The sequence below is a fragment of the Salvelinus fontinalis genome, chromosome 7 (genome assembly GCF_029448725.1).
Source record: "Salvelinus fontinalis isolate EN_2023a chromosome 7, ASM2944872v1, whole genome shotgun sequence".
NCBI classification, from domain to species: Eukaryota; Metazoa; Chordata; class Actinopteri; order Salmoniformes; family Salmonidae; genus Salvelinus; species Salvelinus fontinalis.
In genome coordinates, this window is record NC_074671.1 from 38,931,046 (window position 1) to 39,202,102 (window position 271,057).

The 271,057-nt window shown below is 43.1% G+C and overlaps 2 protein-coding genes across 4 annotated transcripts; one reads left to right on the forward strand and one right to left on the reverse strand.

The window, feature by feature from the left end:
* Window positions 1-29,552: 29,552 nt before the first annotated feature.
* Window positions 29,553-133,593, reverse strand: LOC129859464 (zinc finger protein 438-like). 2 transcript variants are annotated; one of them, XM_055929287.1, is made up of 5 exons: window positions 133,304-133,593; window positions 69,320-69,416; window positions 47,075-47,257; window positions 37,368-39,227; window positions 29,553-37,172 (listed from the first exon to the last, which is right to left on the reverse strand). In XM_055929287.1, exons 4-5 carry the CDS (start codon window positions 39,185-39,187, stop codon window positions 36,563-36,565), a joined length of 2,430 nt encoding a protein of 809 aa, XP_055785262.1. In that variant the 5' UTR covers window positions 39,188-39,227; window positions 47,075-47,257; window positions 69,320-69,416; window positions 133,304-133,593; the 3' UTR covers window positions 29,553-36,562. The 2 variants fall into 2 exon arrangements, with proteins under 2 accessions (XP_055785262.1, XP_055785261.1); XM_055929286.1 differs by lacking the exon at window positions 47,075-47,257.
* A 19,906-nt stretch (window positions 133,594-153,499) lies between these two features.
* LOC129859465 (zinc finger E-box-binding homeobox 1-like) lies at window positions 153,500-242,061 on the forward strand. Of its 2 annotated transcripts, none has more exons than XM_055929288.1 (9): window positions 153,500-153,604; window positions 219,678-219,833; window positions 226,574-226,732; window positions 227,993-228,195; window positions 228,544-228,649; window positions 229,073-229,515; window positions 230,202-231,554; window positions 237,957-238,137; window positions 239,032-242,061. In XM_055929288.1, the coding sequence occupies exons 1-9, from the start codon at window positions 153,547-153,549 to the stop codon at window positions 239,925-239,927; spliced, it is 3,555 nt and encodes a 1,184-aa protein (XP_055785263.1). In that variant the 5' UTR covers window positions 153,500-153,546; the 3' UTR covers window positions 239,928-242,061. The 2 variants fall into 2 exon arrangements, with proteins under 2 accessions (XP_055785263.1, XP_055785264.1); XM_055929289.1 differs by lacking the exon at window positions 153,500-153,604 and adding an exon at window positions 153,707-155,418.
* The last annotated feature ends 28,996 nt before the right edge of the window (window positions 242,062-271,057 follow it).

Below are 271,057 nucleotides of genomic sequence, written 5' to 3' on the forward strand. Positions count from 1 at the left end.
GCATTGTTGGGGAAGGGCTTGTAAGTAATAATTTCAGAGTAAAGCCTGCACCTGTCGTATTCGGAGCATGTGACAAATAAAATATGATATCCCAGAGGGATCTGTTCAAAAGTATTGCCCTATATAGGGAATAGGTTGCCATTTGGCCCTCCTCACACACACTTACTCAACAATCCCCAACCTGTACAAACTACAACCACGCATACATAACATATACAACCACTCACACCCCACTCACCCTAATACTATTACTACTTTCCTTTTAACGTGATTTATCACCTAAATATGAACAAGCGAGGTAAGCCATTAAGGCCTTCGGCCCCCATGCTATGGATCTGCTATTGGAATCTGCTTAGAACTGTTATATAATCAATGCCCTCCATTTATTTTCTTCCTCTTTTCCCCCTCCTTTTTAAGAGGGATGGTAGGCAAACAACGCCATCATAAGGATATAGGATTCAACAAAATGTCACATTTTTCTTTTGACCAAAAACTCTGTCACCTGCAATTAGGTATACCTGAGGAACATTAGAGAACAGAGCGAAACCCATCTGAGGTTAGATGTAGGTACCATAATTAGCACAGATGTTATCTGACAATTACTGAGGGAGAACATGGTGTTCTGATTAATCTGTGAAACAGAGGAGATAGCTGTTTTACAACCTCATTAACGTTGGCTACAACATACAATATGTTAGCGAAGACCTACACACAGACACACACACACATGCAAGCACGCACACTTGCAACACCTGTTAGATAACAGCACATGAATTCCCCTGATGGAGTCAGTGGCTATGGTGAATTAGATACTAATTAGGCCTTCTTGAGGAGCATTTTGAACATGCTGTTTAAGAGAAACCTGTATAATAATTGTGTGTGTGTGTTAGCTAGCCAGGAACCTCAAAGAAAGCCCAAACAAACCTCAGTAGATCAGCTACTTAAAAATAATTCAATACTTCAACAACCGCTACACCTGGCACTGTATTTCAATCTATCCTGACCTCTGTGCCCCTCCTTGATTCAGACTCAAGCCACTATTGATTCCAGCAAATGCAGAAGCGCTCTCTCTCAATTCCCTCGGCTTGCATCCTGCCGTCTTCTCTCTTCCTCTCTCTGTTTCTCTCTCTAGCCTGCCTCGCTGTTTCTCTCCCACTCCATTTCTCTCTCTCTCAGCCACAGGTAGGTTCTTCTCCTCTGAGACCGCAGAGTGCTGCGCTGCTTGCCATGCCGGCTCTCTCATAAGCTCATTGCCTTTTGCTTCCGTGCCAACATCTTACTTAATTAGCTCACATTTTTATGGGTATACATTGCTTTTACATCACCGCCAGGGAACTGCACAGACAAAGTGGGTTGATCATATATTACGTTGATCCTCCTCGGCTCCAGTTAAACCTATACATGACATTTGAATTTGTGGAAACCCAGTGCAGCACTAGAAGGGCCCAGTATAAGAGGTAGAATTCTTCTTTGTTGTGCTGTCAGTGGTCTTATCTCTCCCTGGGGATATCAGTTCTGCTGTCACTGGCTGGCTGTAAGGTGGATGGAGAGATGAGTAATAGAGGGAGTAGGATCAGGAAGGTAGGGATTGAGTAATCCAGGGATATAGGAGCTAAAGCACCCACACATTTTTCTGGGTACCTCTCATTCCCGGAGAGAGAGAGAGACTCACTAAATGTACGTCTATGCTTCTAGAATCTGACACCACTGTCACAATGAAATCACCCACGAGGTGTTAATATCCACACTGAATCAAATATTCAGCACCCCCCCTTCCTCATTCTCATCCCAAATGGAATGTTCCTAACTTGAATGCACAACATACCTTAACATTGGCTAGTAATAAGGAAAGAAAGGCCATGACATTTCTGGTCTGAGACGGTGTCTTTACTCAGGGATGTTGCTAAGGGCATGGAAAGAAAAACGTAATACTACATCATTCTCACTTAATATGGCCTGGGAGTAGGTTTATCTGTGAATGATAACGAACTTGATGTGGTCGCAACTTCTTCCTAAAAACCTACCAGAGAAACCACCTTTTATCATCGGTCCTCCTCCCTGCAATGTCTTAATCTCAGCAGTAGGGGGAAATGAAGAACACATTTTAACCATCATCTCTAGTCAGTTGATCCAGATGCTTGTTTCTCAGTACCTGCCTCGGGCTGTGGTGTTGTTTATTCTCCTCGGATTAAGTTCCTCAAACCTCCGTCCTCCGCCACTGAGACAGAATCTGCATCCCAAATGGCATCCTATTCCCCATATAGTGCACTACATTGGACAGACTACCCAGAAATAGTGCACTAAATATCGGTGCCATTTGGGACAAAGTCAGAGAGAGCTGGCAGCACTGCTCTCCAGAGTAAGCTAAATCCTTTCTGTTGTAGCCAGGTGGATACACAACACATCCCCTCACTGCGGTTTGGTCCAGTTCTTCTAGCTCTCCATGCATTTACATGTCAGTCATCCATATTGACGCCAGGCGATTCATGTGGTGCCAACCTATATAGCCTCATAGCACACCCTGTTTCTGCTCACCCACTACCCCTCCCTCCTTGCCCGTGTAAAGCTGTTGAAATCCTGGGACAGTCCCAAATGGGACTCTATTCCCTTTCTAGTGCCTGGCCCATTAGGGCTTTGGTCAAAAGTGGTGCACTATGGGCCCAGGTCAAAAGTCGTTTATTGGAGTCAGGAAGTGGGTCGGGGGCATGGTCCCCTCGCAGTAGCCCAGGGTGAAGGGGGTATACGTGGGGAGGTTTGTGTTAGTAAGGTCCACCTGACTATCTCTGAGGTGGAGCCTCAGCCTGCTGCAATTGATTTGTCAATCTGGTGCCATCTGCCGTGTCACACAGATGGATGAGGGCTCATTCTGCTCTCCTTACAGAGAGAAGAGCACCAGAACACTTTGAGAGAGCAGGGATAGGTTACACTCAACAGACACAGGAGAATACACATGCACACGCATGTACACACGCATGCACACACACATACAAGTGCATGCACGCCCAAATGAATGCACGTATACAGTTGTGACATACGGTAGGATAGGGCCTGGAGGGGTGACGGAAACAAACCAATCCCTTAACCCCGCTACGGGCCCCCTGAGGGTCAGCAGTTATGGCTGGTCATATAGACGCTGTGACCGGGACAGGCCCCACATGGCCTAATGACTCGGCTTGACGAGGAAGAGAAAGAAATAGATCTGGTGCATCTGTCCCCAACCAAGGAGGGCCTACAGCAGCAACTAGATCTTTTGCTCAGACTCTATCAGACCTGGGCCCTATCAGCGGATGTCAGTAAGACACATTTAATGGTGTTCCAAAAAAGGTCCAGTTGCCAAGACCACAAATACAAATTCCATCTAGACCGTTGCCCTGGAGCAGTGTTTCCCAAACTTTTTATAGTCCCGTACCCCTTCAAACATTCAACCTCCAGCTGCATACTCCCTCTAGCACCAGGGTCAGCGCACTCTGAAATGTTTTTATTTTCTTTTGCCATCATTGTAAGCCTGCCACACACACACACACATTTATTAAACATAAGAATGAGTGTGAGTTTTTGTCACAACCTGGCTCGTGGAGAGCGACAAAGAGCTCTTATAGGACCAGGGCACAAATAATAATGTAATAATTAATCATTTTGCTCTTTATTTAACCATCTTACATATAAAACCTTATTTGTTCATCAAAAATTGTGAATAACTCACCACAGGTTAATGAGAAGGTTGTGCTTGAAAGGATGCACATAACTCTGCAATGTTGGATTGTATTGGAGAGTCTGTCTTAAATCATTTTCCACACACAGCCTGTATTTAGTTTTCATGCTAGTGAGGGCCGAGAATCCACTCTCACATAGGTACGTGGTTGCAAAGGGCATCAGTGTCTTAACAGCGCGATTTGCCAAGGCAGGATACTCTGAGCGCAGCCCAATCCAGAAATCACCCAGATAGGCCAGTCGTGTGAGAAACTCGCCATCATGCAAGCGGTCAAACAAGTGAAAATTATGGTCAGTAAAGAAAACTTTAAGCTCGTCTCTCAATTTAAAAAAACGTGTCAATACTTTGCCCCTTGATAACCAGCGCACTTCTGTATGTTGTAAAAGTGTTACATGGTCGCTGCCCATATCATTGCATAGTGGAGAAAGTAGACGAGAGTTCAGGGGACTTGCTTTTACAAAGTTAACCATTTTCACTGTAGTGTCCAAAATGTCTTTCAAGCTGTCAGGCATTCCCTTGGCATCAAAAGCCTCTCGGTGGATGCTGCAGCCTACCCAACTGCTTGCACGCGCGTTACCACTCCACTATATCTCCCTGTCATGGCTTTTGCACTATCTGTACAGATACACACATGAGCAGCAGCTACATTTGGCTACATACAGACCGTTAGTGGAATTCCCGCGAGAGAGTAACGGTTTTGTGATTGGATGTTCATTATTTGACTAGGCTACCAGTCTTTGACATTGTGTTGTTATTTTTTCTGAACACTAGACGGTTACATTTTATTTTTGGCAGTGAAACAAGGCTACTCAGGCGAGGAAAAAAAAACTCACCCAAATGTATAGCCCAGTTGGAAAATATAAATGGATTTTAAATTTTTTAAACTTTATGTGAATCAGTTTTTATTTGGCGTACCCCAGTTGCACCCCAGTTCCCAGGCAAACTGCCCTAGAGCACACAAAAAACTATACCTACCTTGGCCTAAACATCAGCAACATCAGAACTCATTGCCCTCTATGGTTGTGAGTTCTGGGGCCCCTCACCAACCAAGAATTCACAAAAAGGGACAAACAACAAATTGAGACTCTGCATGCAGAATTCCGCAAAAACATCCTCCGTGTACAACGTACAACACTAAATAATGCATGCAAAGCAGAATCAGGATGATTCCCGCGAATAATATCAAAATCTAGAAAAGAGACAGTAAATTCTACAACCACCTAAAAATAAGTGATTCCCAAACATTCCATAACAAAGCCAGTGAAAATAACCTAGAGAAGAGCCCCCTCAGCCAAATGGTTCTGGGCCTCTGTTCACAAACACAGACCCCACAAACAACCAGGACAGCAACACAATTATTCCCAACCAAATCATGAGAAAACGAAAAGATAATTACTTGACATATTGGAAAGAATTAACAAAAAAAACTGAGCAAACTGGAATGCTATTTGGCCCTAAACAGAGTACACAGTGGCAGAATACCTAACCACTGTGACTGACCCAAAATGAAGAAAAGCTTTGATTATGTACAGACTCAGTGAACATGGCCTTGCTATTGAGAAAGGCCGCCGAGAGAGAGGACAGACTATGTGCACACTGCCCACAAAAATATGTGGAAACCGAGATGAACCTCCTAACCTTCTGCCAAATGTATGACCATATTAGAGACACATATTTCCCTGAGACTACACAGATCCACTAATGTTCAACTATTTGCACATTGTAACAATGCCGTAATATAACATTTGAAATGTCTCCACCCTTTTGAAACTTTTTGAGTGTGATGTTTACTTTTGATTTCTGATTGTTAATTTCACTTTTGTTTTTCTATTTTACTTGCTTTGGAAATGTAAACATATTTTTCCTATTCCATTAAAGCCATTTGAGAGCAAGAGAGAGAGAGAGATAGAGATTACAATCCTTCTGTCATTGCACATGGGATCCCATGACCACAAGGACACACACACACACACACACACACACACACACACACACACACACACACACACACACACACACACACACACACACACACACACACACACACACACACACACACACACACACACACACACACACACACGTGTGTAACCACAGAGGTGTAACCACAGAGACTGGCCTTACTCAAGGGCAAACCAACATATAGCTGAGATCTAGCAATGCCTTACTGCTTTATCAGCAAGGAGAGTGAGCGGAAGACTGAAACTACAGATAATGTAGTTAGATAAGTGTGCAAATTCTTTCACATTTAAATGGATGGTGGTGTGCGTAAGGGAGGAGAGAGAGAAACAGAAAAAGACAGAGCAAGACAGAGAGAGGGAGAGGTAGGCCTCTTGCAGCAAAGTGGACCACTGATTTTTTTAGGAAACCACCCTCCCTCCCTCTTTACTGCCTCTCCCCCATCCTTGTGTCTACCCTTCACCTCCCCAGAGGAGCTAAGAAAAGCAAGGGTCAGAGTTCATCTGTCTGAGGCATGTTTACCAGGGGAGAGTTCAGGGGTCATCCGTATCAAGAGAAGAGAGCATGACACAACCCCAACAAGAGGAGGAAGGAGGAAGAGGAGTACAACCTGGAGGAGGAAGAAGGAGGGGGAGGAGAAGGAAGGAAGAGAGACAAGATGGTCCCGTAAGATGGTCAGGAAATCAGGGAAGAATTGTTAGTATTAAGTTTGAAACCCACCTGGAAACATACTATAGAAGTACATGGTGTCAATACTCCTATAATGTAAAGAATGCTGAGAATTTAGCCACGTGGTCCAAGCTCTTTCATGATGCTTACGGATTGGTTGACTTGGGATAGGATTGGGGTTCCTCAGGGTTCTGTTGTGTCACCACTGGGTGTCTCTGTGGTGCTGTCTGTCCAGAGAGGGGGTAGAGTCTGATGATGTGTTAAAAGACTACAACAATTGTTTTCTACATTGAGTCAAAGGAATGGGGATTAGTGTATGGGAGGGTCCACAAAAGCACAGCTGAACGGACAGCAGAAAGATGTAGGACTGAATGCATGTGAAAAATGGATCAATCTTCTCTTGCACTGGGACAGACCAAACCTTCATAACATGGATACCGGAGCTGTTTTGTTTTATGACTCTCTCTCTCTCAGGCGTAAGTTGGGATGTTGTTTCCAAGCTCTGTTATAAACAGGTGCTGAGTCTCACCAGTTGTTCTTTGTCCTAGCAGGACTTTGGGGGTTTCGAGAGGGGAGCCAAGCCAACACCTGTCCATATTTCTCACTGCTTCCACAGAAAAACGGAAAACAGCCCTCAAGAAGAATAACAGCATATTTCACACCAATAACTGTTTCTAGAAAAGACCATGCACATTTCGGGAATGTATTAAAATAATGATCCACTTTATACCCTTGATAATACTCATTTTTCTAGACTGTGATGCATGGGCTATAGAATCGTGGTTATCGCATACTGTGTACAATATGGAGAGTGTGTGCGTTTGGTTTAACTCTGGCCACAGCTGTGCGCGGCTGTCAAGAGAGTCTGATGTCATGTTTTAATGTGCGTCCGTGGGGATGTGGAGGGAGGAGACGGAGAGGGAGATGAGGGAGAGACTAAACCAGATCCTTGGCCTCCTCGGATTTGCAGCTCGGAGCCACCTGCTGCATATTTAGCACAGATATACAGTGAACAAAAATACAAACGCAACATGCAACAATTTCAATGATTTTACTGAGTTACAGTTCACATGACGAAATCAGTCAATTGAAATAAATAAATTAGGCCCTAATCTATGGGTAGGGGCATGGATCAGAAAACCAGTCAGTATCTGGTGTAACCACCATTTGCTTCATGCAGTGCAACACATCTCCTTCACATACAGTTGATCAGGCTGTTTATTGTGGCCTGTGGAATGTTATCCCACTCCTCTTCAATGGCTGTGCGAAGTTGCTGGATATCGGTGGGAACTCGAACATGCTGTTGTACACGTCGATCCAGGGCATCCCAAACATGCTCAATGGGTGATATGTCTGGTGAGTATGCAGGCCATGGAAGAACTGGTACATTTTCAGCTTGCAGGAATTGTGTACAGATCCTTGCGACATGGGGCTGAGCATTATCATGCTGAAACATGAGGGGATGGCGAATGAATGCCACGACAATGGGCCTCGGAATCTTGTCACGGTATCTCTGTGCATTCAAATTGCCATTGATAAAATGCAATTTTGTTTGTTGTCTGTAGCTTATGCCTGCCCATACCATAACCCCACCGCCACCATGAGGAACTCTGTTCACAAAGTTGACATCAGCAAACTGCTCACCATACACACAGTCTGCCATCTGCCTGGTACAGTTGAAACTGTGATTAATCTGTGAAGAGCACACTTCTCCAGCCTGCTAGGAGCCATCGAAGGTGAGGAGCATTTGCCCACTGAAGTCGGTTACTCCGCCGAACTGCAAACAGGTCAAGACTCTGGTGAGGACGACGAGCTTCCATGAGACGGTTTCTGACAGTTTGTGCAGAAATTTTTTGGTTGTCCAAAACCACAGTTTCATCAGCTGTCCGGATGGATGGTCTCAGATGATCCAGCAGGTGAAGAAACCGGATGTGGAGGTCCTGGGCTGGCGTGGTTAGACCGGTTGGCCAAATTCTCTAAAACGACAACGACTCCCCGAGCTGACAAGGTAAAAATATGTCGTTCTGCCGCTGAGCAAGGCAGTTAACCTACTGTTCCACGGGTGCCAAAGACATGGATGTCGATTATGGCAGCCCCTCGCACCTCTCCGATTCAAAGGGGTTGGGTTAAATGCAGAAGACACATTTCAGTTGAATGCATTCAGTTGTACAACTGACTAGGTATCCCCCTTTCCCAATTGCACGCTTCTTCAATACTTGAGACATCTGTGGCATTATGTTGTGTGACAAAACGGCACATTAGCGTTGCCTTTTATTGTCCCCAGCACCTGTGTAATGATCATGCCTGTTTAATCAGCTTCTTGCCTGTTTAATCAGCTTCTTGCCTGTTTAATCAGAGAGAGAGAGAGAGAGAGAGAGTGTGAAGTGGAATAGAGAGGCGGAGAGGAGATAAACGAGAGGGAGATAAGAGAGAAACAGAGAAAGAGGGATAGAGAGGAGAGGGACGGAGAGGCTGACAGATATGGTGACATAATATTGCCTAATATTTCATGGATGGTGGAATGCGGTGTCCACTCCCTCCTTTATGACACTGATGAATTATACTGGAGGAGCAGCTACATGATGTCATAAACGGTACTGTGGAGAGAGAATTCTGTCCACTTTCAGTTGAGGCTCACTGAATGGATTCGAGACACTTTGAACAGTTGTTTCATATCGCACGGCACCATCAAATGTACAGCTTACTAGGAATGACATAGGCTACTGCATTTATGGATCATTGTATTGAATAATTTCAATGTTTTGGGACTTTGGAGTGTGAGAACAATAGAGATAGTTGAGAATTGGGTTGAAGTGGCAGATGTGGAAAGGTTGGGGACTTGAAAGAGGAGAGTGCATGGGTGGAGGCGTTGGAGAGGGGGAGGAGAGAGCAACCCCCCCCCCCCCTCCTCGCCCGCTGTCCTGTGTTCAACAGTAAGGCCATAATACACCCCTCTTTATGGGGTCCATATGTTGCATGTGTACATAGGTGCGTGTACATAGCTGTGTGTGTGTCCGTGTGTGTAGGTTTGTGTGTGTGAGGGGATAGAGGAGGATGCGATGAACCTGAACCTCGGTGTGTGTGTGTTATGCAGAACAGAATAACATTCTATGGAGCAAATGGTTTGGATGTGTGTGTGCATGCGTGCATATGTCGCATGTGTACATAGGTGCGTGTGTGTCCGTGTGTGAGGGGATAGAGGAGGATGCGATGAACCTGAACCTCGGTGTGTGTGTGTGTGTGTGTGTGTGTGTGTGTGTGTGTGTGTGTGTGTGTGTGTGTGTGTGTGTGTGTGTGTGTGTGTGTGTGTGTGTGTGTGTGTGTGTGTGTGTGTGTGTGTGTGTGTGTGTGTGTGTGTGTTATGCAGAACAGAATAACAGGGGCAATGTATCTCCCGCTGCACAATTCAATGTCTGCTTTCACCCTTAATGGATGGAATCAGGTTTTCCTCCGCCTGCTTCTTCTTTGAAAGGAGCACGCTCGCATGTGAGTCTCTTTCCTTTCTCCCTCTTTACGAAAACCTAAATATGGAAACCATGATTGGAAATTGTTTAGACAACCTGAAATAGTTTATCCTGAGGCTCAGCCATTTCAAACAGAGCTCCCAGATCAAAGCGCAGGAAACATGAATCATAGAGTATTTCTGTGAAGAACGATGCCTTTTCTTCCCTCTGACATACAGTACCACAAACAAAAATGCAAACAAAACAGAAAGGAAAACAGTGCAACGTGTTAAAGGTGCTTATGTTAGAGAGGCCCACGGTCCCCACTGAAAAACTCTTGATCATAACAATAACAGGACCTCAAGGAGATCATGAGAGACTTTATTGCCCTGTCTCTGTCCTCCCCATTGAGTGATAGTGCATCAGTATGAGCAGCTCTTGAAGTGTGCGTCCCAAATTACATGCTATTCTCTGTAAAGTGCAAGCCCTGGTCAAAAGTAGTCCACTGTATAGGGTGCTATTTGGGACACGTTCTAACTGGCAATCTCTATGGGTTTAACAGGACTCTGCCTGATGGAAGATACTCCTGAGAGACATCACATCATTCTGCTACAGCCCCCCACCTCTCTCTCGCTCTCTCTCCTCCTCTCTCACCCAACTCTTCAACTCTCCAGTGGCCAGTAGCATCAATCAGTGGTATTTCCTCTCTGTTACAGCAGTAGGTAACTGATCCAGAGGCGTCGTGGCATGGTTAAGATGACATTGGGGATTGCATCCCTCTGCTGTTTCTTTCCCCCTTAAATTGCCCCAGGAGATTCACAGCAGAAATAGTCGCCAGATTGCCAATTGCCGAAAATATCAACTTCTTTCCCTTCCTTTTATTCTGTTTCAAAGGTGCACCTCATACCTTCGCCAGAAATAGCACTACAGTCTGGCCTACAACACCCAACCATCGTTTGTAGATACTCATTCCTACTTTCTCTTCTGTGGTATCTGTTTTAAAGCTTATAGTCTTTGCCGTGCAGAACAACCAAGGTGTCCAGATTTCCTATATATATATTTTTCCCCCCCAACCATTAGGATTTTAAGCTTATGTCCCCGAAACTCACTCATCTTCAACATTTCAACTTTTCTACGGCTTTGTCATGACTTCTCCCCATTTGAAGACTGTTCTCTCTGGTACCATGGCGAGAGGGGAAAAGAGAGGGGGGAGAGAGAGCGAGGGAGAGAGAGAGGCCCGCAGGAGCAGGACAGCCCTCTGACCTCTCTGACTGCCTCTCTCTCTCTCTCTCTTGCTCTCTCTCTCTGTTTCTGCCTCTCTCTCTTGCTCTCTCTCTCTGTTTCTGTCTCTCTCTCTCTCTCTCTTGCTCTCTCTCTCTGTTTCTGTCTCTCTCTCTCTCTCTCTTGCTCTCTCTCTCTGTTTCTGTCTCTCTCTCTCTCTCTCTCTCTCTCTCTCTCTCTCTCTCTCTCTCTCTCTCTCTCTCTCTCTCTCTCTCTCTCTCTCTTTCTCCTCTCTCTCTGAAGTCCTAGTATTACTTTGATCAGTCCCAGTTAACATTCCCCCACCGTCCTGCTGTGCTGTCCGTTCCCGGGAGAGAAGGGAGGGAACGAAGTGAACTAACAAAAAGGTGTGTCACTTAGCCTTTCAAATATTAATCCGTACAAAAGTGCTGAGTGTGTGGCGTGGTCTAGAGCAGGGGTTGCATGGGCTGTCACAGTAAGCCTGAGTCACTCCCTCCTCCCCCTCCTCTTCCCATTGCCTCTCATTCTCCCTTCCTTCTCCTTACCCTACCCTCCTTCTCTTCTCCTTCTACCCCACCTCTCCCTGTTGAATGCAATTCTCTGTGAGGTTGCCGTATACCTTTTGCGAGAAAGGTGTCAGTGAGTCATAGACCAGCCCAACTGGGCTGCCACTCATCTCCTCTCCCCTCACCTCCTCTTCTCTCCATCTCCTCCCATCTCCCTTCATCTTTGTCCTGTACAGGAGTGTTCCTCTCTAGGTTTCTTCCTAGGTTTTGGCCTTTCTAGGGAGTTTTTCCTAGCTACCGTGCTTCTTACACCTGCATTGCTTGCTGTTTGGGGTTTTAGGGTGGGTTTCTGTACAGCACTTGGAGATATCAGCTGATGTAAGAAGGGCTATATGAATACATTTGATTTGATTTGATTCAGGTACAGTAAAATCAGCAACACTCTGACTGGTGCCCTGTGCTCAAACTGACAGACATTTCTGCCTGACTCATCGCCTCATAAGTCAGACAATATTACATATACCTAACCAAATGTGAAAGACCGAAAATAGAAGCTACCCGATCACACGTTTCAGAGAAGTGAAGCTGTGATGATGATGATGTTGGCTGTGATTATGTCAGCTGTGAGGATGTCATCTGTGTTGATATCAGCTTGAAGTACACATACTCTGAGGTGTTCCGGTACACACATGGGGGGGTGCTGTCAGTGAGATCCAGCAAAAGTCAGGCATTACAAGGCACAGTGGTACTAGTCATTTTCCCTATATGAAGTGTGACCAAATAAATGACCAAATACCTAACATCACTTGGTGTATTTCTTGCACACATCTCACCTCACAATTTGCAGGCATTGCACATTCCTCTGCTGCACATAGCATCTGTAGCAGGGGTGGGCAAACTTTTTGGCCCTTGAGCCACATTGTGATTTCGAAATTAAACGAAGGGCCGCAAATGTTTTTTTGGGACAGATGTTTTTGCCAAAATGTATTAAAAAAATATGACAAAAAGGGCAGTTATTTGAAAATATATTCATCCATTATCATTTCTACATACTTTATATCTAATTTTAGACATTCAAGAGTGGCCTGGAGTGTTTTTCTAACCCAAAAGAATCCCCTCTACCCAGACTGAATGGGCTCGCGGACCGCCGGATCCAACCCGCGGCCCATAGTTTGCCACTCAATCTGTAGTCTCCTCATTGTATTGTGGCCTCATGCATGTCATCAAGTTTCGCCTCAGTAGAAAAGGCTATCATGTAACCCTTTAACTGAAAACAGCTTTGACAAACTGGCTAAGTGTGAGGGAGAATTCCTTCTTGTCTGTTTTGGCTGAGCCTACAGGACCCCTAGGCTGACTGGCCGTGACCCTGGGCAGTTGTGCAACCACCCCTTGACGCACACACACACGTATGCACGCTTGCATGTTCACACACACACACACACACACACACACACACACACACACACACACACACACACACACACACACACACACACACACACACACACACACACACACACACACACACACACACACACTTCTGAGGTTCCCTCCAAATGAGACATAGCATATAAATCTATCATCAGAGGGTAATGATACACTTAACTCTCTCGACACTGGTGTGTGTGTGTGTGTGTGTGCGTGTACAAATGCAGCTAAGTCAGCCCCTTAATTCCTCCCTTTGTGTTCTACAGTTTTTCCTCCGAGCTACGCCTCATTTGCTTCATGGTGAAGGGACTGATTAAATATTTAAAGTATGGAGTACATTTCCTGGAATCAGGTGTAACCGTAATAGTACTGCGCTGCGCTGCGGAGACCAATAAACTACATCGGAGTTAGCCATCTGAATGAGAGAGAGGCCGCTGCACTCAGAGCACTGTGTTTACCACCCACCTCTGTTCGCACACAAACACACTGATCTGTTCCATACCAACCCTTCTTTCCAGCTCTGCTCTGTCTTCTCCTCCAACTCACTGCTGGGCCCTTTGTGGCCTTCATAAGCAGAAGCATCATAGCAGAGAGATGAAGAATATTGAACTGGAAACTCTTCGTTCTGCCATGGAATAGATTCAGATTGGCCTTTGGTTGACGTTCAACTGCTGTCTCTGGTTTGAGAAGGTTTGAGAGTGCCCGCCTCTGTACAATGACATGCTTGTTGCCTCTCAGAGAACAGGACAGAAAATGTACATAAACAGTAGATGGCGCTCCTAGGCACTTCCATAGGTTTGACACCAATGCCAGAGGAATCTTAACCTTGCGTGAGGTGATTCTCCAACTCACCTTTTAGTAATCAAACTCATTGAATGTAGGGAGAAAATGTCGCTTTAAGGTAATTCTAAGGCCTCGACATACCTCCACCCTGCTGTTAATCCACACAGCCTCATTCCTGTAGCTAATCTGACAGAATTACATTCTTTCATTAACTGAAGTTCTCCTTCTTTCTTTGGATTTCCCTCCTATAATGGTGACTGTACTTTCTTCCTTACAATTATATAGCTCGGGATTCAATGTGTTGTGACCACGTTCCCTAAGGAGGATTCTCACAACATAACCAAATACAACACGCCGTCTTTAGACACACAACGAGGTGACATGCTATCTGAAAATGAAGGCATGTGGGTGAGTTTAAGCTCCTATAACCCGGTAAGTGTAAATCCCAGAATAAAGCCCCTGGTTTTCTGACTGAATATATTAATGGATAAGAATCCCTCCTTCTTCCAGACATCAATGGACGAGTCACATCAAGTATCCCTTCACAAGTTATACTTGTTGGAGTTTGTGATGACAGTAATAACCTGCTAGTTCAGTGCATGTTGAATGGTGCTGGTGGGGCTCTGATACAGACACAGGGCAGATATTTTTTTTTGCATATTCAGAAACAGGGTTTAAATATCTGTATTGGAGAAAGACATCAGTGGCAACGAAATCTCTTGAAATCAAATTCAATTTCTATTGCACTAATGCACTAATATCACTCCACAATATTTTTAAGACGGGGGTATTTGTGAGCTTGTGGCATGTGATGTAGTCACATAAACAGTCTCTGACTGTTACTACAACAGCAATACCTCTGAAGTGGAGTAATGATGAGGGAGCTTTTCAACAACTTTCTGACTAACGACCTAGCTCGTCATGGAAAATACTGTGCGCACACACACACACACACACACACACACACACACACACACACACACACACACACACACACACACACACACACACACACACACACACACACACACACACACACACACACACACACACACACGTCAGTTGGAGTGTGTTTCAGTCAAGTTCAGTTCAGAGCAGCAGAAACAATGTCTCAGGCACACATTTAGTGTTGTTTCATCATTTGGATACAGATACGAGCACGTATCTCATCAGTGTTGAGTGAGGGGTTGGATGAGATCAGAAGGAGACTCACATTTGATCCTCATACTTTTACCGTTTTCTTTTTTACAATCACTTTGGACTAATTTCCGAACCTTTTGGTCATTTTTCAAAACTCTAGACACAAAACTCAAAACGGTCGTCACTTGTAGCGCCGGCTGTCCAATGTTCAAAACATTGCGTTGTGCATTCATATCTTGAAAGAAACCTTGCACTTGCAGAATCATTGGTTCAAGTAACTCCTTTATCATGAAATACCATAGGAACATTCATTTAGGTCACCCCCACACAAGATACCGATAGTTTCACTGTGTAGTTGTTCGTACAATCATTAAATATTGTAGTACAAAATATGTGATACATGTTTCATTATGGTACTACACGTAAATACATAACTGTAAAAGGACTAGTAGAGAGACTACTACAGACACGGTGGAATCATTGAACAAAATCTGAAATGAATTAATGAAATACAATAAATCACAACATAGGTTTCCTTGAATCAAAGCAAAAATAATTAGCTACAAAAAAATTAAAAACTACAGTAAAACGTCAACTGCAGTGTTCCTCACCTGGCTTACTGTAAAAAGCAAAACAAAAGGTTTGATTACTGTACTTCTATATTTCCATCAACCCTGTCTTGTGGATTTGCCCACAGGTTCTCATCCACATCACAATGGATGTTTTCATTAGCCAAACATCTTGGGAAGAATCTTCGGGCATGGTTAATCCAGGCCTGACACTGGTCTGCCTTGATGTCATTGCATGAGTCATCCATGGCCTGGAGAAGGGTGGCTTGTTCGTGAGGGCGCCTATCATATACCTTCCACCTCCATATGGAGAAAAATTCCTCAATCGGTTTAAGGAAAAGAGATTATGGGGGTTAGAACAGGGTGGTAAATTGTGGATGGGCCTGGAAACATGCTTGCACCATTTGAGCATGGTGGAACCTGACATTATCCCAGACAATGACCTGATTTAGCTCATCACGGAAGGTTGCAAGGAGAGCTGCATTATATGATCCAATACGAAGTCTGCGTCCCACCACACCATCTTCCCGATATAGCCGCACACATGATGATGTTTGCTACACATTGTCCAGGTACTTGGATGGTTGCCTGCTTGCCAATTAAATTCCGACCTCTCCTCCTTGTCTTGGCCTTTTTGTACGAGCCTGCCTCGTACAAAAAGTTCCTCTTTTTTTGTGATGGTTTTCGTCAGCATCCAGCTCCATCACCCTCTAAAAATACATTTTGGAAAGAGAATTTCTGATTACAATTATGTTGGAATTTTTTGGGAATTTTTCACAACAGGCATCTTGAACCTGAACATACCTGAACATACTCAGTCCGCAGTTGCTTCACTCTGTCTGCATTTCTTTCAGAAGGCACACGGTATAGCTGTTTTAGAGACACCTGGTGCCTTTTCAGCATGCATGCAATAGTCGACAAACTTATGGCTTCCACATTGTTGAACATGTCGTCATTGTCCAAGATGTGCAGCTGAATTTCTGTAAGGCGAATATAATTTCTGTCCCGAACCAAATTGACCACAGCCCGCTCTTGTTGGTCAGTCAGAATTTTGCCTCTGTCTCCCTTATTTGGCCTAGTCTCAATTCTGCAGGGAAAACTACAGTAAGAACACATTTAGTCACATCACCTACTCTCTGGTACACATTGGCATGCAATATACAGTAATTTGATAATTGAGAGTAGCTTAATGTTTAGTGCATGCTGAAGACTTACCGGTTCTCATTGCGGAAAGTTCTGATGATTGAGGCCACGGTTGATCTTCTGAGGTTTGGTTGAATCATTGTAGCTGCCACAGTCATTGTCATGCCATGATTTACAACTATTGCTCGGATTTCATTGGACACTTTTTGCTGTTGCTGCCGCTGTCTTGGTCCGTGGCCTTGTCCTCTAACACGTTACCCCACACCTCTCAAACGAGGCCCACGACTACCTCTCAGAAGGGGGGCTTGTCCCCTGCCATTCCTTTGACCATCACGTCTTCTTCATCTTCCTCCTCCCACTGCTTGACTTCTATTGTGACCTGGATCACCTGCCGGCTTCATGTTATCGCTATGTTGTTCACCACAATGTGAAATCAATCATCAGTAACGAGTTGGCAGTATAGAAAAGCAATTACAAGGGACTGCATACATACACTCACAGGCCACTTTATTAGGTACACCTGCGTGTTAATGCATATAGCCTGCTCCTTCGAACAGCGAATCATGTGGCTGCCTCCAACTCAATATATAGAGTATAAAGAGTAGAAAACTGTAGTTGTTGTTCGACCAAACATTAGAACGGGCAAGATGCGTAATCTAAGCAACTTTGACCGTGGTATGATTGTTGGTGCCACGCATGGTGGTTCCAGCATCTCAGAAACAGCTGCCCTCCTGGGATTTTTACGCACTTCAGTCTCTAGAGTTTACAGAGAATGGTGCAATAAACTAAACACATTCAGTGAGCGGCAGTTCTGTGGGCAAAAACACCTTGTTAGAGAGGTCAGAGGAGAATGTCCAGACTCATTCAAGCTAACAGAAAGGCCAGAAATGCTCAAATAACAGCCGTTTAAAACAGTGGTGTGCATATCTCTTAATGTACAACACCATGAATAATTCAGGCTGTTGTGGAGGCAAAGGGGGTCCTACCCAGTACTAGATAGGTGTACCTAATAGAGTGCACAGTAATGTCAAATCTGAAAACATGGTCTGGAAAAGTGGTACATGGGACCATAGAAACAGTGTCTGATAAAGAACGATGATGAAATATTACATCCATAGATAATGTAGTCCAATTGGTCCATGTTCCACGGTAATTGGTGTCAATGGATCTCGTTATCCTGAAACTTGCATGATCTAAACATGGAATATTGTCAGTTTCCGTAAAACTATGCATTAAGAGTAATGTAACAGTTATCATTTTGAGCAGTTGTATCAATTGATAGTTAAACCATTGTAATATAATGAACAGACAGTCATCTCAGATGTAATGTGTGAATTGTATTTTGAAATGGTAATACTTTGATGTTACGTTGTGTCATTTTGAACAGGTGATTTTAGTTAAATGAACAAATGATCTCAGCCTTATGTGTATCCAAGCAGTTGGAAAAAGTGTTAAGAGTTTTGAAAAATGTCATGTTTGATCATTGGTTGTGAATTCTGTCTATTTGAAAAATGACATCAAGCTTCTGAAAGTAGTGCCAAAGTGATTGTAAAAAAAAATGTAAATCCAGAGGGAATAATGAATGATATAACAGAGTCTATCAATCTGACAGTTTCTTCATTGCTTAACTTCATTCTCCATTGTTCTACGCTTCCCGTGAATAGTGAGAGATATTGAAGCGTTTCGGAGGATGTTAACTCAGTTTCTGGTTGCAAGTGGGTTAGGGTGTGTTCGTATGGAGGTACGGTTGTATTAAAAGGTGGGGATTTTCACACAGCTCCCTGAGGGATTCAGCCTCTCTGGCCTGCAGTAAAACAGTAAAAAACGATGTTTCGCTTCTCCTCTCCTCTCCTTCGCTGAGCTGGCCGACACCTCTACTTGGCAGGTGCTAGTTCTTGGCGTCTCCCGTTGCCCACTGTGATGCAATAAAACTAGCTTTCAGGTCGGGGGGCAGGAGGTGAGGAGAGAAAGCATGCCTGCTTCCAAGAGTCTCTAGCTGGAGAACATTCTTTTTCACATTGTCTCAGAACAATAGGTCATATCCTGTGAGCCCAATCCCGTGAAGCGCTGAAAAGCTTGCCAAGCTCCAGGAAGCAGACAGAGAGTGCAGCAAGAGACGTTGCAGCCACACATACACGCAAACACACATACACACGTGCACACACAAACGTTGGCGTCAGAGAGGCCTAGCGTTGAGGTGATGGATTGGTGTGGTAGGCTGGGTTTTTCCATCCAGGCACCAGAAAGTCTCTCACACAAGTCCTAATCTGATCTGCCTTGAAGCACATTCATAACCAGAGAAGAACCCACCACTGGAACACCCACACATTCATAGCAGTGTAATGAAGCATCTTAACCATTTGTAAATGTTCATAACATGGAAGATTCATTACTACTCAATTATTATTCTGGGAAGGAGGTAGCTACATTTACCGTCCTAATATGCCAGCTTCACCATTCAACACAACTGCCTATTGTCAGTCAGCCATTCTACCTCTGCCAGATTTGGAAGTGAGTTGATTACTAAATCATTGATATTGCCGCCTGGTTTCTGTTTGGCCAGCGTTGTTGGTAGTTTCGATGGTGGTTCCAGTGATTTCTCACCGCTGACTCACTACACACAGGACATTAACAACACAGTTACTACACAGGATATTAACAACACAGTTGGTAGACAGGACGTTGACAACAGAATTACTACACAGGACATTAGAGGAGGTCAGACAAGGAGAAGTAACCTCACAGTCACTCTCCTCGCTTTCAGAAATGAAAAAAACATTTTGGCAAATGCACCAATATACACTTCACAATTATAACGCTTTTAAAATACCTCTCTCAGTAGTGAGTGAGTGGGCATGTTGACTGACTGACTCTCACTCAGTGTTGCATAACATTGCTTGGTTTCAGTGTTGTATTATTGAAGCTTTTGGCTCTGATTATCAGGCAGATGAAACGGTAAGATGTTAATGTGTGATTTTCCCTGGGAGGTTATTGTGTGTGTGTGTGTGTGTGTGTGTGTGTGTTTCCCCTGAGTGATTAGCTAGCTGTGCTTCATAAAGCTGCTAACAGGTGTTTACTCGGAGAAGGAGGAGGAGTGATTCCAAAAACAACAAAGCACCACTATAATTGAAAAGACTATTGAACAGATTCACAGATCCCAGACTGTCGCTTTTTAAACAGAATCGATGCAAATTATACAGACCACAGGAGGCTACTGAGGGGAGGACGGCTCATAATAACGGCTGAAAAGGAGCAATGGAATGGCATCAAACACCTGGAAACCATGTGTTTGATGTGCCATTCCACAAATTCCGCTCCAGCCATTACCACAAGCCCGTACTCCCTAATTAAGGTTCCACCAACCTTCTGGGACTCAACCTGCCTTATTGTTTTTTATCCTTCCAGCGTAGGCTGCTGTCAGTGTATATTAATTGAATTTGAACAGGTGGCTAGCGCTCCAGCTTTACAGTATAATACACTGAACAAAAATATAAACGCAAAATACTGAGTTACAGTTCATATAAGGAAATCAGTCAATTGAAATAAATGCATTTGGCCCTAATCTATGGATTTCACATGACTGGGAATACAGATATATAAACGCAAAATACAACAATTTCAAAGGTTTTACTGAGTTACAGTTCATATAAGGAAATCAGTCAATTGAAATAAATGCATTTGGCCCTAATCTATGGATTTCACATGACTGGGAATACAGATATGTTAGTCACAGATACCTTTAAAAAAAGTAGGGCCGTGGATCAGAAAACCAGTCAGTATCTGGTGTGACCATCATTTGCCTCATGCAGTTCGACACATCTCCTTCATATACAGTTGATCAGGCTGTTGATTGTGGCCTGTGGAATGTTGTCCCACTCCTCTTCAATGGCTGTGCGAAGTTGCTGGATATTGGCGGGAACTCGAACATGCTATTGTACACGTCAATCCAGAGCATTCCAAACATGCTCAATGTGTGACATGTCAGGTGAGTATGCAGACTATGGAAAAACTGGGGCATTTTCAGCTTCCAGAAATTGTGTACAGATCCTTGCGACATGGGGGGCATGCATTATCATGCTGAATCATGAGGTGATGGCAGTGGATGAATGGCACGACCATGGGCCTCAGGATCTCGCCATGTTATCTCTGTGCATTCAAATTGCTATTGATAAAAACCTGCCCATACTAGAACCCCAACGCCACCATGGGGCACTCTGTTCACAAAGTTGACATCAGCAAACCGCTCGCCCAAATTACCCAGGAGCCATTAAAGGTGAGCATTAACCCACTGAAGTTGATTTATGACTCCAAACCGCAGTCAGATCAAGACCCTGTAAGGACGACGAGCACGCAGATGAGATTCCCTGAGATGGTTTCTGACAATTTATGCAGAAATTCCTCGGTTGTGCAAACCCACAGTTTCATCAGCTGTCTGGATGGACTGGTCAGAGACGATCCCGCGGGTGAAGAAGCCGGACGTGGAAATCCTGGGCTAGCGTGGTCACACATGGTCTGCAGATGTGAGGCCGGTTGGACGTTCTGACAAAATGTTGGAGGCAGCTTATGGTAGAGAAATTAACATTCAATTATCTGGCAACAGCTCTGGTGGACATTCCTGCAGTCAGCATGCCAGTTGCACGGTCCCTCCAAAACTTGAGACATCTGGTGCATTGTGTTGTGTGACAAAACTGATATGCCACACCCTTCAGGTGGATGGATTATCTTGGCAAAGGAGAAAGGCTTACTAACAGGGATTTAAACACATTTGTGGACAACATTTGAGAGAAATACGTATGGAACATTTCTGTTACCTTTTATTTCAGCTCGTGAAACATGGGACCAGCACTTTACATGTTGCGTTTATATTTTTGTTCAGTGTAGCTTTGGATGTGCATAATACTAGCCTTTTTCTTTTCTTCCAACAACCCCAATGTACTGTATGTGTAATCTATTATTCAGAACCAGTAGTACTCCATATTTGTAATAGCTTCCAATGTGTTCTGGAGGTGCTCCCTCGCCCGCTCTCCCTCGGCACATGGTTGGTGAGATGATATAACATCCCCCAGAGTGTATAAACGGCCTGCTACAGCGAGGCGCGGCAGTGAGCAGTTAAAACCTGTCAGCCATTTAATATGAAGAGCTGTGTTGTAGTACCCGAGTCCGGTCTCTGTCACGCCTGCTCCTGCTCCTCCTCTCTGGCGTTCGAGGGCGCCAGGCTGTCCATCATTACGCACACCTGTCACCATCATTACGTGCATCAGCGCTCATTGGACTCACCTGGACTCCATTACCTTATTGATTGCCCCTCCTATATCTGTCTGTTCCTCGGGTATATCGCTGTGTCAGCATTCTTGTCGTTTTGTTTTACCCTGTCCTGACACTTTCCGTATTCTGTTCCTGTACGTGTTTCATTAAATGTTCACTACCTGTACTTGCTTCTCGTCTCCAGCATCTTTCCTCACAGTCGCAAGACCACATATTGAGTGTCTCAGCCTTTTATATTGAGTGTCTCAACATTTTTACTCAGTCTTGACTCGTCTCAAACAATGAGGACTCGTAGTTTCTTCCCAAGACTAGACGAGACCAGCAGAGTAAAAAACTCATAATTAGCAACCCTCGTTGTCAACACATAAAACCGCTTCGCCAGGCCAAATACACACTTCTTTCCTGTCACATTTATAAAGTATGTGTCCTACTTTACTCATAACATTACTGTCCTTTACTTTTGTTGAAAGATTTCATCAAACCTTGTAGTGCTTGGCGGAATTTCCTTGCTCCGCTAGTAGGGGAGAAATGAGATGTTTGAGAGTCAGACGCTCACACATCTTTACATATTTAGTCTTTATATCTATTATTTAGAGTGATAATGGTTAGTGACAATTAGGATTTGGATTTCCCAGCATGCGTTTTAATTTTGAACGTCTAAAGAATCCATATGTTTTCTGAAATATGAACACAGAAATATTGTACATTTTGAGCTCTTATAATGGTGGCGATCTGACAATTACCATCATGGTCCTGACTTGGACTAGCATTGTTCTAGTCTTGGTCTTGACTTGGACTCGCCCCGCCCTCGGTCTTGGTCTTGGCTCGGCCTCGCTTTCCCCTAGGTGGTCTAGAGCACCACACCGAGAGGAGCGTTCTGAAAAGTAGTTCCTCTCTCTCTCTCTCTTTCTCTCTCTCTCCCTCGAGCTCCCTCTCTCTCTCTCTCTCTCTCTCTCTCTCTCTCTCACACTCTCCCTCGAGCTCCCTCTTTCTTTCTCTCTCTCACACACTCTCACCTTCCCTCTCTCTCACACTCTGCTCTGCAGCATAACATTGTATTGATTATGTTGATGGGAATAAAAAGTGTTGTATGTCAGGCCTGTGTAAGAAGCAGCACTCTGTAAGGTAATAGGTCACTGTTCTATTACAGTATCTTCTATTCAGTAGGACCCAGGCAGGCAGGATGGATATAGAGCTGTTTTGGATCTATGCCACCACGGGGGAATGTACTGTATGTTGAGGGGATTATTACCAGAGAGTGACTGCTATGTCCACATAAGAGGTTGTGAATAGGGTACCACTTGGGATGCAGAGAGAATATACCCGACAGCCCCAGACCCACCTCAGATCAGATCTGTCCAGGGGCCCAAAGTAACTACCCTCTTTCACTGTCTCTCCATCCCTCCCTCTGTCCCTCCCTCCAAGGTAGTGCACTTTTCTGCTGTGCTGAGCAAACAAGCAGCAGCGAGCCCTCCTTGTTTACCTCTCCTCCTCTCTCCCCCGATCTTCTCTTCCATTCCATGTATATTCATCACCTCTGCGTTTCCCTCCCGAAAGCAGTGAAAAGGAGGGGAATTATTCCTGGGCACTGACAGGAGGGCCATGGAAGCCCCCAGGGGTGTTAGGAGGGAGAGTGAGGGGGGTAGAGAGGTGTGCAGTCAGGGGAGCGTGGATGGAGGGAGGGAGAGAGAGAGGCTCACTGAGCCAAAATAATTTGTCTCATCCAAACACTGCAGAGAAAATGGATGAGTTTAATTGATTCTGACTACTTAGGTCGGATCCAGGCTCCTCCCCAGGGAGAGACGGTGTATGAAGCCCAGTTAGAGCTCGCCCGCGTGGGGGAGGGATAGGTGGAAGGGGGTGGAGGTGTGGAATATCACTTATTAGTCATACATGTGTGCGCGCGGACACGCACGCACACACACACACACACACACACACACACTAGTGCAGAGGCACAAAAGAACGGTCAGACTTGTGCAGTGGCGTTTGATCCATTAATATCTAGCTGCATGGTTATATTGTCACACATTTCTCTTAGTGAAATTAATAGAGCGGATTATGACAGATTTAAACGGTGAGAGTGTATAAATGGATGATACTGAATTCCACCTCCTCCTCCTCCCAGCTTTATCCCTGCCATCACAGTCGTTATTCAGCGACACCACATCACATCTCCTACTTCATGTAGGAGCTAATTAACCTATCAAATCAGCCAGGGGAATTTCCCAGCTTGTCTGTTTAATTGCAGGTGGGGGTTTAGAGGGATAAGGGGGAAGATGGGTGTGTGAGGGAGTTTACTCTGCTCAGAGCTCCTCAATCAAAGACGCACACATGCACGCACGCACGCACGCACGCACGCACGCACGCACGCACGCACGCACGCACGCACGCACGCACGCACACACACACACACACACACACACACACACACACACACACACACACACACACACACACACACACACACACACACACACACACACACACACACTTACTTTACATACAGTGCATTTGGAAAGTATCCAGCCCCCTTGACTTGTTCAACATTTTGTTACGTTACAGCCTTATTTAAAAATGTCCTCATCAATCTACACACAATACCCCATAATGACAAAGTGAAAACTAGTTTTTAGAAATAGTTGAAAATGTATTAAAAATTTAAAACAGATTAAACAACCTTATTTACATAAGTATTCAGACCCTTTGCTATGAGACTTGTAATTGAGCTCAGGCGCATCCTGTTTCCATTGATCATCCGTGAGATGTTTCTACAACTTGATTGGAGTCCACCTGTGGTAAATTCAATTGATTGGACATGATTTGGAAAGGCACACACTGGTTTATATAAGGTCCCACAGTTGACAGTGCATGTCAGAGCAAAAACCAAGTCATGAGGTCGAAGGAATTGTCAGTAGACTTCCGAGAAAGGATTGTGTCGAGGCACAGCACTGTGGAAGGTTACCAAAAAACTTCTGCAGCACTGAAGGTCCCATCCAACCTGACAGAGCTTGAGAGGATCTGCAGAGAAGAATGGGAGAAACTCCCCATATACAGGTGTGCCAAGCTTGTAGCATCAGCTCAAGGCTATATTAGCTGCCAAAGGTAAATGGTCTGAATACTGTACTTATGTAACTGTGATATTTCAGTTTTAAAATAAATTTGCAAAACATTTCTAAAAAGCTGTTATTGCTGTTATTTGTCTTTATGGGGTATTGTGTGTAGATTAATGAGGAGAGAAAAATCAATACATTTTAGAAAGAGTCAAGGGGTCTGAATACTTTCTGAATTCATTGTAAAGATGGGCAGAGGGACACCCCTCCAACCATACAGTAGCTACCTTAATAAATATATTACCTATTCAGATGTGTGTGTGTGTGTGTGTTTGTGGACGTGTTTAACTATTCTTGTGGGGACCAGAAGTCCCTACAAGAATAGTAAACGAACAAAAAGTTGACCAGCTGGGGACATTTTGTTAGTCCCCACAAGGTCAAATGCTATTTCTAGGGTGTTTAGGGTTAAGGTTAGAATTAGTGTTAGGGTTAGAATTAAGTTAAATATTAAGGTTAGGAGCTAGGGTTAGGGTTAGGAGCTAGGGTTAGGTTTAGGATAAAGTTTAGGTTTTTGGGTTAGGGTTAGGGTAAGGGTAAGAGTACGGGTTAGGATTAGGGTTAGGTTTAGGGTTAGGGGTTAGGGAAAATAGGATTTTGAGTGGGACTGAACTGTATGTCCCCACAAGGTTAGCTGTACAAGACTGTGTGTGTGTGTGTGTGTGTGTGTGTGTGTGTGTGTGTGTGTGTGTGTGTGTGTGTGTGTGTGTGTGTGTGTGTGTGTGTGTGTGCGTGCGTGCGTGCGTGCGTGCGTGCGTGCGTGCGTGCGTGCGTGCGTGCGTGCGTGCGTGCGTGCGTGCGTGCGTGCGTGCGTGCGTGCGTGCGTGCGTGCGTGCGTGCGTGCGTGCGTGCGTGTGTGTCCATTCATCCTCCTGCAGGCTCATTTCATTAACCTTATTTGTAAGATTGCGCTGTAAATGTAGGTTACCACTCAGGCATACATTATTCCCCAAAGGCAGAGAAACATTAGCATCCTGTTATCTCTGTAGCATCCTGTTATCCCTGAGCGGTTTTGACTCTGACTTGGGAAACATGCTCTCTGTCACCTCTGCTTTCAATACAGCCGGACAAATGGTGGTCGAGAGACTGAAAAGGGATGGGGCAGCTAGGGAGGGAGGAATGGCGCTGGACAGAGATATAAACTTTTCCTGTGTAGCACCTTGTGTAGCTGCTGTGTAATCTCGTGTAGTCCATTGTGTAGCCCCTGTGTAGTCCATTGTGTAGCCTCGTTGTAGTCCCTCTGTGAAGTGAGTGCCAGATCAGGGCTAGGATTGAGTTATGTGTCTCACTCTGAGGACCCTGAGCAGATGGTTGAAGTCCCTCTGGGGTGAACGGCGCCTACACTGACTGTGTGTGTTTATTTATGTTGCACTAGGAGTTCAACCATCTGGATCAGAGTACACTGAGCTTCCCTTAGTGGTTTTGTGGATTCCTATTTTGGTGACATGGAATAGGCAGTGTGTGTGCGTGCACTTGCTGTTCATTCATTTACATCCAATCCATCAATAGGGGGTAATGTGTCCCCCCATTACAGGATGAGGACTAGTATCTACTGTACTGGTCTAAATGTACCTCCAGTGTTCATCTCTCTCTTTCTCCATTTAGACACTGGGTAGATTGATTTCTCTCTCCATCTTTCTCACCAGCCTCTCTCACACATCCTTCTCTCACATCTCGCTCTCTGTCTCTCTTTCTCTCCCCATCCCTCTATCCATCTGTCTCTCCATCCAGCCTTTCCATTGCTCTCGCTCTCTCCAGCCTTTCAGCCGTCATCTATTATTTACCTGGTCTCTCCTGCTGCTCATTAGCTGGTTAATATGGGAGGGTGTGGAGAGGAGCGAGCCGGACAGCTTTGAAACATGACAAGACCAAGCGGGAGCAGAGCAGTCCAGAGCAGGGTAGAGCAGTGGAGGAGAGCAGAGGGAAAATTGTACCCCTCAGTGGGCTTCGTAAATGTATGTGCTCTCTGTTTTACAAAGTGTATGAGGTACACGTACAGTTATGCAACATCTTTTCAAGAAACCAAAGACCTGCTTTGATTATGACAGAGACAGTCCAAAATCCAACCCATTGCTCGTCCACATGGGTGTGTCACGGATATTACGTTTTGAGACAAATGTGAGAGCAATAATCCACCATTATATCAATCGTGATCTTGAGCCGAGAGAGCGTAAAAGGAATAGTTGACAGATGGCTTGTCCAGTTCAAGTGTTGGGTGTTTTCCTCAGGTTTCACCCCTCTACCTTAGTGTTGGCCAGGACATCTGTGGTCAGTACGGGTCACATTTTACTAGCCCATAAATCTGTACCTCTGCTCCCCTAGTGAGGTCAGCTTTGCTAGACCAGGACCCCCTGGGTAGTGTTTAGGGAGTCACATTACCACTCCTCGATTTTTAACCAAGCTTACTACTGAGACCAACTCCTTACCGGTTGGTCCTACATTTGAGAGACATCAAAATAGGGCACTTACAGAGAGCAACATTACTTTCTGAACACTCTTGAGTCCATGTTCTCTTTTCTGAAAGGGGTGCTTTGAGGCATTGTAGCAAGAACAGGCATACCCCAGTACCTCTAGTTGTGTGTGTGTGTAAACTCTATCTGACTTATCCCGTTAGGAATGTGTGTGTGTGTGTGTGTGGGGGGGGGGGGTTATGTCTTTGATCATACCCCCTACCGATCTCCCCCATGAGAGGATGCTCTCCTGTGAGGTGGGAGACACGAGGTAGTCAGTGTGACAGCTGTGGTACATGTTACCTCTGATTAAAGAGAAATATGCATCCAACAGTGTTATAGAGCTTTCCTTCTTATCTGCTCTCACCAAGGCGATAGCGACAGTCTGTAGATTGGGGGTTGATAGCATTTTGAGCTGCACCACTGACAGTGTTTCCCAGTAAATCTGCAATGCTGTTTCAAACTTGGGTTGATGTGAACGTGGATGTTTTGTATTGTGTATGTGTTGGACCTTGGGGTTCTATTCAATCAGATCTGCTTTAGTTGACATCCGCATCGGTTGTATTGGCGGTCTCGGAGGTGGAACTGCGTTAGAGCTGTCAAATTCGCAAGCGGCTCCTGGCATTATACCTAAAGTGGACATTGCCATTGGCTGCACAAAGTCACATTAAGAGATATCTCATGGGCCTCCTGAGTGGAGCAGTGGTCTAAGGCAATGCTGAGGCACCACTAGAGCCTAGGGTTCGATCCCAAGCCGTGCCACAGCCGGCCGTGACCCCGATGGGGCAGCGCACAATTGGCTCAGCGCCGTCCAAGTTAGGGTTTGACCGGGGGGGGATTTCCTTGGCCCACCATGCTCGAGTGCCTGCTAGCTGACTTCGGTCGTCAGTTGGATGGTGTTTCTTCTGACACATTGGTGTGGATAGCTTCCGGGTTAAGCAAGCAGAGTGTTAAGAAGCAGCGTGGCTTGGCAGGTCATGTTTTGCAGGACACATGACTCTCGAACCGTTGGGGGTGTTGCAGCGATGAGACAAGATTGTAACTACCAATTGGATATCACGAAATTGGGGGTAAAAAAAAAAAGAAGAGAAATCCCATGCAGCCTTCTTTACAACTTTGAACATTGGAATGTGAGATTAAATCTATACCTCGATTAGGCTGATAGGTTAATGCTTGATCTGATTGAATCTAGGCCTTTGGTCTCTGTGGAATTATTGTTGTCAGGTTTGGCCCGAGCACCTGAAATCACACCAGAGTTCACCTCTGACCCTTGAACCTAGGACATGTTCCTCTAAAACAATTAGAGCCGAGGGCCCACATTCCACACGGCAGTGACGAAAGCACTAATGGAGAAGGTATCACGCGAGTTCATGGAGAGAGTAATGTCCTTTCTCCATTAGAAGAACCAAGAAGAAACCAGCTCTGGAGGAAGTCAGTGTTGGTTCCTAGAACTAAGCGATCCATCCATTGCAATGTAAACACAACAGTTTCCATCGCAGTTCCACCTGGCTCGTCTTCGAAAGTGGAGAATAGTAAAGAGAGCAGGAGAGGTAGACAGAGAGAAACTTCACTGATGTTTGATCATTCCCATCCATTAAATATGAATCCATCAGGAGGCCTATGATTATTGTTTTGATTCACATCTCATTCATGCACACGACATCCTACTCTTCCTCATCTCAACCTCAATAGGAAGTCTTCTGGAAAAAGGCTCCATGATTGTGAGATGTAGCAAGAAGCAACTTGATTCTTCGTAGTTAGATGGTGTGTATCTGTGTGGGCAAAACAAGAGTATAGATCCCCCCCCCCCCCAACAAACACTCATTCAATCATGGGGAGATTGGATGAGGTTGCAGTACAAAGATGCCCTCTGTCAGATAGGTATTGAGGCATAATGTAGGTGCTTGATAACCCCTCTGGCAACCCTAGTTAACGTGGTCCACACACACACACACACACTCCTCCGACCCAGACCCCAAACACCTTAATGTTCAGTGCTGACTGCACACGGTGTCACTCAATGAATCCCTTTCCAAGCATCCCCACTAATGCATGCACACAGTCAATCCAACGCTGTGTGTGTGTGTGCATGAAAGTCATAAAAGGAAAATAAATAGAAAACCTAACATAAGCATGGATTCATCCTCCAACTTTATTGTTACGTACAACAGGGTTGGTTCTACAGTTACCTGAGCAGGATAAACATACTGTTACTGGAAATAAATATGCATTTATTTTTTATATCTTGTTAGATATCATCACACATTTTGTGAAACAGACATATTAGCTATGTGATTACTTTCACACCATTGATTTGTTTGTGCTGCAAGACACTGTGCCAGACACAAGCAAGGAGAGCTATGCTCAGCATAAGTTGCCGGTTTGACGATAATAAACAAATTCCTTTCTAGTTAGTTTCCTCCATTAGAACAAAGCAGCATATTCACTATATATTCTATGCAAATATATATTCTCAATATCTATACATAGCTATACATATATATATATATAATCTAACTATAGAAGTCTATATTCAATATGTATATATAGAATTTGGTAGGGTTTTAAAACATTCAAGGTACATTCACTTACCATGTGATTTTTTTTCATACGAAAAAGGTTACACAGTCTGACAAATGTTTAAACCACATCTACCACCCCTTACAAGTCAATCTCCCAACCAAGAAACACAACATTGAACATCCCCCATCGTAAGAAGCAAACAGAAGACAAAACAGGCTTTTCCGCTCAGTTTCCAATGACCAATCATAGCATTAAGAGAATGTACATAAAAGTTTACTTCAGTCTAGTATTCACACCCCTTGACTTTTTACACATTTTGTTGAGTTACAGCCTGCATTTAAAATTGAGATGTTTTGTCAGTGGCTTACACACGATACCCCATAATGTCAAAGTGGAATTATGTTTTGAAATTAATTCAAAATGAAAAGTGGAAATGTCACGAGTCAATAAGTATACAACTCCTTTGTTATGGCAAGCCAAAATAAGTTCAGGAGTACAAATGTGCTTAACAAGTCACATAATAAGTTGCATGGACTCTGTTTGCAATAATAGTGTTTAACATAATTTTTGAAAGCATTCATCGAATATCCGTTTGGACATTACACTTCGGATGGTGTGTATTAATTACCATAAAGTGCATTAATTACACTTTGGACGGGTGTAGCGGTAGGAAACCGCTCAGGGCCAATGGTGACATTAAAACATTTACGGAGTTTAATGGCTGGTGATATGGGAAAACTGAGGATGGATCAACACCATTGTAGTTATTTATTATTTTATTTAACCTTTATTAAACTACGCAAGTTAGTTACAGTGCCTTGCAAAAGTATTGACCCCCCTAGAGCATTTTTCCTATTTTGTTTCATTACAACCTGTAATTAAAATGGATTTTTATTTGGATTTCATGACATGGACATACACAAAATAGTCCAAATTGGTGAAGTGAAATGAAAAAAAATATAAATTAATAAATAATTAAAAAAAACGGAAAAATGGTACGTGCATACAGTCAGTTGAAGTCGGAAGTTTACATACACTTAGGTTGGAGTCATTAAAATTCGTTTTTCAACCACTCCAAAAATGTCTTGTCCTAACCGACTTGCCAAAACTATAGTTTGTTAACATCTACTTTGTGCATAACACAAGTAATTTTTACAACAATTGTTTACAGATCATTTCACTGTATCACAATTCCAGTGGGTCAGAAGTTTACATACACTAAGTTGACTGTGCCTTTAAACAGCTTGGAAAATTGCAGAAAATGATGTCATGGCTTTAGAAGCTTCTAATAGGCTAATTGACATAATTTGAGCCAATTGGAGGTGTACCTGTAGATGTATTTCAAGGCCTACCATTCAAACTCAGTGCTTTGCTTGACATCATGAGAAAATCTAAAGAAATCAGCCAAGACCTCAGAAAAATTGTAGACCTCCACAAGTCTGGTTCAACCTTGGGAGAAATTTTCAAACGCCTGGAGGTACAACGTTCATCTGTACAAACAATAGTACGCAAGTATAAACACCATGGGACCATGCAGCCGTTATATCGCTCAGGAAGGAGACACGCTCTGTCTCCTAGAGATGAATACACAAAACATTCAAGTTTATTTTTTTTACTTGCTATATTGCATTTACTTCGCCACCATGGCCTTTTTATATATATATTTTATTTTATTTTATTTATATATATATTTTGTTTGCCTTCACCTCCCTTATCTCACCTCACTTGCTCATATTGTATATAGACTTATTTTCACTGTATTATTGACTGTATGTTTGTTTTACTCCATGTGTAACTATGTGTTGTTGTATGTGTCGAACTGCTTTGCTTTATCTTGGCCAGGTCGCAATTGTAAATGAGAACGTGTTCTCAATTTGCCTACCTGGTTAAATAAAGGTGAAATAAATAAATAAAATAAAAAAATAAATAAATATACTTTGGTGCGAAAAGTTCAAATCAATCCCAGAACAGCAGCAAAGGACCAGGTGAAGATGCTGGAGGAAACAGGTACAAAAGTATCTATATCGGCATAACCTGAAAGACCGCTCAGCAAGGAAGAAGCCACTGCTCCAACACTGCCATAAAAAAGACATACTATATTTTGCAACTGCACATGGGGACAAAGATCATACTTTTTGGAGAATTGACCTCTGGTCTGATGAAACACAAATAGAACTGTTTGGCCATAATGACCATTGTTATGTTTGGAGGAAAAAGGGGGAGGCTTGCAAGCCAAAGAACACCATCCCAACTGTGAAGCACGGGGGTGGCAGCATCATGTTGTGGGGGTGCTTTGCTGCAGGAGGGTCTGGTGCACTTCATGGCATCATGAGGAATGAAAATTATGTGGATATATTGAAGCAACATCTTAAGACATCGGTCAGGAAGTTAAAGCTTGTTTGCAAATGGGTCTTCCAAATGGACAATGACCCCAAGCATACTTCCAAAGTTGTGGCAAAATGGCTTAAGGACAACAAAGTCAAGGTATTGGAGTGGCCATCACAAAGCCCTGACCTCAATTCCATATACATTTTGAGGGAAGAACTGAAAAATCGTGTGCGAGCAAGGAGGCCTACAAACCTGACTCAGTTACACCAGCTGTCAGGAGGAATGGGCCAAAATTCACCCAATTTATTGTGGTAAGGTTGTGGAACGTTTGACTCAAGTTAAACAGTTTAAAGGCAATGCTACCAAATACTAATTGAGTGTATGTAAACTTCTGACCCACTGGGAATGTGATGAAATAAACCACTCTACTATTATTCTGAGATTTCACATTCTTAAAATAAAGTGGTGATCCTAACTGACCTAAGACAGGGAATTTTTACTAGGATTAAATGTCAGGAATTGTGAAAAACTGAGTTTAAATGTATTTGGCTAAGATGTATGTAAACTTCTGACTTCAACTGTATGTATTCACCCCCTTTGCTATGAAGCCCCTAAATAAGATCTGGTGCAACCAATTACCTACAGAAGTCACATAATTAGTTAAATTGCACACAGGTGGACTTTATTTAAGTGTCACATGATCTGTCACATGATCTCAGTATATATACTCACACCTGTTCTGAAAGGCCCCAGAGTCTGCAAGGATGGCCTACCCCGGCCAAACCCTAACGACACTGGGCCAATTGTGCACTGCCCTATGGGACTTCCAATCACGGCCGGTTGTGATACAGTCTGGAATCGAACCAGGGTCTGTATTGAGATTCAGTGCATTAGAACGCTGCGCTACTCGGGAGCCCCAAAGTTACTTCACAATACTAACCTAATTGACAGAGTAAAAAGAAGTAAGCCTGTACAGAATATTCAAAAACATGCATCCTGTTTGCAACAAGGCACAAACGTAATAGTGCAAAAAATGTGGCAAACCAATTCACTTTTTGTCCTGAATACAAAGTGATATGTATGGGGCAAATCCAATACAACACATTACTGAGTACCACTCTCCATATGTTCAAGCATAGTGGTGGCTGCATCATGTTACGGGTATGCTTGTAAGTCATTAAGGAGTGGGGAGTTAAATTAAAATGAACATTGAATGGAGGTAAGCACATGCAAAATATTAGCGGAACACCTGGTTCAGCCTGCTTTATCACTGGGAGATAAATGCACTTTTTTTTAACTTAAATCTGCTTGAAAATCTATGGCACGGCTTGAAAATGGTTATCTAGCAATGATCAACAACCAACTTGACAGAGTTTTAAGAATTTTGCAAAGAATAATTGGCACATATTGTACAATCCCGGTGTGCAAAGCTCTTAGTCTTACCCAGAAAAATTAACAGCTGTAATCGCTGCCAAAGGTGATCCTAACATGTATATTTGTATTTGTATTTTGTTACAAAATACAGCACTGAAGCAGAAAACGTTAAAAGAATCATTAAAAATAATTGTGGAATCATCCAAAGTGATACGCTACTACGCCAAGTCTTTCCTGAGCCACCAGTCATAAGCTTTAAGAGATGTCCTACCCTAAATGACAAATTAGTCCAAAGTTATCTTCTGGGTGACTCTCAAAAAACTTGGCTTGACCACAAACCCAAGGGCTCTTTTAAATGTAAAGATTGCAACCATTGCAGAAATATTGCACAGAAGAAGTATTTTGTTGACACAGCTTCCAAAATGGAGTATTACGTCAAGCATTTCATTAACTGCAAAACCACTCATGTCATCTATAGATTGGAATGTCCACAGTGCAAGGTGTTCTACATTGGACGGACAAAGAGACGCCTTCAAGACCGCTTAGCGGAACACAAGTACGCCATACGGGTAGGCAATGAAGACTACCCCATGGCAAGGCACTACAAGTCCCTACACCATGGCAACCCTGCCTCCCTACAAGCTATGGGTATTGATCATATTCCGGCCTCTATTAGAAAAGGGGACAGTTTTAAACAGTTAAACCAAAGGGAAAGTTTTTGGATTTACAAACTACAGGCCACTAAATACCATGGTTTAAATGAAAATATGGATTTCTCACCCTTCCTGTAGGGTCGTGATAGGTCCATTTGCTGTCATCTAGTGGACATTTTGCTCAATTGCCCTCAGCTATGTTTAGACTGTTGTTGTTCATGTTTTGCTGTGTTCTAGTGTACTATGGAATATATTGCTTTCTTATTCTTGACATTTCTCCCAGTCATATTTAAGGTTACCTTTTAGTGTTCTGATACTTCTAGCTTGGAGTTGTATTTTTATGATAACATAGCTACAGTATTTCACCTTTTAATGTGTATAGTATTGCTTACTAGGTGTGTCCAACCAATTTTGTAACCACTCCCTCTTCCAATTAGAGCTAATTGGAAAAGCTGTTCAAAAGAGGACATTGTATTCCTTTTTTTGGTACTCCCTGACAAAGGCCATGCAGCCGAAATGCGTCGTAAAAAAAAAAAAAAAAAAAAAAAAAAAACTTTGTTTCTATTGAACATGCCATACTAATAAAGGCATTTTAATTAATTATATGAAGAGTGCCTTGGTCCTCCTTTTTGATGATCCTAACGTGTATTGACTAAGGGGTGTGAATACTTATGTATTAGTGTTTTATTTTTCATATATATATATATTTTATTGTTTTTACAAATGTTTATTTCATTTTCAATAAATTTACAAAAATGTCTAAACATGTTTTCACTTTGTCATTGTGGGGTATTGTGTTTAAATGGGTAAGATTAAACATATATTTAATCCATTTTGAATTCAGGTTGAAACAACAAAATGTGGAATAAGTCAAGGGATATGAACACTTTCTGAAAGCACTATAAAAATGTTAAATTTTTGAAGTCATACCGACAGTTGCATTTTTCTCTTGAACACAGACCTCAAGTGCACCAATTCCACGGGTTTATACTGAATAATAGTTGGCAGCATTAGTTCAACATTTATGTAAAGTCTTTATAATGTAATAGTAACAAATTGAGCTAGTTTTGTCAGTAGTATATCAATCACCCTTTACATTACCACAGAGTACACAAACAAATATATATAATAATATATCATCTGTTTATGAGTCCTTTATTGATTATTAGCCAGAAATAAGATTCTCAATCTATTTTCAGAAGGCCTCAGATGTTTCAGTCAGGTGCTGGTGTACTGAGAAGGTTTTCCTCTAGGTCAAAATAGCTAGACATATACCATGTACCGTACTCATATACCATGTACCGTACTCATTTCACTGAGGGCCGAGTGGCTGCGGGTTTTCGCTCCTCCCGTGTACTTGATTAATTAAAGTCACTAATTAGGGCTTAATTGAAGGAAAAAACCTGCAGACACAAGGCACAACATTGAATGAGTTTGACACAAAAGGTCTATAATTAGTTTTCAAACAAAAAGTACTTCAAGGCCAAAAGACAGACTCAGGTACAGTGTGCCCTTATTACTACCGCTAGGCTATTATGCTTACTCACGTCATTTAACAAACCGTTTCACTGCCTCTGTGGCCAATAATGTATCTAAATACGCAATACAAAAAAAAAAAAACTATCCTTTCCATTTTATTAAACAAAATATTAAAACACACCAAAATCAAAAAACCTAAACACAAAATCAGAACTAACAAAAAACAGTGCAGTCCATAAAATACCATATAATAATTACTAATCTATCAAGTGGAATCTCAAACAAACTAACCTGTGCTATAACTGACCTCTGTACGTCCTAATACCATTTACACACTACTGAGCCGAGCTGCACTGTACTGCACTGGCCTGGTTAGAGGCTAGGCATCCACCATTCCATAGTTGCTGGAACTGTGGTGCAAAGGACCATTTGAAAATAAAATGTCCCCACTGTATGGTTGGGGTCAGCTTGATAGTGTATAAAGGGAATAACTGCGTGTGTTTGAGAGCAGCCCACTGTGCAGGATGGGCTCAGACAGACACAGACAGTGAGTGCGGTGCGCTCCAGGTTGTCTTTATTGCAGTCAGGCTGACCCGATTATTAGCTCTCACAATGCCTGGAGAGATGTTTAACATCGGACACCATGTTAATATGGTATAGCAATCTTCTGATGCACTGTTTGGAACCGTCGCTTCATTAGAAGCTAAAAAGAATCAGTAAAGTCAATCTTCTGAGATGTGCAACGTGACTGCAACAGAAACAACCTGAAACGTGTCCAGCGCCATGTTAATGTGTGCTGTGAGAGGGCAAGTCCATCTCCCTGTCCCCTGAGTAGGAGCTGAGGGCCTCCCAGAGTACCTGGGTGTCCTCACAGTGGTGGTGGACCGTCCAGTGCTCCATCACCTCCTCCTTACTGTCCAGGACCTGGCTGCACAGCACACAGTTAAACACTGAGCCCTGCCCGAGGACCCCTCTCCCTCCCCGGGCTGAGCAGCCAGTCGGCTCCCCCCCTCTGTCTCCATTCCCATCGTCCTCTGCCCCCCCCTGGTGGTGGGAGAGGATATGACGCTTCAGCTTGGAGAAGGAGAAGAACTCTTCGTCACAGCTCCCACAGCGGACTAGGTTCCTCTTCTCATTGAGCTGGCGCCAGTAGTGGGCGGCGTGTTTCACCAGCTCGTCCTCGGCCTCCCGGCCCCCCTGGAGTGCCCCTCCCAGCCCGCCAGCCCCGTCCCGCAGGCGCACCTGCACCTCCTCCCCGTGCACGTAGAGCAGGTGCAGCTTCATGTCGGCGAAGGTGGGGGTGATGGCCTGACAGCGGCCACACTTGATCTGGAGCTCCACCGGGTCCTCACGCTCCTCCTGGCCCTGCTCGTCCCCCTGGTCTGGAGACATCGCCCTGGAGACACATACAAGATGGAGACAGACATGATGGAAGGAAGAACTGTGGTGTTTTATGAAAATTGGTGAGAAGCTAACAATATTCAAAGAAATGTATCAAACTCACAGTGACCAAAAGTCAAGAGTCCTATTGATGAGACAAGTATATCAGTAAGTAAGTACTATTTATAATTCTGAAAATGTAGGTAGTCACCCCTCCACAGGCACGTCGTCTTCATGTTGGCTGATGGATGGCTCCACAGTCAGGATAACCTTATGCACCTCCCTCAGATGGCTGAAGTACACGCCCACGTAACCAAACGCCTTCTCACAGAACTCACAGCGAAGCGTCCGGCGTGGTCGGCCCTCTGAGTGGTGCAGCTTCATGTGAGTGCTGAGCGAGCCGGAATGGGCATAGGCCTTACGACACACTGGACAGACGTAAGGCCTACTGTTGGTGTGGCTGTTCATATGGCTCTGCAAGTGGTGTTTGAACTGGAAGCAGCGGCTGCAGGTGGGGCAGTGGTGGAGGGGCCGGCTACTGCCCAGGTAGACCCTTTGAGAGGAACTACCCCCTCTCAGGTGAAGCGTGGTAGAGGCTGACTGGGGCTGGCGAGGACCAGGCTCCAGGACCTTGGCAGAGAGTTGGTGCCCTACGAGGAGCTCTGGTTCCAGGCTGTCAGAGGAGGTGAGGGAGGGCAGGCTGACCAGCTGGGGAACTGTCTCCATCAGCAGCATGTGGTGAGGCTTGGGTCTGATGCTGCGGTACTTCTTAGAGATGTCCACCTCCCTCTGCTGCGAGATGACAGCCGAAGGAGAAGGCTTCTCTGGAACCCTCCTCCGAAAGAACGACAAGGATCTCTTCTTCCTTGCCTCAAAGGCCAGAATATCCTCCATTGTCTTCCTCTTCCTCCCCCTCTTCTTGCCCGGTGGTTTCTGCATCTGAAGCGTTCCCAGCAGCGACAGGGTGCCTGTGGTCTTGGCCCGAGGTTGGCACTGCAGCAGGGATTTTGGCATGTGGTTCTGACAGAGGGCCTCGGCAGTCTCTGGGGTCTTGGACTGGGGATCAGAGGGATACGAGGTAAGGCCGGGCAAGCCAGGCTGGCTGGGGAAAGCCTTCTTGGGACTCATGGCGTTCAGGTTGAGTTTGGTGGCTGGTATGAGGTTGCTTTTTATGTTTGAGTAGGGCAGGATGGGCAACTTGCCTTTGGGTGGGGAGGGAATAATCTGGACAGCTTTGCTGAAGATGGCTGGAGAGAGGACAGTGATGCTGCTACTAGCTGGCTGTGGATGGGGCTGTTGGGCTACAGGCTTGGGTTGGCATGGCCTAATGCCAACCTTAATGTTGCTCTCTTCCTGTGGCAGTTTGACTGGGGAGCTTTTAGTAAAACCACCAGATGGGTATTGGAGGTTCTGCAGCATGCTGGTGACGGGGCCCGGGCCGTGGGCAGGAGTAGACATGTGGTTGATGGTGGTGTCCACCACTGCTACTTGCTCCATTGGAGATCCAGAGTAGAGCACAGCGTTGTCCGGGAGCAAGGCTGTGAGGGCTGAGATCTCAGAGGAGGCTGTGGAGTCGATCAGTATGACCTGTTTTGATGGCTCCTCCTTGGGTTCCGGCGATGACAACTTCTTTTTTACCGCCGCTATTGACCTTTGTGGCCGGGTTGTCACGGCAGTGGGTGTGGCTAATTTGACCTTCTCCGGGGTGCTCTTGGCCCTCATTGGCTGGTACCTGGGGATGGGCAGCTTCAGGTTCTTCTGGATTGTCTGTTGCTGCGGCTGTTGTTGCTGTGGAGATTGAGGGGATACGGAGGGCGGCAGGGCCACTAGAGAGAAGGTGCCCTCCTGTCCTGCCACCTGCATCAGGGCATAGTTCTGGGCCGGGACCAGGATGGATTTAGGGCTGACGGCTGTAGAGGCTGCCTCTGGGAGGGCAGAGGGTTGCTGGCAGGACAGGACGGCGGTCGGGGAGGGAACTACCGCTGCTGGGGCCTTGGGGGCGATGCTTCTGAACTGGAGGCTCTTCATCATCTAGCCTGGCACGGAGGTCTAGACCCAGACCTGTCTTAGTCTGTCAACAGAACAACAACAACAGTGAAGTTCGAGAGCTATTCTCAACAACAACGACAGTTAAAGAAGTATTCCCCAACATAACATTGCAGAAAGTTTTGGCCACAGACCCTACTGATTGCATGCCATCATCTGGCATAGAGGTTTACATTTGTTTGTCAATACAACAAAAACAATACTGATCGAGATACTCCCGGCCCCAACGTAATATCCTGGCATAGTTTTGGTCCCAGACCCCAACTATTAAGTTCTTAGCAGGAGGGTTAACCTTAGTGTTCTTAATGGTGTCGTTACAAAGTGGTTAACAGTCTGAGATGTGAGATACAGGCAGCACCCAAAATGGCACCCTAATCCCTATACGGGTGCACTACATTTGACCAGGGCCCATTTGGGATACATCCTGAGATGAAAGACAGACAGAGGCTGTCACTGACATGAACATTTCTAAAAGCTTCCACAAGAAGACTATTATCCTGTGGTTCTTCCTGCACACACACACACACACAAACATCCCCCCCACACGCACACTACCCTCAGGCACAGACAAAGTGCCCCCTTTGATTTGAGTCCATCGTGCAGCCTAGATACCGCTGTGGCTCGGCGGGGTGCTCCCTGTACCCCCCCTCCTCCCTCGTACCCCCTGTACTTCCTGGAAGGATCAGTCAGTAGAGCGTGAAAGCTGCCCAAGGGCAGGACAGACAGGAGCTTTACCACCACATCAAGAGGGGTTACCTCTGTGTGTGTGTGTGTATTACCTCTGTTAATCACTGCCCATTCTCTCTAGACCAGCAGTAGTAAAGCCTAGCTGTGGGGCTAAAACAGCCTCACTTACAAAGCCCCACATTCGGAGACCCCAATGCCCCATATCGACAAATGATATTTCACAGTACAACACCAGGGATTAGGCTTTAAAGTCGGCAGTTTACAGTAATTTTGGATGTCGAACATCGAAAAGCCTAGGAAGGGTTGAGTAAGGGGGAGTCCGGGTAAATTATTCTGACTACTTTATAAAAGGTGTAGAATGGTCATAAACTTCATCTGAGCTACTTTATCAACTCTAGTATGTATAATGAAGTATAATGAGTATAATGAAGCTTAAAAAAAAAAAAAAAAAAAATCTAAGCAAATATGCACATAAATGTCTGTTTGAAAATAAAGATTACAGCAGAATTTTTCAAAATGAACGTGATTGTAAACAGATGATTTTGACAGGATTTTAATATTATTTTTTTTATCCGACTTTCAATACCAATCCAAGTTGTGTGCACGATACCCGTCAGATTCAGAAAAGAACACCAGGATCTAAATGTGACATAAAAAGGTAGCTACTCGCACATTGCTACACCTAACCAATCTAACAACTTTCAAAGGACTTAGGCTGAACCAATGCTTGCATTCATTTTAAAAATAGGGAAAAAAGGATATAAACCCACATTGTTCAAAACCTGGAAGTATTTCAGTGTGAGAGCAGATTATTTATACAGTGTCCACACAGCATCTTAAGTCCATACAACTGGACATATTCCCTCTCTGTTTGGATAGTTGATTCCAATTCAACTGTGAGTTTGGCCATTTGGCCGGGCATTCAGTCAACAGAGGAGAGTACAGCGGTAGGATATCTAGAATGCTCCCAAGACGTGAAGGGGGCATGGATGGTGTGCGTGTGTGTGTGTGTGTGTTTGGCACTGACAGGCTACCCAGGAGGTTCCTCCCATCAACTCAGAGTTTACAGTTGAACCCCAAGAGGGAAAGGGAGGGAAGAAAGGGAGGGAGCGTATTATGCAGCCGTGGTGAAGCCAAGCAACCAACCACAGGCAGCGTTAGGCCGGCGTGTGGGGCTGCTGTCGGCTTAAGTCAGACTGATGACTTCTCACGGGAAAGACTGGGTGAGAACAAAGACAGAATGACGAGAGTAAACGAAAGAGAGTGAGAAAAATGAGTAGACACTAAGTATCCAGTGGTCTGATCTGATGAGAATTGATAGCAGTGTGGCACTGCAGCTGGTGTGTTATAACTGAGGAGGAGGAGCTGCACCTATGCTCCTAGAGTGTGTCCCAAACAGCGCCCTATTCCTTATATAGTGCACTACTTTTGACCAGAGCCCTATGGACCCTGGGCAAAAGGAGCCCGTTTGAGACGCACTATTAGTCTCCAGAGGTGGTGTGCTGCTCCAGTAAAACACACCAGATAACCTCCCAGACTAGGGCTACCACAGGAAGTACAGTGGTGGGGAAGGAGACAGACAGAAGGACTGGAGTGGTGTTTAAGACTATAGCCTCAGGCTAGCTACATCCTGTCATAAAGTCAGAGTGTATTTAAACCACAAATTCCAGATCAAAATCCTACAACTGCCATCTCTCCCCTCTGCCTTCTATTTGTTGCTTTGCACCCTGCTCCTCGCGGCTTCAAAAAAATACCAGCCCCCCCCCTCTCCCTCATGTATCTCTCTTGTTCCTTCTCCTCCTCTGCCGTTCTTCAGGCCCCTCCTCCTCCTCCTCCTGTTTCCCTCTCTCTTGTTTAGGGATTCTCCTCTCAATGTGCGTTCCTATCTGCATAATGATGATGCCAACATCCCTCCCTCATTCCTCCCCCCTTTAGCCACATGTCGACCTGCCCTGCGGCGAGGGGCCTCGCTATTGAGGCCCCAGAGTCAATCACATTATAGCTCCACAACAGATGAAATAAAGAAAGAGAGAGAGAGCAAGCAAGAACGAAATAAATGAAAAGATAGAAAGAGGAAGAGATTGACAAAGAGAAAGGTAGTGAATGTGTAGTAAACCCATGTGACCCGTTGTCCTTTCTCCCAGTGTATGGTAGGCCAACGGGGTAGTAGTACAGTGGTGTATAAGGGGGTGGTGTATTTTGCATTGGGGGTGGTGGTATAGTAGCGTATTAGGGCCGGCCTCCCCAACACAGCTGCGACTGATGATCATGATATAAGTACAGCAGGGAGCAAAAGCAGAGACACACAGGGTTGGCCCAGTGGCAAACTAGTAGGGTTAACTGGAGCGAGAGAGCATGATGAGAGAGGAGAACGGGTGAGAGGAGGAGGGGATAGGACGATTTCTGACTGCTCCTCCCAACCTGGACTCATATCAGACAGCTACATTGTTGTTGCTATTGGAGTAGAGAGCATTTTGATTGGCTGAGCACAAAGACAAGGAGGAGATCAACATTAACACAGGGCAGGCTAGCGCCATATGACATAAGTATGAGCAGTGTGGCTCTAAACATAAAACAATTATGCAGAAATCAATTTCTTTGTATGTGATAATACGTGTCTATACAGTTTCAATTAACCTCAATATACTAGTCTTGTATTTAATGAGCTTTCTATATGTGCATCATATTCTCTGTCTTTTTCAGTAGAGACGTCTTTACCCACGCCTCAAATGAACAAAGACACTTTATCTGGTGCAGGCTTCAAAACGCCAGCCACTCTAATCTACAATGGTTCAGGGGTCAGGGATAGGCTGAGGACGGACGGACAGGGTTTCGGGGGTGGGGTTCAGAAAGAGAGACAAGGAGAGAGAGCGAGACAAGGATAGCGAGAGAAACAGAGAGCGAGAGAGAGAAAGAGAGCGAGACCAGTAAATTATGGCTGTGCCGTCCGAGCCAGGCCTTCCCAGCATTAGCAGGTAAGGCCAAGAGGTGAAAGGTGAGGTCTGGTGTTTACGTTAACAGTCAGGTCCACCAGGGTTACGGTAGGGCTAGGGCATTGCTTTGGTCGGACAGTTCACGGACATATCCATCCGTGTGGAATGGAATGTGCTGAAGAGGCCGGATTCATCAGATGGATACAATCCAGCGGTCAATGGGTCATGCTGCAGCCAGACAGACATAGGCAATGTTCCAAATGGCACCCTATTCCCTATATAGTGCTCTACTTTTGAGACACAGCCAGACAAAGAGAGCAGCCAGTAGCCCAAATAATTCACTGACCGACCGCTGATCTGATGTCTCGCTGATTGGTTTACATGTGGGAACTTAGGCCTATAATTGGTTGTAATGACAATCCAGTTACGAACGGTCAAGACAAGTCCAATGTTGTGGTCCAGGAGCATTGGACGTGCACTGCCCCTCTCTCTCATGCACTGCCCCTCTGTTGTGGCCCTTACTTTGTCTGGCTCCAGACTGGTCATGGCTCTGTCCCACAAACAGTACAAGATATTATGGAGAAAGAAATGAATGGAGTTGTGAGAATTCCATCTTCATCCATTTCTACAAGACAGCCGGTAATCAGGGCAGTATGTGCCGAGTGTCTCAGAGCACAAGTGCTGACTTAGGATCAGTTTTGCCTTTTAGATCACAAATAACGCGATTTCATAGACAGGGTGGACCTAATCCTACTCTGAGATGGTTGATATGATAAATACAGCCCAGGGTTTCCATTAGGAAAACTAGGTGACGGATAACGTGACCGGGATGATTTTAATTTACCGGCCATTTGAGAAATTTACCGGACCAATATACCCATTAGGTCGTCCACCCACGGTGCTCAGAATGACAGAAATCACATTTAGATTATGGTAATTAATCGTAACAAAACATTCAACTCCTGTATTGAAGCAGCCAATAAAACATCATTTTCAAACATTTGCGCCATTCTAAAACAGCACACCCGATGAGAGCGGTTCCATGTGCGATTTTGCCTAGGCTACTTTGAGGCAGGTCTTACCTTGCTTCAATGTGAAGTAAAACATTCAGGATTCAAACAATGGTTTCAAAATGCATACGGCCTTCAGCTCTCATTGCAAAGTGGCGGGTGATGCGATGATAGCCTGCCTACCATTGCCCATGCACTTGAATGGCAAATGGGAAGCATGCCTAAATTACCATTTGAGAAAAAATGTAAATAAATAGTAGCTCTCTTTAATCCTGAAAATCAAACTGTTCAAAATGAGCTCAGAAGTAGAAGCAGCAGAATGATAAAAAAAGGTCTGTATGCTGTGATTGTGCGATAAATACAATTAACGATGAATGAAAATACACACGCTCCAATTTAATGATTTTTTGGGGTGCAAATTAACCTATAGAAGGATAAGCATGATGGGCAAATGTATTTCCATCGACTGATATTTCAATCAATAAATACAAATCATTATTTTGCAATGGGATTGATAGTCAAACGAAAACCCTGATACAGCCCAAGATAGAGCAGTGCTTGTCTCGTCTCAGTCCGTGGAATAAAGAAAGAGGAGGCTTCTTTTTCTTCTCAGATTTTGTTTTGTAGTTAAAAATTCCATCAAGAAAACATGGTGCTTCAGGTTGCGTTAGAACAGAAACTTCAAACAGCAGGACAGAGAGACATACCCTATATAGCTCCCCCCATATCAGACCTATGCCCATGCTGCCCACCCCATGCCCCCCGCCCCTGGGGCAAGGACTTCAACATGACAGCAGGACATATGCCCAGGCCGTGAGCAGAGCAACAGGCCCAACCCCCACTATTACACCCGCCCAAGCCCCATCCTGCAACCTAAGAGGTATGTATCGAATGCTCTGCTCACACCTACTGTGACGGTCCGGGCCTAAAACACACAAAAACAATACTAGACACTATGGAACACAAAGCTTTTACTAATTCATCCTGGAATATACAAGGTCTGAGGTCATCTGCCTTTGGCCTGAAGAGCAGGAACCCAGACTTCATCAAGAAATTGGAAATACAGACATTGTCACCCTACAAGAAACATGGTATAAAGGAGACGGACCCACTGGTTGCCCTCTAGGTTACAGACAGCTGATAGTCCAATCCACCAAACTACCAGGTGTGAAACAGGGAAGAGACAGGGGGTATGCTAATTTGGCATAGAGCAGACCTAACCCACTCTATTAAATTAGTCAAAACAGGAACATTTTACATCTGGCTAAAAATTCATTAGGAAATTATCTCAACAGAGAAAAATGTCCTCATATGTGCTACCTATATCCCCCCAATATCCCCCCTAAAGTATCTCAATACTTTAACGATGACAGCTTCTCCATCCTAGAGGGGGAGATCAACAATTTCCAGGCTCAGGGACATGTACTAGTCTGTGACGACCTAAATGCCAGAACTGAACAAGAACCCGTCACCCTCAGCACACAGGGGGACAAACACCTACCTGGAGGTGACAGCATTCCCTCCCCCATATACCCCCCAAGACACAACTACGACAACACAACCAACAGAAATGGGTCACAACTAGAGGTCGACCGATTATGATTTTTCAACGCCGATACCAACACCGATTATTGGAGGACCAAAAAAAGCCGATAACGATTAAATCGGACAATTTTTAAAAATGTATTTGTAATAATGACAATTACAACAATACTGAATGAACACTTATTTTAACTTAATATAATACATCAATAAAATCAATATAGCCTCAAATAAATAATGAAACGTGTTCAATTTGGTTTAAATAATGCAAAAACAAAGTGTTGGAGAAGAAAGTAAAAGTGCAATATGTGCCATGTAAGAAAGCTAACGTTTAAGTTCCTTGCTCAGAACATGAGAACATATGAAAGCTGGTGGTTCCTTTTAACATGAGTCTTCAATATTCCCAGGTAAGAAGTTTTAGGTTGTAGTTATTATAGGAATTATAGGACTATTTCTCTCTATACCATTTGTATTTCATATACTTTTGACTATTGGATGTTCTTATTGGCACTTTAGTATTGCCAGTGTAACAGTATAGCTTCCGCCCCTCTCCTCGCTCCTACCTGGGCTCGAACGAGGAACACATCGACAACAGCCACCCTCGAAGCAGCGTTATCCATGCAGAGCAAGGGGAACAACTACTCCAAGTCTCAGAGCGTGTGATGTTTGAAACGCTATTAGCGCACACCCCGCTAACTAGCTAGCCATTTCACATCGGTTACACCAGCCTAATCTCGGGAGTTGATAGGCTTGAAGTCATAAACAGCAGAGCTACTGGCAAAACGCACGAAAGTGCTGTTTGAATGAATTCTTACGAGCCTGCTCGTGCCTACCATCGCTCAGTCAGACTGCTCTATCAAATCATAGACTTAATTATAACATAATAACACACAGAAATATGAGCCTTAGGTCATTAATATGGTCGAATCCGGAAACTATCATCTCGAAAACAAAACATTTATTCTTTCAGTGAAATACGGAACCGTTCCATATTTTATCTAACGGGTGGCATCCATAAGTCTAAATATTCCTGTTACATTGCACAACCTTCAATGTTATGTCATAATTACGTAAAATTATGGCAAATTAGTTCGCAATGAGCCAGGTGGCCCAAACTGTTGCATATACCCTGACTCTGCGTGCAATGAACGCAAGACAAGTGACACATTTCACCTGGTTAATATTGCCTGCTAACCTGGATTTCTTTTAGCTAAATATGCAGGTTTAAAAATATATACTTCTGTGTATTGATTTTAATAAAGGCATTGATGTTTATGGTTAGGTACAGTGCAACGATTGTGCTTTTTTTCGCAAATGCGCTTTTCTTAAATCATCCCCCGTTTGGTGAAGTTGGCTGTCTTTGTTAGGAAGAAATAGTCTTCACACAGTTCACAACGAGCCAGGCGACCCAAACTAATGAATATACCCTGACTCTGCTGCAAGAGAAGTGACACATAGAAATTAATGTTAGCAGGCAATATTAACTAAATATGCAGGTGTAAAAATATATACTTGTGTATTGATTTTAAGAAAGGCATTGATGTTTATGGTTAGGTACCTTTTTCGCGAATGCGTACCGCATCGATTATATACAACGCAGGACACGCTAGATAAACTAGTAATATCATCAACAATGTTTAGTTAACTAGTGATTATGATTTATTTTTATAAGATAAGTTTAATGCTAGCTAGCAACTTACCTTGGCTTCTTACTGCATTCGCGTAACAGGCAGGCTCATCGTGGAGTGCAATGAAAGGCAGGTGGTTAGAGCGTTGGACCAGTTAACCGTAAGGTTGCACGATTGAATCCCCGAGCTGACAAGGCAAAAATCTGTCCTTCTGCCCCTGAACAAGGCAGTTAACCCACCGTTCCTAGGCCGTCACTGAAAATAAGAATGCAAAAAAATGTTTTTATTTTTTTTAAACGGCCAAATCTGTGTCCAAAAATACCGATTTCCGATTGTTATGAAAACTAGAAATCGGCCCTAATTAATTGGCCATTCCGATTAATCGGTCGCCCTCTAGTCACAACTCCTGCAGCTCTGTCGGACACTGGGTATGTATATAGTCAATAGTAGGCTTTGAGGGGACTCCTATGGTAGGTACACCTATAGCTAATCTCTTGGCAGTAGTACTGTAGATTACTTTATCACTGACATCAACCCAGAGTCTCTTAGAGCGTTCACAGTCAGTCCACTGACACCCCTTCTTGAACAGAGCTATGCTCAATCATGAGGCATCAAAGCCAAAGGAACTGAATAATATTAAGGAAAATAGTGTGGAAATATACCAAAAAACAATTAGGCAACAACAAATTCAATCCCTTCAAGACAATTTCCTAGACAAAAGGTTTCACTGTAATAGTGAAGGTGTAAACTTGGCAGTAGAAAACCTAAACAGTGTATTTGAGTGTACTCTGTGTACTCTGAGATTCCCTATCAAATCTAAAAAATTAAAAACAATGACAATTGGTTTGATGAAAAATGCAAAAACCTAAGAAAGAAATGGAGAAACCTATCAAAAACATATGATTAATCACTAAAACAATACAGAAATAAACTACGGCAAAAGAAGGAACAGCACGTCAGAAATTAGCTCAATGTAACTGAAGAATCCATAGAATCCATAAAATTGGAAAACTCAAAACAAACAACACGAAGAGTTATCTATCCAATCCGGAGATGCATGGATAAACCACTTCTCCAATCAAATCTTCAAATCAAATTTTATTTGTCACATACAGGTTTAGCAGATGTTATTGCGGGTATAGCAAAATGCTTATAAAAAACGAAATACTGCAACGTTTCCTAAGAGCTAGAAGTACGGCAGCCCTCTGTCAGGGCCATTTCATCGTTTGGCTCTATAACAAAGAACAAACAGCAAAAAAATATACATGATCAAATACAAATCTTAGAATCAACTATTAAAGACTACCAGAACCCACTGGATTCTTCAATTACATTGAATGAACTACAGGAATAAATACAAACCCTCCAACCCAAAAAGGCCTGTGGGGTTGATGGTATCACTAAATGAAATGATAAAATATACAGACCACAAATTCCAAATTGCCTATACTTAAACGTTTTAACATCATCCTCAGCTCTGGCATTTCCCCCAATATTTGGAACCAAGGTCTGATCACCCCAATCCACAAAAGTGGAGACAAATTTGACACGGCTGGAGGTGGAGGGCGGTCTGGAATGGAGTGCCGGGGGGAGGGGAGAGTGGGAAGGGCGAGCACAGCAGCAACCAGCCCAGTGGAGGCCAGGCCAACCTCCCCCAGGTCTTAGCACAGATTAAAGGTCTGGATCTCTGCTAGATAAGGGCAGGATGCGGGGGCAAGCCTTCATAGCCAGCCATGTCCAGCGGGCATGTTCTCAGCCACCCCAAATAATCAAGATACTCTCCTCAAGCTAACCAGGAACACAGTCTCTGAGTGTGTGTGGTACCAAGGGCTTGAATTATACTACAATCTGTATGGTACTGAACACTAGTGTACACTAGGTATCGGGCATCATCTACAGTTCAGCATCACTGTGTCCAACAAATTACAGCAATAGGCTTTTTATATTATTTCTTCATGCACTTTGGCATAAAACTGATCTGACAGCACATGCCAGTTCATTATCAAAACACAGAGAGCTGCATAACACCTGACCATAACACTATCCTCTTAATTCCTTCTTAAATGCAAAAACTCAAACAGGAAGTACCAGTGACGCACTAAATACGGAAATGGTCCCATGAAACGGATGCTAAGCTACAGGACTGTTTTGCTAGCACGGACATTGAGGAGTTTACCACATCAGTCACCGGCTTCATTAATATGTGCATCGACGACGTCATCCCGACCTGTTTGATAGGTCGTCGTCTCCCACAGTGACCCCATGGATTACAGGCAACAGCCTCACTGAGCTAAAGTCTTTAGCTTTCAAGGAGCGGGACACTAATCCGGACACTTAAGAAATCCCACTTTGACATCCGACAAGCTTATAAAAAATCCTGCTACAACATTCAATGAGTCATAAAACAGTAAAAGCGCCAGTACAGGACTTAGGAATCCTACTACGTCGGATTTATATTTTTTACATTGGATAAAAGTAGAGACTCAAAGTAGAGACTCAAAGCTACAAAATGGTATATCATACACTGCATTAGACCATTCTCCTTGTATGACTGGTGGAGAAGAGTCAGGCGTGTTCTACTGATGCTGAAAGACAAATTCCAGATACAAATACTTTAGCATTAGTATACAATAGATGCGAAATGGCATTCTGAGAACATCACTACACACAGTTCATACACGTAACATTAGCTAGCTAGCCAGCCATCGAACGTCAGCTGACTAGCTAACACCAAGCTTTAACTAGTAATACAAACCGATTTTTAACCAAATAGGTTCAATGTTAGCTAGCTAACATTATGATTAGGCTATAACTAGCCTAACTAACTGGCATTCTGAGAAAACATCACTAACGTTACACACACTTCATACATGTAAGTTAATGTTAGCTAGCAAGCCAGCCATCTAACCTCAGCTAATGTTAGCTAGCTAACAGCAAGCTTTAACTTGAGGTCTTTTGTTTAGACATGTGACGTTAACTAGCTAAAAAATGAAATATAATCCCAATCCATAAATTAACGTTACTAGCTTTACAAACCAATTGTCATAGCTAGCTAAAGTTAACCAAATAGGTTCAATGTTAGCTAGCAAGCCAGCCATTGAACTTCAGCTGGCTAGCTAAGAGCAAGCTTTAACTAACAATACTAACCACACTATTTGTGATGTGAACTGAGTATATAGTATGCTTATTGGTCATAGAATGGATATAGTTAGTATGCCAAAAGTTCCCGGATGTCCTACTAAATTCGCCAAAATATGAAGTATACACGCAGTGGACACTATATTTGTACTTTAGGGCCCATAATGCAATTCTTCAGGAAATGGGCATTCGAAGTACAACGATGTACAAACTATGCAGTCGAAGTACAACGTGAGCAGATACAAATTCATTGCTTTAGCTAATTATGACAAATGTTGATAAAATGTTGAACAATGTAATAAAGTAATGACTTTCCAAATAAGCTACCTTACACGTTATACTGGCTGACAATTTGTGAGCTATGCTGTCCTTATGAACCACATAGTGTATCATTACAGCAGTATGTCGTTAGCTAGCATCCTAACGTTAGTTGGCTACTTAGCCTATAGTTAATATACTGGCAAGTTTGATGTCTAACTAACTGACCAATGTATATTGACTTGATTATTCCTGTCATTCTTAGCTTAGCTGGGCTTTCGTAAATTCGCTATGGCCATCTAGGGCGGCAGGTAGCCTAGTGGTTAGAGCGGTGGGCCAGTAACTGAAAGGTTGGTGGATCGAATCCTTGAGCTGACAAGGTAAAAATCTGTCGTTCTGCCCCTGAACAAGTCAGTTTAACCCACTGTTCCTAGGCTGTCATTGTAAATAAGAATGTGTTCTTATTTGTTATTTAACTGACTTGCCTAGTTAAATAAAGGTTATATAAAATAAGACAAAATTAAAATCTACTCCGATTTCAGAGCACTCTCGTCTGAGTGTACCAATTTAGCAAAAAAAGCTAAATTAAATTGTTGCCAGCAGCACAGTTACAGTCACCAACGCTCTGGATAACATGAAAACTGACTAACCAGCTCTGCTAGGGCGAGTAAAATGATCAGAGTGGTCTCTTTGTGTCTGGAAGTAGCTAGCAAGCTAGCCAACGTTAGCTTGGATGCTTGACTGCCGTTGTAAAGGTCAGATTTCTCAAAATCAACCCTACTCTTCAGTTCGAGCATCCAGTGTGCTCTCAGAGTGAAACACTCAATTTATAAACACTCAATTTATAAACAAAAAATTTGACAAACTAATGAATTTACGAGTGCACTCTGGCACTCCAGATTGAATTTAAGAACACACCCAAAGTCGTAAAATGTCAAACTAGTAATGTGTTATGCTAGCAAGAGGTTGCATAGCATCAGCGAAGAGCTAGTACGCTCAACTGAAAGCATACTGTTTGTTTACAGTATACTAAAATTAACTAATAGTATATAGTATTTACTCATAATTATGTAGTATACAGTATGTTAGTATGGGTATTCAAACACAGCTCGATTGTCATAGCTAGCTAAAGTTAACCAAATAGTTTCAATGTTAGCTAGTGTTGGTCAATTTCAATTTCTTCAACAGATGATCAGTTCAATATAATTCTCAAACTTATATATATTGGTAGTAGAAAGGATACACTTTTTGTTTAAGTATTAAAATTCTCCTTTAGTAATACAATTGTAGGCAGAAGTTGGTACAGAGTACAGTATATGATAGCTCTCCCCAGGTTCTGCAACGTGTCTAAGACATCCTGCAACTTATATAGCCTCCCCAGTTCCCCTTGCGTGACTTTCCCTGGCAACATCATTTTAATAAATCTAACCTCCCCCTGACAGCAGCAACCATCTTGTCAGCAATTAAAAGCTCAGAAGTGGGTTTGACCAAAACTTGACCTTTCATCACAAGTATAGGGTCATAACAAGGTGAACGAGTCTAAGCATCTTCTGACAGGTGGCTGTTTTCATCAGGCCTGCGGCAGCCTTGTGTTCTCAGAAAACCAGTCGTGTTCTCAAAACCTCAGAGAGCCACGGTGGGGCCCAGACAGGAGGAGTATGAGCATAGGCGGTTTCCGCCTTCTGATAGTGTCTGAAGGGCACAACACTCAAAACAGGTGTTCACACACACACACACACACCACAATTTATTAACCATTTAAAAAGGTATGAGGCCTTGGTTTAACCCCTTCATTAGCTAGCTAACTTTAGGCTATAATTATCCATGCGAAATGGCATTCTGAGAAAACATCACTAGTGTTACACACACACTTCATACGCGTAAGTTCATGTTAGCTAGCTAGCAAGCCAGCCATCTAACCTCGGCTAACGTTAGCTAGCTAAAAGCAAGCTTTAACTGGGGGTCTTTTGTTTAGACATGTCACGTTAACATTAGCTAGCTAAAATTTTTACTATAATCCCAATCCATAGAGTAACGTAACTAGCAAAACAAACTGATTGTCATAGCTAGCTAAAGTTAACCAAATAGGTTAAATGTTAGCTAGCAAGCCAGCCATCGAAATCCAGCTGGCTAGCTAACAGCAAGCTTCAACTTGCTATGAAAACAACTTTGACAAAATTAGAAACGTATAATATCTGAAACTGTAGCTTGACTCTTACCCGTATACATGGACGAAAGCTTCACGGCAGACTGCAACCCCTTTTATTAAATAAGACGTCCTGTGTCGTTTCCGTTTAGTTTGCACAGCTCGTTTGCCCCATTGTGTTCCACTGATTTCAAAACCCGGTCAACTTCTTCCGTGACAACAACCCTGTTGATCGCCAAGTAAGAGCGAGTCAACATGTCACGATCGTCCTCCAGAAATTCTTCCAACTGATCTTTGTCGATAGTGCCTGATAAATTCAGGGCAGCAATTTTATTGAGAGCAGTAGCAACACATTTGCAGTTCTCCATGGCTAATGTTATATCTTTCAAAAAAACTGCCGTAGAAATGATTATCTACACATATCGAGCAGCTCATTTTATAGACACAAGATGCTACACCACAGACCAATCTGAAACTCATCTCTCGGCATTATCTCAGCCAATCATGGCTAGCGGGAAAGTTCCTTTTTCGTTGGCTAAACCTCGTAATTTAACAACTTTATTCATATTTAGAGATGGCATAAAAGTTTGTATTTAGGCACATGAAAGTTCTGCGAAGGCATTTTTGCCAAAGAACGCATTTTGATCAATTTTATAAAAAAATGTAACGTTCAAACGACTCTCCTGTGAAGTCGTGACTTGAGACATATGCCTAGTTTCCTGAATTGGGTCACAAATGTGATGTGACCGTTGAGTCACGGTAATCCCCTGTTATACACTCTGGATATGCTTTGGAAGTACCCAACTTGCTAACTACCATTAGGTCCTAATGGCCTTGTACTCTATTGGCTCTATTGTCCCTCTAACCACTCTGACGTCAATGCAAATGCAATTGAAAATCACATCAAACAATTATCATCAAAAATAGCATCGTACTTTCAAAACCCACCTCACTGTGATGATCAATTTGAAGAGAGAAGTTCTACAGCAGGTTGAAACAGTGTAATGGACAGCGCTTTAAGGTGATGATTAATTCAGAGTTCCCATATGCATTAGAGCTTATGCATATGAGCCCAAGCCCGAAAGAAAAACCTGAATTAAAATTATGATTGTGCAGTTATACAATACATAGCCTACCGCATATTACACAAGAAAAACATAAAACAGAACTGATTTAAGATGTATTTGGTACATAATTGGTCTAGCCTTCACTCCAAAATGAAACTAATTCTAGTAATCACCTTTGAGTGTGGACTGTATTATTATTAGTGATGCACCGATATGACATTTTTGGCCGATAATGATATCCGATATTTCCCTTCCCGATTCCGATAACCGATAAAAAAATTGCTGCCTTTTAACCTTTTCACATGTACCAACACAGGGGTGTGATCATTCTAGTGGTCCCAGTAGCGTACGATCAAACTGGTGTGATTAGAACGCATACTTAGAATGTCCAGTTTCGAATGACGCAACAAATCAGCATTTGAGCTGGGCACATAGTTTTTTCAGAAATATTTTGCACAAACACAGTCCTTATGTTATGTCCAGAATGCGAGTAGTTTATTTTTGGATGCAATCAATGTTCACACATTCACAGAAGTAGCTACAGCATAACAGTATCATCCAAACCCGGAAAAATGTAGGCTACATTTGTCTTAGTGCTAACTGAGGAAAGATTGACATAACACAAGCGGTCATATTTTTATAACTCTCGGCTGACAAACTACAATACGAATTAGGTAATAGCAATTACTACCATCACATCACGGGTGAGCTCACCATTGATCGAAATAATTGAGTAAAACACTTTCTAGAAATCGAAAGTAATCTGATGGGTAGTTTGTGTGCGCCGCCATGCTTGTTTTTTTCACATCAACCAAAGATAATAAGAGACAAGATGAGTTGTCTGTTTACAGTATGCATGTTGATGGGGGTGTGTCATCTACGATCATCCACTTCCCTTCATTCGCTTCTAGAAGTTTACCCGAAAGATGAGTCAACCATTCTTCACCACATTATAACATCTTTCGTCTGGCAGATTACGTGACGCCCAGAATGCATTGTATAATGCCAACAAACATGGCGCCACACATAGCTGGCAAACAGCTTAGCTCATTATAATCAGTACAACCTTCAAAAAAGTATTTCACACACATCATAGGTGTCCATTACAATATATGAATTAATCGTAATGCATTATTTGTCACCAGTAATTGAAAACATGTGAATAAAACTGTAAATACATTATCCTCCACACATACTGTTTCACCTACAGTAGAAACGACAACACGATATACTGAAAATAAGGAACTTACTTTGATAGGAACACACACGTCCAAAGTTATTATGGGTAAGGAAAACAACAAGGAAGGCAAAGCGAGCACCAGCAAGAAAATGCAAGACTGCGCAAATATATGCATACTTGATCTGCGCAAACATGAGTGAAGTGCAGTGGGCTCTCCTGGAAGAGAGAAGTTTACCCGGCTCAGTAAAGCAACGTTGTCCGCAACGCTGAAATTTACTACTTCTATGTGAATTAACGAGGAGGTGGAACACACCTCAATTCAAACTGTTAAAAAATACAACTTGTTCGAAAATAATTTGAAATTGACAAGTTGAAACAGCCTATAGATAATTAGCAGGCAGCACGTGTTAACTGGCCTGTTGCGTGTAATTCACATTTTGGAACAGTGAGTCCATTCTGACATCACGTGCATAAAACAACTCATAATGGGGCGACCGATAGAGATATTTGGAACTCACATGTAAAAAGTTAAGCATTCTAGTACAGTTAAATAGCTGGAACACACACACAAGTTATTATGTTGGCATTTACGCATGTCCCCATTAACGGCAAAACATTTCTTTCACTTACTTGCTGTGCTGTTTCGTTGTTCATTTGTTCAGTCGTTTCATTCTCAAACAGGATTTCATCATAAACTAAGCAAAAAAAGAAACGTCCTCTCACTGTCAACTGCGTTTATTTTCAGTAAACTTAACATGTGTCAATATTTGTATGAACATAACAAGATTCAACAACTGAGACATAAACTGAACAAGTTCCACAGACTCCACAGATTTCCTGTCTTGCAGGAAATCACGCACAGAACGTGTCATGTCCAGATGAGCCTGCAGGAACGGTACCACAAGAGGGAGGAGGATGTCTTCCCTGTAACGCACAGCGTTGAGATGGCCTGCAATGACAACAAGCTCAGTCCGATGATGCTGTAACACACCGCCCCAGACCATGATGGACCCTCCACCTCCAAATCGATCCCGTTCCAGAGTACAGGCCTCGGTGTAACGCTCATTCCTTCGACGATAAACGCGAATCCGACCATCACCCCTGGTGAGACAAAACCGCGACTCGTCAGTGAAGAGCACTTTTTGCCAGTCCTGTCTGGTCCAGCGACAGTAGGTTTGTGCCCATAGGCGACGTTGTTGCCTGTGATGTCTGGTGAGGACCTGCCTTTACAAGCCCTCAGTCCAGCCTCCCAGCCTATTGCGGACAGTCTGAGCACTGATGGAGGGATTGTGCGTTCCTGGTGTAACTCGGGCAGTTGTTGTTGCCATCCTGTACCTGTCCCGCAGGTGTGATGTTCGGATGTACTGATCCTGTGCAGCTGTTACATGTGGTCTGCCACAGCGAGGACGATCAGCTGTCCGTCCTGTCTCCCTGTAGCGCTGTCTTCGGCGTCTCACAGTACGGACATTGCAATTTATTGCCCTGGCCACATCTGCAGTCCTCACGCCTCCTTGCAGCATACCTAAGGCACATTCACACAGATGAGCAGGGACCCCTCATTAATTGTTTATGGTTCATTGAACAAGCATGGGAAACAGTGTTTAAACCCTTTACAGTGAAGATCTGTGAAGTTATTTGGATTTTTACAAATTATCTTTGAAAGACAGGGTCCTGAAAAAGGTATGTTTCTTTTTTTGCTGAGTTTACATGTCAAGCAGTGAAGTTTCAGCTCTTTCTGTCCGTGGCCTCTTCTGTCGTGGGTTCTTTTCACGTTTCACTGTCACTGTGTCCATTTTCATCTTGTCCAGCTGTGTATGTAACATTTCACGTAAACCCTGTTTCTTGTCTGCATCGAAGTAGAGGTCCTTGTACCTAGCATTGAGCATGGTGGAGACACAGCAAAGAGGCTCAGAGAGAATGCCATTGAATCGCTTGTTCACAGCCTCTAGTGCAAGTTTTAACCCCACGGTCAGTGTCGGCAGTTTGGTTGAGCAGGCGTTTCAATACCATGACAGAGGGTATCATGTCTGCTGCAGACGCAGTTGATGAGCTTATTTCGAGTCAGTTGTTCGAATAGAGCCAGGAGTGTGTTCATGTTTCCAAGTTTCAAACATGTTCTCAAATGCCATTGAAATGGCAGCAGCGGTATGAGAGCACATTCTTGAGCATGCAATACGGCTTTGCTCAGTACGAAATCCTCGTCGACCCACTGTGCTGTCAGACTCAGAATGCTCATGGGGCGGACATCACTTGTCCAAATGTCAGTCGTGAAGCTAATAGCAGTGATGCCCATAGCAAGTAGCTAATGGATGTGCTTTTCAACAATACTGTGTAACTCCAGTAGGGCAACATCTGAAAAATAGCGCCTACTTGGTAGTGTGTACCGGGGCTCGAGGTGCTCGACCAGTCAGCGAAAGCCAACATCATCCACGACAGAGAACGGTTGATTGTCAAGGGCAATGCATTCCATTATCTTGGCGTTAATGGATTTCGCCTTTGAGAAATGTTCTTACTCTTTCAAATGACTGCTCGACTTGAACTTGTTTCGTTATTTTTCTGCTTTTGTTCGAAGTAGTCGCTGAATGTCTGGGGGTGGTGCACTTTCAAATGAGGAATTAGGTTTGTGGTATTGAAAGATTTCACCTTCTCCCCTCCTCGGGAAATAATAGCAGCACAAATGTTGCATATGGCCTTTTGGTTATCTTCCTTTGAAACTTGAAAACAGATCCACACAGCAGACATTGTGGGCTGGGTGAGGAATGCTGTGCAGCACAGTATTTTTTGTTGCGCCATTACATCATCTACCTACGTTATATAGGTATGCATATCAGCTTTAGACCGCTGCGCCACTCGGGAGGCCCCGCAAATTGATTTTAACAAACAATTGGTCCCCCAAACAATTCTGCCCTCCGTTGAATTTCAAAATCCCGATGTGCCCTTGAGCGGAAAAGTTTGCCCACCCCTGCCCTAGGCGATGCTTTTCGTTCATTGATTGTGCAGTTAGCCTACAATTAGTGAATTTGTATTTAATTTTGAATAGCCTAGTAATAGTTTTTTATATTTTCATAATTAAGTAGGTGACACATTACCTTTAGCTATACATAATATTTCACAACCATGCGTTTCCATCTCCTCCTCGCTCTCCTTTATTCCTTACTCGGCCGCGCAGAAGTGCTGTCAACAGTTTAGTGAAATATGTTTTGTTGCGAAAACATGTTACTATCAATGTTCCCGAACAGATTGTTTCCTAAATTAAGCACTGGGTAGATGCAGGAACAAGGTTCACCTGTTGGGCAGCGAGAGCATGCTCATCAAACAGTGGTTGATGCATGGAGTGTCTCATCTGCTCATATTAAGCAAATGTTCAGCTATAAAACCCTGTTCCTGCCCATTTGATAATATTCCATTCTAAATTGAAAACAATTTGACAGATTAGTAAAGACAAGATTAAATTGAGAATATTCTGATCGGTGAAAATATGGCCATTTGATGAGAGAACAGCTGTGCAGCAGGACCTTTTTCCTACTTTCTCAAATCATCAATAGCCTATAGTTGCACCATGCAGCCCATATATGTTTTGATCTTTAAGACAGTCTAAGTTTTGTATCATTCACAACTAAATTTGCCAATTAACTCTAAATCTAGCATATAGGACCTGTTACATCAAATGATCACTTTTACGCTCAACATAGCCACTTCCTATGTGCCCTCGCACCATAATAGGAAAAATATCCCTTCTATTTTATTTTGCTCAATTATATTATTCTTACTATGAAAATCATATAAAATAATGTCACAGGACTTCTCAGCATATCTTCTCAGCTAAATGAACCAGCCTACAGCATGGCGCATAGCCAAATAACATAGGCCTACAGTAGGCCAACTGATATTTTGTTCTTCTGAAATACATTTTCTTCATATCATGTTTCTTTAGACCTGACTAAAATAAATATTTGATGTATTATGGTGCAAATGAAATACATTTATTAGACTTTTTAACATGTAGATGTTACAAAGGCGTGCATCAGTGGCTTGTATGCATAGAGGCCTGGAGATGCTAAACGTGTTTATGTTAAATATCAGTAAATTAACATCAGATCGGCAGTATTTTGCATGACAATAACCGTCTGACAAAATTTCATAAATATTTAAGTGCCTTTGAACGGGGTAAGGTAGTAGGTGCCAGGCACACCGGTTTGAAACAAGAACTGCAACGGTCCTAGGGTTTGTGTCGCTACAGTTTCCTGTGTGTATCAAGAACGTTCCACTACCCAAAGAACATCCAGCCAACTTGACACAACTGTGGGAAGCATTGGACTCAACATCAGCCAACATCCCTGTGGAACGCTTTCGACACCTTGTAGAGTCCATGCACCAACAAATTGAGGGTGCAACTCAATATTAGGAAGGTGTTCGTAATGTTTGGTATACTCAGTGTACATGCCCGATGGTCAAAAGTAGTGCACCACATATGAAATTGGGTGCCATTTAGTACGTAGCCCATGGTATACAGTCCTATGCAGTGGACATACAGGAACAGAAGCAGACCACCGTGTGTCATTAGCTGTCACCTGAACAGATCAATAAGAGAGAAATTGCATTCCAATTACGATCTAGCCGCTTGGCTCTGAATAGGGATGTGGATCAATCAATACCCAAGTCAATGGAGGGGGGAAAGAGGATAAACCCTCAGCATTCTGAATTCTGCCAAAAGAGAAAGGATTCCATGTTGTTTTTCAAATGATGTTTACAAGTAATTCGTTTTTTAAGCAAAATCTTGCTTAATTGATACAGTAGTGAAGATATTCTGTCTACTTTTGTAATACAATCGGATCTGTTCAAGCCGACCTCCATATGTAATGTGCTCCTTCGAAAATGACAATATATGGCTATAGACTTCTATATACTAGAGTGAGAATTCTGTCGGAAGGAGCCACCGTGGACAGAGAGGTATTCATTTCCTGTGCAGAAGAGAGAGGAGAGGAGAAAGGCAGGATGCTGCAAACCAGCCAATCAACTTTGACCTGGCCTTGTTGTTGACGAGGACGTGTATGTGTGTGTGTGTGTGTGTCATTTCCATAACATTGTTAGGGTTCTTTCACAGGTACACACGTAGGTCCGTGTCCTCCTGGATGATCGAAGTCTTGTGCGTGTGCGTGTGTGTTTTTGTGTGTGTGTCACACCAACGGTCCCGTCTGTCACCAGGCCTAGGTGATGTCACGTCCGGGTTAGAAGAGAGAGAGAGCGAGAGAGTGTGTTTTTCCCTCAGCTCTCTGGCTGTGTCCCAAATGGCACCCTATTTTCTATATAGTGCGCTATATGGGCACTGATCAAAAGTAGTGGACTATAAAGGAAATAGGGTGCCATTTGGGAAGCAGACTCTGGATGAGACCAACATTTCCAGAGGGTTAAGGAGCAGGAAGTGTGTGTTAGTCTTCTAACAGTGTTCCACACTAAACCTTTACCTGACCTTTCACTTCTCTAACACATTTGGACCCACTGTGTCTAAAATGGCACCCTCTTCCATATGTAGGGCACTACTTTTGAACAGGGCCCATAGGGCTCTGGTCAAAAGCGGTGCACTAGGGAATAGGGTGCCATTTGAGACGCAAACGTAGAATAGGTCAGACATTACTAAAGAGTGGTAAGGAAGAGGGGGGGGGGGGGGGGGGTGCTGTCATTTGTTAGTGGAGGTAGATAAACTATATAGATGTGAGCCTAACTAGTATAGAAAGATTGGAAAGCACAAGACGGAAGGGCAGTAACAAGTGATGTGCTGCTCTCCTTACAAAGTAGGCTTTCCCTTTCTCACACACACCACACACACACACACACACACACACACACACACACACACACACACACACACACACACACACACACACACACGAGAGAGAGATATACACAACTTCTCCTCTAGTGCTGGCTCACAAACTATTTTAATTAAGTTCTCCCCCAGTGGGGGAAAGTGATGCTGTGGCAACCTTGAGAGGGACACTAAGAAAACACCTGCTTCCCCAGTCCCACCTTAATGATCACGCTACAGAACACAACCAACAACACATCACGAAACAGTAGAACACATCAAAACAACACTAGGATGGAAGGAATCTTGTGGCCTTCTAATTTTAGGCGCTATGTACTATGTACACTACACAGATTGAATGGTAGAACATGGGGCGCAGTCAGAGAGGTGGGGAAGTTCTCCATCATCTCTCTGTGATGTAGGATCTCCTTACAGGAAGTGAGCCGGGAAGGGGTTGTTGAGATAAGGGGGAGCTAGCTAAAGGAAAGGAAAGCGTCACTGGATCTATAGCATTCCAACACCTCAGATGCAGGCCTGCCAGCCAGGTCAAGTGAAGGTTGAGGGGGAGCTCTCTCTGCTCACAGTCGGTGAACAGGTAGGAGCTGAATTTATACAGAATGAACAAAAGCGGTGGTTGGGGTTCATGAAAAGAGTTGACTGCAGGCTGATTGCTAGTGGAATATTTGTTGTTTCAATCCGTAAGGCAAGTGTTCATATTTCCAAACAACAATGAATAACAGTTAAATGTGCATTTTAAAGTAAGGCATGAGGAGAGGCTCTACGCAGGGTTTGCCAGCACAGACAGTCTGCAGTGTTTTGAGTGTGGTGATTTTGGGCATAATTTTTAAATGTAAAAAAAAATGTAACCTTTATTTAACTAGGCAAGTCAGTTAAGAACAAATTCTTATTTACAATGACGGCCTACACCAGCCAAACCCGGACGATGCTGGGCCAATTGTGCGCCGCCCTGTGGGACTCCCAATCACGGCCGGTTGTGATAAAGCCTGGAATCGAACCATGGTGTCTATAGTGACGCTTCAAGAACTGAGAAGGTAAATACCCTCACGGCATGAATGCCTTCCGTTGTTGATGCCTGAGTGATGGCCTGTGCCATCCCCGCAGCCTCTGCAATGGATTAGTCCTCTGAGACAGGCGCGAATCAGACAGGTGTCTTGTGTTTGAAAAATATATATAATTTGCAACTGTTTGACTAAAGAAATCTCCGTCAACCAACAGCCTATTGAACAAACAATTAAATAAAATGTTATTAGTCACATGCGCCGAATACAACATGTGTAGACCTTACCTACGAACCCCTAACAAACAATGCAGTTTAAAAAAATACAGATAAGAATAATAAATAAAGTAACAAGTAATTAAAGAGCAGCAGTAAAATAACAATAGCGAGACTATATACAGGGGGGTACCGGCACAGAGTCAATGTGCAGGGGGCACTGGCTTAGTTGAGGTAATATGTACATGTAGGTAGAGTTCTTAAAGTGACTATGCATAGATGATAACAACAGAGTAGCAGCGGTGTAAAAGAGGGGGAGCGGCAATGCAAATAGTCTGGGTGGCCATTTGATCAGATGTTCAGGAGTCTCATGGCTTGGGGGTAGAAGCTGCTTAGAAGCCTCTTGGACCTAGACTTGGCGCTCCGGTGCCGTGCCGTAGCAGAGTGAACAGTCTATGACTAGGGTGGCTGGATTCTTTGACAATGTTTAGGGTCTTCCTCTAACACTGCCCGGTATAGAGGTCCTGGAAGGCTGGAAGCTTGTACGGGGCCATTCACACTACCCTCTGTAGTGCCTTGCGGTCTGAGGCCGAGCAGTTGCCATATCAGGCAGTGATGCAAACAGTCTGGATGCTCGATGGTGCAGCTGTAGAACCTTTTGAGGATCTGAGGACCCATGTCAAATTTTTTCAGTCTCCTGAGAGGGAATAGGTTTTGTTGTGCCCTCTTCACGACTGTCTGGGTGTGCTTGGACCATGTTAGTGTGTTGGTGATGTGGACACAAAGAATTTGAAGCTCTCAGCCTGCTCCACCGCAGCCCCGTCGATGTGAATGGGGGCGTGCTCGGTCCTATTTTTCCTGTTGTCCACAATCATCTCCTTTGTCTTGATCACATTGGGGGTGAGGTTGTTATCCTGGCACCACACGGCCATGTCACTGACCTCCCTATAGGCTCGTAGCCTCGTCGTTGATCAGGCCTACCACGGTTGTGTAATCGTCAAACTTAATGATTGTGTTGGAGTCGAGCCTGGCCGTGCAGTCATGAGTGAACAGGGAGTACAGGAGGGGACTGAGCACGCATGCCTGAGAGGCCCCTGTGTTGAGGATCAGCGTGGCGGATGCATTGTATCTACCCTTACCACCTGGGGGAGGCCCGTCAGGAAGTCCAGGATTCCGTTGCAGAGGGAGGTGTTTAGTCCCAGGGTCCTTAGCTTAGTGATGAGCTTTGTGGGCACTATGGTATTGAACGCTGAGCTGTAGTCAATGAATAGCATTCTCATATAGTTGTTCCTTTTGTCCAGGAGGGAAAGGGCAGTGTGGAGTGCAATAGAGGGTTTCTGGGATAGTGGTGTTGACGTGAGCCATGACCAGCCTTTCAAAGCACTTCATGGCTACAGGCATGAGTGCTACGAGTTGGTAGTCATTTAGGCCAGTTACCTTTTTGTTCTTGGGCACAGGCACTATGGTGGTCTGCTTAAAACATGTTGGTATTACAGACTTGGACAGGGAGAGGCTAAAAATGTCAGTGAAGACACTTGCCAGTTGGTCAGCACATGCTCGCAGTACAGGTCTTACTCACATCGGCTGCGGAGAGCGTGATCACACATTCTTCCAGAACAGCTGGTTTTCACATGAATGTTTCAGTGTTATTTGCCTCGATGCGAGCATAGAAGTAGTTTGACTTGTCTGGTAGGCTCGTGTCACTGGGCAGCTCTCGGCTGTGCTTCCCTTTGTAGTCTGTAATAGTTTAGTCCAATGAGCATCAGAGTCGGTGTAGCACGATTCGAGCTTTGTCCTGTATGGATGCATTGCCTGTTTTATGGTTTTCGTCGGAGGGCATAGCAGGATTTCTTATAAGCTTCCGGGTTAGAGTCCCGCTCCTTGAAAGTGGCAGCTCTAGCCTTCAGCTCAGTGATGTTGCCTATAATCCATGGCATCTGGTTGGGGTATATACAGTTGAAGTCGGAAGTTTACATACACTTAGGTTGGACTCAATAAAATTTGTTTTTCAACCACTCCACAAATGTCTTGTTAACAAACTATAGTTTTGGCAAGTCGGTTAGGTCATCTACTTTGTGCATGACAGAAGTAATTTTTCCAACAATTGTTTACAGACAGATTATTTCACTTATAATTCACTGCATCACAATTCCAGTGGGTCAGAAGTTTACATACACTAAGTTGACTGTGCCTTTAAACAGCTGGGAAAATTTCAGAAAATGTTGTCATGGCTTTAGAAGCTTCGGATAGGCTAATTGATATAATTTGAGTCAATTGGAGGTGTACCCGTGGATGTATTTGAAGACCTACCTTCCAACTCAGTGCCTCTTTGCGTGACATCATGGGAAAATCAAAATAAATCAGCCAAGACCTCAGGAAAACATTTGTAGACCTCCACAAGTCTGGTTCATCCTTGGGAGCAATTTCCAAACGCCTGAAGGTACCATGTTCATCTGTACAAACAATAGTATGCAAGTATGAACACCATGGGACCACACAGCCGTCATACCGCTCAGGAAAGAGACACATTCTGTCTCCTAGAGATGAACGTACATTGGTGTGAAAAGTGCAAATTAATCCCAGAACAACAGCAAATGACCTTGTGAAGACGCTGGAGGAAACAGGTACAAAAGTATCTATATCCACAGTAAAACGAGTCCAATATCGATATAACCCGAAAGGCAACTCTGCAAGGAAGAAGCCACTGCTCCAAAACTGCCATAAAAAAGCCAGACTAAAAAAGCCAGACCATAAAAAAGCCAATATAATTTTCATGAAATCACAAGTCCAATACAGCAAATGAAAGATAAACATATTGTGAATCCAGCCATCATTTCCGATTTTTTAAATGTTTTACAGCGAAAACACAATATGTATTTCTATTAGCTAACCACAATAGCCAAACACACAACCGCATATTTTCACCATGTTTCCACCGCATAGGTAGCTTTCATAAAACCGACAAAATAGAGATATAATTAGTCACTAACCAAGAAACAACTTCATCAGATGACAGTCTTATAACATGTTATACAATACATTTATGTTTTGTTCGAAAAATGTGCATATTTGAGGTATAAATCATAGTTTTACATTGCAGCTACCGTCACAAATAGCACCAAAGCAGCCAGAATAATTACAGAGAGCAACGTGAAATACATAAATACTCATCATAAAACATTTATGAAAAATACATGGTGTACAGCAAATGAAAGATAAACATCTGTGAATCCAGCCAATATTTCCGATTTTTTAAGTGTTTTACAGCGAAAACACAATGTAGAATTATATTAGCTTACCACAATAGCCAAACACACAAACGCATTTATTCACCACAAAGGTAGCTTTCGCAAAAACCAGCAAAAGATATAAAATGAATCACTAACCTTTGGACAACTTCCTCAGATGACAGTCTTATAACATCATGTTACACAATACATATATGTTTTGTTTGAAAATGTGCATATTTAGCGATGCAATCGTGGTTATACATTGTGAATATGTAGCAACATTTTCCCAGAATGGCCGGCGATATTTTGGACACTCACCTAATCTGACCAAAGAACTCATCATAAACTTTACATAAAAATACTTGTTGTATGGCAAATGAAAGATAAACTGGTTCTTAATGCAACCGCTGTGTTAGATTTTTAAAAATAACTTTACCACAACACACAACTTGCGTTATTGTGAGACAGCGCTCACCAAAACGGCGGAGAATAGGAGTCAACATTTTACACAGAAATACGAAATAACATCAACAATGTTTTCTTACTTTTGCTGGCTTCCATCAGAATGTTGTACAAGGAGTCCTTGGTCCAGAATAAATCGTTGTTTGGTTTTAGAAATGTCCATTTCTTCTGTCGAATTCGCACCACAATGCTAGCCAAGGTTACTAACATTCCCATCCTCTCTTGGCGCAAAGAACAGAAAACTCCAAAAGTCCCAATAAACGTTGAATAAACTGATAAAACTCGGTTGAAAAAACCTACTTTATGATGTTTTTCTAATATGTATCAAATAAAATCAGAGCCGGAGATATTCGCCGTGTATACCGAACGCTTATCAGAAGACAATGTCGAGGTCCTTCGTGCGCCTTGGAAAACTGACAAAATGGCTAACCTGTCACTCCAAAAGTTCTTGTTCGACCTCAGATCAAGCTAGACACCCCATTCCACCTTCCACTGCCTGTTGACATCTAGTGGAAGGCGTATGAAGTGCATGCATATCGATAAATATAAGGCAATTGAATAGGCAGGCCCTGAAACAGAGCCTCGTTTTCAGATTTTTCACTTCCTGTATGGAAGTTTGCTGCCAAATGAGTTCTGTTTTACTCACAGATATAATTCAAACAGTTCTAGAAACTTGAGTTTTTTCTATCCTATAGTAATAATAATATGCATATTGTATGATCTAGAATAGAGTACGAGGCCGTTTAAATTGGGCACGATTTTTTCCAAAGTGAAAACAGCGCCCCCCCCATTTTAAAGGAAAAAAAGGATTCTGCCAGTCCGGGGTGAGTAATCACAGTACTGATGTCCAGAAGTTATTTTTGGTCATAAGAGACGGTAGCGGCAACATTATGTACAAAATAAGTTAAAAACTAAAGTTACAAACAACGCAAATAAATGATAAAAAAAAACACAATCGGTTGGGGACACATAGAACGTCAGCATTCTACTCCTGCGCCGTTTTATTATCACAATCTGCAGTGCCTTAGACCCACTTGGGAGCAGCGGTGCCCACATTAAGGCCGTAGACAAGGTGAGGGTACAAGCGCCAGTTGGGAAAATGAAGGTCAAGGGGGCCATGAGGCGCAGGCAGCAAAGGCTGGGCTTAGTCATGCTATAGATGGTGGTGTAGATGAGACTGGGCCTAGTCAGGCTATGCTAGTGGATGAGGAGAGTATAGTGGGACAGGGTAAGCGACTAGGGGGGTGGAGGAGGGTGTCATGTGGAAGAGGAAAAAGTGGGAGAAGAAAGGAGGTGGGAGGGGAGAGGCTGGTGTGGTCAAAGACACCAAGGAACATTGGGGACCACAGTGACCGTACGTATATACCCCAAGGGCAGGTGGTCAGGTTGGGAGATGGAGACATGGAAGAGGAAGGCGAGTCTGAGGAAGAGGACGATAAGGAAGGCTTTCTTTTCAGACTCCTCCTCAATGGGTCCAGAGCTGACAGCCAGTCAGGCAGAGGGGTCAATGTACACGGTGAGGGAACTGTCAAGTTTCCTGAATGAGACTAAGGGGAAAATAAGGTTAATCTTGAAGCATTTTTTTTGCGATCTGGGAAAGTTTGTAAGATCAGTACAACACACTGTGAAAAATTAGGGTTATGGTGTCCTCTCACCCAGGAAATGTTTTAGGTTGAGGAAGTGGGTCACAACCTTGCTTAAGGGTCTACCTTCAGACTCTGTTTAAATGAATAGTTTTCATGATATACGGTTGTAGAAAGGGTGAGGTTTTGGTTATTGTGATGTTGTTTTGTTTCGTGGGTAGAGGGTAAGCTGAGTTTGCAGCCTTTTTTTTTAAAGGGGGTGGTGAGGTTTTAATGATATGAAAATGTATCATTAAAGAAAGTCTCTCTCTCTCCCTCAAGCAGGTTCGGGGACGTGAGGAACAGAGAGACCAATAAACAGAGAGGACGGGAGAAGAAATTAACATCCCTCAATCCAAGGGCAGTGCACCACTATCAGCAGACTGGGTGGTGAAGGACAGGGTGGCATTGGCTTTGACTACACCAAGGCACCTCAAGGAGCTGTTTGAAGTGAAGGGCAGCTTCATGCTTCAGAGAAGGGTGATCTTACGGTGGGGGTGTGGTAGTGCTAGATGCACCAGGTATAGGTAGCAGAGGGGCTAAAGTAAGAGGCACCCTGACTCGGTCCTCTCTTCTTTAATGATGACTGCTCCCTGAGATCAAAGGAATATGCAGATCATCCCACAGGTTCTCCTCCTCTAAGAGGTGATGTGAAGTTTCTAAAAGCAGGTCACCTCAAGTTAAGGCAACATTCCTCTTACTTTACATCGAGTAGCCTGGAGTATTAGTACTTATTATATAGAACCTCACTAGTATAAAAATGGGTCTTGTGGCTCTGTTTGAGCACCTGTTTACAGATGAAAGCTTAGCTCAAATTCCATACACTAACAAAGACAGACATGCATGCATTTGCAAACACATGAACACACACACACACACACACACACTATAAAGACCCAGAAACAGCCCACACAGCCTTCACAGACAACGCAGTCGCCTCCTGTTTGTGCGTGTGTGTGCGTGTTTGTGCCTGTGCATTAATGCATACTGAATGTACGAACTGAATGAGAGCAATTTTGTCTGTGAGTGCTGAAGAATGACAGTCAAAAGACCTGGGTTCAAATTGTATTTGAAATCTTTCAAATACTTTAACTGTTCTTGTTTGAGCTTGTCTGGCGCAATGGAACAAATGGAATAGTTCAGAAACAGCAAAACCCACCAGTCTGACACTCCAATCAAACGCTAAAAATATTTGAAAATAAATCAAATACCACTTAAACCCAGGTCTGGTTAGTTAGCACTGAAATGAAGAACACAGTGCTCATTCCTGAGGTATAGGGAGGGAAAGGTGAAAGCCTGTCTCTCTCGCTCTCCCTCCCTCCCTCTCTCACCCAAAGTTAGAAAAGGTTACTGCACTAATTGAGCAGCTGCTCCAGAGTCTTTGATGGACATTAGAACCTGGGAAACATTGTCTGGCAAGATCAAAGGGAACCCTGGATAATTACTGTAGTTACCTTCAGTGATGCTGTTAAATTAACCACAAACACACAGATAGACAGACACAACCTTACCCTCACCAGCTAGCTTTATGGTGGGGGGGGGGGGGGGGGGGGGGGCACTGCGCTAGGTTAGAGAGAGGAACAGACTGTGCTAGGCTCAAGAGAGGAATGGAGAGCAGGCATAAGGCAGAGGGAAGACAGTGGCTTTGTCTCAATCGAGGCAGCTAGCTTCCTTTCCTCGTGACCTTTCCTCCATGAACACTGACCGGTCACGGCAGGACAGGTGAAAGCCATTCAGGATAAACTAATCCAGTCCTTTCAGCCATTACAGTAAGGGATTGATGGGAAAAAAAAGAAAACGGGAGATGGTGAAAGATGTGATGGCTGAGTTAGATTATCTATTGTTAGAACGAGGTCAATGATAGCTGAGGGATTTGACTCTCCTGTGAGGAGGAGAGAGGAGGATCACACAGAGAAGAGGAGATGTGGACATGATGAGGAGAGCAGAGGAACACTTATCGCTGCCCTGAACATGAAGAGGTACGGTATACTTATCCCTGCCCTGAACATGAAGACGTATGGTACACTTTTAGGGGTTTCTCCGTCTTCACATAGACCTAGTTATTTTACGTGACCAAACAGTGCCTGTTGGACATACAAAGATGTAGACATATCTTTGTGATGCCTGGAGAAGCGTTTATTATTACCAATGTGCTTGTTCCCTCCTCTTCTTACCTCTGTTGTGGCTCCTACTTCCTGTGTTGTGGCACCTCCTCTCTCCCAGCGACAGTGACAGGGGTCCGATCCTGTCCCTGACCCTCTCCACGGGCCCCTGGAACACAAACACAACAAGACAACTGAGTATACTATACTGAATGAATGAAACTAAATATACTACTGTAAAATCACATTTATTTCCCCCACACACACACACATGTACGCACGCACACACAAACTAAAAGGCCTGCTGCCCTGCCACTACATTAACCAGAGCGACGCCTCGTTTAGCGTACCAGGTCGGCCGGGCGGGTGGTTGGGGACCCCCAGCCACCCTGTGAGGCTCTATATTAAATAAAGAAAGAGTGCTCTAGTGTGTAAATTATTCATTTAACACACCTTATCCTCTTCCAACAACCTTGTTAAAACACCTCAAGATTGAAAAGCAGGATAGAAAAAAGGGGGAAAAGACAAGGGAGGGAAAATAAAGAGGAAAACCTCAGACACCATCATTCACCTGCAACTCAGCAAAACCCTGGGTACATCACTAAGCTCTCGGAGTACTCTGCCAGAGGAGAGAGAATTCACCCTGACACCTCCATTGTTTCAGAGTAACGGTAACGCGCACACACAAGTGCAGAGCAGTGTTTTCAGTGCATATTCATAGAATAATGGCTCTAGATGTCAGTATGAATTATAGAGGATGAGAAGGGTGGACACGCGACTCTGGAATGCTGCCTCTGTTCTTCTGCAGTCTTAAGTACTTGTTTTTCATTTACAACATATAGTGACTCATCTGGGCAAAGCAGCTTTAATTCTACTTTACAAAGATTAGTCTAAATAAATGCTTTAGTAAAACCTTAAGCAACATATGTAAATAGGAGAGGAACACTAAACTCTAAACATACAGAGCCTCATCCTGGATTTAAAAGCAATTTTAATGGTGAATCTCAATTAAAAGTGTTTCGCAGTCCAAGACTAGTCTTAGTGTGTGTCCGGGAAACCACCCCTAAATATAACAACAGTGCTGTAATATGAGTCAGAATTTCAGAATACAACCACAGTACAGAAAGTCCTTGAATATCCCACAGTAATATGCAGAGCATGAGAGAGAGACAGAACATGAGAGAGAGGGAGAGATAGTGAGTGAGTGAGTGAGTGAGCATACAGTTATGAATATAGCTACTGTTCCCGGAAGGAGGGAATGAAGTATCAGGTCAAATCCAATGGTTAAAACGGAGGCTCACACATAACTTCCAGGACCAAAACCAGGTCACACGTTGGTGCCATAGACTTAAGACACTGGTCTGAGCCGACGTACGCCTTTCAGGAACCACACCCACCCTACATGATACGCCGAGATGGCTGCCATATAAACCGTCAATGTGGAAAAAAGAAAGGCCCTGCTCAAAAAGCTCTTGCAAGAACATCTAAATGTCCACCAAAGAACTCTGAAAAGGAGAAACTCTTAACCTGACACTAACAATTAAATGCGTGCCACTTATATGTATACATCCCTATCGTAAAGGGCGCACGTGCAAACTATATAGTTGTAATCAAGTTTGAGGGTAAACTCCTAGCCGTCAAATTAAAATTTTCAAGGGCCAATCGCCCAGATCCCCTATCTGCGGTCGTCGGTGCCAAACTCTCCCGTGTGCCTGGGACAACAGATCCCGACAACATGGAACCATGTGGATGATCTCCGGGAAACAGGATTGTCTGGGCCAATGGGGAGCCACCAGAATCAACAACAGACCCTCCTTCTGACGGACCCTCTCCACGGTGGCCTGCATTAGGTCCCACGGAGGAAACGCATAGAGCAGGGTGCGAGGCCACTGATACGCCAAAGCATCCGTTCCCAACGGTGCGCCTAGATCCCTCATTGAGAAGAACGGACGACAATACGCGCTTTCGCGATTCATAAAGATATACGTCAGATATACATCGGCCCCTGGGCAACCACCAAGGGGTGCAGTCTCTACTCCTGGAAATTAGATCTGCTCCCACATTGAGAGATCCGGGAAGATACGTCGCCCTGCGCAACAGGAAATGCGCACTGCTCCATACGAGCAGATAACTAGCCAGGGTTTAGGAGAGAGACCACATCCCCCTGTGCCTGTTAATGTACGCCACCACCATCCAGTTGTCGGACCTTACCAACACATTCTGGCCCTCCAACATCGGAAGGAAACGCCTCAGTGCTAGCAGTCAGTAGCTCTAGGTAATTGATATGCAGCGCCCTTTGTGCTGTTGACCAAATCCCTCTTTCCCAGTAGCCCACAACCAGTACTCCCCATCCCAATAAGGATGTGTGCCATGATCCGCCTGCGGGACACTACCCGGCTCATGAGAACCCCCTGCAACAGCAGTCACGCGTCCCTCAAAGGAGTCAACACCCTTAGGTACAACGGGGATACCTTGAGCAACTGATGGCAGTGGCGAGATGCGTCAAGACACATAGCAGTCTGCGCTGAAACACACATATTAGCAGAAGTCTCAGAGGCACCACAGCTATCAGAGGCCATCAGACCCAATAACCGCAGGTACAAGCAAAAAAGCACAGAGTGCCCCAGCTGAAATTGTGCCAGACAGAGCCGGAATGCGACCCTGCTCTGCTGGGACAAAAACACGATTCAGAACAGAGTCCAGAAAGAGACCCAGAAACTGAATGCGCTCAGCGGGAGTCTTGTGATTTTCTTGTGATTCACTATGAACCCCAGAGACTGAATATGGGAAACCAGCGTGGCGTTCCACCTGCTGCCTTGGCACCACACCGGTGCCAAAGCTGCTTCCACTACCATAGAAAATGTGCTGGGCGATAGGGAGAGACAGAAAGACAGGACCGGAAACTCTTAGGCCACACCCTCGAAATGAAACCTCCAAAACTTTCTGTGGGAAAGATGTGTAGCCACATGCAAATATGCAAGGACATAAACCAATCGCCGGCTTAGTGTGAGCATTTTGAACTTGCAAACCTTGATGTGCTTTTCTAAAACACCCAAGTCCCGGATGGGACGAAACGTTCCATCGCTCTTGGGAACTAAGTAGTACACACTGTAACCGCTCTGTACATGTGAGACGGGGACCACCCGAGTAGCCTGGGCTTTGACCTCGGGGACAATTGGCTTTATTACACCACGAAACGAAGAAGGGACCACAGCGAACTGCAGAGACTGTATCCCTTAGTCACTGTCATCACCCATGGTGAAACTGTGCATGCCACACCACTGGACGGGTCACGCTGCCAGTCTCATATACATTATTTCCTGAAGGGGCAGAGCACCACCCTGAGGACTGGGATAATTTTTGTTCTTGTTGGAATGCTTGTTTTCATATCCACCACTCTTGACAACCTTGTGTCTGAATGTGGGGAAGGAACTGTGTTTATTATGCCCACACCTGGATGATACTGCACTCTCCTGGTACACTTTGTCCAGCTGATCCACCGAGAACCGACACTGTTTATTCAGAAGCACTGTGCTAGAATTAGCCCCCTTGTTAGCCTCCGAAACTAAGTAACTCGCCAGCTTTCCATATATATCAAAGGTGTGCAAACGAGCCCTGCCTCCTTCATAGCCTCCACATTCATTAACTCGCCATAACCTGGTATCATCAGACAGAGGGATCCCAGGTCGCTTTTAGCTCATCGGCGAAACCTTTAAAACAGGGGTAAGCGACGCTTCACCGCTGCAGGGACAGGAGGTAAATACGTTCCCCCAAACCTAGAGAAACTCCACTGCGGGGGAGAAGAGAGCCAATCCACCCCCAGGTGATCTGCTGCCCTACGACACAGCTCCATCAAAGGCGCATTAACCACCAATGGTTCACTCTCCCCAGCCGCAATCCAAAGCCGGGGCTTTAGGCTGCCTCGGAATCCCGACTCTGAACACTGCCAGAGAAACCGGAATGAGCCTCACTCCGCTGGGATGACACCCCAATTAACGCTGACCACTGTTGCTCTCTCCCTGCCTCAGACAACCCCATTACCAAGGTCGCTTCACTGGAAGACCCTTTACTAGCAGCCCCAATCTTTCTCACAAAGCCAGCCCGACTCCAATGGAAGGTGAACGAGCAAAGTTCGAGCCAAAGCTTCCTGCGAGTATTTTCACACCAGGCAAACAGGAGAGCACTCGTATCTTTAAATTTCATTTTGAAACCATATGAGCAAGGGCATGGTCGGAGGTTCAAACTTGGCTGGTCAGCCTTTTTGAACTTACTCTTACCACTGGCCATCTTACTCAAGCAAGGAAGCACTGGCTACACAAGCAGAACAGAAATTAGTGGGTTTTTAGTAGAGGTCGACCGATTAATCGGAATGGCTGATTAATTAGCGAGTGCAGCAAGGAACCAAGCTAAGGTGCTAGCTAGCATTAAATTTATCTTATAAAAAACAAATCTAAACATAATCACTAGTTAACTACACATGGTTGATGATATTACTAGTTTATCTAGCTTGTCCTGTGTTGCATATAATTAATGCGGTGCCTGTTAATTTATCCCTGAATCACAGCCTACTTCGCCAAACGGTGATTTAACAAGCGCATTCGCGAAAAAAGCACTGTCGTTGCATCAATGTTAACCTAACCATAAACATCAATGCCTTTCTTAAAATCAATACACAAGTATATATTTTTTAAACGTGCATATTTAGTTAATATTGCCTGCTAACATGAATTTCTTTTAACTAGGGCAATTTTGTCACTTTTTGTCAATTTTGTCACGTTCTGTGCAACAGAGTCAGGGTATATGCAGCAGTTTGGGGCTCCTGGCTATTTCTTCAAAACAAAGACAGCCAATTTCGCCAAACGGGGGATGATTTAACCTGTTGGGGATGGGGGCGCTGTTTAGACTATTTATGCTAATGTGGCTAATTTTTTAAACGGCTTCCCACAAAATCCTTGATCGTACAATATGCATATTATTATTATTATTGGATAGAAAACAGTCTATAGTTTCTATAGGAGTTGAAATTTTGTCTCTAAGTGGAACAGAGCCCATTCTACAGCAATTTCCCTGACATGGAGTCAGATTTGAGAAATGTTGGCCACTTTTCTGAAGTCAGTTAAAAGGGCACTGTCGTTGCTATGACTATACGGACACTTCTTACGTCTTCCCCTGGATGCCTTTACGTGATGACGATTCCAACGGGCTCGATTGCGCGTTCACAGGCCCTACAAATGAAAAAACTCTGAAGCTAGTCATTCTTTGGGAGCTGCGTAACGCGCGTGGAAGACACCGACCCTCTCCTGTTCCAAGCGTTAGTTTAGCCTGTTATATTTCTCCGGTCATCTTTTCACTCGTTATAGGAGTTAAAAACATCATAAAGTAGTTAATTTAAAGCGTTTTATAGCAATTTATATCCGTTTAGTGCGATTTTGGGACATTTATTTTTGCAACGATGTGAAAAGTTGGGCATGCTTTTCAGTTCATCCCGAACTCAGTTGACATTTCCACATGGCAAGAGGACAGCTTTCCACCAAAAGACGATTTCTCCCAAGAAAGGATCCTTTGCCCAAGATACTGATGGAAGAACAGCTCAAGGTAGGACATTTTTATTATGATAAATCGTGTTTCTGTCGAAACATTTTAGTGGCTTAGGACGCCATGTTTTTTGACGTAGCTTCGCTTGGCGCAAACTGTATTGAAAAGTAAGGATAAATTAAAAAATGTAATAACGCAATTGTATTAAGAATTAAATTGTCTATCAATCCCTGTCCACCCTGTATTTTTTAGTCACGTTTATGAGTATTTATGTATAAGAGTAGATCACTGTCTAAGTGGCGCAAGGACATTTTCTTTACCAGCTTGTCTACATTTCACATTGTCTAACCATGATTTTGGTGGCTAAATATAAACATTTTCGATCAAACTGTATATGCATGTTGTAATGTGATGTTACAGGAGTGTCATCGGAAGAATTCTGAGAAGGTTAGTGAAAAAATTAATATCTTTTGGCGATGTTGACTTTTATCGCTCACTTTGGCTAGAATCAATGCTGGGCTGCTAATTGCTATGTGCTAAGCTAATATAACGATTTATTGTGTTTTCGCTGTAAGACACTTAGAAAATCTGAAATATTGTCTGTATTCACAGGATCTGTGTCTTTCGATTCGTGTATGCTGTGTATTTTTACGAAATGTTTGATGATTAGTAGTTAGGTAAACACGTTGCTCATTGTAATTATTCTAGTCCATTTGTGATGGTGGGTGCAATTGTAAACTATGCCATATACCTGAAATATGCACTTTTTTCTAACAAAACCTATCCCATACCATAAATATGTTATCAGACTGTCATCTAATGAGTTTTTTTGTTGGTTAGGGGCTATAAATATCTTAGTTTAGCCGAATTGGTGATGGCTACTGGTGTTGGTGGACAAATAAAAGATGGTGGATTATGCTAATGTGTTTTTAGGTAATAGATGTACATCTTTACATATTGTGTCTTCCCTGTAAAACATTTTAAAAATCGGAAATGTTGACTGGATTCATAAGATCTGTGTCTTTCATTAGCTGTATTGGACTTTAATGTGTGAAAGTTAAATATTTAAAAAAAATATTTTTTTTGAATTTCGCGGCACTGGTTTTTCAGTGGGGCGGGGGGGGGGGGTGCCGCTAGCGCCACGCTGATCCTAGACAGGTTAACAAAAGCGCATTTGCGAAAAAAGCACAATCGTTGCACGACTGTACCTAACCATAAACATTAATGCCTTTCTTAAAATCAATACACAGAAGTATATTTTTTTAAACGTGTATATTTAGTTTAAAGAAATTCATGTTAGCAGGCAATATTAAACTAGGGAAATTGTGTCACTTCTCTTGCGTTCATTGCACACAGAGTCAGGGTATATGCAACAGTTTGGGCCGCCTGGCTCGTTGCGAGCTAATTTGCCAGAATTTTACGTAATTATGACATAACATTGAAGGATGTGCAATGTAACAGCAATATTTAGACTTATGGATGCCACCCGTTAGATAAAATATGGAACGGTTCCGTATTTCACTGAAAGAATAAACGTTTTGTTTTCGAAATGATAGTTTCCGGATTTGACCATATTAATGACCTAAGGCTCGTATTTCTGGGTGTTATTATATTATAATTAAGTCTATGATTTGATAGAGCAGTCTGACTGAGCAGTGGTAGGCAGCTGCAGGCTCATAGCATTCATTCAAACAGCACTTTCGTGCATTTGCCAGCAGCTCTGCGCAATACTTCAAGCATTGTTTATGACTTCAAGCCTATCAACTCCCGAGATTAGGCTGGCAATACTAAAGTACCTATTAGAACATCCAATAGTGAAAGGTATATGAAATACAAATGGTATAGAGAAATAGTCCTATAATAACCACAACCTAAAACTTCTTACCTGGGAATATTGAAGACTCATGTTAAAAGGAACCACCAGCTTTCATATGTTCTCATGTTCTGCGCAAGGAACTTAAACGTTAGCTTTTTTACATGGCACAAATTGCACTTTTACTTTCTTCTACAAAAACTTTGTTTTTGCATTATTTAAACCAAACTGAACATGTTTCATTATTTATTTGAGACTAGATTTTATTGATGTATTATATTAAGTTAAAATAAGTGTTAATTTTTCATTCAGTAATGCTGTAATTGTCATTATTACAAATATATATATATAAAAATCGGCATCGCCTTTTTTTGGTCCTCCAATAAATCGGTATCGATATTGGCCTTGAAAAATCGGTCGACCTCTAGTTTTTAGCAAACACAAATCCAAACCAAGCAAGGAAAGAATTAGCTACACAAGCAGAGCAGAAAGTAGGTAGCTTTTAGCAAATAAAAACCGATACCCAGACCCAAAAATTGCAACATCTAGGGAACGAGTACTCTCTCCCCACTAACATACACCCAAGTCCGAGCCGAATCTTGCAGTCTGTGTGTGCTTGAAAAGTTTGTAAATTGCGTGTCATGTTCTTACTTCGGGTGAACTGAAGAGCAAAGAATTTAGGAAATTAATACCCAGGAAGGCAGGGCTTCAAAAGCCAGGCTCTGCATCCATTATCCTATTGGGCGCGATTTCAGTTTTTCTTCAGGTGAATACGATTCGTCGTTGACTCCCCATAGTATGGTATACCGTGTGACCGACTGAAAGGGAACTAGTCCCATATCTGTGAGGCTTTAAGTCAACTGACTGACACTCCGCGTTATCAACTCAGACGGTACGAATTGGAGCTAACAGGCTTTGGCCCAGCAGAGATCCATGAGGCTGCTGTGTGTGTGTGTGTGTGTGTGTGTGTGTGTGTGTGTGTGTGTGTGTGTGTGTGTGTGTGTGTGTGTGTGTGTGTGTGTGTGTGTGTGTGTGTGTGTGTGTGAGAGAGAGAGAGAGAGAGAGAGAGACATGGTGATGAGAAACTGTTTAAAGGGTCAGCTCTAAAACCACAAACCTTTTCAAATATAAGCTCAGGCTTAGTATGATGACCAGAGCATGCTTCTGTCAGCTACCTAAGTAGCTAATCTAATTTTCACGCACTAAAACACTGCTGTATGTACTAGTGGAGCAAGGCTGCTACACTACGTACAACAGGAGGCGAAAAGGTATGCTGCCTGTTTTTTTATATATATTCTATGGCATCACATTTTATGTACGTTTCTGCATATCTACCAGGATGTTCAACTAAACCCAAACCTTCTGTTAAAACTGCGATTCTGATTTTGTCCTGACCTACAATCCATTGCTGTTATCAGGTTAATTTTCCCTCCACAGAGCTGGGCAGGCATTTACATTGGACCATCCCTCCCTCCTTCAGCATCAACATCCGGGCAGTAACCAGCAACCCCCTTGCAATGTAAATCATTACATTTGTGATTAAAGCTTTCCACTTCAAACAGGCCTGCTGTTTATACAGGCGCTGATATAGCGGGGATAAAGAGCAAGCGGCCAGAGAGATGTGTGTTTTCCTGGGCATGTTGAATGTCATTAGCCACATTAAGGCTCTGTGTGTGTGTGCGTGCGTTATTTATAATGACGCACAAATGCCATTCTATCTACATAATACAGGGCTATCGATGCCTCTCGTTCTGCTAGCCTATAAACTCAACATCAACTCAGCCGCAGGGCAAAGGATTGGCAATGGCATATGTCAATTTGGATTCAAAGTGATTAGGTTTCTTTAGATGGTGGTGACAGAGGAAATGGGTAGCCTTTTGTTTTATGGATTAAATTAATTGAAAAGCTCTTGAAACCATTTTCACTTCAGTTCCATTTTACTCACAAATGTCTACTGGTTAACTGAGTAAATGCCAAACACTTGCTGCGTCCCAAATGGAATCGTACCCGCCCTGCTCAAAAGTAGTGTACTAAGCCTACATAGGCAATGAGGTGCCGTTTGGCACACAATATCTGTCTAGTTAGTTTTATGCTATAACAGAGAACACTTCACCTTGTCATTGTTTCGATTACAAAACAAAATGACCGATCGACAGGTGGACTTGCTTTCCATTCCCCTCGAACCTCACGCTAAAAGTTGGAGACAAAAACAAAGGGCAAGGTGTTTGTTTAAAATCACACGCAGCTGCACCGTACCACTGCATCCCAAATTAACCTCGACCACATGAAAAGCTGCCATCTCTATTCCGGGTAGGGGAGGAAAATTACACCCCTCTCCACTCTGTGCCCTGGTATTAAACCTCAATTAGTGCACGGCAGTGATGTCACCAGGGAGAAGGCTACGGGCTCTGTTGTTGACACAGCAGGGTGCTTCACTAAATAGACTCATATCTAAAAACACCTAAGAAGTTAGTTTGTTAACTTTGTGTATAGAGGGCTAGTGTAGGCCAAACCTTGGCTTATGGGTAATACAGAAAAAGTTGGTGATCCCATCCAACTGGCAAGAACTGGGCTACCATGGTGCCTCACTAACGTTACAATTCAAATGTATTCCATCATTACCATTTGGGAAGCTACAAGGCCAGGCCTGGGCAAAGGTCGGCCCGGGGGCATATGCGGCCCGTGACCTGATTCAATACGGCCCGCGGAATCATGCTCAGATCACATAAAGAATTTGCTATAGTAAAGTTTTGAAAAACGTTATTGTTATTCAAATTAAAAGCCGAATGTGTAATAATTTAACTCCCAACGCTTGTGGGACATTTATTTTGAAACAACGTATAAAATAACTGCACGAGGACAGACAGTGACTGACGGGCTGACACACACACACACACACACGTTACAGTTACAAACAGAAGCTAGCTAGAAATTGTGCAACAATTACTTCAAAGATTTAAAAGAAAAGGAAGTAAACAATGAATGTAGGGTTTCCCGACACTTCCAGACGAAGCATGCAGAGAAATATAGGAATATGTCTTCTGAGCAGAGGGCAAGTGCATCGAATGAGTTGCTTTCTCAGTTGCAAAAGCAGCAAGCCATTCACTGAGGGTGAATTCATTAAAGAATGTTTAATTGACTCTGCAGGCAATACTTTTCCCTGACAAAAAAGAATTGCTTGAAAATGTTTCCCTGTCAAGATGAAGTGTGTTGAGGACATCGCAGAGAATATAGAACAAAAGTTGAAAGACAAGGTAAAAGATTTCACCTATTTCTCCTTGGCCCTGGATGAGAGCAGTGATGCACATGACGAGGCATAACCCCAGACTTTGAAATTAGAGGAGCTTGCTTCAGTGCAGTCAATGACGAGCACAACCACAGGGAAAGATTGATTGGACGAGGTTAATAAGTGTGTGGCAAAGCTGGGATTGAATTTTGAAAACTTATCCAGTGTGACCACTGATGGGTGCCCAAACTTGACAGGAAAAACATTGGCCTTTTGAAAAGGATACAAGATCAAGTAGATGACCTGAACCCAGATCAGAAAATGATTTTCCCTGCATTGCATTATTCATCAGGAGGTGCTCTGTAAATGTGTTCTGAAATTGAGCCATGTTGTGGATACTGTCACTAAAGTGGTAAACTTCATAAGAGCAAAATCTTTAAACCACAGGCAGTTTGTCTCACTGTTGGAAGAGACAGGTCAAGCAGATCTCCCCTAACACACAAACGAGAGATGGCTGAGTTTGGTTAAGGTGCTAAAAAGGGTGTGGGACCTGAAGTCGGAGATTGCTGCGTTTTTTTCAAATGAAAGGAAAATGTGTTATATGAGTTCCCTCAACTGCAAGATAAAGAATGGTTGGCTGATTTTGCCTTCACAGTGCACATCATGGCCCTAACGAATAAACTAAATTCCAAACTACAAGGGAAGGGCCTTTTCAAAAATCAGATGAAGGCAACGACAAGGCTGTACAAGGGAAAATTACTCCTCCTGAACCACTAAGTAGAAGCCAACAAGCTCACCCACCTTCCGACACTACTAGTCTGTTCCCTATCAGATGACCAGCGGGAGAAGTATACAACGCTGCTGCATGCTTTGAACTGTCAGTTTTCTCATTGTTTTGAGGATCTCAAAATGTTGGAAAATGACATGCTGTTGGTCCTCTCCTTTCACCTTCAATGTGGGTAATGCTCCCACTGACCTGCAACTTCAGCTTATCAATCTTAAGTCTGATGCAGTGATTGGAGAACTATTCAAAACAATGACACTGACGAGGTTCTACGCATCTCTCGATGAACAAAACTTTCCAAAGATTAGGAGTCATGCTCAGAAGATGTTTGTATTGTGTCAACCTATGTATGTGAACAGACATTTTCAGTGATGAAATATAACAAGTCAAGGCACAGATCATCTCTTAATGACTCATGCAAACGTATACATAAGTATTCAGACCCTTTGCTATGAGACTCAAAGCTCAGGTGCATCCTGTTTCCATTGATTATCCTTTAGATGTTTCTACAACCTGATTGGAGTCCACCTCTGGTAAATTCAATTGACTGGACATGATTTGGAAAGGCACACACATAATTGTCTATATAAGGTCACACAGTTGACAGTGCATGTCGGAGCAAAAACCAAGCAATGAGGTCGAAGGAATTGTCCGTAGAGCTCCGGGACAACATTGTGTCGAGGCACAGATCTGGGTAAAAGTACCAAAAAAATGTCTGCCGCATTGAAGGTCCCCAAGAACACAGTGGCCTCCATCATTCTTAAATGGAAGAAGTTTGGAACCACCAAGATTCCTCCTAGAACTGTCTGCCTGGCTAAATTGAGAAATCGGGGGAGAAGGGCCTTGATCAGGGAGGTGACCAAGAACGCGATGATCACTCTGACAGAGCTCCAGAGTTCCTCTGTGTTGAAGGTGGAGATGGGAGAACCTTCTAGAAGGACAACCATCTTTGCAGCACTCCACCAATCAGGCCTTTATGTTAGAGTTTCCAGACGGAAGCCACTCCTGAGCAAAAGGCACTTGTTAGTCCGCTTGGAGATTGCCAAAAGGTGGGGATGTTTTTCAGCGGCAGGGACTGGGAGACTAGTTAGGATCGAGGGAAAGATGAACGGAGAAAAGTACAGCGAGATCCTTGATGAAAACCTTCTCCAGAGGGCTAATGACCTCAGACTGTGGCGAAGGTTAAAGTTCTAACAGGACAACAACCCTAAGCACACAGCCAAGACAACACAGGAGTGGCTTTGGGACAAGTCTCTGAATGTCCTTGAGTGGCCCAGCCAGAGCCCAGACTTGAACCAGAACGAATGTTTCTGGAGAGACCTAAAAAAAAGCTGTGAACCGACGCTCCCCATCCAACCTATCAGAGCTTGAGAGGATTTGCAGAGAAGAATGGGAGAAACTCCCCAAATATAGGTGTGCCAAGCTCGTAGTGTCATACACAAGAACACTCGAGGCTGTAATTGCTGCCAAAGGTGTTTCAACAAAGTACTGATTCATGGGTCTGAATACTTATGTAAATGTGATATTTCCATTTGACATTTTTTATAAATTTGCAAAAATGACTAAAACTTGTTTTTGCTTTGTCATTATGGGGTATTGTGTGTAGACTGATGCATATATTTGCTTAATCCATTTAAGAATAAGGCTGTAACGTAACACAATTGGAAAAAGTCAAAGGGTCTGAATACTTTCCGAATGCACCGTATATAGTTGAAAGTCAGTGTTTTTTTGCTTCAATAGAATGATAAGGGGCGTGCAACGATAGGTTCACACACAAAATACATTAGTGCAACACATTCGGCATAAAATCGTTTTCATCAATGACAACAGAGGTGCAACGCTATTTGGCTAGCAGCCACACAAGTAAATTAGCTTACAATGTAGCAAGTAGAGGTCGACCGTTTAAAATCCATTTAAAAACTGTTAACAGACAGATTATTTCATTTATATTTCACTGGAATTGTGATACAATGAATTATAAGTGAAATAATCTGTCTGTAAACAAATGTTGGAAAAATGACTTGTGTCATGCACAAAGTAGATGTCCTAACCGACTTGCCAAAACTATAGTTTGTTAACAAGACATTTGTGGAGTGGTTGAAAAACGAGTTTAAATGACTCCAACCTAAGTGTATGTATGTAAACATCCGACTTCAACTGTATATGAGAAAATAAAGCAGGGTGGCCCTCTATAGTGACTGAAAAGAGCATGTGTGTGTCCCAAATTGCACCCTATTCTCTATGGTGCACGCCCTTTGACCAGAGCCCATAGGGAGCTCCTGTCATGGTTGAGGTAGCACTACTTTTGACCAGAGCCCATAGGGTCCTCCTGCCATGGTTGGGGTAGGCACAAAACCACAATCTCAACTCCCTGTGAGATGGGCAATGCGAAGCCTGCAGCGTTCTCCCTCTACAAGCCTACAGACTGTCCCTGGTCGCTGTACTTGTTCTTACATCAGGGTCACTGGTAATTCATGTCTTACAAAAGAGACACACTTCAGCTGTTCAGCCAGGGACCAGAGAGAGTGCTCACAGGAGCCATCAGCTTTCCTCTCCTCCTCTTTGTGACCAACGGGAGAAATACCCACTGTGTGTGAATAATACATTTGAGCTGCGAGTCACTTCTAACCAGAATACAGTTATGTTTGTGAAGAAGCAAGCTGCCTAAGGAGTCAACCAGGGGGGAGGCATTTTATTTTTCCCTTCAGAGAAAAAGCAGTACTCACTAAAGATTTACCACCCGATAGGTTGGTACAAAAATAAACTGAGAAGATTGAAACAACATTCTCACAGGTGCAAACCCAGGCCACACAGATACTCTGTAAAGTGGAACAGAAACCCTGTTGTATTATGAAGACAAGACTGAGAGCTCGGAAAACTTAAAGAAGGAGAGATCAAAAGCCTGTGTATTCCAGGCGAGCAGATCCAATCAACTAGGAGGGCCTGGCCAGGAGAGGAGGATGAGAGGCAAGCGCTTCCCTTTTAAATTGATCCCACAGAGACCCTCGTGGTTCCCAAGGACTCAGAGAGATAACTCTCCAAGCCCCACAGATCTGAGGAGGCACCGTACAGCTCACTGGAGAAAGAGGGAGGGATATAGAGAGAGACAGAGCGAGAGACAGTTGCGGGAAGGATAGAAGTAACCTAACGTAGCAGGAGTAAGAGAAACGCCGGAGCGGGATGCCCCACATTGTGGTCATGGCGAGAATGAGTCACAATGAGGATGAGTTAAGATGGAGTGAAGTCTTAGTAATACGAGGGACACATCCAAAAGTGGAAGTCGCATCACATGCTCTTTTCCTTTTTCCCTGAAAACAGAATGACTATCATTTTTTCCCGACTCCGCACAGAGTGGGATAGAAGAGAAGAAAGCAGGGTGACAAGAGATGGAGACCAGAGAGCTGAGCTCAGTCTCTGGGGCTGTACTACCCGGACAGCATCCAAGCCCTCCCTGGATATGATGCCAACAGACAGAGAGCCTGGAGTATCAACTATTACAAATAGCCAATGTTACATATCCTGATGATGTACTTTAGCAGCAGTGTCTTTATTCTGTCCGGTTCTGGCAGATTAAGCTTTGGCTCATTAAGGACTGGCCTGAGATCAGACTCTGGACCACATCAGCCTGTTTAATCCCATAGGTACAAGGAACTCCAAGGAACAACATTATCGCTGCAGCCCAGAGACTCAACACGTGTGGATTAAATGGTGTGTGTTTGCGTAGGCCTAATCATTTAATTTCTCTCCCTCAGATGCAGGCCTGTTAGCCAGGTCAACAGCAGTTTGAGGGGGAGTTCAAACAGGGAGAGGAAAAGGGAGTCCAACGGACCAACATTCTGGTAATACCTTCCAGGTTCACTGTGTTTCAAAACGTCCCCTCCCTACTGAATACCACCCTGGTTGCAGTATATACGGCCATCACTAGGGGCAGAGGAGTGATAGGCCTAGTAGGGAAGACAGCAGATGATTTTAAGATGTTCAGGTACCGATCCATAGAGGCCGCCAGTATTTAGCTGGACTATAATTGGCTCCAGTCAAAGCACTCAGCTCAAGCTGTGATGGATAGCCAGCACGGGGCATGAATAACTTAGCCTCATAAATAACCAGATCACTACTAATATCATTAAGGTACCCCCTGGTTGGCACAGCCACTCCTAATCCCTCCACACAGCTACAGCCTGCCTGTCTGCCTGTCGCTCCCCATAACAAACGCCCTAAACTCACATCACTATTAACATCAATATTTTAAAATTTCATCCAGCTCACTCTCCAGACCGAAGCCATTTATTTAATTAGTTGAATAGAAAATTGGCAGGAGGCGCAGGATTGGGGTTACGTGGCTGCCTGGGTTTCTATTGCCACAGGTAACCTTTTTTGGGGGAGATTTAATGCAGAGAATTGATTGCTTGCAAGAGCAAACTCATCATCCTGGCTATTTTTCCAGTGTGAAAATGGGGAGAGAAAAAAAAAAAAGAGACCTCTATTTATATCGGCAGAGGAGAGGAGGAACCGGAGAGGGAGATTAGCTTGTCATTAGGATGAGGAGTGGAGGAGAGTAGAATCAATTTCTGGGGTTTAAAAAGCTGACAAACACAGTTCTCTCTCTCCCTCGGCCTCAAGCACGCATCTTCTTGACAGCCCCAAAGTACAGCAAGAGGGGAGGTAGAGAAGCCAGGTATGGCGGTAAGTAAGGATGGATACAGTGCCTTCAGAAAATATTCATACCCCTTGACCCATTTGCGACCAAGCTGTAACTTCCTGACTGATGTCTTAATCATTTTCCTTCTCATGATGCCATCTATTTTGTGAAGTGCGCCAGTCCCTCCTGTAGCAAAGCACCCCCACAGCATGCTGCCACCCCTGTGCTTCACGGTTGTGATGGTGTTCTTCGGCTTGCAAGCCTCCCCCTTCTTCCTCCAAACATAACGATGGTCATTATGGCCATTGTTTCATCAGACCTGAGGAAATTTCTCCAAAAAGTACAATCTTTGTCCCCATGTGCAGTTGCAAAGCGTAGTCTGGCTTTTTATGGCACACAGTGCCATTTACCGAATTGAAGTAGATCAACTGCCAAATGCATTTCCATCGCCCTCACCTCGATTTGTATTATATATAGCTGTGGATCATCCTCTATTGTCCCTAACATCTTTTACTCCTTCGCAACAGTTGTGGGATACACACATACACCCACACACACTCAACCCTTACCCCCACACAACCATAAGCTCACTTTCTCAACAATTGCACCATCCCAAAGCCCAACTCAAGATAGGTCTTGATTTACAAATGCACTTAGTTGCAGCTGTATGAGAAGGCCTGCAAGACAGCGCAAAAAAATGGGCAAAAATGTAGATTTTATTTACCATTGTCACATCCTAGATGATGGAGGTCAAATGTACACCTTATCCCTGAAACACCCACAATACGGTCACCCATATTGACCATATTCCCAAGCATCTCCATGCAGTCCAACTTTTGATTTTGTGCCACCAGGGTCACAATAATATAGCCCCTCTCTGAATGTCCGAGTGTGACCCCCTCCCCATGGGTTACTGCAGCTAGTGTTGCCAGCACTGCCACTGCCTGGGTGGGCGCACCCCACCGGAATCCCTGCTGGCTAGGTACAAGGTCATCAAGGTTCTCATTAGCAGCTTTGAGAATTTCCTTGTGTAGTATGCTCTCCCTTTAGGGGGCTTTGGCTTTGCAGGACCAACCCTGCCAAGCAGGATCAGAATCTTGAGGGGGTGGTGCTGCTCTTGGTCTCTGACCTCATTTTGGCTACATAGACCGCTTACAGCAGGCACACAAAACAGTTAGGGACTTCTCCTTAGTATCTGGGTCATTCAGGTGGGTGTCTATGGTATTTGGTCATGGACTGTACCTATAAAATAGGATCATAAATAAATAATTAGATAATTTATTTTTAAAATGTAGTTCCCTATGATAGGACAATAATAAATCAAATGTATCATTTATTTTAAAACTGTTCCACCATGATAGGACAATAAATAAATAAATAAGACATATAATTCACTATAAAGGTATATCCATCATCTGAACAACATTGAAAGCTTTCAAACTTTCCAAACACTTTCCAAACATAACAAATAAAAAAATAAACACACACCACACATACTGTGCCTTCTGTTTACTTCGTTTTTATCTTCACTATGTTGAATTAGTTATTGTGTATTCAATTAGTTATATGTGAAGATATATAGAAAAGCTATATTTTTTATTGTATTGTTACTATCCATAACCGGGCTAGAATTGTTTATTTTCCTCATCTATGAGAACTTTGTAATTTTTAAAATAACCATGGAGTAGTCTTTGTGTCTCTGAACAACTGGTTATTAACAATATATAGTTTATCAACGACGAGACCTACTCATTTCGCTTTTAATCTATTTTCTTTGAAAATTGGATACAGAACTTTACGCCGTTCTGCAATTTCCTTCGGAAACTGATCATTCATGCCAATTTTGGTCCCAGCAAGTCTTTTACCCAGGCTTTTAACCATTATTTTATCTTTACATGAAGCAAATTTGGCAACGATTGGGCGTTCATACCTTTGGCCTCTCTGTCCGAAGCGGTGTACAAGTTCAAGTTGGATTTTGTCGATAATTTTGCGTGGGATCTGAAGCGCTGTAAGGAGGAACTCTCTAACTACAGATTCAGGAATTTCCCCTTTTTCTCCTGGATACATGTAAGTACCAGATTCTCTCTCATTGATCTAGTTTATATATCCAGTAAGGCTTCCCTCAGAACGGTGTTCTCCTTTTTAATTTCATTCATTTTGGTTTCAATCTTATTGACTGTCCCTTTTAGCTTGTGTGTCTCCTCCAATGTCGCAGGTTTTTCATCACTCATCTCGAGGCTTGCATTCAACTCTTTTATATCCTTACTAACTAATTCAAGTATACCCAGTTTGTCATTTATTGATTTTAACAGATCGGTTTCGACTTTTACCATTCCCGGCAGTGAAAATATTAAATCGTCTGTCTGTAGAAGAGTCACGTTTCCGTTTTGAAATCGGTTCCCCTGTCTTACTCTCCGTCATGTTTGGGTGTTGCTTGTTTTCGTAATATTTGTCGATAAATGTCTCTAGATTTAGGATTTGTTTTGTGTTATTATCCAGATTGAAGGTTATCACCCACCAGATTATGTAGTGCTAATGTTTTAGTCTAACTTGCCGATATTGAATATTACGTTTTATCTTGAGGTGCTCTACATAACTTCGTTCAGTACGCCATTACCTTTACGTCCGCCACGTCCAGCCATTAAACTTTGTAAATGTTTTAAAGTCAACATTGGCCTCATGGTGAAATCCGAGCGGTTTCCTTCCTCTCCGGCAACTGAGTTCGGAAGGACGCCTGTATCTTTATAGTGACTCGGTGTATTGATACACCTTCCAAAGTGTAATTAGTAACTTAATAATGTTAGCTTTTTTATACCCATCTACCAATAGGTGCCCTTCTTTGATAGGCATTGGAAAACCTCCCTGGTCTTTGTGGTTGAATCTGAATTTACTGCTCGACTGAGGGACCTAAAGATAATTGTACAAAAAACACTATTATTGCTCACAGAGTGAGTCCATGCAACTTATTGTGACTTGCTGAGCAAATGTTTACCCCTGAACTTATTTAGGCTTGCCATAACAAAGGAGTTGAATACTTATTGAATCAAGAAATCTCAGCTTTTCATTTATTTGTAAAAAATGTATTATAAAAAATAATCATTCCACTTTGACATTATGGGGCATTGTGTGTTGGCCAGTGCCCCAAAAAAATCTAAATTTGATCAATTTTAAATTCAGGATGCAACACAATAAAATGTGTAAAAAGTCAAGGGGTGTGAATACTTTCTGAAGGTGCTGTATGTATCACATTGTAGGCTATTGTATATAGGGCACGATCAGGAAAAACTGTAGGCCCTACAGATACAGGACATTTCAATAACTAATTGATGGCACCAAAAACTATTCCTACCTTTTCCACCAACCTGGCACAGGCAGGTATCCAATGTGATAGATATGCCCTTGGAAAGGCCTGGGAGGCCACAGATTTACCAGAGTTCCTGTGAGAGAACAACCAGGAAGGAACGCCTCTTTCCTGGTGCTTTATAAGGCTCGAGGCAAGGCACCCGTTCGGAATTCTCCCTCTCCGCTCTATGTACCATCTCCCACCGCAACCCCTGGCGATCATGTGTCCGCGACTTCACCGAGGCGAGAGCGGGGACAGGAACCACACGGGAAACGCTGCTGTAACCCAACACACATAGGGGGAAGGGGGGGGGGGGGGGGGAAAACTGGAGCGGTAAGCAAACTTTGCCACCAGAACCAGCACACCACCATATCGTAGGCCTATATTGGCAACCAGATAGCGAGGGATGGGCAAGCCCATACTGCCAGGTCTGGTCTGCCATCAGTCCTAATGGAGCCCATATGGTGCAGCTATGAAGTGGGTGGGAGCTGCTTCCTGTGTCAAACCTGTGCTAAATTTGTGTGGGTTAGTGCTGCTGTTAGTACAGTTTTAGTGTGTTTCACTGGACTGTTGAAGTATACCTATAGTCTGTTATCATACATAGCTTTGGCTTACATATCACAATCAAGATCACAATCAGCTGATTTAGATCTCATAGAAAAGCTTTGTTCTCGAGACAGCAACATTGGGACATATGCAAAGTAGGAGTGTTGCAGCCAGACTCAGATCCAAGATGGTAGATAAAGTCTAAAGATGCCCTCATTTGCCAGTCTTATTTGTAGAGCTCTGAGATCACAGTCGGTGTTGGGATCTTAACATCCGGGTTAGGAGTGTTCTGGCCTCTGCAGTCATTTGTGAGCTGCTCCTGTAGCCTGTAAATGATTAGGCCAAGGAAGGCAATTAGCTGGAGCATCACTAGGCTAAATATAGACAGGCTTCCTTGGCAGGTCTGCTCCTGGGGTCCTGGGTGAGGTCCATGCCGAGAAGTCCCTCCTGTTGTTATTCCAATCTGGGCTTGATTTATTTGAAGAGACAACGTGAACACAGCCCAAACATGTCCGTCGGTCCGTCTATCAGGTGTCCCGAGAGAGTTGGAATGGCGTGGGAAAAAATGTGGTGGGAGAAAATAAGAAAGAAAGAACGTGGGAATGTTCCTGCAGAAATGTTTGGATGCAGGAAGAAATGTTTGGCAAACTGTCTCCAATTACAGAGGAGGAATCTATGAGGCGTGTAAATGATCAAGGACGATCTGATCTTTATTCAAATTGGAGCCTGTGGTGTAGATGATGCATTGAAATTAAGCCTAGCCATACCTGATGCTCATACATTTTAGTACATTTTCTATACAAGGACATGTTTCTGCCATGTCAAAATAACCTCTCAGCTAGGCTAATTAAACGAGTCAATTTATTTCAATCACTTTTTGACCACATATATACAGTTGAAGTCGGAAGTTTACATACACTTAGGTTGGAGTCATTAAAACTCGTTTTTCAACCACTCCACACATTTCTTGTTAACAAACTACAGTTTTGGCAAGTCGGTTAGGACATCTACTTTGTGCAAGACACAATACATTTTCCAACACTTGTTTACAGACAGATTATTTCACTTATAATTCACTGCATCACAATTCCAGTGGGTCAGAAGTTTACATACACTAATTTAACTGTGCATTTACACAGCTTGGAAAATTCCAGAAAATTATGTCATGGCTTTAGAAGCTTCTGATAGGCTAATTGACATTATTTGAGTCAATTGGACGTGTACCTGTGGATGTATTTCAAGGCCTACCTTCAAACTCAGTGCCTCTTTGCTTGACATCATGGGAAAATCAAACGAAAATCAGCTAAGACCTCAGAAAAAAATTGTAGACCTCCACAAGTCTGGTTCATCCTTGGGAGCGATTTCCAAGCGCCTGAAGGTACCACGTTCATCTGTACAAACAACAGTACGCAAGTATAAACACCATGGGACCACACAGCTGTCCTACCGCTCAGGAAGGAGACGTGTTCTATCTCCTAGAGATTAACGTGCTTTGGTGCGAAAAGTGCAAATCAATCCCAGAACAACAGCAAAGGAACATGTGAAGATGCTGGAGGAAACAGGTACAAAAGTATCTATATCCACAGTAAAACGAGTCCCTATATCAACATAACCTGAAAGGCCGCTCAGCAAGGAAGAAGCCACTGCTCCAAAACCACCATAAAAAAAAGCCAGACTACGGTTTGCAACTGCACATGGGGACAAAAATCTTACTTTTTGGAGAAATGTCCTCAGGTCTGATGAAACAAAAATAGAACTGTTTGGCCATAATGACCATCGTTATGTTTGAAGGAAAAAGGGGGAGGCTTGCAAGCCGAAGAACACCATTCCAACTGTGAAACACAGGGGTGGCAGCATCATGTTGTTGGGGTGCTTTGGTGCAGGAGGGACTGTCGCACTTCACAAAATAGATGGCATCATGAGAGAGGAAATTTGGTGGATAGATTGAAACAGCATCTCAAGACATCAGTCAGGAAGTTAAAGCTTGGTCGCAAATGGGTCTTCCAAATGGACAATGACCCCAAGCATACTTCCAAAGTTGTGGCTGAAGGACAACAAAGTCAAGGTATTGGAGTGGCCATCACAAAGCCCTGACCTTAATCCTATAGAATATTTGTGGGCAGACCTGAAAAAGCATGTGCGAGCAAGGAGGAGGCCTACAAACCTGACTCAGTTACAGGAGCAATGGGCAATCAGGAGCAATGGGCCAAAATTCACCCAACTTATTGTGGAAAGCTTGTGGAAGGCTACCCAAAACGTTTGACCCAAGTTCAACAATTTAAAGGCAATGCTACCAAATACTAATTGAGTGTATGTAAACTTCTGACCCACTTGGAATGTGATGAAAGAAATAAAAGCTGAAATAAGTCATTCTCTCTACTATTATTCTGACATTTCACATTCTTAAAATAAAGTGGTGATCCTAACTGACATAAGACAGGGAATTTTTACGAGGATTAAATGTCAGGAACTGTGAAAAACTGAGTATTTGGCTAAGGTGTATGTAAACTTCCGACTTCAAATGTATTTGCTCATGGTAGAAATGGTCAGAAAGTGCCAAATCATTCAGGAGATAGAGGTGCTCAAAGTTTACTCATTTTGCATACCCCACCATATCCATGTCTTCATTACTGGAAAAGATTAACGGTTGAGTTTGATATCATTTAAAAGCTTACAAAACAGGTTTGTCAAAGTACAGTATTTTATAATTTCTTGACATTTTTTTAATAAAAAACATTTCTTTTTTCTTTAACATCAATTACTTTAAGGACATTTCTAAAATGCTCACCTTCATATTCATTATCTCCAGCACCACACCAACATACAGTGCATTCACAAAGTATTCAGACTCTAAATTGAGCTCCTGTTTCCATTGATCATCCTTGAGATGTTTTCTACAACTTGATTCCACCTGTGGTAAATTCAATTGATTGGACATGATTTGGAAAAGGCACACACCTGTCTATATAAAGGTACCACAGTTGACAGTGCATGTCAGCGCAAAAACCAAGCCATGAGGTTTTTTATACTACAATTCTAAATCTAATAGCTAAATGATTCTTAAAACAATTTCATATGTCAGCTTAAAACCCCCCCTCTCCCACCCTACGGCTTAAGCGTTTAAGAATTTGGACGTGTAAAAAAAAATGTATATACATTTTCGCATCTGAGATGTTTGCGTTGTGCCCGCCATCAGTTTAGACACAGCACACTCTTGAATACAGGTTGGGTGTAATTTCAATAATAGGTCCATTCTATGAGTTATATTTCTCTCTCTTCAGACCACTGTAATTTAACTGGTACACCATTGATATTTTAAGGGTGCGGTCAACGACCCCAGTACAACGAGCCCAATGCAACACATTATTCATTTTGACAGCTCTAGGCTGAGTCAATGAGTGGCCTCAGTCATTGGGCTTATCTACCTTACCAACCCTAGAAGTTCTTAAACCAGCTCAGTGCAATGCATAGGCTCAGACACAGTGCAGGCTACTAGTGAGGTTCAGCATTTCTTGTTTCCAGTAAAATCAAGGCTTGCATACCTACACAGTATAGTTTTATAGACCTAAGCCATTTCAACAAAACATGGTTCGGGAAACATGCTTTCCAATGGTGTGGTTTTAAGAAATGCATGCAAAAAAAGAGAATGCTTTCGCATCACTCCCACGGGGAAAAAAAGAAAAACTGAAGAGATTTTATCCTTAAAAAACAGGAGGTTCGCCCACTCGTTCACCTGGGACAACTCTTGGCCGGTGCAGGCTAGCTAGAAGGTTATAAGAGCCTGGGAATGTTGAACATCAAGAAGGGAATCAGAACATAGCAAGAGCACTGGGAATAAGGCAGGAAACATGGACATTAACCCTTTCCTGCCTGCCAGAGGAACGAAAAGGAAAACCAGGAGGGAAAATATTTTCAATTTGACTTATTTCTAATCCACACTAATGTGAGCGAAAGGCTGTCTGCCTTTTATAAGTACGAACTGTAGAAGAAAGGAAAATAGGATATAGTTAGACTTATACATTAAAACAGACCTTCAAACAACATTTGCCGTTTCTAGCTTAATATATGAAATTCCCTATTGGTTTGGTCTCCATACACATCAAATGTGTTTTTGCCAAGTCATTTAGAGGGAAAATGTTCTGGCACTTTACCGATGCACACACAAATTAAGGCTTATTAGGAAACAGAGGTTTTCTTTATAACCCAGGCAGAGAACACTCATCACCAGTATGTCCTACTCTGAGTAGCCCTATGCTATGGAAGTCATGTGACTGTGCTTACTGTAACACAGGGAGAGCCTACAGTATGAAACAGACAAGTAAACCAAAACAGATTCAAATATAGAAACTGGAGGCCAGCTGGACACCATGAAGAATGCTCCAGTCTAAATAATTTCAACAGGCTTGAAAATAAAGATGAATGAACTAGAGCAGTGATGGGTAACTGGCCCGCAGCCCCCTTTGTGTACACTCACAGATCAATTCATTTTTTAAAACTCAGTCAGGGTCTCAACTGTTGAGAGTTAGAATAGTAGAATACTAGGGATGTGCATCTTCCCCTTTCAAGATGATTCGATACGTAACTAGACTGAACAAAAATATAAACGCAACATGTAAAGTGTTGGTTCCATGAGCTAAATATAAATATTACAGAAATGTTCCATATGCACAAATAGCTAATTTCTCTGAAATTGTGTGCACAAATTTGTTTACATCCCTGTTAGTGAGCATTTCACATTTGCCAAGATAATCCATCCACCTGGCAGGTGTTGCATATCAAGCAGCTGATTAAACAGCATGATCATTACACAGGTGCACCTTGTGCTGGGTACAATAAAAGGCCATTCAAATGTGCAGTTGTGTCACACAACATAATGCCACAGATGTCTAAAGTTGAGGGAGCGTGCAAACGGTAGGAATGTCCACCAGAGCTGTTGCCAGAGAATTTAATGTTCATTCTTCTACCATAAGCCCCCTCCAACGTAATTTTTGAGAATTTGGCAGTACGTCCAACCGTCCTCACAACCGCAGACCATGTGTATGGCGTTGTGTGGGCGAGCGGTTTGCTGATGTCAATGTTGTGAACATAGTGCCCCATGGTGGTGGTGGGGTGATGGTATGGAGAGGCATAAACTATAGACAAAGAACACAATTACATTTTATCGATGGCAATTTGAATGCACAGAGACACCATGACGACATTCTGAGGCCCACCGTCGTGCCATTCATCCGCCGCCATCACCTCATTTTTCAGCATGATAACGCACGGCACAATGTAGAAGGATCTGTACACAATTCCTGGAAGCTGAACATGTCCCAGTTCTTCCATGGCCTGCATACTCAGACATGTCACACATTGAGCACGTTTGGGATGCTCTGGTTCGACGTGTACGACAGTGTGTTCCAGTTCTGCCAATATCCAGCAACTTCACACGGCCATTGAAGAAGAGTGGCCTAACATTCGACATGACCACAATCAACAGCCTGAGCAATTCTATGCGAAGGAGATGTGCTGCGCTGCATGAGGCAAATGGTGGTGACACCAGACACTGACTGGTATTCTGATCCAGGCCCCTACTTATTTTTAAGGTATCTGTGACCAACAGATTAATAGGCCTATTGAATTCACTTCAATTGACTGATTTCCTTATACGAACTCTTAGAAATTGTTGCATGTTGTGTTTATATTTTTGTTCAGTGTAGATACATGGGCTCGAATACGATACAAGAACAATACGCTTTAGGTTTGAAACGATTCGGTTTGATTAGAGAAAGAATTCGTGTGAAAAAATTTGACGCACTAACATTTGTTGCACAAACACATTCATTTTCCATTCTAAATTTAAATCTGCTGGGCCTCTGTGCTGCATTTGTTTGAGCTGACTGTGTATGTGTGTGTGCGTGCACATTTGTGTAAATGATGTATGTACTGTGTGTGTGTGTGTGTGTATATAAAAGATGTACAGTGCATTTGGAATTAGGGGTGAAACAGTACGTGTATTCGTATTGAACCATTCGGTACAGGGTCCACGGTGCACGGTTCGGTACGCACTGCGAACCGAACAATACATGAATCATATATTGTAGCTAGGAAAATATCTATATATTTAACTGTAAAAAAAAGATTATTGCATAAACCAATGGCGTATAAATTCACGTGGGAAAAATATCCACATAGTAATAAAGTTGTCTTTAAAAAAAATTATAATAAAGTTGTTTAGTCTCGTAACTGTATGCAGCTTCGCTCATTAGTTATTTCACTCCAGCGAGAACAGAGCTGAGAGACCGTCGTTTAAGCAATTAGCTTATGATGGAATTAGCAGTTAGCTAAATGCAAAGGAGCAACATGGCAAGCATTGGCGAGCCAGAACTAGAAGACGACCCAGTATCATTCAGGTCTGGCAAAATGACTACTCATTTGCGCCAACATCACCTCAAAGTGCCAATCGGTATGACTAGGCGAAAAAATGAACCGACAACCACTTCTCCCCACACCCTTCAGGCAACAATATGCGGCTGACTCCGGTAGGGCTAAAGAAATCAACGCAGATATATCAAAATTCATAGCGGCAGATATGAGACCCACCTCTGTGGTAGAGAATGCGGGGTTCAGAAAAATGTTTAAAGTGGTCGAGCCGCGCTTCACTATTCCTTCATTTTGCCCAGACATTAATACCTGCCTTATACAAAAAACAAAAGAACAACTTGAGAGGGAGTTGTCAGAGACGCGGTCTGTTGCTCTAACAGACAGTTGGACGTTTAGAGCTACAGAGAGCTGCCTTACTGTAACGGTTCATTTAATTACGGCAGAGTGGGAGATAAAAAGCTATGTCCTTAAAACACGTCCTCTTGATAGTAGTGACACCAGTGTAAAGTTGGGGGAAGAGCTAAGGGAAGTAGTTGCAGTGTGGAAGTTGGAGAGGGATAATGTAACAATTCCTGTAACCACTGACAATGCTAGAAATATTTTAAATGCAGTTGCACAAGCTGTATTGGGGACACAGATAGGATGCTTTGCTCACGTTATTAATCTAGCGTCTCAAAAAGCAATGTCAGTGAATCCAATCTCTCGCCTCCTAGCAAAGATCAGGAAGGTGGTATCCATCTTTCACAAAAGCACAACTCCTGCACATGTTTTCAAGACAAAACAGAAGATGCTGGAGCAGCCAAACCACAAACTAATCCAAGATATCCCTACTAGATGGAATTCACGCCATGACATGGTTGAGAGATACCTTGAGCAGAAAGTTGCGGTGTATTCTACACTGACTGATCAAGCTGTGAGGAAAAATGTCAAAGATTGTGACTTTGTCTGAAAATGACATAAGACTAGCAGAGGAAGTTATCAAAGTGTGCAAACCTCTCAAAACAGTCACAACACTGATCTGCACTGAGAGCATTCCATCAGTTTCCATGGTCCTGCCTATGAAAACAATGATCCTGAAATCAATGGTGGCATCTGATGAAGATGAACCTGCAATAAGGGATGTCAAGACTACTGTCAGAGTTAATCTGGAGCCTAGATATGCTGACCCTGGTGTCCAAGATTTACACAAGAGCATCGCTTTAGGCTCCTGGTTCAAGTCCCTGCTGCACCTGGATGCTGCTGCTCGTCTGAGAGTCTACACTGAACTCACAGGAGATATTGTGACCAATATACAACATGTATTGTATTCATTTTGTTAAATGTGACATTTATTATTTTATTAATTAGTGATTTAACAATTATAAAGTAATAATTGTAATTGTCACAATAGAGTCTGATATATGTTTCTAACGACAAATCATATTTTTAAAGCCACTTCAGAGATTGTAATTTTCATCTCATTTATTTTGGCAGGGTCAAGCCATAGATACCACAGAAGCCAACATGTCTCCCTTGGCTGAGCTTTTTGGGGAGTTGTTCACGACCCAGGAGCAGGGAACCAAGTCAAAGGTCAAGGTCATAGAGGAGGAAGTGACCTCATACAGGGAAGTGGACTGTATTCCCCTGGATGCTGATCCACTTACATGGTGGAAGACCAAAGAGTTAATATACCCTCATGTTGCCATGTTAGCAAGGCGCTACCTGGCTGTGCCTGGGACCGCTGTCCCTAGTGAGGGTATTCTCCACAGCGGTTGATATTGTCACACCAAGCCGATCTGTGCTCACCGCAGATAATGTGGGTAGACTAATCTTCTTAAAGAAAATCTTGAAAATATGATTTATTTTTATTCAAGTAACCAGTCTCAAGGAGTCCTATTTTGTTTAAAGCGCTGCTATGTGACTCAATTTTTCAATATGCTGCTGGACTATGCACTCTTTTGTTGATGTTGTATTTTAAATTACTATTTTATTGTTTTATGTGATAAGGCAGGCACTGCTGTTTTGTGTATGTTTCCTTATGCTGCTACAAACGAAGCCACCCAATGTTTTTTATTGTTAAACATGGAGAATTTAAAATACTTTTTCCCCCAGGTACAAATCATTTTTTTCCCCCTTCTTTGTAAGTAACGTGTTTCAAGTGGTCCTATTTTCTTTAAGGCACTGCTATGCGACTTCATTTTGATATATGCTGCTGGACTATGCACTCTTGTTGAAGTTCTGTTTTAAATGGCTATTTTATTTCATGTTATAAAGGCAGGCACTGCTGTTTTTTGTTGTCCCCTTGTTTTCATATGCTCCTGTGAATTCAAGCTACCCATGTTTACTATTATAATAAATGGAAAATCTAAATAGAAATTTCTCAGGCATTTATTTTGTTGGTGTATCGAAACCGTACCCAAAAGTGAATTTTTTACCTATTCACCCCTAGGAATGTAATCAGAGCCCTTGAATTTTTCCGCATTTTGTTACGTTACAGCCTTATTCTAAAATTGATTACAAAATAAAAATTCCTAAATCTACACACAATACCCCATAATGACAAAGGGGGTATATCAGCTTTAATATTGCAGATAGATTGTAGCTTCCATCAATGTAATTGTCTGCATCATTTCCAATCCCACATATGTTCTTTGTAAATATATACAGTACCAGTCAAAAGTTTGGACACACCTACTCATTCAAGAATTTCTCTTTATTTTGTACAGTATTCTACATAGTAGAATAATAGCGAAGACATCAAAACTATGAATAAGGCTGTAACACAACAAAATGTGGAAAAAGTCAAGGGTCTGAATACTTTCCGAATGCACTGTATGTCGATGGGGTATGTAATATGTCGGCACCTGATCCGAGCTATAAGGGAGACTAGCCATCTAGTACCCGCCTACCACTATCAGATTAGGTGGGGCAATGTAGCCTGTTTTTGTCTCCCCACTTTGGTTCTGAAAATCACCATTACCCACTTTTTAACTTGTCATTTTAACAGATGAAGTGTTTGAGCTAGTAATGTATCAATATTTTTGTAATTTTAGTGCGCATAGAAAGGAGTCATGAGTGCATTCAGGTGTGTGTGCCGGGTGAATTTTCTTCACAATAAACAAACTTAGGCCATTCTGTTCAGAACAACCCAGGGTTTGACGCCATGTCATCTTGTAACTACATCAAAGATAGCGATCCTAAACATTGACACAAGTTTTATTCTCATGGGTGTTTGGCTTGCTTGTATGACATGAGTGTTTTTTATTATACTCCTCTGACGTCATGTACTGTATAACATTTTACTGTACAGACACTATGTTCCAATTTAGGTGATTATTAGTGCCCAAATCTTCCATTTTTATAGTGTAAATGGCTATGCAAAACACGCTGGATGCTCAAAAAAACAAAGTATTGACTTTGTAAGGGAGCACTTACCATAGGCTAGATAAGAGAGCAATTCTGCTTGGTGCGCCGGAACAAAGATGTGGCAGGCGCTCTAATCACATTCCATTGGCCAACATCACAGCAAAGATTTGCATCATTAATGCCGTCATGCCAAAGATGTAGCCTAGTTTTGCATCATAGAGTAGATCCCTACATTGAGAATCTAGCCTCATACCCTGGCTTAGTCCCAAATGGCATTCTAGCAATTCATCTAGTACACTACTTATATTCATGGGTTGCATGTTTCTTCACAACATTGTTTTGAACGTTCGTTTCAGGACTGATGCCCAATGGACTGATGAAGATGGAGTCGAAAGTGCATTACTGTGGCTTGGAAACACGATGACATTTCAAAAGGGAAGCAAAACATTTGTAGGACAACCCTTGTCACTATGATGATGTCGTCAGATTGACTTTAGATGCAGTATAACCACAGAACAATGAGACATATTTTACCGGATGTATAAACGCGAAGCATCCGGTTGGCGGTTCCACTCACTACCAAATAGTAGCTAGTCGGCAGTGGGAGAAGATGGCCGACATTCTGTTCATTTAAATGTACTCATCGATGAAACATTTGATCTCAGTACAGTTTTCTGTTCGCGAAACTACAATAGTTTTTTTACAAACAGTATTTTAGGCTTTACCCTTAGCCAAAGTTTAAAAAAGTGCAAAGGCGAATTAAGTTATTGCACACTTCACAGAGTAGGCATTCCCCAACGGAAATATGCAAATGTTTGCTAGAACTCGCCAATAGGATCTCATTAGTATGTGCTTGGGCTCTGCCCACCTCCTTGCTTATTCTGCCCACTATGGCTACTTTTCGCATTTGAAACAACAGGGGGTGGTCTATCTTGGTTTAGTTTTACAAATATTCGGTATAACTTTAGCTAGCTTGCTAAGATTGAGGTGAAAGCACAGAATTGTAGCTAGCTAACACTAGCATTGCGAACTTTGCTAGCTAATGGCAACATTACCATCTCTCTAAAGTCAACTTGACAACATCATAATTGTTTTGCAAAATTGTTTCCTACTAATTATTTGCCTACTTTAGCAATGCCATTGTATTTCCAAGCCACTATTAGTGAAATTTAGATAAAACAGTCAAAGACTGGGCATTAGTCATCAGGCGGGCATCAATATGGCTGTATGACATTATGACAATTGCAACAACGCGACCGAGTGATGTAGGTGCAACGCATGAATAGAGCCCTGGGCAAAAGTAGTGCACTATAGGGGTACGGCTGGCACAATTACAATATTAATTGTGTAAACAATGATTATAAATGAAGACCGTTATGAAAATAAAATAACCGCCATAACCAGGTTGTTTTGCTTTAACAAGCAAGGTGTTGAAGCAAACACCCCATCCCAGCAGCAGCACATGCAGTCAGGAGCAGAAGAGAGGATTATAACGGAGACGCAGGTCATTTCAATGACCAATAACAATCTTCCAAAATCCCACGTTTTCACTCAATGTCAATAATATGGTTGTCAAAATACATAAATCATTTGAATACATTGTGGCAGTTGTTACCCATGTCTAACAAACCCAATACTGTACATTTTGATATTTCTGCAATATGAGCCCAAATGTAAATCAAGTGCTGTGCTAAGAACGTTAAAATCTGTTGGAAAGCCCTTTTTGTGAAACCCGCGAAATCGGTGTGTTCCTATTTGCTCTTTGAGAAGGGTATTCGTCTACCCGATGTGACATTGTATTGCCAAGAAGTATGGGGAAGTCCTGATGGTGTTTCACAGACGTCTTCTGACTGAAATATAAAGAATGGCGCTGGAGGGAAAGCTGTAGTTTTAAGGGCTCCTGACAAATTGTGCTATTTTGTGTCTTTTTCCCCCCTTGATCTTAACTTTTTTGTACATAATGTTTCTGCCATTGTTTCCTATGACTGAAATTAGCTTCTGGACATCAAAACAGCTATCACTAACCTTGACTTGGATGAGGACTACTTCAATGAGTTGGAAGCGAAAGACATACTGATTATCAAGGACCAGGACCAAATCCCTGACGAAGGAGGAGACGGCGTGCAAGATACATGGTGTGACTACATTGGAGAGTGGACAAACCGCCTCAACCCTCTGTTCTAATGGCTAACGTACAATCACTGGAGAAAAAAACTGGATGAGCTGTTTGAGACTATCCTATCAGTGGGATCTGAACAGTAATATCCTGTTTCTCCGAGTCGAGGCTGAACAAGGACATGTTCAAAATAAATCTATCTGGCGTTTGGGAACCTCATGGTAGGGTGTGCATGTCTCTTTGTCAACAACTGCTGGTACGCAATCTCTAATATTCAGGAAGTCTTGAGGTTCTGCTCACCTGAGTTACAATACCTCATGATAAGCTGTAAATAAGGAAGTAGCCTTGCATGAGCCATGGTGCGTGCGAGCCGGAACGGCTCATCGGAGCAAGAGCCATCTCCTGTTTCTGTAGCGTGAGACTGTAGACCATACTATTTACCAAGAGAGCACTAAGACCACACTCAACGAGCTGTATAAGGCCATAAGCAAACAAGAACATGCTCAACCAGAGGCAGCGCTCCTAGTGGCTGGTGACTTTAATATAAGAAAACTGAAATCCGTTTGACCTTATTTCTACCAGCATGCCACCTGTGCAACGAAAGGCGAAAAAACTCCAGATCACCTTTTACTCCACACACAGAGACGCATACAAAGCTCTCTCTCGACCTTGATTTGGCAAATCAGACCATAACTCTATCCTCCCGATTCCTGCTTACAAGCAAAAACTGAAACAGGAAGTACCACTGACGCTCAATACGGAAGTGGTCCGATGAGAAGCAGATGCTAAGCTACAGGACTGTTTTGCTAGCACAGACTGGAATATGTTCCGGGATTCATCCGACAGCATTGAGGAGTTTACCACATCAGTCACCGGCTTCATTAATAAGTGCATTGATTACGTTGTCCCCACAGTGACCGTATGCACATATCCCAAACAGAAGCCGTGGATTACAAGATACATCCACACTGAGCTCAAGGGTAGAGCTGCTGCTTTCAAGGAGCGGGACACTAATCCGGAGGCTTAACAGAAATCCTGCTACGTCCGCCGACAAACAATCAAACAGGCAAAGCACCAAAGATCGAATCCTACTACACCGGCTGATGCAGGGTTTACCAGCTATCTCGAATTACAAAGGGAAACCCAGCCATGAGCTGTCCAGTAATGCAAGCCTACCAGACGAGCTACTGTAAATACCATCTATGCTTGTGTCGAGGCTAGCACAACTGAACCATGCATGAGAGCACCAGCTGTTCTGGATGACTGTGTGATCACTCTCTCCGTAGCCGATGTGAGAATGACCTTTAACACAGGTTAACATTCCCAAGGAAGCAGGGCCAGGCGGATTACTAGGACGCGTATTCAGAGCATGTGCAGAACTGGCAAGTATCTTCAACCTCTCCCTGACCCAGTCTGTAATACCTACATGTTTCAGGCAGGCCAACATAGTCCTTGTGCCCAAGAACACAAAGGTAACCTGTCTAAATAACTATAGCACTCACATCTGTAGCTATCAAATGATTTGAAAAGCTGGTCAAGGCTCACCTTAACACCATCATCCCAGACACCCTGGACCCACTCCAAATTGCTCCAACAGATCCACAGATGACACAATCTATATTGCACTCCACACTGCCCTTTCCCACCTGGACAAAAGGAACACCTACGTGTCAATAATGTTAATTGACTACAGCACAGCGTTCAACACAATAGTGCCCTCCAGCCTCATCCCTAAACTAAACACCTTCCCCTGTAACTGGATCCTGGTCTTCCTGACAGGCCACCCCCAGGTGGTGAGGGTAGGCAACAACACATCCACCACTCTGACCATTAACACAGGGGCCCCTCAGCGGTGCGTGCTTAGTCCCCTCCTGTACTACCTGTTCACCCATGACTGCGTGGCCGCGCACAACTGCAACACCATCATTAAGTTTGCCGACAACATGACGGTGGTAGGCCTAGTCACTGACGACGATGAGACAGCCTAAAGGGAGGTCAGAGACCTAGCAGTGTGGGGTCAGGACAAGAAAACTCTCCCTCAATGTCAGCAAGGCAAAGGAGCTGTTGCGGACTACAGGAAACAGAGGGCCGAGCACTCCCCAATCCACATTGATGGGGCTGTAGTGGAGCAGGTCGAGAGCTTCAAGTTCCTCAGTGTCTAAATCACTTAGGAATTATCATGGTCCACACACACCAACAGCTGTGAAGAGGGCACAACAACGCATCTTCCCCCTCAGGATGCTGAAAAGATTTGTCATGGGCCCTCAGATCCTGAAAAAGTTCTATAGCTGCACCATTGAGAGCATCTTGACTGGCTTCATCACTGATTGCTATGGCAACTGCTTGGCAAGGCGCTACAGAGTGTAGTGCGTACATCCTAGTACATCATTGGGGCCGAGCTCCCTGCCATCCAGGACCTCTATACCAGGCAGTGTCAGAGGAAGGCCCTAAAAATTGTCAGACGCCAGTAGGTTTGCAAATGGTTGGAAACTTTCCGGTAAATTTCCGGTAAAATTTTCCATGGGAAGTTAAGCCCTGGATTTGGGGAATTTTGCTTAAATTCATCACAACAGCTAGCTTATAACGGTGAACCTTTTTTGTGGAATACACAAGGCAATTCTAGGTCTTGTGGCATATTTTGGTTCAACTATCCCCAATTCCATGGAATTGCAACCCTCTGCATGCACAGCACATTCTTCCATCACATGTACAGCTGACTCTCAAGATATTGCACACTAATGAGATGCTATTGAGCCCACACTACTACACTGTCTGAGCCAAGGACTACATGCTTTCTGGTAAGTTTTGATTACAATACTGGGTGTGGTGAATATATTTTTTATGACATACATTATTTTTTGTTAACTAGTAAACAGTTGCCTAGAGCAAAGTGTGTTTAAACAATTTCTGCTAGTTAGTTTTTTCTACCATGTGGGTTTTTAGCTTGCTTGAGCCTGCGAACTGAGGAGTGTTAACTCACCCGTTTCCATACATGTTCCATTTTAAAACATTTATCTTACAAAATAGTTGTTTAATCTAACTGCTTAATCTAACTGCTTAACTATTTCTATGTACATGGAATTGTAGGAGTTTTTTTTACAATATTTTTTTTTTTTTACTAATCTTTACAAGAAAATGCCACGGGCACTATCTGATGTGTGGAGACATTTCACTGCAGTTAAGGTAGAAGGAAAAGCTGTGTACATTTGCAAATACTGTGCCAAATCATATGTGAAGAATGCAACAAAGATGCAGAAACATCTGGCCAAGTGCATAAAGTTCCCTCAGAGCTCACAACAAGCAACCTCTGACAAAAGTCCCTCTACTTATGTTCAAGCTGAAAATTATGAATCAGACACCATATCAATAGCAACAGCTCATGGTCCTCCTGGAATCAGAGTCAGAGAACTGCTGAGGAATGTCTTGCTCGAGTTGTGTATGCAACGGGTTAAACTTTGATGCTCACAGGCAATGTGTATTGGAAGAGACATCTGAATGTTCTTCGTCCAGCATACACCTCTTCAACCAGACATGCTTTATCTACTCATTTGACGGATGCAGAGTTCATCAGAGTTCAAGTGAATGTCAAGCAAATCATAGAGAAAGCAGACTGTATTGCAATCATCTCTGATGGGTAGTCGAATGTTTGCAGGCAAGGAATAATTAAATTACATCATCTCCACCCTTCAACCAGTATTCTACACACCGGTCTCTACATTGCAGATAAGCTGAAGGCAGTCCATGCCCTTGGACCACAGAAGGTATTTGCACTGGTGACAGAGAATGCTGCGAACATGCTGCTTGTTCTAAAGTTGAGGAGTCCTACCCTCACATCACACCCATTGGCTATGCTGCTCATGCATTGAATCTGCTCCTCAAAGACATCATGGCACTGAAAACAATGGATGCACTCTACAAGAGAGCCAAGGAAATGTTTAGGTATGTGAAGGGTCATCAAGTTAAAGCAGCAATCTACCTCACCAAGCAAAGTGAGAAGAATAAGAGCACCACATTGTAGCTGCCCAGCAACACCCGTTGGGGTGGTGTTGTCATCATGTTTGACAGTCTCCTGGAGGGGAAGGAGTCTCTAAGAAATGGCTATATCACAGTCTGCCGATATGGACAGCCCCATCAAGAGGATCCTCCTGGATGATGTATTTTGGGAGAGAGTGGTAAGCATCCTAAAACTCCTGAAACCTATAGCAGTAGTCATTGCACGGATTGAGGGAGACAATGCCATCCTGTCTGATGTTCAGACTCTGCTAGCAGATGTAACAGAAGAAATCCATACTGCCCTGCCCACTTCACTGTTGCTCCAAGTAGAGAAAATTCTGCGTGAAGACTTCTGCCTGAAGCCCATACACTCCGCAGCGTACATGTTGGACGCCAAGTATGCTGGCAAGAGCATCCTGTCTGGTGCAGAGATCAACAAGGCCTATGGGGTCATCACTACCGTGTCTCGCCAACTTGGCCTGGATGAGGGCAAGGTTCTTGGCAGTCGGGCGAAGTACACTTCCAAGCAAGGGCTTTGCGATGGAGATGAAATATGGCAGTTGTGCCAACATATCTCATCAGCCACCTGGTGAAGAGGACTTTATGGATCTGAGGCTCTTTCCCCTGTTGCCTCGATCATCCTCCAAATCCTACCAACATCAGCTGCCTCAGAGCGCGGACTGGTCCTTGTTTGGGAACACACACACAAAAGCACACAACAAGCTGTTGAAAAATTGGTGGCCATCTAGGCAAATTTTAAGCTTTTTAAGCCTGACAACAAGCCATCCTCAATAAGATTGGAAAGTGACAGTGATGAGGCCTCATAGTCTGGACATTGAGGAGGTCCAGGGAGAAGATATGGAAGCCAGAAGAAGACAACCAATGCTTTAGTTTCTAGACTATCATTTTACAGATGTATGTTGAAAACGTTTTTGGGAGATGCGATGGATCATTGGGGATCATTAAATATTCCCCTTCTTTTGTTGTTTAGTGAAATCATCCCATGCTAAGAGTGAACTCATTTAATTAAAGTTCAATTCATAACTAAATAGATTATTATAATTTTTTCCATTGGAAGGATTTAATCATTTGCAATTATGTCTACTTATGATCAGGTAAAAGGTTCATGTTTCTGCCTCCATATGATATGAAAAATATATCCAATAAAAACATCCTGTTGCCTAGTCACTTCATCCCTACCTATATGTACATATCTACCACAATTACCTCATACCCCTGCACATCAATTCGTTACTTGAACCCTGTTTATATAGCCAAGTTATCATTACTCATTGTGTACTTATTCCTTGTGTTATTATTATTTCACAATTTTTCTATAATTTCAATTTCTTTCTTTTGCAGGTTACAACGTAGAGCTTCGTAGCTACGTTTTGATGTATGGGTTGTAAGAGATTAGTTCAAATTCACGTGTCGCCACCCTCATTTTCACGAAGTGCTAGCTTGCTAGCTGTGTGGGAGTGCCCGACGCTGTTCGCTGAAGCAACAAGCCGGGCGAGAGACGGCCTCCACTATGCAAGTAACCATTTCAATAGAATGTTATGATGTCACTGTGACAACTGTCAATAGACGTAGTTGGTAATTTCGCTCTGGCTATCTACACCGATTTCTAATCAAATCAAACTTTGTCACATGCGCCATATACAACAGGTGTAGACCTTACCGTGAAATGCTTACTTACAAGCCCTTCAACAATGCAGTTCAAGAAAGAGTTAAGAAAATGTTTATTAGATAAACTAAAGTAAAATACAATAAAAAGTAACAATAAAATAACAAGGATATATACAGGGGGTATCGGTACTGAGTCAATATGCGGGGGGTACAGGTTAGTCAAGGTAATTTGTAGACGGAGGTAGGGGTGAAGTGACTATGCATAGATAATAAACAGCGAGTAGCAGCAGCAGTGAACAAAACAAATGGGGGGGGGGGGGGGTCAATGTAAATAGTCCGGTGGCCATTTGATTAATTGTTCAGCAGTCTGATAGCATGGAGGTAGAAGCTGTTAAGGAGCCTTTTGGTACTGGACTTGGCACTCCGGTACCGTTTGCCGTGCGGTAGCAGAGAAAACAGTCTATGACTTGGGTGACTGGAGTCTGACAATTTCCTCTGACACCGCCTAGGTCCTGGATGGCAGGAAGCTCGGCCCCAGTGATGTACTGGGCCGTACTCACTACCCTCTGTAGTGCCTTACGGTCAGATGCTGTATCAGTTGCCATATCAGGCGGTGACGCAACCAGTCAGGATGCTCTCGATGGTGCAGCTGTAGAACTTTGAGGATCTGGGGACCCATGCCAAATCTTTTCATTCTCCTGAGGGGGAAAAGGTGTTGTCGTGCCCTCTTCACAACTGTCTTGTGCTTCAGAGCACTCTCGTCTGAGTGTGTCAGAGCGCAGAATAATTGACGAATTTAGGAACGCTCAACACCCGTTGAATATGGCCGGTGTCAGTAAACGTTGGGAAAAAGTGTAATTAAATTGTTGCCAGCAGCAAGGTTGCAGTCACCAAAGCTCTGCATAACATAAAAACAGCCTAACCAGCTCTGCTAGGGGTAGTAAACATTTAAGAAATTCAGCCAGAGTGTGCAGTGTGCACTCCGGGAGCGAAAGGCTCTGAATTTATGAACGGGCAATCTGACAACGCTCTGAGTTTAGGAACGCCCAGAGCACACTCTGGCACTCAAAATAACATTTTACAAACACACCCCTAGTATAAACCAGCCTTTAGTCTTAACATGTTTGGTTGTTTAGTACATAACCTCATGTGAATCCTTAAAGAGATAGTTGGGGCTAAAGCTTAAAAAGGGTGTGAACAGTGCTGAATGGGTGTAGACAAAGAAGTACTCTCCAGTAGGTACCAAAACATCCAAGGGCCATTTTCTCAAAAATGTTGAAGTTTATCAAATTTCAAAGCAGAACTACTTCCCCATTGTTCCTCAACTGCAGTGTATGATATACCCTTTTCTAGCTCGTAGTCTCTACTTTTAGCCAATGTAAAAAAACACAATTTCAAATGTTGCTATATAAGACCGAATCGAGCTTGTCGGTCACGTATGTTATTAGTAGGGCTGTCCCCGACAAAAAATGTTTTACGTGTATTTTCTATATATAGACACATCTTATGTGTTATAATCAAATCAACTATATGCACTGCCGCTTTAAGCGCACTGTCTGATGAAATAATTAAGACACACAAATGACTAGAGGGAGTCCGACCGCAATTGATTTGATTGTGCTCAGACTTGCTGCATTGTTTAAAAAAAATGGAATTTGTGAAATTGTTTATCCGACATGTGGTTGTGTGAGGCTTGGTGCTCAAGGAATCAGTAGACTTTTAAACAAAACACTCAAACAGAAGCAGGATCTGTCTTATTTCTGTAGATATATATGGATGATTTAAAAAGCCAGGCACATTTAACAGTTAGGCTATTGATTATAGACCTAATTATGATGGCGTCTCCACTCTCCTCACTTTTTTTTAGACAATTAAGGCAAGGGCTGTATTCTCGTCTCCTAACTTCACTGCTTCCACCTCCACCTTGATGTCAACACCAATATGCTGGTTAACTTTGCTATTACACACATAGCAACATGGTCTAGGAAAAGGCGCCAATTCAACAGCGTACGGATGTTTCAGAACCGTGGACAGCGACCGCTATCCAATGCTGGAGAAAGCGCGTTTGTTATAAAACAATTGTTTTATTAGTGTTGCACCATTGTTCTTACGTAATATAACCATATACAATTTCAGTAGCACATGTCAGAGTGATGGACTGTGCCATCCCCACAGCCTCAAGAATCAGGACAGGTCTCTGGTACATCATGATTATTATTGTATTTTTTGCTACTGCTTGACTAAAGAAATCTCAGTCGACCACCAGCCTATCAATCAAACAACCGACCAGTCGACTAAATGGGGTCAGCCATTTAGTTACAGTTCAGACTTGGTGAGAAGTGTGTATCGGTGTTAGCCAAACAGACACACACAGCCTGTGTGTGATGTGGTGTGAGTGTGTATGCAGAAGGCACGGGCACAGGGATGCTACCTTCCATTATTGGTTTTAAATTACTGTAATAATATATTCCATACTGCCTAATTTGCATATTATGTACCTAATTTGCATAACATCGCATTTTATTTTTATTTGAATGATCTCTGTGTTCTACATCAGCCCTGAACATGTCATAACAATATGACCACCATATCTTGAGATATTGGACAAAACGTGTTGAATTTAAAAATCCATGTGATTTTGTGCCATTATTGACTAGGGATTAACATTAACCTGTCTGCAACCTTTTTGACCTTTTCCGATCACTTGAAAACAAAATCTCAGCAATGGTAAATCCCATCCTCATGAAATAAAGCTTCTATATAACATGGGATACAAAGTATAACACTAGAACCAAAGTTTCATTTTGTCCCCGGACATCCTAATATAAGGGAATAGACTGCCATTTGAGCTGCATCCCTAGCCTGAGTTCTACACTAAACCACTCTAAGAATAACTGGAACCAAATCCATGAATCCCTTGTAAAAGAGAGAGAGAGGTTCTTTTGGCATAGCATAGCGGTGATAAACAAAGAGTGGACATGCTCTATGGAAAGCCTTTAATATGTTTGTTAATCTACCATTCACCACATGAGGAATGGATGAGATAACACCATGGTTTGGCTTTAAGGGACCATATGGGACAATGGGAGATAAATTGAAGTGTGTCCTTGGAGTGAAACCATTTATTGAAATGCATTCGGTTGACTAGATGTATAGCGAATGAATTATGAACAGTAGCTCAGAGAGTACATAGAGGGGATTTTTACTTGGCGTGACATTGGCCTGCTCTCGTGTCATCCAGGACATCTGTTGACAAGAGAGGACAGAGTAGAAAAAGAGAAAAAAATGGGATTCTTACAGTTTAATTCGGACCCCTTTCATGAACGGAGGAGGGATTTCATTTTGAAGGTCGATTTGAATATACAGACAAGTTGTGGCTTTTGCTCTCCGTCTCTGTAAAGACTACAATCTTAATGACTTTCTTAATTATCTGTGATTCTCAGGAAAACCGTGAGTCATGTCACTTTTACACAATCACCAGGTCTTGGAAAATGTAGACCGACATCTTCACTCTCATAATTACACGTGACACTGATTCGCAAGTGTCTTTTTGCTGACATTTGGAGGAAAAACACCACCTTCAGCACATGCAAGCTCTATAATAATAGCCTATATCTAATTCCAGTGGCTTGGAAATGTGAACAGATCAGCCTTTCCTTGTCCACTTCTGCAGACTTATAGGACGGTCACATTCCCAAGATTTACGTTTATCGTTTTCCAATGAAATAGGGCTGGCTTGTGGAAGCTGCCAACATCATTTCTGTAGGATGCTTGGAGCAGAGCCTGCAATAAATATGGTTTCACCTTCACATAATGTCCTGCTCCACAAGGCATTTCCCCTGGTGGATCAATTAAGCATTTAGCTAATCAAAAGGAAAGTGTCTGTAGGAAGAATAGGGATAGACATAACAGCAATATGCGTTTGAGCAAATCCAAATCGGTTTATCAATCATTGGACAAATGGACCGGATGTATGGGTTAGCTTTCCCAGGTTAGAAATGGGTTAGGCTACCTGTCTCATATACTGTAGGTCACCATGTCTGTTGGTCACTGAATAGCTAGCAGCCTTGAACACCATTAGCATTAGAACAAACATGATCTGACCAAGAGGTTTGCCACACTTGGTCACGTGGCCTGCTACGGTAAGAGCCCAGGTGGGACCGGAGCGTGGTTGAGCCTAGATAGGCCATCACCAACCCCTCAGAAGCCTCCAGACTTAAACCTCCATTTTTCACATTTTGTTACGTTACAGCCTTATTATAAAACTGATCAAATAAAAAATGTCATCAATCTACACACAACACCCCATAATAACAAAGCGAAAACAATGACATTTTCGCAAATGTATACTTAAAAAAAAAAAAAACATTTTACACAAGTGTTCATAACCTTTGCTCAGACTCAAAATTGAGCTCATGTGCATCCTGTTTCCATTTATCATCCTTGAGATGTTTCTACAACTTGATTGGAGTCCACCTGTGGTAAATGAAATGTATTGGACATGATTTGGTAGGGCACACACTTGTTTATATAAGATCCAGTTGACAGGTCATGTCAGAGCAAAAACCAAACCATGAGGTCGAAGGAATTGTTGGTAGAGCTCCGAGACAGGATTGTGGCGAGACACAGATCTGGGGAAGGGTACCAAAAAAATGTCTGCAGCAATGAAGGTCCCCAAGAACACAGTGCCCTCGATCATTATTAAATGGAAGAAGTTTGGAACCCCCAAGACTCTTGGTGTCCGTCCTAAAGCTGTCCGTCCGGCCAAACTGAGCAATCGGGGGAGACGGGCCATGGTCAGGGAGGTAATCAAGAACCCGATGGTCACTGACAGAGCTCGAGAGTTCCTCTGTGGAGATGAGGGAACTTTCCAGAAGGACAACCATCTCTGCAGAACTTCACCAAATCAGGCCTTTATGGTAGAGTGGCCAGACTGAAGCCACTTCTCAGTAAAAGGCACATGACAGCCCGCTTGGAGTTTGCCAAAAGGCACCTAAAAACTCTGACCATGAGAAACAAGATTCTCTGGTCTGAAGAAACCGAGAATAAATTGTTTGGCCTGAATGCCAAGTGTCACGTCTGGAGGAAACCTGGCACCAACCCTATGGTGAAGCATCGTGGTGGCAGCATCATGCTGGGGGGATGTTTTTCAGCAGCAGGGACAGGGAGACTAGTCAGGATCGAGGGAAAGATAAACGGAGAAAAGTACAGAGATCCTTGATGAAAACCTTCTCCAGAGCACTCAGGACCTCAGACTGGGGATAAAGTTCACCTTCCAACAGGACAATGACCCTAAGCACACATCCAAGACAACACAGGAGTGGCTTTGGGACAAGTCTCTGAATGTCCTTGAGTGACCCAGCCAGAGCCCGGACTTGAACCCAATAAAACATCTCTGGAGAGACCTGAAAATAGCTGTGCAGCGACACTCCCCATTCAACCTGACAGAGCTTGAGAAGATCTGCAGAGAAGAATGGGAGAAACTCCCCAAATACAGGTGTGCCAAGCTTGTAGCGTCATACCCAAGAAGACTCAAGGCTGTAACTGCTGCCAAAAGGTGCTTCAACAAAGCACTGAGTAAATGGTCTAAAATGTGATATCAGTTTATTCCCCTAAAAATAGTTTTTGCTTTGTCATCATGGGGTATTGTGTGCAGATTGAGGGGGAAAAAATATTAAATAAATTTTAGAATAAGGCTTTAACGTAAAGGAAAACTTTCCGAATGCACTGTATGTTGTCTTTAATAGAACCCTATCTCAGTAAGGTCTGAGAACACTGTCATGGCTAGAAAATATTGGAAAGACTGAGAAAGACAGGATGAGAGCAAGAGAATAAGGTAAAGGGAGAGGGAGAGAGAGAGCAGGAAAAGGAAAGGTAAGGTCCAGCTGAGACAGCTGCCTGCTATTACTCCATTCCCCCCCCGCAGGAAATGAGAAATCATTTAGTACTGACAGGTACATGCTGAACCTTGCCATCTCTGCTCTAAAACCTAACAAATAATGTATTACAGCAGTTTAACATTAACCCTACGGCTCGCTGCACCTTTCTCTGCTGCCAATGTTAGTCTCATACCTTTACAGTGTTTGTATGTCAAGGGTCTGTTGCCTCTGAGACAGGAAAAACATAACAGCAGACGAAAACTCCTAAAACATCCGAAGCACTTTTTTGGTCATGAAAAGCAGTAATTTATAGGTCTCCTGTGAGCTGTAGAAGGCTTAGCATGTCCAACTTAAACTGAGGGACTATACAGTCACTCTCTCCACAGCGCTGGGTGAATGAGTCTAACCGCAACCAAAGGCCATAGAAAGAGTGACCACTGACCCATAAAAACCAGCAACCAGGGAGTGATCACATCACAAGAGGCCAGGAGTGGAATCTCCCTCTACTACCAAACAAGGAGAGGGACTATTCATCAAAAAGATTTTCAGATGGAGCAGTTTAGGCATCTTAAACTATTTGCTTCATTCATAGTGACATTAAAAGGTCTGATTTCAAAACATCAGCAGAAAGATGCACTGTAATCAGACTTCATGGGCTGAGATCAGAGAAACAGAAGATCTCCTTGCTGCCTATAACATTCTAAGATCTGTCTAATGGTTCCTCTTCAGGGCAAAAATAAGCCCTGGGTCTAGGTCCTTCTAAATAATACAAACCCTATATACAATTCCACGAGACAATAAAAAATCCCCTCAGTGCAAATAATGCTGCACACTAGGGTTGGGCGGTAATCATTTTCATACCTTTCTTTCTTTCACCCCAGGATTTACGGTATTACCAGTTTACCACACAAGTGGGCGCTAAAAATTCAAAATAGCATTCTGGTAATTGACACCCAATGGGCTAACAAAATTAGCGCAAGTAATAGCGAATTTGCTGCTAGCTAAACATGCGAACGAGCGCAAACAAAAATAAATTAATTGCAAAGACAGGCAATCCAGCTCATAAAATTATACATACAGTGCCTTCAGAAAGTATTCAGACCCGTTGACTTTTCCAAATTTTGTTACAGCCTTATCCTAAATTGATTTTAGAAAATAAATAAAAACTCTGCAATCTACACACAATACCCCATAATGACAAAGCGAAAAAAGGTTTTTAGAAATGTTTGATAATTTATTAAAACTAAAATAATGAACACCTTATTTACATAAGTATTCAGATACTTTGCTATGAGACTCTAAATTGAGCTCAGGTGCATCCTGTTTCCATTGATCATCCTTGAGATGTTTCTACAACTTGATTCAACCTGTGGTAAATTCTATTGATTGGACACAAGTTGGAACTGCACACACCTGTCTATATAAGGTCCCACAGTTGACAGTGCATATCAGAGCAAAAACCAAGCCATGAGGTCGAAGGAATTGTCCGTAGAGGCACAGATCTAGGGACGGGAACAAAAAAAGTTCTGCAGCATTTTAGGTCCACAAGAACACAGTGGCCTCGATCATTCTTAAATGGAAGAAGTTTGGAACCACCAAGACTCTTCCTAAAGCTGGCCGCCCGGCCAAACTGAGCAATCGGGGGAGAAGGGCCTTGGTCAGGCAGGTGACCAAGAACCCGATGGTCATTCTGAAAGAGCTCCTCTGTGAAGATGGGAGAACCTTCCAGAAGGACAACCAGCTCTGCAGCACCCCACCAAAATCAGGCCTTTATGGTAGAGTAGCCAGACGGAAGCCACTCCTCAGTAAAAAGCACATGACAGCCCGCTTGGAGTTTGCCAAAAGGCACCTAAAAAACTAAATGTAGCTGGCTATAGTCCTTCTATGATAGGCCTAAACATTAGAAATATGATGGCCATGCATCGTTTTTGCAAAAAAGATCTTGCTTTTTCATTGTAAGCTCATTTACTTGTGTGGCTGCCAGCCAAATAGCGTTGCACTTCTGTTTTCATCTGATAATGAAGCTATTTTATGTCAAATGTGTTGCACTAATTTATTTTCTGCGAGGGAAAACGATAGTTGCATGTCCCTAATCACTCTGTTGAGGCAAAAAAAAACACTCGACTTTCAATATAAAAACGGGACCCCTGTCAATACACCTGCTCCCGCTTTCTCTTGTTGTGCCATTTATAAACAAACACGTGACTGGCTTCAACTGTGCTGGGGTACTAAGTAAGCTTCATAATATAAAATAATATGACAGGAGAAATAAGAACGCGATCTGTTTCATTGCCTAATGCATTGCAAAAGTTGACTGGGTATTTACTTAAATTGCTACAAATATTAAAATGTATTGATAAACTTCAAAGAAATAGTTTCAACGGTATTAAAAAACCTTCCTGTGGCTATTTCCAAATGCCCTGGTATACAGTATACTGCCCAAGCCTACTGCACACACACACGCACACACATACACACCAAAGGCTGCACAGGGAAGGAGGACAGAATCAGTGGAAGGCAATGAAACAGGCTGTAATAAACAAGCAGTCAGCCTGTCTGCTGCCCTATTGTTTAGTCTGTGACAGAACAACAACCCCTCAGGCACAGGAACAGTCTCTTGCTGCTACTAGACAATTATTCCCAAGCACAGATGTCTAATTACTATAAAACATCTAGAGAGATGAGGAATGAACATATCACTGCCCTGAGCCCTCCCTTCACCTCCGACGACGTGAATTCCCTTCTTAATTATACTGAATTACCCCTGTAAGGCTATTCTCCTATAGTCATGATCCAGGTCATATCTTTGTGGCAGACATTTCTCAGTGAGCATTGGTGGTTCAGTATTGTCCCCATCACTATGGTGTCCCTCAGGGGTCAATTCTGGGCCCCATCCTTTTTTCGCTGTACATGCTTCCCCTTGGTGACATCATCTGCAATCATAACATTCAGTTTCACTGCTATGAGGATGACACGCAGCTTTATTTACCAATCAGACCCTGTGACCAAGCTAGCTTAGCTACCCTTCACAAGTGTCTTGCTGACATCAAATGTTGGATGTCTGACAATTTTCTCCAGCTCAATGATAAGAAATCTGAGGTGATTTTATTTGGCCCCCACCCTGCTAGAATCCAGATTGTAAATAATATTGGTAATTTGTCCACCAAAATAAAACAGGACGGCCAGAAAACTGTCTTCTTTGACTCTGACCTAAACCTCCAGCTGCATGTAAAGAAGGTTGTCCAGTCCTGCTTTTATCATCTAAAAAAATATAGCTAAATTCAAGCCTCTTATTTCAGTCACTGATCTGGAGAAAGTTATACAGGCTTTTATTTCCTCATGCCTACATGAATGTAACTCTTTGTATGCATGTCTTAGTCAGAAATCTCTTTATTGTCTATAGTTAAAGCTGCAGCATTTTGAACTGCATTTAGACAGGCACCAAAAAATCTCAACTATTTTAGCTTCTCTACACTGACTACCAGTCACTTCAGTGAATAGATTCTAAAATTGTATGAATCACGTTTAAGGCTAGGCCCATCATTATATATCTCCCCACGAGCCAGGACGCAGCCAGAGATCCTCTAGCAGGGATGGCACTGCGGACGAGTCTAGGTTGAAAATAAAAGTAGACTGGTCATTTGCCATTAGGGCCCCTAGACTTTGGAATGGTTTGCCAGAGGCTATCAGGCTTGCTGATTCAGTGCCTTTTTTTTTATCATGTGGAAGACACACTTTTATACAGCTGCTTTTAATTAGCTATCTTTTTTATTCTCCTTCCTCCCGTCTTTAATTGTTAGTTATTATTGATGTGAAGCACTGTTACGTGAATTGAAAAGTGCTATAGAAAGTGATTATTATTATTATTATGCTGCTGCTGCTACAGCTACTGTACCTTGTGATGCTGTTAGCTCAACATGGCTGTTGACATCACGCATAGACATTTGTCAATGATGGACTAAAGCCAAGAAGAGAATGGAGCTCAGCTGAGAAGAGAGAACAGGGGTCTTATAGGTTTTCATAGTAGCCTAGATGATGGCCTGGGTTGTTCAAAGGGAGAGCCCGCATGGTGGATAAGAGCCTTTTATTGCAGAGGAACTGAAAGAACCTTTCGCCAATAAAAGAAGAAGCTCCTCCAGCATCACAGGATGGATGGCCTAGTTCTAGGCTGACCTGGAAGTGACCTCAATCTCTCAGACTGAGGCTTGTTCTTAGTAACACACACACTAGGGTTGAGTGGTATCTAGATATTCATACATTCCTGTACCATACCGGGTATACGGTATTACCAGCAGTGCACGCACACAAGCTGGTTCTATTTTTTCTCAAACATAAATAAAGATTGCTACCAAAGTATAAGCAAATTCCCATAGTGGATGCTAGCTAAATGCTAACAAGTGCAAGCGAACATAAACAAATTGCAAGGACAGACAACCCAGTTAAAAGTTATACAACTATCTCAAAAGGCTACTCACAGGTTGCTGCATAAAACAAATATTATACAGCAGGGATCTTGATCCAGAAAGGGATTGATTGTCTCAGTTGTAAGCAAGAAGCTTGAACTTGCAAGCTAGACACTTAGCTAGAAAGTTAGAAAACCAAATACATAGCTGGAGCAAATTTAAATTTGGTACATCTTACACTGAACAAAAATATAAACATGTAAAGTGTTGGTCCCATGAGCTGAAATAAAAAATCCCAGAAATGTTACATAAGCACAAAAAGCTTATTTTGCGCAAAAATGTGTTTACATCCCTGTTAGTGAGCATTTCTCCATTGCCAAGATAATCCATTGACCTGACAGATGTGGCATATCAAGAAGCTGATTACACAGCATGATCACCTTGTGCTGGGGACAATAAAAGGCCACTAAAATGTGCAGTTTTGTCACACAGCACAATGCCACAGATGTCTCAAGTTGAGGAAGCGTGCAATTGGCATGCTGACTGCAGGAATGTTCATCAGAGCTGTCGCCAGAGACCAGCCAACCCGGACAGCTGATTTTCTGCAAACTATCAGAAACAGTCTCAGGGAAGCTCATCTGCACACTCGTCGTCCTCACCAGGGTCTTGACCTGACTGCAATTTGGCATTGTAACCGACTTCAGTGGGCAAATGCTCACCTTCGATGGCCACTGGCAAGCTGGAGAAGTGTGCTGAAGTCTTCACTAATGAATCCGGGGTGAGCGGTTTGCTGATGTCAATGTTGTGAACCGATGTGGAGGTGGAGTGATGGAATGGGCAGGCATAAGCTACGGACAATGAACATAATTACATTTTATCGACGGCAATTTGAATGCACAGATACACCGTGACGAGATCCTGAGGACCATTGTCGTGCCATTCATCTCCCACCATCATATCCTGTTACAGCATGATAATGCACAGCCCCATGTCGCAAGGATCTGTACAGAATTCCTGGAAGCTGAAAATGTCCCAGTTCTTCCATGGCCTGCATACTCACCAGACATGTCACACATTGAGCATGTTTGAGATGTTCTGTATCGACGAGTATGACAGTGTGTTCGAGTTCCTGCCAATATCCAGCAACTTCGCACAGCCATTGAAGAGGAGTGGGACAACATTCCACAGGCCACAGTCAACAGCCAGATCCACGTTATGCGAAGGAGATGTGTCGCGCTGCAAGAGGCAAACGGTGGTCACACCAGATACTGACCGGTTTTCTGATCCATGCCCCTACCTTTTTTTAACGGTATTTGTGACCAACAGATGCACATCTGTATTCCCATCATGTGAAATCAATAGACTAGGCAGGGATCATCAAATCGATTTAGCGGCTGGACGATTTTTGGTGGAGCTGATGGTCGAGGGGCCGGAACATTTTCACAAATAATTTGTAGACTGCAAATTTACCACAAGAATGTTTGACTAAAACAATCATTTCAAAGCTTTCTTACATTTGTATATGATCCCGTCTCTATTGGCGTGGGAATAGTTGGGAACAGATTTCTTAAATTAAAAATCACATGGAGCTGAATTCCCGGTGTTTTTACAGTCTTATGCTCAACAATAAAAATAGATATAAGAAATCTTGGGGGGCCAAATAAAGCCACCACCAGTTGGAAAACACTGGATTAGGGCTAATTTATTTATTTATTTCAATTGACTGATTTCCTTTTATGAACTGTAACTCAGTAAAATCTTTGAAATTGTTGGATGTTGCGCTTATATTTTTGTTCAGTGTATATAGTTAACTTTACGTTTGCCAGCTAAGTTAAGATATTTAGCTCGAAAATCATACTGTGGTTATTTCAAAATACCCCAGTATACAGCCTAAGCCTAACACACACATATACACACACCAGAGATCTCACACACACACACAGTATCTCACAACCAGCTCCTCTGAGATTTAGAGTTTCACTCAGCTTCCTTTATCAGTCGATAAAGATCAGACAGCGAAAATACTGCAGCGTCATCCTTGACCAAGTAGCCTCTATACGGACCGACTGGCCACTCACATCCCATCCCACATCCCCTTAGAAGCAGCACTACATTACTACAGCAGGGCCATCCTTAACAGAGTGGCAAGAAGGCCCATACCTATGGCCTACATCACTCACTTTTATAGAAGTAAGGTGGTGTAGGGTTTAACAAGACATTTTACTCATCAAGGGACACGACATTATACAACCATAAAACGATGAGGCCCACAAATCTCTGTCTGACTGGTGATGCATTGCAAGCAGGGCTCATTGTGCGGTCCTCCATGTAAAGCATTTCATTCAAATAGTATAGCGAGGCAAAGATTTTGGGTTGCCTTGCCTACTTGAGCAGCAAAACATCTTGCAAAATAAGAAAATACATTTTCAAGAGTTTTAACAAAGTACCTAAAATTCTATTCAAGCACAAAAAGTATATTTAAAATAAGAAAGAGCCTAGCTAGCTCCTAGGTCCACATCCCATTCTGTAATAGAGCATGAAATGCTGCTTTAGGGTTTAAAGAGAGCCGGCTGAGCTGCCATTCACCCGATTGTGTCATTTTCCTCTGAGCCAGTGCCATAGCTGGAGCAGATCCACTGACCAGGGGCGTCTGTGGTCTGCTCTGAGCGCCAGGCAGTTGGCCTGGTCTGGGACTGGGCCGGTGAGGCACTGCGGCAGGGTAGGCTGCCCGCCTCTGACACAGAGCACCCGCGCTGGGGAACGTCTGAGTAATGGCAGGGTAACCTGATCCAGCCGGAGGGAGGAAGGGAGGGAGAGAGTGAGCCATGCTGATGCCTAAATCATAGCAGGAAGATGGAGAGAGAGAGACCAAGAGAGGTTTGGGAGGAGGCCTGGAGACAAGAGGATAAAAGTAAACTAAACTTCCCCCTCTGCCTCTGAGCACACGCACATGCCACACCCACTGCTGGGCTGGGGAGTTACTCAGAAAGATGACAGGGAGTGGGCTTGGATTTCAACCTCACCACATGCCATGGCACAGACATATTTCAACCCAAAAAGCCCACATGAAACGAGCTAGGTCTACATTTTCTCCAATGCTTGCGCAATTGAGTGACTTAACAGGCATAGATTTGAAAAATATGAATAAATACAACTTAGAGGATTTAGAGGGGGAAAGCCCGGCACGTGTAGGCTAGTAATGGGTGTCTCTCCACTAGCCTATATGGAGTATGGCAGTGTATAAGAATGCAGAAGTGTTTGTGCACCACAAGCACACTGATAAACAAGAAAATATTACATTTAGTCTCAAGTGAATCTGAAACTGCACTTGTCACAAGATAAAACAACACAGTGAAATCCTGTGACATGCAGTTCATAATGTCATCACTTTGTATTGAGTAGATTCACTACAGTGCTTTACAACAGTTAAAAGGTCATATAAATACTTTATGGCAATCATGCAATGATAGTTTGTTCACAGAAATTTTGAGGAGGGCTGGGAAAATCCATTGGAATTGTATTAACGCCCATTGAGTAAGTTTCCCATGCGTCGTCAATGGACCGTGCGGTACATTCCGTGCGATTGAGAAGATGGCACCGACAGAAAGGGCTGCCGTGCTTCTAGGAAATTTTGCCGTATTTCATTTCTTTAATGTATTATTTCTTACATTATTAGCATAGGAAATGTGTTATTACATACAGCCAGAAAGAACTATTGGATATCAGATCGGCCGTAACTCACCAGCACTACCAGCATTACAACCAGGAATACAACTTTCCCAAATCTGATCTTTTGTTCGCACCCCCCCAGGGTAATTAAACTGATTCCAGAGGCTGACCCAAAACACCGCCGGCGAAGGGGAGGTACTCAGAGTGGTCTTCTAGTCCGACTTAGGAGGCACGCACACCACCCACCGCTTCCGGGTATATTACTCGCCAATGTTCAGTCTCTGGATAATAGTTGATGAGCTCAGGGTGAGGATTTCTTTCCAGAGAGACATCAGGGATTGTAACATACTCTGTTTATCGGAAACATGGCTCTCTCGGGGTACTCTGTCGGAGTCAGTAAAGCCAGCAGGATTCTCAGTACATCGCGCAGACAGGAATAAATATCTCTCCGGGAAGAAGGACAGGGGTGTATGTTTCATGATTGACGACTCATGGTGTGATTGTGATAACATACAGGAACTCAAGTCACTTTGTTCACCCGACCTAGAACACCTCACAATCAAATGCCGACCGTATCGTCTCCCAAGAGAATTATCTTCGGTTATAGTCACAGCCGTATATATCCCCCCTCAAGCCGATACCACGACGGCCCTTAAAGTACTCCACTGGACTTTATGCAAACTGGAAACCACATATCCTGAGGCCGCATTTATTGTAGTTGGGGATTTGAACAAAGCAAATTTGAGAAAAAGGCTGCCAAAGTACTAACACATTGACTGTAGTACTCACACTGCTAAAACACTCAACCACTGAAACTCCAACTTCCAGGATGCCTACAAGACGCTCCCCCGCCCTTCTTTCGGCAAATTTGACCATGACTCCATTGTGCTCCCCCTTCCTATAGGCAGAAACTCAAAAACAGGAAGTACCCGTGCTAAGGACTATTCAACGCTGGTCTGACCAATCGGAATCCACGCTTCAAGATTGTTTTGATCACGCAGACTGGAATATGTTCTTGTTAGCCTCCGATAATAACATTGACATATATATTGATACAGTGACTGAGGTTATCAGGAAGTGTATAGGAGATGTTGTAACCACTGTGACTATTAAAACCTACCATAACCAGAAACCGTGGATAGATGGCAGCATGTGCGCATAACTGAAAGCGCGAACCACTGCATTTAACCACGGCAAGGTGACTGGGAATATGGCAGAATACAAACAGTGTAGTTATTCCCTCCGCGAGGCAATCAAACAGGCAAAATGTCAGTATAGAGACAAAGTGGAGTCGCAATTCAACGGCTCAGACACGAGACTAATGTGGCAGGGTCTACAGACAATCACGGACTTCAAAAGGAAAACCAGCCACGTCGTGGACACCGACGTCTTGCTTCCGGACAAGCTAAACACCTTCTTCACCGCTTTGAGGATAACACAGCGCCACCAACACGGCCCCCTACCAAGTATTGTGGGCTCTCCTTCTCCGTGACCAAGACATTTAAGCGTGTTATCCTTCGCAAGGCTGCTGGCCCAGGCGGCATCCCTAGCTGCGTATTCAGAGCATGCGCAGACCAGCTGGCTGGTGTGTTTACGGACATATTCAATCTCTCCCTATCCCAGTCTGCTGTCCCCACATGCTTCAATGGCCACCATTGTTCCTGTATCCAAGAAAGCAAAGGTAACTGAACGAAATGACTATTGCACCGTAGCACTCACTTCTGTCATCATGAAGTGCTTTGAGAGACTAGTCAAGGATTATGTCACCTCCACCTTACCTGTCACCCTAGACCCACTTCAATTTGCAAACCGCATCAATAGATCCACAGACGATGCAATTGCCATCACACTGCCCTATCCCATTTGGTCAAGAAGAATACCCATTTAAGAATGCTGTTCATTGACTATAGCTCAGCATTCAACACCATAGTAACCTCCAATCTCATCAATAAGCTCGAGGGCCTGGGTCTAAATCCCGCCCTGTGCAACTGAGTCCTGGCCTTCCTGGCGGCTGTATCACCGGCTGGTACGGCAACTGCCCCGCCCGCAACCGCAAGACTCTCCAGAGGGTGGTGCGGTCTCCCCAATGCATCACCAGGGGCAAACTACACGCCCTCCAGGACTGTTAAATAACCATCACTAGCACATTAGAGGCTGCTGCCCTATATACATAGGCTGCGTTTCAAACACTTAAAAAAGACACACCTTTGTCCACTTACCCTCACCTTGTGCCCTTGGGGGAATCCCCGTCACCATCTTGGATGTCGGTCCAAACGATTAGCCAAACAAGGGAAGTTCGCAACATAAGCCCACGTTTTTGATCGAGTTTGCGAGTGTACAATTATGTTCACTCAATTCGCAATGATTGTACATCCGCTAAGAAAAGTCTGCCGAAACTTAAAACCTCAATGTCAATATGGATAAGTCAGCATAGTAAGTAAGTAAAAACTAATGTAAAAAGGTAAAAAATGTTGATACTAATGCACATGACGGCACAAACACGTCTCGTAGAAGTAATGATGTTTTTGTTTGGTTAGCTTTTGGAAATTGTAGAACATTTTCCTTCTTCAGAAGTTCCAGCTAGGCAGGCTAACGTTAGTTAGCTAATTAATTTGATAGCTATCATACAGTAGGCGTATATTAACTATATCATTATTAATATAAGTAGACACGCAATCATAATTGACTGTAGCGCAATAACATCTGCTAAACACGTGTATGTGACCAATAAAATTTGATTTGGGAGTCAATTGAGCGCTAGCTCAAAAACCCAACATTAGCATGAATTTAGTTTACAAGAACTAGTAGAAATAGCTAACTTGTTCACTGTAATATCATATAGCTTTGTAATCGTGACATGTACTTGAGGAAAATAGGCAAATTTCGACTAATACCCTTACTTTGGAGAAGAGATTGCGTGACAATTAGCTTAGCAACCGCGTGACGCACCATGACAACGTGAACGTGATTGGTCTAGAGTCAGCTGTGTGAGGCATTATACATTCCTCCATTCATTGCCCAATAGGAAGGAAGAGAGATGACAAGAAACAATTCGGTTGACCGTTTTATGTGTGGATTAATTGTCGGAGTAGAGGACCTTGTGCATTTCAGGTAAAATAACAACTCAATGTTTATATCCCAGGACAAATTAGCTAGCAACAGCAAGCTAGCTAAATATGACAAATTAGCTAGCAAGTGCAAGCTAGCTTCTTATGGCTGCAGGGGCAGTATTGAGTAGCTTGGATGAAAGGTGCCCATTTCAAACGGCCTACTCCTTAGTCATAGTTCCTAATATTTGCATATTATTATTAATATTGGATAGAAAACACTCCAAAGTTTCTAAAACTGTTTGAATTATGTCTGTGAGATTAACAGAACTCATATTGGCAGGCAAAATCCTGAGTTGAAATCAAAACCGGAAGTCAGAAATCTGAGATTGTCTGTATTCAACAGTCCCTAAAGAAGTCCAATTGACGTATGGGGTTGCACTGCCTAGGGGTTCCACTAGATGTCAGCAATCAATAGAAATTCCAATGAGATTTGTATGGTGTTGTGGGAGAGAATGAGAGCAGAATCAGTCAGGTGTCCATCAAGCAGCCACCCGCGTAACATCCCACTTCCTCATGCAAGTCACTGACGTTCCATGGCTCACGCAGACAAGAAGGAATACTCCGGTTGGAACTTTATTGAAGCTATATGTTAAAAACATCCTAATGATTGATTCAGTACTTAGTTTGAAATGTTTCTTCGACCAGTAATATCACATTTAAGTTTTTGTCCGATATGAAGCTGACCAGAATTAGCGTTTGGATATGTTTACCAAACGCGCTAACAATTGGACATAAATAACGGATTTTTTCGAACAAAACAAACATTTATTGTGGACCTGGAGTTCCTGCTGTGCTTTCTGATCGAAACCAACAAAGGTAATGAAATATTTATAATATATTTTATTGTTTATAGTGACGCTATCTTTGCAGCTGTGACATGCTAATTTGAGCGCCGTCTCAGATTATAGCGTGCAGTTATTTTTCCTTAAAGTTTTTTAAAAATCTGACACAGCGGTTGCATTAAGGAGAGGTATATCTATAATTCAATGTGTATAACTTGTATTATCATCTATATTTATGATGAGTATTCATGTTGAAACGATGGGCTATGCAAAGTCACTTAATGTTTTTGTATTTAGTGATTCTTGTAGCCTCAATGTAAACTCAGATTTTTTTATATAAATATGAATTGAATCAAACAAAACACGCATGTATTGTGTAACATGAAGTCCTATGAGTGTCATCTGATGAAAATAATCGAAGGTTAGTGATTAATTTTATCTCTATTCTGGTTTTTGTGAAGCTATCATTAGCTGGGAAAAATGCCTATGATTATTTTTAGTTTTGTGGTGACCTAACATAATCGTTTGTAGTGCTTTCGCTGAAAAGCCTATTTGAAAATCGGACACTTTGGTGGGATTAACAACAAGATTACCTATAAAATGATATAAGACACATGTATGTTTGAGGAATTTTAATTATGAGATTTCGGGTTTTTGAATTTGGCGCCCTGCACTTCGCCTGGCTGTTGTCATATTTGTACCGAAATCGGGCTTGCAGCCATAAGAAGCTAGCTTGCTAAATTGCTATAAATGTTTAATGCTTTTCAACCTGTCACAAAATTACTGTAATTGGTTCAGAGTTTGTTGTGATATTTTAACCTGCGTGTCGTGATCGCGTTTGGTGTGGGGGGACAAAATAAATGTATGCACGATGGAGCACGATGGTTCACGCGCGCAGCCGGTTTGGGTTCCGTGTAAGGTAGAATCGCTTGATATTTCATTAAATACCTTTCAGGATAATCTATAGGCTAAATTAAGGTCAGGTTGGTAAACTTCTTTTACAGATGTTTTCACCATTCAAGCTGATAAAAAGTGAGAGAAATTAAGCTTTTACATTCAATAACTCATTGTGCAGAAAAATTCAGAAGTAGGTTTGGAGAGGGAATGCCACTGTTTGGAGCTACATCCACACCCCATAACCAGCAGATTAGGCTGCAGGAAAGGACAATCGGCTGGTAAACTGGATAGCAGGCCAGCTATTTAAATCAAGTCACATTTTATTTGTCATGCGCAGAATAAAACCTTACTGTGAAATGCTTACTTACAAACTTCTTTAGACTAATTGAGTATCTGGAGCATTTGTGGGTTCGATTACAGGCTCAAAATGGCTAGAAACAAAACAATTTGACAGTCTATTCTTGTTCTGAGAAATAAAGCCTATTCCATGTGAGAATGCTGTGCACTATTCCCTTCACAGAACAGCGCAAACTGGCTCTAACCAGAATAGAGAGAGGAGTGGGAGGCCCCGGTGCACAACTAAGGAAGAGGACAAGTACATTAGTGTCTAGTTTGAGAAACCGACGCTTCACAAGTCCTCATCTAGCAGCTTCATTAAATAGTACCCGCAAAACACCAGTCTCAACGTCAACAGTGACAAGGCAACTCCGGGATGATGGCCTTCTAGGCAGAGTTCTCTCTCAGACTGGCCAATAAAAAGAAAAGATTAAGCCGGGCAAAATAACAAACACTGGACAGTCGCCCTCTTCAAATGCCAACAGACATCGACCCGATGTCTAGTTTAACGCAGATGTGCAAAATCGAGGTCAAAGCTGACGTGCATACCTATATAACGTAGGTACATGACATAATGACGCCACGTAAAATTTTGCACTACACGTGCAACACAGCATTCCTAACCTAGCCCACAATGTCTGCCGTGTGGATTAGAGGTCGACCGATTAATCGGAATGGCCGGTTAATTAGGGCCGATTTCAAGTTTTCGTAACAATCGGAAATCGGTTTTTCTAGACACCGATTTATTATTATTATTATTTTACTTACACCTTTATTTATCCTTTATTTAACTAGGCAAGTCAGTTAAGAACACATTCTTATTTTCAATGACGCCTAGGAACGGTGGGTTAACTGCCTTGTTCAGGGGCAGAATGACAGATTTTTACTTGTCAGCTCGGGGATTTAATCTTGCAACCTTACAGGTAACTAGTCCAAAGCTCTAACCATCTGATTACATTGCACTCCACGAGGAGACTGCCTGTTACGCGAATGCAGTAAGAAGCCAAGGTAAGTTGCTAGCTAGCATTAAACTTATCTTATAAAAATCAATCAATCATAATCAGTAGTTAACTATACATGGTTGATGATATTACTAGTTTATCTAGCGTGTCCTGCGTTGCATATAATCGATGCGGTGCGTATTCGCGAAAAAGGACTGTCTTGCTCTAATGTGTACTTAACCATAAACATCAATGCCTTTCTTAAAATCAATACACAAGTATATATTTTTAAACCTGCATATTTAGTTAATATTGCCTGCTAACCTGGCTCGTTGCGAACTCTGTGAAGACTATTTCTTCCCAACAAAGACAGGCAACTTCGCCAAACGGGGGATGATTTAACAAAAGCGCATTTGCGAAAAAAGCACAATCGTTGCACGACTGTACCTAACCATAAACATCAATTGCCTTTCTTAAAATCAATACACAGAAGTATATATTTTTAAACCTGCATATTTTGCTAAAAGAAATCCAGGTTAGCAGGCAATATTAACCAGGTGAAATGGTGTCACTTCTCTTGCGTTCATTACATGCAGAGTCAGGGTATATGCAACAGTTTGGGCCGCCTAATTTGCCAGAATTTTACATAATTATGACATAACATTGAAGGTTGTGCAATGTAACAGGAATATTTAGATTTATGGATGCCACCCGTTAGATAAAATATGGAACGGTTCCGTATTTCACTGAAAGAATAAATGTTTTGTTTTCGAGATGATATGGTCGAATCCGGAAACTATTAATGACCTACGGCTTGTATTTCTGTGTGTTATTATGTTATAACTAAGTCTATGATTTGATAGAACAGTCTGAGCGGTGGTAGGCACCAGCAGGCTCGTAAGCATTCATTCAAACAGCACTTTCGTGCGTTTTGCCAGCAGCTCGTCGCTGTGCTTCAAGCATTGAGCTGTTTATGACTTCAAGCCTATCAACTCCCGAGATTAGTCTGGTGTAACCGATGTGAAATGGCTAGCTAGTTAGCGGGGTGCGCGCTAATAGCGTTTCAAACGTCACTCACTCTGAGACTTGGAGTGGTTGTTCCCCTTGCTCTGCAAGGGCCGCTTCTTTTGTGGAGCGAAGGGTAACGCTGCTTCGAGGGTGGCTGTTGTCGATGTGTTCCTGGTTCGAGCCCAGGTAGGGGCGAGGAGAGGGACGGAAACTATACTGTTACACTGGCAATACTAAAGTGCCTATAAGAACATCCAATAGTCAAAGGTATATGAAATACAAATCGTATAGAGAGAAATTGTCCTATAATAACTACAACTTCTTACCTGGGAATATTGAAGACTCATGTTAAAAAGGAACCACCAGCTTTCATATGTTCTCATGTTCTGAGCAAGGAACTTAAATGTTAACTTTTTTTACATGGCACATATTGCACTTTTACTTTCTTCTCCAACACTTTGTTTTTGCATTATTTAAACCAAATTGAACATGTTTCATTATTTATTTGAGGCTAAATTGATTTTATTGATGTATTAAGTTAAAATAAGTGTTCATTCAGTATTGTTGTAATTGTCATTATTACAAATAAATGTTTTTATTTTTTTATTATTTTTTTTTATTTTTTATATATATATATTTTTTTAAACCGGCCGATTAATCGGTATCAGCTTTTTTGGTCCTCCAATAATCGGTATTGGTGTTGAAAAATCATAATCGGTCGACCTCTAGTGTGGATCAAGCAGTCAACAAGTCAAGCAGTCATTTGAAAGAGTAAGAACATTTCAGTAAGACAATTCAACGGTGAAATCCAGAGTTTTTTCCCTCTGGTTGCATATGTGACATGCTGGTAGAAATTAGGTTAAACGGATTTAAGTTTGCCTGCATTAACTTCATATGGCTGCATCCCGCTACCGGGATCGATATGACAACAGCCAGTGAAAGTGCAGGGCGCCAAATTCAAACAACAGACATCTCATAATTAAAATTCCTCAAACATACATGTGTCTTATATCATTTTAAAGGTAATCTTGTTGTTAATCCCACCAAAGTGTCCGACTTCAAATATGCTTTTCTGCGAAAGCACTACAAACGATTATGTTAGGTCACCACCAAACCACAATAAGCACAGCCATTTTTCCAGCAAAAGATAGCAGTCACAAAAAGCAGAAGAGATAAAATTAATCACTAACCTTTGATTATCTTCATCAGATGACACTCATAGGACTTCATGTTACACAATACATGCATGTTTTGTTTGATAAAGTTCATATTTATATAAAAAAAATCAGAGTTTACATTGGCGCGTTACATTCACTAGTTCCAAAAACATCAAGTGATAGTGCATAGCCACATCGTTTCAACAGAAATACTCATCATAAATGTAGATGATAATACAAGTTATCCACATGGAATTATAGATATACCTCTCCTTAATGCAACCGCTGTGTCAGATTTCCAAAAAAAAATACGGAAAAAGCAACCCATGCAATAATCTGAGACGGCGCTCAGAAATATAATAAAATTAGCCGCCATTACGGAGTCAACAGAAACCAGAAAATACATGATAAATGTTTCCTTACCTTTGATGAACTTCATCAGAATGCAGTCCTAGGAATCCCAGGTCCACAATAAATGCTTGATTTGTTCGATAATGTCCGTTATTTATGTCCAATTAGCTACTTTGTTTAGCGCGTTTGGTAAACCATTCCAAAGTCACAAAGCGCATCCACTATAACGTGACGAAATGTCCAAAAGTTCCGTAACAGTCAGTAGAAACATGTCAAACGATGTACTGAATCAATCTTTAGAATGTTGTTAACATACATCTTGAATAACGTTCCAACCGGAGAATTAGATTGACTTCAGATGAGCGGTGGAACGGAGGTCCTCCTCATGTGAACGCGCATGGTGAAAGCATGGTCAGCTCATGGCAGTGGTGACTAATTCCTGTCTCCTTCAGCCCCCCTTCACATTAGAGTCATCAGGCAAAGTTCTATTGACTGTTGACAACTAGTGGAAGCCGTAGGAAGTGAAAACGCATCCATATCTCGCTGTAATTTCAATGAGAGCTTGGTTGAAAATCTGCCACCCCCAGAAAAAAATCCAAACAGGAAGTAGAACTTCTCAGGTTTTTGCCTGCCATATGAGTTCTGTTATACTCACAGACATAATTCAAACAGTTTTTTCTATCCAATACTAATATGCAAATATTAGCAACTATGACTGAGGAGCAGGCCGTTTACTCTGGGCACCTCTGTGCACCTTTCATCTAAGCTACTCAATACTGCCCCTGCAGCCATAAGAAGTTAAAGTCCCCAGTTACTAAGAGCGCAGCTTCTGGATGAGCATTTTCTTGTTTGCTTATGGCCTTATACAGCTCTGAGTGTGGTTTTAGTGCCAGCATCGGTTTGTGGTGGTAAATAGATGGCTACTAATAATATAGATGAAAACTCTTGGTAGATAGTGTGGTCTACAGCTTATCATGAGGTATTCTACCTCAGGCGAGCAATACAGTGAGACTTCTTTAATATCAGACATTGCGCACCAGCAGTTTTTGACAAATAGACACTCCCGCCCCTCGTCTTACCAGACGTAGCTGATCTGTCCTGCCGATGCACAGAGAAGCCAACCAGCTCTATATTATCCGTGTCGTCGTTCAGCCACGTCTCGGTGAAAGATAAGATATTAACTTTTTTTATGTCCCGTTGGTAGGATAGTCTTAATCGTAGATTGTCCAGTTTGTTTTCCAATGATTACACATTGGCCAATAATACGGAGGGTAGTGGTGGTTTACCTAGTCGTCGGCAAAATCTTACAAGGCATCCCGCCCTCCTCCCACTTTTTATTTTCTTCACGCGGATGATGGGGATTTGGGCCTTGTCTCGACAAAGCAGTATATCCTTCGCGTCGGACTCATTAAAGAAAAAATATTTGTCCAGTTTGAGTTGTTCTGATGTCCAGAAGCTCTTTTTGGTCATAAGAGACAGTAGCAGCAAAGTAGCAGCAGGAGCCCGTAAAACGTTAGCCATCCCCTCCATCTTCTAAATTAAGTTCCAGACTAAATTAAATGCAGCCTCTGTGTTGATCGGCCTTTTTGTGAACCCTTTTATTTGAATAAATATGCCAGCCTTGCCTGGTTTAAGACGTGCCTCTGTGTATTGAATCTCTCACTGTTTGTCATCATTGCCATCCAACCAGCCACACCTAGTGATTCATTACATAGGCTATCAAAAGTTAGCAAAATGGTAATACTAATATTTTTCATTGTGTAAATTTAGCTAAGAATCATACTGGGGCATAACCATTTTGACAGCAAGATTACACCATCAATGACCTTATCATTGAGAATGCATTACACACAAAATACAGAATGTACTGTGTATATTTTGGCATGTAGTCTCACCTTGCATAGCATCTCTCAGTTCATACCATGAAATGGTACTCTTCCTGTACAACCTAACTATTCTACAGAACAAACTCTAGAACTAACTATTCTCCAGACTTGGCACGGGTCTAACATACTTTCTTGTTCTTTCATTTAAAATGTACTGACTGCATTTAAGATGATTAGAGTTTAGCTCTAGTTCAGGGTTGTACTCATTAGTCCAAACACCTGGTTTCGTTCCGTTTAAGAAACATTTTGCAACAGAATCGGTGGAATGAATACACCTCTCCTTTCTTTCTTGAGATTCGGGATGTGATATAGTTGGGAGTCAAACAGTAGAGTTGAGCACTAGTTCAATTTCAGCAAAGCAATTTCTCTCCATTCTCTCTTACATCATACGAGCGATATTGACTTGGTTATGATTGACCGGAAATGTTAAATAAACAGCCATTCCTCCTTAACTCTCTCTCCCCTGCCTCACCCCTATCTTCCCATTTCCCCTCTCTCCCCCTCACCACATGTGAAACCACACTGTAGCGCCTAACATGCCAAAGTAAACGTCCCACATCTTTCAAACAGTGTGTTTACACTAGATCAGAGTCACACATTTCCACTGGATAACACTGTACTGTATCTGACCTTATTACTAAAAACTGAGGGAATATATTTTCAGTGTTACAGGAAAGAAATGCATTAGGCATAATTAAAAAGACTTTATCATTAGCATTGCATGCTATTCGTTTGCCTGGCTACCCAAACGCTATTCCACGGATGTTAGTTTCTTCTCCGTAGTCTGGATCTGATTACAACCCCGACGACATCCCATTGTAGACTGTCTGATTAGTCGCAGAAACCGATGGGTTGGGCCAGAGCCAGAACACACGTGGGTAAAGCGGCGTTTAAAAATGTGTCATTGGCTTTGATATTCTGATTGGTTAGATTATCCAACCGCTTTGTTTTGTACAACACCCCTCGTTTTGATGTGACCACAAACGACTTCAATTATGGCAGTCTCAGACTGAAGTATGCTAGCTAGTGAATGATAGAGCAGCAGAAGAATTCAGTTTGAGTTGTCAAGGCAAGCTATTCGTAGGACTGTGGTCCATTTGATAGAGGTAGAAGTAGGTATATTTGTCCACATGCTGCTTTTGAGGGAAAGCAAAACAAACACCATAGATTTGGTAAGGAAATCACCCTGGAACACAACACAAACATGTAAGGAGACATTTTCATCACTCTGTCCAGGGCTAAGATTTGAGATGTCTTTCCCATTAGTGGAAAGTTCCCCCCTGCCATCATAAAGCCACCTCTTCACCGTAGCCCTCCCTTGGTGTGTCCTCAGAAACACTGACAGTGCATATTCAGTGTTGCTCCTGACATTTAGGCCTTACTGCCATTCATCTGACTGCATGCTGTTCTTTTCCTCTGTCATCATGAAACAGGACATGCAATGTTTTAAGGGGGGCATGTTTAACAATAACATGCATCATAATAAGTTAACATTGCGCTAACAAATGGCAGTACCTTCAAAGTACTTCAGAGAAGTAACCTCTTCCCCAAGCTAATTGCACATGAGTGGAAGTGAAATCATCCCGTGAGAAAAGCCTTGCTACAGGTGGGCTTCCAATTCTCTTTTACAAAACAACTTAGTGAACGTTTCTACTGTGTTTTCTTTTACTATAAATAATTCAATCGGCCCAATGAAACTATTGCATGGGGGATTTGTCTATATAGGCCAGGCAACCATCAGTGCAAATAAGCATTTCGCTACACTCGCAATAACATCTGCTAACCATATGTATGCGACCAATACAATTGGATATTTATGGCACCTGTAGCCCTATAAATGACGCGCGGCGTCATTTATAGGGCTATGGCACCTGCACAGGTAAATGTAGTATCAGTATACAGTGCATAAAACTACCCAGATACATGATTGGTATCATATAGATTTTCCAATTGCAACTACGAAAGGCATAAAGCTAATCTGTTTTCTGATCTTGTCTGATCCTGAAAGTGCCATGGACGACTGACCTATATGACGTGTGCTGATATGACTGTAAATACACGGCTGTCGTGTTTGCAAAGGAGTGGAAAGCACACATTCGCAGATATTTCGCACACCTAAATAAACGGATAGTACACTGGTTATTTATGATTTCCTGATTTACAATGTTATGGAAAGGCCTAAGCCTGCTATCGCTCTCTATCGTTACATTCCTATTGGCTGAAATGACCTCCGTAATACAATACAGCAAGCCCATTGGGTTAGGCTTTGACGAAATTGTCGAGGTATTTTAAGACATCTCACCTGTATCCCCAGTTGTTTTGGAGGCTTCTTCGTTAATTTGTAAATTGCGACATATTCAATTCTTGCAGAACGGCGGATCTTCCTAACTGTTTCTCGACAGACATTTTGAGCAGTACCTCGAGCCAGGGACGGCAGGTGAGAGAGTAGTAAGTAGACCGTGTTTCAATCCAAATTGTAGTCAAATGTCAGCTGTTAATAGTGAGAAAATGTGATACTGTAAATATAGTATGGTTTGATTACAATATTTTTCACGCATTTTGGAAAGAATGGAATGTGTCGCAATCGCATAGTTTCCCGAAACCCTCTTTTCGAGTGGAATGGTATGGCTCGTAGAATGTAGCCAATAAGCGGCGTTGAAATGTAAACCTCCAATGTTGTCAAGAGGAAAGGGGTTGTCCTTTGCCTGACGCTTGCACATACAGTGGAGGGAATGATGAGAATGAGTACATGTTTCAGAGGACAGCTCTGCAATGTTCTATGCTGCCTGTCAAGATCTGTACACACAATATAATAGCCTATGCCAGCCTTGGTTACAATATATGTGGATTTCACATAGGCCTAGGTTTAGGTTTATTAGAACATCTTGGTAAATACTGCAGAAACATCCATAAGTGACTGAAGTTGGACCACAAACAGTTTGGGTGTCATTATTTTTCATAAAAAGAAACACTACAGTAGGTTTAATCAAATAATGAGAAGCCTTATTTTTCTGTTGTGTTAGTAAAGTATAGTAGTTGTAGTAGTACTAGTAGTGATAGTAGTAGTGGTAGTACTAGCAGTAGTAGTAGTATGCTATTCTGATGACAGTTCCATGATAGACGCACACCATGTTGCTTCTGTAACATGTATGTGCATTCAGTTCCACAAACACACACACACACAAACAGCACACACATTCGTTCACAGCTTCTGGGTCCCTGGCAGCTCCCTGGGGGTGTAGAACAGTATGCTTCTGACTTCCTGGATGTATTCAGGCGTAATGTTTTTAGTTTTGCTACGATCGGAGTCACTTCAGGCTACACATGTCCTGTTCAGTTAACCACTGTCACAGGCTTTAGTGAATGGTCCCTGGCAGGTGGTGTTGCTCACTGCTGCGGCTGTGTAGTGAGGCAGAGAGAGATAGAGGGGGTCTTTCACAGCCTGAGCGAGAGAGACATGCTGGGGCTGCCCTGCTGCTGAGGAATCCCCTTCACACAGACATACATGCACGCACGCACAGAGGCACACACACACATTCTCTCTCAGTCTCACATACAAAATAAGGTGTACAGATGTTATTATTGAAAACGCATATTACAGGCTAAAGCATAGTTTGCTTCCTATAGGATATTTTTAGTGTTGGTGAAATACAGTTACAGGTAGTGTATAATGAACGATGTGGTTATCGTTCATGCTGATAGCGATCCAGAGGCAGCTTATCAATATTTCACATCTCCCAAAGCAGCAAGCGAAAAACATAGGTGACTACCTTCTAATGACTTACCGAGGCAGCATTCATTTTTCCCTCAGACAGATTATTGACGTTGAATAGATTACGACTCCCAGAGATCCTATGAAATTATTAATATGTTTAAATATGAAATTCTATGTTACTATATATTACTAGTATTACAGAGCCATGCATAGAGTTCCTGTGCCTATGCACAATAAACTTGGGGAAAGTAGGTGGCACTTCACAACTTTTTGTGATCAATACCTAAATCTTTGCTTCATCACCAAATAGAATTAAGAATGGGCTGTGCTGTGGCAGTAATGACAATATTGATCGGTTCACAGAAGCCCTTTCAGGTGTTTGGCTGGAAATCACAAAGTGTCTTCCATGGATGGATAGGGTGAAGGGGGAGTGAGAGACAGAGACAGGAGGTTTGCCCATTTAGTCAGGCAATCCTTACCCATTACGAGTCACATACATATATTCAGACCCCTTGACTTTTTCCACATTTTGTTACGTTACAGCCTTATTAAAAACATCCTCAGTAATCTACACACAATACCCCATAATGACAAACCCGAAAACAGGTTTTTAGAAATTTTAGCAAATTTATTACAGCTAAAAAACAGATACCTTATTTACATAAGTATTCAGACCCTTTGACTCAAAATTGAGCTCAGGTGCATCCTGTTTCCATTGATCATCCTTGTTTGATGTTTCTACAACTTGATTGGAGTCCACCTGTGGTAAATTCAATTGATTGGACATTATTTGGAAAGGCACACGCTTGTCTATATAAGGTCCCACAGTTGACAGTGCATGTCAGAGCAAAAACCAAGCCATGAGGTTGAAGGAATTGTCCATAGAGACACAGATCTGGGGAAGGGTATCAAAACATTTCTGCAGCATTGAAGGTACCCAAGAACACAGTGTCCTCCATCATTCTTAAATTGAAGAAGTTTGGAACCACCAAGACTTCCTAGAGCTTGCCGCCAAGCCAAACTGAGGAATCAGGGGAGAAGGGCCTTGGTTAGGGAGGTGACCAAGAACTCAATGGTCACTCTAACAGTGCTCTAGAGTTCTTCTGTGGAGATGGAAGAACCTTCCAGAAGGACAACTATCTCTGCAGCACTCCACCAATGAGGCCTTTATTGTAGAGTGGACAGACGGAAGCCACACCTCAGTAAAATGCACATGACAGCCCAATTGGAGTTTGCCAAAAGGCACCTAAAGACTCTCAGACCATGAGAAACAAGATTCTCTCATCTGATGAAAGCAAGATTGAACTTTTTGGCCTGAATGCCAAGCATCACGTCTGGAGAAAACCTGGCACCATCCCTACGGTGAAGCATAGTGATGGCAGCATCATGCCGTGGTGATGTTTTTCAGCAGCAGGGACTGGGAGACTAGTCAGGATCGAGGCAAAGATGAACAGAGAAAAGTACAGAGAGATCCTTAATGAAAACCTGCTCCAGAGCACTCAGAACCTCAGACTGGGGTGAAGGTTCACCTTCCAACAGGACAACGACCCTAAGCACACAGCCTAGACAAGTGGCTTCGGGACAAGTCTCTAAATGTCCTTGAGTGGCCCAGCCAGAGTCTAGACTTGAACCCGATCTAACATCTCTGGAGAGACCTGAAAATAGCTGTGCAGCAACACTCCCCATCCAACCTGACAGAGCTTGACAGGATCTGCAGAGAATAATGGGAGAAACTCCCCAAATACAGGTGTGCGAAGCTTGAAGTGTCATATCCAAGAAGACTCAAGGCTGTAATCGCAGCCAAAGGTGCTTCAACAAAGTACTGAGTAAAGGGTCTGAATACTAATAAAAATATGTTTGCTAAAATGTCTTAACCTGTTTTTGCTTTGTCATTATGGGGTATTCGGTGAGCGAAATCATTAGAAAGTGCATCGGCGATGTCGTACCCACAACAACTATAAAAACATTCCCAAACCAGAAACTGTGGATTGATGGCAGCATTCGCGCGAAAGTGAAAGCGGGAACCACTGCTGGACCAGGATGCCTTGCTCCCAGACAGACTAAATAACTTCTTTGCTCGCTTTGAGGACAACATAGTGCCACTGACACGGCACGCTGCCAAAACATGCGGACTCTCCTTCACTGCAGCCGTCGTGAGTAAAACATTTAAACGTGTTAACCCTCGCAAGGCTGCAGGCCCAGACGGCATCCCCAGCCGTGTCCTCAGAGCATGCGCAGACCAGCTGGCTGGTGTGTTTACGGACATATTCAATCAATCATTATCCAAGTCTGCTGTTCCCACATGCTTCAAGAGCGCCACCATTGTTCCTGTTCCCAAGAAAGCTAAGGTAACTGAGCTAAACGACTACCGCCCCGTAGCACTCACTTCCGTCATCATGAAGTGCTTTGAGAGACTAGTCAAGGACCATATCACCTCCACCCTACCTGACACCCTAGACCCACTCCAATTTGCTTACCGCCCCAATAGGTCCACAGACGACGCAATCGCAACCACACTGCACACTGCCCTAACCCATCTGGACAAGAGGAATATCTATGTAAGAATGCTGTTCATCGACTACAGCTCAGCATTTAACACCATAGTACCCTCCAAACTCGTCATCAAGCTCGAGACCCTGGGTCTCGACCCCGCCCTGTGCAACTGGGTACTGGACTTCCTGACGGGCTGCCCCCAGATGGTGAGGGTAGGTAACAACATCTCCACCCCGCTGATCCTCAACACTGGGGCCCCACAAGGGTGCGTTCTGAGCCCTCTCCCGTACTCCCTGTTCACCCACGACTGCGTGGCCATGCACGCCTCCAACTCAATCATCAAGTTTGCGGACGACACTACAGTGGTAGGCTTTATTACCAACAACGACGAGACGGCCTACAGGGAGGAGGTGAGGGCCCTCGGAGTGTGGTGTCAGGAAAATAACCTCACACTCAACGTCAACAAAACAAAGGAGATGATTGAGGACTTCAGGAAACAGCAGAGGGAGCACACCCCTATCCACATCGACGGGACAGTAGTGGAGAGGGTAGTAAGTTTTAAGTTCCTCTCCGTACACATCACGGACAAACTGAATTGGTCCACCCACACAGACAGCGTTGTGAAGAAGGCGCAGCAGCGCCTCTTCAACCTCAGGAGGCTGAAGAAATTCGGCTTGTTACCAAAAGCACTCACAAACTTCTACAGATGCACAATCGAGAGCATCCTGTCGGGCTGTATCACCGCCTGGTACGGCAACTGCTCCGCCCACAACCGGAAGGCTCTCCAGAGGGTAGTGAGGTCTGCACAACGCATCACTGGGGGCAAACTACCTGCCCTCCAGGACACCTACACCACCCGATGTCACAGGAAGGCCATAAAGATCATCAAGGACAATAACCACCCGAGCCACTGCCTGTTCACCCGGCTATCATCCAGAAGTCGAGGTCAGTACAGGTGCATCAAAGCAGGGACCGAGAGACTGAAAAACAGCTTCTATCTCAAGGCCATCAGACTGTTAAACAGCCACCACTAACATTGAGTGGCTGCTGCCAACATATTGACTCAACTCCATCTCACTTTAATAATGGAAATTGATGGGAATTGCTCAAAAATGTATCACTAGCCACTTTAAACAATGCCACTTAATATAATGTATATGTATATACTGTACTCTATATCATCTACTGCATCTTGCCATCTTTATGTAATACATGTATCACTAGCCACTTTAAACTATGCCACTTTTATGTTTACATACCCTACATTACTCATCTCATATGTATATACTGTACTTGATACCATCTACTGCATCTTGCCTATGCTGTTCTGTACCATCACTTATTCATATATCTTTATGTACATATTCTTTATCCCTTTACACTTGTGTGTATAAGGTAGTAGTTACTCGTTGGTTATTACTGCATTGTCAGAACTAGAAGCAAAAGCATTTCGCTACACTCACATTAACATCTGCAAGCCATGTGTATGTGACAAAACATTTTTGATTTGATTTGATTTGTGTGTAGATTGATGAGGAAAAATAACAATGGAATCAATTTTAGAATAAGGCTGTAACGTAACAAAATGTGGAAAAATTGAAGGGGTCTGAATACTTTTCGAAGGCACTGTACATGCCTAGCTGACTGATAGGGCACCATCTGGCAGTGTACCGCTCTCTTCTCTTTATCTTACCAATACTCTTTCTCTCTCCAATCTGGAGTGTTTCTCACCCCAACGGCAGCCCTGCTACTCATGCTGAATGCAGTTGCTGGCACCATCCCTTTTTATTGCTCCCAGCCTATAGACAGAAACTAAAACAGGAAGCGCCCGTGCTCAGGTCTGTTCAACGCTGGTCCGAACAATCAGATTCCAAGCTTCAAGATTGCTTCGATCACGTGGACTGGGATATGTTCCGCATAGCGTCAGATAATAACCTTGATTAATACGCTGATTCAGTGAGGGAGTTTATTAGCAAGTGCATCGGTGATGTTGTACCCACAGCGTCTATTAAAACATTCCCCAACCAGAAACCGTGGATTGATGGCAGAATTCGCGCAAAACTGAAAGCGCGAACCACTGCTTTAAATCAGGGCAAGGTGACCGGAAACATGACCGAATACAAACAGTTTAGCTATTCCCTCCGCAAGGCAATCAAACAAGCTAAGCGTCAGTATAGAGACAAAGTAGAGTCGCAATTCAACGGCTCAGACATGAGAGGTATGTGGCAGCGTTAACAAGTCAAGAACGGACTACAAAAGGAAAACCAGCCCCGTCACGGACCACAATGTCTTGCTCCCATACAAACTAAACAACTTCTTTGCTCGCTTTGAGGACAACACAATGCCACTGACACGGCCCGCTACCAAAACCTTCCCTGTAGCCAACGTGAGTAAAATATTTAAACGTGTTAACCCTCGCAAGGCTGCCGGCCCATACGGCATCCCCAGCCGTGTCCTCAGAGCATGCGCAGACCAGCTGTCTGGTGTGTTTACGATGCACAATCGAGCGCATCCTGTCGGGGTGTATCACAGCCTGATACGGCAACTGCTCCGCCCACAACGGTAAGGTCCTCCAGAGAGTAGTGAGGTCTGCACAACGCATCACCGGGAGCAAACTACCTGCCCTCCAGGACACCTACACCACCCGATGTCACAGGAAGGCCAAAAAGATCATCAAGGACAACAACCACCCGAGCCATTGCCTGTTCACCCCGCTATCATCCAGAAGGCGAGGTCAGTACAGGTGCATCAAAGCAGGGACCGAAAGACTGAAAAACAACACTTTGTATTCTATCTCAAGGCCACCAGACTGTTAAACTGTTAAACAGCCATCACTAACATTGAGTGGCTGCTGCCAACATACTGACTCATCTCTAGCTACTTTAATAATGAAAAATTGATGTAATAAATCTATCACTAGCCACTTTAAACAACGCCACTTTATATAATGTTTACATACCATACATTACTCATCTCATATGTATATACTGTACTCTATACCATCTACTGCATCTTGCCTATGCCGTTCGGCCATCGTTCATTCATTGGTCCTGGTCAGTCCCTGGATGGGAGACCAGATGCTGCTGGAAGTGGTATTGGAGGGCCAGTAGGAGGCACTCTTTCCTCTGGTCTAATAAAATATCCCAATGCCCCAGGACAGTGATTGGGGACACTGCCCTGTGTGTAGGGTGCCGTCTTTCGGATGGGACGTTAAACGGGTGTCCTGACTCTCTGAGGTCATTAAAGATCCCATGGCACTTATCGTAAGAGTAGGGGTGTTAACCCCGGTGTCCTGGCTAAATTCCCAATCTGGCCCTCAAACCATCATGGTCACCTAATAATCCCCAGTTTACAATTGGCTCATTCATCCCCCTCCTCTCCCCTGTAACTATTCCCCAGGTCGTTGCTGCAAATGAGAACGTGTTCTCAGTCAACTTACCTGGTAAAATAACAGTAAAATAAAAATAAAATAAATAAAAATATGTTTTTATGTACATATTCTTATTCATTCCTTTACACTTGTGTGTATAAGGTAGTTGTTGTGAAATTGTTAGGTTAGATTACTTGTTAGATATTACTGCATGGTCGGAACTAGAAGCACAAGCATTTCGCTACACTCGCATTAACATCTGCTAACCATGTGTATGTGACAAATAAAATAAAATAATAATTAATAAAATTGATTTGATTTGTTTATATGCAATCAGCCATTCATATAATTTAATTTGACCCAAAACCAAAACAAGTAGTTACTTTTCATAGCAAATTTTTTGCAGCTTTATGCAGGTAGAGGACGATCTTGCAAAGATTCCCATGCCAATTCTCTCTTACCACAAATACAAATAATTTAGGCTCAAGTACCATTCTCATTATGTCAGTGTAGTGAGGGTGTTTTGATGTTTGGAGATGAAATGCTTTGAGATTAAATATGCATTTTTTTTTAGGTTGGTTAATTATGTATGTATGTGTCCACTGTCAAGTTGAAACTCATGCTCCTGTGATGGTGTTATTTCAAGCGCACCTTTATGCCAATGGTGCGGAATACATTTCCCCCTTATTATAGGGATTTCTTAGGTACACTCGTATGCAACCCTATGGAAATGAGGAGAGTATATAACACACCTCATTGGTGTTTTTCAAACATATTCTATCTATGGACAGTGTTGTCCCATCCAAGCCATGCTGTTAAGGTGGGTTGAGTATTAGATATTTTCTGTGGGGCCATGTTCAATAACAGATCTAGAGGCACTGAAGGAAACAGCATAGAAATACTCACCCACAGCCCATTGACTCGAATGGGGATGTCCATTCTAGAAATTATATTTCTATGGCCGAGAGGCTCAAACATCTGGGACCTGGAGGGATGAACAAAATTCGATTTTGTCCCCCCGCCCCCGCCTCTTTCTGTCCCTCTCTTTCTGCACCTCTCTTTCTGCACCTCTATTTCTTCAACGATCAAGGCAAGGCAGTATGCCCTCCCTCGATCGCACTCTCCAGAGCTGTAAAACATTAAAATTAAACGCTTGACTCTTTTCAACTTTTGACATTTTCAGTGTGCCGTAATGGAGTGACTTTTGGTGTATGGCTTGCGTAACTCCACGGAGTCTACGTATACTCAGTTGGTGGTCATGGTTTTACTCTTTAGGTGCAGGTCTATGTTGAGGGAGTGTTTCACACAACTTATTACAAACTGTAAGTGATCATTTTGAAACCTCAAAAAACGAATTTAGTGCTGTAGGTTTCTATCCCACTTCCTGTCAACCAATCCATGAGTTATTGGGAGAGGCCGGATTAGGCACCAATTATAGAATTCATGCACTGCTGAACTTCTATTTTTCCCCCGTTTACCATCTTTATTATGAATAATAAACGAGAATATCATGTAGGATGTTTATTTCCAGCTAGCCCTTTGACAATGTTGTGTTATTACAGTCGTTTCCTGTTCTGGAATTTAAACTGTGGCTTCTGGTTTCCCTTACTACCCATACTCCCCGGCGGTCCCGTAACCCTTTCAGCACCTCGCCGGTCGGTGCTTGTAAAGGTGTGGGTGGTCGGGCTCAGTCTTAGTCAGGGGTTTGGACCCTGTAGCGGACGCGTGGACTTTGAGATGTGAAATTGCATTAAGTCGCCAGTTTTAAAGTCATAATGGTAAGGCGAGGAGCCCAGGCAATCCTCCCTTTTATGAAACCTAAGTTACTTTACAGAGTAGAGGACCAGAGAAGGTCTGTTGGAGTTTGGCAACTGGGATTTATAAGGGGGAAGTTAAATGGAGGGAAACTGCAGTCATTCACATGCAGTTATGCCCATTGTCATCTAAGATGAACACATACTTTATGACACGGCACACTACCTCCGTTACAACAGCATATAGTGTAACATGCAATGAAGGCACGGGTATGTATTTGAAATGTCTTACTCTTGTGGCACAGGAATGGATTTGAAATGTCAGTGGAAGTTGTTTTATTCTACTCATCATAATCATACATTGTTTTGTGTGGTCATACATGCTTATACCATGGTAACTGACCGTAAAACCATTGTGGAAAACCCTTTCCCATCGCCACAATAGAAAAGAATGGAGCTGCAGTCAGATACGCCATTTGGAAGACTCTCATTCAGCACGGTAGATCAATATTAAAGTAAGGATGAAGGGAGAAAGAGAAGAGTGGTCTGGAAAAATATCCTTCCTTCTGCCTGTAACACCTGAGTAATAATTTCCTTCTCACTACATCTCACCACACAGGTATTATTTCATCGCAGAGCGATTTTAAAATGTGAGAAGATGCCTCCAACAATAACACCTTGATATACTGAGCTTGACGTCTTTGCAAAACGTAAGGGTGGCCGTTCCAGCAACAGAAACAAATGAGCAGTAAAATACAACAGGCGCTCCAATAAACACAGCATAAATTTAAAACAGTGGTTTCCAGGGGACGGCTGTCTCTTTTGACAATCACAACAGGGGGAAGACTGGGGAAGGAAAGATTGTATGGGGTTCAGCGTGTGAGGCACACGTACACACATGCATACACATACACACACATATGTATGCACACAAAAACACGTATGCTTTCCTTGCCATACTCGAAAGCTCCAAAGTCTCCATTCATGACACACACTCATGTACCACACACTCTCACGGAGCGAGCGAGAGAGCGCTGTACTGAGCAGCCAAGGTAAGTATGTATCTTGGATAGTTGGGCTGACAGACGTTACTGTATTCACCCTGAGGTTAGAAGACCTCAGTCCCCCAGCTAATGACACAGTCAGTGTAAATTCATATGAGTGAGTTTGTGTTTGTTAATTTAAGTGTGTGTGTGTGTGTGTGTGTGTGTGTGTGTGTGTGTGTGTGTGTGTGTGTGTGTGTGTGTGTGTGTGTGTGTGTGTGTGTGTGTGTGTGTGTGTGTGTGTGTGTGTGTGTGTGTGTGTGTGTGTGTGTGTGTGTGCACGCGCTTGCATGTGTGTGTCTAGTTGGGTGATACTGGGCCCTTATCCAAAACCTTTTCAAGTCTCATCTTATACAGAGAGAAAAATATGAGGCCATTTGAATGTGATTCCCAAAAGAAGGTGGTGCACTCAGATGACCAGTGCTGTCCTGCATTACTTCACAACAATGTGTGAATGCCCTGGATCTTTCCCCCTGTCCTGACTCGGATAGTTTGTGTCAGTCAAATTTTTCCTGGTGAGGAGAAAAATCCATAGAGCAGATGGGAAGGTAGCCTAGTGGTTAGAGCTTTGGGCCAGTAACCGAAAGGTCGCTTGTTCGAATATCTGAGGCCACAAGGGGAAAAATCTGTCAATGTGCCCTTGAGCAAGGCACTTAACCCTCATTTGCTCCAGTACTACTATTGCTGACCCTTTAAAAACAACACATTTCACTGCACCTATTTGGTGTATGTAACAATAAATAGAATTAGGTCATAGCAAACAGGAAGTGAGTTCAGAATGACCTGGTGTTTAGGACGGAAACGGACTAAGATTGAAATCTAGTCCTCAAACATTGTTGGGTTTGCAGGGTCTTTGTGTGTGTGTGTGTGTGTGTGTGTGTGTGTGCGTGTGTGTGTGTGTGTGACTCAGAATTTCAGTCGGAGAGTATGGATGAGAAACATTTGCAAGAGTATGTATGAGAAAAATGTGGCAATATCATTTGTTTATTTGTGTCATTTATTGTTTGTTTATGACAAACTATCCGGTAATATACATTTGTATTTTGGTAGTAGTAACTATTATTGCTTATTAGTAGGGACGTCAAAGGTTTATAGTCACCATGGATGCTCTAGTCTAGAGCCCCCGGTGGTTAAATTGTATTTAGGAGCATTTTCTTTACTCACTCCATGGTTAAAGTAGTACGAAATATGTCATTGTTGTAAACATTATTTTGACATATTGTATTATTTTATTTTACATTAATTTCCCCATGGTGGACAGAACGTGTTACTACAATGCGCAAGCTGACATTTTGAATTCGTCGGAATTTACCAGTAGAAAAGTGTTGTATTTCCTTCTGTAAGACTTGTTCTACTGGTTAACTTCAGCAAATCATATTCTCACGTCGATTTCTAAATAGCGATAGGGGCTGGCTTTCATTTGAGTGATAATTTGACCCTCAAATCCGTATGTGTTATTAAGGCCAGAGACGTTTGTCGGGCAAAAGTGGTGAGGGAGGAGCGCTCTTTTCGAATCAAACAGTAGTCTGCGCCACTCAGTCATGTTGTCAACAAGGCAGCAAGGTGCGTGGTCCAGAAACATAACTATTTTCCATAAAATATTTTTTGAATTTTCATAATAGTTTTCATTGAAGGTAGATAAAGCATTTTTATTTAAAATCAGAATCCTACTCATTACTCCACAAGCTTAATTACGTTGCTTTTGTTTTGTTCCGTTCCAACTTCGCCACACGGTCCCAAAAAACGAATGGAATCAACTTTCACCCGGTGCAAAACACGTCTATCAGGGGCGCCCGGGCCAGATTAATCGAATCCCCTCATTGATTTCAATACAAATATTGACGTGAGTGATTAATTTGCGCACGCTATTGATTACAGTAGAACAAGCTAATCAATTCCAGTCTTGAGTGACTGCCTGGTAAATGTTGAGCAGTTTATAATGTACTAATTAAGCAAAATACAAGTTATCTGAACACAAGTGTGACACATGTGTGTAGGGAGTCATTTTTATGTCTTGGTCTTCAAAATATCAAGACATTTCAGCATATTGATTATGCATTTGGACATTTAAAACCAGTGTTTTGACACTCTGCTATAAATAAAAAGGAATATAGGAATATAATTGGTACTTTAACATTATTTTCAACAGGATTCTACTTAATCAGGTCAAATCTACAGAAGGAGCCCAAATATGTGCTGTGATTGATTGATTTTGATGATATTAGTGAAGTCTTGAAAATGAGTTTGTCTTGCCTGTTATTGGTAATGTATCTCTCTGTTATTATCAATAACCTTCTTAGCCCCACCCGGGCAGCTGTGGGTGTGTAGTACACTCTCCTCTAGTTTGTTATCATCTATCACTACAACTCTGAGTCTGTTGTGGTGATGTAAGGGATGTGTGGAGGAAGGCCTAGGCCTCACATTTAGCTGTGCTCTCCTGGGAGAGATTAGCCTGTTTAGGCTCTGGTGTCTCTCTCTCCATCACTGCCACACTTTGACTGCTCACTGCTGCTGGCCTCTCTTTGTTTGGAACCAATGGTGTGTTATTCTATTCTCTCTCTCTGCTCTCTTTTTGTGCTTTCTGTTTCTCTCCTCTTTGCTCTATATTCCTCTGCTCTTGCTTTCCTTCTTATCACGCATCCTCATTTGTCACTGTCTCAACCTGAACTGTTTCTATTTTCCTTTCGGTGTCTATTTCTCGCTCACTCCCTCGCTCTCTGTTATCTTGAAGTGTGCCAACACTACCCCTTTCTCATTTTAGCTCTATCTCTTCCTCTCCCTCCCCCTCATCTCTCTCTCTCTCTCTCTCTCTCTCTCTCTCTCTCTATCTCTCTCTCAGTCCCTCCCCAGCAAAGCTGATGCTCTTAACTGACAGCCCAGATGGCTTGGTGGGGTCCAGGCCCAGACTGGGCCCCTCTCTGCAACCCAATCCCACACCAAGTCTCTTGTTCTGCTCCAGAGCCCTCTACTACAGGTCTATCCCAAAATGGCACCCTATTGCATATATAGTGCACTACTTTTGTCCAGGGCCCTGGTCAAAAGTAGTGCACTATATAGAAAATAGAGTGCAGAGCCCTCCTCCACAGATCCCCAGGCCCACCGGCAGGCTGCTAGCTAGGTTCCTGTCTCCTGCCTCCTGTTCTGGCTAGGCCGGTAGGCGCTCCACTGCACCAAGCCGCTGTTACATAAAACTCCTAAACGACCCCAGCCAAAAGAGGATCAATACTAATTTTAAGGGAGGAGCATGATTCCTTAATGTAGTGGAGGAGGATGGCTTCTTATCCCCTCCTCCCCTCGCCTCCTCTCCCCCATCCCCTGCCTCAGTCTCTCGACAGGAGCCATCGCAAGCAGCTCTAGTCATCCTTTCATTTCTCTCACTTCCTGGGATGGGGTTAGTTAGTTAAAGACAATATCCTCTTTTATTGCCGATTTCATTATTTCTGTGAATTGTGCCGCTTTGAGAACATCTGTAGTAGGTTATGCCGTGTTGGGAGGATGTTGGTGAATTTTAGATTCATGAGAATGCTGTATCTTTCAATATCTGTATTATTAGCTACAATATTGCTTTTGGTCCTTGGTGCCAATTTTTTTAAATAAATGAAGTCAATGCATTGTAATTGACTTCTTTGAACCATCTTACTCTAGCTGTAGGGTCAACTTGAAGGGTGTATGTATATAATAGCATAATCATCAGTCTTCATCCCCCAGTATATGAATTTATCCTAATAGTTCTGCCAAAGAAAATAAATTGAGCTGTTTTATTCTAGTTGCTTTTAAACACACCAGAGAGCACTCTCCCTCTCTTCAGACCGTTTCATTATTGGTAGTCATATTATTATTATTCTTTGTTTTCCACAGACGTTTCGTTTTAAAAATGACTTCACGCTAACAGTGGCATAATCCAAGGAAAATGGGAAAGATCTGAGAGAGTTTCCATTGGATAACAACCATCTCTTTTTCCAGTCAGTCGTCTTTGAATAGCACGAGCAGGGTATGAACAGGAACAGACCGTGGTTTAGCTAAATGCCTCATCATTGATCTTTGCTGATGTAGACTGTTTCTGAGCATTTTTTTTCATCAAAGATGGAGGGAGGGAGGGTGGGGCGTGGGTGAAACCGTTCCTCTCTCACCTCCCCCCATCCAACATGGCCTGGCGGGTTGACTACCGTGGGAAACTGAAACACGTTAGGAGGGACTCATTGGGTATGCTAAAACTATTATTCCCTGTCAGGACAACCCAGGCCCCACCGCATGGCCGTTCACTGTGGACCGACCGACCGACCACTCTGCTGAATGATTTAGCCTGCAGTCCCATAAACAGTCAGTTTTCTAATTAATGTATGCAGGTGAGAGGGGACCCTTCTAGAGGTGTTTGACCAAACAGTGAATGATATAGGTAACATGATAATAGATGTGTTATTAGTTACAATGTAGCGCTCGTTGTAATCCTCCTCGTCTGAGGAGGAGCAAGGATCGGACCAAAGCGCAGCGTGGTTTGAATACATACTTTAATATTTTAAACGAAGACGAACACGAAGAACACTTGACAACTACAAAACAATAAACGACGTGAACAAACGAACGAAAACAGTACCGTGTGGCGAACAAACACAGACACGGCAACAATCACCCACAAACAACCAGTGAAAACAGCCTACCTTAATATGGCTCCCAATCAGAGACAATGACAAACACCTGTCTCTGATTGAGAACCATATTAGGCCAAACGAACAAACCTAAACATAGAAACAAATAACATAGACTGCCCACCCCAACTCACGCCCTGACCATACTAAATAAATACAAAACAAGGGAAATGAGGTCAGGAACGTGACATACAAGCTGAACAGGTAAAATATCTTTGCTGTAAAACAATCTGAGTGTAAAATCTGTCTTAAGTTTAAAAGCTGAAATGTAGTTTTTTTACCCTTTGGCTCTTGGCTCAAATATACTAAGAAGACATAATGCCAAGCTTTCTCTCTCCACACAAAAGGAACGCCTCAAGTCTGTGTACAAGAAACCCTATAGTCTGTAGGTATAAGAATAGCTTGGCCAAACAGCAACAGTTGCTCCTGTGTGTGACCTATAATTGCCTGCCTATCATGGGACCTCAAGAAGAAGAATTTCATTTTGACCTTAGCAGGATTGTGCTCAATTCAGAATTGAATTGAGAATGCCTCATCAATTCCAATTCAATTCTTGAATTTGATTTGAATTTAAGTGGTAAACAGGATACAGAATTGCAATTTGAATTTGAATTAAAGGAAATATAATTGAATTCAATTCAATTCAAATTCCTCTTCTATCCCCCTCTCCAGTGCTCGATATCACCGGTCTAATGACCACCAGTCCTGGCACCGTCATTACACACTCCTGATCCCCATTATTATGCACACTTGGACCTCATCATCACCTTGATTACTCTCCCTTTATTTAGCCCTCAGTAGCCTTAGTCATCAGGCAGTATTGGTTTGGTCTCGTTTAGTACGCTTCTCCTGTTTTGTTTATCTGCGTTTTATTATTATTAAACTCACCTTCTACACCTGCTTCCTGACTCCCAGCGTATACGTTACAGAATACTGCCTCACAAATTATGGAGGCAGCAGAAGAGAAAGACATCTCCCAGATGGTCGGAGAACAGGGACACCTACCCTGCCAACAACACAATCAGCTAGCGCAACTGGGTGCGGCTATGGGTGAGGTCCTACGAATCGTCCACCCGAGAGGATTTGCCTCCAACTTGCGGAGGACCACGGAGTCGTCCCAGCAAGCCAGTCCCCCAACCCACCCAGCAATCTGCCCAGGGAGGCGATGCCTGACTGTACCTCCCAGACAAGTATGACGGGACGCCATCCAAATGTCGTGGCTTCCTACTCCAGTGCTCCCTCTATTTCGGCCGTCAGACAGGAGCCCCCATCACTGAGAGCTCCAAGGTGGCCACAGTCATTTCCCTGCTGACCGGGAGGGCGTTGGAGTGGTCTACAGTTGTCTGGGAGAGAGGAGAGGAAGAGCTGAGTTCCTATGAGAGGTTCAGGGTGGTCTTCAATCATCCACCGGATGAGAGAGGGAGGTGAGCGACTATTCCAATTCCGGCAGGGTGCCCAAACCGCTGCTGAGTACACCCTCAACTTCCGGACCGTGGCAGCCTGCAGCAGATGAAATGAACCGGCGCTCTGCACCCTATTCCAAAGAGGACTGCGCGAGGAGGTCCAGACAGAGTTGGTGTGCCGGGACGACGACCTTTCTTGGACGCGCTCACCGCGATGGCCATCCGTCTGGACAACCTTTTTCAAGAGCGCTGGCACCTCCCTCACCCCTCGCTTACCTGAGGCAGAGTCTGAACCCATGGAGGTAGGGCCCACACACCTCTCCACGGCAGAGCGGCGTCACCAGAGACAGTTGGGGCTGTGTTCCTATTGCGGCCAGTAGTAGTAGGTATAATAGGTAGGCGTAAGTATTCCATCATAATTTTCCATAATTTTCCATAATAACCCTTCCTGGTTTCCATTTTACTGGCTGTCTTGTTCCTTAGGTGTTGTCTCTACAGCTCTAGTAGACTCATCGGGAATTTCATCGACCAGGCCCTTGCCTCCTCCCTGAACATCACCTCGTACCCACTCATCTCCTTTACCGGTCCAAGCCCTGGATAATCAACCATTGGGATCCGGCACAATCACCCACATCACTTATGTCAGTAACCTCTGGTAGCCGCTAGATGCAGTTGTAATAAACTGAGTGGTTTCTGTTGTCTTCCTACAAATGTAGCTCCATATTTTGAACAATAAAATGACCCCATCACTGAAAGATAAGACTCTCAGGTACATACTGTTTTCCCACAATCCGTTAGGACCAAGTGGACAAAACCAGGCACTAAATCAAACTGGGGGGAAAATAACATCATCAAAGATGAGGCTCTTTTTTACACAGAAGATTATACAACATTAATGCCTGATGATCTTCTGAACTTCCCAATACCTGTCACGATCGTTGAAATGAGTAGACCAAGGCACAGCGTGCTTAGAGTTCCAAATATTTTTTATAAACTGAAACTAACTGAACAAAACAACAAACCATCAACCAAACGAAACGTGAAGCTATACAACTAGCGCTGACAGGCAACTAAACATAGACAAGATCCCACGAATACCAATGGGGAAATGGCTACCTAAATCCCCAATCAGAGACAACGATAAACACCTGCCTCTGATTTGGAACCATATCAGGCCACCATAAACATACAAATTCACCTAGATGACCCACCCAAGTCACTATCATGCCCCAACCAACACAGAGAATAAACAACTTACTATGGTCAGGGTGTGACAATACCTTTTTGATGCATTTCAGTCACTTAAAACCATACTGTCTTCAGATTGAAATACTGTCAAAAGTAATGTCAGACTGATTTGTAATAAACTGTCACAGCCCAAATTAAAAAAAGTTTATGGTGGATATCTAAACATACAGCCCAACATTTGTATCACAACTAAAGTTGCATAACTTGGGGCGGCAGGTAGACTAGTGTTTAGAGCGTTGGGCCAGTAACCGAAAGATTGCTGGATCGAATCCCCGAGCTGATAAGGTAAAAATATGTCGTTCTGCTCCCTGGAAAAGGCAGTTAATCCACTGTTACCCGGTAGACCGTCATTGTAAATAAGAATTTGTTCTAAACTGACTTGCCTAGTTAAATACATAATTTAAAAAAAAAATACTCTAAATTAAGCATATACTGTAAGAGGACCTCTTTCTTTGTGAACCGCTCAATGCAGAATAGTGTGGGTATTCCCTCAGAAATGTATTTTATTCAGCTACAGTGCATTCGAAAAGTATTCAGACACCTTGACTTTTTCCACATTTTGTTACGTTACAGCCTTATTCTAAAATGGATGTAATATTTTTTTCTCTTATCAATCTACCCAATAACACCCAATAATGACAAAGCAAAAATTGTTTTTAGAATTTTTTACAAATTTTGAAAAAAATAATTAACAGAAATACCATATTTACATAAGTATTCAGACCTTCTGCTATGAGACTCGAAATTGAGCTCAGGTCCATCCTGTTTTCATTGATCATCCTTGAGATGTTTCTATAATGTGATTGGAGTCCACCTCTGGTAAAATTGATTGATTGGACATGAGTTGGAAAAGCACACACCTGTCTATATAAGGTCCCACAGTTGACAGTGCATGTCAGAGCAAAAACCAAGCAATGAGATCGAAGGAATTATCCGTAGAGCTCCGAGCCAGGATTCTGTCGAGGCACAGAAGTATGGAACCTCCAAGACTCTTCCTAGAGCTGGCCGCCTGGCCAAACTGAGCAATCGGGGGAGAAGAGTCTTGGTCAGGGAGGTGACCAAGAACCCGATGGGCACTCTAACAGTGCTCTAGAGTTCCTCTGTGGAGATGAGAGAACCTTCCAGAAGGAAAACCATCTCTGGAGCACTTCACCAATCAGGTCTTTATGGTAGAGTGTCGAGACGGAAGTCACTCCTCAGTAAAAGGCACATGAAAGCTTGCTTGGAATATGCTAAAAGGGACATAAAGGACTCTCAGGAGTGGCTTCGGGACAAGTGTCTGAATGTTCTCTGGCCCAGCCAGAGCCCGGACTTGAACCTGATCTAACATCTCTGGAGAGACCTGAAAATAGCTGTGCAGCGACGCTCCCCATCCAACCTGACAGAGCTTGAGAGGATCTGCAGAGAAGAATGGGAGAAACTCTCCAAGTACAGGTGTGCCAAGCTTATAGCATCATACCCAAGGGCCTTTAGGGCTCTGATCAAAAGTGGTGCACAGTCACACAACTCTTATCACCCACATGTTGCATCCCAAATGGTTGCCATTGTGTGACTGTGGAGGGTCAGGTTTGATTAGACACAGTTGGATCTGCAGATTGTTTTGGCATGGCACTGTCTTCTTCCCGTAAGCCACACCTGGGTTCAAACACTATTCAACATTTTTCAATGTTGTGCTAGTCTGAACATAGAGTGCAAGATGGGTGGGATTTGCAGTTTTGGAACTAGCCAGGCAAACTCAATCAAGCATAGATAAAGTAGTTGAGGTGATTTTGAATAGTATTTGAAACCAGGTGTGGGCCCTGTCGTCCCCAGCGCTGCAGTGAACCCTGGTGCTACAGGAGAACAGCCAGGCCTTTCTTTAGGTAGGAGGCAGGAGGATTGAATCACCGCTGGGCTGACTGGCTGGCTGGCTGACGGTCTCATGACCCTCTCTCTCTCTTTCTCTCTCTCTCCCTCTCTGCAGTCTCGGAACAATCACATCGCATTCCTTCATCCTACACGTGCCCTCTCTTCTCCCAGAGAGTAGGCTATGAGATTTGTGGAGAGAAAAGCTTGTTTAGATGCATCATACATTTGATGGTATCCTAAGCAAATGTATTACACATTTGGTGAAAAACCTCTGAAACATTCTTCATTTATATTAATATTTTTGTAATTTTTTTACAATAATTCTATGTAAAAATGTATATATATATTTGTAAGACTTTTGCATTTTAAAATGTTTTTTTGGATTGATTAATCTTGCTCCATGTTATAGCCTTACTCAGTCCATGCAACCAAAAACAACACCCACAGAGTGATATAACAGGTGCAAGTAGCTAAGCTCCACCCACCACTACATGTACCAGCTGTGTCACTGTCATAATGAACATAAATTAAAACATAAGCTCTACTAAGGAATTGTTTTTAACCATAAGACTCACTAGTCTTGGTCAATTACTTTTAAGCTTCCATAATGACATGGCCCCAACCCTACCAGAAACTCAGAAGTTTATATATATATATATATATATATATATTTATATATATAAGCACGTTGAAAAGTGCGATGATCACGGGCAGAAAGAAAGCATAGAGTAGGAGTTTAGTTTTCTTGGTCCTATGGTTTGGGTCACTAGGGTCCTTAACCCTTACCATAACCCCTACCTAACCTTAACCCTTACCTTTACTCTTTTAACTGTAAACTTCATTGGGATAGGGACGTCCCAAGGATCCCGGATACCATAGGACGCACCCTAGGGTTTGGGAGGTAGAAGGTAATGTCGTAAAGCAGAGTGTCGTAAACCAGGTGCAGGGAGGGGAGGTGAAGCGGGGGGAGTGGGGGAGAGAGAGGAGGTGACTCTCCAGCAGCATTTAGACACAGCGAAAGGATCATGGCGGATGGCCCCAGGTGTAAGCGCAGAAAGCAGGCAAATCCGAGGAGGAATAACGGTATGTAAAACAACTCTGATGTCCCTTCTTTTCGTGTGGTGAAGTAGACTAGAATGTGTTCTATCGAATGCTCTATTCTCCGAAGACTTTAGTACCTCCGGAGTCCCGGTTTTAGTGGGTCAAAGTGCTGGAAAGTAGCAAGTAAGCGCACCATTATAGCCCTATGTGGCGTACCGTTATACCTGTCTCGCGACTCTCCCTCCGCCTAGCGGTTGAGTGCACCACCCTGGACCGTTATACGCACCTAATCCCGTCACTTCACTCGCTTTTGGATTTTGTTTCCCGTCCAGTCCCTTTTCATTCTATTTAAATTCACTTTTCCATTGTTTTTTAGTTTTCAACTTGATAGCTTGTTTCACCGTCTCTCGCCTTTGGGTAGCATTTTAAAACCTGTGCCTGGGAAAATAACGTTACCTGGTTGTTTTTGCGGACTGCGGTATTTTTCCATCAATATGGAATATAGATTGATGTTCTGAAATGAGTGAATATGTGTATAAGGTTTATTTCTTCAATGCTCTTTCGAGAAAAATAACTGTTTCTGTCGCTTTTCTCTTTGTCGCAACGTAGCAGGTAGCGCGAGCCATGACAAGACACTGTTGCTACATTAAGGGCTCGGGCTTTAGGAAATGTTTTTACTGTGGAAATTGTGCTGGTCTGCTGCTTCATATTATATTAAAATGCATGCTGTTATGTTTATGTAGGCTAAACATCTATTTTCTCACTACTTTTATTTGTAAAAGATGTGTAGGCGTGATGCACGCGTTTTCACAATTGACAATGGCAAGTGTGCATTACAAATAATTCGAAAAGTTATTGCTAAGATAAGTAGAAATATGCAGAACAAGGTAAAGTAGCTATAATTAATAAACATAAATGCAAATGAACTTCGAACGAAAAACGTTGTTTCTGTAGCATGCATTGTTGGGTAACGTTTCAGAGAATGGGATGAATATATCAAGCGCTGTTTGTGTGAACAAGGCACAGCCTATATAAACAAGGCACAGCCTATATAAGGAGTGTGGGTTTACATCCACAGTCCTGCGCTGGGAATTTTGATTTTACACACTCAAGGTTTGGTGGCGTGGGAGCGAAACTTGAAGTTGGAGCCAATCTGTTCATCCAGAGTTTTTATACTTAAATAATTGTTATTTTGTTTTTGTTTGTGCTTTTGTGTGTGTGGTTAAAAGGCTGCATTGTAGAGTTGTCCGGGTAGCCAGTGCGTTTCTCGGAATATTTTATTTTCTTTCTCGCCAGTAATTTAATCAATTTAATAGTGGAAGGCTTTTATCGGGAAATCATGTTAAACTCTATTTGACTTGCAAAGATCATGATCTTCGGGTTGCTTGTCTTTGCCTTGTGCATTTTATTAGTCTCGTGTGTTCTCATTTTATTTAGTTAAGGGACTTGTGACTTTTGTTTCAACATCGGAGGTGGTAGTTTTTCACACATAGGAATAATGTTTGTGTTGTAGGCTGTTTGGAGGCATGTGGGTTTTTCTCCTGTAGGCTAGCTGACAACATGCGTAGTCTACTTACAGCCTCGTGAGAACAGTCACCAGCACAGCATCGCAAGTGGTCGAGCCACCCAGCACAGCTTGCAGGAACTGAGAACATGTTTACCTGAACCGGAAAACGGGTCTTTGGTCTTTGTAAACACCCCTCTGTCAAAACATAAAAACAAACCAGGAGTCTGATTTCGGGGGACTGAATACGCTGTTAGATTCCCGTGAGACGATTCCTTCTCTATCTTCCCTTTCCAAAGCAGCGGAGAGCGGTCCCTGTGCCGTGCGCCGCAACAAATGGCAACTTGTGCAGGTAGAAAAGGCAACCGTGTCTGTAGGCGCTGCATGCTGTCATCATGAGTGAATTTAATGTGATTTTTCTCTTGGATATGCTTGTTGTGCTTACTCTCCTTGTTTGTTTTCGCTTACTGTCATTGTATGACATGGACATATTTAGTGTGCCCCTTATTGCTTTTTGGCTGAAAAGGTGTTGGTCACCGGTCCATATCATGTCCGCTCTTGATTGACGACGGTTAATTTTGTGCATTCTTTAAGGTACACACCTTATAACGGACCTGTTCTAGCGCATTTGCATTTGTCATTGTAGGCCTACATTATTTATAGCCTAGGCTACATTTACGACATTTTGTCACTGTAAACTTTGTCCATCTGATGTTCGTTTCAGAAATAAATTGTGTTCTGTTTTATACCTTATTCTTTGTATTCATGTTATCAATTTGAAATGTTATATGTTTTCAAATACATAGACTACTATATAATACATCAAGAGGGGGGGATCGGACATAAAGTTCAGGAGACCATAGTGATGTCTTAATCATGTGATATGGGTGCATCAACCTGCTGGGTGGAAGGGCTCAATATACTGTACCAATACAATGTGAGACAGAGAGAACCTGGGTTGATCCAATACCTCATATTTAGCGGGGGTGTTATGTTTGTCATCAGGTTAAAAGCCTTTTAGGGGCAGGGATCTGTAGTGTTGGTTACTGAAGCCAAAAGGTACTTAGTTGGCTGGCCCTCCCCTGTCCTGTATTGGTTGTCTTCCTGGGTCGGGCAGAGCAGGCTAAGACCAAGGTGAGCTCCTGTCATAGCTGTAAACATGGAGGTGCTAACAGCCGGCCAGCTGGCAGGACGACAGGTGTTTGCAATCTGTGGGATACTAGTGTTTCCATTGGCTTCCTTTGTCACTTCTCCTATCCCGTCCAGGTCTAGTCCAGCTCCCCTCAGGAATAGCAGTGGCCATTTCCTGGAATGGCAATTTAACACTTCAAATTTGGGAAAAGAGGAATGTGGCATGGTATTAACCTTAACACTTTTGGCCCGTCTTTGTAGATGAGTGCGAGTGGAGGGTATTGGGCCTACATTTCAAAGGAACTGAGTATACAAAACATCCAAGACCTAGACTGACCAGGTGAATCCAGGTGAAAGCTATGATCCCTTATTGATGTCACTTGTTAAATCCACTTCAATCAGTGTCGATGAAGGGGAGGAGACGGGTTAACGAAGGATTTTTAATGGGATATGGATAGTAAGTGCCAGGCGCACCGGTTTGAATGTGTCAAGAACTGCAACACTGCTGGTTTTTCACACTCAGCAGTTCCTCGTGTGATCCAAGAATGGTCTACCACCCAAAGGACAGCCAGCCAACTTGACACAACTGTAGGAAGCATTGGAGTCAACATGGGCCAACATCCCAGTGGAATGCTTTCAACACCTTGTAGAGTCCATGCCCTGATTAATTGAGGCTGTTCTGAGGGCAAAAGGGGGTGCAACTCAATATTGTTTCTAATGTTTTGTACACTCAGTATTTGTATATAGGTTGGATTTCTATTTCTTTGAATTTATCAAAGGAGTCTCTCTCTCTCTGTGTCTCTGTCTGTCTGTCTGTCTGTCTCTCTGTAACACACACACATACAATACAAAACAGTTTTGGAAGGTTTTTGTCTCAATGCTACAGAAGAAGAAGAATGGATCTGTGGGTCTAGTTTTGGCTTCTGTAAAGCTGTATGATGTAACAGAGGATGTTTATTTGGCTGGCAAAAGTATAATTAGTGTGCTGGACTCATTTTTCCCTCTAAATAATATTGAATGTAACCACACGCTGTAAAGTTGTGTGAGAACAATAAAGAAACACTGGTTAAGCTAACACTCTTAAGAAAATAAGATGTTTTGGCCATTCCAAAGGATTCAGGGGGAGAGGGGTGGTGTTCTGTGGGCCGGCATGCTGCTTTAGTGTTTTAAAAGCCAGCTGTTAACATTTAAAGGTCTACTACCCCTGGTGAGTGGAGTTTAGCAGTAGAGGAAATTTTCATTTATCAGTTATTTTGCTTTGGAGCAACTTCCTCTGCTGCATATGAAAGTGCCAAGTGTGAGGAAAATCCCCTGCCCCCTCTTCTCATCCCCACTCCCCCCCCCTCTCCTCCACCAGTCCTTTATTCCAGGGGGAAGACACAGTAGCCAGGGGTGCTGTTGATTGCCCCCTGACCTAGGCACCCATGCGTGCCTCCACTATGACTTCACTTTCCCCCCTGTGCCATTGTTGGGTTCCTTCCAGCATGTCCAATTGCGTTTGTGTTTAAGTCCTTTCAAGAAAAGGATCCTGAGGGGTAAAAACCCTTGTCCCTACTCCCTCAATCCCTCTCTGTCTCCCTCCATCCCCCTGACCAGTACAGCCCCTCAGTCCTGTGGAGTTTGGTGGGGAGGAAGAGGGACAAGGGAGAAGGATAAGGGGGGAGAGGGGCTGTGAGAGCTGGCAGAGTGACACTGAGGTGCTGCTGGAGAGGAGAGCCAGTGGGAAGAAAGGTGGACACTCCCTCACTCTGTCAAACATGACAGCTCCTTTTACATTAGAATTGTGTGAGTGTTTCCTATGGAACGGAATGGAGAGGATTAATTTAGGTTTAGCGAGGCAAACTATAGCCTAGGTATTGGCTTTATAGACTTCCGAGGTTCTGTCATGTGTCTTGAATAATCTGTTTTTTGTTGTTATTGTTTGTCACTTTTATGTATCTCCAGGCTTTTTAAAATGTATGATATGAAATTCTAATTTACACCATTCAATTCACCATGTCACACATTTCAATGATTTCCCGGCAGACAATTCTGTTTGTGCCCATAATCTGAGGTAACGCACTCAAACCCTTTCCCACTGTTGTTGAGGGAGCTTAATGATTAGCAAGCTCCTGTAGAGGCATTGCATTACCCTATAAAAAGGTGCTTTCTCTTGCCTTAGAAAAGCCGTTTTAAAACCCAAGTCAGTTTCACTAACCCCCTTAACTGTGTTTGAATGTGCTTTATTGGGGTTGTATGTGGATGAATGCTTAAATGAACCATTGTGTGTTAAGGCTTTGGTTGGAGAAAGCCTGAGGAGAAAGAGCCTAGTTACCTTTGCAGTCTGCCTGCTATACTTCATACACTTTCAGTGGAAGAAGAAAAGGCCCATTGAGTGGGGCTGGCGTGGGGAGGGAAAGACCTTTTCACACTCTGCTTGTGGGAAACTTCTATCTGTACTGGGCATGTCCATTTGCATATGACCCATTCTCTTCCCAGAGACCCCAAGACTGACGGAGGGATCTGTGGAACACTCTGAGAATTCATCACAATCTTCCTCAGTCTCCCGACACGCAATGCTCATGTTCTTGCGTGTGCATTTTTTGGGGGATGTGCGCACCCCTCTTTTGTTTTGAGAATGTGTTTAGGCTATTTGTCTGTGTCATGCACATTTTTTTGCTGAAGGCTTGTTTGTGTCTACTGCTGATGCCTCCTGACTGTGTCATTTTTTGTTTTGTTTTTCCTGCGTGTTGTCTAAGCCACGTATTTAGAGTGCGTTAAACTGAGGATGAGTCCTATAATGTGCTCCAGCAGCAGGCAGGAGTCCCCCTCTCTATAACCCATATAGGGCCCACGACAGAGCAGCGTGACTGGGCTGCCAGGGCTGGAGGTGCCGGGGGGCAATGCGGGGGCGGACATAATGAATGAGGAGGAATAAGCAACGGAGTGTCAACACTGTTGTTGAAAGGACAGAAATATTGTGTAGTTATTCAGTTGGGGGTTGGCGGGACAGGGAGGGGGAGGTGGAGCTGTGTGTGTGTGTGTGTATCAGGGGGAGTAGGCTATGCAGCGAGGCGTCAGGTCCACTGAACTGAACAAAAACATGCCGGTGGGGGGGGGGGGGGGGGGGGGGGGGCTCAGAAGGATCGAGAGGGAGACTGGGCTCCAGAATAGAATAGGATAGCTCCTTGTAGCTAGATCAGGTCAGGAGCCTTCCTCAGTGGTTTCAGATGCACTCAGAGGACTGAGAATGGGACCTTGAAGGAAGCAATGAGATATTGTCAAGCTCCCTGCTATCACTCTATTGAGTGATTCATATAGGCCTATTTCCTATTTTTGTCCATCAGCAATTGAAAAAAAAATGCATTGATTTGACCAATGACATTTCCTCCTCTCCTCCTCCACTCTGACATGCCAGACAGGTATGTTGGTAAGATGACCTCACCCAGCCCACAGGCCTCAGGATTTGTTGTGTATCGCTTCTTAGTGAAATAAATTCAATGTCTACTCTTCCCTGTCTCCTCTCTCTCCCTCTCTACCTGGATATTGAGACAGATGGGAGTTGAAATTACAGTCCAAAAACATATTAAGTGTCTACTCCTCCCTCCTCCCTCTGTCCCGACCCTCCCTCTTTCTCTTTTGTTCTCTTTTTCCTCCTACCTGTTCCATATTACATAGAAACAGGTGGGAGTTGAAATGATAGTCCAAAAACAAATTAAGCCTGTTCCGCAGACCAGTGTTTCCCAAACTTTTTCACTCAGGGCCCCCCTTACATCATTGGGGAACATCCCACGCCAGGTGGGAGCTGAAATTATAGTGTACCGTTGTGTATAGCCTATACCTGGGGGAGATGGCAGCTCTAAATTGCCATCCTTTGGGGGTTATTCATTGTGAGCAGGTTTATGTGTCTTTTTTAATCATGTGTTTGGTGGCTGATCTTTAGGCTGGGCTAGTCCTGTTGGGTGTTGACACTACTGTCTGTAGCTTCAACCTCCCCTTTCCTCCCTCTACTCTACCCTCCCCTCCTGTCCTCCCTCTTATCCCCTGTTCCTCAGTGTCTTTCGCTTCAGCCTCTCTTCCCTCTCTCTCTTTCCCTCCTCCTCTCCCATTCTCCTCCCTTCCTCCTCACTATGTATTGCCTCAGCCTCTCATCCCTCCTCCTCTCCTCCCCTGTTCCCCAGTGGAGCGGTTAATGAAAGGCCTGTGTTAACAATAGGCAGGCAGCAGGCGCTGGGCCGCCAGCCCTCATCATGCCAGCTTGTGTTTGGGCCACAAACTCATCAGTGGAATCTTTGTTCCTCACATTTAACCTGACATTTCACTACCATTTTTTCCTCAAAACCTGACAATGCACAACTGTTGAAGCAAAATGCTGGCTGTATGTATGCAGAGATCATAAGGTTTTGTACCTGCATCACATTTGTTTTAGTTACTATATCATGAACCTTTACCGCAGTGGGCTAAATCAGGGTCACACGGAGTGTTTCTTGGTAGTCTTAAACAAATCTACTTTGAAACAAAAGTATACATCTCACACACATGGTTATGGGCTTACAGAAAATAACACGCCTGTACCATGTCAGATGTAGAGTTGACATGTATTCATTGTTGAGTTTGCATCCCAATATTACACTTTATATACATCACAGAAGACTGAAATATAACAAAACTGTTTGTTGCTTTTCTCTTCCTGAAGCAGACTGATAACGGGAGTCCCAAATGGCAACATAATCTCTATTTAGGTACTACTTTTGACCAGGGCCTATAGTGGCCCATAGTGCACTTTATAGGCATAGGGTGCCATTTGGGAGGAGGCTTTAATGACAGAATGTGAGAGCAGTCTTGTCTCACACACTGACTACACCTAGCATTGAGCTCTGCTGAAAAATACTATTCACTCACTATATCTCTATCGCACTGGCAGGGCCAAGCCGGGCCGGCACAGCCACTCACTCACTCAGTCACTCACTCAGTCACTCACTCACTCAGTCACTCACTCACTCACTCACTCACTCACTCACTCACTCACTCACTCACTCACTCACTCACTCAACTTACTCAACTTACTTTATCTCACTCTCATTAGTCCTGTGTGTTGTGATGTTTACAGACTCTGACATTCAGCATAGCAGCCAGCCTCTCTCCTCTCCACTCCTCTCCTCTCTGCCTGACTTATAAACAAGGTGACTCAGGGTTTCTGTTAAAGCTGTAGGCTGGCTAGCTACCTATCACAGTGTGACTGTGTGGCCCTGTGTTAGTCACTCACTGTATCCTGGGGACAGGGACATCACAGGGGCCATTTTAGTCTCTGTCAACATTTTCATATCATTAGGATGGCTCTGGATACACACATCCCTCTGGGTTGCGTCCCAAATATCACCCTATTCACTATAGAGTGCACTACCTTTGAGCCCTATGAACCCTGGTCAAAAGTAGTGCAATATATAGGGAACAGGGTGCCATTTGGAATGCAGCCCGGTTGATGAATGCGTTTGTTCTATAAACAGCTCTATAAGCTTCATTCACCACTATGCCTGTTGATCAGAGGCTGTATTGTCTCATTTGCTTACGGTCATTAATTTGATCAGGTTTTGGTGTGTCTAACTACCGACCTAATACTCACCTTATGTCATTGACTCGAGACTAGAGCAAAGTACACCTAGTCTGTCCAAGCTCCAAACCCTCCAACTCTCTCTGCCAACTCCGGGAACAGAGAACCCTACATGAACCACTACAGATGTAGGATCTTTATTTGATCCTGCAGCAACAGGAAATGTTAATTATTATGTGGATTATATTAATGGACATTTTTGTAAGGGTTGATACATTCTTTTGTATCTATCGTTCAGGTGTTGGCCATCAAAACACACCTTGGCCTCAGCCTCGCTACGCACGTATCACCCACAGAGTTGGGGTGGACGGAGAATAGGAGTAAAAACAAGGTCAGCCATATAGCCAGACAGTACCACACCTGTCCTCCTCTTACTCATAGAGATATCATCCTGGTCGTGCTCATTATTCTGGCAGACTGGCACCCAGCCTCCTGTCCCATTTAGACAGAGGGAGAGTCAATGAACTGTGGGTTCTAATTGATCATGTTTAAAGTCATATGACACCATTTATTTAGTGCTTAATAGTCTTTGGGTGTTTGTTTGTGTGTTTGTTAGTTGTTTCCTGCTGTTGATCGACACACGCCTGCCACCGTCGTTACGCGCACCTGCACTTCATGAGACTCACCTGGACTCCATCACCTTCCTGATTAGGAAAGGGGTGATACCTAGTCAGTTGTACAACTGAATGCCTTCAACTGAAATGTGTGTCTTCTGCATTTAACCCAACCCCTCTGAATCAGAGAGGTGCGAGGGGCTGCCTTCATTTTCTTTGGCGCCCGGGAACAGTGGGTTAACTGCCTTGCTCAGGGGCAGAACGACAGACTTTTACCTTGTCAGCTCGGGGATTCGATCCAGCAACCTTTCGGTTACTGGCCCAACGCTCTAACCACTACCTCCCTTATATCTGTCACTCCCTTCGTTTCTTTCCCTGGGCGTTATTGTTTCTGTTCCTGTGTTTCATGTCTGTACGCTACTCGTGTTTCTTGTTTTGTTTCATTCATTTATTACATTCACTCCCTGTGCTTGCGTCCCGATTCTTAGCGTGCACGTTACAACCAGGCATCATTAGGTGTCTCATCTGTTAGCTGCGCAGCACTGAGTTAACATCACAACATGCCTGGTGTTGCACTACCTCTCTCTCTCCCCATCTCTCGATCTCTTTCCAAATTTCTCTTTCTCTCTTTCTTTTCTTGCTCTCTTACTCTCTTTCCCCATCTTTATCTCTGTGTGTGTGTCTGTCTTTCTCCATCTCTCTTTCTCCGTCTCCGTCTCTGCAACTGCCAGGTTTATCCTACTCCAACATGAGCAGGTGCTGCAGGCACCAGAAACTCACTTCAGCACTCATAAATAACACCTAACAAAAGTATGAGAGAGTGGGAAGGAGGGATATAGAGAGAGAGAGCGATGGGGAAAGAGATTTAAAGTTTTGTCTGGCAGTGGAGCTAGCCTAGACCAAGCAGGGTGTGGCTCATCTCATGGTCAGGCAGTTCCTCAGTCCTCCTGCAGAAGGATATGCTGCTGCTCACTGAGAGCAATGTGAGCTTCTTAATATCTTCTGTCAGCTTGAATGAAGTGCCTGCCCTTCTCAAATGTATTTGTTCACCGCTTTCCCTCCCTTTTTCTACCAACTACCCATAAAACGTTTCAGCTATAGCCTACTCTTTCATGCCACATCAAATTAGTCCCAAAAAAATACTTTTTAAAATGAAAAGGACACCACTTAGTGAACACACAAAGAGGAAGTTGGTAGAAAGAAAGACGTAAAGTATTGTCATTCAGTTATCTTTTGCTGTCATTAAGAATCTAAGAGCTTCTGAACAATGTTAATTGCCCAGTGCTCTACAAGAAAATGAAGTGGTCAGAAAGGAATTACATTTAATGCACACTTTAATAATCTCCCACAATAATGAACCTGTTCCCCAAAGAACTGAACCCCATAAATAAATCTAAATGGAAGAGTATTAATTAACATTAATGAAATGAAAAGTATAATGCAAGAACATGTGTTTATACCCTAGGCTACTTCAAGTCTTTAGTCTGTCTTCAGCCACTTCAGTCAATCACTTCTCTGAATCACAACCCTATGAACACAACCAGGAAGTCTGTGTAAGATTGCAGCTCAGGATACAACCTGAAAGGGCTTTATCTCTGTCAAAACAACAGTCTTCCTGGCCTGGGGATGTTTCCCAAATGGCGCCCTATTCCATAGGCCTATCCAGTGCTAAGGTATATTCAACGCTGGTCTGACCAATCAGAATCCATGCTTTAAGATTGTTGTGATCACAAGGACTGGGATATGTTCTGGGTTGCCTCTGAGAATAACATTGACGTATACACTGACACGGCGACTGAGTTCATCAGGAAGTGTATAGGGGATGTTTTTCCCACTGTGACTATTAAAACCTTCCCAAACCAAAATCCGTGGATAGATGGCAGCATTTGCGCCATAAAAGCACGAACCACCGCATTTAACCACGGCAAGGTGACTGGGAATATGGTTGAATACAAACAGTGCAGTTTATGCCCTCTGTAAGGCAATCAAACAGGCAAAACATCAGTATAGAGACAAAGTGGAGTCGCAATTCAAGGGCTCAGATACGAGACTTATGTAGCAGGGACTCCAGACAATCATAGATTACAAAGGGAATGAGGATAAGACAGTGTCACCGACGTTGCCCGCTCCCGAGGTCTGTTGACTCTCGTTCTCTGTGGCAGACATGAGTAAGACATTCAAGCGTTTTAAACTTTGCAAGACTGCCGGCCCAGACGGCATCCCTAGCCGTGTCCTCAGAGCATGCGAAGACCAGCTGGCTGAGTGTTTATGGATATATTCAATCTCTCCCTATCCCAGTTGCTTAAAAATGTCCACCACTGTTCCTGTACCCAAGAAAGCAAAAGTAACTGAACTGAATGACTATCGCCCTGTAGCACTCACTTCTGTCATCATGAAGTGCTTTGAGAGGCTAGTAAAGGATCCTATCACCTCCACCTTACCTGACACCCTAGACCCACTTCAATTTGCAAACCGCCCCAACAGTTCCACAGATGATGCCATCGCACTGCACACTGCAAACTACCCTATCCCATCTGGAATACCTACAGTATGTAAGAATGCTGTTCATTGACTACAGCTCAGCTATCAACACCATAGTACCCTCCACATTCATCATTAAGCTCGGGGCACTGGGTCTGAACCCCGCCCTGTGCAACTGGACTTTCTGATGGGCCGCCCCCAGGTGGTGAAGGTAGGAAACAACACCTCCACTACATTGATCCTCAACACAGGGGCCCCACAAGGGTGCGTGCTCAGCCCCCTCCTGTACTCCCTGTTCACCCAGGACTGTGTGGTCTTGCACACCTCCAACTCAATCATCAAGTTTACAGATGACACAAGAGTAGTAGGCCTGATTACCGACAATGATGAAACAGCCTACATGGAGGAGGTGAGGTCCCTGGCGGAGTGGTGCCTGGAAAAGAACCTCTCACTCAACATCAACAAAACAAATGGGCTAATTGTGTACTTCAGGAGATAGCAGAGGGAGCATGCCCCCATCCACATCCATATCCACGGGACCGCAGTGCAGAAGGAGAAAAGCTTCAAGATCCTCGGCATACACATCACTGACAATCTGAAATGGTCCACCAACACAGACAGTGTGATGAAGAAGGTGCATTAGTGCCTCTTTAACCTAAGGAGGCTGAAGAAATGTGACTTGACCGTTAAGACCCTCACAAACTTTTACAGATGCACCATTGAGAGCATCCTGTTGGGCTGTATCACCGCCTGGTACAGCAACTGCACACCCCGCAACCGTAGGGCTCTCCAGAGGGTGGTTCGGGCTGCCCAACTGGTCACTTTAATAATGTTTACGTACTGTTTTACTCATTCCATATGTATATACTGTATTCTACTTCTATTCAATGCCACTCCGACATTGCTCATCCTAATATTTATATATTTCCTAATTCCATTATTTTACTTTTAGATTTGTGTGTATTGTTGTGAAGCAGGCTATTTAAGGATTCTTGTTTGGAGTGGGCACCCCAGACTGGGAACAGCATAAAAGCCTTTCGTTTGGAGGAATAGCTGTGCTGCGCGTTTAGCCTAGTTTTAAAAGCCTTGTGAACAAAGCAGAAGAAGATAACTTTTGTCATAACAGAAGTATTACAATTTTAGTTGTGTAAATTAAGGGGTACTGCAGGAATGAGAGGGCATTTTTTCCAAATAGCAGCAGACACAGCTTCATAAAGGAGGTCTGGCTCCTCACACTGCAGAATGTATAGAGCTGCCACCTGTAATCCCAGAGTCTCAATGCATGCATTGTTGAAGTGATTTCCCCTTCTGTCTTAGATAGACCCGGTGGGCTGACTTAAGGTGAATGGTTCATTTGGAGGAGTCATTCAAAGTTGGTACTCATTTGATTGATAGAAAATTGTCTATTAACCCTGTCACCCAATGCTGTATCAAGTCAAATCTTCACGCTTTCACCTTTTGAGTGTGTGCCACTGGCATCCAATGTTTCCCAAACACCAACCTGCCTTGAATACAAATGACCCGGTCCTTATTCTGGCAGCTATGCTAACTGCCCCCCTTCACCGTAGAAGTCTGGAGGATAAAGAAGCTTCATTCAACCAGTAAACAGTGTGCGACTGTGCCTTCCTTGTTCCGGTGCCAGGATGTAGCACGTCTCGTGGCACGGTGCCCTCGACCATCTGCCCTGTACCATGTACCATTAACTGATAAATGTATCTCTGGTGAGTGTAGAAACTAAATTAGCTACTGGTCTTGGGTCAGTTGTACGTTTCCCCCAGTAATGTTTAGGATTTGTGCAAGCTGATCCTTTCTACCTAGAAAGTCCTTGTAGCTAACAGGGCTGAGAGGTGGGTCAGGGTCAGTGGAAGCTCACTTCCTGTTGGCGATGGTGCTGTAGCTGTTGTGTGAACGAGGTTAGGAACGAAGGTAAAGGAGGGAGATGCACCCATGAGATTACCTCATGAGAATCATAGTGTTCTCTGCATGGGTCTAAGGCTGTGTGTGTGTATGTGCATGTGTGTGTGCCTGCATTCGTGCGTGTTTGTAGGTGTGTGTTAGTTTGCTAATGCATTCCTGACCTCCACCTGAACGCTAACCTGTGAGTGAACCGTTTCTTTCGGAGGCCTCATGCCTTGTGCCCCCCTCCCATCCAGCCCAGGCAGTAAACCTTAAAAAGAGTCACAGAGAAGCGTTTCACATGGGGGGGGCTGTTACTAACAGATGTTTGGACCACGGCTGCTTTGCCACTCAATAACACGGGCATGTATTTTGGCCCCCACCTGTCTTTCTGGAATGGATACACATACTTTGTGGGCACTGTTACATTGTTTTACATGATCCACTCATGTAAAATACCATCATACTTGAAATAATAGAATGCTTTGCTTGATCAGATTCAGAGTGATCTATCTACGACTCAGGAAGATTACATTTTTCTTTGAATCTGGCAATGGAAATGATTACGTGATGTTATTTCCCCCAAATGGAAATGTCTTAACATGGTAAAGGCCACGGCAAGGTAAAGCATAGAGGGCACTGACTCTCCACTTAGGCCTTAATTCCCTGAGTTAAGCAGCCCCTGTTTCCTCCCCCTGGCTGGCTAATTTAAAGCAGTGGCTTCCTAATCGAATGTCTGTCTAATAAATCTATTAGATCAAAAGGAATCTCCTCACTCTGGCTGGCGCGTGGGGACAGAACGTCTAGACAGGGAGAGAGAATGTTGCTACGCAGTTGTAGAGTCACAACTGAAGTCGTCTTACTGTATCCTCTCTGTCAGGAAACATGGAATGAGTTGTCAATCAATTTTAGAATTAGAACAGAAGGAATCTTGCCTACAGACAGTAGGCTTTGATTCCATCTGCAGGCATGGAATGAGTTGTGATTCAATCAATTCCACAAAGCTGTATTTATATCCTATATATAGGAGAGTCCGATTAAACCTCTGAAAACAAGGATACTTTTTAAGGTAGCCGTAACAGTAACAAGTTCTCAAAAATGAAATGTTTCCTTTTGCATTAACTGGGGAGAGGAGGATCTCCTAATGCACGTCTCTTGTAAGATTAGAATAATGTAAGATTATGTATATGTGCCCCAATTGTAGATGCTGCTGTAGATGATGAGTCCATTGAGCCAAATCATAATCATGCTCCTATCCTATAGTCCTATCCCTGGATTGCTAATCTAATCCCCTAGAGATGCATATTAAAGCCTGCTTTAAATGGGGTTGTGTGATCAACAACCAGATTAACATACCAGTAAAGGATACATCATGATATAGGCAAGTGGGGGGGCCTAGCTTGCTATTAAAATACAGATATGGAGGATTACGGTCTCTGTCTGTCTGTCCGTGGAAAGGGGATTAGGTGGCGGAGGGCAGACAGATTGGATTTAATATGTGTGTTCGACTAAATGATTGCTGATGGATCGCAAAGCCTTCATGTAGGGAATGATCTCTGCAAGTCTGCCCCTTACCCCCCGCATGGTATACACACATGCTCGCAACCACACAAACACACACACCTCCCTTCCCTCCCTTATGCATGGGTGATAATTACAGCATCACAGGGTCCCTACTTTAGGAAGCACAACAAGAGCGTGACTAGTCTGTCTGTCAGGACAGAAAATATCCTCATGATGCTTAGACAGACAGTAGTAGGCACTAAGCATAACTTCCTGCTCAGCCCCCAACAGAACCAGAGGTTTCAGAGGTTTCATCACAAGTCCCAGCTGTTTAGTGGAGGAGGCTATGGTTAGCCTAGGTGGGTGATTCTCATAAAACTGACAAAAAAAATAAATACATTTCCCACCATAATTACACTTGGAGCATTAAGATTAGGATCTGTATTTCTCTATTTCATAGTATTTATTTTGTTTATTGATCAGATATTATGCATTTGTCTGAATCCTGGCTTAGGAAGGCCACCAAAACCCCTGAAATTTCCATCCCTAACTATAACATTTCCCGACAAGATAGAACTGCCAAAGGGGGCGGAGTTGCAGTCTACTGCAGAGATCTGTGTTACTATCCAGGTCTGTACCCAAACAATTTGAGCTTCTACTTTAAAAAATCCACCTTTCCAGAAACACGTTTCTCACTGTTGCCGCTTGCTATAGACCACCTTCTGCCCCCAGCTGTGCCCCGGACACCATATGTGAATTAATTTCCCCCCATCTATCTTCAGAGCTCGTGCTGTTAGGTGACCTAAACTGGGACATGCTTAACACCCCGGCCATCCTATAATCTAAGCTTTATAAATCAATCTCACACAAATAATCAATGAACCTACCAGGTACAACCCCAAATCCGTAAACACAGGCACCCTCATAGATATCATCCTAACCAACCTGCCCTCCAAATACACCTCTGCTGTCATCAACCAGGATCTCAGCGATCACTGCCTCATTGCTTGCGTCCGTAATGGGTCGGCGGTCAAACGACCACCCCTCATCACTGTCAAACGCTCCCTAAAACACTTCAGCAAGCAGGCCTTTCTAATCGACCTGGCCCTGGTATCCTGGAAGGATATTGACCTCATTCCGTCAGTAGAATACGCCTGGTTATTCTTTAATAAAATTGCTCGCCTCACAATCTTAAATAAGCATGCCCCATTCAAAAAAAATAGAACCAGGAACAGATATAGCCCGTGGTTCACTCCAGACCTGACTGCCCTTGACCAGCACAAAAACATCCTGTGGCGTTCTGCATTAGCATCGAATAGCCCCCGTGATATGCAACTTTTCAGGGAAGTTAGGAACCAATATACACAGGCAGTTAGGAAAGCAAAGGTTCCTCCTGCTTCCTGCAGCACAAACTCCAAAAAGTTCTGGGACACTGTAAAGTCCATGGAGAATAAGAGCACCTCCTCCCACCTGCCCACTGCACTGAGGCTAGGAAACGCTGTCACCACCAATAAATCCACAATAATTGAGAATATCAATAAGCATTTTTCTACGGCTGGCCATGCTTTCCACCTGGCCACCCCTACCCTGGTCAACAGCCCTGCACCCCCCACAGCAACTCGCCCAAGCCTCCCCCATTTCTCCTTCACCCAAATCCAGATAGCTGATGTTCTGAAAGATTTATGAACAAACAGCTTATTTTATTCGAATAAGTTACGTTTTTTTGCATAAATTGTATAAAAATGCCGTTAACTAGGCATCTTAGTCTTCAGAATCATAGTTGATTGTTGCAGATGCATAATGGTTTTATAACTCAATATGCTGCTGCTATGGTTCAAACTGGTTTTATGAGAATCATCCAAGTGTGTAAAGGATGCAGTAGAAGGAGGCAATAAAAAATAAAAAGATAACCTTTATTTAACTAGGCAAGTTAGTTAAGAATAAATATTTATTTACAATGACGGCCTACACCGGCCAAACCCGGACGACGCTGGGCCAATTGTGCGCCACCCTATGGGACTCCCAATCACGGCCGGTTGTGATACAGCCTGGAATCGCACCAAGGTGTCTGTAGTAACACCTCTCGCACTGAGATGCAGTGCCTTAGACCCCTGTGCCACTCGGGAGCCCAGTGTCGGTTCGGTTTGGTCTGGTTACTCCTGAATAATGCCTGTGACTCATCATCCCTACATCCTGTTGAAAATAGAGAAAATAACCTCCAGAGATGTATTTGTAAGTCCTGCTTCCTCCCAGTGAGTGTCCTAGACCTACCCACTTGCCCTTTCCCTCGTTTCTCCTATCTACTCACCCAGCTCTGCTGTAGGCCCTTCCTCTCTACTGGGCCTCCATCCTCTTACCCCCTCATCTTGCTATAGCCAGGGACGTTTTGAGGAAAGACAGATCAATCAGGGAAGATGTGTGTCTTTTCTTTTTTTTTGGTAGTATGTGTTGTGACATCCTATAGGGAGGAGGTCAGAAACCTGACAGTGTGGTGCCAGGACAATAACCTCTCGCTCAACACGGTCAAGATAAAGGAGATGATCGTGGACTACAGGAAAAGGAGAGCCGAGCACGCCCCTATTCTCATCGACGGGGCTGTAGTGGAGCAGGTCGAGAGCTTCAAGTTCCTTGGTGCCCATATCACCAACAAACTATCATGGACCAAATACACCAAGACAGTTGTTAAGAGGGCACGACAACGCCTATTCCCCCTCAGGAGACTGAAAAGACTTGGCATGGGTCCTCAGATCCTCAAAAACTTTTACAGCTGTACCATCGAGAGCATCCTGACTGGTTGCATCACCGCCTGGTATGGCAACTACTCGGCATCCGACCGCAAGGCGTGACAGAGGGTAGAGCGTACGGCCAAGTACATCACTGGGCCAAGTTTCCTGCCATCCAGGACCTCTATACCAGGAGGTGTCAGAACAAGGCCCTAAAAGTTGTCAAAGACTCCAGCCACCCTAGTCATAGACTGTTCTCTCTGCTACCGCATGGCAAGCGGTACTGGAGCATCAAGTGTAAGTCCAAAAGGCTCCTTAGCAACGTCTACCCCCAAGTCATAAGACTGCTGAACATTTAATTTAAAGGCTACCCGGACTATTTGCATTGACCATCCCTTTTTTTTTTACACTGCTGCTACTCAATGTTTATTATCTATGCATTGCCACTTTACCCCTAACTACATGTACATATTACCTTAATTACCTCGACTAACCTGTATCCTCACACATTGACTCGGTACCCGTACCTCCTCTATATATAGCTTCGTTATTGTCATTTTATCTTACTTTTTTTAAACTTTAGTAAATCTTTTCTTAACTCTTATTTTTCTTAAAACTGCATTGTTGGTTAGGGGTTGTGAGTAAGTATTTCACGGTAAGGTCTACACCTGTTGTATTCGGCGCTTGTGACAAATACAATTTGATTTGATAAAAGATTTTAGGCTGTTGAAAGACGTAATGTTAGGTGGAGGTAGTGAGGGTGTGTAAGTACATACACATGTAGTATCACAACACCCAGATGTCCTCCAGATAGGCAATATGTGTCCTAAGAGATACACACCGCGTGTGTGTGTGCTTACGTGCATATTTGTTTGTTGATGTGTGAGTATTTGCTATGTGTGTGTGTGTGTGTGTGTGTGTGTGTGTGTGTGTGTGTGTGTGTGTGTGTGTGTGTGTGTGTGTGTGTGTGTGTGTGTGTGTGTGTGTGTGTGTGTGTGTGTGTGTGTGTGTGTGTGAGTCAAACCTTTTGCCTGAGTCTGTCCCTAGCTTGTTTATCCCCAAGGGTGCCTATTTGTAAAGCAGGGGAGGTTTAATCATCTCACTGACACATGTCCTCGTTATCACCCTAGATTAATGAGCTCTCCATTAATGAAAAAAGCAGGATGTGCTATCCTCCACACGTTTAACACCAGCCTGTACAAGAGAGGGCGGAGGGAAGGAGTGAGAGGGGGGGATAGAGAGGAACAGATACTGTAGAGAGAGAGAAAGAGGGAGGGGGGGGCGGAAATATGATGTGAAGCACTGAGCACTCTCCAGGTAGAATGACATCACTCTCTGAGGGAGATATGATATCTATCAGCTCTGTGTTTATTATCCATAACAGAGAGGGTGTGTCTGGGTATTACAGCCCTGTATTTTTGTCTGGATCAAAGCCTCTATTCTTTCTCTTTGTGTTATTTTTCTGTTCTTACAGTCATCTCTCTCTCAGTATTGTTGAATGAAAATCCTATCTGTCTATTGTTTAATATCATTTTGCTTTATATGTTTCTAAGTAAGGTTTCCTATGTGACAAAGCCCATGGGATGTACTTTGTTTGACCATGGCACAATATAGGGAATAGGGTGCCATTTGAGATGAAGACAAAGCCAATGGGTTGATGGATAAGGTGTGGATGAGACAGGGAGAGATGGGAGGCAGGTGCAGCTAACGGGGAGTGCAATCATCAGATACCAGGAACCAGCAACAGGATAGCAAGGTTGCTATGGCAACCTGGCGTTATTGATTAAACGGTCATCTCTGAGCTCATGCAGCAACCAGGGTTCCCAGTGGAGATGGTACTGGTCCTTTTACAAGGAGAGGAGGAGTGATGCACTGCTCTCTGTCTCTGAAGAGGGGCTCAAAAACATGTTTACATCTGTGCTCAAAGGCCCTAGTCCTCTTACTCTTCTCTGTACCAAATACTATCTCTTTCTTTCTCTCTCCCTCCCCCTCTCTATCTTTCTCCCTCTCTTCTCTCTCTCTCTCCCCCTCCCTCCCCCCTCTCTCTTCCTCCCCACTCTCTCCCTCTCTCCAGTCTGTGTCTCTATATAAGGGTGTGTGCTGAGACGTTTCATTGGGTGTTCCCACAGCTTTAACTCACATGGTTCAGCCGGATTCACGGGGCTGTGACATACATGGAGATTTTGCTTTCCCATTTAACTAGAATAGAGGGACACTCGACCAGACCAGCCCTGCCCAGACCCAGTGATTTAAGGCCTTTGCTGTAAATGCAATGATCATGATGTACTGTAGGGCCTATAGATTAAATCCGATTCATAATTAGCTGCTGGCGGTGTATAGGCCTACAACTTTTGAATAGTTTGCAGTGTGTTTGGCTGACTTGAAAGTTGACACCCTCGTGGTATCTTCTTTCAGTGTAAACCAGATTACCCCCCCCACCCCCCCCTCTCTCTGTAGAGTAGAGGGTGCAGGACAGGGTCACTGGTCATCTTGCCCAATCTCAAATCCCTACCAGATGTCTCTCCTCTCCCACTCACACACCCAGTGCTATGGTCACGCCTGGCTCTTGCTCTGGCTGCGGAGTGCTAGGCTATAGGACACTGTGACAGTGTCTAATGGAGGAATGGTGTATCTCCGTCAGGGACGCAGTACTCTGCCAGACAACAGCCTGGTTGGCAACTGGAGGGGCATGGGTGAACAATGAGTAGGAGGCCTAGGCTATACCTTTTAATACAGCCCTGGGAACCTAGGTTTCTCCTGGGTTTGCCTCTGTAACTTGGTATAAATGGGTCTTCCCAGTTGGGGAGTTGTCTGTACAATATCTGGTGTGTTGAGGCTTGACTGACGTTGCGGTCTTGTACTTTCAAAATATCTCTGTTTTGAGAGAACTTCATGACACATAGGCAGACTTTCTTTGCGAGGCGGAGAAACAGGGAAATTGAGGCTAAAGAGGCAGAAGTACTCTCTTGTGTACCACTCAAAGATGGGATTTCCTGCTAGCCTTAACACAGGCCTACTGTGATGATCACCCCTGATACAGCCCAGCTATGCAGGAGATAGCAGCACAAGCTCCTTCCCCTTCTCCCAGATTAGGAGTTGTCTCTAGCTCCTCACCCCCCCCCAGTCACACTACACTCGACTAGAAGACAGAGCAGCTCTCTGTCCGGGGCTCATCTGTGTGATAGGCGTGACCGTGCCCTGTTAACCCATGACTGCTGAACTGAATACCAGCCCCCAATACACTTAGGTTACTTCCACACCAATGTTGAGAGCTTGGTGTGATGACTAGAGAGGTTAGTTATAGTGAGAGTTACCCCTAGAGTCTGGAGTAAAAGTACACATTGTAGCAGTGAGGATTCTGGACCTACAGCTCAGTAAACCAAAGTCCTGTTTAATGAAAATCTGTCCCAGCTAGCACATAACTTTCTGAGAACCATATGTTTCTTAGAGATTGGTGAGAGCAAGGCTGTCCAAAGGTTATTTGCATACAACCTTCCCAGCTAGCGCACAATGCTCTGAGAACCATATGTTTCTTTTGTGGGACTTCAGCATAGCATTTCCTCAAGGTTCAATTTAAAGTAATGTTCTTAGAATGTTCAGAGAACGTTAAGAAACAACATTCTGTGGGAATTTCAGTACTTCAGCATAACGTTTTCTGCGGGTTTCCTTATGGTTTTATTTAAAGTCATGTTATCAGAACATTCAAGACAACCTTTCATAAACACCACAAGAAAACGCTAGTTCAAAGAATGTTCTAAGAATGTTATTTAAAAACATATACATTCCGTTCTCTGCTTCAACAAAGCTCTCTCTATCCTCTATCGTGTTAAGTGTGTTCAGGTGTGTTGGCCGTGCCCAATAATTGGCCACACCTGATCTTAATGAGTGCTTTGTTTCCTGTTTGAATAGACTAAAATGACAGCTTTGTATGAGTAAAAAAAAACATAGCATGCTAGCGCCATCCTGGTGAAGCAGTGGACTAATTCCATGGATAGAGAACATAAGATCATAGGTTTGAATCTCACTGATGCCACAATAAAACAGAAATGTGTTTGCATGATTAATACCTAAGAATGAATTTCCATGTGGAAAAAACAGTTAAACTAAGCTAGTAGCAGCGTTATTAAGTGTATTTTAATAACAACATGTTATTTAATTACCTTAATTTCTGTTCTAAGAACGTTAATAAAACATCCCAGGAAAAATTTCAGGGAACCACATTATAACATAATCAGAACCTCCCTGCAACCTTTTAAAATGTACGTTCCCAGAACAGGTGAAATTGTTCCTAAGATCCCAGAACGTTTACAAAATGTTCCATTTTGGTTCATGGCTTCGTTCCCAGAACCAATGGAAAACCAAAAACGTACATTCCCACAACTTCCAAAGAACCAAATGTGCTAACTGGGTTGTGACTCAGCATTCATTAGATGTGCAGACAGCCAGACAGCATTCTCCTGGAGGCCAGAGAGGAAGTCAGCCAGTCAGTCAGTCTGAGGACGGTTGGTAAAGAGCTTGGTTTAAATGCTCAGAACGTCCTAGCGGGCCAGTTTAGCCAGTGTGTCAGCTCCCATTAACCTGGGCCAGGCCTGAGTGACAGGTAGACAGCTGTACCATCGCCGCTATGTCTGTACCGTTTAGCCTCCCTGCACTGAGAAATACAGTGGCCTTTGTCACGTAAGACTTGGGAGATTCTGCTTTACATGTTATTTTTATAAAGTGTGCAGCTCGTCTGTCTGTGTTTTGATTAGTTGTTGTGTAAATTTAATTTATTTAATTTGATTACTTTATTATTTAATTCCATTTCATCTCTATAGATTGCTGCTGCCTATGCTGTCTGACAAAATCACAATTTTAGTAGTTCTTCAAAGTAAATAAGGCATACTTTTATGACTGCTGAATACCATCTGTCAATCACTTAGATCATGTATTGTCTGGTAGAGATACCTCACGAAGCAACTACTCGTATCTCTCTCGAACGTGCATTCTTATCTCGATCTCTGTGTCTGCACCACACTAACTTGAGCTCACAGAAAAAAAAAGAACAAAATGGAATTCAAATCATTTAACCAATGTTGGTCAATTAGTAGCTTAAAAAAACAGAAATAACGGACATTTCGGTTATTTGCTAAGCATTAATTGGTGTAAAAGCTGTGTGTGGGTTGGTGTGTCTCCCAGAAATCCTCAGAAGAGGTTCGTAGAGGAAGTGAACTGAGAGAGAGAGAGGGTCCAGTCACTCATTCCCAAAGAGGGAGAAGCATGTCCGGCTGCTGTGGAGTGTAAACAGGGGAGCTAAATAAACTGCTGTATGGGGCAGAGGAGTGCTCTGGAGAGAAGAAGGGGAGAGAGACAGAGGGTGAAGGCGTCACCATACTTCAGTTCAGCTGGCGGCTAGCCCGAAGTCAGCTAGGCGAACCGAACGAGTGTGCTCTACTACTCCCTGAAAAGGCCTTCGCTTGAAAAACGTGAAAAAAAGTGGCAATAGTACTGTTTGTCCATTTTGAGATGCCGTGCATTGGCTATACACTTCCTAAAAAGATAACTCAAGAAATCTGTCATTCATTTTGATGTTTTTGCCCGAGGAGATCCCACACAGCAACTTTACATCTAACTAAGATGTTTGGTGCAGTATTTCTCAATGAAAAATGTGCATGAAAACAAGTCATCTCTCGTTGAATGACAAAGACTTTAGTGAAGAATCCCTACTGTTGACCAATCACCAATGAAGAGGCGTAGACTTCGGAAAACATTTTGTGTGCCCGAACAACCGAAAAAACCCTTACCGAAGTCCAAAACAAACAAAAACGTCACAAAATATCGTCATAATATATGCACAAACTCTTCCAAACTGTTTCGGCTGGGAGATGCAGACGCCTTAAGAGGGAAGGAGAGATAGAGGGTGGGGAGCCCAACTGGAGAGAACCACTGACTCTACGTACCTCAGACAACAGAGAGCAAGAGTCAAGTTAGGTTAAAGAGAACTGGAGGAGTAGATAGATAGATAGATAGATAGATAGAGGAACAGGGGGCATGTAGAGGGAGAGCAGAGAGCGCTAACTATTTGCCCCCCCCCCCTCCTCCTCTAAACACCTAATCCTCAACTCTCACATATGTTAAAACGTGTTTCCCAAAAATTATAGTTTATATATCTTCCTTAAACAGAAGTATAATGTATACAGTAGTCTTACTGTGATGTAACATGCTAGCTTGATGAGTAGGCCTGACCATGCCTGAGACCTGAAGACTTAGCTACGCTTTAGTTCAGCTAACCGTCTTTTGATAGCCCTGGTCGGTTGGGCAGCAGAAGCAGTTGGCAGCCATTACATGAAAAGACAGAGGTGAGGTTACTCTGCCGCCAGAGATGTTGCAGACCATTCTGCTTTCTCTGCCCGCAATGGGTTCTGAGGTGTAGCTATTGACTTAGCTGACTAAGCTACTCTGTGCAGTGTTCTACAGAACCACCCCCCCCACCTTCCGAAACTGACAGAAAGACACCTTGGGAATGGAACAGAGGTATTTCACTTAGTTTTTCTTTTCTTTTTCTGTTATTTTTCTTCCTTTTTTCTTTCCCCTTCCATGTGGAGCTCTTTTTACTTCTTCCCAAGGTAGATCAAAGACAAAGGCCTGTGGAGGCGAACAAAGTATAGACCCAGTGACAACAAGCACCCTCTCTCTGTCTCTCCTTTTTCTAGAAGGGCATTCTCTTGTAATGTTCGTATTTGGCCATGGTTTCTTTGGAAGTGGCGTCACACAGCCTTCTTTACCCACGTAATAACTTTTATTTGTGAAGTTTTGGGGAAGTTGAAAAAGTTTCCTTTACATTTAAAAAGTGACAGCCTTTTACACATATGCCTATACGTCGATGTGAAGTTTTTGGGGGGGAGTTTAAAAGGTGTCCTTAAAAGTTTAGGCTAGCAAAAAGAGTAATTTCTCTGCTTCAGTCTGATGTACCATTAAACCTTGTTCGTTTCTATTCTCCCATCCATCCTGTGTGTGTGTGTGTGTATGTGTGTGTGTGTGCGTATGTGTGTGTTGGGGAAGATAAATACTACTGTCGGATCTGTCGGTCCCTGAGACGTCATCCTTTATTCATCTCCATTAAAATAGCATGAGAATTGCCTTTGCCAGTTGTTGCTGTACCTCTCTCCAATAGCTAGGAAAATGCACACGGCGAAGTACATTATTGGATGGGGATGATGAAATAATAATCATATTGGTTCGGGCGGGCCATATACTGGTGGACACTGGTGTTAGATGGACAGAGTTTGTTATGGTATGAGAGAGCCAGGCATCCTCCTCCCACCTTCCAACAACTCCCATACCAACATACTCTATGCATGACTTGGCATATGCACATGGCATCATGCACCTACTTTTTCTGGGAAGGCACTGATGGCCAAATTTGAAATCTTTGAATTAATTAGGCCTATGAATACAATAAACAATATTGTGAATATTCAGCTTACAAATGGATAAACTGTTTCAATCGGCATTGGCACCGCTGTCTGTGTCTAGTGGCCTGTCAAACCAAAAGGCTTCCATAGTCAGCCCTAGCCCCAGGCTGCATATTACAAATAGGGCCTACCAGACAACATCAGATCAGCCTCTACCTACCTTTCTCCTCCACAGTTTAGTGTGCCATGGGACTGCGAAACAGAGACATAGAGAGAGAGAGAGAAGGACAGAGGTGGGAGAAAATAACAGAAAAGGTAAAGAAAAATGTAGATGAATTTAGAGAAAGTGCATAGCCAGCAATTCTCCCAGAGCAAGTTCCTCTGGCTACTGGAATTCGAGGTAAATTGAATCAGCACTTCCTGTGGGCTCACTGCAAGCTACGCTGATGCTGCCAGGACGATATCCATCCTCTTTCACTCTTTAAGTCTTTATCTCTCTGAGGGGTTAGGTTAAATGCGGAAGATACATTTTGATGCATTCAGTTGTGCCATTGACTAGATCAGGTACTAGATCAGGTATAATGCCGTCGGGGGTACGCCAATTAAAAATGTGATTCACCAAATAACAACAATGTCAAATATCGGTAGCCTAGTCAAATAATTAACATCCAATCACATTAACCGTTACTCTCTCGCGGGAATTCCACTAATGTAGCTGCTGCTCATGTTAGATGGCACAAAAGCCATGACAGGGAGACATAGTGGAGTGGTGACGCGCATGCAAGCGGTTGCTCCCGACGCCACTTGGGTACACTGCAGCATCCACCAAGTTGCTCTTGCTGCCAAGGGAATGCCTGACAGCTCGAAAGACGTTTTGGACACTACAGTGAAAATGGTTAACTTTGTTAAAGCAAGGCCCCTGAACTCTTGTGTATTTTCTGCATTATGCAATGATATGGGCAGCGACCATGTGACGCTTTTACAACATACAGAAGTGCTCTGGTTCTCAAGGGGCAAAGTATTGACACGTTTTTTTAAATTGAGAGACGAGCTTAAAGTTTTCTTTACTGACCATCATTTTCACTTATCTGACCACATGCATGATGAAGAGTTTCTCACACGACTGGCCTATCTGGGTGATGTTTTTTTTTCGCCTGAATGATCTGAATCTAGGATTACAGGGACTCTCTGCAACGTTATTCAATGTGTGGGACAAAATTGAGGCTATGATTAAGAAGTTGGAGCTCTTCTCTGTCTGCATTAACAAAGACAACACACAGGTCTTTCCATCATTGTATGATTTTTTGTGTGCAAATTAACTCAAGCTTACGGACAATGTCAAATGTGATATAGCGAAGCACCTGAGTGAGTTGGGTGCGCAATTACACAGGTACTTTCCCGAAACGGATTACACAAACAACTGGATTCGTTATCCCTTTCATGCCCTGCCGCCAGTCCACTTACCGATATCTGAACAAGAGAGCCTCATCCAAATTGCAAAAAGTGGTTCTGTGAAAATTGAATTTAATCAGAATCCACTGCCAGATTTCTGGATTGGGCTGTGCTCAGAGTATCCTGCCTTGGCAAATTGCGCTGTTAAGACACTGATGCCCTTTGCAACCACTTACCTATGTGAGAGTGGATTCTCGGCCTTCACTAGCATGAAAACTAAATACAGGCACATCCTGTGTGTGGAAAATGATTTAAGACTGAGACTCTCTCCAATACAATCCAACATTGCAGAGTTATGTGCATCCTTTTCAAGCACACCCTTCTCATTAACCTGTGGTGAGTTATTCACAATTTTCAATTAAGGTTTTATATGTAAGATGGTTAAATAAAGAGCAAAATAATTTATTATTATTTGTGCCCTGGTCCTATAATGAGCTCTTTGTCACTTCCCACGAGCCGAGTTGTGACAAAAACTCACACTCATTCTTATGTTTAATAAATGTGGTGTATAGTGTATGTGTGGCAGGCTTACAATGATGTCAAAAAACAACATTTGAGATTGCGCTGATGCTGGTGCTAGAGGGGGTACCAGCTGGAGGTTGAATGTTTGAAGGGGTACGGGACTATAGAAAGTTTGGGAACCACTGGGCTAGATATTTCTAGAGCGAGAGAGAGAGGCCATTAAAGTGAGCAGAAAGCATAAAGGTAAATGTTTTCCATAATCCCTCTCTCGTTTCCTCTCCTGGCAGTAGAGTAGCAAGATTATTTGGGGGCTTACTTTGGATCTGTGCCCTGTTACAACCCAACAGGGAGTAGGCCTATACCATTAGAGGGGTAGCACACACCTTTTAATGCTCCACATGGGAACACACACGCATGGATGCACACACAGGCACACACACAGGCACACACACAGGCACACACAAAGGCACACACACACACACACACACACACACACACACACACACACACACACACACACACACACACACACACACACACACACACACACACACACACACACACACACACACCAAGATCCGAGATACACAATCCAGTGACCAATTGGAAACAAACAAACAGTGGATGGAAAAGGAGTAAAAATATCTACCTCAATAGATCCCTAGACTGTACTAGATCCTAACGTTACCTCACACAAATGATCAATGAACCCACCAGGTACAACCCCAAATCCGTAAACACGGGCACCCTCATAGATATCATCCTAACCAACTTGCCCTCCAAATACACCTCTGCTGTTTTCAACCAAGATCTCAGCGATCACTGCCTCATTGCCTGCATCCGTAATGGGTCGGTGGTCAAACGACCACCCCTCATCACTGTCAAACCTTCCCTAAAACACTTCAGCGAGCAGGCCTTTCTAATCGACCTGGCCCGGGTATCCTGGAAGGATATTGACCTCATCCCGTCAGTAGTTGATGCCTGGTTATTCTTTAAAAGTACCTTCCTCACCATCTTAAATAAGCATGCCCCATTCAATTTTTTTTTAACCAGGAACAGATATAGCCCTGGGTTCTCTCCAGACCTGACTGCCCTTGACCAGCACAAAAACATCCTATGGCGTTCTGCATTAGCATCGAATAGCCCCCGTGATATGCAACTTTTCAGGGAAGTTAGGAACCAACATACACAGGCAGTTAGGAAAGCTAAGGCTAGCTTTTTCAAGCAGAAATTTGCATCGTGTAGCACAAACTCCAAAAAGTTCTCGAACACTGTAAAGTCCATGGAGAATAAGAGCACCTCCTCCCACCTGCCCACTGAACTGAGGCTAGGAAACACTGTCACCACCGATAAATCCACAATAATTGAGAATTTCAATAAGCATTTTTCTACGGCTGGCCATGCTTTCCACCTGGCTACCCCCACCCCGGTCAACAGCCCTGCGCCCCCCACAGCAACTCGCCCAAGCCTCCCCCATTTCTCCTTCACCAAAATCCAGATAGCTGATGTTCTGAAAGAGCTGCATAATCTGGACCCCTACAAATCAGCCGGGCTAGACTATCTGGACCCTCTCTTTCTAAAATGATCTGCCGAAAATGTTGCAACCCCTATTACTAGCCTGTTCAACCTCTCGTATCGTCTGAGATCCCCAAAGATTGGAAAGCTGCCGCGGTCATCCCCCCTTCTTCAAAGGGGGAGACACTCTAGCCCCAAACTGCTACAGACCTATATCTATCCTTCCCTGCCTTTCTAAGGTCTTTGAAAGCCAAGTTAACAAACAGATCACCGACCATTTCGAATCCCACCATACCTTCTCCACTATGCAATCTGGTTTCAGAGCTGGTCATGGGTGCACCTCAGCCATGCTCAAGGTCCTAAACGATATCATAACCTCCATCGATAAGCGATATTACTGTGCAGCCGTATTCATCGACCTGGTCAAGGCTTTCGACTCTGTCAACACCTCATTCTTATCGGCAGACTCAACAGCCTTGGTTTCTCAAATGATTGCCTCACCTGGTTCACCAACTTCTTCTCTGATAGAGTTCAGTGTGTCAAATCGGAGGGCCTGTTGTCCAGACCTCTGGCAGTCTCTATGGGGGTGCCACAGGGTTCAATTCTCGGGCCGACACTCTTCTCTGTATACATCAATGATGTCGCTCTTGCTGCTGGTGATTCTTTGATCCACCTCTACGCAGACGACACCATTCTGTATACTTCTGGCCCTTCTTTGGACACTGTGTTAACTAACCTCCAGACAAGCTTCAATGCCATACAACTCTCCTTCCGTGGCCTCCAACTGCAAGTAAAACTAAATGCCTGCTCTTCAACCAATCGCTGCCTGCACCTGCCCGCCCGTCCAGCATCACTACTCTGGACGGTTCTGACTTAGAATATGGGGACAACTACAAATACCTAGGTGTCTGGTTAGACTGTAAACTCTCCTTCCAGACTCACATTAAGTATCTCCCATCCAAATTAAATCTAGAATCGGCTTCCTATTTCGCAACAAAGCATCCTTCACTCATGCTGCCAAACATACCCTCATAAAACTGACCATCCTACCGATCCTCGACTTCGGCGATGTCATTTACAAAATAGCCTCCTACACTCTACTCAACTAATTGGATACAGTCTATCACAGTGCCATCCGTTTTGTCACCAAGGCCCCATATACTACCTACCACTGCGACCTGTACGCTCTCGTTGGCTGGCCCTCGCTTCATACTCGTCACCAAACCCACTGGCTCCAGGTCATCTACAAGTCTCTGCTAGGTAAAGCCCCGCCTTATCTCAGCTCACTGGTCACCATAGCAGCACCCACCCGTAGCACGCGCTCCAGCAGGTATATCTCACTGGTCACCCCCTAAGCCAATTCTTCCTTTGGCCGCCTTTCCTTCCAGTTCTCTGCTGCCAATGATTGGAACGAACTGCAAAAATCACTTAACTGGAGACTCATATCTCTCTCACTAGCTTTAAGCACCAGCTGTCAGAACAGCTCACAGATCACTGCACCTGTACATAGCCCATCTGTAAATAGCCCATCCAACTACCTCATGCCCATACTGTATTTATTTATCTTGCTCCTTTGCACCCCAGTATCTCAACTTGCACATTCATCTTCTGCACATTTACCATTCCAGTGTTTAATTGCTATATTGTAATTACTTCGCCAACATGGCCTATTTATTGCCTTACCTCCCTTATGCTACCTCATTTGCGCACACTGTATATATACTTTTTTCTACTGTATTATTGACTGTATGTGTGTTTGTTCCATGTGTAACTCTGTGTTGTTGTATGTGTCGAACTGCTTTGCTTTATCTTGGCCAGGTCGCGGTTGTAAATGAGAACTTGTTCTCAACTAGCCTACCTGGTTAAATATAGGTGAAATATAACCTCTACGCACCTACATGTCCCTTTGTTGGAGCCCTAATCAGAATCCTACGGGTGTTACAGCAAAGTAGCAGATGTGTGGCCGTCACAATACAGCACACAAACAGGCAGGCTGTGTTCGGGCTTTGATCCTACGGCTTATTTGGAGACAGGATTGATTCTGTAACAACCTGATTGTCAGCTTAAAGAGGATGACATTGTGTCATACATAACCTTTCACCTTCAGTCATTTTGAGCATTTTATGTTACTGTGTTGATCTTTGTTCTGCATGGCTACATAACTATGAACTGTGTGTGTGTGTGTGTGTGTGTGTGTGTGTGTGTGTGTGTGTGTGTGTGTGTGTGTGTGTGTGTGTGTGTGTGTGTGTGTGTGTGTGTGTGCGAGAGAGAGAGAGAGAGCAGGTAGCCATCTGCCACATTAGTAACATGATCGCTTCACGGTTAAAGCGGTCCTCTGCATCAGTGACAAAGTGGAACCTTTTATTCAGTGTCTGCTTGTTTGTTTAAGATGATATGGCTGACTGGTACAGAGGCTGGTGTGTTGCTGGGTGAGACAGTCCTGAACACTTAAAGGGATGGAGTGTTTTTAATATATTAAGTAGGGAAACAAGGTCGAGTGGAGCCTGGTGACTTGGCACACACACACACACACACACACACACACACACACACACACACACACACACACACACACACACACACACCTAATAGTATAGACAACACATCGCTGACAGTGTCTATAATAACCAGTACAGCCAGAAGAGTTACAGTTACAAGTTTGATCCCAACAATTCATAAAACAAAGCCTCCATCACCAGCACCATAAATACAGGCCTGAGATCTGCTGACGGGTGCAATTACTGGGTCTACGCTATAGCTAGGCTATGTTTTAGCTCTAAGCCAAGAGTTTTAGTGTGCATGTCCATGGCTATAGTTATAGAGCTAGACTATAGCCCTGGGCAAGGATAAGGGCCAGATTTATCCCTGCTCACGGAAACAGCCTCCACTCTTGCGTATAGAGGCATGTCCACAAACTATAGTGAACGAATCACACTAGACACACTTAAAAAAACATCAACCACTGTGAACTCTAGCTAGACTCTGTAGCTATAACTATAGCTTATAGGTAGATTACAGACCTGAGCAGGGGTGAACAAGCACCAGATTTACTGTCCATATCCGCACAATGTAGTGTATAGATGGAACATCCCACTACAGCTGTGAACCCGGGGCCTTGTAAAGGTACAGTATAGGCTAGTGACATGGTCCATAAGGTAACAGGCTGTGTATACAGTACTGTATGGTATCCGCTAGCCAGGCCTATATTTACTGTAGCGTAGCAGTGAGCTCGGGATGACTGGTGGATGTGGATGTGGCTGGCTAGTAAAAGTGCTGTACAGACTGAAAATGGAGTGAGCGGAACAGGGGCGGCTGACTAGCTGTGGCTGGTGACATGGCTCATGGGTGGCAGCATTTTTATGTGACAATAATAGGAGGATGAGTTACTGTGACGCACCGTTGTGCACCCTGCCCTCCCCTGTGGGAAAAAGGTATTGCAGCACCACTCACTCTGTGTGTGTTAGTGTACTTGTGTTAGTGTGTATGGTGTGTGTGCGTGCGTGCGTGCGTTAGTGTCTGTGTGTTAGTGTCCTTGTGTGTGTGTGTGTGTCATGGCGTTTCAATCAGCGGTACAGTACCTTGACCGTGCACATCTAAAGGCCTACGGTAGCCTATGTGTTTAGCACACCAATGTTATGTCAAGGCACCATGTGGCTGTGGGAAAAATGTGGCTGTGTTCATATGATAGGCCAGTCTACTGGTTTTTTTTTTGGTACCAATATCTTGGGTCAGTGTCTGTGAGTTGACATGACGACAGCCAATTTCCCAAATCCCCACTTCCACTTCAATTGGTCCTTTCAGAGGCAATCTATCTAAAATGTACCCGGTTCTTAATGTGACTCTTGTTGCTGTCTTAATTTGTCCTTTTCCCTCCCTCCCCACCTCAGGAAGCCACTGGAGGTTCTGATTACACTTCTCATTCTCCTGCCCGGCGTGTCTCTTACGTCTTTCAGTTTTGTTTTCTTGCAGGTCACGTTGTCTAATAGTGTGTTAGGTTTCCTATTATCCTCGTCATTCCTTAGAGCCACTCGTTACTTCCCCCCCAAAAACCTGTAGACAGGAAGGAATAAATAACCATGAGGTTAGTCATCACACCAAAACATACTCATATCTCGTTGCCTGTCTGTCTACTCCGAAAAATGTTTACGTTTTTAAATGGTTATTCCTCACTCTTAAGGTTTCTTGAAGAACTCTTGCCAAATAAAGAGTCTTTGAGTTAAGTGTGGGGTTCCTGACATAGCATCTACGGTTCTTAGAATTCCGAAAGGTTCCTGAAATGTATGGAAGCCTGTAGATGTATCCCTTTCATAACACACAGTAAACTGGCCAGTGTTAACTAGTATTGAATTTTCAGTGTTACATATCTAGTGTTGATTCAAGAGTTAAATTTAACACTCAGTGGTGTAAAAGAACCCCAGTGTTTGTGTTAATTACCAGGGTTGAACCAAAACCACGCCCATCATTATCATATTTCCCAGCATGCTCTATGGCAGGTTTATTTTTAGAATAGTTTGTTTCAATATCTATGTTTTTGCATGTACATTGATTCCTTAATCTGACAAACATGCCCTTTTGACCTGGCTAACTAAAACTGTCATTGATGATTCTACACCAGTGTTTTCCCAACTCCTGGTCCTCCAGTACCCCAACAGTACACATTTTTACTGTCTTATAAATAAGATACATTTTTCTAAACTATTCCAATCTGTTACTTGGACTTATTCACCTGTTACTGAAATGGTTGTTCAACTTTATATGTTTAAGGTAGTCTCACATCTTAGTCTTCCCAATGCTGGCTGTCAAAACCCCACAGCAGGTTCGTCACTAGTTCCCACAGCCACAAAGTCATAAACCCCGCCTTTTTCTACAATTTATCATCTTCAAATGTGATTTTAAACCTTCCTTAACCCTAACCTTCCTTAAACCTAACCTTAACCACACTGCTAACCTCATGCCTAACCCTGACCTTAAATTAAGACCAAAAAGCAAATGTTTTTTTTTATAACTTTTTATGAAATAGCCATTTTGATTTTGTGGCTGTGCTATCTAGTGGAAACCCTAGATAGGGTTTCCACTAGGTAGTGTCCCTCTCTCAGTGTGTGTTTCCAACCTGTGTTTCCATGTAAATAAAATGACTAATTCCCAGACACAGCTCATCAATGTGGAAGACAGGACAGGGGGCTTCGCTCGCATGGATGAGCAGAGGGATGAATAATGTTATCAGATCGTCAGTGTATACCTCCCCTCCCCCTCTCCTCTTCTTTCTGTGTGTGTACCCGTGTGTGTGTGTTTACAGTAAGGAGGATCGGTGCTAGGCTTGCCATCCATCACACCACCATGGCCTTTCAGCACACCTCGTGGCCGGCCACTCCCGTCTGCTGGGTTTATTAAAAGCCTGAGTGTGATCGCTGATCTGGCTGACAACAAACACACACACACACACACACACACACACACACACACACACACACACACACACACACACACACACACACACACACACACACACACACACACACACACACACACACCACACACACCACACACACAGAGATAAAGACGAGCATCACACTCACACCTCACCCAGCAGTAGCAACACTTACAGATCTTTGAAGAAGCAAACAAAAATCCAAAACCAGACATTTTTTGGCCTTCCAGCAGGCAGGAGTAGCCACTAGATAGCACAGCCACAAAGAAACAAAAAATCCTTAGACTCCCATCACTTCTAGTCAATCTCACATTGGTATGACCAGTCTAGTAGCTGCTCATCCTTCACTCTGCATAGAACATTCTTTATTTCCTCTTTCTATTGGTCGATGAGAGCATCATAATTGGTAAACAGGAAGGCCACTGTTCACGGTCACATTGCCTCATGGAATTCCCCCAGCCAGGGAAGTTCAGTTCACACAGTCAGTGCTATGTTTGGTCCCTGTGCAGCCACCATACTGAACTCCTGATATACTGTAGGACAGATGATATGGAGAAATTGAGGCAAGATAAGTATTCATAGTTCGTATACTTGACCTCTCTGTGTTTGTGTCAGGTTATATCAGATGGGTGAGGCCTAGATAGAGCAGGGCTATGCTCTTATTAGTACTGGCTGGGTCAGAGGCAGGCAGTCAGGGAGGGAGGGAGAGGGAATGAGAGATCTGTGCCTATCGACTGCCCCTAGAGAGTGTTGATGCTCTCTTCGATTTCTGCCACAGAAAGCTAATGGTCCCTCTGCCAGTGGTAATGACCCCCCCTCCAGCTCCACAACACACACACACACACACACACACACACACACACACACACACACACACACACACACACACACACACACACACACACACACACACACACACACACACACACACACACACACACACACACACACCTCCATCTCCACTGTGTAGTGCAGCACTTCTGGTGTGTAACAGACAAAAGAAGGCTGTTAATACGTCAATAACTGATGACAGAGCTTACCTGCTAAGACAGCTATTTGACTCTGTTGTTCACATCAGCACCAGTGCAGGGAAAGGGCATTTACAGTGCATTTGGAAGGTATTCAGGTACCTTGACTTTTTCCCCCCAAAATGATGTTACAGCCTTATGTAATGTGTACACTGGGAGTTGGGAAGCAAGTTCAGGGAGTGTATTTAATAAATTAATTAACATAGAACAAACACACAGGTAGCGTACAGACATGAACACTGGAACAGAAACAACAACGCCAAGGGAAAGAACCAAATGGGGTGACATATATAGGGAAGGTGGCAGGTGATGGAGTCCTGGTGAGTCTGATGAGGCGCTGGGACGCGTAACGCTGGTGACAGGTGTGCGTAATAATGAGCAGCATGTTGACCTCAAACGCCGGAAAGGGAGTATACGTGACAGTACCCCCGCTTTGACGCGTGGCTCCAGCCGCAGGACGCCGACCAGAGGGACGGTCCCTGGGACCAGGAGTGGGCCGGACACTTCTGCTGAGGCACGGGAACCTGACGAGCCGGCTGAGGCGCGGGAGCAGAGAGGAATATACTTGACACCTTACTCTAAAATGTATTTAAATAAAAATATTCCTCAATCTACACACAATACCCCATAATGACAAAGTGAAAACAGGTTTTTAGAAAATTTTGCAAATGTATTAAAAATGAAAAATGGATTTACCTTATTTACGTAAGTATTCAGCCCCCTTTGCTATGAGACTCAAAATTGAGCTCAGGTGGATCCTGTTTACATTGATCATCCTTGAGATGTTTCTACAACTTGATTAGAGTCTAACTGTGTTAATTCAATTGATTGGACATGATTTGGAAAGGCACACCTGTCTATGGGGCAGCAGGTAGCCTAGTGGATTGAGAGTTCGGACAGTAATCGAAAGGTTGCTGGATCAAATCCCCTAGCTGACAAGGTAGAAATCTGATGTTCTGTTCTTGAACAAGGCAGTTAACTCACTGTTCCCCGGTAGGCCGTCATTGTAAATAGGAATTTGTTCTTAACTGACTTGCCTAGTTAAATAAAAAATATTTAAGGTCCCACAGTTGACAGTGCATGTCAGAGCAAAAACCAAGCCATGAGGTCGAAGGAATTGTAAGTAGAGCTCTGAGACAGGATTGTGTCGTGGCACAGATCTGGGGAAGGGTACCAAAAATGTCTGCAGCATTGAAGGTCCCAAGAACACAGTGGCCTCTATCATTCTTAAATGGAAGAAGTTTGGAACCACCAAGTCTCTTCATAGAGCTGGCCGCCTGGCCAATCTGGGGAGATGGGCCTTGGTCTGGGAAGTGACCAAGAACCTGATGGTCACTTTGACAGAGCTCCAGAGTTCCTCTGTGGAGATGGGAGAACCTTCCAGAAGGACAACCATCTCTGCAGCACTCCACCAATCAGGCCTTTATGGTAGAGTCGCCAGACGGAAGCCACTCCTCAGTAAAAGGCATATGACAGCCCGCTTGGAGTTTGCCTAAAGACTGTCAGACCAGTTCTCTGGTCTTATGAAAACAAGATTGAACTCTTTGGCCTGAAAGCCAAGCGTCACGTCTGGAGGAAACCTGGCACCATCCCTAAGGTGAAGCATCGTGGTGGCAGCATCATGCTGTGGGGATGTTTTTCAGTGGCAGGGACTGCGAGACTAATCAGGATCGAGGGAAATTTGAACGGAGCAAAGTACAGAGAGATCCTTGATGAAGGTTCACCTTCCAACAGGACAACGACCCTAAGCACAGCCAAGAAAACGCAGGAGTGGCTTCGGGACAAAACTCTGAATGTCCTTGAGTGGCCCAGCCAGAGCACGGACTTGAACCCAATCGAACATCTCTGGAGGTACCTGAAAATAGCTGTGCAGTGACGCTCCCCATCTAACTGACAGAGCTTGAGAGGATCTGCAGAGCAGAATAGGAGAAACTCCCCAAATATAGGTGTGCCAGGCTTGTAGCGCCATGCCCAAGAAGACTTGAGGCTGTAATCGCTGCCAAAGGTGCTTGAATAAAGTACTGAGTAAAGGGCATGAATACTTATGTAAATGTGATATTTCAGTTTTATAATTTTAATACATTTGCAAACATTTCTAAAAACATTTTTTTGCTTTGTCATTATGGGGTATTGTGTGTATATTGATGAGAAAAAAAAAGATTTTAATACATTTTAGAATAAGGCTGCTACGTAACAAAATGTGGAACAAGTTAAGGGGTCTGAATACTTTCCGAAATGCACTGTAGGCTAATATAAGACCGTGTTTCATTGAGGTACGATTTCTTATTTTTCATTCGTCATTCTAATGTTAAGAAATTATGGGGTTAATGTGTGTGTTTGTCTCCTATACAGATGTAGGAGCTTAATTGAATCACCCTGTTGCAGGAGAACCTTCCTGCAATGCATGACATTTAAATCTTGTAGTGTATTTGAGGTTTACAAAGCCTTCTGAAGTTTGTGATTTCTACTTTGTAATTAGGAAAAAATGACTACAAAAATGTCCATTCATTATAATGCACATCATAATTCACATTTCCTGTTGCTGCAAGATTATTTTCATGTTGTAGCAAACGGGCTCAAATTAAGATCCTATAGTAGACACCCATAGAGTTTGTCAGTCACTCCCAGCACAGAACAGCACAGTGATTGAAGGTGTCATCAGGGAAAGGCTTTTTCAAGTCAACCTCGTCTTCACTTTCTCCATCTCCCCCCTCACCTGGTTTAACAAGACAGATTTCCCCAGCCGGCCGACGGAGGGTTTAAGTGATGGTTGTCCTGGTCATTGAGGAGCAGTGTAATGGTCTTAGCTGTGCTGGCTGACCGCTCTAATGATCGGGGTAGGGCTGAAGGATACGCTGGTGCTGGGGCTAGGGCTGGTGTCTGGGGGTGCTTAACCCTGCTTGAAATCCCAGTGAGGGGGCACTACGCCTGGGGCAGAGTGGTAGGGAGTTGTGGGGGTCTGTGTAGGGTATGGTAGGGTTGACAGAAGGACTCTTTGTTGATTAAAGTTGATGGCGTTAACCCTTTCTTACAGCTCTGCCTAGTAACAAGTGGCTAATGTCACATGAGAACAGCAGCACAGCTTGTAGCATTGTGAAGGGGGTAGGCAGGGTTTGTAACCAGGAAGTGAGGTCATCGGAGGGTCATCTGCGACGGCTGACATTCTAGAACCGAGAGAAGGGCAGATTTCTCAAACGTCCTTAGAAATTTGACAAAGCATTTTCTCAGATATAAATAAAAAAAGGCTTATATATGCCATTTGTGTAGGTGTCAGAATTAGTCAAGCTAGGCTGTCTACATGAATCCTGGTTGTTGGGGTTTCATAGGTGTGCTGATCATAATTCTAACGTGCAGGTTGCAAGGGTTGTAGAAATACAATTTTGCAGACAAACAAAAAGTCACTTCTGTTTCGTTATTTCAACGTTTCCTCCTGTTTCAGTGTGTGTGTGTGTGTGTCCAGTTGTGAGTGTGTGTGTGTGAGCAGCCTGTGTGTGGTGGTTTTGACCTGCCCCTGGGGCTCTGCTCAGCAAGGCATCTGTCAGGCCGTCTGACTACTACTCTGCCACCGCATCAACACCTGACCTTTAACTGGGGACCAGGGGACCACAGAGAAGAGGAAAGGTGAAGGGGGTGCCAGTTGCACAACTGAATGCATTCAACCGAAATGTGTCTTCCGCATTTAACTCAACCCCTCTGAGACAGACAGAGACAGGGTTACATGGACTACCATCACTACTGCCACCCTGGAACTCTGGGTGCACTTTCAGTAAGCTATATCTCCTTATCACATCGTCTTCTCTCAGTCTAAAGTCGTCCGCATGCTTCCCAGCCGAAACAGTTCATAAGAGTTTGTGCATATATTATTATTATTACTAATAATTAGCATTTTACCCCCTTTTTCCCCTAAATTTCGTGATATTCAATTACGATCTTGTCTCGTCCCAACGGGCTGGGGAGAGGCGAAGGTCGAGTCATGCATCCCCCGAAACATGACCCGCCAAACTTAGATTAATTCAGACTATTTTGAGGAAGTGAATACTAGCTACGGCATCTCAAAAATGGTCTTGTTTTTCAGGTGAAGGTCTTTTAAGGGAGTATGCGAGCACACTAGTTCGGTTCGCCTTGCCGTCTTCGGCCAGCATCCCGGAGTCTCCTCTTCACTATTGATGTTGAGACTGGTGTTTTGCGGGTACTATTTAATGAAGCTGCCAGTTGAGGACTTGTGAGGCATCTGTTTCTCAAACTAGACACTCTAAAGTACTTGTCCTCTTGCTCAATTGGGCACCGGGGCCTCCCACTCCTCTTTTTCTATTCTGGTTAGAGAAAGTTTGTGCTGTTCTGTGAAGGGAATAGTACACAGCGTTGTACGAGATCTTCAGTATCTTGGCAATTTCTCACATGGAATATCCTTAATTTCTCAGAACAAGAACAGACTGACGAGTTTCAGAAGAAAGGTCTTTGTTTCTGGCCATTTTGAGCCTGTAATCGAACCTTCAAATGCTGCTGCTCCAGATACTCAACTAGTATAAAAATCCAGTTTTATTGCTTCTTTAATCAGGACAACAGTTTTAAGCTGTGCTAACATAATTGCAAAAGGGTTTTCCTAATGATGTTGGCCTTTTAAAATTATAAACTTGGATTAGCTAACACAACGTGACATTGGAACACAGGAGTGATGGTTAGTATATTTGAGTTGTATTATTTCTGTTTTTTAAGGTGGATTAAACTGAAATTGCAACCAACTTTGAGGATTGTTTAAAAAATAACAATATTTTGGAGATGATCTTATATTATCTCCAATGTATCGTCCATGTAAAAAACCTGTCTGATTAGGATAAATATCTGACAAAACCTTGAATTTTTGCATCACAACACTGAAGTATATGAGGCCTTAAATTTTTTTAAATGGACTGGATCTTTATATATACACCACTTGGATCCTGTTTCAGTGATAATGAAATCAGACCTTGTTGCGTGTCCGATAATCTACAAGAAAAAGTATGTGAACCCTTTGGAAATACCTAGATTTCTGCATAAATTGGTCATACAATTTGATCTGATCTTCAACTAGGTTATAACAATAGACAAACAGTCTGGTTAAACTAATAACACTCAAACAAGTAAACGTTTTTATGTCTTTATTGAACACACCGTGTAAACATTCACAGTGCATGGTGGGGAAATGATGTGAACCCTAACTGGTTGGCCCTCCTTTGGCAGCAATAACCTCAATCAAACGTGTTCTATAGTTGCGGATCAGACCTGCACAACGGTCACGAGGAATTTTGGACAATTCCTCTTTACGAAACTTTCAGTTCAGCAATATTATTGGGATGTCTGGTGTGAACTGCTCTCGAGGTCATGCCACAGCATCTCAATCGGGTTGAGGTCAGGACTCTGACTGGGCCACTCCAGAAGGTGTATTTTCTTCTGTTGTTGATTTACTTCTGTGTTTTGGGTCATTGTCCTGTTGCATCGCCTAACTTCTGTTAAGCTTCAATTGGCGGACAGATTGCCTAACATTCTCCTGCAAAATGTCTTGATGAACTTGGGAATTCCTTTTTCCGTCGATGATAGCATGCTGTCCAGGCCCTGAGGCAGCCCCAAACCATGATGCTCCCTCCATCATACTTTACAGTTGGGATGAGGTTTTGATGTTGGTGTGCTGTGCCTTTTTTTTTCTCCACACATAGTGTTTTGTGTTCCTTCCAAAACAACTCAAATGTAGTTTAATTTGTCCACAGAATATTTTGCCAGTAGCGCTGTGGAACATCCAGGTGCTAATTCCAATATATCCATGACATTCATGATTTCCTTAAGTGCCTGACGGTGGTAGTTTGTAGTGTGATTTCCTTTAACTCTCTGTCAAGTCTTGCTCACTGACTCTATTTCTTCTAGTTCATTTTTGTCTACTCTTTCCATATTTTTCTGTTCTTACAGTCCTCTCTCTCTCTCTCTCTCTCTCTCTCTCTCTCTATTCAGTTAAATTCAAAGGGCTTTATTGGCATGGGAAACATGTTTACATTGCCAAAGCAAGTGAAATAGATAAAACAAAAGTGAAATAAATAGTCAGAATGAACAGTGAACATTACACTTACTAAAGTTTCAAAAGAAGAGAGACATTTCAAATGTTATAGTATATTATGGTCCCTCCCTCCCTGCTCTGCTTGGCAGGGCAGGGAGTCACAGACTCTGACTGTTTGTGACACTGCCTCCCTCGGGCAGTTCCAGGCACAGATGAGCATTGTATACGACAGGCCAGCTTTGTCTTTGTAAGTCATTAGCAGTTTCTTGGTGGATTCTCCCTCCTCCCCTTCCTCACGCCCCTGTCGCATAGCTGCCTTCTCCCCCCTTCCCTCTCGTCATTTAAAAAAAATCTCTCTGTCCCCTCTTTACTCTCCATCTGTAGCCAGATCCACAGGGTGAAGAAGAGAGAGGGGGATACATGCGAGGGTGGTAGGGGGGCTCAGTTCTGTGATATAGAAGTGATTTTAGATATTGAGAAAACGACAGTGGGGGGGAGTGTGTGTGTGTGTGTGTGTGTGTGTGTGTGTGTGTGTGTGTGTGTGTGTGTGTGTGTGTGTGTGTGTGTGTGTGTGTGTGTGTGTGTGTGTGTGTGTGTGTGTGTAAGCTCTGAGGAAATAAACTGTTATTGCCTTGTGTGTGTGTCTATGCTTGTGTGTTTGTCTGTGTGGTCCCCATAAGAATAGTAAACAAACAAAAATTTGACCAGCTGGGGAGGTCAAATGCTATTTCTAGGGAGTTTAGGGTTAAGGTTAGAATTAGTGTTAGCGTTAGAATTACGTTAAGGGTTAGGGTTCGGAGCTAGGATTAGATTTAGGGTTAGGGTTAAGGTTAGGTTTTTGGGTTAAGGTTAGGGTAAGGGTAAGAGTATGGTTAGGGGTTAGGAAAAATAGGATTTTGAATGGGACTGAATTGTGTGTCCCCACAAGGTTAGCTGTACAAGACTGTGTGTGTATGTGTGTGTGCATACATCTGCATGTGTGTGTCCATGCCTTTTCACTGGATTTTCCTACATCTGGCAGGTATGTGAAGTGTGTGACTGCTCTGCTGACTGAGAATGCATGGATTGCAGAGAACCACAGTGCCTTCTTATAGTCTAGTACTGTACTGCCTACTCTTACCACGTCACCTGTGAACCTGTTGTGTTACATTAGCAGGAGGACATTGACTTGACAGGGTGCTGTTGAGGTAAAAGAGAATGGCAATAGACGTGTGTTTGTGTGCACATGTACTCTACTGTTTGTTACTATGGCTCGGTAGTATCACACCACCTGCCCTACGTACTTCTCGCATGATGTCCAATGGCCTTTCCCCCTCACCCACGGCCCTACTCTACTACTCTACTCTACTGTACCCTACGCTACTCTACTCCGCCTCCTCTACAGTCACACTAGCAAGGATAATAGGGCTTGGAATGTTCAGTCTCCTGCTCCTAGACTGCAACAGCTGAGTGCTAGCCTGGCCAGGCTTCACACTTTAGCCATGTATTAGGCTACAGAAATAGTATACGGACAGTGTATGGACGGACGATGGAGACTACCTTTTTCTTCTTCTTTTCTGTCCTATCATGATTATTAGCTAGCTAGGCTATTCAAAGTGGTGAGAGCAGAGCAGCAATTGAAACAGCTGATCTGATTCCGGGTGATGGTGATGCCGTGTGCCCAATGGTGTGTGTGTTTGTTCAGACAATCAATGGCACATCAGTACATGCCTGGAAAGCCCCAGGACGCTGCTCTAATATTAGCCTCCCAGAGACAACCTCCTCTGTCCTCTCTCTCGCATCAAGTGTCAGTTAGGGGGGGAAATGTCAGAGAAAAGTAACCAAGGGTAAGGGAAAATTAAGAGAAATTCACAGACATTTTTTTTATTGGGGTTCACTCACTGCCCCTGTCTGTATGTCTCTCTCAGTGAGATCTGACAGTGGAGAGGGACACTGGACAACATATTCTGTCACCTCTGAGGGTGGAGGGATTTGAAGGCGTGAAGTAGCTAGGCCTATGTATTTAACCTCTTTTTCAGTGTATGTGGATCTGTACGGTGTTACAGTTAAATATTTCCCTCTAGAGGTGTTACAGTTAAACCGGTCCCACAGGAGAGGAAGAGTTGTTTATCCAGGTGTGTGATAGTGATATTGCTATCACAATATTTGGATTGCTGTGTAGCTGGTGTTGTTGTTGTGGTGTGTTTTTTTAGTAACTGGAGCCATTAGGTTTCTCTCAAACTGGCTGACTAAACAAAACCTGTACCAGCTGGAGAGGTATGAAAGGTAGAAAAGAGAAGGAGAGTTCTAGGGCAAGATAAATAAAGGGAGGTGGTGAGAGAAGTGAAGCAGACCAGGCCGTGAGAGGTTGCTGGAGCGAAGGTGCAGGTACTGTACCTCCCAGAGGCTACGCCAGCTGTTTCCTCTCCTCTACATCTCACTGCCCTGCTAGAACACTCACAGCCACCTTGGCTTTATATAGACAGTCTATAAAAAACAGCCAGACTCCACCCAGTACAACCGATAAAACAATGGAACGATAACATCAGGTCTCAGTATGGACCTGCTTAGTGTTAGGAGCTGGACTTGTGTGTGTGGGGTAAGGGGTGTTGCGAATGTTCATATTCAAATTCAAAGTGCTGGGCTATGTGACTAGGTTGGCCTATAGAGGTATGTGTGTGTGTGTGTGTGTGTGTGTGTGTGTGTGTGTGTGTGTGTGTGTGTGTGTGTGTGTGTGTGTGTGTGTGTGTGTGTGTGTGTGTGTGTGTGTGTGTGTGTGTGTGTGTGTGTGTGTGTGTGTGTGTGTGTGTGCATATGACTGTCCACTCCCTTGAAGCTTGTCCTTGTTGAGGTCATGTGACACAGTGTGCTCCATCTACTGCTGATAGTGATGGAGGGCTTTTTACATACCAGGCATGCCTTTTAACAGCTTCATGTAGGCCACAGCACGCACACACTTTCCCCTGCCTGTGTAGCATAATGCACTGTCATACGCACACATTCTCCAGCCCAAGTAGAAGTACACAAACATATACACACACATGCACCTACGCACACACAGAGTTTGCCCACTAACTACCCACCCATCCACCCACCCACTGCTCATTCCATTCCCTTACGAGGTGAGCAGCTTATTAAGGTACGCTGTTATTGCTGTGGATGGGGTTGTCTCACCTCTAACGTAAACAGGTAGCGTGTGAGTGTAAACACCTTGGCAGGCAGGGGCATTTCTGAGGAACGTGTCTGAGCTCTGAGTGGTGGAGTAGCCCAGCTAACATCACTTACACCGGTCTACCTGGCCTTATTTAGAAGAGCTCTGGAGAGCCAGGCAAACACTACTAGCTGAGGACAAAGAGTGTCTATGTGTGGCTGTGGCTCATCTTAATGTTCATTGGGTAGGCCTATGTGGTTTAAAGGTTTTATCTCCAGGTACTAGTAGTCTACAGCTTTTCTTATATGCGAATTGGGCCTATGCTATGTCTTCTTCAGGTATTTCAGGTTAAACTTAAAGACTTTATCAAATAGTTTTCTCATGTTCTGTAATGTTTTTGTATTCCTAACCTAAACAACAAGGATTCTTTCTTCAGTGAGAGGCCATTCCTTTCCTGGAGTTATTGAAAAGTAGCGCCAGGACGATACCAGCATCGCGATACTCGTTGGTATCGTGGCGCGGAAACAAAACACGAAGCAGATGTAACTTCTTTATGAAAACAAGCCCCAGTGTTGGAAAGAAACATTGTTATGTTGTTAACATTGTCATCCAGAGTCGTATTTATTTATTTTCCAAGCTACAGCACACTATTTTACATACAGCAGGTTTTTTAAAGGACCCCAAAATGTTTGTCTGTTTCGTGTTCTCATTTATGCCATGGTAGAAATATTGCGCTACTGGTATCGTCACAGCCCTATTGAAAAGCCTTTCTCCCATAGAGATATAGATAGAGCATTAATCTTTGTATCTGTACCGTTATAGCGCCTGTGACAGCATGGGCAGTGCCATTGAGCCTATCCCCGGTGTGAAGTAGCATACCACCCTGCATACCACTGCTGGCTTGCTTCTGAAGCTAAGCAGGGTTGGTCCTGGTCAGTCCCTGGATGGGAGACCAGATGCTGCTGGAAGTGGTATTGGAGGGCCAGTAGGAGGCACTCTTTCCTCTGGTCTAATAAATATCCCAATGCCCCGGGGCAGTGATTGGGGACACTGCCCTGTGTGTAGGGTGCCGTCTTTCGGATGGAACGTTAAACGGGTGTCCTGACTCTCTGAGGTCATTAAAGATCCCATGGCACTTATCGTAAGAGTAGGGGTGTTAACCCCGGTGTCCTGGCTAAATTCCCAATCTGACCCTCAAACCATCATGGTCACCTAATAATCCCCAGTTTACAATTGGCTCATTCATCCCCCTCCTCTCCCCTGTAACTATTCCCCAGGTCGTTGCTGCAAATGAGAACGTGTTCTCAGTCAACTTACCTGGTAAAATAACGGTAAAATAAAAATAAATAAATAAATAAAAGTAGTCTATTTTCTTTTTTACAGTTGGCTGATCCCTCTGATGACCCGGGTGGACATGACTCCAACAGGGTCACGAGGACAGATCAGCCAATGAAGTTGGAAGTCGTACTCAAGTTGACAACATTAAAACGGTGGAAGAAGAATTATCTCCATTAACCTCCCTCCCTGATGTACTGTGCCTTGCAAAACTATTCATCCCCCTTGGCGTTTTACCTATTTTGTTTCATTACAACCTGTAATTTTATTTGGATTTCATGTAATGGACATACACAAAATAGTCCAAATTGGTGAAGTGAAATGAAACATGACTTGTTTCAAAAAATTCTAAAAAATAAATGGTAAAGTGATGCGTGCATATGTATTCACCCGCTTTGCTATGAAGCTCCTAAAAAAGATCTGGTACAACCAATTACCTTCAGAAGTCACATAATTAGTTAAATAAAGTCCACCTGTGTGCAATCTAAGTGTCACATGATCTCAGTATACATACACCTGTTTCGAAAGGCCCCAGAGTCTGCAACACCACTAAGCAAGGGTCACCAATAAGCAAGCAGCACCATGAAGACCAATGAGCTCTCCAAACAGGTCAGGGACAAATTTGTGGAGAAGTACAGATCAGGGTTTTTTTTTTTTTTTAAATATCCGAAACTTTGAACATCCCACGGAAAGAATATGGCACCACAACAAACCTGCCAAGAGAGGGCAGCCCACCAAAACTCACGGACCAAGCAAGGAGGGCATTAATCAGAGAGGCAACAAAAAGACCAAAGATAACCCTGAAGGAGCTGCAAAGCTCCACAGCGGAGATTGGAGTATCTGTCCATAGGACCACTTTAAGCCGTACACTCCACAGAGCTGGGCTTTACGGAACAGTGGCCAGAAAAAAAGCCATTGCTTAAAGAAAAAAATAAGCAAACACATTTGGTGTTCGCCAAAAGGCATGTGGGAGACTCCCCAAACATATGAAAGTAGGTACTCTGGTCAGATGAGACAAAAAGTATGCTTTTTGGCCATCGAAGAAAACGCTATGTCTGGCGCAAACCCAACACTTCGTATCAACCCGAGAACACCATCCCCATCCCCATAGCGAAGCATGGTGGTGGCAGCATCATGCTTTGGGGATGTTTTTCATCGGCAGGGACTGGGAAACTGGTCAGAATTGAAGGAATGATGGATGGTGCTAAATACAGGGAAATTCTTGAGGGAAACCTGTTTCAGTCTTCCAGAGATTTGAGACTGGGACAGATATTCATCTTCCAGCAGGACAATGACCCTAAGCATAGTGCTAAAGCAACACTCGAGTGGTTTAAGGGGAAACATTTAAATATCTTTCAGTGGCCTAGTTTAAACTTGTTTGGGATAGGGGGCAGCATTTTCACTTTTGGATGAATAGCGTGCCCAGAGTGAACTGCCTCCTACTCAGTCCCAGATGCTAATATATGCATATTATAATTAGTATTGGATAGAAAACACTCTGAAGTTTCTAAAACTGTTTGAATGATTTCTGTGAGTATAACAGAACTCATATGGCAGGCAAAAACCTGAGAAAAAAATCCAAACAGGAAGTGGGAAATCTGAGGTTTGTAGTTTTTGAACTCACCCCTATCGAATACACAGTGGGATATGAGTTATTTTTCACTTCCTAAGGCTTCCACTAGATGTCAACCGTTTTTAGAACGTGGTTTCAGGCGTATCATGTGAAGGGGGGCCGGATGGGAGCTGTTTGAGTAAGTGGTCTGCCTACAGCCTCGTTCTCAGTCACACGCTTTCACTTGAGAGCTTGCTCTCGTTCCAGTGCTTCTCTACAGACAATGGATATCTCCGGTTGGAACATTATTGAACTTTTATGATAAAAACATCCTAAAGATTGATTCTATACTTAGTTTGACAAGTTTCTTTGACCTGTAATATAACTTTTTGAACGTTTCGTCCGAATGGACCAGATCACGCTTTTGGATTGTTTAACAAACGCCCTAACAAAAGAAGCTATTGGACATAAATGATGGACATTATCGAACAAAACAAGCATTTATTGTGGAACTGCGATTCCTGGGAGTGCATTCTGATGAAGATCATCAAAGGTAAGTGAATATTTCTAATGCTATTTATGAATAATGTTGACTACCCAACATGGAGGATATTTCTCTGAATGGTTTGGGCTCTGAGCGCCGTTCTCAGATTATGCTTTTTTCGCAAAGTTTTTTTAAATCTGACACAGCGGTTGCAATAAGGAGAAGTGTATTTAAAGTTTCATGTATAAAGCTGTATTTTCATCAACATGTATTATGAGTATTTCTGTGAATTCATGTGGCTCTCTGCAATATCACTGCATGTTTTGGAACTACTGAATCTAACACGCCAATGTAAAATAAGATTTTTGGATATAAATATGAACTTTACCGAACAAAACATACAGCATTGTGTAACATGAAGTCCTATGAGTGTCATCTGATGAAGATCATCAAGGGTTAGTGAATCATTTTATCTCTATTTTTGCTTTTTGTGACTCCTCTCTTTGGCGGGAAAAATGGCTGGGTTTTTCTGTGACTTGGTGGTGACCTAACATAATCGTTTGTGGAGCTTTCGCTGTAAAGCATTTTTGAAATCAGACACTGGCTGGATTAACGAGAATTGTATCTTTAAAATGGTGCCTGATACTTGTATGTTTGAGAAATGTTATTGATGAGGTTTCTGTTTATTTGTATTTGGCGCCCTGCAATTTTATTGGCTGTTGGCGGAACCCCAGTCTTAGACAGGTTAAAGCCCAGACCTCAATCCAATTTAGAATCTGTAGTATGACTTAAAGATTGCTGTACACCAGCGGAACCCATCCAACTTGAAGGAGCTGGAGCAGTTTTGCCTTGAAGAATGGGCTGTAATTGCTGCAAAAATTGCTGCAAAAGGTGGCTCTACAAAGTATTGACTTTGGGGGGTGTGAATAGTTATGCACGCTCAAGTTTTCACTTTTTTTGTCTTATTTCCTGTTTGTTTGCAACAAAATAGGAAAAATGCCAAGGGGGTGAATACTTTCGCAAGCCACTTTAGAGCCATCAGCCCTCAACACACTCTACCTGAAGAGATACTGTAGGAGGAGCGTGTGACCTGTGGGGAGACTCATTAGCTTCTATGCTAAAGCTGATTAGCACCATTAAGATGACAAGTCTTTTGTCTCCTCACTTGATGAATATGAGGAGCCCTATGCTGGTTCTTAGATTTGAATGATTCACTGCTGAAGCCTCCTTGGTGTAGGTGTTACTATTATGGCAACGTTGTTGTTTTTCTTCCTTTTTAGGGCTAATATTAAACTTAGAACAGTGATTCAGACTTGTATGATTCTTTCTGTGTTGTGTAGTCACGGAAAGATAACTGATGATGGATATGACTGCACTCAGGCTATCTCCGCTGAGTTGGGGGCTCTGATGGCTGGGATAGCCTACCTGTGGTGAAGTGGGTGAATGGGTGAATGTTAGGCTGAGAATATGCTCAAGTCAGGGGTTTTCAAAATGGGGTCGCGGAGTTATTGCAGGGGTCCGCGGGCCGTATAAAAAAGTATTATTACTAACAACAGATTGAACACATTTTAGCCAAGGGATCCATGGAGTATGTTCAGAGCGTGTTATACAATGTAATATTATTCATCTAAAATATATGTTCTTAACCCTGGACAACATGGGCTTGGGAGGCTCACAGGGACATTTCTATCAACAGTACTCCACCAGTTATACATTTTTCAACTACTTCTTGTATTCCCCCAAAATGTTTTTATTTTTACATAAATGCACTGTAATTTAAGCTCTAAAACCGATACATTTTCTCTCTCCCTCTTTTTATTTTTATTTTTTAGAATTGCAGGATATCATCTTTAAAGATGCAATAATAGAACATCTCTCTGCCCCATGACAAAATGTGTAGAATTACAGAATTCCTTCAGAGGGCCCGAGACTTGATTTGTCCGGTCATGCACTGCCAAAGTTATAGTAAAACTCCTTGTATGCTATTTCTATCTCACTCAAGTTGTGTTCTAATTATGAGTCCCTGATGAATTTGCTAACACAGTAAGGGTCCCCTGCCCCAAAAAGTTTAAGAACCTCTGGGCTAAGTAGCAGTAGCAATGCGTGGGTAAAATCACTGGGGAAGCCAAGCCAGAAAAAAATGCAATAATTGCATTGTTTGCTCTATAACCTGTTAGTTCATTTGCCCTGCGACCATGATATTTTTTTATTTGTATTATTTAACCATTATTTAACTAGGCAAGTCAGTTAAGAACAAATTCTTATTTTACAATGACGGCCTACCTATATATGCCTATGGCCGAGACAATAAGAAGACACAGTGGCAGAATAAATTCAACCTCTGTACGCTGTAGTCCACAAAGCATATTGCATGTCACAAACAGTTACATGACCTAAAGCATGGTCAAAAAAGTAAATGTTCCAGGCAATTTTCTGACTTCTAAACAACTATTACTTTAGAACAACGGAGAGTTACTGCAAGTCGCAAAGAAAACAGGAGCTGCCTCCACTATTCCAGCAACATTTCAAATTCAACATCATCAAATCCCCTATGCTTCATCTAATACAGTGACAACTAAAAGATACCTAAAACAATGTAGTCCAATCTATGTAAGCTAAATATGATGTGGCTGTCCATGGTTCTGATTTGTAGAGAAATACCAATGACATCCTCCTCTCGTTCATGTTGACGAAACGATTTATGACTCTGTACTTGCTTTTATTTTTTGTTGTCCTAGGCTAACTGGCTAAAATCCTTGCTCGCTAGCCTAACTTCCTTTCATGTGCAACGTTAGGTAGTTAACGTTATCCTTCTACATCTAGCTACATATTGACCTTCAATCCTCTCAGTCCAGGGGCACAATGTATTTTATGGTTGGATCAGAATCGTTATAATCATTGGCCAGTACGAAGAATTAAGTAAAATCCACAAGTCCAAATCCCTATCTCAATCCATGGATTACTTAGGAAAGGACCAATTTTAGATAGCAGTGGTGTAAAGTACTAAAATAAAAATACTTTAAAGTACTACTTAAGTAGTTTTTTGGGTATCTGTACTTTACTATTTATATTTTTGACGACTTTTACTACTACTTTCCTAAAGAAAATATTGTACTTTTTACTCCATACATTTTCCGTGACAACCAAAAGTACTCATTACATTTTTAATTCTTAGCAGGACAGGAAATAGTCAAAATCACGCACTTGTCAAGAAAACACGTGGTCATCCCTACTGCCTCTGCTCTGGTGGACTCACTAAATACATGCATATTTTGTAAATAATGTTTGGAGTGTGCCCCTGGCTACCCATTTTTTTTTTTTAAACAAGACAATTGTGCTATCTGCTTTGCTAAATAATAGTATTTTACTGGCCTACTTTCACATTTACTTGAGTAACTTTCTATGAAGGTATCTGTATTTTTACTCAAGAGTGACAGCTGGGTACTTTTTCCACCGCTGCTAGCTAGCCACCGGAAGACAACAACACAACGGAATGCAACAATTCAAGTTGTTCAATGATGTATTTCTTTGTGATAGGAGTGAACACAAATCCAAATCCGCATCCCTTGACACTTTTCTTTTGGTGTGCCAGGACCATTCACAGTTGAGCTCACTCAGTTTAACTCAACTCTGATTGGTCTTTAAAAAATAAAATAAAATAAAAATTAGCCCCTTTTTCTCCCCAATTTTGTGATATCCAATTGGTAGTTACAGATTTGTCCCATCGCTGCAACTCCCGTACATACTCAGGAGAGGCTAAGGTTGAGAGCCGTGCATCCTCCGAAACACGACTCTGCCAAGCCGCAATGCTTCTTGACACTGCTCGCTTAACCCGGAAGCCAGCCGCACCAATGTGTCAGAGGAAACCCCATAGAACTGGCGACCGTGTCAGCGTGCATGCGCCCGGGCCGCCACAAAACTGCAAATTCGACTTCTACATATGAATGTTTTTCACATGTGAGAGTTAGATTTTCAAATGTGAACGTTTGTAACATGTGAGGTGAACATGTTATTCTCCTAATGAAAAAAGGTGATGTTAACATGTGAACTGTAAATGTAATACATGTGAACTGTTTTGTTTTGACATGTGAACATTTCAGCTCAACATGTGAAAACAGCTATTTCACATGTTTTTTTGTTGTTATTGTAAGTAATAAAATGGCATGGCATGAAAAGCAAGTGATACACTATTCAAGATAAAATATTGTAAACATCTTTAATCAATATGATTACATTTGACATGATCACTTAGACCTGATATTTTAATATGACCCCACCTAGGATTTGCACGCAACATCTCTGAATTTGTGGTCGGCTGAACTTTCTGTTGCTCCACAAAGTCTGTAAAATGTTTAGAAGCGGCGGAGGCTGCTGAGGGGAGGACGGTTCAAATGGAATGGCATCAAACACATGTAAACCATGTGTTTGATGTATTTGATACCATTCCACTAATTCCGCTCCAGCCATTACCACAAACCTGTCCTCCCCAATTAAGGTGCCACCAACCTCCTGTGCTCAGAAGTCCCCTACAGATTAATTACCTATAATACATCTTTACACTTAGCAAAGAGTGCCATCTGCACTGCTATTTTAGTTATCAGTTAATCTGACTATTCTCTCATCTTTGATTTCATTCACTTATTTGAGCAATTTGAGGGGTTTCTGTATAGTTAATGTTGGTGGGACATATTATTCTGTTTCAATGTTACTCCTGAATCAATATGATAAATATACTATTCCCCCCCCACACAAATCTGAGATTTACTTTGAAGTCCAAAGTGTAGGAATCCAAGTAAAATGTGTTATTGATATGGCGTCGTAGCAGGAAGATCAGAATACCGTGAACCAAAAGGTTGTGAGTTCAAATCCCAGGTGAGGACACGTTGAATAATAATTGCTGTATAAATAAACATACACAATGTAATTGTTTGTGTCAAATATATCAGTTGGAAACACTTTGACTGCGTGACGTTCCGGGGACATCCTAACGACTCATTTGTGTTTGCAGGGCATCACCTGTGTCATCTCATGTGAAAAATATCCACATTGAAACTTGATGTGAAATATCAAACACATGGAAACAACGTGTTTGACTCTGTTCCATTGAATCCCTTCCAGCCATTACAATGAGCCCAGTCCTCCTATAACTCCTCCCACCAGCCTCTAATGGCCATAAGCACAATTCCTGGAACCCAGCTAAGCATTTGCATTGGTTTAGTCTCGCATTGCCACTCTTCCAAGTCTCATTCCTTCAGCACATGTTTTGTTTAACCTTTTATTGAACTAGACAAGTCAGTTAAGAACAAATTCTTATTTTCAATGACAGCCTCGGAACAGTGGGTTTAACTGCCTTGTTCAGGGGCAGAGCGACAGATTTTTACCTTGACAGCTCGGGGATTCGGTCCTGCAACCTTCCGGTTACTAGTCCAACGCTCTAACAACTAGGCTACCTGCCACCCCAGCTATTGTAGCAAACGTGAGAAAGTCGGATGATCAAGGTTCATGTTGGTTAGACCTACGTGTCTTTTTGAAGTGAGGTGAGAAGGTGCCTTTTAATTTAAAAAAAATATATGTTTTGTCACCTAACTGTTTAGGTGACCTTCCTGTCTAGTCCTATCTGGAGTGCATGGTTTTGTTTTAAATAACAGTACCGTTGCCTCAATCAAGTACAGGGCGTCTCACCTTGAGTCTGCCTACTGGGTTTTGAATGGCACGGCTTTGTTTTAGTTTGGTTTGTTTAATTTTTGTGGGTTCCGCGAGGAAAGCAAAGTACCTTGCTCTGCAGCAGACTGTGACGGCGCTGGTTTGTTCTCTTTAGAGGGGGATGCCTGTGGTATTTTCACCGTCCGTTGACTGCCTGGCAGCGCTGTTCTGTGAGTTGCTGTGCTGCGTGGCCAAAATAAGTGGTGTGTGTGTGTGTGTGTGTGTGTGTGTGTGTGTGTGTGTGTGTGTGTGTGTGTGTGTGTGTGTGTGTGTGTGTGTGTGTAAATGGTATACTTCAGCGAGAGGAGAGTGTAGCCTAGTGGGTTAAATATAGAAGTGGTGTGAAAGCTGCTCCTGTCTGTCCAATCACACAAACTAAACGCTGCAACAAAGGATCCTGAACGAGTGCAAGTGATTCGTTTTGTAGAGAGCGAGAGGGAGAAAGCACACACACACACCAACACACCAACACACACACACACACACACACACACACACACACACACACACACACACACACACACACACACACACACACACACACACACACCTACCTGTCTCTTTAAGGCCCAAACTCTGTGTAGGTGTTTTGGTTGGACATTCCAGGCATAGTTCAGACACCATAGTGCAGTATGTGTTGTACTGTAGGTTTCTGCATTCATCTAAAGACTTCCTTTACTCTTGGTTTCCATTTCTTGCACAGTATTCTCCAATAAGAACCAACAATGTATTGATCTGTGTATTGATTGAATCCACAACTTTTTCACCCCCGTTCAGTGCCCTCCCAACGTCCACTAGGTAGGTAGGCCGGTTGACCGTCCGTCACTGAGCTAAGAAGGTAAATCTGTGACATAACATCAGATCAGAATATTTAAGTCTGTTGAAATGATCCCAGTATACTGAGGTTACAGGGGCTTGTGAGGGGGCCAATGAGGTGGTTAGGTTGTCACAAAAGGATTGTCCCGCCCCGCTCCTGTTTCACAGGCTTTTATTGACTCAGCTTGGCATGTGTCAAAACAGGGTTTCTGAGTACCAAAGGCGCATGGTACAGTAGGTGACAGTAGGTGTGGGCATTGGCTGGGCAGAGCTGCCATCGGCTTGGTTTTAAATAGGCACTTCACAGAAGAAACCAGAGCAGGCCGAGGATATTCAGGGAAGAAAGGCTTTATCAAATGTATTTATATAGCCCTTCTTACATCAGCTGATATATCAAAGTGCTGTACAGAAACCCAGCCTAAAACTTCAAACAGCAAGCAATGCAGGTGTAGAAGCACGGTGGCTAGGAAAAACTCCCTAGAAAGGCCAAAACCTAGGAAGAAACCTAGAGCGGAACCAGGCTATGAGGGGTGGCCAGTCCTCTTCTGGCTGTGCCGGGTGGAGATTATAACAGAACATGGCCAAGATGTTCAAATGTTCATAAATGACCATCATGGTCAAATAATAATAATCACAGTAGTTGTCGAGGGTGCAACAAGTCAGCACCTCAGGAGTAAATGTCAGTTGGCTTTTCATAGCCGACCATTGAGAGTATCTCTACCGCTCCTGCTGTCTCTAGAGAGTTAAAAACAGCAGGTCTGGGACAGGTAGCACGTCCGGTGAACAGGTCAGGGTTCCATAGCCGCAGGCAGAACAGTTGAAACTGGAGCAGCAGCACGGCCAGGTGAACTGGGGACAGCAAGGAGTCATCATGCCAGGTAGTCCTGAGGCATGGTCCTAGGGCTCAGGTCCTCCGAGAAAGAAAGAGAAAGAGAGAATTAGAGAGAGCATAATTAAATTAACACAGGACACCGGATAAGACAAGACAAATACTCCATATATAACAGACTGACCCTAGCCCCCCGACACATAAATTACTGCAGCATAAATACTCGAGGCTGAGACAGGAGGGGTCAGGAGACACTGTGGCCCCATCCGATGATACCCCCGGACAGGGCCAAACAGGAAGGATATAACCCCACCCACTTTGCCATAGCACAGCCCCCACACCACTAGAGGGATACCTTCAACCACCAACTTACCATCCTGAGACAAGGTCGAGTATAGCCCACAAAGATCTCCGCCACAGCACAACCCAAGGGGGGGTGCCAACCCAGACTTGCCCTATCCCCTTTACAGTGTACTACTTTTAACCAGGGCCCATATAGCTCTGTACATATTCCCTGTATGGTGAACTATACACCTGTATGGTGAATAGTGCACCATACAGGGAATAGGGTGCCATTATTCGGGACACACAATTTAAAAGGGTTGGCCTGATACCTGACTGGTGGTCACTACACCAGAGAGGAGCGGATGTGACTGTTGTGTAATGGTAGATCAGTCTAGAGACTAGTCAGAGTTTTACTGACTGCTCTGTTCTGTTCTTAAAGAACAGGCTTTCATTCACACACCCGTGTTAGGTGGTCTCTTCACCTCCTGCACTAGTGTTTCTCACTAGTTTGTGAGAAACACCAATGTATGCATTGGGACCAGAGAACTGGATGTCTTCCCAGATAAGCTGTGAAAATGTGGTTGACTTTTGGCTTAGGCTATACAGAGGATGTAAACCTAACTAGTTGTTCTCAGTGGAACGTATTTCCTACTGGTTCTGTATTTGGCGATTTGGTTCTGGGTGCCAAGATTAGAGGACATGAATGTAAAAATGTTCTTCTTTGGTGTTCCAAGTTAAAGGGTGGTAGAGGTTTCTCCTCTCCTCAGATGAGTTGCAATAGAGTCCTGTTGTGTGTTGGTGTCTGTTAGCGTGCTAGTGCTAATGAACACAGCTGTCTAAACAGTTCAGGCTGACGGAGAGCGGAGAGGAGAGGAGGGAGAGGGACCTCTGTTCCTGCTTTGTTTTCCCTAGGTGTTGCTTACCTACCGCTGTTAGAAACACACTATTGTGGCCCAGAGGAATTCACTTCCTATCCAGCCAATGGTCAGTGCTAAGCGCCATCCTTTTACTCTGTCAGTTCTGAGGTGACACGACCAAACATGGCTGTGTCTAGTGAGGATTTATAATTTCGGATGATTTTTTTTCCCTCTCACTGCCGGCAACCCCTTTCACTTTTACCTATCCATCAAACGACTTTGTGGTGGCTCTGGCATGCCGTTTGTCATTTCTCTGACACATCTGAATCCGCTCTCAGTGATGCTCCTGTACGTGTTTTTATTGCTGACTTTAGCACCTGTACCTCTGACTGTATGGCTCTTGTTTCAGATTGAAGAGTCACTCAGCACTGCTGCTTCTACTCCGGCCAGAGGGTCTATACATCACCTGACTCAGCCTGACAGGAGTGTGGGGGTGGGAGTGGGGAGATAAAGAGGAGGGAGAACAGAGAGATGATAGACAGAGAGATGAGTCTTCCGATGATACTGTAGCTGTGGAATTCTGCAGATGCAGAGCCGTGTTGACCCTGGGAACACACTCCATATAATGGCCTCCCTCCCATCCCTCTCTTCCTGAGCTGTGTGTGTGCCTATGGGGAGTCTCTGTGAATATCAACCATGTGTACTCTATGCAGAAAACGAACCTCCCCGTGATTCTTAGCTCTGCAGAACTATTCTTACAGAACATCATTCCCCAGCCACAGGCTGCCGCATCTCCACATTATCATCATCCACCACTATGCTCCAGAAGGGGAGTGGGAGAGAGAGAGAGAGACAGAGAGAAGATTGAGTGGGGTTAGGAAAGAGAACCACCAAATCAGCTTAATGTAAATGTGGGCGATAAGGCCAGAGAGCGTGGGCTGGGGAGGGAGTGTGTGTGGGTGGTTGTGTAGTGTGTGTGTGATCTGTGTTTTGGCGCTGCAGCTTGAGCCCACTGCTGACTGGGCGCCTCTCAGAGGAGAATTGATTTGGCCTGAGAGAGGCACAGTGCTGAGAGCTGGGGAAAAAGAGATGAAAAGAGAAAGGGAGAGGGGGTGACCACAGGTGGAATAGAGAGAGATGAAGAAACAGGTTGAAATGAAAAGAGACGAGAGGCAGTATGAAGTATGATTACTCCCATGACTGTAAAGCTCAATAGCACACACACTAGTGATGCACGTGTTGACTCTTAACCCGCAGTCCCCGCGGTTGTATCTGAGGTGCGGGTGGATTAAGGGTCATTAGCTATTGTGTGGACGAAGGGCAGGTGTGTGGCGGTTGAATAAAGAACAAACAATACCTTAATAAATCTAAATGTATCATTCTTGTTTTTCTTTCATTATTTTAGGCTATCTGGCATTAGTGCATAATCCTAAGCTTTAGGGCCTAACTGTACGAGCACCAAAAGCTTTTTGGAATGGGCAGAAAAGTGAAAGTTGTTCCACGAAGGCAAAAAGGACAATGTCGGAGTTTAATTAAATCAGAGAAAAGCAGTGAAATAGATTTTTTTTTTTTTTTTCTTTTTTTTTTAGGGGTGGATCAGCTTAGTATTGCGGAAAGAATGTTGCTTCCAATGTAATTGTCTGCATCATTTCCATTCCCCCATATTTTTTTGGGTAAATATATATATCCATATACGTATGCATACATATACACATATATACATACACATACCTATATAGACATACATACTTTTTTAAAGAATATGCCTTTATTATTATTCCCCGCGACCCTACCACCAATCCCCCAATTGGAGTAAACTTATAAACACTTCTGCTTTTACCTTCAATTTCTACATCTTATACCTATCTTACAGACACAGTCCACTTTACAATAGTTCTCTCTTATTTGTTCTTAGTCCTTCCTCTATTTCTGTTGTCCATCCAATTTTATTTCCACTTGTAACTGTGCTATTTCACAAAAGCTCCGCACCTATACACATTTCACAGATCCCGTATGCCCTATATTGTTTATCTTGTTATTAGTCCCACCCTTCAGCTCCACCCAACCCCTCCCATCTATCTTCCAACATCATCCATTTCGGATTTCTATTTGCCATACATTTCTCAACTGTGCTGTGATGCTTCACAAAAGACCTGAACCTTCCTATTCTCATAGCTTCTACAGATTGTAAATTAAAAATAAACATCTTTGCCAAAATAATTATTATATTATTGATTGATTGACTATGGCTTTTCAAATCCCCCAGTATTGCTATCTGTAGCGTTAGTTTTAGGCAAATGTTGCAATTCTTCAGCCATTCCTGGACCTGTGACCAAAAACGAGCTACATATGGACAATACCAAAATAAATGATCTAATGACTCTGCCTCCTCACAACAGAATCTGCAGAGCTGGGAAGATTGTATACCCCATATATATAACATTCTATTAGTTGCAAGAATTTTGTACAGTAATTTATATTGAAAAATTCGAAGTTTTGAATCCGGCGTTGTTTTGCGTATCAATTCATAAACCATGTGCCATGGAATGGGTACATCGAAAATCTCTTCCCAACTATTTTGCAATTTGTATGGCACAGCTGTTAGTTTTTTGGTCCTTAAATGAAATTGGTATATGTTTCTATTTATCACACTTTTCTTTAACCATTTTTGTTCTTTAATACAGGGCCGACATACAAGTTCCTTACTTTTTTCCCCTTCTACTTGCCTCTTCCATTTTTGTGGTAATGCTGCAATTAATTGGTTGTAATTTTGGGTAGAGCAGACTTTTCCATATGTCTGTGTTAGCTGCATGTGTGACATAACTCCACCAGTCCTATTTATGATATCATTCACAAAAATTATACCTTTTTTAAACATTTCTTCGATAAATACAGTTTTTTTATCAATTATTATATTTGAATTTAACCACAATATTTGTTGTACTATTTGTTCCGTCCTTTCAGGTGGATTAAACTGAAATTGCAACCAACTTTCTAAGGCTTGTTTAAAGAATAAGGATATTTTGGAGATCATTTCCTTTTCAAACAACCGAAAATGAGCAGGTGTAATCTGAATAAAGGGAAAAAGGCCCTTCTTGAACATAGGATGAGACATTCGTACCAGTTTACTAGAGAACCAGTTTGGATTTAAGTATAACTTTTGTATGACCGATGCCTTTAGTGAGAGGTCTAATGCTTTAATATTTAATAATTTCTGCCCTCCGAATTCATATTCGTTATATAAATAGGCCCTTTTAATTTTATCTGGCTTGCCGTTCCAAATAAAATTGAATATTTTTTGTTCATATAATTTAAAAAACAGGTCACTAGGTGTAGGCAAAACCATAAGCAAATAGGTTAACTGTGATATGACTAAAGAGTTAATTAGGGTGATTTTTCCACAAATAGACAGGTATTTTCCTTTCCATGGTAGCAAGATCTTATCTATTTTTGCTAACTTTCTATAAAAATTTATTGGAGTGAGATCATTTCTTTCTTTTGGGATTTTTATACCGAGTATGTCCACATCTCCGTCAGACCATTTAATTGGTAAACTACATGGCAATATAAAATGTGTATTTTTTAGTGATCCAATACGTAATATGGTACATTTATCATAATTTGGTTTTAATCCAGAGAGGATAGCAAAGGTATCTAGATCCTCTATGAGGCCCTGGAGAGACTCTAGTTGTGGTTTTAAAAGAAAACATGAATCATCAGCGTACAATGACACCTTAGTTTTTAAGCCATGGATTTCTAATCCTTTAATATTAATGTTTGATCTAATTTTAACAGCTAACATTTCGATGGCAATAATAAATAGATATGCCGATAGTGGACAACCTTGTTTTACTCCTCTAGATAGTTTAAAACTTTCTGAGATGTAGCCATTATTTACTATTTTACACCTAGGGTTACTATACATAATTTTAACCCATTTTATAAGAGATTCCCCAAAATTGAAATATTCTAGGCATTTATATATAAACTCCAGTCGTACTTTATCAAAAGCCTTTTCAAAATCAGCTATGAAAACCAGGCCTGGTGTCCCCGATATCTCATAGTGTTCTATTGTTTCCAGTACTTGCCTTATATTATCTCCAATGTATCGTCCATGTAAAAAACCTGTCTGATTAGGATGAATAATATCTGACAAAACTTTTTTTATTCTATGCGCCAAGCATTTTGCTAGGATTTTTGCATCACAGAAGTGTAAGAGGTCTCCAATTTTTTAATTGGACTGGATCTTTATATATACCACTTGGGTCCTGTTTCAGTAATAACGATATCAGACCTTCTTGTTGTGTGTCTGATAATCTACCATTTATATAGGAGTGGTTAAAACAAGTTAATAATGGTCCTTTGAGTATATCAAAAAACATTTTGTATACTTCCACTGGTATGCCATCCAGCCCTGGAGTTTTCCCATCTTTAAAGGCCCCAATTGCAACAAGCAGTTCCTCCTCTGTAATTTGGCCTTCACATGAGTCTTTCTGTTCAGATGTTAATTTTACATTATTAATAGGAAAAAAATCCATACAATTAGTTTCAGTTAGTGGAGATGGAGGAGCCTGAAACGAAAACATATTCTTAAAGTACTTTACTTCCTCTTTCAAAATATCATTTGGTGAATCATGCGTGACTCCATCATTTGTCACAAGTTTTAATACATTTTTTTTGGTAGCATTTCTATATTGAAGATTGAAAAAGAATTTGGTGCATTTTTCCCCATATTCCATCCAGTTCGCTTTATTTTTATAATATATTACACTGGATCTTTCTTGAATAAGTTCCTCCATTTCTTTTTGTTTTTCCTCTAAATTATTCTGTGCCTCTATGGTACCGTTTTTATTGCTATCTAACTGTACTGTTAGTCCTTCAATTTCCTTTGTTAATATGGACTCTTTTGATCTAAATTGCTTTTGTTTTATAGATGAGTACTGAATTGCATGGCCTCTAAAGGCACACTTAAAAGTGTCCCATACAATAAGGGGATCTGCTGTACCTATGTTATGTCTGAAAAAGTCAGTTATAAAATCTTCTGTCCTAGTTCTAAACAATTTATCATCTAGTACTTTGATTAAATTTCCAATATCCTCGCCCACGTGGAAATTCTGTAAGAGAAATATATATGCCAATTATGTGATGATCCGACCGCATTCTATCCCCTATCAACACTTTTTTAACTTTTGGTGCCAGAGAGAATGGAATAAGAAAGTAGTCAAGACGACTAGCTTGATTCAGCCTCCGCCATGTATATCTCACTAAATCAGGGTATTTAAGTCTCCATATATCCACTAATTCCAATATATCCATGACATTCATGATTTCCTTAAGTGCCTGAGGGTGATAATTTGTAGTGTGATTTCCTTTCCGGTCTATAGAGCTATTTAAGACCGTATTAAAATCTCCCATTATAATAATAGAGTCTAGTGTTGCTTGTAGAGTTGATAAGTTCTTATATATATTTTCAAAGAAGCTTGGATCATCATTATTCGGACCGTATAGGTTAACAAGCCATATTTGTTTATTGTCCAATAACATATTTAAAATAATCCATCTACCTTGAGGATCTGTTTGGACAATTTGCACATTTGGATCAAAATTATTGTTAATTAAGATCATCACCCCTTTTGAATTTCTTTGCCCATGGGAGAAATATATTTTGCCCACCCAGTTCTTTTTCCCCAAAACTTCATCTAAAACTGTTGAATGGGTTTCCTGTAAACAATAAATATTATAATCCTTCTCTTTTAGCCAGGTAAATACTGATCGTCTTTTCTTATTATCTGCTAAGCCATTACAATTGTAACTGGCTATACTTATTTCACCACTTACCATGAGACACACCTTTCATTCTTTTAATCAGAATATATTTTTGTAAACGTACTATTAAAAAGTAACATAATGATTGAGTGTCTATATAGTTGTACCATGATATTTGCATTTCTACTAAGTAAACCTCCAATTGGTCCCTACTATTCCACCCGCTAAAAGGCCTCATCTCGAGATGGCTTGTCATCCCAATGCCCGGCAGACCACCCTCGACCCCCTGTATCCCATAGCCCTGAACCGACTGGGATCCATTCTTTGAAAAGAGCATACAGTTCCATTTACCGAATTGAAGTAAATCAATTGCCATATGCATTTCCATTGCCGTCACCTCGATTTGTATTATATATAGCTGTGGATCATCCTCTATTGTACCTTACATCTTTTACTTCTTCTTTCGCAACAGTTGTGGGATACACACATACACACTCAGCCCTTACCCCCACACAACCATAAGCTCACTTTCTCAACAGTTGCACCATCCCAGAGCCCAACTCAAGATGGGTCATGATTTCCAAATGCCATTGCAGTTGCAGCTGCATGAGAAGGCCTGCAAGACCGCGCAAAAAAATAAGCAAAAATTGAAATTTATTTACCATTGTCATATCCTAGATAATGGCCGTCAAATGTACACCCTATTCCTGAAAAAAACACCCACAATACGGCCACCAGTCATGACCATGTCCCCACGCATCTCCATGCAGTCCGACCTTGATTCTGTGCCACCAGGGCCACAATAATATACCCCCTCTCTGAATGTCCGAGTGTGACCCCCTCCCCATGGGTTACTGCAGCTAGTGTTGCCAGCACTGCCACTGCCTGGGTGGGGGTACCCCACCGGAATCCCCACCGGCTAGGTACAAGGTCGTCAAGGTTCTCATTAGCAGCTTTGAGAAATTCCTTGTATATTTTCCTCTCCCTTTAGGGGGCTTTGGCTTTGCAGGACCAACCCTGCCAAGCAGGCTCAGAATCTTGAGGGGGCAGTGCTGCTCTTGGTCTCTGACCTCATTTTAGCTGCATATAGACCGCTTACAGCGAGCACATAAAACAGTCAGGGACTTCTCCTTAATATCTGGGTCATTCAGGTGGGTGTCTAGGGTATAGGGCCATAGACAGTACCAGTACCGTGAAATAGATTTTTGACCAAAGGAGGGACAGAAAAGTAATGTTTGGGAATGTTTTGGTGAAGTGGTAAAAGAGAATGTGACGTGTGATGATTGTGAGGTGCTATACAAATTCAAGTCACAAGACCGGGATTTCAAATAGGCCTATGGCACGTCAAGGGAACTGTAGCCTACTGTTCAGATGGGTTTAATGGAAAATGAAATTTGGACATAACCTCTCACATACCTTTAATATTAACTCCATGAGACAGTGCAGTAATATCTAACAAGTAATCTAACAACTTCCTAATACATACAAATCTAAAGGGGTGAATGAGAATATGTACATATAAATATGGATGAGCGATGGCCGAGTGGCATAGGCAAGGTGCAATAGATCTTATAAAATACAGTATATGATATGAGTAATGTAAGATATGTAAATAATTATTCAAGTGGCATTTAAAGTGGCATTGTTGAAAGTGACTAGTGATCCATTTATTAAAGTGGCCAGTGATTGGGTCTCAATGTAGGCAGCATCCTCTCTGAGTTAGTGATTGCTGTTTGGCAGTCTGATGGCGTTGAGAGAGAAGCTGTTTTTCAGTCTCTCAGTCCCAGCTTTGATGCACCTGTACTGACCTCGACTTCTGGATGGTAGCGGTGTGAACAGGCAGTGGCTCGGGTGGTTGTTGTCTTTGATGATCTTTTTGGCCTTCCTGTGACATCGGGTGCTGTAGGTGTCCTGGAGGGCAGGTAGTTTGCCCCCGGTGATGCGTTGTGCAGACCGCACCACCCTTTGGAGAGCCTTGTGGTTGAGGGCGGTGCAGTTGCCGTATCAGGCTGTGATACAGCCCGACAGGATGCTCTTGATTGTGCATCTGTAAAAGTTTGTCAGGGTTTTGGGTGACAAGCCAAATTTCTTCAGCCTCCTGAGCTTGAAGAGGCGCTATTGTGCCTTCTTCACCACACTGTCTGTGTGGGTGGACCATTTCAGTTTATCATCTGAAACTTATCACCTTCTCCACTGCTGTCCCTTAGATGTGGGTGGGGGGTGCTCATTATGCTATTTCCTGAAGTCCACGATCATCTCCTTTGTTTTGTTGACGTTGAGTGAGAGGTTATTTTCCTGACACCACACTCCGAGTGCCCCAACCTCCTCCCTGTAGGATTTATCGTGGTTGTTGGTAATCAAGTAGTGGGCTTGATACAGTAACTACACTGTTTATATTCAGCCATATTTTCTGACCTTTTTTCATGGTTAAATGCGGTTGTTCGCACTTTCAGTTTTGCGTGAATGCCGCCATCCATCCACGGTTTCATCATCAATATCAGCATCATAAAAGCTGATTATTTTAACCACTTAAAATATGCATCCAAGCAGAACTGAAATCTTATCAGAAACATGTTGGTTTGTTTTCACAACTTTCTATTTCCTTACAACCGGTCAAACTGATGTCATTTGAAAATGTTGCACATCACTTTTTTAGTTTTTTGTTATTGCATTTTATTCCCGGTCCCTTAACACCTTTGCTCTGTGTAAGAAGCAGAGATGACAGAGATAACTTTACCGCTGTCAACTAGATTGAAGCATTCAATTCTATCGATTTATTACATTCTGCTGAGCAAGGGTTTATTTAGTCTTCTAGGGCAACATTTTATGACAGATGAGAAACGGCATGTATCTAATTATAGACAAGTTGACTAACAAATAGCCTATCTAAATGTTAGAAATTATAAGCAGAAACATATCTACATCAGGCAACAAAAAAAAACTGCCTTCCCTGTCAAATAATAGAGCATTTTGCCTATAGAGCATTTTCTATATTAGCGGGTTAGGGTCAGGTGAGGGGCCTCAGATTTTCCCTTTATCACATACAGTCGGGTAGTTGCTGATAGATTATTAGCAATTGCGGGCGGGTGCGGGTGAACAAACAGCTGACCCGCGCACAACTAGCGCACTCGCAAGCAACCACACACACCTGCTGTAGAGCGTCAGTGTTATGTATGTCTCTAATAATCACTTCTGTAGACTGAGGCTCTCCTAGCGCTCTAACCCTGTAGCACACACACACACACACACAGACAGAGCGAGAGAGAGAGAGCGAAAGAGACCCTTACACATCTCACTCTGCCAGTAATAATGTAGAGGTAAAGATGTACACATGGATGGGGGAGGGGAGAGTTCAAGGTTTAATATGGAGTCAGCCTTGGATTAGGTTATGTTGACTATAGGCTATTAGTAAGCACACGAGTTCCAATATATGAATCTTTCCCTTTACTGTACATCCTCTTATGGGTCTGAACACTTCATTACATATTTATAACCCATACATATCATATTCATAAGCAGTACATGACCATTTCACAGAACGCTCTGTTCTCCTGCTGTTTAATAGAAGGTCAGTGTGCTATGCTAGGCTAGGCTAGCATATACCTTAGCACACCACAGATAATTAGACTTTAGGCTGCTACACAGAATCAAACCCATTTCCCTTATCTCCCATTCCACTGTGTAAACTAACGCTGAAATTGAATGGAGGTCGCTGGCTGTGGGCACCTCCAGGAGTAAAATACTGAATTTAGAGAGGTGGTTTGAGAAAAAACGTTCTGTGTCTAGAAGATACCATTCAGGAGTGCTCTGTTTCCTTGGTTGTTAGTAATGCCGTGCTTTGGCTTTAGCCTACATTTGATTTGTTTGTGTATTTTCTGTCTAGATTTGGCTAATCTGCAGGCATAATTGACTATATTCCAAGACTGGAGACTAAGGATGTTAATGGTTAACCGTTAATCGGTTAGCTGCCGAAAATACAGTTGACCGGTCATGCTTATCGGTCTATAGATTTTCATCTCTGTCACATTTGGAACTGCTGGCATTAGGCGCTCTGTTTAGAACTGTGTTTCCCGCAAACTGCATTTTGGCAAATGTTTGAAAAAAATAACGTTTTATTAGCTGCTTCATTACAGGAGTTGCATGTTCAGTAATAGGCTATATATAGCCTTTTGACTGTAAGACGATAGGCTTGCTATTGTTGCATGTTTCCATTAAGCTCTTCATGAAAAATGTCCGGTCTGTGTATGCATGTACTGTATGTATCAGAGAGAAAGAGGCGAAGTGAGAGGTTTCACTCTCGCCAAAATATGTCCAAAATATGTCCAATGCTTTTCTATGGGCTTATTTTGGGCCTAAACTTGTTCCCTGCCTTTAGACGACTCCCATTGTTAGGGCAGAAACATAAGCATCTCATCATTATATGAAGATCTCTGATAGTTTTTTCTGCTGGCCACGTCATTATACTGTTTGGGAAGAAAATTGTTTACCGGTTAATGATGGTCAGTTAGTTGGCAGCAAAATGTACCAAAATTTGCATCCCTACTGGGGACCATTCTCTCATCCAATACAGCACCTTCCATCTTCATTGTCTTAAATCGCGTCTCACTTCTATCATATTAACGGTTGATAGACAGTGAAATGACCAACCCCTCTCCTCTCTCTCCGCCCGCAGTAACCAACTACAGTAATGTGGTGAAGGCCCCAGGCTCAGATTCAGATGATGAGGACAAGCTGCACATCGTGGAGGAGGACGGGAGTCTGGCAGACGGGGCTGACTGTGACAGCAACGTACCCAGTGAAGATCACAACGGAGACCGCTGGGATGAAGGTGATGATCTCACACACACAGAGTGGGACACGCACGCAGACAGATCTCGGTCTCTCTCTCCGTGTCTGTTTCTCTGTGTGCTTTTTGCTGAGCGTTTACTGTAGTACCGATTTACTGATTTTTCCTTGCACTGAACTCAGTAAAAGGTGATGTCAGTTAAGAATACCTAGTACCTTGACCGGGCTCTACCACAAATCCTTTGGCATCATGGCTTGGTTTTTGCTCTCACATGCACTGTCAATTGTGGGACCTTATATAGACTAGTGTGTGCCTTTCCAAATCATGTCCAATCAATTGAATTTACCACAGATGGACTCCAATCAAGTTGTAGAAACATCTCAATGGTGATCAATGGAAACAGGATGCATCTGAGCTCAATTTTGAGTCTCATAGCAAAAGGTCTGAATACTTATGTAAATAAGGTATTTCTGTTTTTTATTTTCAATACATTTCTAAAAATGTATTAATACAATTTCTAAAAACCCGTTTTCGCTTTGTTCATAATGGGATATTGTGTGTAGATTGATGCAAATTTCTTTTTATTTAATCCATTTTAGAGTAAGGCTGTAACGTAACCAAATGTGGAAAAATGAATGCATTGTACATGCAATGTAACAGGTCATTTGCAGGGCTGATTGATTTGGAGCGTTGATTATATTGTATGGAGCTGGTTCAGTTTGCCCAGTGTCTTAGCTATGGAATATGCAGTGGATGACATTTACTAAGTATGTTAGCTGGTGGATGACATTTACTAAGTATGTTAGCTGGTGGATGACATGGAAGGGACAGGTTATTTGACACAGTGTGATGTGACAGAGTTGTGTTTAGATGATGGTGACTATGTATGTAAACAGACTTATAGAACAGAATGTTCTTCATGGTTAGATAGATGAGTGTGGTAATCAGTATAGCTGCCAGTACAGAACCGATTTGAGCATTTATTTTTGTGGACTGCCTGTGATGCAGACAGTTTCAAGCTCTCAACAGCTGTCTCACACCTGACTGACATACTGTAGCCTACTCTCCAGACAGATCCTGCTGTCATTGACATCACTATTATGCCATATCCACCCCTGTCCATCTGCATGCTCCCTCTTAAAGGGGAAGTTGGGGAAGAATGTCATTGGTCTCTGAGAACATTAAACACTTCAAAAGCATGAGTTATACTTAAATTGCCGAGGCTTTAGAAAGCTGGCTGCTGGCCTGATCAGGCACATTCCTTCTCCCTTCCTCCTTTCTCCCTCCTAATTCTCTCTCTCTCTCTTTCCCTGCTCGTCCTCCACTCTCTCTCCTCGTCCCTCTCGCTCTCTCTTTTTCTCTCTCTCTCTCTCTCTAATAAACGCCAGCTCTGTGGGAATAAACTGACGAAACATATTGCAAGTCTCAGCCCTTTTCCTTTAAAAACCTCCTTTTCCTCCGTCTCTCTCTCTCTCTCTCTGTCCCCATTGCTTTTCTCTATGGAAAACAGTTGTCGGTACTCTAGGTCGGCGTAACCATTGAAAGCTGCAGCCACCCACTAATCTTTCCCTTACCCTGGCTGCTTGTGGCGCTGGCTCAAATTAAAGTCTTGACGTGGTTTTCACCCTGCTGCAGTCCCTCGCTCCCTCCCTCCGTTTTCCCCCTCTCTTCCTGAATCATTTCTCCTGATCATATGGTATCACTGGCCCCCTGCTCACTGTCATTACTCATTTCGTTCGAAATGAATATCCACTGTAGTACTGCCACAGCCCTTGGAGTAAAGCATTGCCGTGCCCACCACCTCAGTGAAGAGGCCGGATGATTCAATGTACCAAGGAGAGGTGAAAAAAATGTATTGAGGTGGGATTTGTTCCATTACTGATTCAATAATGACTGTATTCTCTGTTCAGTTCAGAGTGAACGGGTAGGGAGGAGAGGAAAGGAGAATGTGTGGTTTAATACTAGGAGGTAGCCACTAATATATAGTCAGTGGAGGTAACTAATACAATGATCTCATGAAACCCAGGTTTAACTGACCTGCCTTATGGAAATATACAGAGTTCTTTCCACTCTGTAAGATTAGTGTGTTATTAGGCATGGCATGTGCTCACGTCATATGGTCGATACACAGTATGATGATTTCGTTTGAGTAAATTCCTTCTGTCTGGTCACTGCCGTTCACCTAATAGCTCATCGGCAATGGGCCATGCGTTTCCCCTGAAGATGAGTCTCAATAAAACATTTGAATGCCCTAACTCAGGATAATAGCTACAGCAGGAGTCATGGGCATTGCGGAGCACATAATAAATTCCTGTAGGGCTTTAAGTCATGATATTTCTCAGTCAGTAAGTTAAGACACCATGGACGAACAGGAAAGGAAAGGGAAACCGACAGAGGGATAGAGCACTGGGAAAGTTGTGTGGTGGATACTCAGGGACTGACTCTGTGATAATGCTGAACTCAAGTTAAGTAAATCATCCTGAGCCCAGATAAGATAAACCTCACATTCATCCCAGATCCCACTGGCTTGCATCCTGTTGTTTCAAGATTATTTTAACAGACTGGGTCTATCACTCACTGCTTATCGCAGAGACATGCTGGCTCCCCCTCTCCTTCCCCGGTAGAAGACACCTAGTAGGGGCAGGATGCACGGCCACAGGAAGTAGGGGTCAAAGGTGAGTCCAGCTCACCCAGGACAGGAAATGCTAATGTGGTCGTCATGTATAGTTACGCTCATGGGACCCCTCTGTATCAGGTTACAGAGATAGTGTGTGGGTGTTCTGATGATTCTGGCCTTCTAGCGTAAGCTAGAATTGAACTCTTTATTTAAGCACAACAAGGAAAGAGGATTTTTATATCAAGGATCAAGGTCGCTATTCGCGTCGTAAACAAGTAGTCCCTGAACAACGGCCACCATGGGGGAAAACAGCTGCTGTTCCCGATCTGCACTCATACAGCATAGCATAGATGTACATAGTTATTACTTCTAAACATACGCTCAGGGTTCTCATACGCTTTTTGGGGTTCTCATATGCTTACAACATTGATTTGATTACTGCTTACAGTATTACAGATTACTGCTTACATCTTAGCGACTGAATACAGTCGCTAAGATTATATTTTGTTGGTATTTTTTGCAAAATACCTATTCTTGATGCAGTAGTTGTTAGCTAGTATGCTAATGCTCATTGACATAGGCTGTAGCGAAGTTAGCCAAAGGGCATTTATACTGGTTGAAGTATTTTATAAGTATAATGCAGTTGATTGGCAACGATGACACAAACATTATATTAAGCAGGAGTAAGCAGGAGATTCATACGAGCCTTACAATCCAAAAGTAGTGTGAAATGCACTCATAAGCAACATGAGAATTCCCCCGCGGTGAGGACATTTTAATACCGACTCAAATCAAATGTTATTTGTCACATGCGCCAAATACAACAGGTGCAGACCTTACCGTGAGATGCTTACTTACAAGCCCTTAACCAACAATGCAGTTCAAGAAATAGAGTTAAGAAAATATGTATTAAATAAACTAAAGTACAAAATAAAATAAAATAGAGGCTATATACAGGGGGTACCGGTACGGAGTCAATGTGCAGGGGTACAGGTTAGCCGAGGTAATTTGTACATGTAGGTAAAGTGACTATGCATAGATAAAACAGCGAGTAGCAGCAGTGTAAAAACAAAGTGTTGGGGGGGTGTCAATGTAAATAGTCCAGGTGGCCATTTTATTAATTCTTCAGCAGTCTTATGGCTTGGGGGTAGAAGCTGTTAAGGAGCCTTTTAGACCTAGGCTTGGTGCTCCTGTACCACTTGCCGTGCGGTAGCAGAGAGAATAGTCTATGACTTGGGTGACTGGAATCTTTGACAATTTTTGGGCCATTCCTCTGACACACCTAGTATATAGGTCCTGGATGGCAGGAAGCTCACATTGAGGGAGAGGTTGTTGTCCTGGCACCGGGTCTCTAACCTCCTCCTTATAGGCTGTCTCATCGTTGTCGATGATCAGGCCTACTACTGTTGTGTCGTCAGCAAATTTAATGATGGTGTTGGAATCGTGCTTGGCCACGCAGTTGTGGGTGAACAGGGAGTACAGGAGGGGACTAAGCACGCACCCCTGAGCCCCAGTGTTGAGGATCAGCATGGCAGATGTGTTGTTGTCTACCAGTTGCAGAGGGAGGTGTTTAGTTCCAGGGTCCTTAGCTTAGTGATGAGCATTATGGTGTTGAATGCTGAGCTGTAGTCAATGAACAGCATTCTCACATAGGTGTTCCCTTTGTCCAGGTGGGAAAGGGCAGTGTGCCGTGCGATTGAGATTGGGTCATCTGTGGATCTGTTGGGGCAGTATGTGAATTGGAATGGGTCTAGGGTTTCCAGGATGATGATGTAAGTCATGGCTACCGATGTGAGTGCTACAGGGTGGTAGTCTTTTAGGCAGGTTTCCTTCGCTTTCTTGGGCACAGGAACTAAGGTGGTCTATTTGAAACATGTAGGTAATAAAGACTCGGTCAGGGAGAGGTTGAAAATGTCAGTGAAGACACTTGCCAGTTGGTCCGCGCATGCTCTGAGTACACGTCCTGGTAATCTGTCTGGCCCCGCGGCCTTGTGAATGTTGACCTATTTAAAGGTCTTGCTCACATCAACTATGGAGAGCGTGATCACACAGTCGTCCGGAACAGCTGGTGCTCTCATGCATGCTTCAGTGTTGCTTGCCTCAAAGTGAGCATAAAAGGCATTTAGGTCGTCTGGTAGGCTCGCGTTATTGGGCAGCTCGTGGCTGGGTTTCCCTTTGTAGTCTGTAATAGTTTTGCAAGCCCCGCCACAGACAATTACAAAATACAATTTTTATAAATCTTCTTTAGGGTCTAGTCAGATAACTCCAGAACCTGTCCAAGTTTTACACTCATGCTTCAGTGAGTTCACGTCCATGTGTCATGTTTGGCCATGTTGAAACATGCTGATAAACTGACTTTTCATAGACTGCCTGACTGGCTTTGACCCTTGTGGCCTTCAGCTCTTATTTACTGTAGCAGAGGTCTGAGAGAGACGGTGAATGGGGCCGTAACCGTAACAACCAGAGACCTGTAACACCTCAGAGCCGACCGCCAGAGCGACCCTACCTCACACACACACACACACTCTACATTCAGTGTCCCGAGTTGGTGTGTGTGTTGGAGATGTAGGCTGTTACATCATTCTGAGACCCTGAGTGAGGCAGGGATCAGGTAACTTCAGGCCCGGGTAGTGGACTGTAGATACAGAAAACAGCAACATGTGTGACTGTTGAAATAGGTTGTTATTTAGCTGCTTAATGTTACTAAAAGAATGTTGAACTGCAAGAAAAATGTAATCTTACAAATCTAGCTCAACGGTGAAAAACTTAAGACATTTCTGAATGGTTGAGAGAGAGAGTGAGGGATCCATTGAGGTCATGGGAAGTAACGCTGTGGCTTAATGTGAGGGTTAGGAGGTACTCATCTGTTTCTCCCCCTCCATCCTATACTGAGGATGGATATAATCCTGCAGTCAGACTTTCTCAGCACCTGGTGATTACATCTCTCTTTTTCTCTCTCTCTCTCTCTGTATCTCTCGCTGTCTTTCTCTGGTTCTCTTTCTCACATACACTGTGTTGGCCACTGGATTTTTTTCACTCTCTCTTTCACACTCACTTTCACTCGCTCTCCTTCTCCTCCCTCTCCTTTTTTGCTGTGAGGCAGCGGGATGGAGGAGGTTCGGCTGAATGTGTTTAATAACCATGGTAACCAATAACTGTGTGTGTGTACCGTGTGGTTGGAGTAGGGATGTGTGTTCCGTGTAGTGGAACCGTCCATTTCTCACCTTGTCTCATCCACTGTTATAGTGCACAGGAGAGAGCTAGGAGAGAGCAAGGAGCGAGCCATGAGAGAGCCAGCCAAGGGCTGAGCCCTGTTAAGTAGGAGGGCTGTTGGAATTTACTGGGCCTGCCTGGCTGAGTCACGGAGCGTACAAGCTCCCCTCTGACACAGCAACACACAGCTGGGTCTCACTATCACAGACCTTTACACGCACAGAAAAACCTCGATACTAAAGAAACTAACAGGAGAATTAAATTCCCCTAGCCTGACACATCTGCTCAGTAAATAAAAGTTGTCTCTCTTTAGGGAGGTAAACAATGCCGTTAGGTGTTTTATAATCATACTTTCTCACTTCCTGTTGAATAGAATGTGTTCTTACTCTGTCAACCTACCTGGCAAAATAAGGGTTAGTAATAATGATAACTAGGTGTATTTCGTTATTGTTTTAACTGCTGACACGCTATACCCTGTTGTGTACGTGCTTCGGGAAGCGAAGCCGAGCAGAGAGACGGAAGCGTTCCACTTCCTAAATGTGTCCTCGAGTTCTGCTGTTTCCTACAGCCTTATTTAGCTCGTCAATTAGCTCTCATTAGTGGCGCAACGGCAGCAAATGTGATGCGGAGGAGAGAATATGCTCCCTGATAACGGATCTCATTTACTGTTGTATTAGGATATTAGTTCCCACAGAGGCCAGGTTGTTCTTTCTTATCCAGAGAGGAGGTTGATCTAGGCCTGGGGTTTGAGGAGGCAGAGAGACGTTTATGTTTGAAGTCTATTGCATTGGGATTGGTTGCTTCTAGGGATACATTAGATTTACTAACTCACCTAGTTGTAGGTCACAGTTCTAATGTTTTACAATTGTGATGTTTTATAACAATGGAGAGGATCTTTGATGTCCCTTTCCTCATGTTCTTGTCCAAATAGTTGCCTGTCCCTGTGTTTCAGTGAGGGAGGAGTGTGGTTCTGATGGGGAGGATGACGGCAGTACAGATGCTCTGGTGGAGGAGATACTGCAGCAGGGAGACACGACCATCATCTACCCAGAAGCCCCTGAGGACGAGCCCCGTCAGGGGACGCCTGAGGCCAGCGGACATGACGAGAATGGTACAAAGACACACACACACACCTCACCTGCACACCTTTCTCACACACACACACACACACACACACACACACACACACACACACACACACACACACACACACACACACCTCACTTCATCACTCCTCTGCTTTGTACTGGTTCAAAGTACCAGTTTTCATTAAATAGTGTCCCTGATTGGCCATAGATTCCCCTCTGAGTCAAGCTCAGCACAGAGCAGGGGTAGCACACATCCCCCCAAAAATACTTTGTACCTTGACACCACCCCCCCATCCCCTACAGGTGTTATGCCTCCAGGCAACACCTTGATTTGTTGTTCGGGCTTCTGTCTCTCCCTCTAAAGGTGTTAACTCCCCCCACATTAACACACACGCACGAACACACACACACACACACACACACAGCTGTGAAAGGCCATAAAAGCCCAGTCTGTGTCCAAAGAGCTTTTGGCTGTTACCTGTCATCCCCAGAGAGTTTGAAAACAGCAACACCTGAGCAAATGTCTCACACCTGTGTCAGTGATGATTCACTAGTACCTGGGTGATAATGTGTGTGTGTGTGTGTGTGTGTGAGAGACATTATGTGTGGCCAGTAGGGAGACTTAATACATCACCTGTTAACAGGTAATACTTTACCTGTGTGGGACCCACTGGAGCAGCAAAACAACCCTGGGGAACTGGAGCTCGGTGTGCATTAGGTCTTCTCGCCGTGTTCTACCGTGTTTCCAGCAGGCTTTTATTGAATGTCTGGGCATTCATTTGAAACCAGTGGGTGTTTTTTTAGAGAAAGATATAGGCTTAGAATTCCAATATTTTAAAGACATTACTCGTGTTACTCATGTATACTAGTGCCGTTGATTGCACATTTACAACACCTACTATGTTATTCATGAATTACCAACAGCATCTACAGTATCCAGCTCTCTTGAATGCAAGTGAGAGTATGTTGCATCTGTCATGTAGTTAGTGTGGAAACTGTGAGTCTTAATAGAGGATCGCTTAGTACCTGGTGAAATGGGTAAAAAAAAAAAAAAAAAAAAACAGTCCAGAGCTCCTGTGTCTATCAATCATCATAATCAAATGACCCTTACTATCTATTGACCCTCTGATTACTCTACAGACTAGCCCCGTTTCCATACTACACGCACGCACACACACACAGACACACACTCCCCCTTCTCTTTCACTCACTCACACACACACACACACACACACACACACACGCGCTTACGTGCTCCCTTCCTCTCGCTCCCCCCCCACCAGGCACTCCGGATGCGTTCTCACAGCTCCTCACCTGTCCCTACTGTGCCCGCGGCTACAAGCGCTACACGTCCCTGAAGGAGCACATCAAGCTGCGCCACGAGAAGAGCGAGGACAACTTCAGCTGCTCCCAGTGCAGCTACACCTTCGCCTACCGCACTCAGCTGGAGAGACACATGAGTGCCCACAAAGCTGGCAGAGACCAGGTACCTGGTAACATAACATAACACTAGATAGATACACAAAAATACATGCTGTTTGTCAACTACTACGTGCAGCACCGCATAGTGTATGAAGATTATGTAGATAAAAGGTAATGTGATGTGAAATTTGTGTCCAAAACCCAGGAAGTGGGAAAGTAGGTGTTGATCAGTATTCCCTCATAACTTAATTATTTTTTAATAGACATTTTGACCATTTCATATCCAAGGATTGGATTTTTTGGGGCCAATGGAATTTGGTCTAATGTTCCTCTTGCATACATTTGTACTAGTACAAAGTTAATTTTTGTGTGACTGACCATCCCCTCCCGCCTTTCCTCCTGTGTCCGACAGAGGCACATGACACAGTCGGGGGGCAACCGGAAATTCAAGTGCACTGAATGCGAAAAAGCATTTAAGTACAAGCACCACCTGAAAGAGCACCTACGCATCCACAGCGGTGAGTGGACCCCTCAGTCACCATGGCAGCCCTGTTTGTTTGTGTGTGTGCGTGTGTATTCTTTACTGTGGAAAAGGGTTGGGGTAATTGTAGAAGTCAGTTACTATTGGCCACGCCATCCGCCCAGATGTTTCTGTTTCCGTCAAACAAATATTTATGTTTAGTAACTCTGTGTATTTATGTGTCCTTGATTGAGTTTCAGAGCATTGTGCTCTGTCCTAATGTGATATAATTGTGTTTGTGTTGGCACGCCGGCCAACAATTAAAGAGTATTTCCCAATGGTGCCATTACCTCAGCGTTTAAGCATTTTTGAAATGCATTAGACCCTTTTTCCCTGGGAGGTTTATTCATTTACTTCTGCTCCTAATGGAGGTCTTGTGTGTGTGTGTGTGTGTGTGTGGTGTATGTGTCTGTCCCTACAGGAGAGAAGCCATACGAGTGCTCCAACTGTAAGAAGCGGTTCTCCCACTCCGGCTCCTACAGCTCCCACATCAGCAGTAAGAAGTGCATCGGCGTGATCTCAGCAGTCAACGGCCGACCCCTGCCCGCAAAGGCCTCCCAATGCCCATCTCCAGCCATGCCCGCCTCGCCTTCCTCCACCACACGCACCCAGATCCGAGACAAACCCTTGCAGGAACAACTACCCCTCAACCAGATCAAGAGCGAGCCAATGGACTACGAGTACAAGCCCATGGTAGTGTCTCCAGCAGCGGGGGCAACAGGAGTGAACGGTCACGGAGGAGGGGTGTTCAACGGGGGTGCGGCTGTTCCCCTGCAGGGCGCGGTGCAGGCGGTGATGCACCCCACCATGGGCCTGGTCTCTCCGATCAGCATCAACCTGGCAGACCTACAGAACGTCTTGAAGGTGATTTGTACATTTGTAATAGGACTAAATATAGTACTCTGTATTTAATAATGTATTTGTAATTCAAGTACAGGAGAGACTGACTGTAGGAGAGACTGACTGCATCACTTCTTCTTTTTATAAGAAACATTAATGTGTTGAAAATCCCAAATTGTTTGCATAGTCAACTTACACACAGCCCTGACACACACACTTATCCCACCAGGCATGCCACCAGGGGTCTTTTCACAGTCCCCAAATGCAGAACAAATTCAAGAAAGCGCACAGTATTTATTATATAGACCCGTTATTGCATGGAACTCCGTTCCATCTCATATTGCTCAAATGAACAGCAAACCTGGTTTAAAAAAACAGATAAAGCAACACCTCACAACGCCTCTCCCCTATTTGATCTAGATAGTTTGTGTATATGTATTGATATGTAGGATACGTGTGCCTTTTTTAAATTGATGTAGTTTTGTCCTTGAGCTATTCTTGTCTATTAATGTATTGTATTATGTCATGTTTCGTGTTTTGTGTGGACCCCAGGAAGAGCAGCTGCTGCTTTTGCAACAGTTAATGGTTATCATAATAGAATACCAAAATACAACTTAGAATTCATGAAATACTTGTAATGCTCTTGTTGTTGCTATTTGTACAATGATTTATTAAACAATGCACAAACCATTTTCATCTTAATCTTGAAGGTGGCGGTGGACAGTAACATGATCAGACAGATGTTGGAGAACAACGCTAAGTCAGCGGGGACTGGCATGGGGGCGACGGGTGTTCCTCACCAGCAGCTCATCTCAGCCATCAGTCTGCCGATTATGGGTCAGGACGGCAACGCCACCAAGATCATCATCAACTACAGCCTGGACCCCAGCCAGACACACACCCAGCTCATTGCCCAGAACCTGAAAAAGGAGCCCCCAACCCTGGCTGCAACACCAGGCCAGGCCCAGGCTGCCACAGAGCCCTCCAGCAAGACCCAGCAAAAACTCCCAGAGGACCTGACAGTTAGCAGGCCCCCCAGGAGCAAAGAGGAGAAGATTGAAGAGGAGACTACTAAGACCTGCCTGCTTTGTAACGAGTGCCCCGATGGTCTGGACGCTCTCCACACACTCAAGCACTGTAAGAAAGCCTCAGGCCTCAGGATCAATGGGGACAAATCAAAGTCTGCCATCGATTCATTATTGTCTGAGGGGTTCGGGGACCAGCCCAAGAACCTTCTGTCCCTCCTCAAGGCCTACTTCGCCTTAAACGTTGAGCCCACAAAGGAGGAGCTCAGCAAGATCTCCGACTCGGTCAGCCTGCCTGCCGACGTAGTCAAGAAGTGGTTTGACAAGATGCAGAGCGGTCAGGTCTCACTAGGGGCCCCGACCCCTCCGTCTGAGGAAGAAGGGCCCTTGTCTGATTGTCATGGGGCCATTGTTGTGTCCCCTAAAGTAAGATCAGAGCAGGACACAGAGAGCCCCACCCTGATGCAGTCCAGCCCAGCTGAGGCCACTCCGGCTGAGGTTAACGGCTCTGGGCCCTGCCCAGCCTCCCCTACACCACTAAACCTGACCACCGGGGGGCCCGTCCCAGCCAAACCCTCCTCCCCAGACAGCACGGAGGTCCCCCTGGACCTGTCGCTACCAAAGCCCACCCGAGAAGAGACCGCTGCCACCGCGGCCTCCTACCAAGCCACTGTTTACTCCCATCAGGACGAACCCCTGAACTTGACGAAGACTTGCACAACCAAGAAAGAACGTCCGCTCTCTGCCAGCGCCGCAGGCCACCACGTGACTAGCCAAACCTTGTCCTTGTACACCGCCGGCCCACAAAGTGCCAACCCCATCAGCATCATGACCACTCAGCTGCCCAGTGGGACCATCTATGCCATCACTGATCAGGGCAGCACGGGTGTGCCCTGCCTCCGTGCGCTCACCACCAATAACAACCAGACTATCCTCATCCCGCAGTTGGCCTACACCTATACCACTACAGCTACAGCCAGCAGCCCTGCAGGGACAGAGACACAGGAGAAGACCACACTGCAGATCAACGGCATCAAGGTTTGTTAATCAGTGGATCAATCAATCAGTAATTTAAATGCTTTGAAAAGAGCTATACAAATACAACAGTCAAAGTTCTTTACAGTAACCCAGCTAAGAGAAAGCAGCCATTTACATTTACATTACATTTTGGTCTTTTACATAGCAGATGCTCTTATTCAGTCAGTTGCAAGAAAATCATCTGCTGTGTGTATGGCCTTAACTACATGTATTTGAATGTGTTTGCCGTGAAAATTACCCTGTTAGAGAAAATTACCCTGTTACATGGAAACAGTCTACCATGATCGGTATTGCAGGTGCATGACTGAGAATCATGTTCTCTTGCTTAAGTCCCTCGTCTGGTATGTTGCTACTTGTTACTCAATGCCTGACTTGGCTCAGGTTTAATGAGGGAGGAGGTGCTGGAAGAATGGGAAGTTCTGAGATGTAATCATTCCTCCTATTTTTCATTCTACCCGTGTCTTATTTGTTTTGAGTGAAACAACACGGCCTCAACACTCAGGAGTCAGTCTATTGCCCCTTTAGTGCTTCAATTCTTCTGGCTCTGTTCCACTACAGCTCAGCCATACTGAGAAGGTTAAGCTCCACCTATTGAGCTGGGAACTCTCCCAGCTGAATGAGTTTCTCTCCTGTAGCTCTGGGTGGAGGTGGTGGTATTTTGGCACCACTGTCCGTGCCTCCTGTGATGAACTGTTTTGTTTCAGCGCTGGGGGGAGGAGGAGAGGTGGAAAGGTGGACAGGACTCTAGTGAGAAGACCTAGCTCTCCTCTCTTCTCGATCATTCTCTCTCTCATGCTCTCTCTCTCTCTCTTCCCTTCTCTCTCAGGGATGTAGGGAGAAATAGTAGAAGGATATTAAGTGGGTATTCATGCTAGAGTATACTGCCAAACATTTCAAAATGACTAAAAGTGTTAGTGTCAAAATGTTTTGACAATGCTATACAACAGAGGAAACTGGCCTAATAAATTACTCTACATTATACAGAAAGTGCCAGCAAACTCTAACACAGTGGTAAAGTCAGAGCCAGGACATGTAATGAATCCATAATGATGAATAGATGTGTGAGAGCCATCACTCCCCGAGCACAGACCTGAGCTGCTGCTGCTGTCACCCAGCCAGAAGACACGAGGCAGCACTTACTGTAGAGACCTATTGATCTGTAGGAATCTGTTTAAACGCACAGGCTCCTGTCTCACCATTGACTTGTTGTTGCATTATGTTGAACTATTAAGTGGATTGGCATAGAGCATGCCTTGTTAAAACCCATAACTGCCCATAAAGCTATTGTATATCAGTTCCTTAATGATGATGCTGCCTGCCACACTTCCTCTTTCTCTCTGTCTCTCATTGCTGAATACTCAAAAGTAGTTGGGTGTGTTCCAAATGGCACCCTATTCCCTATATAGTGCACTACTTTGTCAAAAGGGAATAGGATGCCGTGCCATTTGCAACTCAGCCGTAGCCTACGCTCATGAAACGTTTTTACTCACCATTGATGAGTCATGATGAGGGTAAGGACTGGTTTTCAGGGCCAACACACCAAGGTGGGATGATGTCATCATGATGGTATTTTTCACTCAGCCAGTAAAAGATTAACTGTGAAATTGTTATGGCGAGGTTATGATTCCCTGAGAGCCATAAACAGGAAGTGGTATTAGTCAGCCTACCTACACCATCCCTTCCTGACACTCTCTTTTTCCTGGGAAACAGAATGACACACCAATGAAGCACTTAAAACTAAATCAGTTAAATCCATTTTAACTCCGTATCACTTGTTTTGTATTATTGTCCTGCACATTTTGTTTGCTGTTTTAATCAGACAATGAAACTACTTATCCAGGCTTCTCCATAACTGTATTACTGTACTACTGTTAGAATTGATACTTAAAAACAGTAAACACTATATTAAATACAGTACCAGTTAAAAGTTTGGACACACCTACTCATTCAAGGGTTTTTATTTATTTTAGTATTTTCTACATTGTAGAATAATAGAGAAAACATCAAAACTGTGAAATAACACATATGGAATCATGTAGTAACCAAAAATGTGTTAAACACATTCTTCAAAGTAGCCACCCTTTGCCTTGATGACAGCTTTGCACACTCTTTGCATTCTCTCAACCAGCTTCACCTGGAATGCTTTTCCAACTGTCTTGAAGGAGTTCCCACATATGCTGAGCATTGGCTGCTTTTCCTTCACTCTGCGGTCCAACTCATCCCAAACCATCTCAATTGGATTGAGGTCGGGGGATTGTGGAGGCCGGGTCATCTGATGGAGCACTCCATCACTCTCCTTCCTGGTCAAATAGCCCTTACACAGCCTGGAGGTGTGTTGGGTCATTGTCCTGGCCCATTTTGTTTTTAAGCTGGTTGAGAGAATGCAAAGATTGTGACGTAAATTAGATTCACGTAAATTACATATCTATAAGTAAGATGGCGCCAACAGAGATGGCAGGATCACGACTAGCTCTTAGGAAACTTTGCACTTTTAGTTTTTTTTACGTACAATTTTTACATTATTAGCTCAGGAAATGTTTTGTTTTATTACATACAGCCGGGAGGAACTATTGGATATCAGAGCAGCGGTAACTCATCAGAACTACCAGCATTACAACTTTTCTGGAGAAGATCCTTTATTCACTCTCCCCAGAGCAATTTTTTATTTTTATTTAACCTTTATATAGCTAGGCAAGTCAGTTAAGAACAAATTCTTATTTACAATGACAGCCTACCAGGGAACAGTTGGTTAACTGCCTTGTTCAGTGGCAGAATGACAGATTTTTGCCTTGTCAGCTCGGGGATTCGATCCAGCAACCTTTCGGTTACTGGCCAAATGCTCTAAACACTAGGCTACCTGCCGCCCTCTGTTGAACTTGTTCAATTGAACTTATTCCAGAGGCCGACCCAAAACATCGCCGGCGGAGGAGAGGCAATCGAGGCAGCCTGCTGGTTCGACTTAGGAAGTGCGCACATCACCCACCACTTCCGAGTATATTACTCGCTAATGTTCAGTTTTTGGATAACAAAGTTAATGAGCATGGAGCAAGGATTTCTTTCCGGAGAGACATCGGGGCCTGTAACATCCTTTGTTTCACGGAAACATGGCTCTCTCGGAATAGTCTGTCGGAGTCGGTAAAGCCAGCAGGATTCTCAGTACATCACGCAGACAGGAATAAATATCTCTCCAGGAAGCAGAAGGGTGGAGGGGTGTGTTTCATGATTAATGACTCATGGTGTAATTCTAGAAACATACAGGAACTAAAGTCCTTTTGTTCACCCGACCTAGAATACCTCACAATTAAATGCCAACCATATTATCTCCCAAGAGAATTCTCCTCTGTCATCGCCACGGCCGTTTATATCCCACCTCAAGCCGTTACCTTGACGGCCCTCAAAGAACTTCACTGGACTTTATGCAAACTGGAAACCACATATCCTGAGGCTGCATTTATTGTAGCTAGGGATTTAACAAAGCAAATCTGAGGACTAGGCTGCCGAAGTTCTATCAACATATCGACTGTACTACTCGCGCTGCTAAGACTCGACCATTCCTATTCAAACTTACAGAATGCTTACAAGGCCCTCCTCCGCCCTCCTTTTGGCAAATTTGACCACGACTCTTGCTCCTACCGTCCTTTTGGCAGAAACTCAAACAGGAAGTACCCGTGCTTTGAACTATTCAACGTTGGTCTGACCAATCGGAATCCACGCTTCAGGATTGTTTTGATTACGTGGACTGGAATATGTTCCAGGTAGCTTGCGAAAATAATCTAGATGCATACACTGATTTTATAAGGAAGTGTATAGGAGATGTAGTACCCACGGTGACTATTAAAACGTACCCTAACCAGAAACCGTGCATAAATGGTAGCATTCGCACGAAACTGAAAGCGCGAACCACCGCATTTAACCATAGCAAGGTGACTGGTAATATGGCAGAATATAAACAGTGTATTTATTCACTCCGCAAGGCAATCAAACAAGCTAAACGTCAGTATAGAAATAAAGTGGAGTCGCAATTCAATGGCTCAGACACAAGACGTATGTGGCAGAGACTGACGTCTTGCTTCCGGACAGGCTAAACACATTCTTCGCACGCTTTGAGGATAACACAGTGCCACCGACGCGACCCGCTACCATGGACTGTGGGCTCTCCTTCTCCGTGGCCAACGTGAGTAAAACATTTAACCGTGTTTACCCTCGCAAGGCTGCCGGCCCAGACGGCATCCCTAGCCGCGTCCACAGAACATGTGCAGACCAGCTGGCTGGTGTGTTTACGGGCATATTCAATCTCTCCCTATCCCAAGTCTGCTGTCCCCACATGCTTTAAGATGGCCACCAATGTTCCTGTACCCAAGAAGGCAAAGGTAACTGAACTTAATGACTATGCCCAGTAGCACTCACCTCTGTCATCATGAAGTGCTTTTTAAGGAATGGATCACTAGTCACTTTAATAATGTTTACATATCTGGCATTACTCATCTCATATGTATATACTGTATTCTATACGATTCTACGGTATCTTAGTCCTGTTCCGATCTGACATCGCTCGTCCATATGTATATAGTCTTAATTCATTCCTACTTAGCTTTTTGTGTATTGGGTATATGTTGTGCAATTGGTTAGATATTACTTGTTAGATATTACTACATTTCGCTACACCCGCAATAACATCTGCTAATCACTTGTATGTGACCAATAAAATTTGATTTGATGTTATTCCCTTCTATCCCAAGGAGGAGAGGCAGAACATCAGCTCAGACAGTTATAATAATCACATGATTACGTCTTTCTAATACATTATATAACATATACTCAATGTATTAGGTACACCAATCTAGTACCATGTCGAACCCCCCTTTGCCTTCAGAACAGTCTGAATTCTTCGGGACATGGATTCTCAGTTAGTATCAAAGGACCAAATGTGTACCAGGAAAACATTTCCCACACCATTACAAAACCGTCACAAGCCTGTACCGTTGACACCAGGCAGGATGGGGCCATGGACTCATACTGCTTACATCAAGTCCTTTTTCTGCTTTTATCATGACGCATCAGAAACTGGGAGTCCAGTGTTGGTGATCGCATGCCCACTGGAGCCTCTTCTTCTTGTTTTTAGCTGATAGGAGTGGAACCCGGTGTGGTCGTCCGCTGCAATAGCCCATCCATGACAAGAACCGACGAGTTTCGCGTTCCGAGATGCCGTTCTGCACACCACTGTTTTACTGTTCCGTTCTTCGCCTGTTTGTGGCCCGCCTGTTAGCTTGCATGATTCTTGGCATTCTCCTTCGACCTCTCATAATTAAGCTGTTTTTTCCCCACATAACTGCCGCTGACTGGATGATTTTTGTTTGTCGCATCATTCTCGCTAACCCTAGACACTGTCGTGCGTGATAAGCCCAGGAGGCTGGCCGGTTGTGACATACTGGAACTTGTGGCTGGCACCGACGATCATACCATGCTCAAAGTTGCTTAGGTCACTCGTTCTGCTCATTCGAATGTTTAATCAAACAGTAACTAAATGCCTGGCTGGAGTTCAAACACTTTATTTTTACCCCCTCAGCTATTGCGCTAGTCACTTTCCCTCGGGGGAATCACCATCGAAACTGGATGCAGTTTGATTGCCATCTTAAGTGGTCCAATTCACTTACCTTGCCCCCTCGATTTAGCTCGAGGGAGCGAGTGAACAACTTTGGTCACTTGCGGGGTTGATATGACCCACAATTCAATGTAGCAAACCCACAATTAAAAGTAGCAAACTGTAGTCACATGTCAAACTCTGGTGGCCGCAAAGTGTCAAATTAATCAACAAGGCTGCATTTTCGGCATGTCAGGAAAAAAATATGAAGCTAGCTTGCTAAAAAATATATACAGACATTGAGTTTACCATTGGCAAATTGGCTTAGTCTCATAGTGAGGAGCTTATAAAACATAGCTAGATTCATAAACATATTTTGGGGAATTCTGAAATGTATTGGAATAAATGACCAAAGTATAAAACTAGCTTGCCAGCTATGGGTAACTGTAGCTAGCTACCTGACAGGAGTGCTAGCAAGATATGTTGGCTTACTAGGTGGTACATTAATAGCTTTAGGTTGGTTGTTTTTAAGCTCAACTTCCAGATTTCCACCAAGGACGTTACCTCTCCGATCATCATTGTCCCTCGCTTGGCAAGGGACATTTAAGGTACACTCGGAATGTGACGATGTTAAACATCATTATAGGGCCGAGGGTTGTCTACTTTGAGTTTGAAATGCAGTCCCTGTCAGCCTGCTTTATATAGCAAGCCACAGCCACATGACTCACTGTCTGTAGGAGCGAACCCTTTTTATGAATGGGGTGTTGTACCTAATAAAATGGCCGAGTGTATATTCACATGTATTTATATTTGTTGTTCAGGAGGAGCGTCAGGACACAAGCTCAGAGGGAGTGTCTACCATGGAGGAGCATAATGACTCAGACACCACCCCTTCCAGGAAGAAGATGAGGAAGACGGAGAGTGGGATGTACGCCTGCGACCTGTGTGACAAGATCTTCCAGAAGAGCAGCTCTCTGCTCCGACATAAATACGAACACACAGGTACGTCGGGGACTAGATCAATTAAATCTGGATCATGTTCATTAGGGTGCAACGTAGCGAATCCCTTTGCAACTGAAAATGAAAGCGAGTGTTTGTTATTGGTTAAGTTTAGATAGTACCTCCCCGTTTCAGACTGTTTTCTTCCATTTCATGCCTACTGATTATCATTCTTACTGCACCTCCCCAGAGAAACCTCAGGGAAATATGAGGCAAAGTGAAACTGAAGGGGGTAATTTCAGAAATCACACACAGACTGACTGCAGTGTTGTTATTACTATTGTATATTGCAGAAGGGTGGAGGACACATCCAATACACACACAAACACATACACAGACTCATTCAAACACACACACGCTGTAAAGCCTGGGAATTGCTTGCCGCCAAGCTCCCGCTGCCAACGACATTACCTTCCCATATGAAATGTTGGACGGATGTTGCAAAAGAGCTCTGTTAGTAATTTTACATGAGAACATGGGTAGTGTTGTGGCCAAGCACAGGTCAACCTACTCTGAGGCGTTCTGTCTTTATGACTTTGATACCTGGCGTAGAACCACCGTTTTACATCCAAGTGACTTCACTTAGCCTGGAACTACCCGTTCCTCTCGTTGGTGTAATGTTCAGCCTTCAACCCTGAAGCATTTCTGGTCGGATTGCTCTTTTGTTGTGTGTTGTTTTAAGATATTTCCCATGGATACGTGATGATAAATAATATAGATTTCACCGACCTTTGGCGCTATAATATCAACCGTTTCACAAGCACACCTGTCTGGGGAATTACAACAATTTGACAGGAGAAGATTTCACTCAACAATAATCCTGTCCTGAATGATTTATCAATTTCTGTCTGAGATATCTTTCTATTTACTGTATATTTATTTTCTCCCGTGCTACAGGCAAGAGACCCCACGAGTGTGGCATCTGCAGGAAGGCCTTCAAACACAAGCACCACTTGATAGAACACATGCGTCTCCACTCCGGAGAGAAACCCTACCAGTGCGACAAGTGTGGCAAGCGCTTCTCTCACTCAGGCTCTTACTCCCAGCACATGAACCACCGCTACTCCTATTGCAAGAAGGAGGCGCAGGGGGGAGGTCAGGGAGGTGTAGGGGAGGAAGTGCTGGAGATTGAGAGCCCCGTGGGGTTGGGCCTGGGAGAGGAGCAGCAGGAGCAGTCAGACAGCAGGCCCACCTCCTCCCCTCCCTCCCACCTGGACTCTGACGAGCGAGGGAGCAGCACCAGGGAGGATGAGGAGGAGAGTGATGAGGACATGGAGACAGTGGCAGGGGAGGCGGTGGAGGGAGATCCGGACAGCGTTCTGGATATGGATGATATACAAGTGGTGCGGATAGGAGATGAGGGAGGGGACGAGGAGGAGGAGAGAGAGGAGGAGGGAGAAGACACTGGTCAGGAGGGGGGAGAGAATGAAGAAGAGGAAGAGCAAGAAGTGAAGAGAATAGTGGTAGGGGGTGAAGAGGAGGAAGGAGAAGAAGAGGAAGAGGAGGGGGTAGTGGGGGTTGAAGTAAAGGAAGAACAGGAAGAAAAGGAGGTTACAGGGGAAAAGGCACAAACAAGGCAAGAGGAGGTGAAGGAGAACGAGGAGGAACATGGAGGAGAGAAGGAGCAGGCTGAGAAGGAGGTGGAGGAGGAGCAGTCAGAGCAGGCTCGGGAGGTGAAGGAGGAGACAATGGACACAGAGGAAGCGGTGACCTCAGAGGAGAAGGAAGAATCAGGGGAGGTCATGACAGAGAATGAAGTTGAAACAAACGGGAACACTGTTTCAGAAGACTAGAACCAAACACCGACCAGAGCGAAAGGAGGTACAAAATAAAACAGGGAGGAAGCAGACCTGTATTTCTTCCTCTATGAAATGGAAGGATCCTTTTTCTCCCCATGACGTTGGGGGAGAGGAAAGGGATAACATTTGGGTTGCTCTGACGGACGATGCATTTCAGTTCACTACTGTGTATGAATCCAGGTGTGCCTGAAAAAAATACTAGTGACTTACTCCACAGAAGGAGAAACAATTTTCAGTGTTGGAAAATGTATTTGTAAAAATCAAAATCAAGGTTTAAAGACAAAAAATGCATTATACAGACTTTGTAAGCTAGAACCGACACGTTTTAGATAATGTTTTATTACTAAAACAACCTTGGGTCATTTCTTTTTATCAGTGTTATTATTCATATTTTAACCTTTAAAAAGCTGTACAGTTGGGAGAGATTTCTATACCTTTTTATTGCCAATGAACAAAAAAAATCAGTATTTTATTAAGTTGGAGGAAAAAAAGATCCTGTGCACTACAAGTGGCTTGGTTTACTTATGGCTCTAACAGTTATGTGTTGTCTACCCTTCAGTATTATCGCACTAGACCTACAGTATACAGCATCAGCACGTTAGCTGATAATGTTAGCATACCTTTTGTTTGTTTTACATGGATTGTGAGCCTTAAAGATGAAAACTATGGTGAGGTGATGAAGTTCAGCCATGATGATGTTCCAGTAGTTGATTATTACCTTATAGATGAAGAAGACGTCAAGGGGAGTATGGAAGGAGGTACACAAGTCTGCAATGACACATTGTTCGAAATGTTTTGTTAGTTCGTTTTGTTCATTTAATAAATCTGTTCTCATCATTACTGAATCAGATCAAGCAGAAGAATAAAGAAGAACATTCATGATCTAGGCCTAGTAAGTAGAGATCATTTGACCCTTAAGCCCTGGACCCTATTCCCACTCCCAGCCTTATGCAAAAAATATATATATTAAAAAAATACACCATGCATATCAAAAGTGCCATTGCATACTGCTGTTTCTCCTTAGCAGCTGTTGTCAGGTTGTTTCAAGGCCCAGATTTGATAGTAGCTCAAACATGTCAACTCTATGTTGATATACTGTTTTTGGCTCACTACCACTAGTCCTGATGTTGTAGAAGATAGCTTTACCATGAATTATAATTTAGACTGGAATTATATATTTGAGATAAAAATCTGCCTCTTTTATAATCAGAGCAATCAACGGCAAAAAGGACTTGTAACGGGATGATGAAACATGATTTTGAAGTATTTCCTGCCTTGAAATGTATCCTTTTCCCCAGTCCAGTCCCAGTGCACTTGTTTAACACTTGTGAAACTCTCTCTCTTCAGGTAACAAAAGTAGGCAAATATGATACCAGAATGGTTATTCAGACAATATTTTTTACCTGCCAGTATTATTATGTTGTTGATGTTTTTTTGTATATGTTAAATGTGTGTACTGTATGTTTTCAGCAATGTCGGTATTATTACCATTCCCAATGATATGGGTTATCTGTTTAGTTATAGAAAACTTTTGTATTTATGTGTCTTATTTTTTTATATTTCTTTATGGTTATTTATTACAGTGTAGTGTACAATACTGTAGTTTGTATTAACACAATAATATATTTTAGTATGAAAATAATTTGAAAGGTAAAATGACGACAACAAAGCTGGAACATAAAAGAGTCTGGCATTTTGAAGTATGTTTCAGAACAAAAATAAAATGTACTGCTATCTCAAGTTGTCAGCACACCCCACAAGCAGGAAATTTGAACATGTTGCCTGCCTTCCTGCATCCATTAATTCTCATGTTAGTTTTGACCTTTTGCCCACTTTAATATGAAGCTACTGAAACTCTTTGAGAACTAACTGTATGTCTAATAGCATGAGTGTGCTGTTGTTTTGACAGATGATCCTTAACCATGAATCTGTCCTTTTTGCCAAGCCAAAATAATATTGACCTTTTTTGTTTTATTTGTGCCAATTTGTTACTTTGTATGTCTGCTACGTCAAGGCCACAGCCTCTTTTTATATGTCCCTGTTTTAATCCACAATCATTTTTATAGTGATAGTTTTTGCTTTTGTTTTTTTATGACTCCCCATCTCACAATAAAATACATCAATGACATACCCCTTGTTTGTTGATCTATTTCTTATATTCGCTTGCATAATTAGGCTTTTTCCGCTCTGTCATTATTGCGTGCGCGATAGAACAGCGAGCATATGTACTACAATGGTTTTTACCACGATGCGAGACATTCGCCAGCTCTGCTTTGTCAACTAAATAAAAACGACAACAACGGCCGTTAGGCAGACAGTGGCGCTGATTCCCATACTGCGGATTCCATCTTCAAAGTTTGCAGAGATTGTATTCAAGGTAAACGCTGCAGATGTAGGCTCAATTGGAAATTACCTTTAAATGTCAAGCATGCTATAGCCATCTATTTACCACCACAAACCGATGCTGGCACTAACATGCTGACCACACCGCTCGCGTCGTGACCGGTGCAAAATAAATGTACACATACATATTATTCAATCACTGCACCCACAACGCTTGCGAGCGTCTGAATAGCCAGGCGCTAAAATAGAACTTGGTTCTATTTGTGACGCATAACGCGCTGCAAGTCCCGCCTCTCCCATCTCCTCATTGGTTTTTAGGAGCATATATTCACATGCCATCTCCTCATTTGTTTTTTGGAGTATATACCCACGTGGGGTATTGAAAGATGAACTGAGGTCCACACTCCAGTCGATAGTGGTAATGCACCTTAAAGTTGGTTGCCAACAGCCATATAAAAAAGCCTGAAGGAAGGAGAGATTACTAGAAAACAACCTTTTACCATTTTATATATGTATTAATTGTCGGAGTAGAGGACCTTGTGCATTTCAGGTAAAATAACAACCCAATGTTTGTATCTGAGGACAAATTAGCTAGCAACAGCAAGCTAGCTAGCTAAATGACCAGAAACACTTAATGCTTATTGACCTGTCCTTAAATTAATATAGTTGGTTCAGAGTTTGTTTTGATATTTCAACCTGTGTGTCCTGATCGCATCTGGTGTAGGGGGACAAAATCAACATGCGCATGTGCAAGGCAAACTTAAATCAGTTTGATCTCATTTCTACCAGCATGTCACATGTGCAACCAGAGGGAAAAAAACTTTAGACCACCTTTATTCCATACACAGAGACGCATACAAATCTCTCCCTCCCCCTCAATTTGGCAAATCTGACCATAATTCTACCCTCCTGATTCCTGCTTACAAGCAAACGCTAAAGCAGAAAGTACCAGTAAATACGTAAGCGCTCAAATGATGCGGATGCTAAGCTACAGGACTGTTTTGCTTGCACAGACTGGAATATGTTCTGGGTTTCATCCAATGGCATTGAGGAGTGCACCACCTCAGTCACCAGCTTCATCAATAAGTGCATTGACGACATCGTCCCCACAGTGACCGTACGTACATATCCCAACCAGAAGCCATGGATTACAGGCAACATCCGCATCAACCTAAAGGCTAGAGCTGCTGCTTTCAAGGAGTGGGACACTAATCCGGACGCTTAAAAGAAATCCCGCTATGCCGGCGGATGAACCATCAAACAGGCAAAGCGTCAATACAGGACTCAGACTGAGTCCTACTACACCGGCTCTGACGCTCGTCGGATGGCGCAGGGCTTGCAAACTATTACAGACTACAAAGCAAAACCCAGTCGCAAGCTGCCCAGCGACGTGAGCCTACCAGATGACCTAAATACCTTTTATACTCGCATCGAGGCAAGCAACATTGAAGTATTTATGAGAGCACCAGCTGTTCCGGACGACTGTGTGATCACGCTCTCCGTAGCCGATGTGAGCAAGACCTTAAAATAGGTCAACATTCACAAGGCCGTGGGGCCAAACTAATTACCAGGACGTGTACTCAGAGCATGCACGGACCAACTGGCAGGTGTCTTCACTGACATTTTCGACCTCTCCTTGACGAGTCTCTAATGACTACATGTTTCAAGCAGACCACCATAGTCCCTGTGCCCAAGAAAGCGAAGGTAACCTGTCTAAATGACCAACGCCCCGTACCACTCATGTCGGTGGCCATTAAGTGTTTTGAAAGGCTGGTCATGGCTCATATCAACACCATCATATCCCAGAAACCCTAGACCCACTCCAATTTGCATACTGCCCCAACAGATCCACAAATTATGCAATCTCAATCGCACTCCACACTGCCCTTTCCAACCTGGACAAAAGAAACATCTCCAGTGGGCTCCAACATTACTGGCACCCCTGACTGGCAATGCACAAATAATGCTTAAACAAATATAAACAATATAATTATAGAGATAAACTCAAAATACCAACATGTGAGAAATACGATACTTTATTAACTTCTTGCGACTATAGGGGGTGCTGTTTTCTCACTAGCATAATTTGCATTACAGATTAAACGGCTACCTACTCAATTCTTGCTCGTACAATATGCATATTATTACTATTATTGGATAGAAAACACTCTCTAGTTTCTATAGCCGTTGGAATTTTGTCTCTGAGTGAAACAGAACTCAATCTACAGCACTTTTCATGATAGGGAGTCAGATTTCAAATATTTTGGCCACTGATCTGGAGTCAGTTTAAAGCTCACTGTAAATGCTATGGAGAAACAGACACTGCTTACGTCTTCCCCTGGATGTCAGTGCGTGATGACGCTTTGAATGGTGTCGATTGCGCAATCAGTTTCTCTATAAGACACCAAATAGCGGAAGTAGCTTCCCTTTGCTGCCTGCGCCTTGCGCGCGAAGGACATCGGACTCGCCTCCTTCCAAGCGTTAGTTTAGCCAGTAATATTTCTCCGGTCATGTTTTTACCCATTATAGGTGTTAACAGCATCATAAGGTAGTTAATTTGAACCGTTGTATAGCAATTTATATCCTTTTAGTGCGATTTTGAGGCATTGCTTTGTTGTGCACTTTGACGCGCTGGGCACATTTCGGGGTCCCGGTCGTACGTTAGTGGGCATTTCGACGGACAAGTGGACATCTTTCGACCAAAAGAAGATTAGACCCAAGAAAGGATTCTTTGCCCAAGATTCTGATGGAAGAACAGCTCACAGTAAAAACAATTTATGATGTTAAATCGTGTTTGACGAAAAATGTTAAACGCTTACGCCGCCATTTTGTTTTGTATAGCTTCGCTTGGCGCAACCTGTATTGAAAAGTAAGGATAACTAAAAAAATGTAAATCAGCGATTGCATTAAGAACTAATTTGTCTTTCGATTCCTGTCAACCCTGTATTTTTTTGTCAAGTATATGATTAGCTATTGATTAAACTAGATCACTCAAAGATGGCGACCGACATTTCCAGGCTTGTTTTGCTACTATTTTCATTGTATAACCACGTTTTTTTATGGCTAAATATGCACATTTTCGAACAAACTGTATATGTATGTTGTAATATGATGTTACAGGAGTGTCATCTGAAGAATTCTGAGAAGGTTAGTGAAAAAATTAATATATTTTGGCGATGATACGATATCGCTCTCTTTGGCTAGAATCAGTGCTCGGGTAACGTTTGCGTATGTGGTATGCTAATATAACGATTTATTGTGTTTTCGCCGTAAAACACTTAGAAAATCTGAAATGTTGTCTGAATTCACAAGATCTGTGTCTGTCCATTGCTATGTGCTGTGTATTTTTAAGAAATGTTTTATGATGAGTAAATTGGTAATACACGTTGCTGTCTGTAGTAATTCTAGGAGCTTTGGTGAGATTTGTGATGCTGGCTGCAATGGAAACTATGATTTATACCTGAAATATGCACATTTTCTAACAAAACCTATCCTATACCATAAATATGTTATCAGACTGTCATCTGATGAGTTTTTTTCTTGGTTAGTGGCTATCAATATCTTAGTTTAGCCGAATTGGTGATAGCTACTGGTGTTGAGAGAAAATGGTGGACAAAGAAAAATTGTGATTTTTGCTAACGTGTTTAGCTAATAGATTTACATATTGTGTCTTCCCTGTAAAACATTTAAAAAATCTGAAAAGGTGGTTTTATTCACAAGATCTGTATCTTTCATTAGGTGTCTTGGACTTGTGATTTAATTATATTTTGATGCTACTATTTAATTGTGACGCTATGCTAGCGATGCTAATCAGTGTGTGGGGGGGGGGGGGGGTGCTCCCGGATCCGGGGTAGAGGCCCGTTAGAGGTTAATGTTTCAATGGAACCAACCAAAATAATTTAATTAAAAATCTGTGTCCTCCAAATCAAGGTTTCACAATTAATGGCACCCTTAAAGATTATTGTAAATAAATTAAACCACAAATTAAGGCCACTTATTTACATTTATTTAAGTTTTAAGGAACTATATTGAGCCATAACATCACTTCCTGTTTCACTAGGGTATAAAAATGAGGTAACACACATTCAATATCCCACTGTCATCCAACTCCATGAAGAAAACAAAAGAACTGGCATTTCAAAAGAGACAGATGGTCATAGACCTTCATAAATCTGGTAATGGCTACAAGAAGATCCACAAACGATTGAATATACCACTGAGCACTGTCAGGGCAATTATTTAAAAATGCAAAAGATATGGAACAGTTGAAAACCTCACAGGTAGAGGACGCAAATGCATTTTGCCCCCCAGGATAGGAAGGAGGATGGTGAGAGAAGCAACAAAATCCCCAAGAATCACTGTGAAAGAATTGCAGGCCTTGTTGGCGTCTTGGGGTCAGCAGGTTTCAAAAATCACCATCAGACGCCACCTCCACAACCACAGGCTTTTTGGAAGGGTTGCCAGAAGAAAGCCCTTTCTGACCACAAGACATAGACGCAAGCTCTTGGAGTTTGCCAAATGTCATTTAAATTATGACTGGAAGAAGGTGCTCTGGTCAGATGAGACCAAAATTGAACGTTTTGGTCAGATACAGCATCGGCATGTTTGGCGTCGAAACAGAGATGCATACAAGGAGAGGTACCTCATTCCCACGGTGAAATATGGAGGGTGGTCAGTGATGTTTTGGGGCTGTTTTAATTCCAGAGGTCCAGGGGCACTGGTTAAGATTGATGGCATAATGAATTCCACCAAGTATCAGGCAATTTTGGCTGACAATCTGGTCGCCTCTGCCAGAAGGCTGGGACTTGGCCGTAGTTGGACTTTACAACAAGACAATGACCCGAAACATACCTAAAGATCCACACAGAAATGGTTCTGTGACAACAAAATCAATGTTCTGCCATGGCCATCTCAGTCACCGGTCCTCAATCCAATCGAAAACCTGTGGGCTGAGTGGAAGAGGGCAGTTGATAAGCGCAAGCCCAAGAATGTGAAGGATCTTGAAAGGATCTGAATAGAGGAATGGTCCAAAATCCCTCCAAATGTGTTCCTTAACCTTGTCAAACATTACAGGAAAAGACTCCATGCTGTTATCCTTGCCAGAGGTGGTTGCACTAAGTACTAAATGAGGAGTGCCAATAATTATGAAACCTTGATTTTGGTTCAATTTATTTTGTATTAAATAATTGTATGATTTTGGTTGGTTCCATTGAAACATTAATAAAGTACAGTATTTCTCACATGTTGGTATTTTGATGTTTATCTCTGTAATTATATTGTTTATATTTTTTAAGTATTGTTTGTGCATTGCCAGTCAGGGGTGCCAGTAATTTTGGAGCCCACTGTATATGAGAATGCTGTTCATTGACTACAGCTCAGCGTTCAACAGTGCCCACAAAGCTCATCACTAAGCTATGGACCCTGGGACTAAACATCTCCCTCTGCAACTGGATCCTGGACTTCCTGACGGGCCACCTCCACGTGGTAAGGGTAGGCAACAACACATATGCCACGCTGATCCTCAACACGGGGGCCCCCGAGGGGTGTGAGTTTAGTACCCTACTGTACTCCCTGTTCACCCACAACTGTGTGGCTAAGCACGACTCCAACACTATCATTAAGTTTGCTGACGACACAACAGTGGTAGACCTGATCACCGACAATGATGAAACAGCCTATAGGGAGGTCAGAGACAACAACCGCTCTGAACATGAGCAAGACAAAGGAGATGATTGTGGACTACAGGAAAAGGATGGCTGAACACACCCCCATTCACATCAACAGGGCTGTGGTGGAGCAGGTAGAAAGTTTCAAATTCCTTCGTGTCCACATCATCAACAAATTATCATGGTCCAAACACACTGAGACAGTCGTGAAGAGGGCACGACAACACCTTTTCCCGCTCAGGAGACTGAAATCTTCCGAAAGTTCTACACCTGCACCATTGAGAGCATCCTGGCCGGTTGCATCACCGCCTGGTATGGCAACTGCTCGGCATCTGTCTGTAAGGCGCTACAGAGGGTAGTGCGTACGGCCCAGTACATCACTGGGGCCAAGCTTCCTGCCATCCAAGACCTATATACTAGGCAGTGTTAGACGAAGGCCCAAAACATTGTCAAAGACTCCAGTCACCCAAGTCATAGACGGTTCTCTCTGCTACCACACAGCAAGCGGTACCGGAGCGCCAAGTCTAGTTTAAAAAGGCTCCTTAACAGTTTCTACCCCCAAGCCATAAGACTGATGAACAATTAATCAAATGGCCACCCGGACTATTTGCATTGACCCCCTCCCATGCTTCTTCTTACACTGCTGCTAATCACTGTTTGTTATCTATGTATTGTCACTTTACCTCTACCTACATGTACAAATTACCTCGACTAACCTATACCCCCACACATTGACTCGGTACCAGTACCCCCTTTATATAGCCTCGTTATTGTTATTTTATCGTGTTCCTTTTTTAATTTATTTAAATTTTTTACCCCCTTTTTCACCCCAATTTTGTGGTATCCATTTGTTAGTAATCACTATCTTGTCTCATCGCTACAACTCCCGTACGGGCTCGGGAGAGACGAAGGTCGAAAGCCATGCGTCCTCCGAAACACAACCCAACCAAGCCGCACTGCTTCTTAACACAGCGCACATCCAACCCAGAAGCCAGCCACACCAATGTGTCGGAGGAAACACCGTGCACCTGGCAACCTTGGTTAGCGCACACTGCGCCCGGCCCGCCACAGGAGTCGCTGGTGCGCGATGGGACAAGGATATCCCTACCAGCCAAACCCTCCCTAACCCGGACGACGCTAGGCCAATTGTGCGTCGCCCCACGGACCTCCCGGTCGCGGCCAGCTGCGACAGAGCCTGGGCGCGAACCCAGAATCTCTGGTGGCACAGCTAGCACTGCTATGCAGTGCCCTAGACCACTGCGCCACCCGGGAGGCCTATTGTGTTACTTTTTATTGTCTTTTTTTAACTTTCGTTTATTTAGTAAATATTTTCTTAAGTAAATAAGTAAGCTCTACACCTGTTTTATTCAGCACATGTAACAAATAAAAGTATTTGATTTGATTGTGTTCACTCTCCTGAACATTGCCCAGACCAGCCTAAGGTCATTCCTATTGATCTAGCACAGGTTTCCTGCAAGGAGAAGGAGGGTCGACCCGTAACATGAATTAGTAATGGAAGGGACCCAAAATCTATAGTCTGATGAGGAGCTGAAAATGATACAATACTCTAACATGTCAGTTACTGTTACTCTTCTCAACCTTAGGACTGGAAAAGGGATACTTTCAGGAGGGATTTGGTCCATGTCTGTAGGTGTGAGACAGTATACAATACATCTGTTTCTATGGTTAAAAAAAAATGAGAGCAGGTGTGGGTGTGTTTGTGTGGGAGGGGCTTCAACAATTGCAGTGCCTCCCTTGTCTATGTGGAGAGTGGGTATGATGAATGTGGAGAAGAGAATGGGTGTGTTTGAGTTGTAAGGCTAAAGCAAACGACTGTAGACGAAACTCAGGGAGAGGTGTAACTGACAACCAAAAGTCGGACATTAATGTTTTCTTCTCCAAACCCAGATCACGCACTCACAAACTGAAATATGTGTGTGTACATTGTACAATCAATCAGTGAGAGAGAGCCTCAAATATCAAATTCATTTGTATATCCAAACAAGTGAAACCAAAAAAAACTATTGATTGGTTGACAAAAGATCATCCCACAATGCAGCTGATTGCTGCAGGATGAAGTCAGTGAAGAGCAACTGCAGAAACTTGTAGTGGACAGCAGTCAAAACTTCATGACCTTTGATAACATGATTTTTGTAAAGTTCATGCAGTCGTCTGTAGGCGCAAGTTGGACAATTTATATCCGATAATGCAACACACTTTGGAAGGCGGTGACCAACGACTTGACAAAGTGCTCTGCTCGAATGTTCCCAAAGTGTGTGTGTGAGAGAGTAATCTGTCACTTGGCACTTAGTGAGCTGGTGATTGTGTCTGCTGAGTAGGTGGGGGAGGAGGGATAAGGTAAAATCTTTCAGTGCTACCATAGCATTATGATTATGACATTATCTTCTGTAACATTGTCATGTCCAACTGCCTTCACTAATTACGACAAATTTTTATCAGTTTTATGATTTTGATATCAATAGCAAAAAGGCTTTTTTAATGTAAGGCAGTAAAATCACAAGGTGTCAAAACAGATTGTTCCAGACCAATAGCATAAAGGTTTTCAGGGCCTATGGGCCCTGGTTAGTGCACTGTATAGGGAAAGGGTGCCATTTGGTACACAGCCTAAGAGGATAACTGCTAAGAGGATATGACGCACCGGTGCCAATAATGGAGCAGAAGCCTGATGAGCTATCATGGCTGCTGTGTCTCTGACATGGAACCAAACCCAGGGGACAGTGTCCCAGGGGAAATTTAGAGGAAAATCCAATAGGAGAGAAAAAATGGTGCTCATGAAATAGCACTCACTAAAATATCATGGCCATTTACTCAACCACTAAATAGCGGATTGTACGATATACAGTGTGTGTGTGTGTCTGTGTGTGTCTGTGTGTGAGTGAGTCCCGTGTAGCTCAGTTGGTAGAGCGTTGCGCTTGTAACACCAGGGTTGTGGGTTTAATTTACACGGTGGACCAGTATGTAAAAAAAGAAGGATGAAAATGTATGCTCTAGATAATAGTGTCTGCTACATGACTAAAATGTCAATGTAAAAATGTATGAGTGTGTGTTTGTGCAATAAATGTTTCATAAGTGTTTTTATTCAGAATATTTATTTGGAACAAATGGTCCTTCTTTGGCCAACAGCATGTGGTCAGGTTTGATATACATATCCAAAAAGTGACCATTGCTTGGAAGTTGGGTGTGCTATTTACAGGTACAGTGATCAGTAATATGCTCTGACAGCTGATGCTTAAAGTTAGAGGGAGATATAAGACTCCAGCTTCAGTGATTTTTGCAAATCGTTCTAGTCATTGGCAGCAGAGAACTGGAAGAAAAGGCGGCCAAAGTAAGTGTTGGCTTTGTGGATGACCATTGAAATATACCTGCTGGAGTAGTTCATGAACATTTACATATATACTATAGAACCATAAACAGAAGTAGGTACCATAAGAAGTTGTCTCGTCATAGCCGTCATAACATTAGAAAAAGACCCTCCACCTCCAATGTCAATTGGTTGCATCGGTCAATGTGGAAGTCCTAAATGTGTGGATGCCGGTGATTGGATTGTCAATGTGCTGGATTTAGCATATTGAAACATTCTGTATCAACAAAACTGCTCTGAGAAAAATAATATTGCAACATATTAGCCAACACAGGAGGCGGCCAGCGAAAATGTTTTTCCGGGCCAACTTGTCTGTCTGATATTATTGGGTTGCCTACTCAGCAGAGGATGATGATGTAGGCCGACAGCACGAACTTTAAAAAAAAGTTAGCCCAACTAGGTAATCATTCATTATTTGCATTATCTCAATTATCATTCTGTCACTGCATGACAATGCACATTTGTTATAGCCTACAATTGTTTTAAGCCAATTGTAAAACTTTTTTACTTTGGGGAAATGCTCTCAAAATCAAGTTTTTCAGGTGTTTATTTTCATACCAATAGGCCTACATGAAACCAAAATGGGCAAAAATAATAATAATAAGGTTTACAGCTATCACAATGTATATTTCAATAGTAATAAAACAGCTTTTGGTTTCAAATGGTCACCAAAATGGAGGGCTCCCCAGCTCCCAATTACCAATTAGATTAGATTAACCCCTGGCTATAAAATTAAAACAAGGTTTACAAGATTTACATGGAGCTGGATTTTATTTTTGGTGAGCTACAGACAGCTGTATTGAACCGGAAAGGTGATCAGATTTCTGGGAGCACCACATACCTAACAGATACAAAGTCACAACAATAACAATGCATTGGTCTACTACACAATCCATGTATTCCCTGAGGCAGGATGGGAGGAGAGAAAGGGAGAAAGCGAGAGAGGGAAGGAGAAAGAGACAGAGAGCTGCAAGTGCCCTCTATGTACCGAGGCGCTGTCCATTCAGCTGTGCTGAATCACGGGCACGGCCTTACGCCTCGATCACACCAATAGTTTCTTGTGTACAACAAAAGTTCAACATTCAACTTCTGCTTCCATTTCCGTCAAGCCGTCTATGCATACAGTTTGACTTATACATTTGATAAATCCAACGTTTGCACCACACAGAACGCATTGCAGCTAACTCTGCAACGCAATGCTTCAAGGCAAAAGCAGCGTCCCATTGGAAATGAATGTACTTCTGGTGTACCATAATGCAATGATGCTGTCGGTGTAATCGTGGTGTTAAATGTGCAGATTTGTCTTCATTCCTTGGTTGAGTTTGTTTGTCTTTATGCTTCCTTGTCAATTGTATACCTAAGTCATTGCCTTGATGTTTGCCTTTTATTTCAATGCATGTGTAGAATTTATCTGGAATAGTTTGCATTCGCAGTCAGCTGTTTTGTGCTACGGTTAATTTCACATCGATGTTCCTATTTGCAGTCGGCCTTGATGTGGTGTGTCATGACTGGCCTTTTCGGGTCAGGTTACCGTGGATCACAGTCCTGCAGAGACATCTCTCAACCCCCCAGAGGGGGAGAGGGATTGACGTGGAGGCGGGGGGGGGGGGGGGTTTATGACACCACACGCCCATTGTAAATCTTTAGGCAGCAAACAAATCATTTGTCCTCTCAGTGTGGAGGATTGAAATGTATGGTGGGTCTATGGAGAAACTACCTCAGAATGGTAACATGCAATAAATGGACTTTGGGACAACATATTTCATCAGCCAAAAAGGTGGTAACAACGATATATGGAATATGAAAATTATTGTCGTTTTTGTTATGTTATTAAAAGTCTACGAAAACATTGGAACTTGAAATGTTTTCATAATATATACATACTGTGTGTATTATCCCGATCAAAGATAATGTTTTTGTAAAGATAAACTGTGAATTTAGTTGTCCAAACTAGATCAGAGTAAAATCCATACCTTGCCTCGTAACTACAGTTGAAGTCGGAAGTTTATATACACTTAATTTGGAGTCATTAAAACTTATTTTTCAACCGTTCCACAAATGTTTTGTTAAACAAACTATAGTTTTGGCAAGTCGGTTAGGACATCTACTTTGTGCATGACACAAGTCATTTTTTACAGACAGATTATTTCACTTATACTTTTCACTTACTGTATCACAATTTCAGTGGGTCAGAAGTTTACATACACTAAGTTGACTGTGCCTTTAAACAGGTTGGAAAATTCCAGAAAATGATGTCGTGGCTTTAGAAGCTTCTGATAGGCTAATGATAGGCTAATAGCCATAATTTGAGTCAATTGGAGGTGTACCTGTGGATGTATTTTAAGGCTTACCTTCAAACTCAGTGCCTCTTTGCTTGACATCATGGGAAAATGCTTTGCTGCAGGAGGGGCTGGTGCACTTCACAAAATAGATAGCATCATGAGGGAGGACAATTATGTGGATATATTGAAGCAGCATCTCAAGACATCAGTCAGGAAGTTAAAGCTTGGTCGCAAATGGTTCTTCCAAATGGACAATGACCCCAAGCATACTTCCGAAGTTGTGGCAAAATGGCTTAAGGACAACAAAGTCAAGATATTGGAGTGGCCATTACAAAGCCCTGACCTAAAGAAATAAAAGATGAAATATATCATTCTCTCTACTATTATTCTGACATTTCACATTCTTAAAATAAAGTGGTGATCCTAACTGACCTAAAACAGGGAAATTTTACTAGGATAGTTTCAGGTAAGACCCAAAGTAACAACAGTTAACTTCTCTAGGATCGGGGGCAGCATTTTCACGTTTGGATGAAAAGCGTGCCCAGAGTAAACTGCCTCCTACTCAGTCCCAGATGCTAATATATACATATTTTTATTAGTATTGGATAGAAAACACTCTGAAGTTTCTAAAATTGTTTGAATCATGTCTGTGACTATAACAGAACTTATTTGGCAGGCAAAACCCAGAGGACAAACCATTCAGATTTTTTCTTTTTTTGAGGTCACTCTCTTTTCAATGGGTTTTCATTGAGAATCCAGATTTCTAAGGGACCTTCCTGCAGTTCTTATCGCTTCCACTGGATGTCAACAGTCTTTAGAAATTGGTTGAGGTTTTTCCTTTGAGCAATGAAGAAGTAGCCATGTTCAGAATGAGGCTCCAGTGAAGTGTACTGTTTGTGAGGCGTGTGACCAGAAAGCATGCTGCACATCGTTTTCCTCCGGTATTGAACACAGATCATCTCGTCTTCAATTTTATTGATTATTTACGTTAGAAAATACCTAAAGTTGTATTACAAAAGTAGTTTGAACTGTTTGGACAACGCTTACAGGTAACTTTTGAGATATTTTGTAGTCACTTTGTGCAAGTTGGAACCGGTGTTTTTCTGGATCAAACGCGTCAAAATAAATTGATATTTTGGATATATATTGGCGGAATTAATCGAACAAAAGGACCATTTGTGATGTTTATGGGACATATTGGAGTGCCAACAGAAGAAGATTGTCAAAGGTGAGGCATGAATTATATCTTTATTTCTGCATTTTTTTGTCGGGCCGGGAGGGTTGAAATATGATGGTCTGTGATTGTTAGCTAGGGTGCTATCCTCAGACAATAGCATTGTTTGCTTTCGCCGTAAAGCATTTTTGAATGTCCACTGGCAGTCCATAGATCCCGAAGACGTGCTGTACCATGAGCTGGGCAGTCACTTTTGAAATCTGACACATTGGCTGGATTCACAACAAGTGTAGCTTTAATTTGGTATATTGAATGTGTGATTTCATGAAAGTTACATTTTTATAGTAATTTATTTGAATTTGGCGCTCTGCATTTTCACTGGATGTTGGCCAGGTGGGACGCTGCCGTCCCACATATCCCAGAGAGGTTTTAACCTGTCTAGCCCCGGGGTTCCGCTAGCGGAACCACCCCCACATTCCACTGAAAAGGCAGCGCGCGAAATTAAAAATATATTTTTTAGAAATATTTAACTTTCACACATTAACAAATCCAATACAACAAATGAAAGATAAACATCTTGTGAATCCAGCCAACATGTCCGATTTTTAAAATGTTTTACAGCCAAAACACCACGTATATTTATGTTAGCTCACCACCAAATACAAAAAGCACAGACATTTCTTTCACAGCACAGGTAGCTTGCACAAAACTCCAAAATAGAGATAGAATTAGTCACTAACCAAGATACAACTTCATCAGATGACATTCTTATAACATGTTATACAATAATTCTATGTTTTGTTTGAAAAATTTGCATATTTCAGGTATAAATCATAGTTTTACATTGCAGCTACAATCACAAATAGCACCGAAGCAGCAAGAATAACTACAGAGAGCAACGTGAAAAACCTAAATACTCCTCATAAAACATTTGTGAAAAATACATGGTGCACAGAAAATGAAAGATAAACATCTTGTGAATCCAGCCAATATTTCAGATTTTTTAAAGTGTTTTACAGCAAAAACACAATATAGCATTATATTAGCGTACCACAATAGCCAACCACACAACCGCATTCATTCACCGCAAAAGTAGTGATTGCAAAAAAACAGCAAAAGATATACATTTATTCACTAACCTTGACAAACTTCATCAGATGACAGTCCTATAACATCATGTTATACAATACATATATGTTCTGTTCGAAAATGTGCATATTTAGCGGTACAAATCGTGGTTTTACAATGTGAATACGTAGCCAAACTGCACAAAATTATCCGGATATATTTCTGACACTCACCTAATCTAATCAAAGAACTCATCATAAACTTTACTAAAAAATACATGTTGTACAGCAAATGAAAGATACACTAGTTCTTAATGCAATCGCCGTGTTAGAATTCTAAAAATAAGTTTAGTACGACATACAGCTTACGTTATAGCGAGACAGCGCCTGCAATGAGGGCGGAAAATAGTACTAAACATTTTCCACAGAAATACGAAATAACATCATAAAGGGTTCCTACTTTTGCTGAGCTTCCATCAGAATGTTGTACAAGGAGTCCTTTGTCCAGAATAATCGTTGTTTGTTGTTAGAATGTCCTCTTCTCCTGTCGAATTAGCAACCAAAGCTAGCCAAGTGGCGCGAAGTTGTCCATCATCACCAAACGCAGAGAACGGAAAACGCCAAAACTCCCAATAAAAGTTCAATAATCTGATAAAACTATATTGAAAAAACATATTTTACGATGATATTATCACATGTATCAAATAAAATCAAAGTCGGAGATATTAGCCGTCTATACCGAAAGCTTTTCAGAAGGCAATCCAGGGTTCCTTCCCGCGCCTTGCTGAACAAAGGAAATTTGGGGTCACGTCATTCCAAGAGCTCTTGTTCGACCTCAGATCAAGCTAGACACCCCATTCTACCTCTCACTTCCTCTTGACATCTAGTGGAAGGCGTATGAAGTGCGTGTATATCCATACATTTCAAGCAAATGAATAGGAAGGCCCTGGAACAGAGCCTCGATTTCAGATTTTTCACTTCCTAACAGGAGGTTTGCTGCAAAATGAGTTCTGTTTTACACTCAGATATAATTCAAACGGTTTTAGAAACTTGAGTGTTTTCTATCCAATAGTAATAATAATATGCATATTGTACGATCTAGAATAGAGTACGAGGCCGTTTAAATTGGGCACGATTTTTCCCAAAGTGATAACAGCGCCCCCCTATCCCAAAGAAGTTACTTACTAATACAGGGGCAGGCAAAACGACAGGTCAGGGGCAGGCAGAGGTCAGTAATCCAGATAGGGTTCAAAAGGTCCAGAACGACATGCAGTCTCAGGGTCAGAGCAGGAAGGGGTCAATAATCCATTGTGGTGTGGCAAGGTACAGAACGGCAGTCAGGCTCAGGGTCAGGGCAGGCAGAAAGATCAAAACCGGAAAAAACTAGAAAACAGGAACTAGAACAGACAGGAGAAAAGGGAAAAAACGCTGGATGGTTTTACGAAACAAAACGAACTGACAACACACAGAGAACACAGGTATAAATACACTGTAGATGATGAGGAAGATTGCCGACACCTGGAGGGCGGTGGAGACAAGCGCAAAGACAGGTGAAACAGATCAGGGTGTGACAGGAGCTACAGTTGAAGTTGGAAGTTTACATACACTTAGGTTGGAGTCATTAAAACTTGTTTTTCAACCACTCCAAAAACTTCTTATGGCTGCGATCCCATTAATGAGTTAACAGTGAAAGTCAGGGGCGAAAATCTGATATCAACCTTGGAGGGGACAATTACATGAAATTTTCTCAGGAGCAATTCCTGAGGGGGACACCAAAAGTAGTGCTGTAACACATAGACTATGTTGTAATATGTTAAATGTATATTGAGGGACCATAATCACTACTACTGGATAATTGTTAGGTACAGTAGTTAACTGAAGGGTTGTCCCAACTTGTTTAAATCATTATAATACTACTAATAATAATAGTTATAGCAATGTTCCTTATCAGTGCAGTGTTCCTCTCTCTTGAAACGTTTGCAAGAGTTTGCGGTTCTATAAATTGTGGGTGTGGCTGATATGGTTGTGTCATCGCTGAGGTAACTGGACGATGCTGTGCCACTGTCCCCTATACTGGTGCTGCTGGCAACAAGGGTGACACCTGGTCCTGCCGTGGCTGTGACACTGTCCTCAAGTCTCTCTCCTTGGCTCTTTCCCTTTCACCACCCTCACTGACTCACAGTCTGTCTCCTAGAAAAGAAATAAGGTGTTTGCTGTACTCCTAACTACCGGTACCCAAAACTACACAATTAATCACAACAGCAATACCATTGCCTTAAACAAATCTTGGTTCAGTCACCAGTTTAAATTGAGAGTGGGGGTATTCATGGCATTTTCCAATTATGTCCCTATTTTACAAATCAAAAAAATTGAGAACCTTTCATAATGTTGCCAAACAAAGACTCAACAAACTTACCTGAGACTCCCTGTCTCTGCCAGTCTGTCCCTGCATATCTGTCCCCAGCTCTGCTGTCTGTGTGCCATCTGTTGCCTGCTCTGCCTAATGACATCATTGTGAAATATTTCCATTAGCATTTCACTTCTTTCTTATGAACATTTTATCAACTGGTCTTTGAGATATTAGGCTACTAGAGTTCTTACTTTGCGTTTTGGTGTACTGAAGAATACTCTGATGTCCGTCTTTTTACTTTTTTCTGACATTTTTCTACCTGGCTGGCTGGCTGACCGGTCTAGCTGCACACACACATTTACACAACACATGCTGCAACGTTTTGAAATTTTAACATAGTTTGTTTCATATTGGCAGGCTTCCAACAATAGCTGAATTTGCAAAGCTAGCGAGCACCAATTCCGTTTCTGTGGTGTTTGCTATAATCTTTGCTACCTGGTTAAAGGTGAAAAAAATAAAAAATTCACTAGCGACAATTTAGCTTTTGCAACGAGACCATTAAATATATTTAAGACAATGGTATAAGAGAGTGTAGTTTTGTTCAGTTTGGACTTCAGTTTATCGCTAATCTTATCACACGGACTTTGAAGCACTACAGCTGCATACTAATCTTGGAATAAACTGACGATAGCAAATATTCCATCTTTGACGACGCCACATAAATGGAATAGGTACTAGCTAGCTTGATAGTTAATGTTTGCTTTAGTTTGCGCGCTAGCTCTGCAAATTCAGCTAGTGTGTGAACCCTGCAACATGAAAAAAATATATACATTGCTAAGGCGCGATTGACTGGATTACCTCACGTCAGTTACGTACATTGAGTGCCTTTCGGACAGTAGATACGAGCCCTCTATTACCTTGCCAGCTAAAGAACTGGCAGTGGATCAAACCATTGTGAGGCAAAGGGCGGGGGGGTCGCAATCTTGTGAAATTTAAAAACGCGCTATTAAGTGTCTATAATCAGTACAAGTGCTTTCATTGCGTATTATTAATATTATTGAAATTACATAGTTATGTTTACAGTGATATATTGGGGGGGACAAATCATATTTTCCCCAGGATGGGGGGGTCGTGTCCCCCCCGTCCCCCCTGGGATTTCCGCCTATGGTGAAAGTGCAGGGCTATTAATTCAAACAACAGAAATCTCATAATTAAAGTTCCTCAAACATACAAGTATCTTATACCATTTTAAAGGTAATCTTGTTGTTAATCCCACCACCATGTCCGATTTCAAAAAGGCTTTACAGCGAAAGCACCACAAACGATTATGTTTGGTCACCGCCAAGTCACAGAAAAACAGCAATTTTTCCAGCCAAAGACAGGAGTCACAAAAAGCAGAAAGAGATAAAATGAATCACAAACCTTTGATGATCTTCATCAGATGACACTCATAGGACTTCATGTTACACAATACATGTATGTTTAATTCGGTAAAAAAATCTCAGTATACATTGGCGCGTTAGATTCAGGAGTTCCAAAACATGCAGTGATATTGCAGAGAGCCACATCAATTTCCAGAAATACTCATATAAAACCTTGATCAAAGATACAAGTGTTACACATGGAATTTTAGATACACTTCTCCTTAATGCAACCGCTGTCAGATTTAAAAAAAAACAAAAAAAAACTTTGCGGGAAAAAGCAAACCATGCAATAATCTGAGTACGGCGCTCAGAGCCCAATCAAGACAAAAATATATCCGCCATTTTGTGCAGTCAACAAAAGTCAGAAATAACATTATAAACATTCACTTACCTTTGATGATCTTCATCAGAATGCACTCCCAGGAATCCTAGTTCAACAATAAATGTTTGTTTTGTTCGATATTGTCCATCATTTATGTCCAAATTCCTCCTTGTTGTTCGCGCGTTCAGTACACAATCTAAACTCACGACGCGCGTGCATTACCAGCAGAAAGTACGGACGAAAAGTCCAAAAAGTTCCGTTACAGTCCATAGAAACATGTCAAACGAAGTATAGATTCAATCTTTAGGATGTTTTTAACATGAAATCTTCATTAATGTTCCAACCGGAGAATTCCTTTGTCTTCAGAAATGCGATGGAACGCAGCTAACTCTCACATGAACGTGCATGGTCAGCTCGTGGCACTCAGAGAGACCTTACTCAATCTCCTCTCATTCGCCCCCACTTCACAGTAAAAGCATCAAACAAGGTTATAAAGACTCACGACATCTAGTGGAAGCCTTAGGAAGTGCAACATGACCCCATTTCCACTGTATCTTGGATAAGCAAAGAGTTGAAAACCTACAAACCTCAGATTTCCCACTTCCTGGTTGGATTTTTTTCCTCAGGTTTTTGCCTGCCATATGAGTTCTGTTATACTCACAGACATCATTCAAACAGTTTTAGAAACTTCAGAGTGTTTTCTATCCAAATCTACTAATAATATGCATATCCTGGGATCTGGGCCTGAGTAGCAAGTAGTTTACTCTGGGCACGCTTTTCATCCGGACGTGAAAATACTGCCCCCTACCCCAAAGAAGTGAATAAGCTATAGTTTTGGCAAGTTGGTTAGGACATCTACTTTGTGAATGACACAAGTAATTTTTCCAACAATTGCTTACAGACAGATTATTTCACTGTATCACAATTCCAGTGGGTCAGAAGTTTACATACACTAAGTTGACTGTGCCTTTAAACTGCTTTGAAAATTCCAGAAAATGATGTCATGGCTTTAGAAGCTTCTGATAGGCTAATTGACATCATTTGAGTCAATTGGAGGTGTACCTGTGGATGTATTTCAAGGCCTATCAGTGCCTCTTTGCTTGACATCATGGGAAATTCAAAAGAAATCAGCCAAGACCTCAGAAAAAAAATTGGAGACCTCCACAAGTCTGGTTCTTGAGCAATTTCCAAACACCTGAAGGTACCACTTTCATCTGTACAAAGAATAGTACGCAAGTATAAACACCATGGGACCACGCAGCCGTCATACCGCTCAGGAAAGAGACGCGTTCTGTCTCCTAGAGATAAACGTACTTTGGTGCGAAAAGTGAAAATCAATCCCAGAACAACAGCAAAGAACCTTGTGAAGATGCTGGAAGAAACAGGTAAAAAAGTATCTATATATCTACAGTAAAACGAGTACTATATTGACATAACCTGAAATGCCGCTCAGCAAGGAAGAAGCCTCTGCTCCAACACCGCCATAAAAAAAGCCAGACTACGGTTTGCAACTGCACATGGGGACAAAGATTGTACTTTTTGAAGAAATGTCCTCTGGTCTGATGAAACAAAAATAGAACTGTTTGGCCATAATGACCGTCGTTGTGTTTGGAGTAAATAGGGGGAGGCTTGCAAGCCGAAGAACACCATCCTAACCGTGAAGCACGGGGGTAGCTGCATCATGTTGTGGAGATGCTTTGCTGCAGGAGGGTATGGTGCACTTCACAAAATAGATGGCATCATGAGGCAGGAAAATTATGTGGATATATTGAAGCAGCATCTCAAGACATCAGTCAGGAAGTTAAAGCTTGGTCGCAAATGGGTCCAAATGGACATGTTTCTACAAACATTACGGATACTTTTTGGAATTTTCGTCTGCCTTTCAGGACCGGAACAAGCCTGTGGTTTTCTGAACATAACGCGCAAACCAAAAGGTGGTTTTTGGTTATAAAACTAATCTTTATCGAACAAAAATAACATTTATTGTGTAACTGGGAGTCTCGTGAGTGCAAACATCCGAAGATTATCAAAGGTAAGCGATTCATTTTATTGCTTTTCTGACTTTTGTGACCAAGCTAATTTGGGGCTGTTCTTACTGTTTTGTCTAGTGATTGATAAACTCACAAACGCTTGGATTGCTTTCGCTGTAAAGCATATTTTCAAAATCGGACACGATAGGTGGATTAACAACAAGCTAAGCTGTGTTTTGGTATATTTCACCTGTGATTTCATGATTAGAAATATTTTTAGTATTATTTTTGAATTTGGCGCTCTGCAATTCAGCGGTTGTTTACGAAAATGATGAAACACTGAGCAAACAAATAACAAAATGTCATATTTCATGTGTACTACCGGTCAAAAGTTTTGGAACACCTACTCATTCAAGGGTTTTTCTTTATTTTTACTAATTTCTAATAGTGAAGACATCAAAACAATGAATAACACATATGGAATCATGTAGTAACCCCAAAAAAGTGTTAAACAAATAAACATTTTTTTTATTTGAGATAAGGAAATAAATTCCACAAATTAACTTTTAACAAGGCACAGCTGTTAATTGAAATGCATTCCAGGTGACTACCTCATGACGCTGGTTGAGAGAAGGCCAAGAGTTTTCAAAACTGTCATCAAGGCAAAGGGTGGCTATTTGAAGAATCTCAAATATAAAATTCATTAAATTTCTTAACTCTTTTTTGTTTACTACATGATTCCATATGTGTTATTTCATAGTTTTAAAAAAACAGATAAAACAGACTGTGAAGAGACACACACATACACTAACACACACACACATTCTTGAATGTTTGAGAGTATTATTTGTTTCCTTATTTTCTTTCTTTTTTCTTTCCTATTATTATTTTTTAAATAGTCGTATTGTTCTTTAGTTGTATTGTTCTAAGTAACAATTTGTGTTGCTGTTATTTTCCTTTAGTGATCTGTATTTTGTCATGTTCTATGTTCTGTGTGGACCCCAGGAAGAATAGCTGCTGCTTCTTGAATGGGGATCTGAATAAAAATCTATAAAAAAATCTATAGACCACAGCACATACATGTGCATAGTACATTGCGCACACAACCCATCGGGACTTCAGTGGTAGCGTACAGACCAGTTCGTTTTCTGTACTCCAGGTGTGATAAATGATGCAGTGAGTTAAGGAATACCCCCCCCTTTCAATTTCCGCCTGAAGACATACCCAAATCTAACTGTCTCTAGCTCAGGCCCAGGAGCAAGGATATGCATATTCTTGGTACCATTTGAAAGAAAACACTCTGAAGTTTGTGTAAATGTGAATTGATTGTAGGAGAATATAACACAAAAGATCTGGTTTTGATAATAAAATGAAAAAAAACATGTTTTTTCATTTTAATTGTTGTATCATCATAATTAGAATGAACAAGATAAAACAAACATCTAGATATGAATATGGGAACAATTTCAGTGGAAAACATAAGGCAACAGTACTTGTGCAAAGTTTCAGAATGATAACTTCCAAAATGAGTGTGCTACATGACATTTATCATGAGGTCACCCAGGTGTCCCACACAAGTAGCCCAAATGTACCCAAGTGGCCAAATTGGTGAAGGTATACATTCTGAAACAAATAACTATATACAAAATACCAAAATGGTATTCTAACACCCCCCCCCCCCAAACAATTGAGAAAAAAATATGGAAAAAAAAAATAAATAAAATTTACATTTACAAAATAACATGGGTGACTATTTACACACTTTCAATATTTGGAAGACCCTCAGTCCTCTATCAAATCAAATGTATTTACAAAGCCCTTCCTACATCAGCTAATATCTCAATGTGCTATACAGAAACCCGGCCTAAAACCCCAAACAGCAAGCAATGCAGGTGTAGAAGCACGGTGGCTAGGAAAAACTAGAAAGGCAAAACCTAGGAAGAAACCTAGAGAGGAACCAGGCTATGAGGGGTGGCCAGTCCTCTTCTGGCTGTGCCGGGTAGATATCGCAGTGGTTCTAGAGGGTGCAACAGGACAGCACCTCAAGAGTAACAATGAACAGTTTAGGTAGGGTTCCATAGCCGCAGGCAGAACAGTTGAAACTGGAACAGCAGCAAGGTCGGGTGGACTGGGGACAGCAAGGAGTCATCATGCCAGGGGGTCATGACGCATGGTCCTGGGGCTCAGGTCCTCAGAAAGAAGGAGAGAAAGAGAGAGCATACTTAGAGAGAGAGAACAGGGAACCAAACAAACACTGGTTTCAAATCATATCTGTGGCCATGCTACCATAATATATTGTCAAAGTATAGTACACATGCTGGCTGTATGGGTTGGCTGTTACATTCTACAGAAAAATTGTTATTTAGAGAGGGAGAGCTGAACAGTGACACTAATACAACACATCCTCTCACAATTACTCTCCTCATCCATTCCTCTAATACACTTCACTTTCTCCAGCCATTTTGGGGCTCCATTCCAGAACTGGACTTTTACCACTTTGAGACTCTGAAATGCTCCCTAATTGAGCCTTCCAGAGTTGCAGAGATTACTGCTTTCAATTTCATCACTTCCCCTGGAGTTACCAGTCAGGGATTCTGAGATCTGTTAGAAAAACATTGCAATTAACCACAACCACCCCGTAACCCTCTCATAATGTACCTATAAGCCCTGACTGACCTAGTGGTGTGGGGCCTCCAGAGTCCATCCAAAACTCCCCTCTCTTCAGTATCTCTCTCTGTGTGTGTGTGTGTGTGTGTGTGTGTGTGTGTGTGTGTGTGTGTGTGTGTGTGTGTGTGTGTGTGTGTGTGTGTGTGTGTGTGTGTGTGTGTGTGTGTGTGTGTGTGTGTGTGTGTGTGTGTGTGTGTGTGTGTGTGTGTAGGACCATTTTGTCAGCTGCTGATTGTCAAGCAAATAACTGCCTGTCTCACAGTAATTGACCTTTAATTAACATAAACACGTGTAGCATGTCCTGGCTTCCACACAAACCACCTTTGGAACATTTACAATTAAAAAAAGTCTAATAAATCAATTTAATATAGCCTACACCTTCACAATAAATCCATTATTTATTTTAGACAGGTCTAAAGAAACATGACATGAAGAAAATGCAATCTATTTCAGAAGAACAGAATAGCATACTCTGAGTTGTCCTTATGTTAGGCTCTGATATGGCTAAGCCATATGGCTGTGTGCTACACTAGTTCGTTTTACCAGACAAGATTTGCTTAGAATTCCGTGGAATAATTTTTTATTATTTTATAGTATGACGAATACAATCGAACATAGCTTAATAAAATTAGAAAGGATATTTTCTCCAATCGATTTCAAAGGAAGTGCGCACATGCGGCTATTCTGTGTTGAGTGGTTAACAAAGAAACTGGTCCTCATATATTTAGAGTTGTTTATGCAACTTTAGTTGTGATACAAACATTGGGCAATGTTTAGACTTTTAATACATTCTAAGGCTGCATGATGGGACTCTAATAATGATCTGAAAAAAGTTGCACACTGCACACACTTCATCAGTCTCTCATTCACAGTTTGACAAGCACTTGTTAATATTCTCACCAGGCCTCAAATTTCCCGGCAGCATCCCCCTTGTGTGGCCGTAATGCCCCCTAAAAAATCCATGCCTTTTGTGGTCAAAGTGGCAGTTGTGCCCTAGGCTGAATATAATAATTATAATTCCCTTCTACTGGCTGCCGTACTGTGAAGCACCTTTCACTCACATGGCTCTCTCAGATATTTCAATTCTTATTAGCCAATGACCCTCATGTGATAGGGTCCTTCTCACAAGAAGTAGGCTACAAGTGAATGAAGACAGACACATCACGGACGCAAATGCACGAGTCCCTCATATCGAACACCAAGGCACATATTGAAGATGTTAGAACTGTCCACATTTAGCTTACTTTCATCAGCAAACAAGATGACAATCTACTATTCTCCACAGTACAAAAGTTATCCTATTCTATTGGTCAACTTCTGTGCAAGAAATACATATTCCAAACATACTCTGGGACAGTTGTGGGATGCAATATATCCCAAATTAATTCAACCATTCACATTAAAAAAAAACGTTTAAAAGCAATGAGGCTGATGCAACAGATCAGAACGTTTAGTTTAAAATGATCAACTATCAGGCTATTTCTTGACATTATAAGCACAGCGATGCCGAACATGTCAGTAGGATATAAGAACAAACGTTCCAAAACGCAATCAATTAGCGGGAAAACACTGTTCTCGAAAGTGACGCCAAATGTGATTACGCATGTAACGTTTTATTATAAATGTACATTTCTTTGGTGAAAATTATCTTCCCCAAACATGAAACTCATACGTAGCCTATGTATGCCAGTTAGGGTCTACACCGGTTATAAAGTGGATTAATGTGCATAATTGTAAGAGTTTTTTGGGCTACTTTAGTTGTGAAACAAGCCTTATCAAAACACATAAGCCTATGGGCTACTACATACATGAGGGCTACTATGATTTGAAAAAGTCACAAAAAAAGGCATGCAATGTTTCTTGCTTTGCTGCACACGCTGGGCGTCATTCACAAGTGATAGCCTACTACATCATTCACAAGTGATAGGCTAATATTGTCACCCATCAGACCATTCTTAATTTAATGTTGTCTTTACACATTAAATAAGGTGTGAAATAAGTTTTGATTTAGAATGGCCCATTATCATGCACCTGTTTCAGAACAGGGGGAAGAATATGTAATCTATGCATTTAAATAACAAATGGAGGACGCTTTTCCAGTGGTTCGTTTTCATGCCAGCCAGGTAGGATATAATGTAATGTGAAGCAATGTGCTTAATATTAGGAAAGTTGAAAAATAACCTTTAGCGTATAGAAAGCTGATGAGATCCTCCTCTTTATAATAGAGGCCATCAAATTTCTGTTTTCTCACGCAATTGCATCATAGCCTATAGAAATGCTGCGCAACATGAGCTCATGGGCTCTGATGAAGTGTTTGATTAGATTTTCAATTACATTTGCATTGATGTCAGAGTGATTAGAGGGACAATAGAGTGCTGAGTACGAGGCAGTTAGCAAGTTTGGTAGTGTAGCGGGGTGCGAAATGGGCGGCAGAGAAGTCAGGCGCAGGAGAGCAGAACTTGGTAATAACCAGAGATTTATTAAGCAAAACCAACTGCATCCAGAACAACAAGAGTAAATGGGTACAAAATAACCCGTTGTGCGCTCCAGGGGATGTGCACAAGCACTACAATAAACAATCCCACACAAAGACATGGGGGGAACAGAGGATTAAATACACAACAAGTAAATGAGGGAATTGAAACCAGGTGTGAGGAAAAACAAGACAAAACAAATGGAAAATTAAAAGTGGATCGACGATGGCTAGAAGACCGGCGACGCCGAGCGTCGACCGCACAAGGAGAGGACCCGACTTCGGCAGAAGTCGTGACAGGTAGGCTACTAATGACCATCAGCAGCATCAGAGCTTGGAGAAGCCTAATTACTGTGACAAAACGATCATGTGGAATTTGACTGCCATCATGATTTGTGACCACCGGTGTGGCCGTAATATGGTCACTGTAACAGCCCTATGACTGCCTATGTGTACGCGCCTAGGGCTAGTCACTGTTTCCAGGTGTGTCTGTTTCTGCACTCCTACACTGCTAGGAAAACACAGCAGATCTTTCAATCATGACTGGAATAACAAGGCACAGTAGCTCCGCAGAATTCAATTAAATGGTATGACTACTCCTTTAAAGTGTGACCGCCACCAACCCACACACACAGAAACACCTGAGCATGTGCACACAGACACACACGTTTGTTTTACTGTCCTTGACCTTGTGGGACCAAACAATTGATTCCCATTCAAAATCCCATTTACCCTAACCCCTAACCCTAACCCTAATCCTAAAACAGTAACTAAAACCTAAATCCTAACCCTAAATGTAACCCTAATTATAACCCTAACCCTAAACTTAAGCCTAAAAAAAGCCCTTTTCCTTGTGGGGACCATCTAAATGTCCACACGTCCGAATTTTCCTTGTTTTACTATCCTTGTGAGGATTTCTGGTCCCCACAAGGACAGTACAACCAAGCCACACCCAACCAATGGACATGTTTGCTTAGGATTAAATGCAAATATAAACTGGGGGGTTTAAGACCTAAATTCTGATTGGCTGACAGCCGTTGGTATATCAGACAGTATACCATGGGTATGACAAAACGTTTATTTTTACTGCTCCAATTACATTGGTAACCAGTTTATAACAGCAATAAGGCACCTCGGGGGTTTGTGGTCAAATCAAATCAAATTTTATTTGTCACATACACATGGTTAGCAGATGTTAATGCGAGTGTAGCGAAATGCTTGTGCTTCTAGTTCCGACCATGCAGTAATAACCAACAAGTAATCTAACCTAACAATTCCACAACTACTACCTTATACACACAAGTGTAAAGGGATAAAGAATATGTACATAAAGACATATGAATGAGTGATGGTACAGACGGCATAGGCAAGGTGCAGTAGATGGTATAGAGTACGGTATGTACCTATGAGATGAGTACTGTAGGGTATGTAAACATAAAGTGGCATAGTTTAAAGTGGCTAGTGATACATGTATTACATAAAGATGGCAAGATGCAGTAGATGATATAGAGTACAGTATATACATATACATATGAGATGAGTAATGTAGGGTATGTAAACATTATATTAAGTGGCATTGTTTAAAGTGGCTAGTGGTACATTTTTACATAATTTCCATCAATTCCCATTATTAAAGTGGCTGGAGTTGAGTCAGTATGTTGGCAGCGGCCACTAAATGTTAGTTGTGGCTGTTTAACAGTCTGATGGCCTTGAGATAGAAGCTGTTTTTCAGTATCTCGGTCCCTGCTTTGATGCACCTGTACTGACCTCGAATTCTGGATGATAGCGGGGTGAACAGGCAGTGGCTCGGGTGGTTGTTGTCCTTGATGATCTTTATGGCCTTCCTGTGACATCGGGTGGTGTAGGTGTCCTGGAGGGCGGGTAGTTTTCCCCCAGTGATGTGTTGTGCAGACCTCACTACCCTCTGGAGAGCCTTACGGTTGTGGGCGGAGCAGTTGCCGTACCAGGCGGTGATACAGCCCGACAGGATGCTCTTGATTGTGCATCTGTAGAAGTTTGTGAGTGCTTTTGGTGACAAGCCGAATTTCTTCAGCCTCCTGAGGTTGAAGAGGTGCTGCTGCGCCTTCTTCACAACGCTGTCTGTGTGGGTGGACCAATTCAGTTTGTCCGTGATGTGTACACCGAGGAACTTAAAACTTTCCACCTTCTCCACTACTGTCCCGTCGATGTGGATAGGAGGTGCTCCCTCTGCTGTTTCCTGAAGTCCACAATCATTTCCTTTGTTTTGTTGACGTTGAGTGTGAGGTTATTTTCCTGACACCACACTCCGAGGGCCCTCACCTCTTCCCTGTAGGCCGTCTCGTCGTTGTTGGTAATCAAGCCTACCACTGTAGTGTCATCCGCAAACTTGATGATTGAGTTGGAGGCGTGCATGGCCACGCAGTCGTGGGTGAACAGGGAGTACAGGAGAGGGCTCAGAACGCACCCTTGTGGGGCCCCGGTGTTGAGGATCAGCGGGGTGGAGATGTTGTTACCTACCCTCACCACCTGGGGGCGGCCCGTCAGGAAGTCCAGGACCCAGTTGCACAGGGCGGGGTCGAGACCCAGGGTCTCGAGCTTGATGACGAGTTTGGAGGGTACTATGGTGTTAAATGCTGAGCTGTAGTCGATGAACAGCATTATCACATAGGTATTCCTCTTGTCCAGTTGGGTTAGGGCAGTGTGCAGTGTGGTTGCGATTGCGTCGTCTGTGGACCTATTGGGTCGGTAAGAAAATTGGAGTGGGTCTAGGGTGTCAGGTAGGGGGGAGGTGATATGGTCCTTGACTAGTCTCTCAAAGCACTTCATGATGACGGAAGTGAGTGCTACGGGGCGGTAGTCGTTTAGCTCAGTTACCTTAGCTTTCTTGGGAACAGGAACAATGGTGGCCCTCTTGAAGCATGTGGGAACAGCAGACTGGGATAAGGATTGATTGAATATGTCCTTAAACACACCAGCCAGCTGGTCTGTGCATGCTCTGAGGACGCGGCTGGGAATGCCTTCTGGGCCTGCAGCCCTGCGAGGGTTAACACGTTTAAATGTTTTACTCACCTCGGCTGCAGTGAAGGAGAGCCCGCAGGTTTTGGTAGCGGGCCGTGTCAGTGGCACTGTATTGTCCTCAAAGCGAGCAAAAAAGTTATTTAGCCTGTCTGGGAGCAAGACATCCTGGTCCGCGACGGGGCTGGTTTTCTTTTTGTAATCCGTGATTGACTGTAGACCCTGCCACATACCTCTTGTGTCTGAGCTTTTGAATTGCGACTCTACTTTGTCTCTATACTGGGACTTAGCTTGTTTGATTGCCCTGCGGAGAGAATAGCTACACTGTTTGTATTCGGTCATGTTTCCGGTCACCTTGACCTGGTTAAAAGCAGTGGTTCGCGCTTTCAGTTTCACGCGAATGCTGCCATCAATCCACGGTTTCTGGTTTGGGAATGTTTTAATCGTTGCTGTGGGTACGACATCGTCAATGCTTTCTACGTTTCTAATGTTTCTAATGAACTCGCTCACCGAATCAGCGTATTCGTCAATATTGTTGTTGGACGCAATGCGGAACATATCCCAATCCACGTGAGCGAAGCAGTCTTGAAGCGTGGAATCACATTGGTCAGACCAGCGTTGAACAGACCTGAGCAAGGGAGCTTGTTGTTTTAGTTTCTGTTTGTAGGCTTGAAGCAACAAAATGGAGTCGTGGTCAGCTTTTCCGAAACGAGGGCAGGGGAGGGCTTTATATGCGTCGCGGAAGTTAGTATAACAATGATCCAAGGTTTTACCAGCCCTGGTAGCACAATCGATATGCTGATAGAATTTAGGGAGTTTTGTTTTCAGATTAGCCTTGTTAAAATCCCCAGCTACAATGAATGCAGCCTCAGGGTGTGTGGTTTCCAGTTTACAAAGAGTCAGATAAAGTTCGTTCAGGGCCATCGATGTGTCTGCTTGGGGGGGGAATATATACGGCTGTGATTATAATCAAAGAGAATTCCCTTGGTAGATAATGCGGTCGACAT

What these genes read in the sequence shown, in the direction of transcription:
- LOC129859464 (XM_055929286.1), bottom strand. Translation starts at nt 39,187, where the DNA reads ATGATGAAGAGCCTCCAGTTCAGAAGCATCGCCCCCAAGGCCCCAGCA. An exon ending in GACGACGTGCCTGTGGAGGG is followed by an intron (nt 37,173 to 37,367) that starts GTGACTACCTAC and finishes ATGTGTCTCCAG; the next exon opens with GGCGATGTCTCCAGACCAGG.
- LOC129859465 (XM_055929288.1), top strand. Translation starts at nt 153,547, where the DNA reads ATGGCGGATGGCCCCAGGTGTAAGCGCAGAAAGCAGGCAAATCCGAGG. An exon ending in AAATCCGAGGAGGAATAACG is followed by an intron (nt 153,605 to 219,677) that starts GTATGTAAAACA and finishes CTCCGCCCGCAG; the next exon opens with TAACCAACTACAGTAATGTG. An exon ending in ACATAAATACGAACACACAG is followed by an intron (nt 238,138 to 239,031) that starts GTACGTCGGGGA and finishes CCCGTGCTACAG; the next exon opens with GCAAGAGACCCCACGAGTGT.